Source organism: Sus scrofa, chromosome 18, assembly GCF_054392235.1.
Source record: "Sus scrofa isolate SSC_HxYL_T2T_F1_AM1 chromosome 18, Sscrofa_HxYL_maternal_Yorkshire_Landrace_v2.0, whole genome shotgun sequence".
NCBI classification, from domain to species: Eukaryota; Metazoa; Chordata; class Mammalia; order Artiodactyla; family Suidae; genus Sus; species Sus scrofa.
The window spans coordinates 44,412,065-44,700,422 of record NC_139400.1 but is presented as its reverse complement, the minus strand read 5'-3'; the positions used below and the strand labels follow the sequence as shown (position 1 = coordinate 44,700,422).

The window sequence follows — 288,358 nt, the reverse complement described above, 5'->3', positions numbered from 1 at the left end:
GCAGCTCCGATTTGATCCCTAGCCTGTGAACTTGCATTTGCTGTGGATGCGGCCCTAAAAAGACAACAACAACAACAACAAAAAAGTCCAGTTTTTCTAGTTGTCTCAGAAGATTTTGCATATGCCTGTCCCATCCTTCCTGGAATAGAAAACACTCCCTCCCTCTTCTTCCTGCATATCCGCCCTTACATCTGGGATGGCTTTTCTTCCTCCAGAATCTCTTGTTGCTGTTGTTGGCTACACCCACAGCATACAAAGGTCCCAGGCCAGGAGTCAAACCCATGCCTCAGCAGTGACCCAACCCTTAGCAGTGACAACACTGGACCCTTAACCCTCTGAGCCACTAGGGAACTCCCAGAATCTTTTAAAAGCAAGAACACAAACCCAAAGTGGAGTTACTTAGGCTAAGCCCTATGTCACCAAACTGAGACTTGATTTAATTACAGTTTGCACTCTCCCAGAAGTAGAATCTTAAACCAGCCAATGAGGAGCCATCTGCTCAGCATACTGAAGTAATCTACTTGATAGATCTCTGCCATCCTAAAGAAAGAAACCCTGAAATAATTAACATCCCCCCCCCAATATAACTACCTTGTTCCTGTCCCTTCTGCCTGTAAAAGTCTTTTATTTTGTAGAGCTACTCAGAATTCCTTTCTCTCTGCTAGCTTGGATGCTGCCCAATTCATGACTCATTGAATAAAGCCAGTAAGATCTTTAAATTTTACTCAGTTGAAAAAATATTTTTTTAAAAGACACATACTTTTTGTACTGAGTATATAGATATTTGGGCTTTTGGATTTAGGAGCAGATGCATCTACCACTGGATTCTCTGCCTAGGTTTATTTTCAAACCTCTTGCCCCTCAGAGATGAGAAAATTTGGGATCCAGTTCACCAGGTTTAGCACATGTCATCAGGAGAAACTTGGCTCATTTTTCTCCTTACCTCTCTAAGCTCCAGTCTTTACTAGATTAAGTAACATTTCTTCAATGCTTTGAAGATTTTTTTCTTACTCCTTAGCCATATTACATTAATGAAAACGAAAATGCTTCTCAAACCTTGTCTCATTTTATATTGTTTTCCCTTTTCTTCTCATTAAGGAAAAAGTCTTAATTTTGACTGCTATTTCATTGAATCATGTCTTAAAATTTCAAGTCTATATTCTCTGCTTCCATTTTGGTTTTAACTTCTTTTTAAAATTCCACTCAGTTTTTCCTTCTTTAAATGGTTCCTAATCAGGACTTTTGATAACTTGTCTAGATAAAGTTTCCTCTTGAATATCATTGATAATAAAATTACAAATTTTCTAAAGTTCATTCTGTCCTCATTTTATTTCATAACGTAATTTTAGAGGGTTTACAAAATGTTTATTTCTATTTATAGTATGCTTTCTTATGTTTAATAAGGCTTTTACAGTTATTTTTTAAAAAGTTTTCTTCTTTTTCAGTAGAAAGCTGAGATCATTTCTGTCCAGTTGCTTGTATTCCTATTTTAATTCATTCGAATAGTTCAGTCCTAACAAAACAAAGTAGAAATGTTTAGCTTGGCCATAACTTTACATTTCTAATTTAGAAACACAGAAGCTTGTTGGGAATAGAGTGGAGACCAATATTAGCTTGGCTTCTGTGTCAACTAATTTTGCATTTTGTGTGGTAGCAAGGAATCAGTGTTTCCATCCATGCCAATATAAGCTTGTATAAGCACTGCCACGGAATCCAAATTCAGTGTGACTGCTTTTGTCTGGTGCTTCCCAAATGTGACTAAGGGAAGTGTTTGTATTGCTCATGCCCTATAACTTGGCTCTGATTCCACATTATTAACTGATACGATTTCTGAGTAGAGCTCTTCCAGATTTTCTCCTATTGACTTTCATGTGGTGTATTCTTTTGTATTATCAGGGAGGCAAGTAGAGCGTCTTCTTTCTCCCATCTGGTTATGTCCAACTAATCGTGGGAGAAATTAATCAGAATTCCTATGCTACAGATATCACTCTGGTATTCATCTGAATTTATCAGAATCTAATTTAACAGCTGATGCTGTTCAAGTTTTACTTTTTCTTTTACTATTTTTCCATCTGACTCTGGGTCTCTCTCGAATAATTGCCAGGGGAACTTGGAAAACTGAACTCCAATTTGCCTCCCTGCTGTCTACTATTGATTGTGTGCCCCAAGTAGGCGGATGGTGTTCCCTTTTTATGTTTCATCATCTAATAGAGAAGAACATTAGTAAAGTATGTAAACCTCCTGATAAAAAAATCAATTTAGATATTTGTTAACAATGTGTATTCCAGAGTCTATACTACACTTATTGAAGCAGAACATCTTGGGAAATAGTGCAGAAAACTAAATATTTACCAAGGTCACTGGGTGATGACTGTACACACTGAGGTCTGAGCTCCACTGCTGCCATGATTCAGAGCAAGTCTTAGAATCAGACAGATGTGGGGTCCAGTGAAGTTGCTATGTACTATATGTAGGACTGTGGAAATAAAGGGGATGTGTATGGTTCAATTTATGTGTCTGAACTACAATATGATATAGACTGTAGTACAGATTAGATGGGAAGATGTGGTATTGTAGATCTTTTAGCACAATTCCTGGAACAAACTGTATTCATACAAATAGAAGATGCCATTGATTTAAATCTGTATAATTATTTAATGTATAGTAGGAAGAAGAATTACACTATGACACTATACTCACAAATCACTTAGATATTTTATTTTATACTGATCAAAAGAATTCTTTTAAACATAAATGTATATATAGTCATATAGGATTTTGCATATATTAAAAGAAAGCATAAATAAAATGAAGACATTCCTAAAACTTCTAAACATTCTGAGACTTTTTTTTTTTTTTTTTTTTTTAACAGTCACACTTACAGCATATGGAAGTTCCTGGGCTAGGGGTCAACTTAGAGCGGAAGCTGAGGCCTACACCACAGCCACGGCAACACCAGTTCTGAGCTGCGTCTACAACCTACACTACATTTTCTGACAATGCTGGATACTTAACCCACTGAGCAAGAGCAGGGATTGAACCCGTATCCTCACAAAGTCAGGTCCTTAACCCACTGAGCCACAATGGCAACTCCATTCTGATATTGATTCTTAATATCTTTGCAATTCATAAATCCATCTTCGTCCTGCCTGTCTTGTGATAGAAATATTACTAAAACGCATGCTCAACTATTCATTCAGGGTGCTTATTTTTCCAGCCAATGACTTATTTTTCCAGTTTGGGTGCTAGAAATAAAATAATTTTAGGAGAAGATTTTCAAATTATGCTGTGACTAATGTTCTTTCTTCAAATGGGTCCTTAAATGATTTTTGATTCAACTGTTAAGTGATTGCAATTGTCTAGTCAAATTTCCATGAGGGACAACCATGTTTTTACTCAAGTACAATTGACAAGTATGTCACAATTGCCATGAGGCTGAGAGTGACTGAAAGATTAGTAAGTCAAACTAAATACAAAGATATTACAATGTGTGTAAATTGTGCATTATTATTTGAAAAAAAAAGTAGTGAAGGACAGTAGAATGTGCTCAAGAAAAGGGCTAAGAAGATAGTACCTGCCGTTTTCTATTAAGAGTCTTTATCGTGGTCCTCTCTCACTCATATGCTTGACCCTTCTGTCTTTCAGATCTCGATTACTTCCCTTGTAGAAGTGACTGACTGGGTCCCCATTGCTCTAACCAGATGCCCTTGTAGCATAGTTCCTACTTTCCTAGACCTCATCAGATACCTGGTAACCGAAGTCGTGTATCTAAGGTCCAGGACTTTTCACATAGTAGTCCTTCAAGAAATGTTAGGTTCTTCCTTTGCCCCTGTGCTGCTGAGACTCCCTGAATACCTTGTCTCCAGGCTTACTTGTCTATAGCCTGGTCTTCCCCAGCTTCTTTAACACACTTTTAATGCTTACAGAGGTTTCTGAACTCCATCTAAGAATTCATTCTGCTTCTGTAAGTATTTTGTGAACCATGGAATATGATATGAAAATATTAATGATGTATTTCTTATTCTTTTCTTTTATAGATATTTTGCTTTTATACATGTATTGCAGGATATTAGAAATTTGTTTGATGTTTTGATCTTTTATGAATCTGGACTTTTGGCTCCGAAGTTAGCCAGGGGATTTAATACAAGGTGAAGATTATGTACAGAGATTATTTTCACCTTTTGCTTCGTGAGCAGTATTATGTAATCATTTTACCCAAACAGAGAAGTATCTGTTGGCCCCTGTGTTACTTCTACTCTTAATTCTACAGAACGCAATCAGAGTTATTTAAATTGACTTTCAAAGCCCTTGGTAATCTGGCTCCATATGAATTCTTCAACTCTCATCTCCTTATGCTCTCTTCTAAAAACCTCTGCTCAAGTCAGGTTGATCGCATCACGGTCTTCTGAACACACCATGAGCATTCCTACCTTTCCCCTTCAAACATCCCTCCTGCTAAAATAAATTTTATTCCCTTCCTTTTTTTCCCTCAGGTGTTGCATTTTCTTCTGCTATTCTAGAACACACTCATTTTCTCTTCTTTCATGCATTCAATAAATATTCCTTGAATACATATTGCCAGGTAAGTAAATAAGACAAACAAAATCCTCTGTCATCCTGGAACAACAAAGGGTGTAGGAAATAATCAAATAATAAACATAACTGAAATATATTTTTAAACATTGTGATGATTCTAAGAGAAATTAGAGTGATTGGAATAGTATAACAGACTTTGTGGTACACATTACGTTAAGTTACAATACTCTCCATTAAAAAAAAAAATCCAAAATGAAAACAAAAGATGAAGTTGGAAGTGGTGGCAATAATTCAGGTGAGCATGGTGAGGTTGATTTAAGGTAGTGACAACTACAGCTAACAAAAAGGGACTATAAAAAAGCAGTAATTCACAAACTTTTCCTCTTAAGATTTCTTTTATTTTCTGCTACTTCTATTAATTTAGGTACAGGGATTTGGCCCTGGATCCCAGCCACTTTTCCCATTGGAAGTTTTTCAGAAATCCTGTGGGTATGAGAGCATCTGGTTTACAATATTTATAAGTGTCTGAGCTCCCTAATATGCCTAGTTACTGTGAAGTCTAAAAGCAAATAGGAACCTGCTCTGAAAACAAATTGACAAAGGCTGAACTGAAATGCAGCCTTAAGTATGGCAAGCACATACTGTTATTCTGCAGTCGTTTCCAACTGAAGTTTAGAACAGGTCATGTGCAGTGTCCTTTCTTTGCAAAGACACCAGCTTAAAAAATGACATTATTGATCAATACTGAAAATAGACATCAGATAATCTACACAGCTTAGCATAATGCACAACGAAAGCTCTCTGACGTTTGAATTGATTCCTTCTGTATGAAAGATTATGTGCCTCTACTGCTATTCGCTCACTACTAATTTTATTTTATTTTATTTTATTTTTGTCTTTTTAGGGCCATGCCTGTGGCATATGGAAGTTCCCAAACTAGGGGTTGAATTGGAGCTGTAGCCCCTGGCCTATGCCACAGCCACTGCAACGTCAGGCCCGAGGCGCATCTGTGACTTACATCACAGCTCACAGCAATGCCGGACCCCTAACCCACTGAGTGAGGCCAGGGATTGAACCTGCATCCTCATAGATAATAGATTTGTTTCCACTGAGCCATGATGGGAACTCCCACTCATTACTACTTTAGATGTATTTTAGATGTAAATTTTTCCTTTTGGATGAACATTGCATAGGAGCATAATATATATTAGTAGCATAATATATATGTATATGTACATATATAATAGTTTATTTATTATGATAACAAAGTAGGCCCTCACACATTTAAACCACATTATTTTGTAAATTAAATTCACTTTTCATAGACAAGTTTTCCTTACTTGAAAAGTGAAAATGATGCTACTCTGTTTGCCACTCCACTGCCTTCTGTACCTTTGCCTTTCCGGCTTTGCCAATGCTTCCCATTTCCCTTTTAATTTTTATTATTTGAAAGAAATGCTATGCTTTACTCTAATGCTTCATTTCTAAGTAGACTCCCAACTTTAACAATGCATAGAAATTGATCTGTGTACCATCTCTTCAAAAGGATGCTACTATTTGATGCAAATGAATTAAATAAGGAACATGATATTTCAGTTAAAAATAATTTCCCAACATTTAAACATTCTTTTATACATAAAAATACATCTTTGATATAAACATATTATAATTCTTCACACATATCCTTTTTATCCTAACTGCAAACTATTTGGAAATGTTGAAAAAGTATTTTAGTTGGAGAAGAGAGGATGGTGCTGAAGTATTAAAATAATAGAATTGGAAAGACTTGACTTGTGAGCTTTTTTAGGACTTAATTTCCCCACTTACAATGTTTTTTCTTTGGGGATGTTCTTTGGAAGAGCTGTGATACAGTGGAAAGAGCATGAAACAAAGATTCAGAAGACCTGGATGCCAATCCCGGCTCCATTATTAACTGAATATACTTTCATAAGGAAGCACCGTTTCTGCCCAACCACCTAAGTCAATGTCACTGTAAGGACTGATTATGTATGAAGTATTTCATAAATTATGAGGTACTCGCTAACTCTAATCTAGTCATATTTATTGCAAAATGGGCTTATTTATAGAAGACCCATAATGAATTATTTTTGATTAAATATTTTAAATTGCAAAATGGTGAATATTCTTTGGAAGAAGAGAAACAATGCAACAATATGTAAAGACAAAATTGACAACTTTCCTGTGAACTCCTTTCTTGATTCTCAGAGACAAATAGTAGTAAAAGCATGGTATTTAACCTTCCACAACTTTGTTCATATTAATGTAAATCTTATATTAATATAGTTAAGTTTTGGTTTTCCATTTGGTAGTTATTGTTTTTCCTCATTATTCATTTATACATATTCTTGTGGTTTTGTATTTGCTTTTTCATTCACTTTTTTACTTAAAAGTATGTCAAGTTTGTGTACTCTGTGATCTCTGCACATGAAAGCTGGTGGATCTAACAGATTTTTTAAAATAACTTTATAGTTTTATATAATGAGTGCAGTATAAGCTATTCAACTATTCCTTTATTGATGTAAATTCATGTTGTTTCTAAGTTTTACTACTAGAACTTCTAAATAAGCTTCCTTCTATAGTAAGGCCTTAATTTCTATTGGACAGCTTTATAAAGGTGGGTTAAAATGTGTATTTTTTTTAACTACAAAGGTAATATCAGGTCACTTGCTGAATTCAGTCATACCAGTCATGAATGAAGACTGATAATTTTTAAAGTTTGGTTAATCTTACAGATTTTTTAAAAGTCATCATGAATGCCTCCATTTCATTTGACTACGAATTATGATGTGCTTATTTTCATATGCTAGTCTACTAATTATAATCATACCTATTTTTATTTTTAACCAATTAAAAAAAATCTCTTGTTTTGGGTTTTTTTTTTTTGTTTTTTGTTTTTGGTCTTTTTTTTTTGTTCTTAGGGCTGCACCCTCAGCATATGGAAACTCCTAGGTTAGGGGTCGAATCAAAGCTGTAGCTGCTGGCCTACACCACAGCCACAGCAACACCAGATTCGAGCCACGTCTGTGACCTACGCCGCAGCTGCAAACTACACCCAGCAACACTGGGTACTTAACCCACTGTAAAGTCAGGTTCTTTACTGCTGAGCCAGAACAGGAACTCCTATTATTTATCTTTTATCTCCATTTGTAGAAAGTTAAAACCATGGTAACATCAATAATCTTTTATTCAATAGTATTGTATCCTTGAAGAATCTTACAAGACTTAATGATTAGAAAGTCTCTAATATAATACATAGAAGCTTAAGTTAAGCCAACGAAATTTTTTAGATCAATGCTGTCCCGTAGAACTTTCTACGGTTCTATATCTGCAATATATGGGAGCCATGAGCCACATGTGACAGTTGAAATGTGAGTTCTTGAAATGCCAACTTTGTTTTACCTAATTTTAATTCATTTAAGTTTAAATTTAAATAGCCACACATGGCCATTGGTTCCTTTAATGGAGAAGGAAAGTATAAAATTCTTTCATGTATTCAGAACTGATTCTCTGGAGGTGAAAAATAATGTAGTTCTAAAACTTAACACTTAAAATATACTGAAATGGTTATTTTTGCACAATATGTAATGTGTTACTGAAGAACTGGTTAGAATGACTCAACATCAGTCAAGTGGATCACTTTTGGCGTGTCAAGTCAATCAGCCCTCTTGCAATCACACTTAGCATTTAGAGGCTATCAGTTAAAAATAGTAAATAATCTGCTCTACTGAAATTTAACTGTTCAGCTATGAGGAAGTGGTTCCATAATATTGAATGACATGCTATTCTGTTCTGCCACCATGCTGCTAATATATTTTTATAAGGTATACATTCTTAAGTCAATAATATATAATTTTATATAATATGTTATCCTTCTTTTCTATTTTTTTTTTAGGAAAAAACATTTTCTTTTACCTAATTTCTTTAACCTAAATTCTGCCTCAAATGACTTTAGTCAACACTGGAATTTATTACATGTAAGTTTAATAAAAGTAAAGTATTCTGCTATTCTCCCTGAATTTTGAATTTCCTATCATTAGCACTTGAAATGATTTTTCTCTCTCTGATTCAGTATCAGATTGAGTCTTTTCTTATCTAATCATGAGATTGCAAAGCAACTACTCTGAAAGAGGCTTTTTCTTTTTCTCCTATTTTTTTTTTTTTCTTTGCAGAAAGAAAAGTCAAGAAAAGGTCTAGCTTCTAGCTGTTAATGGCAAAAATCTGGGCTTGGTACAGCTATCCCAGTTTCAAAACCTTACCAGTTTCATATGCAAATATTGATGGCTTGAGTAGCAGAGAATGTAATCCTATTATAGCCTCAAATTTATCTGAGTTTTTAGAAATGCTGATTAGCCTTGGTAATCACCTGCCTTCTTTCTTGGACACTATTAGTATCAGTGGTGGTTTCACAGTCTTTCATGTGAGAAAATATGATTTTGGCTACAGCTGCTTCCAAACTTCTCTTCTGTCAGAGAAATATCACGGCATAATCTCTTTTACTTCTGAGTTTGAATTTTAGTAATAAAATATCTAGGTAGATATATTGTTACACATCCATTAAACTAAAAATTATCTACTTGAAAAGTGTACCCATACTGAAACTTAATTGTTTGTGATTCATTTACCATTCAAATCATAATTGAATTCCTGTTTTAATCCTGGTTTAACATATGAGTAATGGAGTCCTGTGGATTTTTCAAGTGTTCATACCCATTTAATATTGTTTAAGGTGAGTTAGAGACAGGAGCACATATAAATGTCCAACTAAGATTGTTCCCCACTTTCATAAAAATATAAAAAATGGGTTTGGAGGAATACCTTCCTGAGTTTGGCTGTCATTTCCCAATTTAGACTACTTTTTTTTTAATCTGAAAAAAATCCAACTAATATACTATAATAAATACCATATTTGTATTACAATTGTTCCCGTTGCAACAATGAAATGATATGTTATCTAGCAGTGGTCACTACATGTCTGTCAATATACCCAGCATTGTATAGCCACTTACAAATGGAACTTTCCTCTGTTTCCCTTTCCTGTTAATTTTTCTCTGATAAGATAAAGACATACTACCTACAGTTTATTGACAAAATCACTTAAAAAATATGCAGTAAACCCAAGCAGTAGAAAAGGCTTTTCAGTTCAAATCTACCTGAAATGAAGTCTTACTGATATCAAAACCCTACAATATAACTATAGACAGTGAATCTTGTTAAGCAGGAAGTTTAAATGCAACTAAAATGTATCTGATAGTTTACAAACATGAAAAGGACCACTTTGTTTTATTTCAACTTGAGTAACAGAATATCTTAAGACTAATATAAATTCTTATTAAACACTGATTAAGAAAGCTTAGCTATTCTAAATCAGGATAAAGGAAATAATGTAATTATTAAAGCTTTGAATATAATCTTTTTGCTGATAATGTGTTGTATAAGATTATGAATGATTACAAATGTGCTGACACTTCTCCCATCAAGAAATAGGGGTAGAAATTCTTGAGTGGTGCAGCAGGTTAAGGGTTAAGGATCCAGCACTGCTGCAGCTGAGCTGTGGAGCAGGTTCAATCCCTAGCCCAGGAACTTCCATATGCTGAGATTGCAGGAAAAAAAAAAACAAAACAGGGGTTGGTTATTTCACTACAACTTACTGCAGTGGTACCACAATGACAGTTCTGGCCTAGCATTTAACAGGACAGACAGATGTTCCTTTGGTCTCTTGGAGCCCTAGGGTGTCATGTAAGAATTCTAATGACCCTGCTGAATAACTCACATGGAGAGGCTCTGAGGTTTATGTAGAGAAGGAAAGTGACCCAGTTGAACCCAGCCTTCTAGCCACCTTGTGCCAAGCAAACAAAAATCTAGGTAAAGTTATCATAGACCCTCTAGATTTACCTGTTGACCAGTCGAATACCATCAAATGGCCCCAGTAAATGCCATGCAGAGCCTAAAAATCACTGATATTAGCCTTGATCAAAATCACAAAATCATGAAATGTAATAACATGTTTTTATTTTAGACCACTAAGTTATTGGGTAGCTAGTTATACTATAATAAATATCATAAAGAAGTAGAATTGAAGGAAAAGAATTTCCTGCTATTTGCAGTTACATAGATAACCATTTAACTAATTTTAATTTATGAATTATTTAACTAGTAACCCTAAATTAGTTTATCCAAACTAGTTTGTTTGAGCAGATTAACTGCCCAAGAGATTTATTAATGCATGAATAATTTTTGCACTATGTATTGATATTACTATTTTACTTTATAGAAGTAACCTGTTGTAGAAAAATCAAGAGAAGACAGAGGAAAATCAGATTATTTAGAGAGGCAGCTTATTGTATTTATAGAAAAGAACTAGGTACCTACCAAAAGATCTGAGATAAAAGATCTACTCTGCCACTCAATAGCTTGTAGACTTTCATCACATCACTACCTTTGTGGGTTTTAAATTCTTCATCCATAACATTAACTCATTAGATTGCCCTTCCAGAAGTTGCTTCCATCTCCTTGAAAAATCTCTAAGCCCTGGCTGTGTCATCGTTCTATATTCATTCATGAGATGGTCAGTCAGATGTAGCCACAAGAAGGGACACAGAGCAGGTGCAAGGGAACAAAGTTTCTTATACCCACAAGTCCTAGAGGGACTGAGTCATGAATGGGCCTCATGAGGGGAGCAAAAAGGGAGCAGTGAGAGGGAGGACCCATGGTCAAATGAGGGTCAGGGTGGAGTCCTCAGCAGAAGGTGCCAGAGGAGTCCACTGATGTGTCTGAATGTCACTAGGTCCGAGTCATGGGAGGGCAGGAAGGGGGACTTGGGCAGGGGCCAGTCTCATCCTATTGGTGTACCTGGTCACCTGGGAGGGGTGCTCATGGCCTATTTTGGGAGGTGGTGAGCAGCAGGAAAATAGGAAGTTTTAAAATTTACAATATATTCAGTAGATTGTGCGATGGTGTGGGTTGTTTGAGTTTCCCAGAAATCCATATGTTGAAATCCTGATGCCCAATGTGATGGCATTAGGAGGTAGGGCTTTGGATGGCATAAGTTATGAGGGTGGGGCCTCTTGTGTTCTTAAAAAAGAGGCCCTGCCAAGCTCCCTAGTCTCTTTTGCCAGGTGATGATCCAAGAAGAAGTCTGCCACCAACAAGAGGACCCTCCCTTGACTAAGCTGGTGTCTGATCTCAGCCTTCCAGACTCTGGAACTGTGATCAATTCCTTTCTATTGTTTATAAGCTACCCAATCTCTGGTATTTTATTAAAGCAGCCCAAACAGGCTAAGATAGGTTGCACCTATTTTAACATTTCACAAGTAAATTTGTACCAAACCTCCTTCCCCACCAAGAAGTTGTATAGTATTGTAAACATTCGTGGTTGTCCTAAATATTTCATCCTCCTAACCTAGCCCTTGATAGTTTCCCAGTGAGCACTACCCTCAGAGGAAGGAGTCGATACAGACTGCTTGATTCTCAGGTGTCGGACTGTCAGGTAACAGATGCAGCTGGGAGCATGCTTACCTATGTATTATTTATCACAGAGGCTATACTTTCTGATCCGCATGTGAGCAATCCAGTATGTAAATAATTTGTATCTTTTCCATTAATTTGATTCCTTCTCTGCAGTTTCCATATTTTCAGGTTAATTGCGACAGATTCAAATTATAAAATAATATTAGAGATAATTCACAACAGAGTGGTAGCTATAGAAAATTTCTAACTTAATTGGGTTCCCTAAGCATGTGAGTCTTGAGGGGAAGATTATTTTTGCATGTGGGTTTTACCTTTAGATTCAAGTAAATTGGCTACATTGTATATTTCACTGTAGCATTTCCTGTCTCCTTGCCTTTGTTTAAGGTGACACTTTGATCAAAGGTGACAAAGCATGAAATTATGACCAGCTGTAAAAATGTCACATGCTATTTCAAAGTCCTCCTGCAGTTGGAAAATTTCCTGATTATCTGGACCCACTATGGGAATTAACATTCAGTGTGCCTGACATTACAGCATGTTTTAACAAGAGCACAATTATATTCCTACCCTGTTCTAATAGAGAGGTGCCTGGTCAGAACTGTCAGACAAGTCCATGGAGGATAGGATCTGTCACCAAGCATCAGATCATGCAGGAGGGTAAAATGAAGTCAATGGTTTCCTCCTTTATGGAAATCACTAATTATATTTTATTTGAAAATATGTGCTCCTATGCCTGGAGCAAGCCCTGAGAATGTAAGAAAATCAGTCTATTTTCAAGTTGCATGGCAAAATCCTTTAAATAATAAGAACTGTTAGCTACTTCCTCCTCTGTAAAAAGAAAAAAAAATTCTAGGACATATGCAGCAACTGTCACAATCATGAAAAATAAGACATTTTGAAAATAAGTCTGCAAAATGACTAGCTTTATTTTTATGGAGAATGAAAAAAAATGTCCTTTGTGGGCTTCAATTTCATTGAAAAATATTGATTGAGCACCTACTTCATACCAGGCTATTTGCTAGGCTCTGGGGTACAAGAAATGCATAAATATATTTTCTGCATTTTATAGAACTTAAAGGCTAGCAGAGGAGACAAGAATGAAGATAAAACTAATTCCCTGTCAGAGGGAAAACAAAGATTAGAAAATAATTATAACTCAGAGATGTTAAGACCGCCTCATAACATGGGTTCAAAGTGCTTAGCTCTAACACCAACTACAGAAAACTTAAGTCAGCAAAAACCAGTAATCATTCCTTAAAATAGCATTGTTTTAAGAAGGTGAAAGGTATACTAATTAACTGATTTATAATAATTTTCTGACTAATGTATGTCTTCTAAATTTAGGAATCACTTAAATTCATTCACCGTCTGATCTTGCCAATAACCAAAAGAAGCCTTTTTTTTTAAACTAATTTTACTGATACTTGGTGTTTGCACACACACACAAAATTATAAGAATTCTAATATCACCATAAAACCTAAAGTAATGGGAAAGCTAAGAAAGAGGAAAACGGGAGTTTTGCTGAGGGACCCCAGCAGCTCCACGGTAGGAAGCTGGAGGTGTGCAGAAAACATGCCTGAGCTTCTATTCTACTGTGAGAGGAGCTCAGAATTCATCTACACCACGTATGGAGGATCGACAAAAGACTTACTTGAAGAAAAGGTCATACTGCTCAAAATAGTTTGTGTATTCCATTTATTTTTTTCTCACTACATTAATACCAAAAGAAGCCATTTCCATTTCTACGGCAGGCAAGAGCGGTTTAACCCCATTGCAGATGTGACACAAATCTTCATTTGTTCTGATTCCTTTGAGACTCATGGCTCCGCTCGTTTGTGCGGTTAGAAGAATACTGAGTATTCTACATTACTGCCTTTTATCTCCGCTTTGGTTTTTTTCTTCCCACTATCTGACTGACCTGAAAAATATCTCCTCAATATATGAACTCATTCCTGCTAAGTAAATTTGATAGACCTCACTTATCTCATATGTACCCTCGATTCATCTTTTGTGAATTCTCCTTCCTCGATACCTCCACTGGGAGGTGTGGGGCACGTGGAGATGCCTCTTCTAAAGGGAAGAACAAGTTGTTACATCTGGCCACTACAACCAAAGTAAAAAAAAGACCAAAAAAAAAAAAAAAAAAAAGAGGCACAGTGCCTAGCATCCGCTTTGCCTTTTGGAGGCAACATATTACTTATTTGGGTGTGTTATTCTGGCTCATTTACCAAGTGACCAGAAAAGCTGCTAATTTTTTGAGTGGGAATCTGAACAGAAGACCCTACAACAGGTCCAGGCCACTTAGGGTCATAGGATCTAGCACATCACATGGTTCTTGAAGCATAAGTGGCAAAGAGGAATGATGCTTTGACATGCATCAGAGGCCCTGACTAAATTTGGTCAAAGAGAGAGAAGGATGGGGTTAATATTGCTATAATTTTTCAACTTTGTTGATCATATCAAAGAATCAGTTTTTGGTTGTATTGATTTTTCTTGTTTTCCTATTTCCATTTAATTGACTTCTGAGGATTTTTAATATCTTCTACCTAATTTTGGCTTAATTTTTTTTCTATTTTTTAAGGTGGACATTATTTGTTTAAGACTTTATTACTTTCCCCAAATAGGTATTTAAAACAAATATTGCCCTCCATGAATTGATTTATCTGTCCCCATAAATTTTCATCTGTTTTTATTTTCATTCAGTTAAAAATATTTTTAAATTTCCCTTATAATTTCTTTTTTATATATGTGTTAGAGATATGATCTATGATTATAATTTGATTTCACATTTTCTATTATTAATTTCTAATTCAATATTTTAAATAATTTCAATCCTTCAAAATTACTGATTCTTGGTTTATGGCCAAGCCTAAGATCTATCCTGAAGAATCCATGCATATATGAAAAGAATGTATATTCTTTTCTTGTCTGATGGAATAGTCTGTAAATATAAATTAGGTCAAGTTAGTTAATAGCATTGGTCAAATCTTGTATAATTTTAACTAATTTTCTACTTTTTTTTTTGTCTTTTGTCTTTTTAGGGCCGTACCTACAGCACATGGAGGTTCCCAGACTAGCGATCAGATTGGAGCTATAGCTGCTGGCCACAGCCACAGCAATGCCAGGTCTGAGCTGGGTTGGCAACCTACACCACAGCTCATCCTTAACCCACTGAGCAAGGCCAGGGATCGAACCTGCATCCTCATGGATGCTAGTCAGATTAATTTCTGCTGAGCCACAACATATACTCCAACCTATTTTTTTATTATATATTCTTGATAGAGAACGTTGACATCTCTACCTATAATTTTGAAGTTGCCTATTTATGCTTTTAATTTTCTTAGATTTTCCTTCATGTCCTTTGTTAGGACATAATATATATATGACATTATAGTTTTCTGATATATTTTTCTGACATATTTTTTGATATATTTCTCTGATATATTAATCCATTTTTTTCTGGATTATGACATATTTTTCTAATATATTAATCCATTTATTATTATGAAAGGTTCCTCTTTGTATCTAATAATATCTTTTGTCTTATAGTCCGTTCTGCCTGATATTAATATATCCAATTCCAGCTCTTTTTTGTATGGTTACTGATTGCATGATGCAACTTTTTTCATCATTTTACTTTTAATCAATCTGTCTTTATGAATCTGTAGTGTATATTTGTATACAGGCTATGATCAGATACTGTTCTTTAATCCAGTCTAACAATAGTTTTGAATTTTAATCTATCCACACTGTTTTATTGATTGGATTAACCTCTGACATTTGCTGTTTTTTATGTGCCAAGCCTTTTTTGTTCCTGTTTTTTCTTTTCTACCTTGCTTCATGATTATTACAAATTTTTACTGTAACATTTTAATTTCTCTGTTGCTTTTTAGCACTTTTTAAAAAGTCATTTTCTTAGTGGTTGCTCTAGAGATTACTATGAATTTTAACTTACAATAAATTTCAGGTTAATATTTTGTTAATTCTGGACATAGGAACACTTCTCCAGTATGGTTTTATTTCTTTTGCTTCTTCTGCACTAATATTTTCATGTATATATCCTTTATGTGTGTAATAAATCCAATGATACAGTGCTATAGCCATTGGCTTTTGCAATGATATTTTCTTTAATTATTTCAGAGGAAATGGAAAAAATAAATTTTCAGTCATTTATATTTATCCACATTTTTGCCAACTACTGTGCTCTTTATTTTTTCCTGTAGATTTGATTTATTATCTGAAGGAACATTCTTTAAGACTTAAAGCCCTCCTTTAATATATTTTAAGGCATATCTGCTAGCAATGAATTGACTTAATCTTTGTTTATCTGTGAATGTCTTTAGTTTCCTTATTTTTTGATGGTAGTTTTATTACGTATACATTCTGGGTTGACAGGTTTTCATTTTTTCTTTCAGTGCTGTGAAAAAGGCATCTTATTGCCTTCTAGATCCCATTGTTTCTGATGAGAAGTTAGCCATTAATCATATTGCTGTTTCCTTGTACATAATTAGTCATTTTTCTTGCTGCTTTCAATTTTTTTTATCTTTGTCTTTTAGCAGTTTGACTATGATGTATCCAGACGCAGATCTCTCTTTGTCCCATGTGAAATTATCTGAGCTTCTTAGCTCTGTAAATTGTTTATCATCAAATTTGGGAAGTTTTAGGCCATTATTGTTAAGAGAGTTTTCTTTCCTTTACTTCTGGGCCTGCCATTACATCTGTGTTGGTTTTTGAGACTCTAGTCATCTTTTAAAAATGTTTTCCTGTCTTTAGATTGGGTAAATTAAATAGGACCACTTCAACTTTGATGATTCTTTTGCTATTTAAATATCCATTTCTTTATTGAGATTCCCTCAGGCGCTGATTCACTGACTACACATGTTTCGCTAAACTTTAAATATGTATTCTTCTTATTCTTTTTTTTTTTTTTTGTCTTTTTTCTTTTGTCTCTTTAGGCCTGCACCCATGGCATATGGAGGTTCCCAGGCTAGGGGTCTAATCAGAGCTACAGCTGCTGGCCTACGCCACAACCACAGCAACACCAGAACCGAGCTGCGTCTGTGACCTACACCACAGCTCGTGGCAATTCCTGATCCTTAACCCAATGAGCAAGGCCAGGGATTGAACCTGCAACCTCATGGTTCCTAGTCGTATTCGGTTCCGCTGCGCCACAACAGGAAATCCAAATATATCTTCTTTTAATTCTTGAACATATTTATAATTTCTGCTTTGAAGTCTGTTATATTTAGTATCTGCACCCACTCAGGGACAGCTTCTATTGACTGCTTTATTTCTTAAGTCACATTTACTGTTTGTTTGTATGTCTTACAGTCCTGTTGAATATTGGCCATGTTAGGTAATATACTGTACTACTCTGGATTCTGCAGTAGTTGATGTCTTTGCTCAATTTTTGTTTCTTCTTTGTGATTTTTTTTCAGCCTGACTTCCTAGAGTTGCTCCTGTATCCATACACCTCACTTGTCAACCAATGATCAGTTAGCGATTGTGTTCAAACACTATGAGCCCATAAGATGTCTACCCTTTGCAGAGAGAAGTGTGTTTACTGAGAGACAGCTTTCAAATCTCTGTTGTCATCTGCTTTAACCATGTCCTTTTGGATCTTCCCTGCATGTTCATGCAGCCTGCTAGGAAGCCAGGCATGAATTAAAAGTTCGTCTCACTCTTTTAATGCTCTTTCATTATTACAATTCCCCCATCCAATAAATGGCAGGTCCACAGATACCCTCAAATGGGACTACAACACAGTGACAGCAAAATTGAAGGCTTTTCTCATTTGTTTCCTTTTGAATGTGCTACTTTACTGACAAGGCCATTCAGCTTGTGCTCTGGCCCTCTACTGCAAGTCACAGCGGCACTCCCCATGCACTGAAGCCCCTGCTTTACATGGTGGGCACCACAATAACCAAGCTGGGAGTGGGGATGAGAACAGGTCTGTGGAAAAAAGCCACTGTCTCCCATGGATCTTATTCAATGTTTTGTTTTTAAGTTTATTTTTTTTTAAATTTTATTAGAGTGTAGTTAATTTACAATGTTGTATTAGTTTCAGGTGTACAGCAAAGTGAGTCAGAGATCCATTCTTTTTCCCATATAGGTTATTATAAACTATTGAGTAGGTTTCCCTGTGCTATATAGTAGATCCTTATTATCTATTTTATACAGTAGTGTGTATATGTTATGTTTCCTAAAGTCTTTTCCAGTTACTGTTAATAGTTTTCAGAGCATTTTTTTTTCCCTAATTTTGCCCAATTCTGTAGGGGTTTTTTTTTGGGGGGGATTGAAAGAATTTGCCAACTTCTTCATTCTTTCAGACTCACATATTTTAAAATGAACAGTGAGTGGGAACTTGCTATAACAATTTATCTACAACTTATTATAAGTTTGCTATAATTAATATCATATGAATGTGGGTAAAAGTAATTTACAGATCTATAAGTTAAAATTCATAAAAGGATCTAAATAAAATATAGGAAAACCATGACAATGTGTTGCTTAAAATGAATGGAAAGGGGTAGTCTATTTAATAAATGGTGGTGGTAAAATTGGCTATCTGGAAGAAACAAAATGAAACATTGTCTACCAAATATAAATTATATCATAAAATAATACATTTAAATAAGTCAAAGGTTTAAATTTCACTAATTTTAAATAATAATATTAGCAGAAAATCATATAATTTGGGTGTAAGTGAGACTTTTCTTAAGCAAGACTAGAAACAGAGAAGCTTCCAATGAAAAAATACTCAGGGGGGGAATGAAAGCAGCATACATAGAGTGAGAAATCAAATGATACACTGAGGAAAAAAATTTGTAAACAAATAAAAAGACAAAATTTGGCACTATTCAAAATGTGCCTAAAGTCATACATCTGATGAGAAAAATAACCAAGAGAAAAAAAAATGGCAAAAGAGATTGAAATGGTGAAGCAGACATTGAGACAGTGATTTTCAGATCTCTTTTCACAGGGGAACTTTCCACACTAGTCACTTAGTTAACAACCTGTAGCTGAAGATAACCTTGTATATGTGCCTCTGCTATCATGCACCTCCGCACCGCCCCAGGCAATGACTGGACAAGGGGATGTTATAAGGACTCACCTTTTCTGCCCGGTATAGGAGCCATATTTGTAACATCCCTCCCACTGGGCTAGAAGAGGCTTTCTCAGAGCTGTCCTCACTACAAAATTCTCCTTCCTTTCATCTTTACTTTCACAGGTCTTACAAAGGCCCTCTTGTTTCTGAAGGCTCCCAACCTACCCCTATTTCCTCTCCCTTTTATCTTTCACACAAATTACCCCCAATAAAACTTTATTTCTTTCAACTCTTTCTCATGTTCCCTTTCCACTGTTCCTAGAATAACTGCTTCTAAGAACTTTGAATTTTAGAGCTCAGAATTATAACCAAAAAAAAGGGGGGTGCTTCAAAGACTTCTCCAATACAATGAGTTATTATCACAACACAGGGAATTTTCCATGAAAAGAGAACTGGGGAAGTAGGCTTTATGTTGTAGCCTTGTGCATGGTCAATAAACTGATCATATTAATTAAGATTTGGGAATTACTCTACAATTTGGAAGGAGGAAGAACTTCACAGTGACTCTTCCCTAAAAAATAAAATAATTCAGTCAATTATAAAATATAATAAGATCTGTGAAAGAAACACAAATCACAAACGCTGAATGTAGAAAACAGTTCTGTGAACAAGCCACATGATTCCTGCTGTAGAGTATTTGCATGCTTAGATCCTTTGGCCGGGATATTTTCTATGCTCTTTGTTAAATTAATTATTACTCCTATGTCTAAAATCAGGTGAAATGTCACTCCTAGAGTAGATCAAAGGGCACTGTCAAGTGTTCTCACACTTCTTATTAGAAGATATTTGTATTTTACTAATTCAATTTGTAATATACTAATATTTTGCTCTCCTACCATTTATACATTTTATAACAGAAGATACTGTCTTGTTCATTGATGTAACTTCATCTCTTAACTGGATCTTGCACTAGTAGACTGTCTATAATTATTTGTTAAATGATAGCATACATGCATGCATATATAGAATTTTAAAAATGTAACACCTTATATTTATGGTTTCCAAAGTATTTTCAGAACAAAAGCTTATTTAAACTATACAATTACTATGTAAAAGTAGAGTATATTTATGCCCATTTTATAGATGAGCAAAACGTGTCTCATAAAAATAGACTATCACAAACAAGTGTTAGAAAAGGAAGAAACAGGATTTGGTAATTAGTGATCATCCTCAGTTTTCTAACTCCTGTTGCTCAAGGGATGATTCGCAGACTTAACATCCGTGTCATTTGGCTTTTGAGATACAAAACCTCAATTTCCATCCCCAAACCCATGCATGTAAAATCTGCATTTCACAAAATTTCCAGATGATCCATATGCATATTAAGCTTTGAGAAGTAAGTTTTAGGGCAGGTTGATCCTTAAGAGAAGTAGAAAGATGGTGGCCAGTGGTAGGTAGAGCACTAACTTGTTTCCTGTAAATAAGAAAGAGAGAGACAAAAGAAGGTGAGGTTGAAAAATTAGGGGAAGTAAGGGTGAAGAAAGAGAAGAGACTGTGACTTCAAAACAGAGGCTTGAAAATTGAGGGAAAAAAAAAGTTTAACTGGGCTTCCTTAATTTCTCAATTGAAAATTTCAGTGTTAATATTGTTAATTTTCTTTCCATCTCCACTATGAAAGCTTCAGTAAAATATGCATTGCTTATACCTCTGGGGAATACCAACACAACAAGAGCAAGGGCATTTTTATTTGATTGGTGTTTGTTTGTTGATTACTTTGTAGCCAAGTTGGATTCTGACAATTACGTTATTCACAGAACAGAAGCATCCTTGGAAAGAAGGTACAGAGGAAAAGGAAAAGAGTACCCATAAATACTCTTTAAGCAGTATAGAAGATGCTAAGCAAAATTGCAATATTCTGATAATGGTCAAGAATTATCACAATTATGAATGAAAATATTCATTTGTGTTATTATGGAATTTTCTCTAGAAGAGTATAAATAGAATTTAAGTCTTGTGGACACACTCTGAGTATCTAATTATTATTTTTTTTCAATGTCAAATATTATGGAGTTGGGCAAGAAAATGAAAACATTAAAACACACACACATATGAACATAAGGCAAAACAAATGAACAACAAAAAAAAGCAGTGAGATAGTTTACGTATGAATTCAGTTGATACAAAGTGTATTCCCTGACAAGTTATATAATACTTTATATGCAAGAAATCGGTATTTAATTAGATTTTTAAAAGTCTTATGAGTCCTAGAGTATGGGGAGATAGAAATTTGTGCGATATAATCTCTTACTTCAAAGATCTTATACTCTGTAGACCAGATAACATATAATTGTGGATGTTGTTTTTTTAGAAAAATTGTTCTAGAATTCTATTTACTTAGTTAAATGTAACTATCTTTTCTCTTAAAACAAATATGCAGGTGATTCATCTCCTAAATACAGATTCTTAGTGTATCCCAATAATTATAGAAAAATATTAGTGACTTAACCTAATTAAAAATTACAAGATGAGAGGGGCTTTTAAGCAAAGCAGGAGACTACCATGCCATCAGAACTGTGTCTCTTCTTTCATCCCATTTTTGTCTCTGCTTTTTGCCTTTTTTATTCATCCTCAGGTAGGCTCTCCCTATGTGGCAGCAATTGGCTAGTATGTTTTTTAGTATCCAGGAGCATCAGAAGGAGAGAGAACCTTTCTGAGCATCCACACCAGTTCCAAAATTGATATTGACTGCTCTGCTTGAGTTATATGCCCACCCCTGGACCAAGTGCTGACTCCAAGGATACAGCATATTGCTGTTGGCCCTCCCAAGCCAGGTGGGTTGGAAATCTTTTAATTGATAACTCCTGCAGATGGGGCAGTACAGTTATCAAAGCCAACTTGTGCTCTATTGAAAGAAAAGAGAGAAAGGACAAACAAGGATACTAAGTCCTCAGGGGGCACGTTTGCATGTTAGTACAAGTTTTATATGATCCCTTCTTTTATCCTATATGATGAGGGGAGAAAAGTCCTAGTTCACCTTGAAATGGCAGTATCTGTAAATGAACATGCACACTATGTTTTTCTTGAAAAGTAAAATGTGCTTTATGAGGAGTGTTTGGCACCAAGATTTCAGAGCATTTGTCCTGGAGAAACTCAAGTTCTATTCAGCAGAAAATTTTTTTCTGGGTTGAGATTAATTTTTCCTTATTGAAAGCAATGGCAGAAAACCAATGAAACTGCAAAGTAATCTTAAACCCTAATAATATCAAAACTATACCCAGTACCTGAATGTCCTCCCTTCTCCTTCTCAGTGAGAACTTGTTAAGTTGCACTTTGCTGAATTTGAAGTCATCACATGACAGTTTAATCAACTCTTCCCTTTCCTTTGCCAAGAAGCCATCTGGCAGCGTGTCTTTTTCATTGAAAATGTGTTCCTGATCCAATTTTCATTTGTTACTCTGTCGAGAAAGCATTCATTCCAATGGGGCACCAAATTTGAGCACTGTTCTTTTCTGCCAGCACTGAGGATGGGTTTTCATTTTATTTTCAATGAGTAAATTTTCTTAAGGTTATGGAATGATTGGCAATTCTTTTTTGCTACTTTCGTATGTTCTGCTGATGTTGCTTTCTTGTGGCTTTTGTTTTGTCATGAACATTCAAAGGCAAGCTTTTTAGCTCTAATATACTGGCATCCCTTTCTTTTATTATGGCATATGAACAAGTCATTTAGGTAGACTCAGCTTCACAGACATATTCATCCATAAAGAAATGATTACACTAGAAGTAAATGCATTTCAGTACAGACTTGCAAGAGGAGAATCAAGTTCTTTGGAAATACTTATTTAAAAAATAATTAATAATTTTTTGAAATGCTTTCCCTCTTTCCTTGTTTCCCCCTTGTAGTTTAATTGATGTCATTGATAATAAAATTGTATACATTGAAGGTATACAACATGATGTTTTTGACATATGTATATACTGTGAAATGATACATCTATCAACCTAATTAACATATCAGTCACCTCACACAGTTACCATTTTGTGTGCATGTGTGGTAAGAACACAAGATTTACTCTCTATTAGCAAATTTGAGTATATAATAGAATATTGTATTATTGTATTATTAGCTAATAATGCTGTAATATTAACTATTGCTGCAATGCTGTACATTAGATCTCCAGAACTTATTCATTCTCTGTAACTGGAAGTTCTGTATCCTGTGACTAACATCTTCCCATATTCCCCACCCCTCAGCCGCTGGCAACTACCAATTCTATGCTCTTCTTTTATGAGTTTGGCTTATGTATTTATTTATTGTCTTTTTAGGGCCGCACTTATGGCATATGGAAGTTCCCAGGCTAGGGGTCCAGTCAGAGCTACAGCTGCTGGCCTACACTACAGCCACTGCAATGTGGGATCCAAGCAGTTCTTGCAACCTACACCACAGCTCACAGCAACGCCCAGATCCTTAACTCACTGGGCAAGGCCAGGGATCATACCTGCGTCCTCATGGATACTAGTCGGGTTCATTACTGCTGAGCCACAATGGGAACTCTGAGATCAGCATTTTTAGATTACGTATCTAATGAGATCATGCAGTACTTGTCTTTCTATGGCTGGCTTATATACACACATATATATACACACATATACATGGAATATTTTATATATATAAACAAATAGACATGAACATGTGAAAATGTAAGGTTTTATGTACACACACACATACATATACATATAACTTCCCATTTTTAAAAAATATGCTCATCTGTTATGGATAGTTGGGTTGTTTTCCTATCTTGGCTTTTGGGAACAATGTTGCAGTGAACAAGGGAGTGACTATATCTCTGAGATCTTTATTTTATTTCCTTTGGATACATGCCCAGTAGTTGGGTATAAAAGATCATACGCCTCCTCTCAACCCCATAAAGCCAGTTTGAGTGCCCAAACCCTCTCATTTATTTCCCCTGCCCCAAAGGTCAAGGTTATGTACCTCCCAATCCAGAAGAGTCAGGTAGCTATCTGCATGTGTTCCCGCATAATCTACAGAGGTTTGCAGGAGACTTATGCTGGGGTACTGGCTATTTGGGGAGGGGTGCATGAAGTGCTGGGGGCACATGTGACCTAGTTGGGTGTGGGTCTACAGGTGATGGGTCTTACAAGATTAACAGGAAAGACTCCTGGTAGAATCCACAAGGCATTTGGTCAGAAGCCAAGACTGTTGTTTAGTTCTGTATCCCAGCAGCTGGGAGCTTCCACCCCTTTTCCTGCTCCTGGCTGTTCCTAAGGATTGGGCCCTATTATCTCCTCAGTGTTCTGAGCGGGGCAAGAAAGGGTGGGCCTCATAGGCAGGGTCCCACATAGCTGGGAAGGCTGGGAGCTCACCACACTCACCTTCCCCTGTGGGGGAGTCTCGGGGTTGAAGGAGTCTCTTTACCTTGAGCTATGTCACCTTGGAGGAGGGGAAATGTGGGTCAAGTGAAACTGTTCTTTTTATCCTTGGTGCATTTATTATTAGATTTTTTTTTCTTCCAAAAGAGCACTATGGCCTCTCTGCTGGAGTCCCTGAATCCCAAGATGGAACTCTCATGCATGGGTGGTTATCAAAATCAGTGTTTCCATGGAGCATGAACACTGAAAATTCCTATTCCACCATCTTGCACACATCACTCTCGTAATTTCTTGCCTTCTTTCCATCATACTCTCCAAAGATATGTCCAAACTAAAGTTGATTGCTTTCTTCCAAATAGCATGAATGTCTTTCATGAGTGTCTCTGTATAACAGGCGATTTTTATGATATTCAGAGTTTGGTAATACAAAATAAAATGAATGAATTTGATGGAATATATAAAACTTCTATTTGTTCCACAGTAAGAAGACAGACAACCAGGGAAATGGGACAGAGCCATTATGACAAAATATGACGCAAGGAAGCAAAATATCTAGAATATTATTTTAAAAGATCATAGTGTGCTGTATGAAAAAGGTAACTGTTGGAAAATGCAAAGTAGCTTGCCTGAAAAGTTCTTTCTTCCAGTGTCTGACAAACTTCTTATTTTTCCACAGGCAAGGGCCTCCTCTGAGGAGAAGTCCATTGCCCATTTGCTCTATCGCGGTGCGTCTCTACTGTGACGTTTGCCACAAGGCCTTGCTATTTTGTTTAACTTCTTGTGTCCTATTAAGATGTGAACTCCTATAAAGTCTGTTCTCCACTATCTTTGTTCCACTGCCTAGCATTTTGTGCAGGGTACAAGTTATCAATGAGTGAATGACAAGGTATATAAGTTAGTAAAAGACAGTTCTTTCAAAAACTTCCAAAGAACAAAACACTCTATAGTCACTTAGAGGAGAAAGAGGAAAAAAATATGTTTATCTAAAATCTCAGAAAATATCTACTCATATGAACAGCTCACTGTTTCTGTGTTTCTCAGTGAATAAGCACAGTGTCATAAATTCAAGTCTTCAGTTGCCTAAAGAAAAAGGTGAAGGAATTTGAGAAATGGCAATCTACATTTAGCTTACCAGAGAAGATGAACATTTAGCAAATAAGATGGATATAACAATAAAATCTGGAATTTAAAATGTTTGGAGCAGTTTTTAGGCCATCAAAAACACCAATTAGATCAACAAAATACCATAAAGGAGAATGAAGAAACAAACTAAACACTGAAATTAAAGCAAATATGAGGTTCCACATACAGAACATTAAACTAAACCTTCAGAAAAGAGCATAGCGAAATCATTTCAAACCCACAGAAAAGAAATATTCGTTGACACTCATAGTTAAGAAAAACCTTGTCATGTGTTTCTGGAGAAAAGACTTAATTGTTGTATGTGAAAAATTATATATAAGAATCATCCTTGACTTCATGTTAAGGCCAGCAAGTTTAGTTTGGAGGTGGCAAACCTCAGCTAGTTCTAAAGTAATGCATTCAGTTTCAGCTTTTTGGTTCCAGAAGTCTCATTAAAAAAAAAAAAAAAAAAAAAAAAAAATGGAGCACATACAGAAGAAGGCTTAGGCTGGTGGTAGGAGGTCTGGAAATTTTATCATATGAAGCATAGAAAATTTCATATTATCATAACATTTATATATCTAAAAATTAAAACCAGCTTTTAACAGAAAGCAACATTATAAGAGGAAGTAATCTTCCCATCACTGGAAAAACACTTAGTAGAGAAAGAAACTATCTTCGTGATGCTATGGAAGGAGTTTCTCCATTAGTGACCTATTCAACCGGGGACCCCTAATAGTCTCTGTCATCCTTAGGATTTTATCCTTTGGGGTAGAAAATATTAATGGATCTTTGCAAAATAATTTATTGCTACCACATATAGACAAGTTTACAAACTTTTGCCTAGCCTTCATATTACATTAATCCAGCCTCTTTCTTAATGTTATTCGTTTCATCATTTTTAAAATATGCCTTTTTCTTTCCACCCACAAATCTTACTGCTTTAGTAAAAGTTGTCTTTCCCTCCTGCGGGGAGCCGAGGAGATACAGGAGGTCAAGGAAGGGAACCAGCCTGATGGCACAGTTCTGAAGGCAGGGTTCCTAACCAAGGAAAAAAAGCCTACCCGCCGGCACAGTTCTGAGGGCAGGTTTAGAAATAGGGAAAAGGGCTTACTCAGCAGCACAGTTCTGAGGGCAAGTTCTAAAAATAATGAGGCTCACCTGCTAACCTGACAACAACGACAACAACAATAAAATGAAGGCTTTGCACAGTAGTGCAAGAATAAAAATTGCTTCTTGGAAAATTTAGTCTTTCCTGTTATTTACTTATTACTCAGCCTTTTCTGTTATTTGTTTGGTATTCTTTGTTATTTTTCTATATTGTTTTGTGATTCAATAAAATTGGAACAACAAATATTGAAACAGTAATAAAATAATAAGAGTTTCACCTTGGTGAAATTCGCCCTATTCAGATCTAATGCAAGCAAAAACAAAGTGTTCACTGGTTTGTTACAAGTAAAAATAGGTTTTAGAGTTAGGTCATTGTGGAGTGTTCAGTAGGTTAGAATAGGTTAGATGTACATTATTCTTGATGGAAAAAATAATAATCTTGCTTTTAATAAGTTTTGTAGGGGGCTTTTAAGTTTTATGAAATTAAGTTGCTCTGATACAAAAAATATTTTCTCATACTGTCCTCTGACCATAATGCTTTGAAGTCAGTACCTTAAGCTTTAATCTAAAAAATGAGTTTTTGTAAACATTAAATTCTTGTGCTTGTGACCTTTCTAGTTGTTAAAGTTTAGCTTAAAACAATAATGGGCAGCGCTTGCTAAAAGTAACCACAAGACGTTTTTATACCGAATTGCCTTATTTTCATATAATGATTTTTCCACATAATGTTTTGTACCCATTATAATTTTGCATGATGCATCGTATCCATTAGTTTTGATTAAAATTCTTAGAACACATTGTATATCTACTGTACCATGTAGTCTAAAATCTAACCCTTGAAAATATGACCTAAGCACTGTGATGTAAGTTACAATTAAGCTGTCTATATAAACTGCTACTTATGCTAATAAAATTTGAGCAGTCCAGCATCCTGAAAGTAGGGACAAAGAGGCTGTCTCCGTGTGCTTCGCCGACACTGTCCATCCCTGGAGGGGTACCCTGGCTGCTGGAGCTGGACTCCGGCACCCTCCTAGTGATTCTCTTGCCTTCAGTGTCTGTTCTCCAACACTACCCAAAAATCATTTCTGAGCCCATGTCTTTCATCTATTTAAAAAAGTTCAAGGAAAGAATGAGTTTTTTTTAGTTTTGTTTTTGTATTACAATGGTCATAAAGCCACAGGACCCAGAAATAACTAAATCTTATTTTGTCACAGTCACCTTCTTTCTTAAAAGTTCCCCAAAGGAGATGTACTCAAGATCAGAAATATCAAATTCAAAAAGATGCTGCTTTACAGCTGGGCTCTGCCTGAGACCTGAGTTCTGGAGTGTCCAGATCCAAACTTGTGATTTGAGCAAAATGTCTCCAACATCCTCCTCAGTTTGACTAAATTTCAGGTTTTTGTCACCTTGGACTAGAGGCCCCTGCTCTTCCTTTCCTTAGAGCATTTAATCAAGAAAACTTAAAATAGCAAACTTTTCTCTGCCCCTTTGAAATGAATAAACATGTTTTCAGTTTTAAGACCCAGGGAATTCCAGGGAATGTCTTTTTTAAGAATCTGGGAGCCCTCCCATGGCAATGTAATTATCAAGGAAATCAGTGCCTCTATCTCTTAGTCTCTGTGGGATGAGAGCTACTTAACCTCAGAGGGTCCTTGACCCCAGTTGTAAAACAACCTCCCATCATAAAGATAAGAGAAAGTTTACTTTTTCTTCGGGTAAACCCAATTAGCAGAAACAGATGACCTAAGACTCTAGATCTTAAAAACTCTCCGGCTATTTTTTTAAAAAGTGGAGTTGAGGTCAATCTCTCTTCCCTGTTTCAACAGTCTTAAATAAAATCTTCTTTGGCTGTTTAACTTTGTTGCACTTTTAAAAAAATTCTACAGGCTTTTGCCAGTGGAGGGATGAAAGCCTTTTCTCTTTTAAGGTCAAATTTAAATGTCTTGACATCAGTCATCTGTTGGTTGAGCCTCAACCATAGGCATGCTCAGTGAATGATAAGAGACATGATGAATAAGGTGATCAATAAGACTTTGAGCCTATTCATTCTGGGTCATTTTAACCATGGGAAAAAGACATACAAGAGAATCAGAGGCAATATGGCAGCTCAGCTGGACTGAGTCAGATGTGGGCCAGTGAGAGAGCCACATCCAATGTCTGCCAAGATGCACACTGATAAATAGAACAATAGCATCCTAGAGTGGGGTGCATCTGATTATTGCTCCTCTTGCCATTTAAAGCAGAAGCCAAGGCAGTAGAGGTGGTTCAGGAGAAAGAAAGACAGGCACATTGAAGTTTCCCATTTTATTGTATAATAAAGTCCAACCTCAGACAGCTAACTTAAGAGTTTCATTTCCAAATAGCGCTGTGATGAATTGGGCTATTGTTTAGCAGATATTTACTCAGTCTCTTTCAGTTTTGAGGTTGGAATGCATTCATTGCTGCATGAGCTTGGCCATGTAATTTACTCTGGCCAATGCTCTATGACAGATTGGAAGCAAACAAAGGTTTTTTATGTGCCTGTGTAGGCTGGCTTGTTCTGTTGTATCATTCTCCATGAAAACAATATGCCTCAGGTGGCCACTAGTAAAAGAAAAATGGGAGAACTATAGAACAGATTTAATTCCAGTCCATAGTTTGGAGACAGGCCAGATGCTCCAGAACCTGAAGCAGTGCCACTCAGTCCAGCCAAGCCTAGATCAGCTGAACTTGTGTGTAGGAAATAGTTTCTAACTTGTTAAGCCATTGAGATTCTGAATTGTTTCTTATGTAGTAAAAAATAATAAATGTGCTAATATATTGCATTGTAATGGTCGTATCTGTCACTCTCCTGAACTACACCATAGAAATCAGAGGGCAAAGACTTATTCATCTTTGTATCTAAGCCCATACATAGTAGGTGTTGTTATTGTAAGTCTAATACACAGATTTGACTGAACAAGCCACTCTGATGATTACTCATATCTACTGCATAATTTATTATTTTTTGAAAATTTATGAGCAATGTTATTTTTTGCAATCAACCTCAGCTCTTTTTAGGAATAAATAGAATATAAATTTAGAATTCCAAATACCTGAGTAATTTCAAACCTTTTGTAATCAGGTGACTATTTTAGCTATGAACTCTTGCTGCTATTGGAATCTATGAACTGCAATGAAAAATATAACATATCATTTTACCTTTATTTGTCAATTACCTATTTATCCATCCATCCAGCGGAGTAACACACTTTCACTTTCGACCTCTGTGACACCATTAACTACACAGAAGTCGGAATATACTATGAAGAATGACAAGAGAAGACAAGAGCCTAAGGACAGAGTAGATATGGAAGTTAAAAGCCCGAATGAATGTATGCGCAGAAGAGTAGTATGAGTTCTCTTTGACACTCAATCATAAAACCAATTTACTGGGCATCACCAGATGTTGACTAAAAATTTTACTTTATTGCCAAAAATTCACTGGTGAATATTAGCTAGGGGAATCCAAACTACCAGATATCTTCCAAATTTTACCAGGGGTTAAAAAAGACAATTTCTAGGAGTTCCCGTCGTGGCGCAGTGGTTAACGAATCCGACTAGGAACCATGAGGTTGCGGGTTCGGTCCCTGCCCTTGCTCAGTGGGTTAAGGATCCAGTGTTGCTGTGAGCTGTGGTGTAGGTTGCAGACGCGGCTCGGATCCCGCGTTGCTGTGGCTCTGGCGCAGGCCAGTGGCTAAAAGCACCGATTGGACCCCTAGCCTGGGAACTTCCATATGCCGCGGGAGCGGCCCAAAGAAATAGCAAAAAAAAAGACAAAAAAAAAAAAAAAAAGAAAAAGGACCTTATTTGAAAAGAAAGATATTTTCACGAATGCAGATCAATGATGCAATACACTTTTCATTATTCATTTTTTTAACTTATTTATCTAAATGGGACTACTCCTTTTAATTAGAACCACTATTTTTTGTTAAATTTGCACATGTGTAGGAGTTCCCATCCTGGCACAGTGGTTAACGACTCCACCTAGGAACCACAAGGTTGCGGGTTCGATCCCTGGCCTTGTTCAGTGGGTTAAGGATCCGGCATGACCGTGAGCTGTGGTGTAGGTCGCAGATGTGGCTCGGATCCCACGCTGCTGTGGCTCTGGCGTAGGCCAGCGGCTGCAGCTCCGATTGGACCCCTAGCCTGGGAACCTCCCTATGCCATGGGAGTAGCCCTAGAAAAGGCAAAAAGACAAGAAGACAAAAAAAAAAAAAAAAAAAAAAAAATTGCACATGTGTAGAGATGTTATGGTGTGTACTACAATTTAACTAATTTCTTCCTCCCACCAAAATTCCTAGTTTGGTATATGGGATATTAATAGTAATAAGAAGGATAAAGAAGATAACGGGGGGAGTGGAGGAGAAGTAGGACAAAGAGAAAGAATTATCCTCATATTTTGGTTGCTTATTCGCCAAGCATTGCTTTACATACATTATTAGTATTACACTTTAAAAATTATCACATTTCTATACGTACTTGCTAATTCTATATTTTACAAATGCATAAAATGAAGTCAAATATGCTAATGACTAATCTTTGCTATAGTAAAACTGGAAAATACTTGCTCTGAGACTTGAACTCTGCATTGTCTCACTTGTGACTCTCTCTTCCTTGTGTGAAATCAGTCATAAGTCTAACAAAGGAAAGCTGTTCTAATTTATTCTGGCCAGAGATACAACTAAATGCCTATTTGTTTCCTAAGCTATTAGTTATATGCATAAATTCAGCTATTTATGATAAGAATGGGAACATCTTAAGGAAGAAATTAATCTTTTCAGTGGAATTTTATTTTATTTTATTTTTTTTTTGCTTTTTAGGGCTGCATCCACCGTATATGAAAGTTCCCAGGCTAGGGGTCAAATTGAAGCTGTAGGCGCTGGCCTACACCACAGCCACAGCAATGTGGGATCTGAGCCGCGTCTGTAACCTACACCACAGCTCATGGCAACACTGGATCGCCGAGCCACCAATCGAAGCCAGGGATCAAATCCACATCCTCATGGATACTAGTCAGATTTGTTTCCTCTGCACCAAAATGGGAACTCCCTTCAGTGGAATTTTAACTCAAATTAATTTGATTATAATCATTACACATAGATTATGTCATATCACCACAGATTTTAACCCTTAAATTATAAAATCATGATCTCACATGAAACAATCATTTTGTATTCAGAAATCTTTAGGGAGAAGTGTAATATAGGAAAAAAAAAAATAGACCAATGCCTACCACAAATTGCTGTCTCATACTAATACTTGATTTTCACCTGTGTACATACTTTTCTTTAGCTCTCATGTATAAAAGGCATCATGAATTCTGTGACCTAAGAAAGTCCTAGAAACTGCTAGCATTTGAAAAAAGTTGGAAATCTTTTCCAGCCTTCCTCAATGAAAGATCTGTCAAAAATATGTTTCCGTCTCTACACTGAGAATCTGATGCATTTTTTTTCTTCCTCTGTTTTGTGATCTACCTACCTGCTACCCATTCAAGAATCACTGCTTTAGGGGAGTGGTCAAGATAGAGATGTAGGAAGGCCCTGGAGCTCATCTCCTTCCACTGGCACCAAAATTACAACTATTTACAGAGAAAGTGTTGATGAGAATTGCCTGAAGACTAGCAGAAAAGATTTTCTATACCTAAAGATAAAAAGAAGGAACTTTGAGACAGGTTAGGATGGAGGATATGCCATATAGTCAAGAAGCATACTCTTGGTGAGAGACCCACAAATGGGAGGAAAATAATAATTGTGGAGGTTCTCCCCACGGAGCAAGAGATCCAACCCCACCTCAGGCTCCTCAGACCAGGTTCTGTGATGAAATGTGTCATTCATAATGAATACGTCAACATTCTGATGTGTACAAGACATCCCATTACCTGGATTAATGGGAATTGGTCTCTGACTGATGCACTCAGTGTCTTGAAACATTTAATTTGAAGAATTTTCACAGTTGACCCTTAGGCCCTGCATCACAAGAAATCATTAATGTAATAAAAGATCCTTTTGAGGTTTCTGGGGAGTCAATCTTTAGACCTTACTCCCTGTAGTGATGCTCCAATATTGTGCAGTGATTGGGAAAAAAATAATTATATATGGTTTTACCTTCCATGTGTATTCATTTAACAAATATTTATTGTGTGCCTACTATGTGCCAAATACATAATTTTTTTTGTCTTTTTAGGGACATACATGTGGCATATGGAGGTTCCCAGGCTAGGGGTCAAACTGGAGCTACAGCTGCTGGCCTGCATCACAGCCACAGCAAAGCAGTATCCGAGCAGCGTCTGCGACCTACACCACAGCTCATGGCCACGTCAGATCCTTAACCCACTGAGTGAGGCCAGGGATCGAACCTGCATCCTCATGGATACTAATTGGGTTTGTTAACCACTGCGCCATGATGAAAACTCCTAATTTTGATGTATATTTGAATTTGTTCAGAAACTTCATAATCTGGCCATGTTCCCCTCTCCCTTTTATTATTTCATAGCACATGATGCCACAATTTTTTTTGTCTGACTCAGTGAAGTTGTCTATACGTCAGGGTAGTTTCCTGCATAAGACCTAAAACATTCTTGCATTTGCTAATGGTAACAGTAGTATTTTTTAAGTTTCTTAAAAATCCAAATTTCTGTTTGTAAATGAATATTTGAATCTATTCTCTGACATATTTTTTTACTGCCCTGTTTGTGATATGTAGTGCTATAATTTGTACTGCATTAAGAGATAGCGTTCTTTAAAATAATTTATGGGAATATTAAAAATGGTTTTCATAGTGAGATTTGAATATTCAAAATTATAACAATGCAATAAAAATCGAAATTACTTCACATAATTTTGTATATGATGTTAATTATACTATCTGTCCACATATCAATCAGTCTTTTCCTTAGAAGTAAACAACATTGTAAAACATGGAAAGGCTCAATCTGACTAAATTGTATGTGCCATGCAGGCTTCTAGTCCTTTGATATACTTTATTATTTCTGAACTAAGTATTACAGTCTTATGGGATGAGATATAATAGTAAAATAGATCTTCACACTTGACATTCTTAAAATCACTGCACAACTGGTATTTAAATATAATAGAATTAAAAGTTGTATACCAGCCAGTGAATGGGCTCAGACAGAAGAGCGCCTTCTTAATAGCATCCAGCTGTGTGATAAGATGTACTTCAGTTGAAACTGAGTTAAACATTCAACATGCAATTACCTCGATTTTGGATTCCTCAATGATATTAATTTTGTGAAGATGTTCTTTCTTATTTTCTATAGAATACTTTTTAAAGAAAGATTTTTCAAGATTAAGATATGTATCAACACTTAACTATGGATGGATTTGTAAAAGGAACACTATTGTCTCAGGTCCAAATATTTATTATTTTTTAGGTAAAAAACCCACCAAAACAGTAAAAATTTACACCAAATCTTCATTCATTAATCTTACCTATTCTAATAATCATTTAATCTTCATTTCTTAATCTCTATGTGTAGAAGTAAGATCCCTGATATCCTGTTTTCTATGACAACACTCATTTTTATTTTTATAATTCATTAATTTAATGTAACTATAAACTAATGAGCTGAGGACTTAGTTAATTCATCACCAAAACAATGAGTTCGTTACTCACATAAACTGTATGTGCCTACTGAGAGAAAACTCTGCACTGGCATGATGGAGATTCAAATATCCACCAGCCTTGTCACCCAGCCTCCCAGCCTTGTTGCCCTGATAGGCAGCTTGGAATGGCAGTTAGAAGCTTGGGCTCTGGAGCTTGGAAAACCTGGGTTTGTATACTGGTGCCACCCACTCCCTGATTTTTCTGACCATCAGCAAGTTATTTGTCCTCTTCACCTCAGTTTTCTCCTGTGTTAAATGGGGACAAAAATAATACCACAAATCACATCATAGCTGTGAGGATTTAATAAGACTCATGGGCAAAATATTTAGGATAGAGCATTAGCACTCATTAGGTTTCTTAATAAAGGCTGACTATTATTACCTGTTTGCTGGTATCTTCTAAAAGATTTGAGTATTTAATAGACTAAACAAAAGGATAAAAGCAACAAATAAGGATAAAAATGGAACATAGCAAGGGGATTCCTTTTATAAGACATCTGAAAAAAAAGAACTATTATAGTCATGCAATTAATTTGACTTTAAGTTTCTTGATTACTAAACAATGTTCATATAAGAAAATTATGAATGAATTATACTTAGATTTTAGTCTACACTAGCCTTTATGCAAAGTATATTCTCAAATGTTGTTGAGTTAACAACAATATACAATCTGAGCTAATTGCTAAGATATAATCACACAGCAGTAACAGGTACTTAGACAACAAACCAGTTCATGAATCCTTCAGGTGTTCCAAATATGACATTTTTGTGTCCTCGTCTCTATTAAGAGTTGGGTCATTAATGTGTTCCTTTTCAGTTTTTCAAAGTGTAGAATGAAAGTTATTTTTTCTAAACAATTTATATGTGTTATATTTGGATTTATTATAAAAATAGCAGTTACATTTTGTCTTCTAGAAACAAAATATAATATTGATGTTAATTGTTCTTGCACATTTTTTCATGGAGTGGAATCATTTCAGTGGTAGTAGCTTTTGGGGCAACAGATTTGCTATTTATCATGCACATTCTGGTATTGTATTCAACATCTCCTGACTCTCCATTAATTTTATATCAAATTTACATTTCCGAGGGGCATTTACTTTCAAATATTTATTACTGAAGAAATTTTGCCACTTTTAAAAACAATTTACTGAGCACAAGTTGCCATTTCTTAGTTGGTGGAGAAGTGCATTTACATATACCTAATTCCATTTGATTATTCTCTCTAAACTTCGTGGTCATTTTCAAAAGATTGGGCAAGTGTTATAGAATGGCTCCCTCTCTGCATGGAACTTAGCTTCTACCTCGCATTTTATCCTAGAGTTCTTTCAGTTGTGTTAAAGTTTCCTGCTAAGTTGAGTCTGTTTAAAACAACTAATTAATTTTTATAAAATCATACCTGCTTTTGTCAAATTAATTATTTGACCTTTCTTTAAATTTTATTTATATCTTATATAGCCATATGTTGCATAGCTATGGATCTGGTCCTAAAATCTACAAAATCCATTCGATATCATGTGAATGAGTGCGACATTAAGTGAAAAATTATTTTATAATAGCCATTGCACTTTATTTTGTAATTTTTGCTTATTTGGGGATTACCTTAGTCATTTAAAATATAAGATCTTTCTAGGCTCTGTTTCTAAATGTAAGGTCCTTTCCATGGCTTGTAATATTCTGCATAACTTTACCCTTGGGCTCTCACCCATTTTCCTCTTCTTTTCTTCTGTGTGCTTCAGGTACCCTGACCTCCTTGCTCCCTCTCAGACGTGCTTTTACTCATGGGGCCTCTGCTATTTTCTTTCCTGCCAATCTTTCAAACAGTAGCACGGCTTCCCCCAGCACATCTTCTAGATCTCTGCTCAAACGCCACCTTCCCAGAGAGGCCTTTCTTGAGCATCTGTTAACACGGCCCTCTTTATTCTCTTTCCCTTGGATGATTTTTCTTTATAGCACTTGTCATTACTTCTAATTTCATTATCTATTTCCTTATATGTTTATTGTCTCTCTTGTCCAATGGCATATAAGTACCGCATGGTGTGAACACTACCTATTTTGTGTTCCAGTGTATCTCCAGAATCTAGGAGAGTGCCTGGAGGACAGCAGACATGTTATTATTATTTTTTTTCTTTTTTTTTTTGGTCTTTTCTTGAGCCGCTCCCATGGCTCATGGAGGTTCCCAGGCTAGGGGTCCAATCAGAGCTATAGCCACCGGCCTACGTCAGAGCCACAGCAACGCGGGATCTGAGCCAAGTCTGCGACCTACACCACAGCTCACGGCAATGCCAGATCCTTAACCCACTGAGCAAGGTCAGGGATTGAACCCGCAAACTCATAGTTCCCAGTCAGATTCGTTAACCACTTCGCCACGACAGGAACTCCCAACATGTTACTAAATTTAAACAGGAATTAATTTCTTCCTATGTTTTCATTTGTCTTCTCAGATGAGGGGAAAATGTCAGCATAGTTTAAATCAAGTAGATCTCCTGATTGTGTGATGTATGTTCCAACTTAAAATATTGATTTTTAGTAAGTTACTACCTCTTTACAAAAACTCTCACTATAACTAGTGCATTTAATAACCATAATGCCTATTATTCAAAAGTGGAAATTACTATCGTACTTTTATTATTATCATAGTGCAAATGTGAAAGGAAACAAAACAACCTTCCAGCTTTAGGAAAGGTTAAGACTCTCAGATTTCAGAAACCTGCTCCTAAATGAGTTTCTACCTGTTTTCATCACGTGCAGAAAATAAATATATAGAGGAAAATTCTCACTACAAATTAGTTTATCCTCAAATTCAATCACATATCAAATTTTTATCCCCCAAAGGCATAGCTATTTACATTCTTATCCCCTGACCATATTTCTCCTTTCTTTTCAAGGTCTGTTTTACTCCTACAGCCAATTTCTAAATAGTTGCAGTATTACATAAATTCTATTTAAATTCCCCATGCTACTCTAAGATAAAAGCAATGCTTATTTTGCCCACGTGCCTATGCGTCTGAATACACATGACATAAAGGTTCATAAAAAGCTGATGAATAAATTTTTTAGCATCTAAAATATATTTAATAGGATGGATGCCTGTAAACCTGCCTATGAATCCAGCATAATCTTAATACTGGCAAAAGTGAAAAGCAAAGTTATGGTTTTAAGCTAATAATATGTATCTGATGGCTGCTCAAGGAAATAACTATTGTAAGATTAATCTGAATAGAGCAGAAGCCAGTTCCTTTCAATGAATGATTCTGAACATAAACATCTTTCCTTTTTATTGGTAGAGGAAACAGCAGAATCTTTCAAAATTGTAGAAGGCAAATTTTTTCTTTCAAAATTTTATCTGAAACAAAATAATGAGTAGTAGCATAGAAAAGTGGGAATTTGCCTGTTTTTGACAATTTTTAACCTATGTTTTGTAATATACAGTATAAATGTAAATTGTTTATAGTAGGCAATGATCTAAATCACTTAATTTAACATGTAATTATTTCTCAAATGAAAGGTACCAGAACACATATTTTAATCTTGTCCTATCTGGAGGCCACAAAGTAGAAAATGGCACACGTTAATTATTTTTATACATCCAATGACTTGAGCTCTTTTTGGGAGAGAAGGGACAGGAAAAAAATCTTAACTGAAAGAGTAATTCCTAAATAGTCCTACTGACAAAGACAAAAATATCTAGAAATGGCCCACAGACTCTATTAAAAATTATTACACATTTCTATTGGGTATTGTTTAATTGACCCTTGGACAGTAATCAGAAGTTCCAACACTGGCACTTTTATGTTGTATGATATCAGACACTGAGATTAAGAACTCTGAGATTTAACTTCATGCCCTTTACTCAAAAAACTTTGGAGTATCCATGAGCTGTAGTCTTCTAAGAAAAAGACTGAACAGAGAGTAAATTTTTAATTTAGGCCAAACACTTTTTCTCACTCTGTGTTTTTTCTCCCCTGCACTGTAGATAGTCAAAGTCAGTTTGGAACTCCCTTAGAGCTCTGCTCCCTGCTAGGGAACTAAGAGAGTGATATTCGTTTAGATACTGATAGTCATGGGTTATCTAGTCAGACACATTTTAAAATATTTTGTCAGTCAATCTACTGCTTTAACACAGTGATCTTTAAACTGCATCACTGCAGTTACAGTAAGTCATACCCCAGAGTACAGAGCTGGAGACAGATTGTTAACTTCAACTTCCATATGTATTCTTTCCTGAAACTGCTCTACCTATAACTGTGCAGGACCCTGGAGGGCTTCCCAGAGTGGACCCCACTCATGTCCTCCGCTTGCCTTTATATCTATAGAAAAACTTTAGTCAAAGAAAAAATTTAAACAGAGAAGTGAAAAAATACTGAGAAAAAAGAAAACACTAAAAATAATTCAGCCATTCACCAAAGTCAAGGACCTTCAGTTCTTCAAACACAATGAATAATATTCTGAGCCATGTCCTTGAAGCTATTTTGCAGGTGCCAAAGTCCCCACTGGTGCAGGAAGTCAACGGTATGCTGCCCACAAGCACGTAGACCCCAGATCAGCTGGAACCAGACGGTTGATGAAGCTGACTCCCAATCACCTCACCACCCACCAATCAGTAAAATGTCCATGAGCTGATCTCGCCCTGCTCCTCAAACACTATAAGACTCCTCACTACCCCCTCTAAGAGGCGGCACAGGCCTTGAGGCACTAACTGTGTGTCCCCCTCTTTGCCTGGCAATTAAAGCTACGTTCTCTGTTTCCTCCAGTTCGGTCTCTGTGTTTCTATTTGGCATCGGTGTACAGAGGCAACATACCCAAGGAATACTTATGCTGGAGATGTCTTGAACATTCTCTTTTCCTATCTTCTCCATTATAAACTCTGTCTCTCATCTCATCAGAAAAAGGCATGTTTTTATCTGTCTTTAAAATTACGATGACGCATTTCCAAGAGTTGTATAAAAATTCCATAGTGCACAACAGAAAGATAACAATGTATGCATGTCAACTGAGCCTTTTATACATAAGGTATCAAAAAGCCAGGTTAGAGCTTTATATCTTTATTTATTTTATTACATAGTCCCTAAGGGCACCACTGTATTTCATGGAGCCCATAAAAATTTGGAAGTTGTATGGCAAATGATTTCAAATTCAGAGGTACGTAAATATAGATCTTTTAGTTTGATCAGTTTGTATTTCCTATCGTAGCCAATTAGTCATTTCTATACACTATTCCAGCAAAGAGAACATCAAATTGAATCATTATTTGCTTTCAAAGACCTCCTAGGAATATGATTGGTGACAGGATTTACAAAACTTTGGCTATTCTATCTCTAAACATGAGGATGCTGCAATGTCTAGGCTCTGAAGAGGTTTTATTGTGATATTCACATTTTTTTAAAAATTTTTTGTCTTTTTGCTATTTCTTGGGCTGTTTCCATGGCATATGGAGGTTCCCAGGCGAGGGGTCTAATCAGAGCTGTAGCCACCGGCCTACACCAGAGCCACAGCAACGCGGGATCTGAGCAGAGTCTGCAACCTACACCACAGCTCACAGCAACGCCGGATTGTTAACCCACTGAGCAAGGGCAGGGACCGAACCCGCAAGCTCATGGTTCCTAGTCGGATTTGTTAACCACTGCGCCACGACGGGAACTCTGTGATATTCACATTTTAAATTATAATTTGCGACCCCCTCTGGGTGCAAAAAATTGAATTCAAAATAACATGAATTTTTGATATTGCTTTAAAATAGTTCAAATGATTAAATATAGGACTTTAAAAGTGCATCTTTATAATGTGCATCTAGAAATGAGATGGTAGCAAAATGAATGCTATTAACATGTTTGTTTTAACTGAAAAAGGAAGTAAATTTTTTGTTCTGAGAGAGAGTATAACTTGATTGATTCTTTTGAGAAGGAAAACTGACTTTTCCCATTATGTGAGGTCACACATTTTTTAACCTCTGCAGTCCATTCACTTCCTTCCTTTACTGGGTTGGGGTGGATGGGACTTGGGAATGCAAAAAGCAGGTAACCCAGTCTGTTTACTTTGTAATCAGAGTAATAACAGAACTTGCAGCATACAAATTAAATATGTATCATTAACAAGAAAACTCTCCAGCAGAATATTCCTGGTTGTCTGGGATTGCCTACAACAGACCATCAAGCCATGGCAGAGGCCCTCTGGAAAAACGTTGTATTAACTAAATGTGCTGAGTACAAAATGGAAATGTTGCATGAGTACAATGGTTATTTGTATGTAAGTAGAGTAACAAGAAATACTTCTTATAAACTTCATACAATAATCTGTTGCAGAAAATGTCAAAGCTATATAGAAGCTGGGGAGCTGTGCCAGGGTTCAGGACATTGTCCTGCTTTGTGCATGGGAAATATTCTTGAAACTATTAGGAAACCTTGATAAGATCTGTGATTCAGATAAGTCTGATTTTACAATCCAAGTGTTTGGATTATCTCAGTGGTTTCCAATTCTTTGTTTAACAACAAGGAGAAAAGAGCTAATCAAATTTTCAGCTGATAAACCATTAAATATTTTTTTTCATGAAAAATCACTGCGATTTTTGACATGCAACTCAGAAGTTGTCCAGAATAACTGAGTGACAATGTTATAAGAATACATGTTCTACTTTCAACTGAGAGATTTCTGTGAGCTGTGTTCTTCAGCAGTTACATGGGCAGAAATAAAAACATTATGTCAAGTTTAGACATGGAAATGTAACAGACAATGAGTACACATTAAAGACACAAACAAAAATTGGTACACATTCAAGAAGGCAGATATTGATCGCTTTTATCTTTGGAAAGAATGCAGATTATTTCTGTGAAGTCCATCCTTCAATTCTCAAAAGACTTTGAAATCAACTCCTATATGCCCAGATCTAAAACTTTCCTGGAAAAAATTTCCTTGATACAAAATAGACTTTCACTCAAGCATTAATTAATTAATGCTTGAGTGAAAGTTTCTTATTCAATATTTACTAACTTTTAAAAGCAATAAATCAATTTTCTAAATTTTAGGAAATTAAAAAAAATTATGCAAGGGCCCCAAGCCACCTTTTATCTCATTAACCAATATAAACGTTGCTACTAACATTCAGATGCATTTGCTATTCCTTTTGCTGTTACTGCTCAGAAAGTATTAGTGAATTTCCTTTTTAAAATTTGGAATCATAGGCCTTTATTTGGGATTTTCACTTAAAATTAAATCATTAACATTTTCATGTGTTACTAAGTATATGCTCAATGCATGACTTTAATGGCTGAATAATATGTTATCAAAAAAATGTATTTCAATATTCTGTGGCTAAGAATGTTACCCCAGTCACCTTTTAATAGAAATTGTTGCCTGCTTTTATTTATTTGAACTAGTATCCCTGGGTGAGGAAGTTTGTAGAGATTACCCTGCAGACAGAGAACAAAAAATGCTCATCCCTCCATAGTCTCCACATCATTCAGTGTGATTTTTAAAGTGTTTTCCACTTTGATAGGTGAGACATTTTAATTTGCCTTTCTTTGATTATTTAGAGGTGGAAGGATTTTTTATTTTCTGGCATATGAAATTTTGTCCTCCGTGAATTGTTGAGGAACACAGTCTTGATAATTAAAGGTGCTCTTCACTTTATCCATTATCCCTGTCCCCAGCAATCAAAAACATAAAACTATGGCTTTATGATCATATTAATGAACAGGATTTAAGGCCAGGAATTGCAGAGCACGCACGGAAAACCTGCTCTCTATGAATGCTTTTCTTTCAAGGAGATTTCATTTTCCAATACACAGGAGAGGAATAATAAATAGTTCCTACTTGGGTACATGGAGATTTAAAGGTCCAGGGTAGCAGACACCGTTTTCATTTGCCCTGAAAAATTACGTATGGTTCTCTCCCACAATTCTGCTGATGTTTTTCGTGTATCTCTAACTGTTTTATTTAAAAAAATATAACAAAGTATTTATATACAACCAGCAGGAAGTACATTTTTTACTTCCTAACAGAGGAAAAATAAAAAATGAAAAGCTTATGGTTTTCCTAAGTGCAAAAGGCCTTACTGGTCGTGGGAATGTATCACCTTATTAATTACATATGAACAATTTCAAACTGCATTTGTAGTAGAAGCCAAAAATCTCCACACCTAACAGCTGCTGATGTGGTATTATTTGTTGTTTGATTATTTTTAGTTCTGCTAGCTGAGACCAAGCATTTCCATATTATTTGCATTTGCATCGCCCCCCTTTTTTTAATAACAATTAGCAATTCTGTTTCACAGTCAGCAGTATAACCAGTCTACTGACACTTACATTAATTTCCAACAAAGTTTGAGCTATTTTTCAGAGTGAAACATTATTGTAAACTACACTTAGCAAAAGGAATCTCTTAAAAGTCATTTCAACAAAATTTTAACTACAAACATTTGATGTTTTATATTCATAATTTGACTGAAATGTTATCATCAGTTGGAAATTTACATAAGTTTGTTAAAGCAATATAGAATCATTTTGTAGCTATATTAAATTTTGCTTATTTGATAAAGAGTAACTGAATTTTAACCAGTATCTCTGGGCAAGAAGATTAAATGGTAGAGAGAAAAGCCTTTTGATAGTGACATTTTTTTCTACGCTATCCTATCAACAAAGATGATAGGCAAAGTTAAATCAATGTTAGTGCCTAACCAGGTTAACTGTCCAATTTAAAAGATAGCATCTTTAGGAATGAGATAAACCTACACCTGATAAGGGCTGAACCTAAATATCTCAAAAGTAAGAATAAATGACTTGGAAAAAGTGATTGCAAATATCCATGAAAAAAAATTGAAGAGCTTTGAAAATTAAAAACTCACTTCTACGATAATAACATACATATTCTCAGGTAAGTTCTCAAGTATGACACTGTTTCTGACTCTGTAGGCTCAACAACAGAATCCAACTCATACTATGTTGGAGAAGATATTTAATTGACTCAGTCACCTGATTTCATGAACACAGTGATTTGTGAATGATATACCTAAGGGCTCTAGATTTCTTGACTGTGCCATCTGGTTAATAAACTTCATCTAATAATTGTTTCATTTCATATTTTGTATATGTCATGAGTCTGCATATTACTTGCAAATATAGATCATTTGGAGGACTGTTCAGCTTTGTGGGGTGCAAAAAGTTCAAAACAATGGAAGGGAACACAATAACCATGTACATAAGAGCTTTATTTCAGTCTATTCCAGTTGTTCTCAAACAGGATAAATTTGCCCCCTAAGGGACATTTGGAGATGTGTGGACATATTTTTGGTTTTCCTAACTAGGATAGAGCTATATGTATCCAGTGAGAGTCCAAGGATACCGCTAAACTTACTATAACGCAAATAGCTTTCCAGAACAAAATTTTGATAGTGCAGAGGTTAGGAAACCCTAATTTTTCCCTAAAATGCCCCTCCCTACTTTGAAAGACCTTTCTCTTCCACTGTTCCTGAGAGTTGACCCGCTCATTTATACCTCTGTACTTTCACTTAAGTCACTTTTATTAATTACGAAGTGCTTCCCATTTTTCTTTGAGAAGCTAAATCTCGCCTGGGAATCAAGGACCATACTGTATCTCTTCTCCATTAGGGCTTCTCTGACTCTTCTGGCTACCGTCCTTGGTCTGAAACTGATTAAACCTTCGTGTCAAAGTAAAAATTGGACTGAACAAAGTTAAACAGGTGAGGAAGACTTTATTCAAGATTATTGCAATAGGAGAGAGAGACTGAATTCAGCTCCACTGCAAGGATAGGCAGAGTTTTTAAGTGCTGAGGTGAGCTAGAGGAAAAGTACAGGAAGACACTGGAAGAGGAAGCAGGCTGATCAGTGGGGTCTGGGATGTCCAATGTGCAGCACATAGAGTGAAGTCTGAGTTTGCAAATGGTTTCACTGTGATTAGGCCACCTATGTCAGCTAATCAGCACCCCTGGAAGTGGACTCCTACACTTCCACCAGACTAGGAGAAAGGGTGCTCTCCTTCAATGTCTACCTACCAAAGAGGAAAGTTCTCAGGTTCCCGAAAAAGATATTTCCAGGCTTGTAAAACTTGCAGAAACCTGGGAGAAGTCTGACATCTATTTCAAAGGGACGGAGAAAGAATTCACCATTTCAGGTGCTCTGAAGTAAATCCATTAAGAAGAGGTAGGTCAGGGGCCTAGAATCAGGAAGAAACCTGTCTAGTGTAAACTTCAGTCAAGCTGAGGGGAACATTAAGACCATCCTGGTCTCTTGTTATGGTATTTGTTCACTACTGTTTTATAGGAGTTACTATTTCTTCCAATAATGTGATGAGCTCCATGAAGAGTTCTTCCCTTTTTTTTTTTTTTGAAAATTAAAGTATAGCTGATTTAAGTAGAGAATTGGTTGTATTTTGTGCTCAATATGTAGAATGCAGCACAAAAATATGTAATAAATCTTTTAAAGTAAATAGTAGTGGTTATGGCCATCTTGGCACTAATACTTTGAAAGAGGTAGAACTTCTCAGGTCAAATATTTAACTATAATAAAATATGAGTTTGCTTATTATAACTTTATGATGAAAAGAAAATAAAGTATAACTGACTATAGCATAAGAACTATATGTATGTTACACTATATAAATTACCAATCATTAATATACCCACTTATTTATAGTCTAGTTTACAGATGAAAGTGTAAGCTTCAGAATCAAACACATGGGGTTGCATCCCAGACTAATCACTTACTAACTCATTGGACTTTATCTGAGCTTCAGTTCGTCAACTGAAAAATGGGTTTAATAAGCCTACCTCATAGATTACCTTAAAGATGAAGTGAAATTATATGAGCTCTTCTTACTCTATTTGTGTCTTCTCCTTGGGTGATCTGATCTCGCTTGGTATCAAATACCATTTAAAAAATGATGAATTTAAAATCTCTATTCTATACTGGAATTCTGAGCTTGGGACCCACGTACCAATGGTCTATTGACTTCCCATTTAGCTTTCTCATAAAACCTCGCACCTGACATATCCAAAACATGAAGGAGCACCATCATCTATACAGCTCTTTAAGACAGAACCATGGGAGGTCATCTTTTTCTTTTGCATGGGTAACTGTGTCCAATCTGTTCAAATATTTTCAATTTTATCTCCAGCCATTTCCCAAGTCTGCTCATTTCCCTCTCTTTCAACTTTTATCCCCTACTGCATGCTCTCATTCATTCTGCTCTTAGTAATGAAAATGTCTTCATGTTTTTTTTTTTTTTTTTCCTGCCCTATTTGGCCTTTCTATATTCTGGTTTCCAGATCTTTCAAAGGCATGATTGTGAAGTACTTAGCTACCTGCTAATTCCTAGAGTTTAGGATACACTAAGCACTCAAAAGTTAGTAGCCCATATTGCTATGACTACTATCATTATTACTACAGAAAAATGCTGTGGATTTCTGACATAAATTTCCAGATCTTCACACACCAATATTAATGAAAAATCCTCAAACTCAGACAGAGTGGTAGAAATCTCTTCTAATTTGTTCTGCAATTTTCATTTAGCTGTCTCTATATTCTGCTGATCTCTTTCTGTGTATTCCACTCTGTTCTTATTTTCTTATTAATATGGGCTGAATGTTGCCTTTCTGTATCAAGGCCCATATTAATCTAGCTAGTTCTACAGGTTAGTGTTAGTGCTGGGTTGACAATGTTGCAGGCAGCCTTGAGACCTTTAGCTCCAACATCTACTATAGTGAGATACATGATAAGTTACCTAACTTGCCTATGACTCAGAAGTCCTATCTCTATGAGTATAATAATATGAATTGTACCAAACTCACAGGGTGGAAGTGAGGATTAAATGAGTTAGCACACATAATGTACTCAACAGTTTTTGGTCATTGTCAGTACTTAGACATATCAGCATTAATAACAGGTGTTATCATAAAAAAATTTCATTATAGATTGCTAAGAGAAGACATAAAGTATCTCAGTTTTCAATTCTAGGATTTTTTTTTTTTTCAATTTCTAGAATTTCCCTACAGTTGCTGACCTCAGCAGATCAATACCCTTTGTGCTTTTTCCAGACAAAGTAACTGGTTGCTCGAGCGCACCCAGAGTATTATTAGTTGGATCACTGGCCTTCCTTCAGTTTTTCTTTAGCTTAAACGCATTTGTGAGGCTAAAGGGGCAATATCATAAGGGGAGCATGGCCAAGACATCCGGCAGTAAGATGAACAATGGCATATTTCTGCACTCCCACCTATGTTCAAATTGGAATCATCAAACTATGGTCCTACTAGACTCATTTCCTAAGCAAAGAAATTTAACCAAGCATGCTGAATTAGAGATACTTGCTTTCAACTGGTATAATTATAGAGTGATTTACTAAATATGCCAGACTATAGAAACTCTTTTTTGAACAGATATCATGCTTTAAAATGATTTCCTATTTTCTGTAGCTTATAAAATCATGCTAGGCATGCAGGAGATAATCAGTACTTCATTGATGACTGGTTATTACTCAGGGATTTGGAGGAATTAAAGCAGATCCTTAATTACTTGGGAATAATCTAACTTGCTTGTTATATATTCAGATCAGAAGCTTTTGTATAGAACCTTTCTCTTTTTCCATTACACCCCCATTTATTACCAAATGCGAACATTATTCTAGCATGTATTTTTCTGTCTTGCCATTATTTGTTTATATGTCTTTTCTACTCTTTGCAGAGATAGAGTCTATTTTTGTTTTGTTTTGTTTTGTTTTGGCTATACCCATAGCATATCAAAGTTCTGGGCCATGGATAGAACCCATGCCCTAACAGCCACCTGAGCTGCTGCAGTGATATCTTTAACCTGCTACACCACAAGGGAATTCCCAGAGATAGTGTCTTATTCATATTTGTCCCTTTCCTTCCAAGGAATGCAAGCATTTGTTGAATTAATGAAGCACTTAATGTAGTTGTGCATATGTGTGTGTGTGTGTGTGTTTTAAGGCAGAGTCAGTGCAGAGGCAAATAAATATATTTTCTTGAAGACTTTCTGGATGATGGAAACTTTACTCCCTCCACAAGAGAGCAATGGTATCATAAATTAATATTGGTCTGTTAAGCCTCAAATCCTAATGGCCTGATGTGTTTGTTTTGTTTAAACTAATATATGAACACTTTGAGAGAGGTATGTTCCTAGAACCAGTACCTTGGCCTTCACATGACACAAACAAATCTAATGAAACCTAACTGAATAAATTCTCTTAAATGTAATTTTTGAGAATGCCATGAATCCATAATTTGAATATTATTGGGGAGCTGCAAAACTTGAGTTGTGAATTATTAAGAACTGAGTGAGCAGAGTGCCAGAGGACACATGAACCCAGAAAACAGACGGTTCTCTTCTGTGTGAAATCTCATGCACCAGGAAAGTAGACACAAGGGAATGTGAGAAGGGTTGGGCTCAATGACCCAACTCTTATAAATTTCCTATTCACTCCATGGTTTCCAGTTCAGTCCAGAGAGAGAAACTGTTCAAAGCAAAATTGAACTGTACCTGCAAATTCCAACATCGCTTATAGGAAAAAACACAGATATTGATAGAAAGCAGAGAGAACATGTTTGGCAACAGGTGGGGCTGGAGAAATCATTTAAGAAACTGAGGTATGAAGAGACAGTGAGATACATCCAGGGCCATGTAGATTCATATTAGTTCAATTACATCTTCTGAACACCTATCATGAGCCAGATATTGTGGTAAAGACTTTCACTTGCATTTTCTCATTTTCATATCAATTTTTAATTCCAAGAGGAGAATCCTAAGTATTAGATGTGGATAAAAAAATACAACACCATATCAGGACCAGTCTTTTGAATCGTCAGTTGGTTCTAAAAAAATTATTTTACTAAACAATACTACCAGGATAAGGGAGAATCTACTTCTGTTGTCCAGAGAGCTCTGACGCAATAGCCTTCCCAATTCTAGTTGAGTGAGAGGTGATGCACCCGTTTAAAATCTCAGCCTTTCCAGAGAAGAACAGAAAGGATGTTGGTAAAACAAATAGTGTGTTAGCCTTTTGAACTCCATTCCTTAATATGCATTTGTGAAAATTGTCCTTGGACCATTGCACAAGGTGAAGAGATTGTAAGGTAATCTTCAAATCTAACAATATAACCACTGATAGAACACACTTCCATCCCTTGGCTCAAAATCAAACTAATAATAGGCATATTCCTAGAAAAGGAAACCATAAGTATCACAAAACTCTGTGTCTCCTTGTCAACAGCAGATTGGACCAGATGGGCTGAAGTGAACCTAGCAGACAATTTACAAGGGAGATGAATGACCAATGTGTAATCAACTCTCAGCAGAGGCACAGTAATTCAGTGCTAGCCCCAGTAGTTAGAGTAGTCCATATGTAGGGAAAAAAGAAAACAGAGTTATGAGACGGGCACAAAAAGGAAAAGAGTATCAGAAATTAGAATGATTGGGGGGAACAAGATGGTGGAGGAGTAAGAGGTCGCACACACCTTCTCCCACAAACACATAAAAAAAACACATCTACATGTAAAACTACTCACACAGAACATCAACTGAATGCTGGCAGAAGAACTTAAACCTTCAAAAAGGGCAGGAAACTCTTGACATAATTGGGTAGAACAAAAGAAAAAAAGAGAAAAGGAATCAGGATGGGACTAGCATTCCCAAGAGGCAGCCTTGAAGGAGAAAAGGAACCCACCTCCTGGGAAGCCACCTAACTGACGAGAGAATGGCTACAACTAGGAGCAACTGGTGTAGCACCTCCTGCGAGGGCTAAGTGTGACAGGGTGTTTCAAAGTCACCGAGAAAAGCCTAGCAAGCTGGACTGAGAACAGCAAAGCAGAGTGAGAGCCACACAGACCATCTGAACCACCTGCCCAGACACCACAGCCTGAGATGCTGGGCACTGAGACTCGGGCTCAGGAGGTCAGTCCCGGGGAGAGAACCAGGGATGGCATGAGGGGCTAAGGAGCAGTGTGATGCAGGCTAAGGAGGGGAACGCCACAGCAGAGGGAACCTGGGAGAAGGTCTGGACCCGCAGGAGAGGCAAGGCACCACTGTTGGGGAGGGGAGAGGAGGAGGAGCAGGCTGCTATAGGAAACTCCCTGCTCTGGAGTGTCTGCATGCCGGTGGGCTTAGAGGGTGGGGTGGCTTTGCGGAGGCGATGGCAGTGAGAAGCCTCTTGCTTGTCTAAGGAAGATTAGGCACTTCTTTTGCAGGCTACTGGTAGCCAAGGACTGATTGTGTGGGCTAAGGGCATAAGGGGGCTAAGTGCGACATGGTGCCTCTTGCATGATCTATAGGTGGCAGGGACAGACTGCAGCGGTCATCTCAGAGGCCAGAGGGAGGCATGGGGGCCTGTGAGTGGGCTCCAACTGCGACCCCAGTCACCTCAGGGGTTGGCAAAAAAGAAAAAAAGAGGGCATTGCAACCAAGCACCATATGCTGTTGCTCTCACTCCCCTGGGAACACACCCACCCTGCAGCTGCCACTGCCAAAAGCTCTGGGTGACGCCCAGACACTTGGTCACCGTCCCTTTCCAAGACACTACAACTAGGAGCAACTGGTGCAGCACCTCCTACAAGGGCTAAGTGTGACAGGGTGTTTCTTGCATGGTGTGCAGGTGGCAGGGGCAAACCGCCGCAGTTATCTCTGATTCCAGAGGTGGGCATGGCCCACTGCCATTGGAGATATCTGAACAAAAATCACTTGCAGCCCCATTTACCTAAAGGGCACCACAGAGGAAGGCATTGTGACCGAACACCACCTGTTGGTGCTCTCACACCCCCAGGAACACACCCGCCCTGCTGCTGCCACTGCCAAACGTTCCCAGCAGTACCCACACACCTTATCTCTGTCACTTCTCAGGATCCTGCAACTAGGAGCACCCTTTGCAACATCTCATATGTGGGAAAAGTGAGACAGGTTGCTTCATGCATGGTCTACAGATGGTGGGGGCAAACCACTGCAGTTATCACTGACTCTAGAGATGGCCGTGGCCTGCTCCCAATAGGGGTCCCTGAACAGGCACCACCTGCAGTTCCAATCATCTCAGAGGAGGGCATTACAATCAAACACAAGCTGTTGCTCTCACTCCCCGGGGAACTCACGCACCCTGCTCTTGCTACTGCTAAATGCTCTGGTCACCTTGAAGATCTGCCTAGAGCTTATTACCACTCCCCAGGGCCCTGCAACTAGGAGTAGCCTGTTCCACCTTCCTGAAACTCCTTGCTGCTAATGAGAGGCCAACGACCAGGCACTGACTGCTGGCCCTACCCATTGCCTCCTCCCTGAAAACACACTGAGCATCTTGGGAACAATAGCCTGCTCACATCGAAGAAAGACACAGCAAATATTCAAACTCCCATACCAAAAATAAACAGTAACCCCCCCCCCCAGAAATAAAGGGGTATTCTTGCATAGAAGTAGCCTTACCAGACTGCAGTTTGGCTTCCCTGACCTCACAGGAAAAGAAAAACACAAGCAAGATAAAGAAGCACAGAAACGATTCCCAGTTAAAGGAATAAGAGAAGTCACCTAAAGTAGTAAACAATGAAACAGACCTCTGCAGTCTGACAGACATTGAGTTCAAAAGGGAGGTATTGAAAATACTGAAGGACTTGAGAGGATATTTACAGTAATGCAGATTCCTTTAGAAAGGAACTAGAAAAAATAAGGAGGAGCCAAGAAAAACTAGACAATTCATTTGTAGAGATATAAACTGAGCTTAAGACAATAAAGAGCAGAATGAATAATGCAGAGGAACGAATTAGTGATGTGGAAGATAAAATAACAGAAATCACGCAATCAGGACAGCAGACAGAAAATCAAATGAAAAAACACGAAAGCAATATAAGAGACCTATGGGGTAATATCAAGCAGGCCAATCTACGCATAATAGGAATTCCAGAAGGAAAAGAAAAAGAAAAGGGGATTGAAAATATATTTGAAGATTATAGCTGAAAACTTTCTGAATCTAAAGCATAATAATATCAATATACAGAAAGCACAGAGGGCCCCAAACAAGCTGAACCCAAACAGGCCCACACCAAGACATATTATAATAAAAATGGCAAAAGTTAAAGATAAAGGGAGGATTCTAAAGGCAATAAGAGAAAAAACCTACTAGATGAAGACTAAACAACATGCTACTAAAAAAACCAATGTGTCAATGAAGAAATTAAAAAATACCTCGAGACAAATGATAATGAAGAAACATCCCATCAAAATCTATGGGATGCCACAAAAGCAATGCTCAGAGGGAAATTCATAATGATACAGGCCTTCCTTAAAAAACAAGAAAGATCTCAAATCGACAACTTAACCCAACACCTAAATAAATTAGAAAAAGAAGAACAAACAAAACCTAAAGTCAGCAGAAGAAAGGAAATAATAAAGGTCAAAGAGGAAATCAATAAAATATAGATTAAAAAAATTGAAAAAAATCAATAAAACCAAGAGCTAGTTCTTTGAAAAGGTAAACAAAATTGACAAACCTCTGGCTAGACTCACCAAGAAGAGGAGAGAAAAACCCCAAATAAACAAAATCAGAAATGAAAAAGGAGAAGTCACAATGGGTACTATAGAAATACAAAAAACTGTGAGAGAATACTATGAACAAATGTATGCTAACGAAGTTGACAGCCTAGAAGAAATGGATAACTACTAGAGACTTATAGCCTGCCAAACTGAATCAAGAAGAAATAGATCAACTGAATAGACGATCACCAGAAATGAAATTGAATATGTCATAAAAACACTCCCAACAAATAAAAGTCCAGGACCAGATGTCCTCATAGGCAAATTCTACCAAACATCAAATAGTAACTTATACCCACCCTCCTTACACTTTTTCAAAAGGTCAAAGAAGAAGGAACACTCCCAAAGACATTCTATGATGCCACCATCACCCTAATTCCAAAACCAGACAAATATACCACCAAAAAAGAAAACTATCAGCCAATATCCTTGACGAACATAGACGCAAAAATTCTCAACAAAATTTTACCCAACTGAATCCAACAACATATCAAAAATATTGTACACCATGACCAGGTGGGATTCATCCCAGGTGCACAAGGATGGTTCAACACATGCAAATCAATCAACATCATACACCACATTACAAAAGAAAAGTCAAAAACCACATGATCATCTCAATAGACGTAGAAAAAGCATTTGACAAAGTCCAACATCCATTCATGATCAAAACTCTTACCAAAAGGGGTATATAAGGAACATACCTTAACATAATAAAAGCCATTTATGACAAACCCACAGCAAACATAATACTCAATGGATAAAAGGTGAAAGTCTTCCCACTAAAATCTGGAGCAAGACAAGTATGTCCACTCTCACCACTGTTATTCAACATAGTATTGGAAGTCTTAGCCAGAGCAATCAAACAAAAGAAATAAAAGGTATCCAAATAGGAAGAGAAGAGGTAAAACTGTCACTGTATGCAGATGACATGATACTGTATATAGAAAACCCTAAGGACTCAACCCAAAAACTACTTGAACTGATCAACAAATTCAGCAAAGTGGCAGGATATAAGATTAACATTCAGAAATCAGTCACATTTCTGTATACTGACAATGAAATATTAGAAAAGGAATACAAAAATACAATACCTTTCAAATTGCACCACAAAAAAAATCAAATACCTTGGAATACACCTGATCAAAGGGGTAAAGGAACTATATGCTGAGTACTATAAGACATTAATCAAGGAAATTAAAGAAGATGTAAAGAACTGGAAAGATATTCCATGTTCCTTGGTTGGAAAAATTAATATTGTAAAAATGTCCATAACACCCAAAGCAATCTACAGATTCAGTAGATTGCTATCAAATCTAATTATCCATGACATTTTTCACAGAACTAGAACAAACAATTCAAAAATTTATATGGAACAACAAAAGACCCAGAATTGCCAAAGCAATCCTGAATAACAAAAACCAAGCAGGAGGCATTACTCTCCCAGACTTCAGGCAATATTATGAAGCCAGAGTCATCAAGACAGTGTGGTACCCATACCAAAACAGACAGACAGACCAATTGAACGGAAGAGAGAACCCAGAAATAAACCCAGACACCTACGGTCAATTAACCTTTGACAAAGGAGGCAGGAACATAAAATGGGAAAGACATTCTATTCAGCAAGCATTGCTGGGAAACCTGGACAGCTGCATGCAAATCAATGAAACTAGAACATAAGCTCACACCATGCATGAAAATAAACTCAAAATGGCTGAAAGACTTAAATATAAGACAGGACACCATCAAACTCCTGGAAGAGAACATAGGCAAAACATTTTCTGACATCAACCTTATGAATATTTTCTCAGGTCAGTCTCCCAAAGCAACAGAAATAAAAGCAAAAATAAACCAATGGGACCTAGTCAAACTGACAAGCTCTTGCACAGCACAGGAAACCAAAAAGAAAACAAAAAGACAATTAACAGAATGGGAGAAAATAGTTTCAAATGATGCAACCGACAAGCGCTTAATCTCTAGAACATACAAGCAACTCATACAACTCAACAGCAAAAAAGCCAACAACCCAATGGAAAAATGAGCAAAAGACCTGAATAGACATTTCTCCAAGGAAGATGTACAGATGGCCAACAAGCCCATGAAAAATTGCTCAACATTCCTGATTATTAGAGAAATGCAAACCAAAACGACCATGAGATACCACCTCACACCAGTCAGAATGGCCATCATTAATACATCCATAAATACAAATGCTGGAGAGGGTATGATGAAAAGGGAACCCTCCTGCACTGTTGGTGGGAATGTAGGCTGGTACAACCACTATGGAGAACAGTATGGAGGTACCTTAGAAACCTATTTATAGAACTACCATATGTTCCAGCAATCCCATTCTTGGGCATATATCTGGACAAAACTTTCCTTAAAAAAGACACATGCACCCACATGTTCATTGCAGCTCTATTCACAATAGCCAGGACATGGAAACAGCCCAAATGTCCATCCACAGACGATTGGATTAGGAGGAAGTGGTATATATACACAATGGAATAGTACCCAGCCATAAAAAAGAGCAAATAATTCCATTTGCAGCAACATGGATGGAACTAGAGACTCTCATACTGAGTGAAGTAAGTCAGAACGAGAAAGACAAATACCACATGCTATCAGTTATATCTAATACAGGGAATCTAATATAAGGCACAAATGAACCTTTTCACAGAAAAGAAAATCATGGACTTGGAGAATAGACTTGTGGTTGCCAAGGGGGAGGGGGAGGGAGTGGGGTTATTTGAGCGCTTGGGGTTAATAGATATAAACTATTGCCTTTGGAATAGATTAGCAATGAGATCTTGCTGTGTCGCACTGGGAACTATGTCTGCTCACTTACGATGGAACATGATAATGTGCGAAAATAGAATGTGTACATGTATGTGTAACTGGGTCACCATGCTGTACAGTAGAAAAAAAACTGTATTGGGGAAATAACTATTGAAAAAATAATAATAACAAAAAATAAAAAAGCAACTAGAGTGATCATATAGCTCTTTGGTCAGGCCAGGCTTGCCATGACTCAATTCCAATTCACTGAAATCCTGAATAAGCATTCTCCCCTTGGGCTCCATGAGAGTTTTTTTATATTTAAAAAGACACACTGTCTGTCTCTTTTGAATGGAATTTCTTTTTTATTCAATCCAAAAAGACTCTGGCTACAAGTTCATTCACTAAAAAAACTCAATCTCATATTGGTACATCAACATATCAAAGTATCAATTGTTTTAACATTACAAAGCTTCGGAGTTCCCATCTTGGCTCTGTGGTTAACGAATCCGACTAGGAATCATGAGGTTGCGGGTTCAATCTCTGGCCTTGCTCAGTGGGTTAAGGATCCGGCGTTGCTGTGAGCTGTGGTGTAGGTTGCAGATGCGGCTCGGATCCCGCATTGCTGTGGCTCTGGCGTAGGCCAGTGACTACAGTTCCAATTTGACCCCTAGCCTGGGAAGCTCCATGTGCCTCGGGAGCGGCCCAAGAAATGGCAAAAAGACCAAAAAAAAAAAAAAAAAAAAAATTGCAAAGCTTCAATAACAACTGCAAAATTGTTACTATCTTTATTGTTATATCTGAAGATAAATATTTGGGTCCAGTTAGACTGACCTACATAGTTCTTTGGTGAAAAGTCTTTTGTTAATAAACTTCCCGATTTTTGATTGCTGCATCTTTGTTATAAGGCAAATTTTGCTTAATCTTCAACAGATGAATAGTGATTTTTACTTTGACTTTAGGAATGCATCATTTGCTTTATATATTTTCTAAACTTTAAGTTCAAAAGGCTGGTTGATTTTTGTACCATTATAATCAGTGTAGTTCACCTAAAATTTGTGACTGTTTTGAGGATATTTTGCTCAATTTAGGTATTCGAGCTCTCTGCTAATTTTTCTAATAAGTTTTCGTTTAATGTTTGAAATACCAGAAACATGTATCTAGATTTATTTCACCTAATATCTGAATAGGATAGTTCTTCTTGACAACCTATCCTCATATCAACTACGTAGTTTTCATTTTGGAATCTGAGACTAATATCACTTTCGACAATCTGTGAAGTATTTAGAATATCTGAACTAGTATTTAGATTTTCTTGCACAGGCCACTTGACTCTTCTGCTAAATTGGCATGAGTTATATCTTTATGTATTACAGAAAGTTTCTCTTGATATCTGAGATATGAATAGTGCATACTCACTGGGGAAGGATTTTTTCTGATCCATTAAAAGGTCAGTGTAAGAGGATGCCAAAACTGGAATCTCAATGTAGGCACCAATAGGCAATAATTGCCACAAAAGAAAATGAAAAAAGATTCAGGACCAAGATTCTCAGGAACCCCTCAAGCAAGAACACAAAAAAGGTGAGGCTTGGAAAGGCACAAGATTTTGTAAGAGGTTTTTGTGTGTGTGAAAATTTTTTTCTCTGTGTGTGAAAGTGATATTGTCATGCCTTGAATGAATATTGAAATGTTGATTAATATCTTACACTAAACACTTATTGCTAAACTGAGATTTGTTTTATAACTTGAGATAAATCTAGAAACATCTGTAACACTAGATTCAGCAAAAAACTCTTAAAGCTCAACACATTTTTATTCAGTGGGAGGAGAAGTAAGCTTCCTTATTGAATAAAATTTAAAAATAAAATTGTGTTGTATTTATATCCATAAGGTGTACATTTCAACATATTGGCTACAGTAAGTTTTATTCAGCCAAAGTATACTGTTGGAAAGTTACCTCGTGTTTCATGCATCAGGTAATCAGGAGACATCATTAAAAGTAAAACAAAATTTAAAAAAGGACTATAGTGTTAAGATGATGACTTCTGAAAACCACAGTTTATCAAAATATTTTGAGATTTATAGAACTGGTGAGAGGTATTCCTCAAATATCAATGACTTTTTTTGAAGTGACTGGCTGTTTTTTAAAGCCCAAGGTAGTTGGGTTAAGCCGGGTGTTTTATTTTATTTATTTATTTTTTGTCTTTTTGCCATTTCTTGGGCTGCTCCCACGGCATATGGAGGGTCCCAGGCTAGTGGTCCAATCGGAGCTGTAGCTGCCAGCTTAGGCCAGAGCCACAGCAACTTGGGATCCAAGCCACGTCTGCAACCTACACTACAGCTCACGGCAACACCAGATCCCTCACCCACTGAGCGAGGCCAGGGATCGAACCTGCAATCTCATGGTTCCTAGTCGGATTTGTTTCCTCTGCGTCACAATGGGAACTCCCAAGCAGGGTATTTTAATGCAATATATTGGATGCTTGGACCAAAGCAATGTCTGCATTCAAATAAAAATGGTAAGAAATGAGTTTCAGGTTGGGGTTGAGATCTTGAAAACAGCAAAAGAAATAAGAGAAAAGCAATATTTTAGTTTCACTAATCTCTAAAGATAAGATGTTTGTTGTAATCCTGAGTCTTTTAAAACAGCAGTTGGATACATGATGGAAACTAAAACCTTATTGGAGAGTTGAGTAAGAATTAGTTGCCTAGAACTTTTTAAAAAAGCATAGTAAATGGAGAAGCATGGCTTTTTTATATGCTCCAAAGAGAACCAGAGGGGGAAACTTAACTATATTGCTATGGGGTCCTGAAGAAAACAAAAACTAAAAACAACTCCTATATATCTAATGCATGAGAAAAGAGAATAAGCAAGAAAGGCAGGGAATAAAAGCAAACACTGGGAGGTTATGAAGGGAAGCCAGTGAGGGTGGATGAGTGAGCCTCTACAGTTAAGCCCAGTTAGTCAACAGAACAAGAGACAGAAGGAGAGAGCAGCTGCCACCACAAGAAAAGAATGTCCTGGTGCTAAGAGACAATTATTGAGATACCGTTTCATTTCACTGAATATGTCACTCATTCAAAAAGCCACTTTAACAAGCCATGGCTGATTTTATGTGAGTTGGAATTGATATAACAAAATTGATGGACAAAATAGACAACAATAAAAATAGTGTCCATTTATCAAGTTTGCCATCATTAAAACATCTCCATGCAGTTTAATGCCATAATTGACAATAGAGATCTAAGAAGCTGTAGTTAATTAGAGAACTGCCTTAGTAATAAAATGCAACCGAGCTATTGACATCTGCATACCATTATATGTGAGAAATAGAATCACATAAATTCAGGACAATTAACATTTCATATTTAACTTTTGGGTTTCACAGCCTGAATACATGGTACTGAATTTCTAGGGTTTCCTCTCTTCTTTCCCCCCCACCGACCTCCCCTTTTTTTTTTCTGTTGATGACTACCAGGCATTTCACTGCATGTCAACAGGTCCATCAAAATGTGGGAGGAGGACAACAGAGAGACTCTAAAATCTGAACAAGTGAGTATTTGCACCTGCTAGTACTACTGTTAAGAGCTTATCCAGTGGGAAGCTATCTCAAATTACATTAGGGCATTATTTGTGGCTTTTAATTATCCATGCAATTTTTGTCTCTCATTATCACATGTAATTGAGAAGTAGCCATTCATGACAAGGCAATAATAAGCAAAAATTCCTGTCATTTACAAACAATAGAACCCATTAGCTTTTAAGTATTAGCTTAAGTACTAGCTAGACTCTACCACTTTTATTTACGGAATTATGCCCTTTCCACTACACTAGTGCTTAAATGTAAAGAAACACATCTGAAATGCAGGACAGAACTTATTCCATTCTTTCCATTGACATACGTTATTTTTGAATGTTATGCAATTGAATTTGTAAAGTTGTTTTCAATTAATCTGCAGTTGTAAAATCAATATATCTTGTTTTGTTATAAAAATTTCTAAAACGCACAGTCTTACAATCTGAAAATGTATTTCCCATTACAATACCACGCTCTTTAATCTTTCTTCCTAGAGTTAACCAGCCACCATTAACCATTTAGTTTGCAATTTGCCAGAATACTTTCCATGAACATAGAGACATACAATTATCCTACTTACACCTAACGTGCTTATTGAGGAGTCACAATTCATTCAATAATTAGCATAATATATTTTTAGTTTTATGGCTTCTATCTTCACAAACAATGCATTTAATTCTTCTCTCTCAACTATCTCCTCCCTTTAATTCCATACTTTTGTTTATTAAAACTGAATTCTGCATTCAGTACATTTTAAGATTCTAATATCTTTTATTTTGTCTTTTTAGGGCTGCACACACTGCATATAGAAGTTCCCAGGCTAAGGGTCAAATGAGAGCTGTGTTTCTATGTGACATCTAGGACTGAGAATAAAACACATAAAGGAGAACAACCTATCTCCCCTTTGGCCCGAATCAGCATCCATATCCTCTGGACAAGGCATGACCTCCCTGGGCACCAAGAGCTCTTACCCCTACCCGGGTCTCCATGCTCCTTTATGACACTTTTTATTTTCCAGGAAGTGCACAGATTGGACTTGGGAGTTGGCTGCCTTCGTCTCAGGCATACTACCCTAAAGATCTTTTCTAGCATATTGGTGGCTACTCTTAAAGCCTCTACCTTCAGAAACCTCAAACAAGATGTCGTCTTCAGCCTCAAAATTCATACTTCCTTCCAAACTCCACAAACACAAGTATGGTTTTTGCAGAAATTTTGTCACCACATTTCACTGCTTGGGTTGCAACAGAAGGACCTAAGTTTCAGCAGTTGAGCAAGCCTGGTCATCTCCTTCTAGAAAGCCACTCTTAGTATCTACCAGTCAGGTTTGTAGAGGTTCCCCTTCATCTGGTTTTGAGTGGAGTGGGATTGCTGAGAGGGAAATTACCTCTCACCCCTAACACCATCGCTAACACTACCTTTCCCATAAAGCCCTGGCCCCTCCCCTTCTCTCTTCTTTCCAGCCCTCTCCTTTTATAGCAGGTGTGTCAGGATGCAGTGTTGCTGCTGCCCTGGCATAGGCCTGCAACTGCAGGTCTGATTTGACTCGTAGCCCAGGAAGTTCCATATGTCACTGGTGTGGCCATAAAAAGAAAAAAAATATTTAATAAAAATTTTTTTGAGTAAAATCATTGACAAAAATCACTGGAAGTAATGTTTAAATGAAATAAATAATAGGACTATTTGCTATTTATTCAGAAAGTAATTTCACTGAGTTGTGAAGAAGAATTTTGAAGAGGCAAACCCTTTTTGTGTTAAATTACAAAACATAATAAATTCTGTTAGAAATCAATACTCTGGAAATTCTGACACATGCTTTGTAGATAAATTATTTTGACATTCATTTAAAATGTAATCCTTAAACTAAAATTATTTTCACAGTTAATTATAAGGTTACATTCAGAGTTATTCTGCATCATGTATACTAAATTTTACTTTTCTAGGCATTTTGGATGTAGTAAAAATGTACTTACCTAAATTACTTGATTAAAAGAGCAATAGGAGTGAAAGAAATGGGAACCGTGGGACATTTTTCAATCAGTGCAATGACTGGAATTAGACTATCATATTGCCTGCAAGACAGTCAGATCTCACTCAGTGTGCTTTATTATTTTGTACAAATTACTTAAGTGCTGAAATCTAAAGCTTTTAATATTTCCAACTGAAAAAACACACAATGTGAGTGTAGTGAGTTAAATTTTATTTGGGGCACAATGAGGAATATAGCCCAGGAGACAGCATTTCAGATAGCTCTGAGAACCTGCTCCAAAAAAAGCAGAGGCAAAGGTCAGCGTATTGTAGTGAAACAAGGGGTACGTACGATCAAACACACATTTTGGCAGAAGGTTACTGCTGGTCACAAAGAGCAGATGTTACTTTTAATGACTTTACGGCTTTTCTAGATATGAGGAGATACAAGAATTGGGCTTGTATCTTCTCCTGAAAACATCTTCTGAAGACATGTTCTGTCAGTTCTTCCCAGAGTACAAAGTGCCTCATTCCTGATCTACGCCTGAACTCCTTTCAGTGGGTGATGATGGTCAGCAGGTGCAGTGGCTCATGATTTAATCTTAGTAGAGGTAGACAGCAAATGTCAATTTTTAGCTGGCAGTATGTAAAATTAGGATAATATACATTATATGTTTCAAGCAGCTGTGAGCTGACAATGAAATTGTGGATTTAAACAAAATTAAACTTGTGCCTGAATTTAGTAAATATGACCAGAGTTTGGGTCCAGATCAGCCACAAAATCCTCAGGAAGGAAAGGGAAGAAATCATGGGTATTCCCACTCATACACGCCTCACATATTCTCAATGAACTGGCAAAAAGAATTTGTGGAGAAACAGTGGTCCCTAGCACCTGGCCTCAGCATTCTCGGGACTCCGACCTCTGATTTTTTAAGTCTAATTCTTTCCTTTATTTTCCAGGCTTAGGCATGAATAAAAATGTCTCCCTCCTTTTTTGACTTAGTTTAAAGAAAGCAGTGTGATATTATAAAAAAATCATCAAAAAGACTTCACTGAAGAAATAGGGCAAAGAGAGCCAACAAAAAGATTATGAAACAAAATATAGATCTGCAATGTTTTCTGATAATAAAAGAGTTAATATTATTCACAAATCTGAGTTTCATTCATTCTCATTACACAATCTCATGGTCTCTGCCAAGAAAATTTTCTCTTCATATATATAAATAATTATACCTATTCATCTCATTTTTTTCCATTACATATTCTCCTGGCATGGACCAATGCATGAGTTAATTAGATTGCTGACTGTTTTCAAGATGTCATGGACTACAGTATATTATTCCTTAATTCATGTTCAGAAGCTTTCTTTAAATATTTTAGAAATCCCATGACAGAACATTTCACAAGTTACGGTGCAAATTACTGCATAAATGATGTATTAGTGATTATGTGCAAAAATAATCACTAGTGAATTATGTTTATCTAGAATGGATGATGTTTTATACTCTAAATGTGCAAGATAATTACTCTATTGTCTTACCCTTTCTGCTGATTACAATTTGTATTATTTCTAAATCTGTATCAAAGCCTGAAGATATTATTTTACACCTGTTCCTTAATAAAAAAAATACTTATGATTTACATTGAGAATGTTGTAATGTAACAATACATCCTCCTCCACCATTTAATATCAACAAAATAATGGAAACATAACTACTGTTATAATTTAATGAATATATATATATATGAGAATTGTCCCAATAATAAAAATGAAAAATATTTTATATGCCCTCCCAGGTGAAATTTGTTCTCAGGAAAAAAAAAAGGACATAGTTTCAAAGTAAAGCTAGAGATATTAGTAATTCCAATAAATATAGTGAAGATAATGAATCAGAATGAACATGTTTTTCTAGCCATACACAAGGAATAGTTGGTAGAATGAATATGATATAATTTATTGAGCATTATAATGTTGGAAAACTTTTTAAAATATTTTCAAGCAAAGTAATTTGAAAGAGATGAAATTCTTTTGTAATGAAAGTAAAATGTTTCCTTTATTTGCATGAAATTTAAATATTCTGAAACCATTATCTAATTAATATGCAGGTACTTCAAAAATGTTCCATACCTGGGGGCGTTAGATTTACAAACTGTGCTTTATTGTCATTATCTCTGTTCTTCTTTTAAGAGCTAAAACCAAGTTTCCCTTTGCCTCTTGACAAAACTTTTCTCTCCTAAGTTCTTGTGCAACATAGTGTTTTAGAAGTCAATCACAGCTTCAAGGACCCTTCTCTTAGTACTCTTGTTTATTTTAGATCCAATGACTCAGCTCCCACCATTTTTCCTTAGGATGAGAACATAAAATATTCATTCTGAACCTATTCTATTTTTCACCTGTAAAGTTTGAGATAAAATAGATCTTCTGGCTTGTGCTGTGCTTAGTGTACGAAAGTAATACAACACAGCAGGATGACTGTTGTTACCATGCTAAAGTCATTTCCATGGGGTATTTTGAGGAGAAGGCACAGCTGCTACGGGAAGAAAAATTAAAAAGAAATTTTATATAAATTTTAATTGGGGAGGAAGAAGATGAATGTATTCTTCCCATTATTGAGAGAGATTACTTCAAATACGTATGGACAAGCCACCTCAGTTGAAGAGTAGGCTACTGAGAAACTTGCATTTTTATTCAGAAGATAGTTTCAAAAATGGCTCAAATTATCTAAAACGTATTAAAATAGCATTAAGAAGTTTTAATTTTAGTTTGACCATAATATGAATTTATATAGACATTGTATTAATTTTCAACATCTTTTTACATTTATGATACTAATTAACTCTAATAGGAAAATACTCATGTAAATCTAATAAATTATATACCCTCCAAAAATAACTGATGTCGATTTAATGAATTCATTTACTCTTATTTGAAAATACCAATACTACCTACGTAAACACCACAAATCAACACTTCCTTTTTAAAAAATCTGCTCCTTTCATTCAATTATTATTTAGAGCTTAGAAGAATAAAAGCAAAACAAGTGATTGTTTTATACTTTTTCTAAATTCAGAAAGCTGGTAAAAACAGAATAGTCTCTCTTTAACACTTGGCTAAAATCATTTCAGAAATGCAGTAAAACGGATGGTTGTCCTTCAGTCAGGTTCTACGTATTGGATATTGTGCTCTGATCAGTTCTACTCCCTTGTCATTACATGTAAACACTTGCTGGGTGTTAGCCACATCCAATTATTTTGATCTTTTATCACAAAGTATTTATGGATAATGTTCAATTTTATTTTGTTGTTATTGTAATATATGGACCTAATGATTTCTGCACTAACAAATTTTTAATAATACCCTGAAGATTTGGTTATTCTTAAAAAATAATATAATAGGAACTTGAAAGATTGTCATCTTTGTAGGATATAAAATTAAATATACATATAACAAACCAGCCTACATCTGGCTGGCATTATACACACACACACACATATTTTTAAATCCATTTTGTTCATTTCTAAAAAAGCATGAAGTTTGATTGTATTCTTAATCCAATCAAACAGGCTGAATTTTAATAGGGAAATTTAATCCATTATAATGGTTGTCATTAGTGTTACTCTGGTTGTCTATCATCTACTTTTAGTTTTCTATTTTTACTTTTTCATTAACATGAAATAAATTTTATAGACTTTTAAAATTCTTTTAAAGGAATGTTTTTATTTTAGCTAATAATTACCTTTAAGTTCAAAACACATTATATAATTATCAAGAATTAAAAAGGTGTTTATTCAATGTCTCACATGTAAGAGAAAGTACAAGTTATAAGCTTAATTTTAGGTCTGTGTCATTTTTCCCACATCAGTATTAATATTTAACTTATGTAATTTGGAATTTTAGATACAGATAAGCAATCTTACATTTAATGTTACCTATTTTGATTTGAGAAAACATTTGACATATATACTTCTAATGTATATAACAAGTGTTTTGAGAATCTTTCGCTAATGGTTTTTGGATATTAATCTGTCTTTTTTATTCTAAAATATTGCATTTACTAATTTAATCTCATTGATTTATCCTTTATCACTACAGTTTTCTTCAGTCACTTGTATCTTCAGAAAGAATAAGCTTCTTTACATTTATAAAAATGGTATCTGAATATTTTCTTTATAATTTTATAATGACCTATCATTACATAACAATTGTTAAAAATCATCTTACTTTAAATCTTTCTTACTTTTATCACCTCATCACACTTTTACATTTTTGTCTTATGCATCTATATTTTTCTTTAATTTCCTAAAACACAAAGTAGACTTATTTTTAAAAGTTAACTCTCTTTCCAGTATTAAATCTTTAACAAAAATTTATGTCTGGCCTGAAACTTGAAAGGACTGTTTTCTCTTACACTGCAGTATATTCAATTGGTCTGTATAAGTGTTTCTGAACCCCTCATTGGGAGAGCCGAAGTCTAATTGTCAGGATGATTTTTTTCTTCCTTGTTCTCTCTTACTAATGATCAAACTGCTGTTTACAATTTCCTCTCAGACTTAGATATCAGTATTTAGTGACAGAAAAACCTCTTTGAAAAGAAAAATGACAATGTCAAGTAGCCATCTATCTGTGTCTTCTTCCTTAGTTTTACTGAGATACAGTAGACATATAACATTGTATAAGTTTAAGATATAAAATATGATGTTTTGATATATGTATACCTTGCAAAATGATCAACACATAAGTTCAGTTAACATCCACTACCTCATCTAGTTATATCTTTATTTCTGGGTGGACTCTTTTCGCTTGCAGATAATCTGATTGATTATGGAATAATTTATTTCAGATTAACATGAAGATCCTTTTATTTCATCAATCTCCAAATGTTCATAATTGATATAATAGTCAAGGCAATAATAAGAGTTATCAACTCGCCCTATTATCAACAAATGTCATTAGCAATTACTGTTTTTTGAATTTTAATAAATATATCTATAAAACACTTTGGATCTTCATAATTATCATCAAGCATATTTAGGTAAAGATTTGGGAAATTAACCTGTTTACAAATATAAACACTTCCAAAGTGTCTATAGATTTTATCCTGGCAGAAAGATTAAATAAGTATACAAGACCTAAAACACCCTGCTTCCAAGACCTTTTGTCCATTTTCCAATCATCTATTTTTTTTTCCAGTGACTGGATGTGCCAATAACTATCCAATTTCAATCAAAGTCTTATTTTATTATTGAGAATTACAATGTCCCAAATAACTTAGAGAAGAGAGATCTTTAGGTGGAACTGAGATGAAGAGAAATCGCCCTGATCGCCTGTGGAAGAGCTTTCCATGCATTAAGGATGTGGCTTCCCTCCCTTAAACAGTGACCACTCTAGGTCTCTAAATTAGAAATGCTCACTAAGTATGGGAGAAATCCCATTAGTTCTAACTGGCCTTTGTGTTTTGCTATAGAATTTAATTTGTTCTTTCATTAGCAGGAATTTATCTTGATGTCTAGAAGATTATTGATTAATATCTTAATTCCTCTGGTACAAATTTGCACTTTCCCTCCCATTTTCTATAGGTAATTTGATGAGAAATTGGAGGATATCAAACTGAAGAATGCTTGCCATCTACCACCTTAACTCTGAAATTTGAAGAAAACATTTTAAATAGCAGTACCTGGTTCTAACACCTTGAAATATATCTTGTATACACAAAACAGTTATAATACTCTTTTCAGATATTATAAAAATTATTACAGTAATGCAACACCTATCCAAGGAAAGAGGATTTATTTCCTTGAATAAAACTTTGATCTTCACTTAATATGTGCATTTCTTAAAGACTGGAACTTTGTTTTCTCTTTACCTGGCAGTTCTCAAGATTTTAGCTGCTTTGAATATAAAGGTAACTCACTGCTATTTTGCTTCAGAGAAATTGCCAACTCTGAATGTGGCAACTAAAACACTTTCAGTCTCTCCATTAGATAGTATATACTTGCTTATCAGCCGGTACATATATTCACTTTCCATACAGTTTCCATATATCATCCTTGGTCTCTCTCTATATCTTCTGTACAGTGGAGAAAGTGGGATGAGTTAGAAAAACCAAGATATCTATGGGATTACTGTAATTTGGTCTTCCAATAGTCAGGAGCATAGAGGCCACAGGAGGGAAGGTGATAGGGCCTTGGGAGTGGTGAGATTAGGCCAGGGCAAGAGAAGCCCTAGGGTATTACATCTGTGGAATCAGTTCTAAGAATCAGTAGTTCAGGTAAAACAAGTCAAGTTGTCCTCCTTATTCTTTTACCTGATTATTTATTTTTTTCCAACTCATCAGGTTCTGGGCATCACTTTGGCATATATAACCTGGATCCTTGCATAGGGAGCTGGCCCTGGGCCTCCCAATTGCCTGAATTATCTTCTATTTTTGCATCTGGAACAAAATGAAGTCCATAGGAAAGGTGAAGTGTACTGTCTCCTGGTAACTTTGGGGGGACCCCAGAGTCCCCGGGAACCCTTACAGAGATACCTCTGGAGAGCTCAAAGAAAGAGTAGTGCAGTAGAGATGCATAATGAGGATAGGAAAGTTTCTTTCTACGCTTCCTAAAAACTGGTTAGAATGACTGGATAAATGGCTACAATGATTTGCATACAATAATGGAGAAATTTCTTCAAATGATCATGTCAAAGACTTAATTAAGCTTCTCAGATGGATGGCAACCAAAAGTGCCAAAGATTCATAGCATCAAAAAGCTGTTCTCTGTTTGTGAAATACCATGTCTTTGCTGTTGAAGCACATTTCTTAATAGCTAACCTTTAAAACAGACTCTTGATCGAGATGATAGATCCTTATTTTATGAATAATCAGTTGACAACATGTTAGTTTGGAGATATTAAAACTTTTTGCCAAAGTCTACACCATCTGCTCCACACTCTAATTACCAATAAAAGAAGGACCTAATTCACAATTGCATCATAAAAAGTTAGGTATGATTTAAATGCATTTGTTTGTTTTTTATATAAAGAAGTTTCAGTGATGCATCTGTTACACATTTTTCAATATTTTTACACAGATTGTAAGAAAGTACTTGAAAAGGTACATAGCAAGCAAATGTGCCACATTTCCAATGGAACAGTTCATATTAGTATATGCACCTTAAAAATCTGGGTTATTCACTATTAATGATTACACAAGTTGATATTTTTAAACATTGTTTAAAATGTTTAAATTCAGATTACCTAAGAAATCACACAAGTAAATTTACAAGTGACTATCATTTCAAGAAAAATCATTTATATTAGGGAGTGGGAAGTGGTTACAGTTAGATGAGGCTGTGAAAGTGGAGCTCTCATGAATGGGGTAAGTGCCCTTATAAGAGTTGGGAAAGAGGTTGCTTCCTTTCTCTGCTTTACCACGTAAAATACAAGTCAGGCGTCTGTAACCTAGAAAAGAGTTCTTGCCACACCTTGGCCATGCTGGCATCCTGATCTCAGATTTCCAGGCTCCAGAACTCTGAGAAATAAACCTTTATGGTTTATGTGGTTTTATTTAAGGTGCTTTGAAATAGCAGCCCAAACCAGCTAAGACAGTGAACATGTATATTCAGAACATCCTAGAGCCATCCTGAGGCTCCATGAGGAGGAAAACAGCAGATTCACTTGAATCAAGCTGTATCTGAGGAACAAATTTTCCAAGGACATGTCAATTATATAATCCTGTAATTTTATTGATTATACAGGCTTTATTTTAGCCCATTAGCTTGCAAGGGAATGGGTTCTCAGATTAACCCTAGATTGAGTAAAGAAAAGTACTCAAGCTTATTGTACTCATCATTCATGTAAAGTTAGTAACATATCATGAGGTGTTCAGGAGAAAAATATGAAAAGGCTTTAAATTAATTTACTGCTCTTCATTATCATATGGATTCATGTGAGAATAATATTATTATTGGGAATCATCATGTGAGTATGTCCTAAGGAATATATGGTGGGCTTTTGAATGAGGTGCTTTTTTTTATCATTTAATTTAATCTCATATCAAAGAAATTCTCGTTTTTACTTAACTTTGTGTTTTATTGTTTAATTTATTTTACTTTAAGATATTTCAAATGTAGCTATATGAAAACCCTGTATATACCACTCAGCTTTATGCCATATTTGCTTCAAATATTTTTTTAGATACAAACATAAATTAAATAAAATTGAAGGCTTTCTCTACAATCTCATGGCTGTTCATCTCTACCCAGCTATAATCATTTCCACAAATAATTATCATTTCCATATATGATTTTATATCTTAATCACACATTTATATCAAATATACTTTCCATAATTATAGCATTTGTACTTAAACACTATAAAATTGTACCATAATGTGTTGACCTTTCTATTACTTAGCCTTTTTTAAAAAACTCTTTGGTATATTTTGGAGATTTGCCTACATCTTAATTTATTCCTTTACATCCTACCATAAACATATGTATTTTATACATATGCCACAATTTATCTGTAGTTATTTTTTGATGACAACATTACCTATATGCTGAAAATTTTAAAAGATTATATAGGTAAAATCATAATTGAACTCATTAAATAACTAGACAAAATTCCCAAAGAAAATATTTGCCAGTATTTGAATAGAGTAAGATACCATGGTAAAGTTTTCTTGTTTCTAGGAATCCAAGTTTGTCTCAATGTTTTCTAAAAATCAAAGTAAGTTACATTTTATAAAACAGAGAAGAAAAACAATCAGAACACATCAACAGATGAATAAAGAGCATTATATAAAGTGTGCTATCCATTTTGGGAAAAAAATAAAACTTTGCCTTTAGTTCCACTTTATAGCATTTTACTCCCTCTCACTGAGGAATGTAAAATACAGAAATAAATTGTATAAGAATTTTCACGCAGGAGATAAAAGTCATTATTTTCAAAAACTATGTTCGTAAAATTTTTTAAAGCAAACTAAAATCAATGAAAAGGATTTCAATGGCCTAAAAAAGTTGCTAGGTACCAGATCAATATACAAAGCCCATATACATTTCTGTATACCATCAACATACCATAAATATATATGTACCATCTAAAATGTCTCTACCAAAATCAATATATATGAACTAATCTAAGTAATACCTAAGACATCTTCCAGAAAACTATTAAGTATTGCTAAAAGAAAAAAAAAAAAGAATAGTAAATGAAAGCAGATTCCTTATACATGAACTGAAAGATAATATCATAAAAATGTTGATCTCCTTAGAGTCAGTCATATAATCAGAACAAAAATCTCTCTAAGTTTTATATGCTGGTATGTGTGTAACTTGAAAAGCTAATTAAAAAAAAAAAAGAAACTTGAATAGCCAATCACAGTAAAATGCTGTTGAAGTAGATAAAATATAGTGGTATAAATATGGAAAACAGATGATTGCAGTAGAACAGAGAGCGACGAAACAGCAGTGCATGTTTCTGGACAATCAATTTATGACTGAAAGATTACTGCAGACATCAGGGCAAAAACACTATTGTTCAGATACTGCAAAAATATATAGAATATATATATATATAGTATATAGTACTGGAAAATCAGACATCTATGGAAAAACAAAAACAAAAACAATTTTTATCCATATTAGATATCAAACATTAAACCATGTCAGGCTGGAGAAGACGAGAGTTAATATAAATGCAAGAGGCAAAGCTATGAAGATTCTATAAAATAATATTTGAGATTATTTTCATGACTTCTGGGTATGAAAGGACTTCTTAAATAGAATCTGGAAAACTCTTACCAGAAAGGAAAAGGTGGATACATTGGATTACATTGTAATTAAGTTTTTTTTTTAATCTCCTGAAGGAATGGAAAGATAAGTCAAGAAATGGAAATATGTATTTGTAACATGTCCTTGATATATAAACTACTATTACTACATTTCCTTTACGAAAGAAACAAAAGGAAAAAATGGGTTAGAGTCATGATGTGTACTTTACAAAATAGATATCTAATGGTTGCTAAGGATATGAAAAGTCCAAATTCATTCACCAAGATACTCACCAGAAATGATAAAAGTTAAAAGTCTGTTGAAAGTCATGTTGGTAAGGATGCAAGTAGGAGCTCATGCAAACTACTGGTATATTTGAGAGAAGTTTAACACTTTACTCTAGTTGAAGCTGCACATGTTCTAAGAGCCAAAATCATACATCTACATATGTAACCAATAACAATTCATGCACATACGCACTAAGAATTGTTCAAAGGCAGCAATATGCATAAGAAGCATAAATGGAGCTGCCCATCAATATTATAATGAATAAACAAAAGAAAATCACAGACTTGGAGAAAAGACTTGTGGCTGCCTGATGGGAGGGGGAGGGAGTGGGAGGGATCCGGAGCTTGGGCTTATCAGACACAACTTAGAATAGATTTACAAGGAGATCCTGCTGAGTAGCATTGAGAACTTTGTCTAGATATTCATGTTGCAGCAGAACTAACGGTGGGGGGAAAAATGTAATTGTAATGTATACATGTAAGGATAACTTGATCCCCTTGCTGTACAGTGGGAAAATAAAAAAAAAAAAAGAAAGAAAACAGTGGGAGAAGGAAATAAAAAGTTCCTACCAAGCCAAAAAGAATAAACATTTTAAAATGGAATAATATTCACCAATGAAAATGAAAAAACATGTGAGAACATAGTTAAATCTCATAAAACCAATATTGAACAAAAGAAGCCAGGCAAAAAATATAAATACCACGTGATTCTATAGATTTAACGTTCAGAATGAGCAGAACACTGGTAAAATGGAGATAACAGGACCAATGGAGTCATCTGTGCTAAGTACATGTTACCAAATGGAGACTCAATACCTAACCTAATTGCTGTTTCAGCCTCCCCTAGGAATGTGATTTTAACCTATCTGTCTGGAATCACCCGGTAATCTGCCTTATAGACTCCACAAAAGAAGGTGACCTTGCCTGAAATAATCCACACTTTGCTGGATGTTTCCTTTTCCCACCTTCTGTCATCAGTAAAAGCCTCTCATTTTGTACAGCTCCTTGGAGCTCCTTTCTGTTTGCTAAGATGAGATGATGCCCAGTTCATGAATCATTAAATAAAGTCAATCAGATCTCCAAATTTAGTCTGTTGAATTTTGTTTTTTAAGTGGTTAGGTACATACTTAATTGCTGTTATCTAACTAACCAACTCACTTTATGAAGAAGTCAGTCAGTAAAAGTCAGGATAGGATAGTGGTTACCTTAGGATGGGAAGGGAAGGTTAAGTGGTTTAAAGAGGATAAGGTGAAGAATGGGCTTTTGAGGGTGCTATCTGCTATGTGTTCTCTTGATATGGGTAATAATTACATAAGATTCATTTTGCGATAAGGAATTGAATAAAACAAAGCAAAACAAAAAATACATAATCTTAAGACTTACCAAAATATTCTTAGGTTATCTAGATATAGGGCATCATGCCTCTGGGAATGAAATGGGTATTTCAGGTAAGAGTTCTCATGATCTAACGTAATTTAGGTTTTTTTGTTTGTTTGTTTTTTAAATACAGATACACTCATATATTTGAAGTGATAGTCTGAATGTCCCTCTCATTTACAACTTGTTAATGACCTGCTGAGTAGTAGCCTTGGGCAATCTTTAGGTTTGACTAAATCAGTCATTAAGAGAGGAAACTGTAAATGACCAGCAGGAAGTAAATTGCCCTTAGTTAAAAAAGAAAATGTGTTAACTTCATTTGACTAATAAAATGACTTTTGGCACTAAGCCACAAAATAGGAAACAGCTACAATTCCTACCGCAAACTTCACATTAAAAAAAAAAAATTATGTACTTTGATGCTTCTGGATTTGAGACATCTTAATTGTGTCCAAATATATTTCAAAGGGCTAGAAAATCATTTATAAATAATTTGCTAAAACTAATTTTGAAAAGCATAGGAGCTGTAGCAAAACAGTATATAACATTTTGAACTCCTTTTATTAAGTAGCTTTTAAGATAATGAAAACAAATGTTATTGAGGAAAATATGCCTTAGTTTATTGGCATATCTTCTTAAGATAAAATATTGACATTAAAAAGAGTGTATTGAAAAAGCGTTACTATTACTTGCACTATAAACTGATGCGGTGCTAGCACTCTGGAGCATTTCTGCTTGTCTCTTTGTATTTGAGCCTTATGTTTTTCCCCAATTGGAAAGGCATGACCATCTCTCTCATTGTTCTTTTTTCTTACCTATCCTCAAGTTAGTCTAGCTCTAATGCCATCTATTCTAGGAACACTCTCCCTTCTTCCCCCTCCATCTGAATGAATACGCCATCCTGTGCTCCTGGATCCCCTTGTTTACCCTTCTCCCATATACAGTATCATAATCAGCCAATTCTTGATTTCCCCATACATGTTTCTGTAGCACTGGATTGTAAAGTTCTCTAAGAACAGGGACAGGTTTTAATTTTGTGCATCTTTAAGATCTCAACTTGGTATCTTAGAAGCTTGGGGAATATTTGTTGAATTGAACTAAACTTAGTAACGCTAAGGAAACCTACGTTAGAAGATGGATTACAAATTTCATGTTTTCTTCTCTCAAGATAAAATCAGTTCAGCACATGTGGGAATGCATGCCCTGCTTAGGGACAAAGTTATTTAGCTGCATCAGTTTTCAATGGTCTATATGTAGAGGTTTATTATTGAATAATGTTAAGTCCAAGCCAATTCTTTAGGAAGCCATGATACCAAAGATACATGATTAAATTCATATTTTTTATTTATCAGATGCCTCCTCCATTTTAATAGCTAATATTTATTAAACATCATGTGCTGGGAAGTCTGATAAGCACTTCAGTAGATTAATCTTTTTTCAATCATACCACAGACCCGAGGTTATATTATTTTATCTCTGTATTATTTAATGGGGAAATGGAAACTTCAAGGCACTAGTAACCGGTACAAAGTAGCTGAATTACTAAAGGTCACAGGATAAAACAATAGGTAAAGATGATATGTGGACTCTGACATCCTAACACAGAACTCTTCTGCTAATACCCTGGGTAGCATGAATCCAAAGACAATACTCTAAAATGCTGTAAGTTCTTTTTACAAACTGCTTGTTGATAAGCCTCCAAATAACTTTTGCCCAGGCATCAAGATTTCTAAATTGTTTTTGCCTTAATAATATTACCAACTTCAAGAGGTTTTATTTAAAAACAAACCAATGTATTTGAAATAGATGAAGGTAAAAAAAAAAAAAAAGCCTGTAAGATAGATATTGATAGTTCAATCATGAATGAAATCATAAGTAAATTTTATAGTATAATGTAGTGAATTCAAAGTCAAAAGTAGCTTTAGTTTTGTACTATTGTAAACTTTTGAACAAATTATTTGGGAGATAATGTTGAGGCTATATTTCAGGTCATATTTAGAGGGTTTATGAATTAATATTTGAAAAGATATCTTTAAAGAACTATAAGTTAAGGAAATACATGAAATTATTATATTATGTTCCTCATCTGACGCAGTTATTATGAAGGCAACCATATATCAAGTCTATTTTTTTAATGTGCTGTTTACTTAGGAGTGGAGTAGTTCCCTTAAAACATCAATTGGAGGAGTTCCTGTCGTGGCTTAGTGGTGAACGAATCCAACTAGAAACCACGAGGTTGCGGGTTCGATCCCTGCCCTTGCTCAGTGGGTTAAGGACCTGGCGTTGCCGTGAGCTGTGGTGTAGGTTGCAGATGCGGCTCGGATCCCATGTTGCTGTGGCTCTGGTGTAGGCCAGTGGCTACAGCTCTGATTCAACCCCTAGCCTGGGAACCTCCATATGCCGTGGGAGCGGCCCAAGAAATGGCAAAAAAACCAAAACAAAACAAAAACAAAACAAAAAACCCCCAAAACGTCAATTGGAAAAACAGCTGGCACAGTCTTTGCTGTCAAATGTTTTATTTGTTCCAGTTTCTTTTTTTTATTTTTTTTTTATATATGATGATTTTTTTTTTCATTACAGCTGGTTTAGACAAGTTAAGAGATCTATGCTCTTAAGAATGATATTGTAGCAGTACTTCTTTTCATTCCAATTCAGATGACATTTATTGAAGCATGAGTCTGAGTCATTTAATAACTAGGTTTACTTGGCTTAACTTTAGTTGCTCTCCAGCAAAGGGATTGCATTTTCAAACTAGATATTCTCTGAAGGACTGCATATACCCAATACCTAACACATAGTAAGGACTCAGAATATGTCATAGAATGATCCTTTGGATAAGGAATAGAATAGGAAAGATATAAGCACTGTGGCATGGAAGGAGAATGGATAGAAATTCAATGAAAAATTTGAGAAATCAATTCCTTTTATGCCCCAAGAAAGCAGACTAAAGCAAGTGACATGGCAATGGGTGAGCTCCTTGGTAGTCTTTGCACTTAGTCTAGTGTGTTCTGAGATGAAGGAGTACAGGGCTTGCATGGCATAACTATGCCTATTTCTCAAAAACTCCACAGTCCAGGAGTAGGCTCTTTGCAAGCAAACTTCAGAGCACAGTACAATGTGTTATGAACTCCTTCAGCAGCTTGGTTTAGTTACAGCAATTTACAAACCAGTTCAAACCAAGAGTATCTAGGAGGATCCTGCATTCTCAGAAATTATTCAGGTAGAATAATTTTAAGTGTAATTTATCCAAATCAAGACATACAATAATGGCTTAAACCAGGTAGCTCTGCCTAATTACTATCATGGCTGAAATTATAGGAAAATCTGTATGGTTCTCCAATAGTGCAACATTGGCACTTCTACCTAGTTGGTGTTCTATCTGCAAGTGGAAAATGTACTTTCACAAATTTGCAAAGAATCAGCAGGTGGCCTGCCTATCTCTAGTCACATCTTGCCCATTTACTGACATCTACACTATGTAGTAAGTCAAATCCTATTCTGCAGTTACCTAGAAAAACCATGGTTTCTAATGCTACTAAACCTTTGTACTTGTAGCTGCCTTAGCATGTCCTTCAGGAGCTCCCGTTGTGGCTCAGCGGAAGTGAACCTGACTAGTATCCATGAGGACCCAGGTTTTATCCCAAGCCTTGCTCAGTGGGTTAAGGATCTGCTGTTGCCGAGAGCTGTGGTGTAGTCACAGAGGCAGCTAGGATCTGGTGTTGCTGTGGTGTAGGCCAGCAGCTACAGCTCCGAAAAAAAAAAAAAAGAATGTCCTTCACTGCACACTACACATTTTTCTTTTCTTTCTTTTTTTTCTTGTAACTCAGTAAAGACTATCAGATTAAAATGGCATCATTCAAGGAGCCAAGCCAGTTCCAGATTCTCACTAAAATAAGATATAGAACAAGATTTTAAAAGGTCACAAATTGAGATAGACAAAATTAAATCCAAGTGCTAGAAAATGAATGAAATTTTCTGATTAGACAAATGAAAATAAATCGGGGAGGGGGGGGAGTAACTGGAAGAAGTCTATGACAGACCTTTGTTACAGGAATACCTGGATTCATTTTATGGAACAGAGATAAAACAAACATAGGATGAGAAGATTGAAGTGGTATATAAGCCAACACCCTGGACCAGTATCAATGGAATCTTGATACAGAAACCCAGAACCCAACAATAGCAAATTAAAACGCCACACCCTTACTACTCATACTGAGATTCAGCTGTATTTCCTCTTTTTTTTTTTTTTTTTGTCTTTTTGCCATTTCTTGGGCCGCTCCATGGCATATGGAGCTTCCCAGGCTAGGGGTCGAATCGGAGCTGTAGCCACCAACCTATACCAGAGCCACAGCAACACGGGATCCGAGCCACGTCTGCAACCTTCACCACAGCTCACGGCAACGCCGGGTCCTTAACCCACTGAGCAAGGCCAGGGATCCAACCTGCAACCTCATGGTTCCTAGTTGGATTAGTTAACCACTGCGCCACAAGGGGAACTTCTCAGCTGTATTTCTTAAATAAACATTGCCTCAAAATTGTTATAATTTTGAGTTAATATCCAGAGTGTTAAAAAGTTGATTTGACAGTTTTTGCCAAATATCACTGATTTTATAGAGGAGTGGATTTTCAGAGATCCTTACTCCCATTCTAGAAGTCAGATCTTAATTCTTCCTTAACAAAAAATAAGCGTAAGTTTCACTGAATCTAAACAATTCTCTGAATATTCTGAACATTCCCAAGAACATATGTAGTTTGATACTTTAAACATTTCCTTGACCTCAAAAATGTCACAAAAAAAAAAATGATTTGTGAACCATTTTATCCTGCAAAAGATAACAAACTAGGACAATCTCCAGTGAGCAAGGAAATTTAAGAAAATCATACCTCAAATGAAAATGCACATGCTGTTTTCAATTAGCAGCATCTAACAGTCCTCTCATCTGTAAAAAACATGTAGCAAGTTTTCGGAAAACTTAAGCAAAAAGGACAGAAATGATCTCACATTATCTCAGCGAGAGTTTAAGGAAGTTTTTATATAATAATAATAATAATAACAACAGCAAGATGACAGAAGCAGCTTACTAAATGTAGTAGACAATTACAAAAAATAAATGATTGGATTTGAAATCAGAAAATATCGCTGTACTTCTTTGAGAACACTTAGACTTTAGAATCCTGAAACTCCTCATATCATAAGGTTTAAACTTGTGTAAAATAATGCACATCTACCTGAAACATATTTGTGGTTAAATTATTAACATATTATGACATTGTTTTTACCTTCATGGTAAAAAAACAAAGATGCAGTTTTCCAGGGTAATGAGAAAGAAATGGGAATATACCACAAGAAGAGTCAGTGTAAATCAAGTTGAAGTGGCCAGAGGACGTAGAATGGCACGATTACATGGCTGCTGAAGGAAGAGTTCCAGAAATATGTCAACAAAATATTTGGTTACCTCACAAAATCAAGTTAAAGATGTCACAGCAAGAGAAATATTCTAATTTTACTGTCATTGTACCATATAGGTCCATTTGCACACGATTCATGTAAAGGCATGCTGACTTCACTGTGCTTCACTTTATTGCACCTTGCAGGTACTGCATTTTTTACAAATTGAAGGTTTATGTCAAGCAAGTCTATTGGCATGAATCTTCCCACAGCTTCTGCTCACTTTGTGTGTCTGTCGCATTTTGATGATTCTCAAAATATGTCAAACTTTTTCATTAGTATTATGTCCATGTGATGGTCTGTAATGGGTGATCTTTGATGTTACTAGTACTATTCCTTGCAGGTTTGGTGGGTGGTTAGCAGTTTTTAATAATAAACTATTTTTAATTATGGTGTACACATTGGTTTTTTTTTTTTTTTTTTTTTTGGTCTTTTGTCTTTGTTGTTGTTGTTGTTGTTGCTATTTCTTGGGCCGCTCCCGCGGCTATGGAGGTTCCCAGGCTAGGGGTCGAATCGGAGCTGTAGCTGCCAGCCTACGCCAGAGCCACAGCAACGCGGGATCCGAGCCGCGTCTGCAACCTACACCACAGCTCACGGCAACGCCGGATCGTTAACCCGCTGAGCAAAGGCAGGGACCGAACCTGCAACCTCATGGTTCCTAGTCGGATTCATTAACCACTGCACCACGACGGGAACTCCAACACATTGTTTTTTTAGACATAATGCTACTGCACACTTAACAGACAGCAGTAGAGTGTACACATAACTTTTATATGCACTAGGAAACCAAAAATCACATGACTCATTTTACTGTCACATTTGCTTTATTGTGGTGGTCAGGACTGAACCTGCAATTTCTCCAAGGTATACCTGGATTTATTCACTTCCTTAATTTTACAGAGGTCACTTCCTCTCCACTGGCTCCTGACTCATTGCCACAGAATAAATTCTAAACCCTCGTGTTGGTGTAAAGGGCTCTTCATGAGTTGATCGCTGCATACTGTTCCTGGCTCATCTCTTAGCAGATTTCCCCCATCTGTCTCTGGAAGCCCAGTCCTCCAGGCGATTATCCTGACTGCATTTGCAGTCCAAATGTGCTTGTACTTCTGTTTCTGATTCTTTTTTTTGCATGTTCTTTCTGTTCTGGAAACTACCTTCGGTGTTCTGTCTTTAGGACACAATTTAAATGCTACTTCGTAAAGCCTGTTGAGACCTTAGAGAAATCTTAAGCTGTTCCTTCTACCTCTAACCACCAATGCTTTTAGAATGGGACACAGAAAGAACTATGGGGGATGAAACTGGAATGATAAAGAGGTGACAATTTTTCAGGGGCATCTGAAAAAAGGAATTAAGAGACAAGAACGTGCTAGAACAACAAGTGCAGGCTCCTGAGACCAGCAATGGCAGCAACAGGACTTTGTGAGAATATTGGAAAAGATCCTCTTGGGACCTGAATTTCTGCTGCTGCTGCTAGCTCTCTACGCACTGGCCAAAATTTATGATTATGCTGCCTCTAAAGGCATGTACAGTCTCATGTTCCCATTACATCTAATTTAGCTTTATTTGAACAGGAAGCACAGAAAAGGCTTCTATCAAGGAAAGAAAAAAATTGAGTATGCTGGCAGCATTTTTCACAATATATTCCTCAGAGACCTGGTCCCTTGAAATGTTCTCTGAGGAAAAATATTACACAGGACGGTAAGTATGGGAAATATTGCATACTGTCAACCTATACTCCTCTCTTGGTAATTCACACATTATATTTAACTACTGAAGAATTCACAAGCCTGCAGCAGAGTATCTTGCTTAATTGCATTTAACCTAGTGTTCCCAAATTATTAGCCATTTAAAATTACAGTCACTCCTTTGTTAATTTTTTGGCTCTTGCTAAATATCAATTAGCATTTTGTGAAAATGTACTGTGCAACATATAATCTTTAATGAATATTTAAAAATTTTTGTCAGAGTAAATTTTTATATCAGTATGAGTTTCCCCTTCGGGGCTACGTCTTGACAAATGCCATCCTGTAACACAACTTGTATCTCTTTGGTTATCATTATTCTCCAAGTTAGTTAAAGCCTATAGGCCTGAGTATATACAAGTAAATGCCCTAAGAGTATAATGCCTAAATGCCAATTAACCGCTAATTTTAAAGTTTGAGAAGTCTGGCCATAAATGATATACACTGAAATATTATTTTTATATGTACCACTCCATCTTTAAACTCACATTTTAAATCCTCAAATGAAATCAATGACCAACCTACTTTGCCACATTAAAAGAGAGCTTCATCATTTAATCTCCAGAGCAGCTTAAGATGGCAGAATGTCCTCTGTGGTCTCAGTGAGCCATTACACCTAGTAGAAATTTCTGGTTTCCTCCTCTCACCAGGCAATGTAGATCTAGTTTCAAGGACACCACCAACCCCTGGGAGTGAGTGGCCCTCACTTCTTCCTCCAGTCAGGCCCACTGCTGCCTTTCATCCTCCTGGTTTCCAAGAAGTCCGCTTCCAAGTGTAATTTTCTTATATGCTGAGTTCTTTATTTAACGAGATACACTTGAACTTAGGAATTGAGAGTGTAACTAATTATAACATTTTAAACTCTTCTTCATGAAAATTCCATTCTTTAGAATGATTTGACATTCTGAGTGGGTACTATCACCTAGAGAAGGAAGGAAATGTTGCTAGGATTGAATGTACAATATCATACCATACAAAGAGTAAGGTCTCAGTATCGGTGCACAGATAAGGACCTGAAAGCTCAAAGTGACACCTGCGAGCCTCCAGAAAAGAGTGAGAAACAGACCTGCTTTGTGTCACATGAGTATAAGCCCATAAGTTGTTGCTAGAGATTAAGGCCTGGAGGTGGAAGGTCTGGGGCTTGGGCCTGAGTAAAACACAAGTCAAGCTGAGATGACATGAGGTTTGTGGCAAATTATATCTGTTCTTCAGTTTCGTCTTCATACCATGTTATTTCTGCCTATCTCCCAGGGTCGTTCCAAGGAAAAACACTTGCTTATTTGGAGATGTCACAGCAGCAGGATAAAGAATTCCAAGATTCTACTACTCTCTCCCTTTCTATGTCTTTACTTTTAATTCTCTCTAAATTTTAGAGCTCCCTAAGATCTGTTTCTTTAACGTTTTGAAAGTATGCTCAGTTCCTTTGTCTTCTGAATCCACTGTGCATGCTAAATGTTAAATCCTCAGCTCTGGATTAATTCAGCTATTACATTTCTTCTGTCCTTAGCTAGGAATGTAGCCCTAAATGGAGAAAAATAATGTACATTCACACATTGGTGCAACTATAAATCCATGTCCTCTGGCTTCATATGGACTCCAACACTGTCCAATAATCTCTCTATTCCCTGGATAGGGAATTATCCACAAAGGTATTTCTAAATATGTCTACTCTTCTCAAATATTCAACATCTCCATTCCTCATTCTTGTCTCTTCCTTAACAGAAAAGTAGAAAGTTGATCCTACTCTTAGCAAACATGACCTGTGCTTTGAATCTCCTCACTGGCTGCTTCTTCAGTGACTTGAGCCTGAAGATTAACTCTTCTACTTTATAGTTTCGTTTTCTTCACTTTTAAAAATAGAATTTCTTTTTAAAAGACATTTTGGGCTCACAGCAAAACTGAGCAGAAAGCACAAAGTATAGATATATTTCCCATAGGCCCCCTGTCCCCACACCCAAACAGTCCTCTCCACTACCAACGTCCTGCACCACAGCGCTCCATTTGCTATCACTGAGGAATCAACACTGACACAATTATCACCCAAAGTCCACAGTTTACATTGAGGTTGACTCTTGTGCTTCACATTCTATGAGTCTAGACAAATGTATAATGATGTATATACACATGTCATCATTAAGAATAGTTTCACTGCCCTGAAGATCCTCTGTGTTGTGCTCATTCATCTCTCCCTCCCCCCAGCCCCTGCCAATCACCAATCTCTTTATTACATCGACAATTTTGTCTTTTTTCAGAATGCCACATATTTGGGATCTTACAATATGTGGCTTTTCTGGGTTGGCTTCTTTCAATTAGTGATATGCATTTGAGTTTCTTCAATGTCTTTCCATGGCTTAAAGCTCATTGCTTTTTAGGACAATCCTTTTAAGGTCACTATCTCCATCCATCCTAAGGAAGTGGATATTCATTTAAGTACTTTAAAAATCTCATCAATCTTTAACACACACCAACCAACATACAAAATATCCCTACAAAACTTTGTCCTTCAGAGGTCATCCTCTCTTAACAACGCAGCTTCTTGAGTTATTTAGTCACTTTTTTTTCTCTCCTTCAATTTACTTCCCATCCACTCACTGAAATCCAACCTCCACTTATACACATCCAGTTTCTTTCCAAGCTAAGATTACCTAATTAATCTTTTTTTCCTTTCACTTTCATTAAAAGAAAATCATGGTCTTCCCTCTAGTCGTCCTCTTTCTCCTTGAGCTACCTCCTCTTCCTCTTTGATCTTATTAAATAAGGCGACAGACAGACAGACAGACAGACAGACAGACACGTAGATAGATAGATTTTACTTTGCACATTCTCTTCAATCTTATCCATATTCACGCTTTTTATTACAAAGTAAACTACGGGTAAACATGGCTTTTCAGGGAGGATTTTATCTTTTTGCCACATGCCCCAGCCTACACTATGCATTATTCTAATAATCTGTTTATCCATTTTCTTCTCTGTACTCTAAGCTTGTTCTAACTATGTAAATAATTGGAATTCTCTATTTTTTGAGAGAATCAATTAATGGATATATCCTATGAGATACTCAATGCAAAAGTGCTTTGAAAATAAGTGACCATAAAAGTGAAGTATTGTTTACATGTAATAAGAGTACCAACAATAACAATTATGCATAATTTTATTTCATTCAGCTGACAATTGCCTACTCTTTATAAGATACTATATTATGAAGAAAGAATAAGTAAAATGGATAAGAAATAACTACTGCCCTCAAGCAACTTACATTAAAAATAATTATATCTAATTACCTAAAGTAGCTTTTTGAAATGAATGCATTTTATTTGTGTGCCTTAAAAAATAAAGGCCTAGAAATAATATATTTAATGCTATTTATATTACTTTATTCTCTTTCCTTAATGTTTATGAAATGTTGGGACTCATAAAGTACTTTTGCATAAGCATTACATAGAATTCTTTAATCGTTAAGAGGCATGTTCTGTTTGGTTACTTGATTTTTTTTAAATTTCCTAAATGGCAATGGACTAAAATGAACATTACACAGTACTACATCTATTCATTTATTCATTATTCCATTTATCTAACATTTATGAATATAAGTACTATGTAAATATACTGTGCGGAGAGGTGGGTATAAAATTTTAATTCAACAGTAAACCAGAAACTGGAAGATTTCATAGTCATTTATTGTGAAAGTGGCCATAAGATAGGAAGTTGTACCAAAACCTCCTAGGAGACTGGAGACACGATGTTGGAGAGAGGAAAAGAAAGGAAACATGAAAGTTCTTTCTACCAGCAACACTGGGGAAGGCTGGGTTGTTTGTACCTCAGTAAAAAGAAGAAGACAGAATCCAATGTGTACTCTGTGCATTCTTGAAAAGTTGGGAAGAAAATTCCAGAGGTTTACTAGATGTCTCCAAGACTTAATGCAGCTCTCAGATAAAAATTAATTCCCTTATCCTAATTATGACATGTCTGTCAGCACCTTGGTAGCAGCAGAAATCAGTAAATGCGGCAGAGTCTCGGGAAACCCGGGAGATTCAACATACAAGTGTCCTTCAAGGAATGGCTTCATCTTTATCTTACGATGGTCTAAAAGTAAATATTTGGATCTGATGAGCCAATGAAGGCATATTAAGTCAACTGTAGAAAGAATATTCTAGATCTAAAATCCATTAAAAAAGGACAATTTAACATACCGCAGTTATAAAGGTAAAACCTGTCTAATATATGGCACAAATGAAACATTCCACAGAAGAAAATCATGGACTTTGAGAACAGACTTGTGGTTGCCAAGGAGAAGGGGGAGGGAGTGGGATGGATTGGGAATTTGGGGTTAATAGATGCAAAGTACTGCCTTTGGAATGGATAAGCAATGAGATCCTGCTGTATAGCACTGGGAACTATGTCTGGTTATTTATGATGGAGTGAGAAAAAAGAATGTATACACAAATATGTAACTAGGTCACTTTGTTGTGCACTAGAAAATTTACAGAAAACTGTAAACCAGCTATAATGGAAAAAATAAAAATCATTATAAATGAAAAACCTGTCAGTAAATTTTGAACAATTTACATCACTGGAAGAATTGACCCTGACTCATCAGATTAGGATACTAACAAAATAGATTCTATGGAAGCAGAGTAAATTTTTCATCTTCAAAATGTCCTAGTTTTTCTTATCAGGCTATTAAAATGGTTATCAACATGTTATATATAAAATGAAAAATCTAAAAGTTTTTGTATATTAGGTAGCTTTTTTTTTTTTTGGCTTGTCAGGTCCACACCTGCAGCATATGGAAGTTCCCAGGTTAGGGGTCCAATCAGAGCTGCAGCTGCTGGCCTGGACCACAGCAACAGAAACATGGGATCTGAGCTGCATCTGCAACCTATACCACAGCTTATGGCAACACCTGATCCTTAACTCGCTGAGAGAGGCCAGGGGTTGAACCTTCACCCTTGTGGACTCTAGTCAGGTTCATAACCCTTTGAGCCACAACAGGAACTCCTTAGGTAGCTGTTTTATTCTGACTATTTAAATACATGAGAAGTCATTTCTTAATTGTGGTTGGTTAAGGATACATTTCTTTGCCTTATGCCTGATTTGGTTGCATGTATTCAAAACTAGACATTTCTCCAAAGAGGACGTACAGGTGGCCGGAAAAAAAAAAAGATGCTAAACATTGCTAATTAGAGAAATGCAAATCAAAACTACTATATACCACCTTATACCAGCCAGAATGAGCATCAACAAAAAGTCTGCAAACAATAAATGCTGGAAAGGGTACAGCAAAAAGGGATCCCTTTTATACTGTTGATGGCAATGTAAACTGGTACAACCACTATGGAAGACTGTATTGAGGTTCCTCAAAAAACTAAAAATAGAACTACCATATGATCCAGCAATCTCACTTCTGGGCATCTATCTGGAGAAAACACATAATTTGAAAAGATACATGCACCCCAATGTTCATTGCAGCACTATTTACAATAGCCATGACATGGAAACAACTTAAATGTCCATTGACATAGAAATGGATAAAGAAGATGTGATACATATGTGCAATGGAATATTACTCAGCCATAAAAATGAAATAATGCCATTTTCAGCAACATGGATGGACCTAGAAATTATATTAATGAATTAAGTCAGACAGTGAAAGACAAACGTCACATCACTTACATACGGAATCTAAAAAAGGATACAAATGAACTTATTTGCAAAAAAGTGAGATTTAATGACTTTGAAAAAAAACTTATGGTTATCAAAATGGGTAGGTTGGGGGGGGGACGAAGGACTGGGGATTTGGGATTGGCATATGCACAATGAAGTATATGGAATGATTGGCCAACTGGGACCTGCTGCATAGCACAGAGAACTCTACTCAATATTCTGTGATTATCTATGTAGGAAAAGAATCTGAAAGAGAATGGATGTGTGTACATTTATAAGTGAATCATGTTGCTGTTCTGCAGAGATTATCACAATATTGTAAATCAGCTATACTTCAATAAAACTTTTAAAAATGAAAAAAATAGTTGTTTTTTAACAGATCATTTTTGTTAAGGAAAACAGGGCAGAGAAACCAATAATAATGAAAAATTAGAGATTGGATGTAAAGTAACTCCTATGATGCCCACAATATTGGCAACAAGTATGGTATTATTTTCATTATTTTAAAACATGGTATTGATCTGTGTGTAGAAAATAGAAATATTTTTGTTATTTTATTGCAGTAAAATTACTTATAGTGAGGTATGCAAATCTCAAATGTAGATTGCTGACAAATGCCTATACCTGTGTAACTAACATCTCAATTAACATATAGAACATTTTTTCACTCTAGAAGTTCCTTTATGACCCTTTTCAGGTAGTCTCCCTAACCTACCCCATCATAGGCAATCACTGTGTTGATTGATAGCCTCATTGGTTAACTAAGAAATACTTTTTTTTTTTTTTTTTTTTTTGCTTTTTAGGGCTGCACCTGTGCCATATGGAGGTTTGCAGGCTAGGGAATGAAGTGGAGTTGCAGCTGCTGGCCTATGCTACAGCCACAGCAACAAAGGATCCAAGCCATGTCTGTGACTTATACCACAGCTCACGGGCAAAACCTGATCCTGAATTCACTGAGCAAGGTCAGGGATTGAATCCACATCCTCATGGAAAATAGCTGGGTTCATTACCACTGAGCCACAACGGGGACCCCAGAAAATCTTTTTAAAATGTGTCTCATAGTTGAGCAGAAAATAAAGTGAATACCTTTTTGTAAAATGCTACCCAGAGTTCCCCTAAATTGAACGACAAAGATATTTCAGATAGGAGAAACACCTGACAATGGATTAGAGGATGGAAGAAATACTTTATTTTCCACTGAATTCAATAAAAAATACCTGCCAATTAAATATCAAATCAAGATTGGTTCTTTCAAAGTGATATGATTGATATTATGCAATTAGTCAGTAGTAGCCATCTGAAGTTATTACCATGAAAACCCTGGAAAAGGGGCCTCCCTATGGGAATTACAGTCATTTAGGACTTCAACAGCTACCAAAGGGAGATGTCAAAGCCAGGAGGAAGTAGAGCATGTAATACTCTTCATCTCCCTTTCCCCCTGCCCTCTGATATCCTATGGTGCTGTTTCCATTGGCCAAATCACATGGCAAATCCGTCACTAAGGTGGTCCAAATGATGCAGACAGGGGTCAGCTCTCTGGACCCAGAGCAGGGCAGAAAAAGGTAGAGGCAGATCTATGGCTGATCTGTGGTGCCAAATTGAATATAATCAGCATAAGGAGAAAGAATTTTCTTTGTTAAATTTAGAGGAAAAATACAAATCATTGGTATAATTATGAGTATTTTTTATATAATGCTGCTTTGCTTTATTTTAGTTAAAAAGTATGTGTGATATTTGGAACTGTGTCAGCACATTGAAGTAGGCATATGTGATACTCAAATATGAGATGCACTGTTTTCAATTTACTAAATATTTATTATTTGACTACTATGTACAAAGTCTGCTCTGGGATGATTGGATATACTTTCTCTATAATCAAGGGCAGAATAAGAAATAGGCTTAAAGCGCAAGATGAAGAATTTATCATTAGTATTAGTAAGACCATGACATGGTATTAAATATTTACCTGTCTGAGCCAACCTAGATTAGCACAAGCTGCAGACAGAGCTGTGAAATCAGTTTTTTTTTTCATACCTAGGTGTCATAATTTTTTTTTTTTTTTTGCTAGTGGAAGAATAATGTTCATCTACAAATACAAAGGCTAGAATTAATAATTCTTGTTCACAGGTCCAAAGAAATTTAATCTACTCATAACGCCAATTTATGTGAACAAATGTCATGGAAATAAATTGCTTTAGAATTTTTTTCCTGTAAATACAAGCAAATAAATAGCAATCAGCATCAGTAATGCATGCTTCTACATGTTAGTATAGAATCACTCAATGGGATTTGTTTATGAGCGTCAATGTTGAAATGACATTCAATGGTGGAGGCAATTTCCTGAAAAATATTTAAATATTATGCTCTTGTTTATTATATTTTACCATATGTGACTGTACTACAAATAAAATGGACTATATTTTTTTCACTCAAGGCATTTGAGAAACATCCTACAAGAAACAGTTATTAGTTTCCCAGGGCCGCTATAACAAAGTACAGCAAACTGAGTGGTTGCCAAGACTACACAAAGTTCTATTCTTACAGTTCTGGAGGCTAAAAGTCCCAAATCAAGGTGTCTTTGTGGTCATCCTCCCTCTGAAACCTGTAGGGGAATCCTTCCTTGCCTGTTTCCAGCTTCTGGTGGTTTCCAAGTAATCTTTGGTATCCCTCGGTTTGTAGCTACATAATTCCAGTCTCTGCCTTTGTTATCATCACATGGCATCCTCTCTGTGGGTCTCTCTCTTCACATAAGGAAAGCAGTCATACTTGATTAAAGGCCCACCCTAGTCCAGTATGAGCTCATCTTAACTAATTACATCTACATCCTGAGGTACTTAAAGGTAGAATTCGACATAGCTTTTGGGGGGACAACCTATAACAAAGAATAAGCAATAACCTTTTAAGTGCACATCTAGAAATGGGAGCTAAGGCTATTCTTGTAAAATTATTATCATACTATTTTTAAAACACAAAAAACACACATTTCTGATATTTACTTAAATATCGTTGGGTTGTGTTTAATTGATTCAGAGTCAGTTGAAACGTAAATAAATTAAATAATAAGTATTTTTAAATGTGTTCAGTAACAAGAGATACTTTAATTTTCTACTATCATCCATCCTATTGACAAATTGTTTTGGTGTCCGAAGTACTTTATTTAGAGTTTTGGGAAGATTCATCAGAGGATAAATTAGTGTGGGATAATACTATAGAAAGGTTAGTGTTGGAGTACTGCTATAATTCAGGGAGAAGAGGGCCTAATTTAGCCTTAAATGAAGAGAAATGGAAAGAAGGCAATGTGGTGTGTTGAGGGACAGTTTGGCGTTGATATCTACTGGGCCTATTAAAAGATTGTGCATTAATTAAGGACCTTCTTTGAAATTACCAAGTCTACTCCTGATACAAAAGCAAAAAAAGAACTTGATTATAAGGTAGGTAATTCAAAGAATCTCTGAGAAGTATGGATGGGGAGATGAGACTTGAAACCTTGGGAAGACCCTTTTTAGGCGATGGGAAATCTAAAAGGCTGGGTGGAAAGCATGCCCAACAGGTTTAAGGGGCAGCAAGGAAGCCAGAGTGGGTGGAACACAGTACGGTAAGAGAGACCTGCTGTTGAAAGATATTGGAGGAATAAAGACAGGCCATATCATATGGGGTCTTATAGAGCACTGTAAGGACTCAACCCCAGTGAAGCCACATCCCTGAACAGATGTGGATGCTACTGCTGCCATGCTTGAAATGAAACCAGTCTCTGAGACAATGAGGATAACAGAGCTCTTCCACAACTACTTCTGAAAGCTCAACTCCTTTGCTACTCTTACCAGAATGCATATAATACGCAGACATATACACATAATGGAATATTACTCTGTCATAAAAAAGAAAAAGATAATGCCATTTGTAGCAGCAAGGATGGACTTAGAGATTATCCTGTTAAGTGAAGTGAGTCAGAAAGAGAAGGACAAATACTATAAGGTATCACTTATATGTGGAATCTAAAATACGACATAAATGAACTTCCATGAAACAGAAACAGACCCCTCGTGGTTGCCAAGAAGGGGAGAAATGAATGGGGAATTGGGACTTTGGGATCAGCAGATGCAACCTATTACATATACAATGAATATACATCAAGGACTTACTGTATAGTATAGGGAACTATATTCAATATTCTGTAATAAATCATAATGAAAAAGAATATATCTAATCTATATATCTGAACCACTGTTGTGCAGCAGAAACTAACATTGTAAATCAACTATACTTCAATAAAATAAATTTTTAAAAATATACAAACTTCGATAGAAATTTACCTATATATAAAATCTGTATCAACCTAAAATTTATGGTGTCTGATATGAATATTCACTAAGCCTTTTACTGTCTACATATTAAAGCAATGGTAAAAGTCCTTATATATTAACCCATTTAGTCATATCGACAATGTGATGATTAATTGCTGTTCTTGTTCCCGTATTTAGTAAGAGAGCTACAAGAATCAGGTGAATGCTTAATATTCTGCAACATGGACATCGACACTGTCATGGGTTAACTGTTCGTTACTTGACTGAGATCTGTGGCTACTGTGTTTTCCCAGTCATATTTGAATTAAAGAATACAGGGCTTCTGATCTTCTGATTGCACAAACATACATATATGTTTACTTTTTCATAAATAAGATAGCAAATATTGTATATACTACCATTTTCATGTCCCTCAATTTGTGATTGTCGACTAAAATTTGCTTAATCATGCTCTCTTGGTAGGCAACTGGTGTTTTCCCCCAATTTATCCAGTTTCAAACAATGTTTCATGAACAGCTCAGTTAAAGCAAATGTTGGAACAACTGGATATCAGTATGTGTGATGGTGGTGGGGTGGAGGGAAGGAAAAAAGAATGTCGGTTCTCCAAGTCCATGAATCTGACCTACTACGGGTATTAACTTATAGCTATAAGATGAGTTAGTTCTGGAGAACCTCATACATAGCAAAGTGATGATAATTAACGATATTTATTATATACTTGAAAGTTGCTGAGAAAGTAGAACTTAAATGTTCTTAGCACAAAAAAGAAACGCCAAGTATGTGACATAATAGGGGTGTTAGCTAATGCTACCGTGGTAATCATATGTCAACATATTGTACACCTTAAACTTAAGCCCTGTTATATGTCAATTGCATCTCGGTAAAACCAGTGAGAGAGAACAACCCCATCTAAACATTACAACTTATATGCTATTAACTCAAAATAGAGTATAGGTCTAAATATAAACCAAATTGTAAAAATTTTAGAAGAATATACAGGAGAAACCTGAGGTAGACAAAGACTTCTTAGACATGACAAGAAAAGTGTGATCCATACTTTAAAAAAAAATCCCATTGTGCACATATATATATGCAGCCATCAAAAATAATGAAATACTGACATTTGTAGCAGCATGTATGGACCCTGAGAAAATCATATTAAGTGAAGTAAGTCAGACAGAGAAAGACAAATATCACATGATAGCACTTACATGTGAAATCTTAAAAAGATGATACAAATGAACTTATTTACAAAATAGAAAAAGACTTAACAGACATAGAAAACGAACTTATAGTTACCAAAGGAGAAAGTGGGGGAGGGATAAATCAGGAGTATGACACTAAAAAATACACACTATTATATATAAAATAGATAAACAATAAGGTTCTATGTACAGCCCAGGGAACTATAGTTAATACTTTGTAATAACCTATAGTGGAAAATAATCTGAAAAAAATATACATATACATATGTATAAAGTAGAATCACTTTTCTGCTTTGCTGTACCCCTGAAACCAACACAACGTTGTAAATTAACTATAGTTGAACAATAAAATTAATGATACATTGGACTTCATTAAAATTAAAATTTTGCTCTACAAAACACATTGCTAAAGAAGTAAAAACATAAGCTATAGATAAGACAAAACATGTGCACTCTGTATATCTTACAAAGGACTGCTATCCAGAATAAATATATGTGTATATTTAAAAACTCTCAAACCTCAATGATGAGAAAGCAAACAGTCCAAATAATAAATAGGCAAAGGATTTGAGCAGATATTTTAAAAACAAGAACATGTAGATCAAAATAAACACACAAAAATAAGTTTAACATCATTAACCATTAGGAAAATTCAGATGAGAACCATAATAAGGTATTGCTATGTATTTACTAGAATGGAAAAATTAAAACAGAAATTAAAAATGGCTAAAATTCTTATAATGCCAGGTCCTGGTAAGCATGTAGAACAACTGCCACTCTCACACACTTAGTGGTGAAAATTTAAAAAGTTTCCCATCTTATTTGCTATTCACTATCCTGGCTTAACAGGCTATCCTGAAAGAGGTCCCAAATTCCTAAGTGTTGAAGATATTACCATTCTGATTACTCCAGAAGCCTACTTCTTAAACATAAAGTTGTTTTTAAATTACAAAAAATTATTGTTTTGGAAGTTAACAGTGAATATTTATGTGTGATTTAGATAGATAATAATTATGATTTTGAAGAATTTCTCTTGAACCTTAATAAGTACACAGCAGCTCGAGGGAGATGTAAAAATGTGCATGGACACCAGACCGAGTCATCCTTCCCCAATTCCTCATTTCTGATGCTAAGAAAAAGAGCATAAATGGAAAATCAGAGTATTATTCAGAGTAGAATAGTAATGGCTCTAGTGAAAGGAAGGGAAGTGATTGATTTGGTGGCTTAATTCTCTAAGCACCGTATCACCTGGGGCAACAAAGGTAAAACTGGACTGATTATTTTTGCCACTTTTAACTCAACAGATTATTGGGGAGGCCTCTAAAAAATGCTGCCCAAGTGATGATAGGGATTTCCAGCCTGTGGACCGTATACACGAATATTTGTATTCTAGCCATTTCCTTTCTATTCTGTGTTCATTTATAAATCTCTTAGAAAGATGTAAAGAGACAGTCTCCTTAGTGAACACTTAAAAAAATCAAAGAAACCAATGTAAAGCAAATACCACTAGCTTTTTATTAAGTTTCTGAAAATAAAAGGAACATGAAAGCTTTATAGCCTCTTCATCAAGCTACAAAGAAACATATTGAACTCGAGGCATGATAGTGACTTGGAAAGAAAACGTTTAGGGTGATTTCAAAAGAATTAAGTAGGGGAAATGCAAAATGTGAAAATGCTAGTTTCCTCTTTTCAAAATATTTCCCCATAGTTCAGAGGAAATGGTTAGTAAACAATCTTCATCATCAATGTTTAGAGGGAGTTCTGAGTTGTTTTCTTCGTTGTTTGTTTGTCTTTGTCTTTTTGGGGCGGCACTGGTGGCATATGGAAGTTCCCAGACTAGTTCTATGGCTAGAATCAGAGCTATAGGCAGTGGCCTATGCACACCACAGCCACAGCAACGCGGGATCTGAGCCACATCTGTGACCGACACCATAGCTCAGGGCAATGCCGGATCCTTAACCCACTGAGCAAGGCCAGGGATCAAACCCGCATCCTTGTGGATACTAGTCAGGTTCGTTAACCACTGAGCCAGGATGGGAATGCCAGTTCTGAGTTTTATAATCAAGTCCACTGTGTTTACAAGTCACTGTGATGGACTCTTTTCCAATAACATAGATATTCAAGAGGAGGCATTTTTATCTAGGGGAAAAAAATTTGATGAGTACTTGGAACATTAGAATCACAGAAATTCTGATATTTAATTAGTTTGTAAATCCAAGCCAATATAAGAATGTATCACATAGACATCAATTAATTTTAAGAAAGATGCATCAGTAGTCACTGGTCATTGAAAGTTAACATTAAATACAATGTGAGTAATCAATGCATGCAGTAATCTGCTTTTGGAACAGGAATTTATATTGCCAGCTAAGGAACTTCTGGTGCTGAAATAATACATCCCTTAGAGCCATTTTCTTCCATGGTTAGATGACTAGAACTCTGAACAAAATACAAACGCCACTTCTCAAGGATTCCGAACAGTGAACTATAGAAGGAAGACTGGTGGGAGGAACTGCAACTTGAGAAGAATAACCTGTAACTAGGTTGAGCTTTTTTTTTTTTTCTTTTCTCTTTTACTCCTAGCCTCATCTGACGGTGTCCCAGAGCAAGGATGGGAAAGAAAAATTCTAAAGCAATCACTGTCTCTTTGGCCAGAGAGGATCATCAATTTTTTCTTGTTTTCTTCTTCCGGCCCTGCCTCAAAGAAAGCCCAGGCTGTAGATCCGCAATGTGGTAGGAGTAGCAGGACAAGAGGCACTGAGGACTAGAGGCACTGAGGAAAGGGACTAGGATGTTCAAAGGCGCAGTGTTCAGGGACCTTGCTTTTTTCCCCCTCTTTTTCTGTCACTGATTTGCCCCTGAAAGACCACTCATGCACAAATAAGCAACAGAGCACGTGGCTAAGACTCTGAGAAAAGCTCCGTTTTTCTATCCGAGAAAGGTACAAGGTGTTGCTAGAAGCAGGTGAGCATGTGAGAATCCTATTGAGAAGAGAGCTGGAGAAGAAGATCCCTGGCTGTGGATGAAGTGACATAAGTTCCAGATTCACCCCTGCAATACGCACACGTGGTATAGACCCAAAGCATCATATCAGAGGCTGTGAGACTTTAATTCCAATATACACTGAAATCCTAGCTTCATACTCACACTTAAGAAGTGAATGTATGAGACAGACCCAAAGTGGCAGAGCAAAGGCTTTGAAATTGAACTTATACTGAAAACACTGCTTGAAGAAGCTGAGACAGAAGCTACAGTCAGAATCTAGATGTATTGATGGCTAAAACAAAACACTATGTACTTTCTCCGAAGATTTTAGCAGAACTCAGAGTACCATGAAATAATGTACCAAATGGCTACAGTAAAATCTAAATTATTCAATATATGGAGGACCAGGAAAATATGAGTAATTCTTAAGGGAAAAGATAATCAACAAATAAAAATTGCAAGATGACTTAAATGTAGGAATTATCAGATTTTAAAGCAACCATTATAACCATGCTCCATGAAGTAATGCTAAACTCCCTTGAAATTACTGAAAAATTCGTATTGGTATTTGAAATTGTAAAAATGATAGAAGTGAAAAGGTAAAATAAATGAAAAATTTAAAAAATCCCTGAACAGTAGAATGGAGAAGAGACAATAATAGAATGGAGACGACAAAGGAAAGATTCAAAGAACCTGAAGACAGATAAAGAGAAATAAATTATCCATTTGTAGAAAAATGAAGAGAAAATATTTAACAAAACAAAACTCAGTGACCTATGAGATGATAACAAATTTGGAAAGTTTGGATCTGAAATAACTGCTTACACTTGGTATTCTCAAGTAATGAGAGACCAGATTAGGAAAAAAAATCATAAAGATGAGTTAAGAAGTTTTGAATTTTTCTGTATTAAACTGAGCTCAGAGTTCAACATCCATTCATGATCAAGACCCTCGCCAAAGTGGGTATAGAGGGAACATTCCTGAACATAATCAAAGCCATTTATGTTAAACCCACAGCAAATATAATACTCAATGGGGAAAAACTCAAAGCCTTCTCACTCAAATCTGGAACAAGACAGGGATGCCCACTCTCATCACTGCTCTTCAACATAGTTTTGGAAGTCCTAGCCACAGCAATTAGACAAACAAAAGAAATAAAAGGCATCCATATAGGAAGAGAAGAGATAAAACTGTCACTGTATGCAGATGACATGATACTATACATAGAAAACCCTAAGGACTCAACCCCAAAACTCCTTGAACTGATTAATAAATTCAGCAAAGTGGCAGGATATAAGATTAACATTCAGAAGTCAGTTGCATTTCTGTATACCAGCAATGAAATATTAGAAAAGGCATACAAAAATACGATACCTTTTAAAATTGTACCTCACAAAATCAAATGCCTCGGAATACACCTGACCAAGGAGGTAAAGGACCTATATGCCGAGAACTATAAAACTTTAATCAAAGAAATCAAAGAAGATGTAAAGAAATGGAAAGATATTCCATGTTCCTGGATTGGAAAAATCAATATTGTAAAAATGGCCATACTACCCAAAGCAATCTATAGATTCAATGCAATCCCTATCAAATTACCCATGACATTTTTCACAGAACTAGAACAAACAATCCAAACATTTATATGGAACCACAAAAGACCCAGAATCGCCAAAGCAATCCTGAGAAACAAAAACCAAGCAGGAGGCATAACTCTCCCAGACTTCAAGAAATACTACAAAGCCACAGTCATCAAAACAGTGTGGTACTGGTACCAAAACAGACAGACAGACCAATGGAACAGAATAGAGAATCCGGAAATAAACCCTGACACCTATGGTCAATTCATCTTTGACAAGGGAGGCAAGGACATAAATTGGGAAAAAGAAAGTCTATTCAGCAAGCACTGCTGGGAAACCTGGACAGCTGCATGCAAAGCAATGAAACGAGAACACACCCTCACACCATGCACAAAAATAAACTCAAAATGGCTGAAAGACTTAAATATACGACAGGACACCATCAAACTCCCGGAAGAAAACATAGGCAAAACACTCTCTGACATCAACATCATGAATATTTCCTCAGGTCAGTCTCCCAAAGCAATAGAAATTAGAGCAAAAATAAACCCATGGGACCTCATCAAACTGAAAAGCTTTTGCACAGCAAAGGAAACCAAAAAGAAAACAAAAAGACAACTTACAGAATGGGAGAAAACAGTTTCAAATGATGCAACTGACAAGGGCTTAATCTCTAGAATATATAAGCAACTTATACAACCCAACAGCAAAAAAACCAATCAATGGAAAAATGGGCAAAAGACCTGAATAGATATTTCTCCAAATAAGATATACAGATGGCCAGCAAAACACATGAAAAAATGCTCAACATTGCTGATTATAAGAGAAATGCAAATCAAAACTACCACGAGATACCACCTCACCCCAGTCAGAATGGCCATCATTAATAAGTCCACAAATAACAAGTGCTGGAGGGGCTGTGGAGAAAAGGGAACCCTCCTGCACTGTTGGTGGGAATGTAAACTGGTACAGCCACTGTGGAGATCAGTTTGGAGATACCTTAGAAATCTATACATAGAACTTCCATATGACCCTGCAATCCCACTCTTGGGCATATATCCGGACAAAACTCTACTTAAAAGAGACACGTGCACCTGCATGTTCATTGCAGCACTATTCACAATAGCCAGGACATGGAAACAACCCAAATGTCCATGGACAGATGATTGGATTCAGAAGAGGTGGTATATATACACAATGGAATACTACTCAGCCATAAAAAAGAATGACATAATGCCATTTGCAGCAACATGGATGGAACTAGAGACTCTCATACTGAGTGAAATGAGTCAGAAAGACAAAGACAAATACCATATGATATCACTTATAACTGGAATCTAATATCCAGCACAAATGAACATCTCCTCAGAAAAGAAAATCAAGGACTTGGAGAATAGACTTGTGGCTGCCTGATGTGAGGGGGAGGGAGTGGGAGGGTCGGGAGCTTGGGTTTATCAGACACAGCTTAGAACAGATTTACAAGGAGATCCTGCTGAATAGCATTGAGAATTTTGTCTAGATACTCATGTTGCAACAGAAGAAAGGGGGGGGGGGAATGTAATTGTAATGTATACATGTAAGGATAACCTGACCCCCTTGCTGTACAGTGGGAAAATAAAAATAAATAAATAAATAAATAAACTGAGCTCAGGCTGGGAAGAAAATAATGGCTCTTTAAAGATCATAATCACAAACTTGTCCTCACAAACAACTGGGTGTCTAAATTTATACTACTTATATTATTAAGGAAACCTAGAGCTGGTAAATGATAATAGAAACCGATCTCTTGAAGTAAATTTCCTGTGCTACCCAGCAGGAAAAAAATTAAACATTATATTGAGAAACTTATCTTCAGTTAATGCATTATGATACTGCGATATATATAGGTCCACTAAGCTTTAGTAAGCAATCAAAAATTACAAAGATATATGAAGAAATATTATGAAGATTTTCAGCATAAATTAGAGAGCAACATAGATGACAAGGCAGAAAATAAAGGAAGCATCAGATTTTAAAAGCATACAAGGTCCCAAGCTTGAATCCAGCAAATGAATCTATATCACATTGCAGTGACCCCACAGAACACTAAAGAGAAAGCAAAGATCTTAAGAGAAATCAGAAAAAAAATCAGAATGCCATGACAAAGGGTGTTCTTAGACTGAGGACAGAATTTCGACAAAACAGAGTAGTTTAAAAGAGCTGAGAAAAATAACTGAAACTGCATGATTTTCTATCAAGGTAAAATACTATTCAAGGAATATGTAGAAATACAGGCATTTACAAATAATCAAAATTCAGAGAGATTATTGCTAACATTACCTGACTGAAGGACCTTCCACAGATTTCTCTGAAGAAGCGGGACATTCTAAGCAACATGTAATATTGCTAAGTGATAATCAGGATAAATTACTAGATTAGAGACATTATGTATCACTGCCAAATCGGAAAGAGAAAACAAAACAGAACAAAAAACAGTCTGCCAACCAAAAAGGGTGAAAAATGACAAATAAAAAAAAATTCAGAGTAAATAAAAATTACAAAGATAAGCTATAGAAACAAATCAAAACATGGTGTTCACGATAAAATTGAAGTTACCTGTTAAGTGACAGAGGTTGTTAGAATATATTGATGAACAAGAGCTTCCATGGATGTGTTGTTTATGGATACACATATAAAATACAATGGTAAATACAAGCTGAATGTATGGAAAAATTATATATCAGGTATATAATAGCCAAAATTAACTTGTGTAATTCTAGTAATATCAAACACAAATTTTAGTCACCTTAGATATTAATAAACAAACAAGGACAGACAAGGAATTAAAGCATGGAATATATCCATACAGGGGAATGCTATATGGCAGGGGAAACAGCTAGATATTGGATAAGAATATGTTTTTAAGGAATATACGTTTGACATTATTTACATATATGTGCATGTGTATAAAACGTCAAATCTAATGTGATAAAATGGGAGGCATAGTTGTTTGAATAATTTACCTTGCTGATGGTAAATAAATATTACCCACGTAACTGCTGTATTCTCTGTGTCTTCTTGAATAACTATAGTAGATCAGAACAACTAACTAATAAAAAAAGAAAAAGAAAAGCATAGATTCTATAATAATAGGAGTTTCTCTGGCTTGTTTAAGTCTTTTTCAGGGAATGATAATATTATCTGGCTTTCTTTGTATGGTGAAAGAATAAATCATTAGAGTCATTATATGATTGATTTGGCAACAGCATTTTTTTTCTTCAGCTCCAACTGACTGAACCTTGTCTAATTTGTAAATCCCAGGATGTGTTGTTATCCTTTTCAAGAAGTCACATTATTTATTTTCTACAGACATTAATTTCATGTCATTTTTTCTCTAGGTAATTAGAGTATTTTCAAGTCCAACTCATTATTCATTTGGGAGTTTATAAATCCTTCTGTAGCTTGAACTGCCTTTCTAGATTTCATCCTACTTTCAAGGGTCATTATTCTCCCTTCTACCATGATTCTCAGAATGTGTAGTTGAAAGAGCATAAATCTTTCTCATACTGCAAGTTCCAAGACTATCTGCACAATCATAAGAAGAATGTTTCTGATAATACAGGAAATTCAAAATAGTACATACTATACAGGTGTGTGTATGCATATACACACACGTATATAAATGCATACACATATGTACACAAGATACATACATGCATATATGTACACATATAATATCATATATATTTTGATATTATATATGCATATGTAAACAATTATATATGTTTGATTATGTTATGTATGTCTATGTATTCTGTGTGTATGTGTATAAATCTTGACTAGATTTAGTTTAGTATTGTTTCATTTTAGTTTTTATATTCACCATGGTGGGATGATATTATAGGCTGGATTTGAAGCCCCCAAAAATACATATTTTTTTTCTCTCTAACCTTCCTCCTTTAGCTTATTACCCTTCATAAATTTTTATTCTGATACCAGGCCAATCTCCAGGTTCCTGGCGGCAAATGCGTGCACAGGAGCCCTGATGAATGAATAAAAGAACCTCATCATCCTCACTAATTATTTCAATGAGAGTAAATGACCCAGGCTAGCTTCATCAGAGTCTTTGCTGTGATTTATCAGTTATATATCAGAATGGACAACCTCTCTAACCAAAATATTTACGTTACTGTGACATAGAAATGAGACCACTGATAATCATCTGAACTGCTAAGGGAAGGAAGACTATTGTCTAAGAGAGAGATCAAGAGACAGAATATGGTCCATTTGAGACTGGGACCCAGCAATCAAACAGAGACCAATAAACCTGGAGATACAGAGCCTGGACAATGCCATGTGGTCCAGATTTGTCTAAACCCAGCTATGCCCTAGGAATTCTCAACCACATGAGTAATTTTTTAGGACTGGGTTTCTCTCACTTGCCATTAAAGGGTTCAGAATGATACTGGTTATGATATTAAAATTTCTTAATTTTAACTGAAATGCATAATATATGTACAGAAACAAACATCATAAGTATTCAAAAACAATTTTGGTTTTCATAAGGTCAACTCTCCCAGTAACCAGTACCCAGATCAAGAAACAGAATAGTCTTAGCATCCCCCAACACCCACCTTGTGCCCCTTCTAGTTGTTGCCCTTTCTAGGAGTAACTACAATGTATTTTCACTTTTTCAACATCTTATCAACATTTTCAAACATACAGAAATTTTGAGAAACTTTTATGGTGGACACTTACATAACCACCACATAGATTCCACAAATAAAATTTTACCATAGCTACTTTGTCACATATCTAGGCATCTTTTCATCTCTCTATCCTTTTTTTAATCCATCTTACCTTTTTGATGCATTCAAGGTAAGCTGCTGACATCACTATACTTCCTTCAAGCTCTTCATCACGCAGAGCCTTAAGTTGAATCCACATTTTCTTTTAGGAAAAGCCTATATAAAATGGAAGGTACAGTTTATCCTAGGCAATCCTTGAACTCTCTCAGAAGCAAATATGTTTAGGTTTTGTTTTGTTTTGTTTCACAGTATTTTATGGCATTGTCTAAAACTGAAAATAAAAAGTCAGAGGGTAATACATCTGCTATGTTTTTGGCTAGATCATCTAAGCACTTAATGGCACCTTTTCAAATAACAATCACACTGTCTCTTTTCCTCTTTGAATAACCCAGGACATGTCAAAATACTTATATTAATTATTAACCGTATATAATTATATTAGGTGTTGACTTAGTTGACCTGGACCTTCCATTTTTAGGTATTGTTCTCTATAGAAACGTCTTCTCTGATGATTAATATCAAAGCCACAGCAGAGACCCTTAGTGATCAGTCTTCATTCTATCCACGGCTCTACTTGCTATTGAGATCAACTCACTGCAAAAATGACTAGTAAAGCAATGGGCCTTTTTTTTTTTTTTGCTATTAATACAGTCTGTGGACCTTGGTATGAAATTTGGAAAGGAGTTGCAAAAATCAAGATTCCACACATTAAATCAGCCTTTTATTTATTGATTTAATAATCAAGTTCAAATTATTTTAAATATTTATTCTCACCTAAGATTTTTCCTCACTTCAAATTTCTAATAGGTGCAATATAACAGAAATGTTTTGATAACAAGGTGCATTGATAAATGCAGCATGTTTTTGAATGAGAAAATAACCTATTTCACTTATACCATCAGTAATAAGAAGTAAGATGTTAAATGCTAGAACCTTTATTTACTTCCTCTGTTTTGATGTTATTCTTGGTGAGGACACCACTGAAAGTTAGGGATGGTATACTTTAATTCTCTAATATACCCAGCAAGTTTTTTAAGAGCATAGAATATGGGTACCACTTCCCAATGTTACTGTATCACTGACTATACTCAATGAAATCTACTGCACCTTAAAATCTATGTTCTGTGTAGGTTGCTTTGCCTTGCCAGTTTCTCATTCTACTCCCACTGCACTTTCCTTCTCTATCCAAGGTGATTACTTGAGTCTTTAACTTTGATCCTCTTCAGGTCCAGTGATGCTGGTTTGTTATGTACTGCAGGATATGATCATTTGTTTATGCTTCTATTCTTATTTTGACAACATGCAGTCCTTAATGGTACTTAACAGGACTGTGTTAAGTGCTTAAACATTTAAGGTCTAAAGTGATATTTCTACCCTCACGCCATGCATGAAAATAAACTCAAAATGGCTGAAAGACTCAAACCTAAGACAAGACACCATCAAACTCCCGGAAGAGAACATAGGAAAAACACTTTCTGACATCAACCTTATGAATATTTTCTCAGGTCAGTCTCCCAAAGCAACAGAAGTAAGAGCAAAAATAAACCAATGGGACCTAATCAAACTGACACGCTTTTGCACAGCAAAGGAAACCAAAAAGACAACAAAAAGACAACTAACAGAATGGGAGAAAATAGTTTCAAATGATGCAACTGACAAGGGCTTAATCTCTAGAACACACAAGCAACTCATACAACTCAACAGCAAAAAAGCCAACAATCCAATCGAAAAATGGGCAAAAGACCTGAATAGACATTTCTCCAAGGAAGATATACAAATGGCCAACAAGCACATGAAAAAATGCTCAACATTGCTGATTATTAGAGAAATGCAAATCAAAACGACCATGAGATACCACCTCACACCAGTCAGAATGGCCATCATTAATAAGTCCACAAAAAAACAAATGCTGGAGAGGGTGTAGAGAAAAGGGAACCCTCCTGCGCCTTTGCTGGGAATGTAAGCTGGTACAACCATTGTGGAAAACAGTATGGAGGCACCTTAGAAATCTATGCATAGAATTACCATATGACCCAGCAATCCCACTCTTGGGCATATATCCAGACAAAACTTTCCTTAAAAAAGACACATGCACCTGCATGTTCATTGCAGCTCTATTCACAATAGCCAAGACATGGAATCAACCCAAGTGTCCACTGACAGATGATTGGATTAGGAGGAAGCAGGATATATATACACAATGGAACACTACCCAGCCATAAAAAAGAATGAAATAGTGTCATATGCAGCAACATGGATGGAACTAGAGACTCTCATCCTGAGTGAAGTAAGTCAGAAAGAGAAAGACAAATACCATATGATATCCCTTATATCTGGAATCTAATATAAGGCACAAATGAACCTTTTCTTTCACAGAAAAGAAAATCATGGACTTGCAGAATAGACTTGTGGTTGCCAAGGGGGAGGGAGTGAGGAGGAGGGATTGGGAGCTTGGGGTTAACAGATGCAAACTATTGCTTTTGGAACGGACTAGCAATGAGATCCTGCTGCATAGCACTGAGAACGATGTCTAGATACCTACCAGGCAGCATGACAATGGGAGAAAAAATTATGTATACATGTGTGTGTAACTGGGTCCCCATGCTGTACAGTGGAAAAAAAAAGTGTTAGGGGAAATAACAATAAAAAATAAATTAAAAAAAAAGATGCAGCAGTCAAAAAAGGGAGGCAGTGGATCTTCAAAGTACAAGAAGAGAATCAGAGTCACGTGTGGGCAATGATTTGCAATTACTGTCCGCTTTCTGATACTATGCTTATTCATTTTATTTTTATTCATAATTTGGATTTTATGTAACTTTCCTACTGGGAGAAATGGCCTACCCAAAAGACATGAGTTTGCAGGAGCCATTTTGGCAATAGATGTCCATTGCAAAATAGTTAATTCACATTCTAGTTTTATATGTCAGTGTCCCCAGCTTAGAAACTGTGAATTTATCCTAGATATATGGGGCCCTTTGGAGTAGGCTAGCAGCCTATTGAGCTCTCTGGGCCTGAAATACTGAGATTAGTATACACTCAGGGGTTTTTAACACTCAAAAATTTATGGAAAATACTTTCCATAGGCCAGATTCACAAAATATTCACATACACATTAAGTGTAATGTCTTGAATGGAGAGTTACCTCAACTGAGAAATAAAATTGTAGTGTCTCTATAAATATCCTCAAGGAAGCATTTTTGAACCATTCTATACCTGAGTTATTTTTAAAGTGTTAGGCATAGTTCACTTATCCCATGAATACCATTTAACATTATTTGAATTAACACTCACCCTTTCAGATTTTGTAGCTACCAGCATTTAACTACCTTGCTGATTGGTTAATTCATCTTCCACTAATGTTTTCAGCATGCAGACCTGACAGACTATTACCCAACTTGTAAATGGATTATTTGGTCTTTTAAAGTCAGAAGTGATTTGACATAGCATGACCTATAACTAAATAAACAATTTGAAAGCCATATGCCAACTCACTACGCTATTCTGTTGATTTTTAGTTAATGCATAGAGACATGTAAAAGGATTTTTTTTAAAGTAGTCACTTTTACCACACTAAGGAATGATGTAGTATGAATATTTAGAAAATATTTTAGAGTAAAGAACCATGGATTGAATCACTGCCAGCCCCTATCTATCACTGTACATCTACCTTGGTTTCCTACACTGAACACATGCTCTGAGAATGTGACATAATGTTTATAAAATATCTATAGACTTGTGCTAGGCAAGTGGAAGGGGAAAGGAGTGGGGTGGTTGGGGATCTGGGGTTAATAGATACAAACTATTGCCTTTGGAATGGATTAGCAATGAGATCCTGCTGTGCAGCACTGGGAACTATGTCTAGTCACTTATGATGGAGCCTGATAATGTGCAAAAACAGAATGTGTACATGTATGTGTAACTGGGTCACCATGCTGCACAGTAGAAAAAAAAAATTGGGGAAATAACTATTAAAAAATATTGGCAAAAAAATACCTATACAGTGATTAGCAAAAAGAAAGGGCCTCAGGAGTTCCCGTCGTGGCGCAGTGGTTAACGAATCCGACTAGGAACCATGAGGTTGCGGGTTCGATCCCTGCCCTTGCTCAGTGGGTTAACGATCCGGCGTTGCCGTGAGCTGTGGTGTAGGTTGCAGACGCGGCTCGGATCCCGCGTTGCTGTGGCTCTGGGGTAGGCCGGTGGCTACAGCTCCGATTCAACCCCTAGCCTGGGAACCTCCATATGCCGCGGGAGCGGCCCAAGAAATAGCAACAACAACAACAACAACAACAAAAAAGACAAAAGACAAAAAGAAAAAAAAAAAAAAAAAAGAAAGGGCCTCAGCAAATACATAATGAGAAATTGTAATAAAATTATGATTGTGAATAATTATCATTGTCATTTTTCAGGAACTGCAGCTTCTGAAATATTCTTTCAGAAAAAGTACAATTTATTTGTTATTTGGGGGCAGATCCAGGTTTTATAGAACTTGAATCTTACACAGTTATGTGTTTTACTTTTTTAAAAAAATGAAAATCATAAAAAAACAAAATCAGGTGCAGGACTTTAGAAGACCTGAGGAGCCCTGAAGCTTTAGCTTTAGTAACTTCGCAGTAAATAAAATTCTAACGAAAGCAGATGAGGGTTTATAATCTGGAAAATCTTTACCATAACAGTAATTAATAGTTTGCCCTCTCAGGAGTGAAACAGAACTGCAGTTCAGTGATGCTCATCTCTCCAGGGACGCCCATGCTCTTTCTCATCTGCCTTTATTTAAATTTTGAAAATGACAGCAGAAGAGAGCACATTGGCCACCTGAAGTCCCACTGATACCCATGAAAATATACCTACATATACATTCTGGGACTTCAGTGATAAGCATTCGTCAATAAAGTTTAGAAAGAAGTACGGTGGGAAATGAATAAGAATTACAAATTTAGACCTGGACTTGCATTTCAATGGATGGAACAAATTTCAAGGGTCAATGGAACAATTTCAAGTGTCAAATTAACTCATTTTAAGCAACATTATTTACTTTGAAACAAATAAACCAAACCAATAAGATGTGAGAAAACTTCACAGAGAAAGTGACGAGTTTTGCATCAAAAGAGGATTTGAATCCATCTAATTACATTTCTCTCGCTATACCCATTGCCAAAATAGACTTTCCTCTCGTCCTGTAGAGAGTGCTCAAGAGCTCCAATGTCTCTCAAATGCATCGTAATGGAAGATTCTTCTTTTTTCTCCACACTACTACCTACAGCTCAAGACTGGGAGATATAGGCACAGTGAAATGATTGTAAATCATTTAAAGTATTTTTAAAAAGGCAAAGGAAGCAAGGCCATGAGCTGGAGTGGCTACGTCAGCATACAAGATAATGAAATTGAGGTTCAGATGCCATGCTCCTTCAACTCATTTGGGACAGACACAGAAGTAAATCCAAATTTCCAGATCCCTCTGTTTTCAGAGCACATGCTTTTTCCATCCTCCAGTGCAGTTCTATGTCCTTCCTGATTATTTCTTTGCTTTTCTTTCACACAGTAAGGATAACCTGCTAGAAAATTTAAAATACTTACTGCACAGATATTTAGATAATTATTGTTTTTGATAAGAATTTTTAGAGACATGTAACTCGCTCATATTCAAGAACCTGATTGTATAAAGTACATATGATAAACCTCATGATTTAAACCCATGTGATACAAATTAAAATACATATATTGGAATTGTTCCATTTGCAAAAGAAGTAAGTTATCTGCAAACTCTTGTGTGAGTTATCCTTCTGTAGGAAAAATTAAGAAAGTTGAGAAAACTATTTGATCATCATAATACACACACATGTTTTCACATTTGACTTCTGATACATGTGATATCCTAACAGGAAATCTAGTTTACCAGTTAATATTTAAAGTTACAATTAGAGCTCTAATCTAGTGCAATTTTTTTGTGAGGAAGTGACTTTTTTTTTTTCCTCCACAAAGTATTAGGGGAAAGAAAAATAGGTAAAGGGGGAAATTATGTAAAGTGCTATCACTAAATTTTGCGGTAGCTTTTTCTGAGAAAATATAAAATCTTCATAGAAAAAAATGTCTAATTAACCCTCCAAGAATACTTATAGGCAAGGAGCTCACAAAATCAGCACTTACAGATGAAATGATTTGAACAGACCCTGTGTCTGTCTTACTGAGAACTCAAATGGATGTGTCAATGCACTAATGTAGCCACTAGAGTTCACTGGCAATGCAAAGCTAATTAAAGCCAATGTAAGAGTGATGGCCCAGACAATGGAGATGGAAACAGTTTTCAGCATGGCTCACTCAGTAGAAGACCCAGGGTCTTACTACATTTATCAAATTCTCTTTTTATTCTAGCAGTTAAGCAGCTTTTTATTCTGAGTCACAAAGGTAATACAATGCAAGCTCATCAAATTCTATATCAATGGTTCATATTTTATATATTTTTGAAAGATGTTATACAGTATTTCCCTTAGAGTATTTACGAAGAAAATTTTAGTAAGCAAATAAACCACAAACACAGTTGCTAGGGGGCTTTCTTAACATGCTTCAGACGGAACTTTTTAATCACCTTCAAATAATGTGTAATCACACACTTTCTTGCAAAGGCAGTTGATTGGAAACTGTTCCTATATCTTTATTTTAAAATGCTGTCCAAGACATTCTCCCAAAGATTGGGTTTACCTGGTTCCAGATACTTCCTTTACAATAAAGGCAAATCTTTTAACATTGTTATTTTTTAAAAATCCAATTAATTTCTCCTCAAAGAAGCCAGCTAAAAGACTGTTTGCTCTTACCATAATCAGCCTCCACTTGAAATCTGTATGTCTTATTTAGTCCTAGCATACTTTTTTCTCTCACCCTTCTCCCTCCTAAGGCTGTCCTAGAGAAAACTGCTTGTGTTGGCCTCCTTTTCCTGCCCTGCTCTCTTCATCTCTCTTATGTGTGTTCTGCATTGTCATATTTCTTTATTTTTTTCTTTTTTGTATCTTTTTGTCTTCTAGGGCTACACCCACGGCACATGGAGGTTCCCAGGCTAGGGGTCTAATTGGAGCTGTAGCTGATGGTCTACACCACAGCTACAGCAACACCAGATCTGAGCTGCATCTGCAACCTACACCACAGCTCACGGCAACACTGGATCCTTAACCCACTGACGAGGCCAGGGATTGAACCCTCGACCTCATGATTCCCAGTCGGATTCATTTCTGCTGTGCCACAGTGGCACATATAACTCCTGCACTGTTATATTTCTGATTTGACGCCATCAGTCTCGGCTGGTGCCAGGGTAGCACTTAACGAGACAACATTTTCGCATCCCCATCTGTGGTCAAAACCAGTGACTCATTTCATTCTTCCTTTTTTTTTTTTAATGATTTTTATTTTCATTATAGTTGGTTTACAGTGTTCTCTCAATTTTCTACTGTACAGCAAAGTGACCCAGTCACACATACATGATTACATTCTTTTTCTCACATTATTCTCCATCATAAAATATCAGACTAAGACATCAGGCAGACCTGGGGTTTTTATCCTTGCTTATGTTCACCTGACAGAAAGGATTGGCTTTAAGAAATGAGTCACTGACTAGATAGCACTGGGAACTATATCCAGTCAGGGACTCATTTCTTAAAGCCAATCCTTTTTGTCAGGTAAACACCAGCAAGGATAAAAAAACCCAAGTCCATCTGATGTCTTAATCTGATATTTACTTCACTTAAGCAACCTGCTTAATTAAGTCTGTTAAAAAGCAGCTTTTTTTCAGAACTTTTGGAGTGATTGTAGTGGAGTACTTGAACACCTTGGGGCTTATGGTTTTGGTTAGGGAAACCTTGAAATCACCACCAAATTACTATGGATATGACTATTTGGCTAGAAAACAGATGCTTTTTGAAAGTGGGGGGCACTGTTTGCCCTAATTCTTCCAACCATTATTCCTCCTATCACTCACTCTGTTTGGCTTTCAGGCCTTTCCCACTTGTGAAAGTTTTAAGACACAGAGCACTAAGGGGAGCCAGGCAGAAATATGTTATTTTCTTTCAAATCCAGGCCACTCTGTAACTTCAGTATTGCGATTAACAGATTTTAAAAGCTGACAAGAAAATACTTAGCATATTTTCTTTTCTTTCTTTCTTTTTTTTTTTGCCATTTCTTGGGCCGCTCCCGTGGCATATGGAGGTTCCCAGGCCAGGGGTCGAATCGGAGCTGCAGCCACCGGCCTACGCCAGAGCCACAGCAACGCGGGATCCGAGCCGCGTCTGCAACCTACACCACAGCTCACGGCAATGCTGGATCCTTCACCCACTGAGCAAGGGCAGGGACCGAACCCGCAACCTCATGGTTCCTAGTCGGATTCGTTAACCACTGCGCCACGACAGGAACTCCAGCATTTTTTCAAAGACATTTTCAAACAGAAAATTTTAGAAACGTAAAACTGCCAGTGTCTCTCCAACCTCTCTAAATGTTCCCTCATCTGTAAAAGGCAGGTAATTATTTCACTTCACAGAACTGTTCTGAACACATCTACTGTGCTTGGAATAGGGGCTTTGCTCAATGATCTGATGGTTCTATTCCTGCCCCTTAACACAATCTCTCTCTCTCACTCACACACCCCACCTCACTGTCTCACTGATCTATTGTTGACCAGAGAGGATAAGTGTTTATGATTCAGTTTGATTCCATTCAGACTCACTTGTTTACTTTTTGTATTGATTGTTACATGTCTTCCTGCCATAATGCTGACACTTGTGCAGCAGTGGCAAAAACAGAGCAGATGAGTAGGCTTGACTTCAATTTTCTGGTGATTAACTTTCCTCCATGCAATTTGAGTTGATGGAGACTGCTCACTGTCCAGAGAATTGCAGGATGGTAAAATTGACACCTTTGTTTAGCTTGTATCTCATCTATCTTTTACTTTTTGGCAATCGATGAAATAAGCTGTTATTATCATTAATAATAGCATCAACACATAGAGGCGTATGGAAATCAAAGTACCCCATTCCTTGTGGCTGAGGATGAGGTCACACAAGTAGTTGGATCTGAGACTTACTATCTCATTATGTTCAAGGCCTGCAGGTCGTCTTTGAGGTCCCTCTAGCAGACCTCTGAAAGTTCAGAAGTCTATTTCATATGCATTTTTTCCATCATGATTCCTGGCACATCTAGACCTTTGCTATTTCCACACTGCAGCTGGGTCAGGCCTATGACTCTGTGGGCCCTTCCTGGGCCAGCAGGGCTCAGCCTCCTTGGCCCCTGCAGATTTCTTACACAGTACTCCAAACTCCTACCATCCTGCCTCCTCCTACCTTGTGCTTTCTCTCCTCATCTCTCCTTCATTTTCCCCATACTCCTGAGATGCTGGCTCTTTGCTAAGCAGCATTGTTTGGATACCGCCTTTTTCATTTTGGCCGCCAAAGAGCCAAGCCACCCTCTTTCAATCAAATGATTTATCAAGATATTTTTCTTGAAACACAATTCTTCCCCACAAGAAAAATGCTATGTTCAACTCCTAAAATATTAAAATTCCCCCCTAAGTGTTTAAAAACTATTTAGCTCTAAAATGAAATACAAATGTATAGTAAGGTTCACTTTGAGGAGAAAAGTTATAATTTTACCTCCAAAGGCCACTATCTCACATTCCATCATCATTCTGAATTTATTGAATAAACTCAAAAATCACATACAGGAAAATATTTCACATCTTCTCTCTCCACGTACAGATATCTTCTCATATATTTCTGAGTCAGGATGATAGTAAGATATATTTACCAGAGTACAGCATGTATATTGACTACTCAACATGAAACCAAGAACCAGTCAGAATGGATTCTGGACACAAACCAACTGTTGTAACCTGTCCTGGTATATGAGGACTTACTGTGTCTTCCTTTTAGTCAGCTTTGAAAGCTTTCTTCCTATTTGTTCCACACTTCTTCTATTAAATGATTTGTAAATACCATTCTGTTACCATGTTCAATGAAATGAGTCCCTTTTATATGTTCCTACCTCATTGTGTTTGTGCTTATTCTCTTGTAAGAGAAAAAGGAGAGCTGGGCCGTAGAAGAGTAAAAACAGACGACTGCAGTAGGAGAAGAGAGATCTTAGCATAGAATTGGGATCAAATATGAACACGTGGGAATTTAGAGCCAAGGAGCAGGTTGGTGGTCAGTGGATTAAAAACTACTAAGAGGAAACCTGAAGGGTAAGGAAAGATTCTGACTAAACCTACCAGTCCAGGGCGATCAGACATCACCTGGGGGGGAGTGTAGAATGAAGAGTTTGATCAGATATTACAGGTGACCAGGTATCAGGGGAGAGGTTTCTGCTCGAACTGATTTAGCAGAGTTCTTGCTAAGACCAGACTTTACAAGGACGTCCATGGGTGGGGCCAGGGGAAGGTTTAAGAGCTTGACTAAAGTTTGGTCAAGCAAAGAATATTTGTCACTATATCACTCTAGAGGTATCTTTAATCATTCACAATACAAAAGGATTCTTTGGGTCTTTAAGATATTTAGACCATCTTCAGATTAAGAGTATGAATAAATGGTTATCCTTGCTCTATTTAAATTTAATAACTAATTATTTCACTTAGTAGTTAGCCAATATTTTTTAAAATATTTTCCGTTCACATTGACACATGCATAGAGTAAAAAGAAAAAGCCAAAAACTCTAGGACTATAAATGCTTTTAGCGCAAAGAACGTTACGCTGAGAGCTATCTTCCAAAAAAGATGCAGCAATATATATTCCTACCAAGAAGATCTGAAAGTGCCTCTTAACAAAACTTTTCCCAGTGTATAATTAATGTTTATAATATTTATGAGAGTAATAGATAAAACAGGTGTGACTGATTAATTTGCCCTTTTTAACATGTATTATCTATGATTAAAAACATGCATATTTGTGTTTTTGTATACTATCTCTGTCCTTCACATGTAAGATGTGACTAATTACTTATAAAAATAACCACAAAAATAAAATACTATGGAAAAAAACATATATCCTCTCAGATCACCCTCGATTCTATTATTTATTTATTTTTTTTAAATTTTTTTCTCTTTTGTCTTTATAGGGCAGCACCTGTGGCAATATGGAGGTTCCCAGGCTAGGGGTCTAATCAGAGCTGTTGCTTCTGGCCTACACCACAGCCACAGCAACACCAGATCCGAGCTGCATCTGCAACCTACACCACAGCTCATGGCAATGCCAGATCCTTAACCCATTGACTGAGGCCAGGGATCAACCTGCAACCTCATGGTTCCTAGTTGAATTTGTTTCCGCTGCATCACGACGGGAACTCCTTAATCCTATTATTTTTATTATCTACTTTTTAATACATGTACATATGCACACATACACATATACACATACACACAAAACATAATATTAAGAGTGCGTTTTTGTTTTTCATGGTGTTATTATCCTTTACGGATTGTCCTTCAACTTGCTTCCTGTTTGTAGCAATATACTGAAGTTTTAGGTAGGTGCCTGTAGATTTACCTTTTGCTTTAACTGTTGCATATTATTCAATTGTGTAAATAGACATTTTGATTAGCTGTTTCTCTTCTGATAGTAATTTGGGTTGTTTAAAATTAATATCCTCTGGAGTTCCCACTGTGGCTCAGCAATAAAGTCCAACTAGTATCTCTGAGAATGTGAGTTCAATATCTGGCCTCACTCAGTGGGTTAAGGATCTGGCATTGCCATGAGCTGTGTGGTGTAGGTCACAGATGTGGCTTAGATCCTGTTTTCTGTGGCTATGGTGTAAGCTGGCAGCTGCAGTTCTGATTCAACTCCTAGGCTGGGAACTTCCATATGCTGTGGGTGCGGCCCTAAAGAAAGAAAAAAAAAAAAAAGAAAAAAGAAAATAAAATTAATATCCTTATACATGCTTCATATATGCATGTTTCTGTGTTTCTCTAGGGTTGGAAAATTGTTACATTATACAGTACGCATATTTAAAATGTTTAAACACTGATGGACAGCCCTTCAAAGTGACTGCATAAAATTACACAGCCACCAGAAAGGTATAGCTGTATCTGCTTCTCTCACTTATCTATAGTCTATATTCTTAAGCTTTTTGATTTTTGCCAACATAATGGGTTAGAGAATTATTACATAGATAATTTAATTTGCTGTTCATGTTGCCTAGTTAGGTTGAACAACTTTTCGTATGCATTATCTGCGATTTTTATAGGCGAACTATTTTTTTTATTCCTCTAAAAAAATTTGTTTCCTTATCTTTAAATTAGCTATAAATAAATTAATTTTGGGTTCAAGTTTGTTTTCCAAGTCTATAGCTAAGCTTTTTACTTTGTTTATGGTGCTTTCTCATACATAGGATTTGTTTGAAAGTTTGATGGAGCTAAATTCTTTGAGATCTGCTTTTTCAATCTTATTTTTAAAAATTTTCCTACCCTATATCTTATAAGTAATTTTATACTTTCCTCTAATACTTCAGAGTGTTGCTCATTGTATTTAGAACCTGAATTTATCTTGCAAATACATAGCAAAATGTCACAATATAATGTACTGAATAGTCTGTTCTTTCTGAGCAGATCATTTCTAATGTAATATATTTCTATATATGCATATGTGACCTATTAATCTAATATACATACACATGGCATTTCAATTACTAAAGTTTCATATTCCATTGGGCCTATGATTTTTCTCTTTCAAAATTTTTTGCTATTTTTGCACAAACTTTCTTATGTGAATTTTAGCTTCCCTCTGTTACCATTTCTAAATTAAAACTTAGGATTTGATAAACTGAATGCAGAGATTAATTTTGGGGGTAATTACAATATAAAGTATCCCTATTCATGAACATGCAATATTTCTACATTTATCTGGGTCTTATATATCCTTCATTTGTTTTATATCTTTGTAATTTTTCCCCATTACACTGCTGCATATTTACTCTTATCTAAGAATGAAGTGATATTTTTCTATTTGTCCAAATCTACTTTTGCGCCTTTCATGAGAGCTTAAATTTTTTCCTTTCACTGGTTTTGATGACTTCTTATCATAGTTGTTCTAAAATATTTCATTTTCTTTGATATACAGATGGCCAACAAGCCATGAAAAAATGCTCAACATCCCTGATTATTAGAGAAATGCAAATCAAAATTACCATGAGATACCATCTCACACCAGTCAGAATGGCCATCATTAATAAGTCCACAAAAGGGAGTTCCCGTCGTGGTGCAGTGGTTAATGAATCCGACTAGGAACCATGAGGTTTCAGGTTTGATCCCTGGCCTTGGTCAGTGGGTTAAGGGTCCAGCGTTGCTGTGAACTATGGTGTTGGTTGCAGACGCGGCTCGGATCCTGTGTTGTTGTGGCTCTGGTGTAGGCCAGTGGCTACAGCTCCGATTTGACCCTTAGCCTGGGAACCTCCATATGCTGTGGGAGCGGCCCTAAAAAAGGCAAAAAGACAAAAAAAAAAAAAAAAAAGTCCACAAAAAACAAGTGCTGGAGAGGGCCTGGAGAAAAGGGAACACTCCGTCACTGTTGGTGGGAATGTAAATTGGTACAACCACTATGGAAAATAGTATGGAGGTAGCTTAGAAAACTATACATAGAATTACCATATGACCCAGCAATCCCACTCTTGGGCACATATTCAGACAAAACTTTTCTTAAAAAAGACATATGCACCTGCATGTTCATTGCGGCTCTATTCACAATAGCCAAGACATGGAATCAACCCAAATGTCCACTGGCAGATGATTGGATTAGGAAGCTGTGGTATATATATATATATATATATATATATATATATATATACAATGGAATACTACTCGGCCATAAAAAAGAATGAAATAATGCCATTTGCAGCAACATGGACGGAACTAGAGACTCTCATCCTGAGTGAAGTCAGTCAGAAAGAGAAAGACAAATTCCATATGATATCACTTATATCTGGAATCTAATATAAGGCACAAATGAACCTTATCACAGAAAAGAAAATCAAGGACTTGGAGAATAGACTTGTGGTTGCCAAAGGGGAGAGGGAGGGACCAGGATGGAATGGGAACTTGGGGTTAATAGAGGCAGACTATTGCCTTTGGAGTGGATTAGCAATGAGATCCTGCTGTGTAGCACTGGAAAGTATGTCTAGTCACTTATGATGGAGCATGAGAATGTTTGGAAAAAGAATCTATACATGTATGTGTTACTGGGTCACCATGATGTAGAGTAGACAATTGCCAGAACACTGTAAACCAGCTGTAATGAAGAAAAATCACTATATATCAAAAAAACAAGTATGTATTTTTAGAAATAAAGAAACTAAAATGCTAAGTATAAACAAACATGTACAAAAATCAAAGAAAGAAAAGTAATGTGTTTCATAAGGTGATATTGAAGATGTACAAAAGTTAATAATGGTAATGTCACATCTTTGTGCAACTCATGCTTTTGAATAAACAGAAATCATCCAGCAGTCATCAAAAAAATAAAATAAAGTATTTCATTTTGAGATATATATACATATATTATACACACATACTTTGTTGTTTGTTTCTGCATATTTGATTTCTAATGTATTTTATTAATGAATTTCCTATTAAAAACAAACCTTTAATTCTTGAAATAAATTTCCCATTGTCATAGTGTATTGTTTTCTTACTATGACAATGTTTACAATTTCTAGAGTCAATATTTATGAATGATATTGGCCTATTGATTCTTTTTGTACGTGTGCTATCATAATTTCATTTTGTTTTACTCATAGTAAAAAGAGTTTCTAAATTTCCCTTTGTTTTCTATTTTCTGGGACAACTAACATAGTGTTGCAAGAATCTGTTTTTGGTAAAGTAGCAAAATTTCCTCTGAATCTACTTGGGCCTGATGATTTTTTCATAGGTAGCTCTTTAATAAAAATATCTTCAGTGGAAATTGGTCTATTTGAACTTTATATCTCTAATGGGGTAGAATTTGACTAACAGTATATCTTCCTTTGAAATTACTCATTTTATCTACAATTTCCTATTCATTGCAGACAGGTCAGTAATGTCATTATTTGATTCCTTGTTTTTTAAAAATTATATTAATCATGTATATTTTTGACCTCTCACTTTTTTCCTGATTAGGTTAGATATATAGTTTGCCTACTTTGTAACTTTTTCCTAAAAAAAGAAACCTGGATTCTTAGTAATTATATATATTATCTTCTATTTCCTACCTTATGAATTTCTACTTTCTCCCAGAAAGATAAAATTTCTGAAAAAAAAATTAAAGACCCTACTCCCAACAAAACTAAAGGGTGTTACCTCATTCTGGATGAAACAGAAGCATTTACTCTTCTTTAACATTTTGTTGTTTTGGGGAGTTGTTGCATCTGAAAGTACATAATAGATTAAAGTGAATAATTTTGTCATTCTGGCAAAAAAATTCAGATATTGGCAATTTCATATGGTTCAAACTTTGGATGACAAAAGTTCTTTGGGACATGTTCTCTGGCTGCCTCAAAAGTCAGTTTCCACACATTGTTGAAAGAGTTCTGTTTGATATGTTAACAGATAGCTTTGTTCTGTGAGTCAGAGAACAAAGAAAAAGGATGAGGAGCAGAGTATTCACTTAAATTCTTTTTTCCTGAAAAACTGTTTTTAATGTGGAAATGAAAAATTATGGCTGTATTTTGAAGATTATTTTCTCATTCCAGACCCATATGCCTTAATGCTAAGTCCTCCAATACTGAAGAAAACATCCATCTATTCTTTCATACTGGATTTTTTGATACTTCTTTTATAGTATTTTAGCAAGTTGAGCAAGTTTAGCTGTATCTAATCTGTTTCCTTGCCCAAGAAAATGGAAATTGGTGTCACCTACAGGAAAAAGAGAAGTCCAGCACTACAATCAATTTAGTAATTGCATGCCTAGACCTGGCTGTGATATTTACAGACAAATAATCATATGGAATTTAATAAAAAAATAAACCTTTCTCCTAAATAGCTCTGGGGCTGGTGTGATAAGTTGGCTGTGTATATTGTTCAAAGAAACTAGGAAGGGCTCTATCTCTCTTAGCTATGTAATAATTTATTTTTATGCTTTGTGTATTTGCAACCAGGACTTTGGAAGCAAGCTTCCTTCTATTGGAGGCCTGATCCACATCGAGATCATTTGAGATTTTCAGAAAGTCATTCAACAACTATCTTACCACCTATTATTTTTGCATTGCATTAGGAGAAAGATAGTCTTTTGTAGACATCCAGAAATGTGACATTCACTTATATACCACATCAAGCTTCTGAATTATGTTTGTATGTAATGATATACTGATTTACAATTTATTGACATTGAAAATTAAATTTACTTATGTGCATTAAATTCAAACTAACAGACATCCTTCAAATAGAAAATTGGTGGGGAACATATAAAGACGCCTATGAAACAGGGAAGCATATGTATCTTGGGAATTTTATTTTACCCTAAACTAGTATCAATCTAGAAGTATTTTTTATAATATATTCATATAATCATACTTTACAGTTATTTCATTTTTGGCCAGTGTTCAGGTAATGAAGTGTTTTTTTCTTTTTTTTTGCTTTTTATGGGTCCAGAGACCCATTTTTAAAATGGAATCGACTCTTTTAAATGAAGAGTTCTTTTCAAATGAAATAGCAGAAAAGCCTAGAAATTTGGAATACAGGAAACAAACTCATAAAGTCTCATTTTATTTAGAAAGCTCTACATTTTATTTTCAATGTCTCTTTCTTTCCTCTAAATAAAGGGAAATAATTTACAATACTCAATGTACTGTAGTGTTCTAAATGCCCAAGTGTCACAGACAATACTCCATGTCATAAACAAAAGTGCACAGTTATTGTCCTTGGGAGTTGGAAGCGAAACACATCATAACAAAGCAAAAGCCATTATTCTGTCCACGGGCTTGAGAATGTTAATGTGTCTGAATTGTGTTTAAACCATAACTAAAGTACAATTCTGCTGGGTTAACTTCCTTATGCTTGACTAAATGATTCAGGGAATGGAGCAGCTTGAATTTGATTAAACAATTTGTTTGAATTACACAATGTACTGCAACTGTGATGATATATATTTTAAAAATTCAACTAAAAGTTTGTTTTCACATGCAAGAAAAACTAGGTATGAAACAAAAGTAAAATTAGCAAAAGAAAGCAAAAATAATAAAGGAAGAGGAGAAAAAAGGAATATGATTCCAGATACAGTATAAAATGTTTTCCAGATATGACGCATATTTTCTCCTTTCAACTTTTTGAGGATGTACACTATTCCCACCTTTTTTATATAGCCCAAACTGCTACTAATGTTATGTAACATATCTTTTCTTTGTTTTGTTGTCTCAGATAATTTTTCATTTTTTCCAGTTTTCAAATTTAATAAGTCTGCTCTAACGGAAACATAAAATAACTACAGATAATAATATTAACACTACTTTTGGAAGAATACTTGGAGATTACTGCACCTAGCATGGAACATAGTTAATTTCTCACTGTCCTGAAAGGATGAAGTTCTTGCCAATAAGCTTCAAATAATGTGAACATCTGAGAAAGTTGGTTATCAAGGTTTTCTATAGACAGTATATGAAATCTCACCCCCTTAGAGCCACTGAAGTGATGGTGCAAGAATTGGTTAAAATAACCATCACAGAAACATTATCATCAACTGTGCTTCAAATCACTGGCTTGATGATATACTGAAAAGACCTAAGTCATCAGGTGGAAAGGTTTCACTGAGGCCTCATTTCTTATAATAATTTGGTACAGAATTACGGAGTTCATTCTAGTCCTCTGCCTTCAATTTCTTCTCTTTCTGTGTTTTCTTCTCTAGTGGAGAAGTAGAGACTCCAACACAGGTCATAGGGATTGCAGAGGGAAATACTTGTTTAATTATGGGAATTCCACTGATTTTAGTAGTGTAGTAATAATGAAAATGTGGCGGATAACCTCTCTTTTAAACTTATATTGAAATTTTTAAAACACATTTTCTTCTGAAGCCCCTAGGAGTCACATTACATTGTATTACAGGTGTTGCTTTTTATTGACATGTTGGGTTTTGTTTTAACTTTTGTGTTACATAGTCAATTGAAGCAGACACTATGATTCACTGAATACATTAACCAGCTCCCTCTGAAAGAAGCTCATTAGGTAAGTTAACATTCCGTGTAACCCAGAGAATGAGCATTATAGGTATCCCTCTGTGAACCAATTATACCTTATCTATGATAACATGTGTGCCTATGGAACATGATGACTGAGTTGAATTTATCACAAATTGTATTCCACATTCTGTTGGCCTCAGGCAAACTAGGTGGCTTCAATTTGTTTTCTTTCTCTTATACTAATGTGAAAATAATGGCACTTCATGTGGGTATTGTGAGGTTTAGTTAAAATTTATGTAGAGTTTTATATCCAAATCTATAAAGTTATGCATGGGAGTCTTGTTTGTTTATATTGCTGATATGCTGTCCAAATAGGTAAGGAGACTCAGAGCATTGTATTTCACACAGGAAACTGTGGTTTTTAGGGAAAATAATTTTGAACCTGAAATTGGAGGTCCTGAAATTGAGTCCTTATGATTTTATGAGTTGCACCATAAAGACCCTTGGGCAAATTATAAACTTAACTGGAACTCTGATTTTTCTTTTGTAAAGCTGATAATGTTACATTGACTTCACATGGTTTCTATAAATCACAAATGTGGCAGCACTGGTAAAATAAATTGTTCTGAGTGGCTATTAAGATGTGGAAACACTGAGGAGTGCCCAGAAGTGAGGATTATGAAAGGCCAACCGATGAGAGGGTGGTGTGATGAGTTATTAGGGAATGCACCTATATTCTCTCAGGGGAATTTATTCTGTGCTCTGTAAAAAAATTAACAAATGAAAACCTTATTTAAATAATACCAGGAGATCAGAAGAGGGAACTCCCACACTCTAGGACAACATTAGAATCCAAGAGAAGAAAGACTGCTCTTGTAACCTGGTGAGGACTCAGCCTATGAAAAGCCATAAACTCTTCGTTTACTGTAGACCTCCCAAGGTCCTTTCCTCCTCTATAGAAGCCCTTTCCTTTCCTTGCTGTGCAATGACTTGTAAGTGGTTCACCATGGTAGCCCACCCAGGGTTGCAATTCTCTGATGACCTGGAATAAACCCATCTTTGCTGGAGAAATACTGGCTATTTGTTTTAGATGAGATTGATAATCTGATAAACCACAAAATGAGAAGGGTTAAGAACGTAGGTTAGTGTCAGAACCATAGAAATTGCCTAGATCCTTGCAACTCAGAGCAGTCCATGGATCAGCAGCATGAGCAATAACTGAGAGCTGGTTAGGCCCTATCCCAGCCATGCTGAATCAGAGTCTGCAATTCAATAAGATGCCCAAGTGATTCTTAAGTATATTAAAATTTAGAGGTACTGACCGTGACTTTGTGAGGTTAAGGAATGCCTGTTCTTGATATAACCACTTGAAATTAACAGTGACCAAATACATTTAGGAGAACTGGGCCAGTTAGGCCTGGTACTGTTTAAGAATTTTATCCTCCCTTTTCCTATCCTTAGATCCTCCTATTCACAAATTTCCCCAAACACATACCCATTTTCTGACCCCTGTAACTAGTGACCAATATAACTAGATAAATAGTTACAGGTCTTTATGAAAACATGGATGTCAAATAAGACTTGTATCTGGCTCTATTACCTTTTTTTGTTTTGTCTTATATTCTTATGCAAGAAAACTAGCCACCTTAGCTGGTTGCTTCTTACAACTAGTCACTCATTTAAAATCTCAGAGAAAGCAATGGAGATCCCTGCCAGACCAGAGCATATTTTCAAGACATAAGAAGAGTATAAAAATACAGGCTCCAGGAGCTCCTATTGTGGCTCAGTGGTTAACAAATCCGACTAGGAACCCTGAGGTTGCGGATTCGATCCCTGGCCTTGCTCAGTGGGTTAAGGATCCGGCATTGCCGTGAGCTGTGGTGTAGGTCCCAGATGCGGCTTGGATCCCGCATTGCTGTGCCTCTGGAGTAGGCTGGTGGCTACAGCTCCGATTCGACCCCTAGCCTGGGAACCTCCATATGCCGCGGGTGTGGCCCTAGAAAAAGCGAAAGACAAAAAAAACCCAAAAAAACCAAAAAAACAAAACAGGGTCCAAACTCTCAAAGGTTTATTTTCCTAGGAATCTGCATTTTAATAATGAATTGTGCTTTTTTTTTTTTTCCTTCTTGTATAGCTACATTCATTACATCTGACTTTATTCAAACCTGTGATTTTACCTATTTAGGAAATGGCTGAATAGACTGGCCAATAAATGCCTTCTTTCGTTCCCTGTTATGAGAAATTCACCTCATAGTGTGCATGCATTAGGGACTAATGTTCAGGGCTCTGTTTTCCATTGAGGTCCATGAGACATTTGCATCAGAAATAGCCAGTATGTTTGTCAAAATTTCAGCTTCCTCAGCTATACCTAACAAACTAGGATCACTGGGTGGATTTGTCATTGTTTCTGTTTCCCCAGAAACATTTAATACACAACCCAGTCTGGAAATCACTGCTCTTCAGCATTAGTTCTTAGTCCTAGTTGCATATCAGAATCACCTGAGGACATTTTCAAAAACTTCACTATTGTGCTCTAAGCCCAGTGCTTCTGATTTATTTGGTCTGGGGAATGGGATGGGTAGCCATAGGTATTAAATGTCCTACAGTGATTCTAACCACTTTTCTGGCTAACGCAGACTTCAACTGGTGATCACAGAATGAGTCTCCCTATAAGAAATAATCAGGTCAACGTTGGTGCTTTGCCTTCCTTAGTAACAGCACTTTCCACACCTTAACCTCTTTTCTGATGTTCACTAATACCTGCTTCTCTGCTCACCAACAGCCAAAAAGATTGTAAAAGAAATCATTGTAATTGGAGTCCGGTGAAGAAATGTCCATCTTCAAAATCAAAAGAGAACAATTCCCAGATATATTCTCACATGTCTCGCTTTTGGACTCATTATCCTTAAGCCACTGTTCCTTGCCTTCACAGGATTGTGACTGTATTTCATTTTGGAGAAATCGAGCATATTCCAAGCAGGGGAAATGGTGCAGTAAGTGTAGTCTTCAGCAAAATGTCAGAAGTGACTTCTTTTAATTCCTGAAGCAGGTCATGAATAATAGTAGGAAGATGTGAGATTCTTACTCTATTTCCCTCCAAGTCATTTTAGCAACTGCATTGTGTAGCTTCTTTGTAGGCAGAATTAGCATGACGATCATAACAGGTGCATTTTGATGGCTAGCTATCATATTAAAAAGCTGTGTCTAAATCACGAAGATTATAAATAAAGTAAGGGGCCTACTAGAGGTAGGTAGTAGGCAAGAAGGTAGATGTAAGACGAAACTCTAGTTTATCCTTCTGCAAAGTAAGGAAGAAAATTAGCTTCTATTTTTTAAATACAAGTTTTAGTATAGTGTGATGGTTTACAAAGATTAGCCCACAGAGATTTAGAAATAATCCAGAACTCATCTACTTGTTTACATGTGCGAAAAAGACAAATACCATTAGGGTCTATGACCTTTTACACACTGTCATTAGAGGCGAGTTCAAAACAAAAAAGTCAATTGTTTTGACTTCAAGCCAGTGTTCTTCCCTCCCCAACACCTCGCTTTGTCTTTGAAAGGATAAATGGAATTAAGTATAGGAATTTGAATATTTAGATTCATACCATGAAGTCAGGCTTTTTTTTTTTTTTTAAGGTGTGATTGATTTTTAAGGTGCAAAAGATCACTAATGCATGAGCATTTAAATATCTAAATTGGATGTAATAACACATTTTATGAAGATTAAAAATGGACTGGGCTTTTAATGTTAATAGTTCTCAAACATCTAATAGGTAGGCCAATTAAGGCAGAATGAATACTTAGCACCATCATTTAAATAATGTGAAAGTTAAATGCACTAATCTTTTTTTCTTTATTCTGAGACACTGTCTAAGCAGTGGTTTGCATCTGGTAACTTTTCCTAGTCACATGTTGCTTTTGTAGTGCAGTTTGTAAATAAAGCAGGATTTGAAGCCAAGGTCAACTACTTAAAAAATAAAATCTGTGGCCTATAGTATCCTGAAAGGCCAGTTAGATGGCAAGAGATTCCTCATTTCCTAACTTATAAAATGGGACTTATAACTATTCCTTTTTTAAGAGATAATTTGCATAAAGATTCAATATTTACATTTTAAAGATACCATTCAAATTGTCGAGGGCAACTTTTGTAGCTAATTGCTTTTGAGATGTCTCTTGAAGAAAGAAAAAGAAAGGCAGCATCATAACTAGTCTTAGTACAGTAAGATTAAAAAGGTATTAATGCAAACAATTAAAGTTTTTACATTCCATATAAAATTTTAGCAACAATAATCATTTAAATAAGTAAAACCTTGTTTGAAATAAAGATAACCTGTTCAGGGATAGGTTAAGTGTTTTCACATGGGAGTTAGGCATATGTGTGTGATGAATTGAATAAGAACTGAAAGTCTGATTCAGAATACTTAGTAGCTGTGAAAGGTTGGGAAACATTTTGGATGTACCTGCACCAAATGTTGTCATAAAATTAGGTCAAGACTCAAAAAGAAGGCAGTGTACTCAGAAATACAATAGTCTAGAGCCAATTCATTAACCAGTGAAAAGGAATCAAAATAGTTTCCTCACTGATCTTAACAGTATTTGCACATTTGCAGATGTAACATTATCCCCACAATTTTGTGAGCGGTACGTTTAGCTAGTGAGTAAACCTAGCTAGCTGCCTGCCCAGCAAGTAAAATGCCACAAAGCTTTTTTCCTTCCATCTGCATTATTTCATATGCTATAGTGCTTAGGTCGACATTGTAAAACACTTCATTTTTTAAAAAAACACACTCCATGGAATACACTGTCATTGATGCTGAGAGTTAAGAGAAAACCAAGCATTTCAAGAAACTCTTAGAGAGGGGTCGGTAAATCAAGGGCTAGAGAGCTTCACTGGGGCAGGCATTGCTGATGGCATGGCAGAACAGGTAGAGGCAGTGCACCAAGTACCAGGTGGACACTGGCGTGTCTCCTGAGAGGCCACAGTGTTGTGCAGGTGGATGGCGATCTGGCGGGTGTGAACGAAGATGTGCTGGTAGCCTGTGCTGGCGCTAGCTGCTCAGTCAGGGTCTGCTGCATGAAGTTGAGGAAGGGCAGGGCCCTGGGAGAGGTGAACTTGTAGCTCCTCATGTACAAGATGTACATTTGTTTGAGGTCCTGGCTGAGGAAGACATCCTTCTTGTGCTGCAGACTCAGTTTTTTAAAAACGTTTTATTGAAGTTTAGTTGATTTACAATGTCATGATAACTTCTGCTATACAACGAAGTGATTCAGTTATGTATGTACACACACCCATTCTCTTTCAGGGATTATCACATAATATTGGGGGGAGTTCCCTGTGCTATACAGCACATCCCCGTTGGCCAATCATTCCATGTACCACAGTGTACATATGCCAAATCCAAATCCCTAGTCTGTCCTTTCTCTCACCACGTGTCCTCTTTGGTAACCATAAGTTTGTTTTCAAAGTCTATGAGTCTGTTTCTGATGCAAATGAGTTCATTTGTATCCTCAATGTTCCACAAATAAGTGATATCATATGATATCTTTCATTGTCTAATCTCACTTAGTATGATAATTGTGCCACAGACTTTTATAAGGACCAGGAAGGCCAGCACTCTCAGTCTCTTCACTACTGCTCCACAGGACCACTGTCCTCTTGAGGTCCAGACAGAGCTGCCCTCTCTGCAACAGACAGCTGGGTGGCTGCAGCACCCAGCTGCTGTCCTTTGAGGCTTTCCCAACAGCATCTTCTGGAGATAGTCTCTGATGCAGTAGGTTAATACAGCACCATCCATGATCTGGAATTTGGTGGCCTCAGCACCTCCTGGGCTCTGTGGGTTGTGACCAGGACAGCTTGGAACATCTGTACAACTTGGTGGCATGGCTCTGGGGTAAGGTGCTGCTTTGCCTGCCACCTGCTATTATCTCTTGACCCTGGAGAGGGCCACAGGTGCAGCATCCATCTTTCACCATGGGGACCTTGTCCTCATCATCCTCATTTCCTCCTCCTTACTTGCCTCTTCCCACATACCTGGCAAGGAGTGACACTGCTGCTCTTCATTCTTAGAGCTGTCGAAGTGGCTCAAGTTCAACAGGCTCTTGCCAATCTCTTGTAGGACCTTGTAGAACTCAGGGTCTCTGTCCTTCAGCTAGGAGAGCTGGTCCTTGTGCTCAAAGCCATTGCCTTGATGCTGGCTGGTGGCTCTGTGCTTTTTCTGTCTCTATTTTCATTATGTATTTGTTTGTTAAATTGTTTGCTTGTCTATTGCTTATTTACTGATTAATTTTTATTAAAGAATGAAGGCTTTTGGACAATCTGTTTTTTTTTTTTCTGTTGGCAGTAGTTAGTGTAAGAAGATGTAAAAAATCAGAATTATAGACCTTAATTTTACCTCAATTCCCAATACATAATTTGTAGTAAATTAAACTTAATTACATACATTTTAAAATTAATTTTCATAGTTAATTGCATATGATCAAGTATATTTTTAATCAATGCCTAACATATAAATGTTACAAGGACTTTAAAATGTTGTACCCATAGCTATTTTATAATATTTTATTATTTCAGCAAGGCAGTATGCTGCAGTTCCACAGAATTATATGCAAGCTTTCTTCACTGAAGACTTTTCTTGAAGTTTGTTTTTTCTACTATGTTATATCCCATTTCTAATAAATCAACTTTCCAAATTTTCAAAGGTAAGAGTTAGAGATGCTATTTATAATCAGGTAATTATAGAAATTGAAAAATATAGAAAAATTAAAAGGAATGAAAGACAAAGAAGAAATTCTGTAATTCTTTCCAGTCTTTTTTTAGAACAATATAATTAATCATGTTCTTTTTTGGACAGCATAATTGTTTCCAGTTTCTAGATGCTTTCTCTTTGAACAGCAAATTCTCTTTTAATTTTTAAAAAATATTTTGAAGGAATTCGAAAGGATACATGTACCTATATGTTCAATGCAGCATGATTCACAACAGCCAAGACATGGAAACAACCTAAATGTCCATTGACAGGTTAATGGATTAAGAATATTTGGTACCTATTATACAATGGTACACTACTCAGTCATAAAAAAAGAAGGAAAGAATGCCATTTGCAGCAACATGGATTCAACTAGAGATTCTCATACTAAGTGAAGTAAGGCAGAAAGAGAAAGACAAATACCATATGATATCCCTTATATCTGGAATCTAATATAAGACACAAATGAACCTTTCCACAGAGAAGAAACTCACGGACATGGAGAACAGACTTGTGGTTGCCAAGGGGGAGGGGGAGGGAGTGGGATGGACTGGGAATTGGGGGTTAATAGATGCAAACTATCACCTTTGGAATGGATAAGCAATGAGATCCTGCTGTGTAGCACTGGGAACTATATCTAGTCACATATGATGGAGCATGATAATATGAGAAAAAGGAATGTATATGTGTATTTGTGACTGGGTCACTTTGCTTTACAGTAGAAAATTGACTGAACAGTGTAAACCGGGTATAATGGAAAAAATCATTAAATAAAAAAATAAAATTTCAGGTCCAGAGCAAAAAAAATATATAGTACTCATTTCTGGTCCTCTGTTTGGGATTATTATCCATAAATTGATATTCCCAATCCCTAAAAACTTCACATACAGGAAAAATAGTTTCTTATCTTGTACTGCTTTGCTTAATAAGTACATAATCATTTAGCAGTTTCTTTCTATGCACAAACGTATCACTCACATCTTCAGATGATACACGACATTATTCTTCTTGGTCTCAAACTTAATCAGATAACCTGAGCTTTGCTTTTTAGGGATGAAGTATTACAATAGCTATAGGACATTAACAAGAAAAAACAATGCAGCTGTTGGCTGAAATGCCTCTGATAACTTGATTTTTGAATGTATTATGCTAATACCACCAAGCAGATGTTACATCTCTGTTGCTGTTTTATATGAGCTGCTGGAAGAAAGACTGAGCATGCTTTTTAAATCAATAAAACAAATGATAGTAATGATGAGGAGAGAATATCCATTCTGGTAAATTTTAAGTGATATTCCCATTGGCAATGACTATTTTGGGGTATTCATTAGGGAGATCTTTTTAAGTTAAAACGAACAATATTCTTTTTCATTGAACAATGAGCTGGATGTGATTTTTATCCTTTGAAAATCTCCAGGGGCAGTGATATGAAAGTTTGAGCATTTCAAAAATAATTACACACATTTGGTAAAATCAATTCTCACTTAGTTTAGTGTTAAGAGGGAAAGTATTGCTCTGGGCACATCTAATGACCCTCCCACTGTAGATAAGGCTGACTACTCTGTATAAGATATAACTGGATAAAAGGATTCAGACTCTTGAACCCCATGATTAGGACCCATTTCATAGCTCCTAAGTTTCTAGCTGCTTTTTCAACAAAGTGTCAGGTTTTCTGTAAGGTGGCTGATTGTATGAAATCACTCCATGCATATCCTGTTTTATTTTAGTTTGTTTTTCATTGTTGTTATTGTTTTTAAAGACTTTTTGACCTGTGACCTCACAGAAGACATTTAAAATTTTCCATATGACATTGATTTCATAGTAATGGTAGTACCTTAACTTCTTTAGGTGCTACACATTTCTCAAGCAGTTACCATATAATTTTATGTATTCTAACTGATGAGCAAAAGTGAAAAATTCAAGACAAATTTTTTGTATTTTCATCTTGCTATTGACAGCAAAATTATCAACCTAAGTAGAAGGAAACATGAAATTGGAAATTTATCATTTGGCAATCACCACAACAGTAACTGTTTAGACAAGAGTTACCAATAGCTACTAAAATGAGAGGATTATAAGAAACAGGATAGCCTCAATACGTCTCCATAAGAGACTTATTAATTACAAATGCAAAAACAGCATCTCTGCAATGAAGAAGCCTTTTAGATACTATTGTAACCAAGTGATCATAAATAACTTTACCAGTAATCTGATAAATAGATATCATTTACCTTCTTATGAATGATTAACCCATAGTACAGCATTTCTGGTGTTCCTGCCAAAAATGTGTAACTTGAATTATGAGGATACATCAGACAAATGTCTATACATGAAAAGCCTGCTCTCTTCAAGAATGGTCAAGGACATGATAGAAAAAGTAAGACTAAAGAACTGTTCCAGATTAAAGAAGACTAATGAGCAATGACGACCTAATGCAACCTGTGATCTTGGCTAGGATCCTAGATTAGGAATGTGTTTCTTTTGCTATAAAAGAACGTTAGTGGGGCAGCTGGAATTTGAATAAGGACTATAAATTAGATAATAGTGCTCTTTTAATGTCAATTTCCTGAATTTGATTATAGTATTGTGGTTATGCATGAGTATTTTTTGACTCTTAGGAACTATACCTTGAAGCTTTTGGGAATAAAAGGGCATTCTATGTACAACCTACTGTCAAATGATTCAGACACTAAACAGATGTATGGACAGAGAAATAAGGGGATGACAATACAAATGTCTACATGTCAGGAACGAAGGGTTTGGGACAAGGCTGCTCAGCACTGGAGTACTGAGGAGGCATAGACTTAGGGACAACACACAGTCTGAGGGAGCTTACCATAGCCAACCTCGCTGACCACCCCCTGCCCCCCGCCCAAAGTATGCTCAATGGAACAGCTGGATATGTGCTAGATAGGCAGAACTTTTGGTCCTACCCAAGCCCTACTGTTTGAAAAATCTGCATTTTAATAAGATTATTAGGTGACTGGTGTATTATGAATTTCTGGGAAGCATTGCTCTGTCCCCTTCATGACAGGTATAATATGGCTGGAGTCACAGGAGTGAGATAGGAAGAGTTTGAGTCTGGCTATGCTTAGATATATCTTCCTTGGACTATGTTTGGAATACCAGGTTTTATTATTACTGTTATCCAAGCATATGATACATTCAAAAAGTGGAAGTCCTAAAAATCATTTAGAGTCAGAATTTTTATGCTTTCTTTATCCTGGACTAAAATTTTCAACAGAAATTTACCATTAATGGGTTGTAAAATCAGTGCAGAAGGCTAGGACCAGTATTATTTTAAGTAAAGTAACATGGAATGGAATAGAAAGTATGAAAATTCATTATACATGGTTAGATAAGTGCTGTGGTCACTGTGAAGAGGTAGCACGGACCCCAAATTTGGTTCAGATGTGGTGATTGATGAGGCCACACACACAATAGGAAAGTATGAAAAAAAATATATTACTCACATAATAGGCTTTCTGGAGAGAGTAGAGCAGCTCTAAGCAGGTTAAAAAATGACTTGAGAGAGTCACAAAAGGAGAGAGGCATGGAGGTTTTTACGGTGGTTAAGGAGTAGTGATGTGGCAAAAATTCCCATGAGCAGACAGGACCTTGGGTGGTGTGAAATCTCTCATCTCTCTTGGCTCAAAAGGAGGGAATTTTCTTATTAGTTTGCCCAGATTTGAGGTGAGAGATAAAGGGAGAACACTGGGGATGAAGGCTGCCAGCCATCAAATATGAAAAGCTGAGGCACACTCTTTATCACAGTATCACTTCATGAAACCTTCTTTTTGCTTAATATGTGTTCATATGTATATGGATTGGATTATAAAAAATATATTATTTTGGTTTGTAGTCAAAAAAGTTTCAAAGTTTGAAAGCCAGAAACCTCAACGTTATTGAAAAGGTTACATTACATTACAGCTTAGCTCAAAGAACATAGATTCATAGATTTTTTTTTTCCTTCCCAAGTTCATCACCAGATTAAGTGTAGAATTTTAATGGTCTCACTCAGGCTCTTACTATCTCCCTTTTCTTTTATTCCAGGGAATTTAAGGACTGGAAAATTTAAAGTCCATTTATTAACACTCTTACTGCCTGCCAGGTCATTTGGTTCATCTGGATTGTACTACTAAGGTTATTTCATTTGATTTAACCTTGACAATTAGGCTCCATGCTCCAGTCTGAACATTGATTTTGATTTCAGAACAATCTAATGGTACAAATACTTCAGTCTCTCAGTCGTTATATTAATCTTCCCCACTCATCTTGATACTTCATTCTCATTAACTGTTTTGCAAGTTTCAGGGTAGATTTTTTTGAACTTTCAGAACCCATGGAAACAAACTCAGAATGACCTCCTTCATCTATCCAGCAGAGAGTCTTACTATTATTTAGTTTACTCAGATAGTGGAAAATTTTCTATAACAATTTATTATCAAACAGAATTTAATTAATACAAAAATGTTCTATTTCGATCGGTCTACAGACATATTTAGAACTTGTTTTTGTTTCATGACTCCTTCTGCTGACCCCTGCTCCCAACAGGTGGCCCTGATTATAACATTACATGATGTTCCTACACATTAGGGTGTATTGGCTTTTATCTAATTATCTAATTCTTTCCTTTTTCTCAGAGGTATGCCTACGAATTATGGTCACATGACTAGAATTTCTAACTTTCTGACATAATAAATATTTAAATTAATTACTTTTTATAAGTATTCCATATTTGCTCTACTTATATTGTTATATATAGTACCTATTTTAAATGAATTAACAGATAGTCTAAAAATCTCCATTTAAACATATATAAAACTATAAAATAACTATCTTTATAACAAAAAATAGCAAGAAGAGTGGCATTTTATCATTTTGCAAATCTCTTTCCCTCAGTTCAGTAGAAGAGAGCTTGTTCAGTCAGTTGTAGTATCATGTCATATACTCTGAAATACTCAGATACCATGAAAAATGCAAACCTTTTCTCTTTCCCCTCCCCCTTCCATTCTTTCTTTTCTTTCTCCTGCTTCTTCTGTTTCTGTGGCTTCTTCTGCACAATATTATTATCATTATTATTATTATTAAGGAAATAGTTTTACCTCTGACCATTTTATGAAATAGAAAGCCAAGAAGTAGCCTTTTAAATTACCTATTAGTTTTCTATATTATTTGTTGTACTATTAGACAGCTATGAAAAAAATTTCCAATTTGTCCTCAGCATTAGCATTAGTATGAACCTGCTGAGCATTTAGCAGCTCAAGCAAGTTGACAAGAATGCCAGCACATGAAGAATACAGAATTTCTCCACAAATAATACATAACTAGGTTTTTAAGTGCAAAAATGCATTTAAGGTCATATGGTAAAAAGACATAAGATTAAATATTGATGAAATGCAAGTTCATCATAAATTACTTGGTAATTATTTCTTTTCTCCATTAATTCTAAGCTTTTTTATCCAATCATTCACTTATTTTCCAAACTTGTTGTATTAAAATAATGATAATGGCTTTATTTAATTGAGGTATAGTTGATTTACAATGTTGTGCCAATTTCTAACGACTTTGTTTTGACAGTTATTCTGGAATTGTCCCCTTATACAGTCTGGTAAACAGATTACTAATGATCAGTTATGTAGCATTAGGCTATTATTTACCCTTCTGAAATTTGTTGTCTCATACCAAATGGGGGAATAGTTCCTGTTATATAATTCCAAGCTCTTACTGCTCACTGCATGACAGGCCAAGAAATTGAGAACAAAAATGTTGGAGCAAGAAAGAGAGACTCTGTTTGGCAAGTCAGCAGACCAAACTGAAAAGATGGATAAATTATGAGGTTGGGATTAACATATAGATACTACTATGTATAAAATGGACAGCCAACAAGGGCCTATTGTATAGCACAAGGAGATATACTCAATACTTTGTAATAAACTGTGAGTGAAAGGAATCTGAAAAAGAATGTGTGTGTGTGCATAACTGAATCACTGTGCTATATACCCGAAACTAACATGACATTGTAAATCAACTACACTTCAATTAAAAAAATAATTTAAAAAATTAATTGCTTTTTATTCTTGAGCTAAGTATACATACTTTTGAAATGTATGTGATTTAGCCTTTTCAAAAAATTTTTAAAGCAATGCAATGAAATGGCGCCAACTTCACACACACACACACCTCTTTGACAGACAGATGGAAAATGTTGATTAAAACGATATCACTTTTCAATGTTAATTGGACTGTGATCTCACTGTATAATAAGCTTCCATTTTCAAAAAGTCTGCGATGTAAGGTGTTTTTGGACACTGCATTTTAGATTGGAACATAATTGAATATACAGTCCGCTGCCTTAAAAAGCACAGTTGCACAATTACTGCTCTTTAAAAGAATAGCATAAATCACTGGGTAATCGGACATGTGAGTGTCTTGCGATGCTGTTCATCGAGAAGCAGTGTCTCAGCCTGTGAGCCAGAAGCTGTGTGAAGAGAAAGGAAGAGCAGATACATGCTTCTGTTTTGCTAATTTTCCCCTTGATACTTCTAAAGATTTTTATCAATAAATTCAGCATTTTTTTTTTCATGGTTTTCTTTCTATGTTTGTTATCCTGCTGCCATTTCTGCTTTTTTTAAAATTATTTTTTATTACGTTTGTCTTCTTTTTTCTATTTTAATTGATTCTTTTAAATGCTATAAAATTCAAAGATACAGATGGGTTTGTGAGACAATGCTGGTTAGATAAGAGGAAATAAGAATGGCCCCTTTTTCTCCACCTAAAAATCTGTTCAATATGGAGTTCTGTTACTTCAGTTTTCAAAAATCTCTAAGGTTTGCCTGAGCTCATATTTGGAAAAGACTCAGGAAATGCTTGGTCTTGCTCACAGTAGAGCAATAAAGATAAATTAACTAGATTTGGTGGTCTAAACGCCATATGGTCTACAACTTACTAGAGTACAATAATCTTTGGAAAAACAAAAACAAAAACAAAAACACCTTATTGACAAAAAGGGAGAGGTACTATCTACTGCTGATGGGTTTTCCTTGATAGAACCTCTACCATGTGGCATTCCAAGGTATCATGTTCTCCAAATTCCAGAGGAACATGTTTCATTAAAATATCTTGGCTCATTTTTAAGGTCTCATTTTTATTAACCTAGATGGATATATCACCACATATTTGGATTTGTTACTGTATAATTGAGCTAAAACTTTGATTTCTAGAATGTTGAGACATCAGGCTGTCTATTGATATATACAGACTAATCAAATAATAATGTTTGTGAAACTAACTAGTCAACTATTTAAGGTAATTTGCTATTTCAAATTTTAAGTTTCAAAGTCAAGAACAAAACAACAAATGATGAAACCTCAGCGTAACTGGTAATTTAGTCATGAAGCTTGCTGTTACATATTACATAAACATATATTAACGTAGTACCTGTACATTTTTACTTAAATCATCAATTAACATGTTGAGTAAGAGTGAGTATGAAAGTATCCCATGGGTGAGTTCCTTCTATACTGAAATTATGACTAACATTTTTTGTAACCATGTTCAACAAAATATCTCAACCACTGTCTTTCAGCACATATGCTAAGCCTAACCTGAAAAACGAGGCTACCAAAGAAACTGCAAAATGCCTTACTAATGTCATGATAAACATAACTGCTTTTACTAGCAATGATCGGTACTTAAATTCATATGTATGAACATATCAGTTGTATTACTAATAGCCCACTCTGGATCCTCATTCTCATTATTTTATTGCTCAAATATGAATCAAAAATGTTCAGAATTTCTTGTTGGCTCAGTGGATTAAGGATTCAGCATTGTCACTGCTGTGGCTTGAGTCAGTGCTCTGCCACAGGTTCAATCCCTGGCCCAGGAACTTCCGCTTGGTACAAGAGTAGCCAAAAAAAAAAAAATTTGCTAATCCATTCTAGCAATTCCAAAAGGCAACTTTTACCATTTAGGTCTTGTTTCCAGAATGCTTACTTTTAAAAAATCATGATATTTACCAATCTTAATTCTTTTGACTACCTTTCCATTCACTGTCATCTTTAAAAGACTATCCAACTCAGCACTGAGATTGCTTCAGCATGTCTCTTCATTACAGAACAGTAAATTGGAATATTAGACAACTGAGGGGTCTCCTCAAGATGAAAAATTTCAAAATAAAGAATCAGAACTGAGTTTTACATACCCAAATCCATCATCAATACTACTGAGATGAGTAAGAGAGGGCTTATACAAAGGATTTCTTTGAAGACAGCAATTGAGATCTGTAGTGTGGAAATTGGTCAAGCCTAGTGAGGAGGCTTTTCAACAAAACTTCTGAGAAAGTTTAATAATATGACTTATAGTGTTGAATAGTATTCTTCTGTCTGGCTTCTACCTTAAGAATGTAAGGATTATATACGATGCTGCAGCTGAGAGATGAGTTGGACAAGAAGTATATGCATTTCTAGAGTTCACTGGAGCAAAATATAAGTAAATGTTTCCCAGAATGCATGGTGGGCTACAAGGGAGTGAGGGTTGGCCTAGCGGTTTTTGTTGTTGTTGTTGTTGTTGTTTTGATTTTTGTTTTTTTGTTTTTTTTTTTGGCTTTTTAGGGCCTCATCTGCAGCATATGGAAATTTCCAGGCTAGAGGTTTGAATCTGATGGCTTACACCTCAGCCACCGCAATACAGGATCCAAGCTGTGTCTGCAACCTACACCACAGCTCATGGCAATGCCAGATCCTTAACCCACTGAGCAAGGCCAGGGATCAAATCCACATCCTCAGGGATACTAGTTGGGTTTGTAACCTGCTGAGTCACGACGGGAACTCCCCCTAGTAGTATTTTAATTTGAAGGGATCTCTGTAGAGTAGAGTGGACCAGCAAAAAACTATACGAGAGAGTGAAAGTGAAAGAAAATGATTCATCGGCGGTGCAATACATATTCTCCTTGGGGCCTCCTAGAAGTCCATAAAAAAGTGCCCTATAAGAGTAGGCTTTAAACACCAGCAATGCCTAGGGCCTGCAAAGCCATATAAATACAGCTCCAGTCAAGAAAGAATTTTACTAATCTCACTTATCCTCCTCTCTAAACTCAAACATGATGGAGAGCAGAATACTTTTTTTTTTCAAATGTAGAAATGAATAGGAAAAGAAAAATGACCCATAATACCAGCCTACCCAATCTGCTGACCTCTTGCTTGCAGAATATCAGAATTAGGGAGAGGAAGATTTATTTTTATAATAAGAGTTTTGTCATGTGGGTATTACAATTAGAATGTTTGAATTCAGACATTATTTCCTGACTTAAAGTAGCCATGTGATTTTTATTACCCAAGAGAGATGAGAAAAGTCAGTGGACTTAGTTTTAATGTATATACAAGGAAAAATTCTGGCTACTGAATTAACTTTTTAAACTTTTTACTACACAAAATTTCAAACACATAAAAAAGCAGAGATCATAGTAAATGAACTCCCATGTACCTATCACCAATTAGAACAGCCATCAATCTGTGCCCAACTTGTTCCATCTATATGCCACCTTTGGATTTATTGAAGCAAACTCAGATATCATACCACCCGCTGAGTTAATTTTAAAAAGACAAAAGGGGACAGTGTTAATTTAAGATTATACTTTAAGAGTCTTATAAGTCTAATGGCTGTGCAGCAAAAGATATATGAATGTTTCTTTGTGCCATGTCAGGGATGGGGCTGGCCTGGATTTTAAATCATGCTTAAAGACAGCTGGATTTATGAGATCCAAGAAAGTGGAATTGATTTAAAGTGACTTGAGACTATTGTCTCTTAACCTACTTTGGACTTCTGGGAAGTAATTCATTCTCTTACAATTCATTGTGAAACATTTCATTAATACATGGGAATGTTTTAATACCTTTATAAGGTATTGATAATAAAACAATTCAAGTAAGTGAATTATTAATATTCGGGAAGCTCTCTGTGTACTCCTCTCTGACCCTGGCTCACTGCTTGTTCTCTGTATGATAATCATGATCCCCACATTTGTATTTACCATACAACTGCTTTTCTAAAGAATTGGTTCACAGGTGTGTATCCTTAAAATATACATTATTTAGTTTTATGTGTTTCTAAACTTTATGTAGAAAGCATCACTGGTGACGAACATTTGGATTGTCCCGCATTCTTTGGACATTATAAATAATGCTGCTATGGAGATCCTTCTGAGGACTCCTTGGGCATCTGGAACAGAATCTTTCCAGGATATATGCCTAGGAATGAACATGCTGGGTCATAAGACTCACATCATCAACTTCACTGGTTGAATTTAGATTTATCTACAATGTGGTTTCCCAACATACCTTCCTGCCGGGTCTGTGGAATAGCTGCCAATGCACCACATCCAAAATAACCCCTGAAATAGGCAAAATGTTTACAGTTTTGTCAATCTGATTCATGTAAAATTATAACTTAGTATTGTTTCGATTTGTTATTTCCCACAAAGCTGAGAAAGTTTTCCTATTTTTATGTGCCCATGTGTGCCTCTCTCGCACGAATTGTATGGCCTTGATTTTTGTCCAATTTTTAATTTGGTGAATTTCCCCCTCATTTGTAAGAGTAAATGATTTATTCTGTTACAAAGTCCTTTCCAGTTTTATATGCTAAAAATGCGTGGCTTTTTAATTACACTTTTTAAAATGGTGTCTTTGATGAATTAAGGCTTTAAATGTGTGCATTTTTTCATCATGAGTTGTACTATTCATATACTGTTTAATAAACACTTTCTTACCTGAATTTCATGACATCTTCTCCCATACTGATTTCTAAAAGCTTTAAAGTTCTATTTTCCACATTTTCAGATTTTTGTTATCTGGATTTGGTTTATACGTACAGTCTAAAGTGGGACTCACACAGATCTTTGGCCAAGTAGACACCCACTTGTGCAGCCATCCTTCACTGAACATTCTTCCCCAAGCTGGTCTTCAGCGGCAATTCAGACTTAGACCTAGACTGGCAGTGCCAGGGAGTCTGCTTTTGGACTCCTAGTGTTGTACCCCTGGTTGCTTGACTATCTATACACCAATGCTATTCTTCAGGTATTATTACAATTTCATAATAAGTTTTGGTAGGGTCAAATAATGTCCTTTCATACTCTTATTAAGAAAAATATTTTCTTGAAACTTTATAAACTTTAAAATGACCTTATGTTGGGTTTTTAATGGAAAAGAAATGTGCATTTAAGTCAATATTGGGAGAAATGTCAGAAACACAACATTATGTCTTCCTCATGGATATCTTAAGTTGAACCACATAAAACTGCTGATATTTGACCATCTCGATTTGTCCAAACAGCAGTATCATGTAGTTCAATTTAGGTTTATTTCTCAATTTCTTTGTACCTCTTTAACGTCTTTCATTAAAATCTGTTATTTTCTCCAAGAATTCACCAACTTTATTGTTCAATTTAACCCCAGGCGCATAATTTTAATCTATTATTGTGAAATAAATCCCTTTTTATAATTACAATTCTGTTTTGCTAGTATAAAGAAGTGCAGATAATTTATTTAAGCTCATATTATATCTATTAACTGTATTTCCTCAACTAGACACTTTAGTATGGTATTTATAAGTGCTTGGAGATAGCTTTGTCTCATTCAATGCTTGATTTTAAAGGAAAATCTTCCAAAATTTCACTATTATCATATAATGTTTGCTGGAGGTTTTTGATCAATAATCTTTAATAGGTTTTGGAATGATACTTTCTAATCCTAGTTCACAAAAAGGCTTTATTTTATCATGAATGAAGTTTGAATATTATCAAGACGTTTTTCTGCATTTACTGATAACATGTGGATTTTTCTCCATTTAAATAATGGATTATAGTGTAGTATATTGATAGCCATTTGTGGAGAAGTATTTATGAATATTTTCCCAGTATTTTTTATTTTTAAAAATTATATAACTTACATAAACATGAATAAATATGTAGGTATGCTGCAGAGTAATAGTTATAAAACTAATGCTCATTTGCTTTTGCCAGCACAAGAGACAGAAAACTATCAATAGGCTACCCCAAAATAAATACCAGTAAAGATTTTGTAAATAATAATAATAATAATAATTTACCTATATTTTCTTCTTCAAATGAAGCTAATGATTCTGTCCTCTGTCCTGGAGGGAGACACTGTCTTCATCGTCCCAACTTGTGTGCTATACCAACATCCTTGACAGTTTGGAACAAAGGCTGAAACAAAATGTGCAGTAATATGAGAGGTTCATGGAGAACTCTCTCAACAATCCTGGACTTTCAACTGGTGTAGCAACCTAGTGGGATGTGGAGCTGTCTGTTTTAGGAATGCCTAGATGAGCTTTCTCTTACAAAGAAGGAAGTTAAGATATTTGGATACTAGACAGGCAGATTGTAACAAAGACCAAAAATACTCTATAATAACCATCTTCATCCTGGATTAACGACTGGACCTCATTTCTCACATCCCTTGCAACTACATGGAGCTGTGTGATTAGTTCCTGACTATGGGCTTAAATTACGTATGTTAACACTGGCTGGAATTAAGAAGGGATATACCTTCCACATGTTCTGTTTATTTATTTTTTTGAGTGACAGCTAACTACAACAAATCCAAGACCTCAGAAAATGGCAAAGGTGCACAATGAGTTCTAGGTTCTAGGTTCCTAAATGGCTAAGGTTCTAGGTTCCTAAACGGCTAAGAGAGTGAAGCCTCCCTTCTGACTATAAAGTAAGAGAGAACTGTTTTCCTGTTAAACCTCTGAGGTGTTGTTACAGCAACTAGCCTTCCCTGACACATATGGGGTTCATAAAAATTTATAACTATATTTTATTGGGTACCTATCATATGATAGATATCATATATTGCTAGATTTAATTCCCTCGCAAACCTATGATAAATGTTTTAATAATGCCCTCTGAAAGATTAACTTGCCTCTTCAAACTTGTCACATGGCTGCTAAGTGGGGGAGTTAGTACTTGAAACTAGTTCTAACAATGTGTGCTCTTCACCTGTTTTCTATTATGTCTATAGTTAATTTCTTGGTGTACAAAATAAATTAAAAAATCCTATCCTTAATCTTGGGTAAACCCATCAACCCAAACTGCAGTCTTATTAAGTTTGGTCACTAGTTCATAATTACAACACAGCTAAAGGGAAATGTGAAGAAGCTTCATCAACTGGCAGTTTTATTAATAATTCATGTGGCATTGCTGGATGCCATTCATCATTGCTCTAAGTTTATAGAGAACTGAAGCTCTGACCATTTATGTGGAAAACTACTTCTATAATTTTAACTTCTAATCTTCCCACACATGCATATATGAGGGTGTTGATATGTGCATAATATTTAAAGAATATTTGAAATTATATTTTCTCTATTTTTTTTTTTTGTCTTTCATCTTTTTAGGGCCGCACCCATGGCATATGGAGGTTCCCAGGTTAGGGGCTGAATCAGAGCTCCTGCTGCTGGCCTACACCACAGCCATAGCAATGCCAGATCCAAGCCGCATCTGCAACCTACACCACAGCCCATGGCAACACCAGATCCTTAACCCACTGAGTGAGGCCAGGGATCAAAACTGCAACCTCATGATTCTTAGTCTTGGATTAGGTTCTGCTGCACCAAGACGGGAACTCCTATTTTCTAAATTTTGAAACAAGGTTATACAAATTAAAATTTAGACATTTTGAAATATTTCAATATATGTTTAAAAGTATGCTGTTGACCTGATATCCTATTGCTTCCTAATTTATGTACTTTCTACTAACAAGAAAGTGGAAGAACACTTCCACATAAATGCAGTGTAACCATCCCTCTTTTTCCTTTCTCTCCTGCACACACACACACACAAATCTTTTCTGCACTTGTCTATAGCTGTATACTGAGAACCACAAGATCATATCAATGTCTTCAATCCTAATCCAATAACAGTAGTTTATTCTGCTTTTTATTTCGCCTTTTCTCCCTTTCCAAATTTGGTAATCCCTTCTCCTTCAGTGAGAAGCTAGCTTTCACTATTCTGTATGGCCCTACTTGCCATACTTTCTACTGTATCTGCTTCCCTTGCATGGATGCTGTGCTCAGCCTGCTCAGGTGCTAGCACCCTGTGCCAGGTCCCCTTCTCTTCTTGTGCAACCTGGACTCTGACACCTCACACATGACATCAGACATGGATGCTCTCCTTACCCTTCTCCAGCTCTAACCCCTACTATCCTTACCCTGCCCAGGCTCTGACACTGAACAAAGATGCCCTCCCTATGCTACTTGGCCGCCAATATCCCACTCAGAGTAACTGCCATTCTCCCCATAAGACATGTTTTAAATAGAAAGTATATCTGTGACATACAGTAAAAGCTTGTTTCTCACTGAAGGAAAAGGGACTGAAAATTTTTGAAACAGAATAAAGTAAAACAAACTATGTGGTATTGGATTAGAATTGAAGGTATTGGGGGAGGCAAGAAGGCGGAAGAGTAGGGGGACACTCTCGCCCTCTCCCACAAACACAACAACATAAAAAACCACATCTACAAGATAAATGACTCGCACAGAACAGCAATCAATCACTGGCAGAAGACACTAAATTCCAATAACGGCAAGAATCTTGTGACATTATTAGGTAAAACAATGAGAAAAGAGGAGAGTGAGAGAAGGTGAATCCGAGCTGGATGGGCACTCCCGAAAGGGAACTGTGAAGGAGAAAGGGATCCCACACCCTGGAAAGTCACCTACTCAATGGAAAGATCAACTGAACCGGAGGAATCTCCAGATTCAGAGAAGATATAGCAGTAAGTCGGAGTTCTGAAAAGCAGAGCGAGAACCAAACAGATCATCTGAACTATTGGCACAGTCACCAAAAATTGAGACACCTGGGTGGGGGCTGGGCACCGAGACCTTGGCTTGGGAGGTCTAGAAACTGGTCTGCCAAGTTTGATGGGGCAGAGACTGCCTGGGAGACTAGAAAGTGGAGTATCGTGGCAGGGAGGGAGCAATATGCTAAGGGCTGGGAAGTGGAAAGCCACATCAGAGGGAACCTGGGAGAAGAACTGGGTCTGCGCCAGTGTTGGGGAGGGGAGAGAAGGAGTGGGCCCCCATAGAATACTCCCCATGCAACAACAAGCTTACTGGCCTGCCAGCTATCAGAAAGATGTGCATCCCAGTGCATCTCCCCCACTCTGCCACCCCTTATGCTCATGGTGGACCTGGGGCTGCCTGTCATCTGGGAGAGCTGGTCTCAACAACTGCTGGAAGCATACCACCACAGGGACTGTCCCTGCCCTGGCCTGCTTGCCCTTTGGAGAGGCTACACCCCCATGGAGCAGCACCAAACACCTCCAGCCCCCTGGAAAAGGCCTGCAGCCCAGAAAAGCTAGAACAAGCTTGGCTGGGCTGTGAAATGATCTGCCTACATTCTCAGAGTCCTTCCAAGTCGGGCTGCCCTAGGGAAGAGCCTCTTGGGTTCTCAGTGACCCAGATAGCTGCTCCAGCCCTTGGGGGGCACTGCACTCCTGCGGCACAGCTGCCCAGCACCAGCAGCCCCCTGCAAGAGCCCCACAGCCCAAAAACACCAGAGCAAGCTCTGCCCGGCTGAGTGAAATCTGCTCCCATTGTCGTGTGGACCTCCCAGTCCTGTCTGCCCTCAGGAAGTCCTCCTTTGCTTCAGAGAGACCCTGTCAGCCCCACCCACCCTCCAGAAAAGCCACACTGCCTCAAAAAAGACTGACCAACAGTGCCAGCCCTCAGGAAACATTCCACGGCAGTGACGAGGCAAACACTGCACAGCCACGGAGAGTACAACTCCACCAGGAAAAAAGAAAACAACAAGCAAGATGAAGAAGCTGAGAAACCACCCCCAGTTAAACCAACAGGAGAACTCACCTAAAGCAGTCAAGAATGAAACAGATCTCTGCAGTCTGACAGACCTGGAGTTCAAAAGAGAAATAGTGAAAATACTGAAGGAATTAAGAGAAGATATGAACAGTAATGCAGATGACCTCAGAAAGGAACTAGAAAATATAAGGAGGAGCCAAGAAAAACTAGAAAATTCATTTGCAGAGATGCAAACTGAACTAAGGGCAGTAAAAGCCAGAATGAATAATGCAGAAGAACGAATCAGTGATGTGGAAGATAGAATAATGGAAATCACCTAATCAGGTCAGTAGACAGAAAACCAAATGAAAAAACTGGAAAGCAATATAAGAGACCTATGGGATAATATAAAGCGGGCCAATCTATGCATAATAGGAATTCCAGAAGGAGTAGAAAAAGATAAGGGAATGGAAAATATATTTGAAGAAATTATCGTTGGAAACTTCCAAAGTCTAAAGGATACAGGAAGCACAGAGGGTCCCAAACAAGTTGAACCCAAATAAACCCACAGCAAGACACATTATAATAAAAATGGCAAAAATTAGTGATAAAGAGAGGATCCTAAAGGCAGAAAGAGAAAAGCAGAATGTTAACTACAAGGGAGCCTCCATAAGGTTATCAGCTGATTTTTCTACAAAAACACTACAGGCCAGGAGGGAATGGCAAGAGATATTTAAAGTGCTAAAAGGAAAAAATATGCAACCTAGAATACTCTATCCAGCAAGAATATCATTTAAAATAGAAGGAGAAATAAAAATTTTTTCCAACAAACAAAAGCTAAAAGAATACAGCAATACAAAACCCAGACTAAAAGAAATACTGAAAGGGCTTCTCTAAACCAAAAAGAAAGGGAGGAAAGAAAGGGAGGAAAAAGAAAGAAAAAAAAAAGAAAAAAAAAAAAAAAAGAAGAGGAAGAACTAGGATTGAGGAAACCACAGAGAGCAGTCACTCAAATAAGCCAGCATACAGATTTAATCATGAACATGTTTCAAACAAAATAAAATTAAAAAGAAAAAAAAAGAGTCATCAAAATCATAAAATGTGGGCAAGGGATGTTAGGAAATAAATAGACCCTTTTTTGTTGTTTGTTTTTTTTCACTTCTTAATTTTAATACAGTAATGAAGTGTTTGAACCTATAGGACCATCAGGCTAAAACACACAATTATAGGAAGGGGCTAGCATACGTAAAAAACGGTAACCACAAGCCAAAACCAAAAATTGCATTCACAAAAAATGGAAAAAAAACCCAAAACACTCAAACAGATAATAACCAGAGACCATCCAACCAAAAAAAGAAAGGAAGAACGGAGAACCATAGAATCAACAGGAACATGAGGTTCAAAATGGCAATAAATAATCATCTATCAATTATCACCTTAAATAGTCAATGGACTGAACGCTCCAATCAAAAGACACAGAATGGCTGAGTGGATAAAAAGGCAAAAACCTTCAATATGCTGCCTATAAGAAACTCACCTTAGGACAAAGGATACATATAGATTGAAAGTGAAGGGGTGGGAAAAAATATTTCATGCCAACAGACATGACAGGAAAGCAAGAGTTGCAATACTCATATCAGACAAAATAGGCTTTAAAACAAAAAACATAAAGAAAGACAAAGAAAGACACTACTTAATGATTAAGGGATCCATCCAAGGAGAGGATGTTACTATCGTCAACATATATGCCCCAAATACAGGAGCACCCAGATACATACAACAAATATTAACAGACATAAAGGGAGAAGCTGATGGGAATACAATCATAGTGGGAGACTTTAATACCCCACTCACACCAATGGACAGATACTCTAGACAGAAAACCAATAAAGCAACAGAGATCTTGAAGGAAACAATAGAAAAGTTAGACTTAATTGATACTTTCAGGACACTACATCTAAAAAAATCAGAATACACATTCTTCTCAAATGCTCATGGAACATTCTCAAGAATCGACTACATATTGGGACAAAAGCTAACTTCAACTAATTTAGGAGCATAGAAATTATCTCAAGTATCTTCTCTGACCACAATGCCATGAAATTAGAAATCAACCATGGGAAAAGAAGTGAGAAAAAACCTACTTCATGGATAGTAAACAACATGCTACTAAAAAACCAATGGGTCAATGAGGAAATCAAAAAGGAAATTAAAAAATACCTTGAAACAAATGATAATGAAGACACAACCTTTCAAAATCTATGGGATGCTGCAAAAGCAGTGCTCAGAGGGAAATTTATAGCAATCCAGGCCTTTCTCAAAAAAGAAGAAAGATCCCAAATTGACAACATAACCCTCCACCTAAACGAATTAGAAAAAGAAGAACAAAAAAGTCCTAAAGTCAGCAGAAGGAAGGAAATTATAAAGATCAAGGAAGAAATCAATAAAATAGAGATTCAAAAAAACAATAGAGAAAATTAATAACACTAAGAGCTGGTTCTTTGAAAAGGTAAACAAAATTGACAAACCTCTGGCCAGACTCACTAAAAAGAGGAGAGAAGGAACTCAAATAACCAAAATTATAAATGAAAAAGGAGAAATCACAACAGATATTGCAGAAATACAAAAAACCATAAGAGAATACTATGAACAACTATATGCCAACAAATTTGACAATCTGGAAGAAATGGACAATTTTCTAGAATCTTACAGCCTGCCAAAACTGAATCAAGAAGAAACAGACCAACTGAACAGACTGATCACTAGAAATGAAATTGAAGAAGTCATAAAAACACTCCCTACAAATAAATGTCCAGGACCAGATGGCTTCACAGGTGAATTCTATCAAACATATAAAGAGGAACTGCTGCCCATCCTCCTTAAACTCTTTCAAAAGGTTGAAGAAGGAATACTCCCAAAGACATTCTATGATGCCACCATCACCCTCATTCCAAAACCAGACAGAGATAACACCAAAAAAGAAAACTATCGGCCAATATCATTGATGAATATAGATGCAAAAAATTCTCAACAAAATCTTAGCCAACCGAATCCAACAACATGCCAAAATAATTGTACACCATGACCAGGTTGGGTTCATCCCAGCTTCACAAGGAGGGTTCAACATACGCAAATCAATCAATAGCATACACCACATTAACAAAAGAAAAGTCAAAACTCATATGATCATCTCAATAGACGCAGAAAAAGCATTTGACAAAGTCCAACATCCATTCATGATCAAGACCCTCGCCAAAGTGGGTATAGAGGGAACATTCCTGAACATAATCAAAGCCATTTATGTTAAACCCACAGCAAATATAATACTCAATGGGGAAAAACTCAAAGCCTTCTCACTCAAATCTGGAACAAGACAGGGATGCCCACTCTCACCACTGCTCTTCAACATAGTTTTGGAAGTCAAAATAGCCACAGCAATTCGACAAACAAAAGAAATAAAAGGCATCCATATAGGAAGAGAAGAGATCAAACTGTCACTGTATGCAGATAACATGATACTATACATAGAAAACCCTAAGGACTCAACCCCAAAACTCCTTGAACTGATTAATAAATTCAGCAAAGTAGCAGGATATAAGATTAACATCCAGAAGTCAGTTGCATTTCTGTATACCAGCAATGAAATATTAGAAAAGGAATACAAAAATACAATACCTTTTGAAATTGCACCTCATAAAATCAAATACCTCAAAATACACCTGACCAAGGAGGTAAAGGATTTATATGCCGAGAACTATAAAACATTAATCAAGGATATTAAAGAAGATGTAAAGAAATGGAAAGATATTCCATGTTCATGGATTGGGAAAATCAATATTGTAAAAATGGCCATACTACCCAAAGCAATCTATAGATTCAATGCAATCCCTATCAAATTACCCATGACATTTTTCACAGAACTAGAACAAACAATTCAAACATTTATATGGAAAAAAAAAAGACCCAGAATCACCAAAGCAATCCTGAGAAACAAAAACCAAGTAGGGGGCATAACTTTCCCAGACTTTAAGAAATATTACAAAGCCACAGTCATCAAAACAGCGTGGTATTGGTATCAAAACAGACAGAGAGACCAATGGAACAGAATAGACAAACCGGAAATAAACCCTGACACCTATGGTCAATTCATCTTTGACAAGGGAGGCAAGAACATAAAATGGGAAAAAGAAAGCCTATTCAGCAAGCATTGCTGGGAAAGCCGGGCAGCTGCATGCAAAACAATGAAATTAGAACACACCCTCACACCATGCACAAAAATAAACTCCAAATGGCTGAAAGACTTCAATATAAGACAGGACACCATCAAACTACCGGAAGAGAACATAGGCAAAACATTCTCTGACATCAACATCATGAATATTTCCTCAGGTCAGTCTCCCAAAGCAATAGAAATAAGAGCAAAAATAAACCCATGGGACCTCATCAAACTGAAAAGCTTTTGCACAGCAAAGGAAACCAAAAAGAAAACAAAAAGATAACCAACAGAATGGGAGAAAATAATTTCAAATGATGCAATGGACAAGGGCTTAATCTCTAGACTATACAAGCAACTCATACAACTCAACAGCAAAAAAGCTAACAATCCAATCAGAAAATGTGCAAAAGACTTGAATAGACATTTCTCCAAAGAAGATATACAGGTGGCCAGCAAACACATGAAAAAATGCTCAACATCGCTGATTATAAGAGAAATGCAAATCAAAACGACCATGAGATACCACCTCACACCAGTCAGAATGGCCATCATTAATAAGTCCACAAATAACAAGTGCTGGAGGGGGTTGCAGAGAAAAGGGAACCCTCCTGCACTGTTGGTGGGAATGTAAACTGGTACAGCCACTCTGGAGATCAGTTTGGAGATACCTTAGAAATCTATACATAGAACTTCCATATGACCCCACAATCCCACTCTTGGGCATATATCGGGACAAAACTCTGCTTAAAAGAGACACATGCACCCGCATGTTCATTGCAGCACTATTCACAATAGCCAGGACATGGAAACAACCCAAATGTCCATCGATAGATGATTGGATTCAGAAGAGGTGGTATATATACACAATGGAATACGACTCAGCCATAAAAAAGAATGACATAATGACATCTGCAGCAACATGGATGGAACTAGAGACTCTCATACTGAGTGAAATGAGCCAGAAAGACAAAGACAAATACCATATGATATCACTTATAACTGGAATCTAATATCCAGCACAAATGAACATCTCCTCAGAAAAGAAAATCAAGGACTTGGAGAATAGACTTGTGGCTGCCTGATGTGAGGGGGAGGGAGTGGGAGGGATTGGGAGTTTGGGGTTATCAGATACAATTTAGAATAGATTTACAAGGAGATCCTGCTGAGTAGCATTCAGAACCATGTCTAGATCCTCATATTGCAACAGAACAAAGGGTGGGGGAAAAAATGTATACATGTAAGAACAACTTGATCCCCATGCTGTACAGTGTGAAAAAAAAATAAAAAAAATAAAAAGAAAAAAATAAAAAAGCCTGAACATAACATAAAAAAAAAAAGAATTGAAGGTATTGGCACAAACTTGTGGTTTTCAATATATAGCTATAGAAATGCCTAACTTTCTTTGCTCTACCCTAATGATTTTGAATCCAAGTTTTTCAGGAATGGAAGGAAAGATGAAGAAAAAGGCCAAAATTACAATTTTTTAATGGCTTCATTCCTTTCTGTGTTTGTGTCTTGTTTTAAAAATTCATTCTTCTAGTCTTAGATAACTTAAGAGTCCTGAATTTTTCTCCTTAATACTGCAATAATTTCTGTACCCTCAGCTTATTAAAGAAGATTGCTAAAGGTCAATCTACATTACATGTAAAATTCTTAAACTTTATAATGACAAGAAAATAAAAGCCCTCTTCTTGTTATAATCTCCATTTCCTTAATTACCAATAAAATAACATGCTTTTCTTATTTATTTCCCATTTTCGCTTTAAATTATTTTTTCAGGTTAACTGACACTATTTCTTATAGTGCTTTCTAATTATTTTTAAAAAGCTATTTATACTAAGTAAAGTAATACTTTTCTATGGTTATTGCAAATACACATACTAGTTTTAATTTTTATGACATATTTTTAATGTACCATAATTTGACAGTTTTAATATTACTGAATCAGTTCTTTGGCGTATTTAGAAAAGTCTATCTCAATGGCAATGTAACTTTTTAATCTAAAGCTTTCTTCTAGGGCTTTAATGGTTTAATCTTTCATATTCGGCTCTTTAATATATCTGGCAAAGACTTATTTTATGTGGTTTCTGGTAAAGATTTTAGTTATTTCTTTTCTAAATAGAGCACAATTTCCCCAACATTATTAGTTGAACATGTTTTCTCTATTTAAATATAAAGTTATCATATATTTAATATCATTTGGAAGCAATTTCTTTTATTTTGTCCACCTCTCAAGACTTATGCCAATACCACAGTATTTTGGTTATTGTTTGCTTAAACAGTATATAGAATGAATACATTCCTTTCATACCTCATTAAAAGGGCTCTGGACCCAATTCCAAAGTGGTGTGGGGGGCAGGCTGTAGGGACTGCAGTACACAAACAGTGCTGTAAAACAAAGGATGCCGCTCTCTATCTGGATACACAAGGATTAAATCATTAGCCGCTGTAGTTGCTGACCAGCAGTGTATCCTGAAAGGAACGCAGGAGGAAAAACAGCATGAGACATTCTATGCTTTGGAAAAACAGGCCCCTTAGATTGCTAGACAAATCTCAGGAAGAGTTTTAATGAACACAGATTCTTGAATCTTCCTGTATACATAAAAGCACAAAAATCATTAACTGCGATAGCTGTTCCTTGTAACTACCAGCAACCCTTTACTGAGATGTATGCTTGACTGCATGTGTTCCCTCGCCAAAATCATATATATTGGCCTCACCACCTACCCCTCAGGAGAAGTTCTTTCGGAGCTATTTTACTGAAAGGCTACTTCCTGAGCCTTTCTTACTTTCTTACATTCTTACTTTCTTACCGAGTGTTCTCAGTAAGATACTGAATAAAATTGAACTCACAGCTTTTATGCTGTGCATTTTTCTTTCAGTTGACAATACACAGCCACAATATTACATAAATAATTTATTTTGATTATACAATCCTGAAATATATTCTTCTACATTTATATTTTCCCTGTGTTTGCATACAGACCATTCTTGAATTTTATTTCTTATGGTAATGAATTGCATTTCAAAGTCATTCTGTATTGTATCAATACATAACCATCAGGAAATCATAAACGCTTTAGGAAACCCCAAACCTTAACTTCAAAAAAATCCCAGGCATACATAACAAGAATCTCTAAAGTTCAACTTTAACAGAATTGTATAAAGATTTCTAATGTCCAAAACTGGAATGAAAAACAAAACAAAACAAACCCCACACCTTTTTAGATGTTCACTTCAGTCAATCAATCAATCAGTCAATATAGGCTGAAGCTCTATTCACCATTCAGTGAGGTTCACTATGGATGTGGCCTTCTCTCCTCCCTGTTCTTAATTTTACTGCCTTTAATCTGTGCCATACTAAAAATAGTAAGTGATGAACCATTACCACAGAATTACTGAGATGTTTGTAAATTGAAGGAGACAAATCTTAAAATAACTCTTCTTTTTAAAAACACGTGCTATCATAAGGGAGTGATTTAGTTTTGCTCTTGTCTAAATATCCCAAGCCTTGATCTCTATTTCATGAACACTAACTATTAACATATCCTTGGAAACTTACTCTATGAATACCTGAGTGTTTAGGCCACCTCAATACAGGAAATTCTAATGGATCCACCGGCATTTTCTTGAAGATAAATGTCTGTATCTATCTACTTTGACTTTATCTATTCAGTAAACTTTTAATTAGTCCATATTTTGCTCCCTCAAATATGTAGAGAAACTCACTAATTATCTTGGAACATCAGGCTGGATAGAAAATTTGATGAAAACTTCTGTGGGCAGTATCATTTGTCATCATGTTTCCAAGGATATGGGAAGGGCTTGGACTATAATTTACCTGTTTAATAGCTACCTGGAATGAGCTGATATGGAGCACTCATCCTGCAGATATTCTTCTCTTCACCTTCAGCAAGATGTTAAATGCTTCTAAACAGCAATTCTGTACTGTTTTATTGATGTTAACAGAACTATTATGGCTGTTACTGGCCATCTTTATAGCCCTTTGCTGCTTCACATCCACAGCATGCAAGTCTGGCTACCAAAAATGTCATTGATCAGAGTTTTAAGCATCATCCTTAGATGATAAAATTGGTGATATCATTGGATGACAGATTCAAAAGTATCATAAAAAGTCTTTCAAACAGATGGCAAATATACCACTGTTTACATTTTTTAAATGAATGCTACAGATGGTAAGAAATTATTCCACCATGTTTAATAGGAGAATTCCACAGCATTTCTACAAAGGCACTTTTCTTTTTACTGCAAGGAAATATATTCAGTAATTTAGCTACCAACCACTCTTTTGCCTTCCAAATTGCATATTGGAAGCATATGGGAAAGATGTCTAAAGAGCCTGTATTCATTTCTTCTTTATGTGTCCTTAAATTTATTGAATAGTAAAAATAAATAGGAATGAGAAAGGTGTATGGATGTGTTCATTCTTTAGGAAAAAAATGATAATACTTAAAGGCATTTTTAGAGAATTTACTCATTCAATTACAACATGTTTCATGACTAAAAATTTTGGGCTATCAAGAAAACATTAAAATGTCACATGTTAACACTTTAAAATATAATTTTGATGTACAAATAATATGTGCTGTATACTAATTTTATGTTTATTTTATGAAATGATGGGATAATAAAGTGTTTTGAGTGACAGGAATAATTCAATAAATTAAGTAAAGACTTGGAAACATATTTGTTTTTAAAATATGATTATATTAGCTGAGTATCAGAGATTATCACTGACATAAACAATTGCCCACACTTTAAAATATTTAGTTTTGTTCTCTCAATAGTGTACACATATTCCTTGGATACTGATGAGGAAATCAGCCCCTCCATAGTCAAACTTACTTTATGTTACATATTCTAAAAAACAAAAAAAAAAATTCTAAAATTAGAATCCCTTCATAGAACTTCATTATCATTTTCACCTTCTTTCTTTGAACAGTCACTATAACTATCTTCTTTTCAAAATACATTTAACTTTGAATCATATAAATTCGATCCATTCAAAAATATGCATTATCAGATTTTTTTCCCTTCAAATAGCTTTTTGAAATATTTCTCACTTGTGAGCATAAGGTTGTTCCTTCGTAAAAGACTCATGATAGAGGCGATCTCTGGCTCCATTACATGTATCTATACATTTATGTATCTATACCTATATATCTATATATAAATCTGTTATATTTATGTGTTAAGAGTTGAAGTATAGTCGCCTTCTGGCTGTTTGTTCCCATTATTTCTTCTTCATTTAGATCTTTAATAAATATAAAAAACATTGTTAAAATTCAAAGCCAGTAATCTTTTTTACCAAAATAATATGGAAATTGAAATGAATGAGAGGTGGACTTAGAAACTGATATTTATAGGTGAAAAAAAATTTTTTTTGGTCTTTTGTCTTTTTAGGGGCACACCCATGGCATGTGTCCCAGGAATTGGAACACAATTGGAGTGTTGTGCTGGCCTACACCACAGCCACAGCAATACCAGATTTGAGCTGTGTCTGTGATCTACACCACAGCTCGCAGCAATCCCAGATCCTTAACCCACTGAGCAAGTCCAGGGATAGAACCTGCAACCTCATGGTTCCTAGTCGGATTCATTTCCACTGCACCACAATGGAAACTCCATATAGGTGAAAATTTTAACTGCATCGTTCAGCTTCTGTTTTGGGACAAGATGGTGCCCAATGGCCTTCCAGAGGCAGGTTGCCTCAGTGTACCGAAACCAAGGTCATCACTGTTAGAAATTGTTTTAAGGTCTTGATCTCTGTTTTCTAAAGAGTGGTTCTCAAATGTATCACAATCACTTGGAAAACTTTTGGGTCCCAGACTCAGAGTTTTGGATCTAACAAGTCTGGGGTGAAGCTATAAAATTTGTGTTTCTAACAAGTTCCCAGTTGATTTTGATGCTGCTGGTCTAGAGGCCACACTTCGAGAACTACTACTTTAGCTCTAAGACAAAGGGAAAAGCACTGAACTGGGATCATGTTATAAACTCACTTTTGCTAATAGCTGTGTGATCTTGGCGATGGCATTTACTTTTGCAGGTTTACTGTTTTACCTTTTTCAAATGAGAGTGTTGGCTTTGATGATTGCTCATTTTCTTGTGTTTTATCCCCCAGTTTATTAAAATAAATCTGGAGCCACAAAAGAGCATATAATCCCATTAATTAGGGTGATACAAAGTTTGTACAGAAGACAGAGCTCTGGAAACACTTTTTAAATTACCCAGGAGCTCTATCCTGTATCCTTGCTTCCTCGGCAAAGGTGACTACACTTGAGCTCAAAATGTTTCTGCTTGAGCTATACAAGAAAAACAAACAAACCAAAATGAGTGGATAAAGACCATTCTACTCCTCACAAATTTTAAAGTGACATCTAAATGTTTTACCTTAATTATAAATAGTTGAAATTATATAGTATTTAAGTATTGATACCAGTGGAATATAAATACTGTAATAAATTGATATCATAATCATTCACTTAAAAACACACAAGTATTCATTATTAATTATTATTATTAATTAATGTGGGACATTTTATACAATTAATTTTTTCTTCTTGAACCTTTATTGCCACTCTAATTCTGCAACATTAATTTATCCTAACATAATATTAGCTTAAACTTGAAGTCCCTCTACTAAACATCTTATCTACTTCTCCACACATGTTTATTTTTAAAATTTCATTTCCCATGGCCATAAGTCCTTATACATCTTTTAGAGTGGCTTTTTATTACAGTTATTATTTCTACTTTATTTAAAACAGCAAAAATATATTATTAATTCCAATAAATACTATTTTTATAAAGTTCATTTGAAAAAAATTATGAGATGATTGTGGAGGACTCGCTTGAAGCAACTGTGGAAATGTTCCTTTATTTGCCATTCTGGAGATTTTTACACATCAGGCCAAGCACTGAAGGGAGTTTTGAGTTTGCCACATGCCTTTTTTCTAAAGGATCATTGTTCAAGAGGGATGGAAAAAGAGAACCTACCTGCAGGACAGACAACTTTTCAGGCTGATCAGTTTTATAATAGACTACAAATAAAATGTGAGAATATGATACAGATACAATTATCTGACTTCCTTAAAACTATTAATACTTTAATAGCCCCTTTGTAAAACTTTGGAAACTACCAAAGGTACAAATTAGAAAACCATTTTCCTAACACTTTTTATTGATTCTGAATAGTTGATCATCTTTCCAATCTGTTTTCATCAGGGAATGAAATTTTCTCAGCTGTAATTGATATGGAATATTATAATTCAAGAATGGTCAAGTGGAGCTAAGTAAGTCTAATCTAAGAAGAACCTTGTCAGATCAGCTATGGAGAGAACATTTATATGTTTTGCCTTGGCTAGTCTCTCCATTTCTCTCTAGCCCACAGGATAGAAAGTCTCTGAAATACAGGGATAGAAAAAGCCACTGTTAAAATTAACAGAAAATAGTATTTAGAGAACAACCTACCACATAGGTGGCTTGGCAAGAGGCTCTAAAAACCCTCAGGTTTTAAACCAATACAGAGTGATAAGGAGCTAGCTATATGGCACTGAGTCCAAAGAACGGCCTAAGGTGAAGAAATCTCTACAATATTACTGTGGGTGCCTCAGCAATAATCTTGCATGATAAAAAAACTGACTTTAGAATCTCATACCCATTAGGGAATATTTGGAGTACCACTAATATATGTATACCTGTGTTTCATTATATAAAATTGACTCCTCTAATAATAATAGTGATAATTAAGATAATGATAACTTAATAACCTAGTTTTAAAATCACTTCTGAAATACACAATTAAAATGTTCACGTAACAAAGAAGGCATTGTTATTTCCTATTTATAATTGAATAAACTGGCCATTGGGGTAATAGAGGCAAGTCACTTGTTCCAAGTGAAAATAACATGACAGGTGCAGCCAAGACAAAATGTGATCCAGTGATTCCTATGCTTGCTTTTTCTACCTACTTCTACCTAAAGTGTAAAAAGTGACTGACCATGACGACAACATACCAATTTCATATACATCTGCATTCCATACATCTACACTGTGTTCCTCTATACATGTGCATCTACATTATACATATGCATTTCACTGGGTATGAAAAAACTTTGTAGAAGATCTTTGTGCTTAGGTCTCATAAAAATTCTCTGAGTTTACAATTCTTTAACAACTACTAAATTGTAATATCATACATTTCCTTTCTAGAACTCTAATATCTTTGTCTTTCGAACTGTTCTGTAATTATTTTAGGTCACTCTTCCATCTTTTGTTAAAATATTATTAGTGAAGCACCAGTGAATTCAATGTCATCAAATCCAATGAAGTTAAATTATCACTTGTGACTGATAATTCTCGGTAGCAAATTATCTCCAAATTCATCAGGGAGATTAACACTTATAATCGCCTTTATAAAAAAAAGAAGAAGCCTAAATTAATTCAACCAAAAAAAGTGCTAAAATATTTTTATTTGACTAAAATGTTGCTATCGCCTGTAATAGAAGAAAATGAGTGTCTGAGCTGCCAAAAATATTTGTAATGTTTCAACTGTCTTACTCTCACATTTCTCTCTACTAAAAGGTGTTAGACTCAGCCTTTATTTTAATCACTATGCAGTCTCAAAGTTTAAATCAATATTCACAACCAAACACCTTGTCAAACATTCTGACTCATAAAGAAAATATTGAGCATTGCAAGTGCCAACCACCATCCAACATTCTGACCTCACATATCTATTAAAGAGTATTGCCAACTGTCCATCTAACATCTGGCAGGAAAGAAGTATAACCTATTCTGAGTTCCATTACATGAATTTACTGATTTAATATAATCTAAGACATTAGTTTCAATACCTCAAACATATGCCCCTTCTGAGCACCTAAAAGTGTCTTCAGGTCACAAGATGGTTATAGTTTGGCCCTTAAGGGAGAGAACAGTTTTTGAAACCACTCCCAGCCATTTCCAACATTTACATGTATGACACAGGATGCCATGTAATCAGAAGATGTTTCAAGAAACTTTACTCTACCTTGCCATACCAAAAAACTATGCTTAAAACTTGCCATGTAAACACTTGTCAGAGAATAGAATATTTAAAACATCATTATTAATTTCCCCAATGCTAGATAATTTTTTGTGTGTGATCAGAAACCTTCCCTCAAACCTGAAGAAAATCATCATAATGAGGCTGAAGTGTAAATGACATGTCATCTACAAGTAATATCCCAGATGATTAGCGATGGAAGCTTGTGTTTTTGAAGGGCCCATTTTTTATTTGGTTCCTCTTTTAAATAGAGAACACTATACTGGTTGAAGATACTGAAGAATATTTTAAAAAGTTATACATATGTTATTAAGCCAGTTACATGCTGTCCCTAAAAGGTCTGGACAATGATAATGATGACACACGTTAATAAAAAAAATGGATAAGAACTGAAGAAAGAACACAAATGAAATCTTGCCCTTTCTAAGTGAAACACATGGATTAAAAGATTGAGTAAGAAGAAAGTGATCTCCAGAATGAGTATAGGGGATTTTTCTCAACTTATTAATCAGAGTAATGCTCATGACATTTCTAAGCCTTTGAGGAGTAGGAATACATAATAGATCCAATCAGAGCTTTACATAATTACGCAGTCAGAGGGTGCCAAAATGAAGATATTTTTAAAAGTTCACAATGGAGTGAAAATCACTTTCTAAATACTGGATAACTCTATTTTAATATCAAAATAGACCTTTCCAAGTTAGCAGAAGAAAAGAATTTCTTCAACAAACTTTACTTGATAAAATGTGTTTATAAGAAGGAGGTTAATATGTTTTTATACAAATACAATTCACCTAAACCTCATTGCATGGCTAGTAAACTCAATCGCTCTTTTCTTGGTCATCCGTGACTTGGCAAGAAGTCTATTGTTACTGCAACATTTAGGTTTTACAAGCAGGCCTATTTTATAGGAAGCTCTGGTAGTATTTTTTAAAGAGAAGCTATATAACGCATTTTAGAGTCTCTGAGGTGAAGATTTATTGTATTCAGTTCTGCTAAGAATAGATAGCACAGACTGGCAATTTACAAACATGTCTACAGTCATGATACAGTAGTCTAGCACTGACATACAAAATGTCTTCTATTTCAGCTCCAGACATCTCAGTGGGGATTGGCAGCTCAGTCTCACTCTAACTTGTCCAAACATGAGACAAAGTTCTAAAATATGAACCTACAAGGTGCAAATAAAATCTCTAAGTATATTTAGTAATATATGACTTTTCCTACAGATATTGCCTGATATTTAAAGTTTAAATATGTAAGTAGAACCCATTCTCATAATAATTTTAAGACTTCTATTAACCAGTTACCACGTATAATTAAAATATTTATAGTGATTTATAACCTTAGAAATTAAATCTTAAAATTTAACAAATCTTAGAATTTGTTATATAAATTAAATTTGATCATTTTCGTGCATAGTGTGAGGGTGTATTCTAGTTTCATTGATGTCCATGCAGCTGTCCACGTTTCCCAGCAATGCTTGCTGAAAAGACTGTCTTTTTCCCATTTTACGCCCTTGCCTCCTTTGTCAAAGATTAATTGACCATAGGTGTCAGGGTTTATTTCTGGGTTCTCTATTCTGTTCCATTGTTCTGTATGTCTGTTTTGGTACCAGTACTACACTGTTGTGATGACTGTGGCTTTGTAATATTGCTTGAAGTCTGGGAGAGTTATGCCTCCTGCTTGTTTTTCATTTCTCAGAATTTCTTTGGCATTTCTGGGTCTTTTGTGGTTCCATATAAATTTTTGGAATTGTTTGTTCTAGTTCCGTGAAAAATGTCATGGGTAATTTGATAGGGACTACATTCAATCTGTAGATTGCTTTGGGTAGTATGGCCATTTTTACAATATTAATTTTTCCAACTAAGGAACATGGAATATCTTTCCATTTCTTTACATTTTCTTTAATATCCTTGATTAATGTTTTATAGTTCTTGGCATATAGGTCCTTTACCTCCTTGGTCAGGTGTCTTCCCAGGATTTGATTTTTTGGGGTGCAATTTTAAAAGGTACTGTATTTTTGTATTCCTTTTCTAATATTTCATTGCTGGTATACAGAAATGCAACTGATTTCTGAATGTTAATTTTATATCCTGCCACTTTGCTGAATTTGTTGATCAGTTCAAGTAGTTTTTGGGTTGAGTCCTTTGGGTTTTCTATATATAGTATCATGTCATCTGCATACAGTGACAGTTTTATCTCTTCTCTTCCTATATGGATACCTCTTATTTCTTTTGTTTGTCTGATTGCTGTGGCTAGGACTTCCAATACTATGTTGAATAGCAGTGATGAGAGTGGGCATCCTTGTCTCGTTCCACATTTTAATGGGACCTTTTCAATTTTTCTCCATTGGGTTGATATGGGTTTGTCATAAATTTCTTTGATTATATTAAGGAATGTTCCCTCTATACCCACTTCGGTGAGAGTTTCGATAATGAATGGATGTTGGACTTTGTCAAATGCTTTTTCTACATCTATTGAGATGATCATGTGGTTTTTGACTTTTCTTTTGTTAATGTGGTGTATGACATTGATTGACTTGCGTGTATTGAACCATCCTTGTGCACCTGGGATGAATCCCACCTGGTCATGGTGTACGATTATTTTGGTATGTTGTTGGATTCAGTTGGCTAAAATTTTTTTGAGAATTTTTGTGTCTATATTCATCAAAGATAGTGGCCTATAGTTTTCTTTTTTGGTGGTATCTTTGTCTGTTTGGGAATTAGGGTGATTGTAGCATCATAGAATGTCATTGGGAGTGTTCCTTCTTCTTCAACCTTTTGAAAAACTTTAAGGAGAATGGCTATAAGTTCCTCTTTGTATGTTTGGTAGAATTCACCTGTAAAGCCATCTGGTCCTGAACTTTTATTTGTAGGGAGTGTTTTTATGACATATTCAATTTCATTTCTAGTGATTGGTCTGTTCACTTGATCTATTTCTTCCTGAAACTAGAACACACCCTCACACCATGCACGAAAATAAACTCAAAATGGATTAAAGACTTAAATATAAGGCAAGACACCATCAAACTTCTGGAAGAGAACATGAAAAACACTCTCTGACATCAACATCATGAATATTTCCTCAGGTCAGTCTCCCAAAGCAATAGAAATTAGAGCAAAAATAAACCAATAGGATCTAATCAAACTAACATGCTTTTGCACAGCAAAGGAAACCAAAAAGAAAACAAAAAGACAACTTACAGAATGGGAGAAAATAGTTTCAAATGATGCAACTGACAAGGGCTTAATCTCTAGACTATACAAGCAACTCATACAACTCAACAGCAAAAAAACCAACAATCCAATCAGAAAATGTGCAAAAGACCTGAATAGACATTTCTCCAAGATATACAGATGGCCAACAAGCACATGAAAAAATGCTCAACATCGCTGATTATTAGAGAAATGCAAATCAAAATGACCATGAGATACCACCTTACATTAATAAGTCCACAAATAAAAAATGCTGGAGGGGGTGTGGGGAAAAGGGAACCCTCCTGCACTGTTGGTGGGAATGTAAGCTGGTACAACCATTATGGAGAACAATATGGAGGTACCTTAGAAATCTACACATAGAACTACCATGTGTTCCAGCAATCCCATTCTTGGGCATATATCCAGACAAAACTTTCCTTAAAAAAACTCATGCACCCACGTGTTCACTGCAGCACTATTCACAATAGCCAAGACATGGAAACAACCTAAATGTTCATCTACAGATGATTGGATTCAGAAGATGTGGTATATATACACAATGGAATACTACTCAGCCATAAAAAAGAATGACATCATGCCATTTGCAGCATCATGGATAGAACTAGAGACTCTCATCCTGAGTGAAGTAAGTCAGAAAAAGACAAATACCATATGATATCACTCATATCTGGTATCTAATATACAGCACAAATGAACCTTTCCACAGAAAAGAAAATCATGGACTTGGAGAATAGACTTGTGGTTGCCAAGGGGGAAGGGGAGGGAGTGGGAGGGTTTGGGAGCTTGGGGTTAACGGATGCAAACTATTTTTTTTGGAATGGATTAACAATGAGATCCTGCTGTGTAGCACTGAAAACTATGTCTAGATACTTACAACGGAGCATGACAATGGGAGAAAAAATTATGTATACGTGTATGTGTAACTGGGTCCCCATGCTGTACAGTGGGAAAAGAAGTGTGTTGGGGGAAATACAATGAAAAAAATTTTCTCAGCCTATTGAAAAACTGAATTTTATTAACAAGTAACTCACATCTACTGTTAGAAGTAATTTGGTCAAAGAGCAAAACATGGTAACTTTCCAGACAGAAATACTGTTTGCAGTGAACATGTGTTTGAGAATCATGAAGATAATTTTCTGTATTTCAATAAGTAATTTGTTTGCCTCACTGTATAGTAGAACAAATTTAGTAGTAACCTGACATATTATGTCAGAGAAGATTAACGGTTTCTTACTGCCTTTGCTTAGATAAATGTATGTAATTCTATGTGATTATAATAAAGTTCTTAGCCAACAAGAAGAGTATGTCATTTCTACTCCACTGTTTTAAAATATAATATGTGCATGAAGATATTAAGTTATGCATTTGAGCATAACTGATATTATAAATTACATGTCATACTAATGATCCCATTAATCAAAGAAAATGTAGTGAAAAGTGAAAGTATGGAAGGAGAATACCCCATAAGTCTTTAACAAACAGACTCAACAGCAAAGAAACCCACGAAAACTAGAATATATATATGACAGAATGGCTTCCATTTTTTCTGCCAGATTGAGGTATCCTACTTTTAAAGAAGGGATACTGATGAATGAATGAATGAATTCAGTAAAGAAACAAATTTAGCAAACAGATAAGTTTATAACTTGACTAATTTACAACATTTTGAATTGCTTACTTTTAGAGTTTTCAGGTCTACTGTAATTATCCTTGGACGCAGTGCTTCCTGCCAGTCATAGCAAATCACTCTCACCAAAAATGGTGTAACTTTACATAGCAAATGCCTGTCATCCAACTTCATATGAAAGTTTGCCTCAAATCAGTAAACTTTTGAACTAACCACATGCTGACACATTAGCTGCTGAGTTATGCATTTTGAATTCATTATCAATACAACTTTTATTGATTAACGTACATAGTAATACTTAGGTTTCAAAATTGGACTATATGGACTAAAAAACAATGAAAGGTTAAGTGATATAATAGGTTTTACTCTTTCTAAAAAACAAACAAAAAAATGACTATGTTATTAACCCTAGAAATTCATCAAGAATGTTTAACTTTCTTCCCCATCCACTGATGCTTAGTCTCATTAAATATATAGCACAGACACAACATAAACATTATAGTTGTCTTCACTGGTAATATTTTTCTTATCTCAGAAAAGGAGCATATATAATAGAGTATCACCTTATGTCATATTTGGTTACTTAGAATAGTGCTATAAACAGGACCTATGTTTGCCTAACACTATGTCAGATTTATTCAGTGTTATATGACAAATCTTTCAAAGTCTTACTGGTCCTGGATACTGTTAGGAAAGAGTAGCATTGTTTCTAGATGAACAATATGGAAGTAAATGAATGAACATTTTGGAAGACTTTTTTTTTTTAAACGAAAATGCCTATAAACCACATTGGGAGTAAATACTAGCAGTGATTAACATTCTAAATTTACAAATTATATATAAATTTATAGGAATTCCCTTGTGGCTCAGCAGATTAAGGATCTGGCATTGTTATTGCAGTGGCTCCAGCCATGCTGCTACAGTGCAGGTACAATCCTTAAGCCTGGAAACTTCCACATGCATGGAAGTTTATACACACACACACACATAAAAATATATAGGTTCCTTATTATTTTTATATCTTACATTAACCAAAATGAAACGATAACTTAAAGGAGATGACACCTTTTTAAATATCTTTGAAAGGTAAGAGTGAATATAATGAGCTACATTTTATAGAGTCTAAATAGTAATAATAGAAAATGCTTTTTTTTTTTTTTTGTCTTTTTGTTGTTGTTGTTTTTGTTGTTGTTGTTGTTGCTATTTCTTGGGCCGCTCCCGCGGCATATGGAGGTTCCCAGGCTAGGGGTTGAATCGGAGCTGTAGCCACCGGCCTACACCAGAGCCACAGCAACGCAGGATCCGAGCCGCGTCTGCAACCTACACCACAGCTCACGGCAACGCCGGATCGTTAACCCACTGAGCAAGGGCAGGGACCGAACCCGCAACCTCATGGTTCCTAGTCGGATTCGTTAACCACTGCGCCACGACGGGAACTCCAGAAAATTCTAATGAGATAACACGGGAACAGAGGTACTTAAAAAAATATACTGAGGCAATTAAGGAGAGAAAGCATAGAGAAAATAGCACAAAATTGCTTTTATGTAATCATATTAAAAACAAAAAAAATGAGGAAAAGAGGCAAGTTATTTGGAATTAAGAATCAATTTAGAGCAAAAAGAGAGCCAATCAAGGTATATGAAGAAGTCAAGAAAGGTCCTTGATAATAACATTGAGGCTGGATTTCCCTTTGTGGCTCAGTGGTTAACTAACCTGACTAGGATCCATAAGGATGCGGGTTTGATCCCTAGCCTTGCTCAGTGGGTTAAGGATCTGGAATTGCTATGAGCTGTGGTGTAGGTTGCAGACGTGGCTCAGATCTGGTGTTCCTGTGGCTGTGACGTAGCCGGCAGCCATAGCTCTGATTTGACCCCTAGCCTGGGAACCTCCATATGCCACAGGTGCGGCCCTAAAAGGCAAAAAAAAAAAAAAAAAAAAAAAAAAAATTGAAGTATACTGACAGTGAAAAGTGGAAGAGGAGGCATATTTCAAATAGAACCAAATAAAGAGAACTTCAGGAGTGAACTATAGTTATATATGTATATTTTTGGTAATAGAAACTGAATGGATAGATTTACTCAGCATATTAAACACAAGAGAAGAAAGCAAAAATTTATTCAAAGACAAATATGAATAATTGATCCAAAATGAAGCTGGTCATGGATCACGTACCATTTACTATCACACACAGAAAGACAAGTTTCAACATAGATGTGATTGGAGTTTTTGGAAACAATTTGGTATTCATTATATGTTTACACATGTGCATCACTGGTTTCCAGCAACACAACTCCTAGGTATGAAATGACCCTGCAAGTAATGCATCAGGGAACCTACAGGAGCATAATCATTACAAAAGCAATAGCAAAAGCAACTCAAATCTTCATCAGTATTATAAATAATAAATGATAATGCACACAAGCAATAAAATGTTAGATAGAACTGGGGATGAAAGACTACAGCTACATGAGATAAGAAGAATGAATTTCAAAAATACGTTAAGCAAAAAGGAAAGCCTCAGAAAAATATACATGATATTGTTCCATTTACAGAAATTAGGTGTAAGCAATACTAAATAATATATTGTTTATGTCCACAGATTCATGTAGCAAATCTATAGAAAGCATGGAAATTAATATCATAAAATTTAATACGGGAGTTATCTTTGGGAAGAAAAGAGCTCTGATAGGGTGGAGGGAGAATACAGTAGCCTGGATTTGGATGATGTGACATCTAAGGAACATGAAAATTCTGTTCCTGAATCAATAGGATAACAGCAGTGTTCACATTAGTATTTTTCTTTAAATACTACATAGAACCTTCATACACTTGTTTATATTTCATTATTTAAAAAATTTGAAAATAAGAAATATCTGTGCAATCAATGCTACATTTTTGAAAATGGATTCTTAATATCTGCTTGGTAATGCCAAAACTATGTAACTATAAGAAATATAGACCCATGTCTTAAAGTAAAGAAAATAAAATATAACCCTTAAATAAAGTATTTGTAGGGACTGAACTACAAATTCAGTGTGCCCTCAAAATTCATATGTTGAAGCTCCAATCCCCAATGTGACGGTATTCGGAGATCAGGTCCTTAAGGAGGTAATTAAGGTTAAGTGAGGTTGTGAGGTTTGAGTCTAGTCCAATAGGACTGGTATCCTTGTAAGAAGAGGAAGATCACTCTGCATGTGCACCAAGAGAATGTCTATGCACCAAGAAGGTGGCAATCTGCAAGCCAGGAAGAGAGGTTTACCAAAAACCAACTCTGCCAGTGCCATGACCTTGAACCTTGTCTCCTCCAAACCGTGAGAAAAGAAGTTTCTGCTGTTTGAGCCACCCAGTCTGTGGTATTTGTTGTGACAGCCCAAGCAGACTAACAAAATTAGTTCTATATGATTACTGTGAAGAGTAAAATTTGTTTTACATATTAATAGAATTGCTAATATTAGCAGTATTATTATTAATAGTTCTTAATTTGCTACTTGTTTTCAGGAGCAAAATACCAATCACATATTGGGCACTATCTCTGCTGCTATTAATGCTGACTAAAATAGCTATACAATCTAATAGCTTCATTAAATTATCTCAATAATTTTAAGGAAGAATCATACTTAACTAGCACTTGGAGGAGGGAAAGAACCAAACACACACGGTGTGTTTAATGAGTCATGCTAAATAAAGCATTACTGAATGATTTAAGTCACCTTTACTTTATTTCCATTGTCAATCACTTACATTTACCCAAATTCCACCAGACACAGCTTCTCTCTTATTTTCGCTACCCTAAAACCTTCTTTTAAATTGAACTTCTTCATAAAGCTCTATCTAGATCAAATCTGCCATTTAAGAATTATTCTCTGGGACTTCCTCTTTTGGCCATGAAGATTAACTATGAGAAGTGAACGAGCCCTGTCTCATCAATAGCTAGAAAATGGAATAAAAGAAATGAAAAATACAACATGTTTTCCCACAGTGGGGAAAGGCAACACAGGACTATGAGTCCTCAGAGTAGGGAATAAATGAAATAAGCCCTGAAATCTTTTTATTTTTTATTTTATTTTTTTTTTTTGCTTTTTAGGGTCGTGGCATATGGAGGTTTCCAGGTTAGGAGTCAAATTGGAGCTATAACTGCTGACCTACACCACAGCCACAGCAATGCAGGATCCTAACGCGTCTGTGACCCACACCACAGCTCATGGCAATGCCAGATCCTTAACCCACTGAGTGAGGTCAGGGATTGAACCCTCAACCTCATGGTTCCTAGTTGGATTCATTTCCACTGAACCATGATGGGAACTCCCCTGTTAACTTTTTGATGGGAGGGTTTTACCAAAGCACAAACAGGAAGGGGTACTTAGAACATAGTGGTCTTGCTAAACTAAAGAGGTAGAGATCAGAGTTCGGGTAAAATAAAGCAGCTGGAATGCAGTGCAAACCACTTATCAAGGGGAAGATACACAGAAAGGTAACCACTAAATCTGCATGGATGTTCCTCTGAATTGTTGCAGAATCTTTTTTTTTTTGAAGTTTATATAATCATTTATTACATGGACCTCCTTCAAGAAGATAGTCTTAAGCAACCCTCCTTAACAATGAATCTAAATAGCATACATTTCTATGTTACATCGACATTTCAAAAAAAAAAAAAATCCTGTCACCTGTTGCAGTAGATATCGTGGATGTCAAGATACTTTCATTTTCAGTAATTATACCTACTAATTCTGATGTGATAGGTGCTGAGCTATGCCTAGAAAACCATTATTTTAGGCCATGAGGCTCCTTCTTTGTTGCAGAATCTTTATGTGGGCACTTGAAGGCAAGACTCTATGTAGTCAGGAAAAGAAAAACAACTGGGGAAAAACAACGACCAATGATTTATAAATAGAACATTTGCTATAGCTTGCACAGGACTGCGAGATGTTAAACTGAAAAAGCAGAATAAAGAGACCTGTTAAACACCTGAGACATTTAGTAGAGAATCCCCAAATACCCTTTTTCTTTTCTTCGAGATGAAGACTAAACTCTCCCTGGAGAAAAGCAACATTCGGGTAGAATCGTCATGATCATCATCATTGTCATCATCAAGACGATGTGGAAGTAAAGCAGCAATTGAAAGATCAAGCTGCAAACCAAAATAAATCAATACCTGCCAGGAAAAGCAAGCAAGTAAGCAAACAAAAGTTCCATACCTTTCAAAGAAGGATAATGAGATCTAATCACAAAACAGGTCCAGCATCCAATAAAAAGTTATCACACACATAAGGAAGCAGAAATCATGGCGCATAATTGAATACCATGATAGTAGATATGGATGGTAGTTTTATCAGACATACTGCATGTAAAGAAGGCAAATCCCTATCTAAAGTAAATGTCTATTCCAGTAAGAACAAAACACTCCCCTGGTGAAAGTGGTCCAATGTAATCAACTCAGTGTTGATCTCAGCTTTGATAGAAGGGACTTTCAGTGGTAGCCGTAGATTGGTGGTCTTTGATGAGTAGAAGTCTATGTTATTATTTTCAGAGAATAAGCATGAAAATTGAAAAATTAAGGATATTATTTTAAGGACAAATATGTAGATGGGTAATTAACAAGTCTATCTATATTGTAAAAAGTTGCCAAAGTCAAATACACTTTCATAAAAGATTGCAAATACATTAAGAATAAAGAGCGGGTATCTTTATGTCTATCTTACAAGTACCTAAACACTTCTGATAATATGACATTTATCTAGAACGATGGTAAACATGTAAATTACTCTTCACATGGTTTATTTACCACAAGACCAAAGCACTGCATTCTTTGTAACCGTATTCCACAAATTCATTGTGTAATTCCACATTTTGTTGTGGTAACTTGCTAACTGAATTAGTGTGACATGAAACTAGGGGACATTTTATTCCACTTAGTTATGCAGTGGCCACATTAAACAGAAGATATCACCAACCTGGCACTCCTGTCCGGGGATTAACAGTTATTCATGAAGAAATAAAGGATTGGAACATCAGAAGGGCATCTGAGCAAGCCCTACTTTTAACCATTGAGCTGGATGTCGGAGGCCAGAGTCCTAATTATCTCCCAGTTGTAACTGCCCTGGCTAGAAGGCTGTGCCTTCAGCATAATTGGCTCAAGCTTTGACTTCAGAGGAAAGTTTACCTGCTCTCTGGTAAATACACCTCCACTAACAATGTTTGAATTCCCAACCAAACTGAGGTATATTTCTCAAGTTGCACAAAATAAATTTTCTTTTCTACACCTGATTTACTGTATGAGTTAGATGCTATTTCTAAATGCTCTCAAGATTTTCCATAGACACACAAATGAGAAAGAAGAGCAAAACAAATAAAGTGAGGCAATTTTATAAATAATTTGATAAAGGTATCTACTTTGGAAGAATTTTGAAATAGAATTATTTACCTACATGTTCAGTGATGAAAATGAATGATTTACTTACAGCATAAAGGATAGATGCATATATGATCTTTGAAGATATTATTTATGCAGATAACATTTTAATATTAGATCTAACCATATGAAATGACATTTTAAGGTAAACACCAGTTGGATGTTACTGATTTCATAGAGTATAACCTAAATATTCCGTAGTTTAATCTTTTTATCATTGTGTCATACTGCTTTAAGTTTATGATGCTTTTTTTTTTTTTACTTAAAAGTTTTTTTTTTTTCCTGTAGCAATAGGTATTATATATTAAAATGATCACATTTGTTTTTTTTAGGAATCATTCCAGGGAAGCTTACATCATTTTTAATGACTAGAATTTTTCCATTCTTGGCTATGATGACTATTTTTTGCTGGTTTCTTATACAATACAGGCATTATAGCATATTCTAAAATGACTGACCATAACCTGCTGGTCTTACAGATATAAATGGTGGTAATTGTGAGACAGTGAGTAGAGAGGCAGGCCATGCAATGGGCCACTTTTCAAGGAGTTTTCAGGAAGACTTGCTCTCAGGAGAGTCATCCCAGGCACAGATTGAGCCCTTTTCTCGCATGAACTCAGACTGCTATTTTCTTACACTGCTTGAAGAAGAGCTGACACCCCAATTTGATATTCAGCTTTGTTCTCCTATACCTCATTGAAGCTTAGCAGCTACCCAGGAGGAGGAAAAGAAACCACATAGAACACAAGACTGAGCGACGGACGAAACAGGATTGACAAACAAGCCCATGTGACTGTAGTTCAGGAGGGGCCCTACCAACAAAATACACCTAAGATGCTGCCTTTGCTTTTACCACTGAGGAGTTTTCAAGGACGTGAGTGAGAGGGTGAGCATCACTTACACAATGTTTTTAAGAAATTTTTTTTTTCCTATTCAATATTTCCCTCCTAGTACCAGTTTAAAAGATTTACCTTTGTTTGTCCTTGATTCTCTCCCGTGAACACATACAGTGAAGAACCATTCAAAAAAATCATATATTGAAACCTCCATGAATATCAGTCTTTACGCTTGTGTGACAAGCCCTGCCAAGATGACGTACAGTGGACATACTTTTGTGCCTGTGCTGCAGCCACTCATGACTGGAGGCTTAGTTTGTCATTTGATTTTTATATCTGATGGGTCCCTGCTGAACTCAAATGAGTGACTGAAAATGACAGGAAGAGCATGTCAGTGCCTCACATCTCAATGGAAGATCGCCTAGCGCCTCGGTGGGGTGGAGGAGTCCTTGTGCTGGTGTGAATCGCGATGCAGTGTTGGCACGAGCCTGCCGTAACCCGTGCTTGCTTTTCTTCGATATGGTTTTCAAATTCCTGATTTATCACTCTGACATTTGACAGAGCAAAGGAAAAAAGTCAGAAGCAAAAAGTCAGTGACAGTTAACGACTTTCTCTTCCCTTAGAGATTTTGTAGGTTTGCCTGAGGAGAGTTGAATCCCAACTCTTTGATTGTTAATTAGAAGTGCTATATGCACAATTGCAAAATCAAATTAAATATAATCTTGTTTATGTCATCTTCTGTTAGCAATGGTGGGGCAAAACCATCAGTTTATTGTAATTCATCAAAAACTGCCTCAAGGACTGTGGTAATGATTTGCCTCAAGAAGATGGTAAATGTATCCTAATTTCAGATTTTATCATTCTACAGACTAGTAATAAATTTCAACACAAACATGTGCATATATGCAAAACTCAGGCTGTCCTTAGCAGCCCTCCTTAACTAAGATGGGTTAAGTCAGAATGCCATTTATATTGAATGTCAAGAACGAAAACTGGATTCAGTGTTTGATTTGCTGACATTAGACAAATATTTGAGGTTTGGGGATAAGTTAATATGCCTTTTGGAAAATTTCCTAGCTCTTTTACTGAGTTGGCATCAGTGTCTAAATTCACATTTTAACACAAATGATCACTGCTGGTGATGCCACAGAAGAAACCTCAGAAATATTACTGGGTATGATTAGATTACATAGGAAGATGGTCAAAAGATGCTGCGCCACACTCCTAGAGGCTGCCACGTTTCTTAAATTTCTTTTTAAGACAATAATTTTAACAATAATATCATCTTATCTAGTTCATGGTTTACGAATAGATACATATAGTTTTCTTTGTCAATGGTTCATAGAATTGTAAATGTAATTAAAAAAACATATCTGCCTTTTCACCCCTGTTTACTAACTGTATTTTTTCCATTTCTTTATTTTGCTACTCCACTTTCAAACATATTTCAGGCATAAATATGTTATATTTTTAGTCATTTATTTATTAGCACTGATCATTTAGTGTGAATAAGGAAGCACTGGGAGGTTCTCTTCTTTGATACATATTATTTGTTAGTCCCTGTGACTTATCTGTTCTTAATTACTTTATAATCCATCTATATTTTATTTTATTATATTATTATTTGCTTTTTAGGACTACACCTGAGGCACATGGAGGTTCCCGGGCTAGGGGTTGAATTGGCCCTACAGCTGCCAGCCTACGCCACAGCCACAGCAACACGGGATCTGACCTGGACCTGCGTCCGCAACCTACACCACAGCTCTTGGCAATGTCGGATCTTTAACCCACTGAGTGAGGCCAGGAATTGAACCTGCAACCTCATGGTTCCGCTGCACCACAATGGGAACTCCCTTCTATATTTTATTTCAACTTTTTTCCAAGGTGTTTCCATTTTGTTTTAAGCTGTCTTTATCCCCTTTTCCAGCTTCTCTGTAGTCATCATTTACTGAGACACTTTGTTAAATATCTGTATCCCAAATTTCCTTACATTCCTCTAATAGTCCTGAGAGGTTAAACATCACGATTGCCTCTGTTTCATGGTTTAGGCACAGAGAGGTTAAGTTATCTGTCCAAGTTTAGATAGCTAGAAGCAGCAAAATCAGAATTTTGCATGAAAGCCTTTAGGTTCTCGAACAACTGCACTGCTTTGTTTCCCAGAGCGTACTGCTTTGCAGTGGTCTAGGCCTCACCAGTTAATTGCCAAATGCAACAGGCTTATCTCTAAGAAGGACAATGGAGCTAGGATCTGTTTTTCCTGCCCTCTCCTCTAAATATATGTCATATGCTACATTCCTTCAGGTTTTTTCCCCCCAAATTCTCTATTAACTAACACAAAATTGTTCATTACAACACTAAAGAGGTAAGATATTGGCATACACAAGAGGCTCTTGAAAATAATCACTTCGTCTAAATGAATGACTCTAATGAAAGTAATTCGGGTGGGTCCTTGAAAAAATGATATTGTGTACATGGAAACCCTTGAGATAATACTGTATTATGATGGCAAATACTTCAGTTTTATATTGGAAACATACAAAATTCATCTCTCTCTCTTTCTTCTCCATCCCGCCCCTGATTTAGCCAAGACATTAATAGGAAAGAATTATTCTTTCTGGAGATATTTAGTGAAAAAAATACTGAGATTCAAAATATAAATTTATGCTATTCATAAGTTATTTGAAAAAATAAAAAAATAGATGTGTATATGTAATATGAAAGAGAAAAACAAGCTAAATGAGGATTATGTATTTTTTTGTTTTCTGTTCTCCTTATTCTACCTATCTAGTAAATATATCATAATTCCCTTTCTAATTCTAGATTCCACTCTAATATCTATGGCCTGATGTAATGATTTCATATCAGTATCTCATCTTTTCTCTTAAGCTATACACATTGTTGTTATAGAGTCATTCCTCCTAATCACTCCCCTTCTATCCCATTCTCACTTCCTCCTCTTTGTCCTTGTCTATTACCATCTTTCACCTTAAATCTATCAATATCCTCCTTACTGACTTCCTGTTTGCAGTCACTCAGGCCATCAATCAATCATTAAACACACTGGCTACAAATTACCTTTCCAAACAAACAGATGTTATCATGTCACTCATCTTCTCAGAATCAAGTCCAAACTCCTTAGCAGTGCATATCAAGTTATTCTAGCTAGTCTTTTCTTTAATTCTCTCATACTTATCAAGATACACCACCATGCTACCAGTTTGTTAGCAGTGAACCAATATTTTGTTCCTTAATACTCATATAGTATATATATATATATATACACACACATATATTTCCTTCTCATGATAAGTCTTTGCAAATATTTGTTTGTCGAATACCTTAGTTTTCTTATTTACCTTTACCTTTTTTGTTGTGACACCATAGATTTTTATGAAAGCTTAGGTCTCTTTTTGAATGTGGAACATACAATAGAATTTAAAGTACAAAGGGAAAAGCACATATGCAAAATGAGAACAGCAAGAGAGTGAGATTCATGAACATATCAGGATTTTTAGCTACCTTTGAAAACAATAGAAAAATAAAGCAAATGAGACAACAGATAGATTAAAATGAACACTAAAAATTAAGTAACACAAGAGAGGGAAGAGAAGGGTTGACAAGTACTCAAAAAGCAGGAAGGACAAAGAGAGAACAAATAATACAATTACAGACCTAAATCAAAACATAGTAGCAGTTATGTTAAGAATTAATTGATTAAAGACTGCAATTAAAATATAGAGAATGAAAGATTAGATAAAAAAGCCAGACCCAACTCTATCCCGCTCACTAAAAACAACAGATAAATTGCAGTGAAATGGGTAGAAATAGATAGAGTATGCAAATAATAAGCATAAGAAGGTGGGAATGACTATACTGACATAAAATAAAATCAACTTTAAGACAAAGATTGTTATTAGCAAAAATAGGTGATTTCATAACAACAAAAGGTACACTTCATAAGAAAATATAGCAATTAGAAATGTGTACATGTTATTTGTGAACTTATTAATGATGGCCATTCTGATTGGTATGAGGTGGTATCTCGTGGTAGTTTTGATTTGCGTTTCTCTAATAAGCAGGGATGTTGAGCATTTTTTCATGTGCTTGTTGGCCATCTGTGTATCTTCTTTTGAGAAATGTCTTTTCAGGTCTTCTGCCTGTTTTTCCACTGGGTTCTTGGCTTTTCTGCTGTTGAGGTATATAAGTTGTTTGTATATTTTAGAGATTAATCCCTTGTCAGTTGCATCATTTAAAACTATTTTCTCCCAGGAGTTCCCATCATGGCGCAGCAGAAACGAATCCTACTAGAAACCATGAGCTTGTGATTTTAATTCCTGGCCTCGCTCAGTGGGTTAAGGATCTGGTGTTGCCATTAGCTGTGGTATAGGTTGCAGACGTGGCTTGCATCTGGAGTTGCTGTGGCTGTGGCATAGTCAGGCAGCTTCAGCTCTGATTAGACTCCTAGCCTGGGAACATCCATATGCTGCGGGTGTGGCCCTAAAAAGACAAAAAACAAACAAAAAAAACCCAAAGCAAAAAAAAACCCCCAAAAAACTATTTTTTCCCGTTCTGTAAGTTGTCTTTTTGTTTTCTTTTTGGTTTCCTTTGATGTGCAAAAGCTTGTCAGTTTGATTAGGTCCCATTGGTTTATTTTTGCTCTTATTTCTGTTGCTTTGGGAGAGTGACCTAAGAAAACATTTGTAAGGTTGATGTCAGAGAATGTTTTGCCTGTGTTCTCTTCCAGGAGTTTGATGGTGTCTTGTCTTATATTTAAGTCTTTAAGCCATTTTGAGTTTATTTTCATGCATGGTGTCAAGTGTGTTCTTGCTGGAGGGAGTGTGGAGAAAAGGGAACCCTCCTGCACTGTTGGTGGGAATGTAAGCTGGTACAACCATTATGGAGAACAGTATGGAGGTACCTTAAAAAATCTATACATAGAATTACCACATGACCCAGCAATCCCACTCTTGGGCATATATCCGGACAAAACTTTCCTTGAAAAAGACACATGCACCCATATGTTCATTGCAGCACTATTCACAGTAGCCAAGACATGGAGACAACCCAAATGTCCATCAACAGATGATTGGGTTAGGAGGAAGCGGTATATATACACAATGGAATACTACCCAGCCATAAAAAAGAATGAAATAGTGTCATTTGCAGCAACATGGATGGAACTAGAGACTCTTATCCTGAGTGTAGTAAGTCAGAAAGAAAAAGACAAATATCATATGATATCACTTATATCTAGAATCCAGTATATGGCACAAATGAAACTTTCCACAGAAAAGAAAATCATGGACTTGAAGAATAGACTTGTTGTTGACAAAGGGAAGGGGGAGGGTGTGGGATGGATTGGGAGCTTGGGATTAATAGAGGCAGACTATTGCCTTTGGAATGGATTAGCAATGAGATCCTGCTGTGCAGCACTGGGAACTATGTCTAGCCACTTATGATGGAGCACGATAATGTGAGAAAAAAGAATGCGTACATGTATGTGTAACTGGGTTACCATGCTGTACAGCAGAAAATAAATTATATTGGGGAAATAACAGTTGATTACAATTAAGACTACCTGATAAGAAAAAAAATGTGTATGTGTCTAATAAGAAAGCTTCAAAATGAATGGGGCAAATGATAGAATCAAACAGTAAAACAGAAAACTTCATAATCATGGTAGAACATTTGAACATCTTTCTCTATGAATGTTAGAACAATCAGACAAAAGTTATAAAGATATAAAAGATCTGAACAACATTAACAACCTACTGGATCTAAATGACGTTGTAGAACTTTATCTCACAACTAGCAGATACACATTCTTTTCAAAGTCACATGGCAAATTTTCCAAAACAGACCACATGATGGGTCTTAAAATAAGTGTCAATAAACTTAAAAGATTAAAATTCTAGGAGAGTATTCTCAGTATTCTCTGATAACAAAATAATTAAACTAATAATATCAGTAAGGTATGCAGAAAAACTTCAAATAGCTGGAATTTATATCACATGCTCCTGAATAATACGAGATCAATGATGAAATAAAAAAGGAAATCAGAAAGTATTTTAAACTGAATGACAAGAAATATACATCATTTCACACCAGTTTACCAAAGGAGTGCATAATTGCAAAATGACAACTATAATCTTTGCTAATAGTCTATTTAAAATGCATAAAGAAAGCTGGACATTTTAAAAGACTCTGATCTCAATGGAAAACAGTAATTTTTTAGTATAAATAAATAATTGTGCATTTGGATTTTTTCCTATACAGATATGTGTATACACACACACACATATAAATAAAACTGCATATAAAAATATATACAAGAAGCTTCTTTGCATTTAATGTTGGTTAATAAGGAATCCCTACACAAGTGTTTATGTATATAATTCAAGAAACTCCCATTTAATAGGATCTGAACAAAAATCCTTTAAAGTTGATTTTATTACTACCCAAAATAATTATCATATTTAGCCATATAGAAAACAAAGATAGGCACACTAACACAGTCCAAAGACACTAAAAATCCAGAAGGACATTAAACATTGTGACATTTGTTTAAATTCAATTTTTAATTGATCCTATTAAGAGGATTTCTTAAAGTTTCCAAACTTTACCGTAACAGAAGGAAAGTGTGAAAATTACTTCATGTCTCAAGTTCAAATCTTTTACTTCTTACTATTCATTGTACATTATCTTAATGTGCTAGTTACCAAAGCCATTAGCAGGATCCTGAGCCTTGTATCTTGCCGGTTAGACACCATATTTGGTGCTGCATTGTTGGGAAACTGCACTTTTAGATGTTCTATATGTTTAGGACTGAAGTAACTACAGTGGTAATTTTCCATTATTGGTATCTTATGACAGATAAACATAATAATCAGTCACAATCTGTCTGTTATAGACATGATTTTCTTTTCTTACAGAGAAATAACTGACTCCACCAGTCCACAGAGACATAAAAAAATGTCTAGGAGAGGAGTTCCCGTGGTGGTGCAGTGGTTAACGAATCCGACTAGGAACCATGAGGTTTCGGGTTCGATCCCTGCTCTTGCTCAGTGGGTTAAAGATCCGGCGTTGCCCTGAGCTGTGGTGTAGGTCGCAGATGCGGCTTGGATCCCGCGTTGCTGTGGCTCTGGCGTAGGCTGGTGGCTACGGCTCCAATTCGACCCCTAGCCTGGGAACTTCCATATGCCGCGAGAGCGGCCCTGGAAATGGCAAAAAGAAAAAAAAAAAAAAAAAATGTCTAGGAGAAACAAGGGTCATAATTAGTGGGTTTTTTTTTTTTTTTTTTTTGGTCTTTTTGCCTTTTCTAGGGCTGCAACCATGGCACATGGAGGTTCCCAGGCTAGGGGTCTAATCGGAGCTGTAGCTGCCAGCCTACTCCAGAGCCACAGTAACATGGGATCTGAGCTGCGTCTGTGACCTACACCACAGCTCAGAGCAACGCCAGATCCTTAACCCACTGAGCAAGGGCAGGGATTGAACCCGCAACCTCATGGCTCCTAGTCGGATGCGTTAACCTCTGAGCCATGGAATCCCCATAATTAGTTTTTAAGGAATTCGATGTTATAAGATTTTTTTATTTTAATGATTTTAATTTTTTTCCATTATAGCTGATTGTTAACTATGTGTTAACACAGTTTCTTGAAATGATTGTTTTGTATTGGAAAAATTGGGATCATTTTAGCAGTATTATACATTAAAAATTAATATTTAAATTTCTGCTGTTCATTTATTTATTGCCAAAATTTACAAAATAATTTGTTTCACATTGACAGATCATCTCTGCTCTTAACTGTTTTATATTTCAGCTTCTGGAACTTCCCAAGCCCTAAAATAGCCCCGATGTAATGAAACTATATCAAGGTAACCTTGTCTATTCAGTGTTGGGTCAATTCATGCCTTTTTGCAGAAGTGTATCTATCATTAAGCAAACTAGATATATGAAATTTTTCATTTATTTAAAAGGTTATTTACCCTTTTTACAGAATTATTTTACACTTTGGAAATTTGCACAAATTCTTTGCGTAGCCTGCGACACCATTCAGTTTGAGATATTATTTTTATTGCAAAGTATTTTTTTTCACATTTTCTCAGGACATTATCCCTTGTAAACCCAGCAAGTGGCTTAGCTAAAAGTAGATAATGACTCATTTATTCACACATAACTATATTGATGAATGTAGTCTAAGGATGTAATTTTGCAAAGTTAGGGAGTGCTCTGATGTTTACATTTAATTTGCCGAAGACAGCTAAAATTTGATTCTGAACTCTTTAACCATACTAAAATTCAGTATTATATTTTATACAAGAATATAACAATATATTCTAAAAATTATTTTTGGCATTTTCGCAGTTGGTGAGAGGAAAGTCATTTGCACCTTTCTGAGGCTTGTTTATGGACTCATTCTCTTCATTCAACTATTTTTTTCTTTTTTTTTTTTTGGTCTTGTCAGGCTTTATATTATAACATGTAATTATCGGCAATCAATTCAATAGATGTTTACTGTGTACCAACTATGCATTAAGCATTAATCTAGGGACTGGATTTATAAAGATAAGCCTGTATTCAAGGAATTATGTAGTTGGACAGATATGAAAGTAAAAGGTAATTATAATACAGTGTGATAAAAGCAATAATTACAGTATGAATAGAATCACATGGGAGGATAAAAGAGAGATTGAGTAATTACTCTGGCTAGTGGTGTTTCAGAAAGCTTTGTGGAGAAGATATTGTTGATCTGGTTCTTGGCATATCAACAACACATTGTTGCTCCTGCTTTTTGTTTGTTTCTCAAATTTTTTTTATTGCGGTAAAATACACATAACAAAAGTTACCATTTTAACCACTTTTCAGTGTACTGTGTAATGCTGATACAGTCACAATGCTGGGCAACCATCACCAGCATCCATCGCCATAACTCTGCATCTTGAAAACTGAAACGTTACACCCATTAAACCATAACTCATTTTGTTCTGCCCCCAGCTCCGGACAATCACCATTTTACTGTCTGTCTCTAAGATTTTGACTATTCTGAGTACCTCATACAAGTGGAATCTTATAGTGTTTGTCTTTTTGTGACTGGCTTATTTCATTCATCATAATATCTACAAGATTTATCCAGGTTGTAGCATATATCAGAATTTTCTTACTTATTAAGGCCAAATAGTATTTCTTTGTATGTATATATTACATTTTGCTTATCCATTCATCCATTCATCCATTTATGGACAACTGGATTCATTCCATATTTTAGCTATTGCAAATACTACTACTGTGAACATGGGTATACAAATATCTCATGGAGACCTTGTTTTCAATTCTATTGGGTATACAACCAGAAATGGAATTGCTGGGTCGCATGGTGATTTTATGTTTATTTATTTATTTTTTTGAGGAACGGCTATATTTTCTATAGCAATTGTACCACTTTACATTCCCACCAGGCATGTACAATGGTTTCCGTTTTTCTGTATCCTTATCAATGAATTTTATTTTCTGCTTGTTTTTGATAGCAGGTATTGGGGGATTATCTCATTGTAGTTTTGATTTGCATTTAACTTTTTATTTGGCTTGGTTTTTTTGGATAATTTTTTTAGGCCAGTGTTTCTCAAAGTATGTTCCGAGGATCATAAGACCAAAACTACATTGTTAACAAACCAGAGTGTTTATTAAAAATGTAATTTTTTACGCTAACAAACTTTTATTCAATACTTATTGTATGCAGAATCTACAGTTTTAGAACTCCTTAGCTGATTTTTTTTTAGCAGAATAAACTTTGTCACAGAAACAAGTAAAAATTGTTTCCTTTTGTATCAATGTTACTACCATATTCATCATCATAGTATCTATTACCACTATCTCCAAGTTGTAGCAACAAAAACATTTATTTAGATTTCACTAATGCATTGCATAGCCCCCAAAGCCTTGTTCTCTTAGGGATAAGACAGATGTAATGAGCCAAGGATCCTGAGATTGGTGGACACTTTATAGGTTAATGTACTTTAAGTCCCCATTTAATCCTTAGACCCTTTCTGCAATGTCTACTAAATAATGCAGCCTGTGTCATGTCTTTGAACCTTCAGGTTCCTTTTGCTGGAATATATTTGAAACCTCAATCACTGCAGGGTATTTGCTTATGTTTCACATCTAGCCAAAGTGCCCCCTCCATGAAGCGATCCATAAATAACTCCACCATGCCGAGCTCATGTTTGCTCCTATGTACCATCACCAGACATACCTATACTCTTGTCCTTAGACTATCCTGCAAATTTTTAAAAGTTTTTAATGATATAGAAGAAATATCAAAAGTCTGTATAAGAAAAAAAGGTATTTTTAAACAATTACTTTTTTACAGTGATAAATAGGTAAATCTCTTAATAGGTAGAAAATAAGAATATAAAGATATATTTTTCTTTTTGACATGTCATGCAGAATTTTAGTTTCCAAATCAAATCAGAGTAATTAAGTGATGGAAAACAGTCTGTATATAAGGTTTAATACAAATATCTTGTAGTGTACAGTGCACAGTTTCAAGTAAAAAATGTTCATCTTTACTGATGCAGTGTCTTTGAAATACCATTTTGGGATCATTTTCTATGCAGTAAAATCGGAAAATAATCCTGAGGTACAGTTATCCTTGGAAACTGTATGGCTGATGTGGGAGAAGAATCTAATCCTGGAGCCACGGAGTCTCGCACACATGACACACACTAATTCCACAGACAGCCCGGGACTACTTTACCACTCATTGCCTCTTGGCCTCTCAGGCAATTAGTTGTGGTAAAATCAATACTTGTTTCCCCCAGGGTATGTCATTACAGTGACAATAAAATCATCCTTTTCATTATATTTACCAAGCTGTTCTTTCAATTTGGTGCATTAGTCCAAGGACTAGACATTCTGAAGAACATGTTCATAAAATAGCATCTACGACAAAGAAACATACAATCTGTAGTGCCCATTAAATGGTGAAAATTTCATGTATGGCTATACATAATAAACCATAGGTTACTGAGCCAGTATGAATGTTCCAAACATCAGTTGTGTGTTCTAAGGATTTACGACAATCTGATGGCAGGCAAATAATCCCATTAAGGTAACAACTAACCATGTGCTTCAAAATAATGAGTCAATCCTTTCCCAGAAAGCCTAGGGAAAACAGAGGTCACACTTGCCCGAGATGCTGATAATGAGGAAGTGAAATGCCTGTGATGACGGTAAGCTAATTATCATCTGATCATTATCCAGGTACAAAAATCTTTGTGAGAAACCCCACTAAAAATCAATGCAAATTGGCCTTTTACCCCCAAATCTGCCTCCTGAGAAACATTTGAGGGTCTTTCAATTGTGAGATTACAAACAAGAAAAGGAAAAGAAATATATATATTAGGAAAAGAAAGTTCTCATAGAATCTTTATGTAAAGTTTAGGACTGCTTCGGGCCATCCTGGAAATGTTTATATTGCTGACACTCAGAATGTGTACTTAGCTCATATGAACACACTGACACACTCTCCTTTACCTCAACGCAATCACTCCTGAACCACCACCTACTGCATGGGGCCTCTGGAAATGCTCCCAAACGCTTCCTTCTGAGAGCAAGTGAAACTCAACAATCCTTATCTCGATGGAGTGGTATATTAAAGGAGAGACAGAAAAGAAAATTACTCAAACTTTACCAATATATTGAAAGATGATGGGTTAAAATTCTTTGTCAGACCATGCTGTAGACTTCAAGTGTCAAACTGGCAAGCTGGAAATTCTAAAGCCACATTTCAGGGACTCTTTTGTCTGGGAAAGTGCCTGAAGATTTTGTTCTCTCAGGTCAATCCTCTGTCAAAGAACACCTCCGCTCCCTTTAACAGGGCAAAGTTGTACTGGATGTTCTTTCTTCATTGCCAGCAAGGGAGTGGTGGATGACTGTCAGTTTTGATCTACTAAAATTTTGATGGCCCTCCCCTCAGTGACATCACTTGTCTGGCCAAGGCTGTGCAGCCATTCTCAGCACTCAAGAGGTAACTTATATGGATAGATGGATGGGCAGAGGCTGACGGTAGCTTGATGGCATCCGCGATTCTATTGGTCGTCATAATTGACCTCTAGATGGGTACCAGATGAAGGTGAATGTGGAAGACATCACCTGCTAGAGTGAGAGTGTCCTGATACACGATCCTCTTTTGGTTCTTTTGTGGTTTTATTTCACTCTTTGCTTTAACGTTTTTCATTTTTACATGTTATGACTGGGGTGCAGGGAGGAGCCCAGTCTTTGATGTCCTAGAATCTTACAGAAACTGAGCATGTGGGACTGTGGAAAAACAGCCACACAGGCACTCAGAAGACATGTAACTTAGTTTATATAGTGTTTGTATCTATTGGAGAATTTTTTACTTTGCTGAATTCCTTTAGAAGGTAAAAGCTATTCCTGACTGACAACCAAACATACTATGCTTGAAATAAGGATAACATGTCTTGCTGTGAGTATAATAATTTAGTTATATGAGTATGATAACTATAGAAACTGATGGTTCTAATTCTGTGTGAGTTAGTTCAGAGTTACGGAGACATACTGCAGACATGCTTTGCTCCACACCTGGGCTAAGCCCATACCACTTAAAGGTGCTGCCCAGAAAGAACTTCATTATAAATTCAGGGCATCACACAAAGTTTCTTCATATTTGTAGGTCTGAAAAAACATAGTCTTACCAACATAGGCTGGATGCCCCAAAGAGAAAAGCAGTGAGGGCACGGGGACCCCATCTCTGTGTCCTTGAGGGGAAGCATACCTGCATCTGGGCAAGGTTAGAAGCTTCAGTACAACTTTCTACAGGGTACCCTAGTGGTCACTGCTGGTACTCCTTCCAGATCTCAAATGTGTTTCATCATTTCAGCGGCTCCCCTTCTCCAGCTTCAGTGAGATTTTGTCTCTAACCGCTGGTAGCAGAGGCCCCTCTTCATCACACAGAACTATGGCCACTAGAGTTGTTTCATAGAAGCTCCAAGAACAATAAGCAGCTGCAAGGTTACATCCCACCACACTCTCCCCACTCTCCCAACCAGACTGCCCTTAGTCAATGACTAACAGCTGTGACACTATAAAGGCCCACTTCTCTTGCCTTTGTCCTCAGGGACAAACCTGAGGAGTAACATACTCCCTTGTGGGACCAGGCTAAAGCTATTCTCTTCTAGACTTGGCCTGGAATCGTATCTTGGCTTGTCTTCTTCCCTAATGAGCTTTCCCACTTCTTTACATGTTTTTGCAGCAGGACTTCTTTAGGATTTGCTCAAGATAATTCTTAACCTATGTCAGGATCTGCTTCTAGACAACTTGACCTAAACACGGGGCAAGTGTGAAAGTCTCCTTTTACCCACAGAGTTTACTGGTCACCAGGCTTCTGAATACAGTGTTAGCAGTTTTCAGGTGTGAAACAGGAGTTTCTGAGCACCTGGAGACCCAAGGAACCCAGAGGAGGTTAGGTGGGTGTATTAGTTATCTACTGCCAGACAGCAAATTGCTCCAAAGCTTAGCAGTTTAAACAATACACATTTATAATCTCACAGTTCCTGTGTGCCAGGAATCCCGCTATCAGCCATGGTTGTACTTCCTAGGTTGGGACCCACTCTCACGCTCCCTTAGTGCTGTTGGGAGGATTCAGTCATTTACAAGCTGTTGGACAGAGGACCCTCTCAGTTCTTCACCACATGAGCCTCTTCAGCTGGCAGCTTGCTTCAGCAAAATGATAAAAAGAGCAGAAAGCAAGTGAGGGTGAAAGAGGTCCAGCGAGAGAGAGAGAGAGAGAGAGAGAAACTAGAAAGGGGGGAGTCACAGTCATTTGAAACCTAACCTTGAAAGTGACACATCGTCATTTTTGTCATTTTTTTCTAGGTGCAGCCTATGTTCAGAGGACGGAGACTGCACAAGGGCCAGCATATAAGGAAGTGGAAAGTGGACACTCCCTCTAGAGCCCGAATCTTTCTAGGCAACCTGACATAAGTATCTCAGGTCATTTCTGCAGATTCTTGCTTGTCACTTTAATTTCCTGTCATTAAAACTTTAATTTATACCTCAATGACCATATTCAAAAGTAAATTCTATGGAGTTCATTATTCTCTGTAAAGAAGGGAAGCACATATTTACACATAAATACCATTTAAATGTCAGCATAAGGGAGAAATACTTGTAATAGTTTTACCCTTGGAATAAGGTATAAAAAATAAAATGTTTGAAATTCCGTTATGAAAAATGATGCAGTTTAGAAACTCAAAAATCTCTGCTGCCACTTGGTTGGGCATTTCTTTTGACATATTCTGAAATGATGCTCAGATAATTTGCTTCTTTGCTCAATCTGGCTTGACGACAGGAAGGTATTTTATGCTGGTCTTCTATGAAAAGCCCTGGGTCCACTTCAATGGCTCTAAAATGAATCAGTTCGACTCTGGGATATGAATGATTCATTGGATCTTATCTCCCTCATGCTGCCTGCCTTGGCTCTCAATTCACTAATATAATGATTTCTAAATACTGAATCCAGATGTTCCCTTGGGATAAGCAGGGCAGTGAGAATACAGGTGTGTGGAAGGATGAAGTGTGTTTTATTTTGAATTTTTAATATAAAATACTTGTAGTTATGGCTTATAGTCAGACCAGACTGCAGCTTTTAATGCAGTGATATAGGCAAACCTTTTCCCTCCACCTGTGGAACTATATATGAATATATAGATCTACATGTATAGATCTAGATATATACTTGTGCTTCTGTGTCATACAGGTAATAAGTAAGGTCTAATCAGTAGAGCTGACAAGACAGTCATTATTTTGAATTTAGCCTTATACTTGTCTAAAATTTCCAAAAAGATTGAGAAGTCTCTACCGCCATCAGTTAATAAGAAAACCAAGTGGCATTAAATAAAAAGTAGCGAACCAGTGCCAGATCAAGTGGCCTTTTATGCTCACTGACTCTGGAGTGAGCTGTAACAACTGACAAGGACTAGTGACCTTGTTTTAATATCAATTATGCATGAAGGTTATTTCTTCAGTTTCCAGAAATTCTTACTCAATGTAATTGAATTGATTTTAAGTTGAATCACCACTGTGGTTAATCATTAATTTTATATATATTTCAAACTAATATACACACTTATAATTATATATAATTACAAATTATAATTTATATATATGCAATATATACTAACTAATACATTAAAAAAAAAAGCCTTCCTTTTGTGAGAATATTTAAAAAGCACTGAAATCCCAGGGCGCCATCAGCCAGACAGCCACTCGGATAACTGAACAAAACAACAGAGCCGTGCAATTCATTTAAATACACACAGATGTGACACTGGAGATCCATTATTTTTCTTGCAGTATGTACTCTGTCTCAACAGTAATAAAATTTATACAATTGTTAAATCAAACAGATGTAGCTTGCATTGTGTCTAAAGGCCACCAAATCTGGATTCTGGAAGAATTAGATAAGAGAGAAAGCTCTTATGTCAAAACTGTAAGCCCAGCACCAGCTTCACAGCTCTTGATGCTGCTATGAAGGATAAATAGAAGGTGAAGTCAGATCTCTATCTATAGTTTAAACTTTCCCAAATGAAACGACACATTTGCTGAGCAAGAAGCATATAACACCTCTCACCCCAGTTAAGAAACTCGGAGCTGAATGCAGGAAACAGATTTTGGTAGGTGGGACACTAAGATACTAGGTGAGCAGAATAAAGCCTTTCTGAAGACCTGGACTGTTTTCTAAAAATCGGATCCAACAAAATATATTGATCTTATTATTTTTTTCTTTTTTTAGGGCCACACCTGCAACATATAGAGGCTTCCAGTCTAGGGTCTAAATCAGAGCTACAGATGCCGGCCTACAACACGGCCATAGCAATTCAGGATCCAAGCCGTGTCTGCAACCTACACCACTGCTCATGGCAGCGCTGGATCCTCAACCCACTGAGTGGTTCATAGTCGGATTTGTTTCCGACTCTGCTCTAATTTTTTTTTTAATATTATAAATTCAGTATTTAAAATAGTTGAGTTTTCCATAAAGTCACCCATCATTTAACATAGAGAACCACATACATTTTCATTCATAAAGACACATATGTGAATACACACACACACTAAATCCTTTTGAAAAACAAAATTATACTGTACATATCATTTGTAAACTGCTTTTTTAACTTTAAAATATATCATGAATACCTTGCAGGTTATGGTAGAAACTGTTAGTTACCTGTAATATAGTTACCTAACTTTCATGCTTTTTCTTTTGCTAAAGAGGATATAGTGTGAAGCAGCATCCAAGAGGTGGGATGACAGTTGGAGCAAAGCCACTCACAATAATCCTGTTCCCTGAGCATCTGGGGTGAGCATATGATCCAGTTCACACTAGGAGTGTTTAAGAGAAGGGAGCTTGAGGGGTTCCGAGAAACTTTTGATTTTCTAATTAAATGAGATACAACTGCCTCATTTCTTCCGCCTTCCTTCCCCCTCCTTTCTCTGACCTGCACAGAGATGTGCAGGCTGATGAGATGGTAGCCATCTCAGGAGAATGAGAGAAAGGCAAAGAGGATTACTGAGGCATCAGTCCTGACCTACGCCAGCACTGCCTATGTCTAGGTCCCTTTATTTATGTTTAATTAGTGAAAAATAAAAATAAATTATTAAAGCCACCATGATTGAGTTTTCTGTTGCTTGAAGTCAAGTATATCTTATTTTTAATCTACCTCAGATTTTCCTTAAAAATTGGATACATATTGCTGATGTTATGATTAAAAATTGAATGTCAAGTTGTTTAGGACAAGGTACTAAATAATATCAACTCACACAGGAAAATGTTATACTGCTTTCTGCTTTATTTCAATTATTTTGATCATTTAGAAAAAATAAAAAAGAGGATGGGAGTTCCTGTTGTAGCTCTGAGGAAATGAATCTGACTATCTTAGCGTCCATGAGGACACTGGGTTTGATCCCTGGCCTTGCTAAGTAGATTAAGCATCTGGCGTTGCTGTGAGCTGTGGTGTATGTACGTTGCAGATGCGGCTCAGACCTGACATTGCCGCGGCTGTGGTGTAGGCCAGAGGCGACAGCACCGATTCAATGCCTAACATGGGAACCTCCGTTATGCCATGGGTTCAGCCCTAAAAAGACCAAAAAAAAAAAAAAAAAAAAAAAGAAAGAAAGAAAGAAGAGGATCTTAGTCTAACTTAAAACGATCATCTAGTTTTTGCTAATCTCCTTTTGTAAAATGCCTTCAGAGGCTTACTAGCTCAAAAAAAATTAATAATTTGGTTTTGACTATCTTTTATTATTACTCTTCATTCATATTAAGCAATACTGGCTTCTACTTTTGATAAGACAGTGGACTTGGTAAAATGTATTAAGAAAGTATTAATTCAGCTGGCACATGCATATGGCAAAAATACTGAATGTAGAATAGCAAATAACTAAAACTGGGCAACATCATTTCCAATATATCACTTTTAAAGACTGTATGCTGAATTTTCATAAGGTTTCATTCAGGGGTAATATTTAAAACATTTAACAACTGGTATATTATGGTTGCCAAACATAAACCAGTGACCATAAAGCAAATAACAGAAACAGATGCCAACATAAACAACTGGGGTTGCTGCTGAGTACCAGCTGCCTATCTGTCCTGGTTGTATCAACAGTGCATTTATTCAATTAACCTCTTAGCAAATATTTAAGTTGTGACACACTAACACCTATATCTTTGCTAAATGTATTTGCCAAATAAGTGCTTGATTATTTCCTCAGGATAAATGGCTAAAAGTTAAATTTCTGAGAAATAAGCATAAATATTTTTAAGCATTTCATATGTATTTGCCTAATTATCCCAAGAATGACTGTACCAATTACATTCTCACAAATATCATAGAAGATTGCATTTTTTTGTGAGTCTTTCTATCATACTTTTTGTACTACCCAAAAAAGCAGAGGAATAAAATAACAGTAACAAATTAAAATGAACATATACTAGTGTTCTTTCTCTCTCATACACACACACTTGTGCGAACACATCTTTTGGTTTTGGAATGAGCCTATAAATTTATAATAATTCACTATATTACATTTGTTTAATTTATAGAATCTTGTGTCATAGCAATCTTCGAATTTAATATAATGGATCTGGCCAATTGTTTTGAACTTTCAGTTTATTTTAAATTATGAAAGTCATACATATACTTTCAAACAATGGAACAACGTTGAGATACAAAAATGAAATGGTAATAATCTCTCTCCTCTTCAAACATAACTATCTTGTCTTTTTTTTATTAATATGTATATCGCATACTTTTCCTCCGTATTTAAATATGTGTGCCAACATATACAAGCATATATAGGCACCTTATCTACTGCTGTCTTAGAAAAACAGGATTTCACAAATATACAATGTGCTGTGCTATGATTTTTTTATTTTATCATTTATATCCCTTACATATCAATAGTAAGATATATAATTCATTTTTGATAGCTGGTAATATTTTATTCTATAATTAATTCAAACATTACGCTATTGGCATATATGCATCCTGTTTCCAAATATTTTACTCCTATTAAAAAGAATGCCCCAGAGTTTCTGTCATGGCTCAGTGGTTAACAAACCCAACTAGTATCCATAAGGATGTGGGTTCCATCCCTGGCCTCGCTCAGTGGGTTGAGGATCCAGCATTGCCTGGAGCTATGGTGTAGGTTGCAGGCATGGCTCAGATCCTGTGTTGCTGTGGCTGTGGCATAGGCTGGCAGCTGCAGTTCTGATTTGACCCCCTAGCCTGGGAACCTCCATATGTTGTGGGTGCAGTTCAAAAAAAAAAAAAAAAAAAAAAAAAAGAATGTTCCTGTAAACATACACTTTTTTTTCCTTTGTTTGGTTTTTCCTTAGGGCAGAGATCTCCCCTTCCCAACCCCCACACACCAAAACAGGTTATGCGGTCAGAGTACATATATGCTCAACTGTAGTAAGGTAAGGAGATCACACTTCCCCACAAAATACTCCAGTATACACATCTCTCCATTTAATACTGGAAGCTACTGGTCTTTTAAAACTTTGCTGATCTGATATGTTGAAAAATGGCATTTACTGTGAGATTGAGAATGTTTTATCTTTTCTGTGACTTTCAGTTCACTTTTGTATTTTTTTTCCTGCTTTTTAATTTATAGAGCTTTTTCTACATACGTATTAGTGATATTTTCAATAAATGCTATAGGTTCTTTCCTTAATCTATGGTTTGTCTTTTAGCTTTTCTCAGTGTATATTTAACTTTTCAGTTACCAAGTTTTACGTTTTTCCTGTATTAAAACCTAGATATTTTAGATGTGGATTCTTAAACTATAGAGATTTCATTTTTGTGTAAGGTACTAGACACTCAACTTTATTTTCTCTAAGTTGGATACGCAGTCATTCCGGCTCTATTTATTGAACAAATTCTTTTTCCAACTGATCTGAAATAACATCTTTGCTAGTGGTACAAACACCAGTTGTTTAATTTTTGAGTTATTCCATCTGATTATCATCTCATTGGTACCTTAATATTGGGCAAGGCAGGAATATTCATACCATGGAAACTAGCAATCACTACATTGGGCTCCTTGCACCCCATTTCAGCCAGAGAGAACTGGTTGTTAAAAATTCATTGTCTACCACTTTTGTCATATGAAGTTTCCTCATATCCTTGGGCCTAACCCTGGACTCAGTATTTTGATTCATTCGCTTACTTACTGATATACAAATATTATGCTTTTTATGTGCAGTAGATTTCTCCTTGAATTTGTTATGGCAAAAAGGCTTTTCTCTATTTGTTTGGAAAAATATTTTGTCATTTCTCAAATATATACTTTGTATTTAAAAATAATTTTGACAAGTCATCACTCTCAAATCGACCAAAAAAGAGCAAAAATATTATTTTGATCAGAAGTGTATTAAATTAATGTATTCATTTGGGAATAATGGATTTTTTTCATGCTATTAAATTCTTCCATTCATGAAATTTTCTCCTCCTTTATTTAGGACATCAGCATTTTAGGGAAATTGATTCTTTTTTTTTTATGTTCATTTAAAATTTTTTTTTTTTATTTTCCCACTGTACAGCAAGGGGATCAAGTTATCCTTACATGTATACATTACATTTTTTTTCCCCAACCCTTTGTTCTGTTGCAACATGAGTATCTAGACAAAGTTCTCAATGCTATTCAGCAGGATCTCCTTGTAAATCTATTCTAAGTTGTGTCTGATAAGCCCAAGCTCCCGATCCTTCCCACTCCCTCCCCCTCCCATCAGGCAGCCACAAGTCTCTTCTCCAAGTCCATGATTTTCTTTTCTGAGGAGATGTTCATTTGTGCTGGATATTAGATTCCAGTTATAAGTGATATCATATGGTATTTGTCTTTGTCTTTCTGGCTCATTTCACTCAGTATGAGATTCTCTAGTTCAATCCATGTTGCTGCAAGTGGCATTATGTCATTCTTTTTTATGGCTGAGTAGTATTCCATTATGTATATATACCACATCTTCCAAATCCAATCATCTGTTAATGGACATTTGGGTTGTTTCCATGTCCTGGTTATTGTGAATAGTGCTGCAATGAACATGCGGGTGCATGTGTCTCTTTTAAGCAGAGTTTTGTCCCAATATATACCCAAGAGTGGGATTGCGGGGTCATATGGAAGTTCTATGTATAGATTTCTAAGGTATCTCCAAACTGATCTCCAGAGTGGCTGTACCAGTTTACATTCCCACCAACAGTGCAGGAGGGTTCCCTTTTCTCTGCAACCCCCTCCAGCACTTGTTATTTGTGGACTTATTAATGATGGCCATTCTGACTGGTGTGAGGTGGGATCTCATGGTAGTTTTGATTTGCATTTCTCTTATAATCAGCGATGTTGAGCATTTTTCATGTGTTTGCTGGCCATCTGTATATCTTCTTTGGAGAAATGTCTGTTCAGGTCTTTTGCCCATTTTTCCATTGCTTTGTTGGTTTTTTTGCTGTTGGGTTGTATAAGTTGTTTATATATTCTAGAGATTAAGCCCTTGTCCGTTGCATCATTTGAAATTATTTTCTCCCATTCTGTTGGTTGTCTTTTTGTTTTCTTTTTGGTTTCCTTTGCTGTGCAAAAGCTTTTCAGTTTGATTAGATCCCATGGGTTTATTTTTGCTCTAATTTCTATTGCTTTGGGAGACTGACCTGAGAAAATATTCATGATGTTGATGTCAGAGAGTGTTTTGCCTATGTTTTCTTCTAGGAGTTTGATGGTGTCCTGTCATATATTTAAGTCTTTATCTCTTTAGGATCACTGTAATGAGTCTACTTATCTGAGTGCATTAATTTAAATTGTGAAACTGAAATTAAAAATTTATTTTCAAATTGAAAAATGGGTAAAAATCTAGAGGAAATGTGTGTCCTTTTTTTTATAAGTCAGTTCTCTAACATAATCTATTAATTGGGAGGTAACTGCTAATTGGGGGGGCAACTGCTAAGTAGATTATCTATTTATCTATCTATCTATCATCTATCACCTGCCTAAGTCCTGTAGTTAATATGGCAAATAATTGAACAAAATAATTGCCAAAGACTGTGCTGAGCCAAGCTACTAACCTTTCAGAAGTTCTCAAAGCTGATCCTCTCTGCTCCCTAAGTGATACAGCTCATATCACCCTATGTTATCAACGCATAAAACAGGTACATGTCAATGCATAAACACCTCTGTTCATGACAGTGTGTGTAGAGAAAAGGAACCAATTTGAAACAGGGACATTTTTCTTGGTGGTTTTTGAAAAGTTTCAAGGATGGCATTATACCTCTAACTTGTCCAAGAGAAACAGAACTCAAAGCCTGTGTCTCAGTTCTGCTGTGAGTACTTATGAAAATAAAATGATGGATGAATCCAAGAGGGAGGATCAATGGGTGTGGGAAATGCTTTTGACTTCTTTGGCCATTAACTCTCTGATAAAATATTGTACTGAGAGACAAACACAGTTCTGAATAAGCCTGAATCATTAAACTTTAAGGAGAAGAAAGAAGGAAAATTGGCAAGTTGCTATAGGTATGTACATAATGAGTAAACAATTCACAGAACACCTTTGTTCATTAAATAGTAGATATTGCAAGGGCAAATAATGGTGGGAAAAGCTGGTGGAAGGCTTTGTTTTCACAAGTGAGGCTTAAATTGTGTTACAGGAAACCCCCTAATTTTTGAAAGTTCACTTTATACCACAACATGATTTTTCTAACCAAAAGAAATCTGAAGAGGATTTTTGCTTTTGCAAAAAAAGGCACAAAATGATGATAGTGTTCAGTGTTGGTTCTGTAGGAGGTGTTGTAAGAGGCAGCGAGACTGGTACCACCAAGTTCCTTTCCCCAAAACTACACTCAGCATCTCAGCATTAAGATACCATAATTTTGAATTGTGCCTTTGAGCCTCTGTGCTTGATCTTAATTTATTTTGTGCAGCCATTAGCAAAATGTGTCCTAAGGTAATTGCTTCTTTGCTTCCTATCATTTCAGCTTAGGAAAAGTTTCATAGGAATGATCTGCTTTTGCATTGTGGGAAACTAGTACCTGGATTTAGTAGTTTTCATCTGCTACCCTCTGTGAATAGGAGAAAAGAGTGTGACTGACAACTGGAAATAGTAGACACAGATAGTACAAATGGTTTTAGATAGTAATAAAAACTTGCGTCTTTTCCAAGTTTTTTGTTGATTTTTAATAAAGGTAACAAGAAGAGTTTGTGTGTGTGTCTGCCTAATAACTGTAAAATAAAAAATTTGTTAATCTTAGCCTTAGAGTCTATTGAAACTCCTCTTATTAGATCACCTAGTCTAAGAGTAGTTGGGGTCCTTTCTTGATGGGACCTACCCCTGGGTGGCCAAATTCTTATACCTAATGAATATTCAACAACAATCAATTATCTCCTGGCATATTACCTTATAGTTTGTGGGAAAATTTGTGAGGGGAAATGTACTTTTGTTGTAGAGAATTAATAGCCACTTCCTTCATAAGAAACTAATGAGTCACAGAGATATAAGGCATAGCAGAGGGAATATAAACAACAACATTGTAATAATTGTATGGTGACAAGTGGTAACTAGACTTTGTGGTGATCACCTTGTACCCTATAAAAATACTGAATCAATATGTTGTATCACTGAAACTAATATAATACTGCATATCAATTATAACACAATGAAAAGAAAGTAATGAGATGATGATTATAATTATTTCTATTATTTGTGGTAGGAGTAATAGCAGCAGCAGTAGTAGCAGCAGCTGATTATATATTTGCATAATCTTAGCTAAAGAATATGTTTTTTGTTTATTCAGAAATTCTTAATTGGCCCCTAAGGAAGACCAGGATGATGGTCTAAGAGAATCTATACTCAGAATTTAAATTCTAGCCTGGACTGACAAGTCCTTCAGGGCTAAACTGGTAGCTCTGTCGACTTATAAGTGCACAGCAAGGGAAACTATCAATGAATGAAAAGACAACATACAGAAGGAGAGAAAGTATTTGTAAATGATTCAACTGACAAGAAGTGAATATCATACAAACAGCCCATACAAGTCAATACCAAAAAACCCCCCGATCTAAGCAAAAATAGGCAGAAGACCGAAAAAGACATTTCTCTAAAGAAGACATACAGATAGCCAAAAGATGAGAAGATGTACAACACTGTGAATTATTAGAGAAATTCAAATTAAAACTGCAATGAGGTATCACCTTACAGTGGTCAGAATGGCTCTCATCAAAAAGTCCACAAATAATAAATGCCGGAGAAAGTGTCAAGAAAATGGAACCCTCCTACACTGCTGATAGGAATGTAAATTGGTGAAGCCATTATGAAAAACAGTTGGAGGGTCCTTAAAAATCTAAAAACAGGAGTTCCCATCGTGGCGCAGTGGTTAACGAATCCGACTAGGAACCATGAGGTTGCAGGTTCAGTCCCTGGCCTTGCTCAGTGGGTTGGGGATCCGGCGTTGCTGTGAGCCGTGGTGTAGGTTGCAGACGAGGCTCAGATCCTGCATTGCTGTGGCTCTGGCATAGGCTGGTGGCTACAGCTTCGATTCAACCCCTAGCCTGGGAACCTCCATGTGCCTCGGGAGCAGCCCAAGAAACGGCAAAAAAAAAAAAAAAAGACAAAAAAAAAATCTAAAAACAGAGCTACAGTGTGATCACATCTTTAACCTGTGTCATAATGTTACTACATATGTGTGTGTTTTATTTTGTTCCACTGTTCCTTTGGTCTATTCTTGTGCCACATATAAAGTGATATCATATGACATTTTTCTTTCACTGCTGGACTAACTTCACTTAGCATGAAAATTTGTAGGCCCATCCATGTTGCTGAAAATGGCATTATTTCATTCTTCTTTATGGATGAGTAATATTCCATTTTATTTATCTACCACATCTTCTTTATCCATTCCCCTGGCAATGGACATTTAGGTTGCTTCTATGTCTTCGCTATTGTAAACGGTGCTGCAATGAACATTGGGGTGCATGTACCTTTTTGAATTACGGTTTTCTCTGGATAGATGCTCAGGACTGGGGTTGCTGGATCCTATGGTAATTCTATGTTTAGTTTTTCGAGGAACCTCCATACTGTTTTTACATTGTCACCAACAGTGTAAGAAGGTTCCCTTTTCTCTGCATACTCACTAGCATTTATTGTTTGTAGACTTTTTGATGATGGTCATTCTGGCTGGTAAAATGGGGTACCTCGTAGTAGTTTTGATTTGCATTTCTCTGGTAATTAGTAATGTTTAGCATCCTTTCATTTTTGTTGTTGTTGTTGCTGGCCATCTGTATGTTTTCTTTGGAGAAATGTCTATTTAGATTTTTAAAAAAGGATACAAATGAACTTATTTGCAGAACAGAAGCAGATTCACAAACTTTGAAAAACTTACAGTTTCAAAGGGGACAGGTGGGGAGGGGGTGGATTAGGGGTTTGGGATTAGCATATGCATGCTGAGGTATATGGAATGATTGGCCAATGGCGACTTGGTGTAGAGCACAGAGAGCTGTACCCAATATTCTGTGATAATCTATGTGGAAAAAGAATCTGAAAGAGAATGGATGTGTGTTTATGTATAACTGAATCGCTTTGTTGTACAGTGGAAATCATCACAAACTTGTAATCAACTATACTTCAATACAATTTTAAAAAATGAAAAAAGGACTGTTCAAATAATTGGCTGTCGCTTATTTATGTATATATAAGAGCAACCATAAGAAAATCAAGCAAAATAAAATAAAAATAACAAAACATGAGCAGATTTTGTTTGCTCACCAGGAGGGAGACATATTCATAATTTAAATTCAGGCAAGTTGGAAAAAAAACCCTTCAGAGTAAATATATCAGAATCAAAATCCACTAAAATTTATTATCTAAATTTTGCATTTTTTTCAACAAAAAGTGAAGAAGGAAGAGACATGGAAAGAAACAGGAAATGGAGACCCATCATTATTCTCAGTATTTATCCAAATAATTTTTCAGGCATGATTCATAAACATACCCCATATCCCACACTCTAAGGAACACAAAATACATTATCCAAGTGGTCTTTCTGAGACTTCTTACTGTAGACTTGAGGTGACGATAAAGTATTTAACTTTTCTTAGTGGGGTATGGGAGAAGATATAAGATTAAAGTCCAAGGACCTCAAATAGCTCTACATCATCATCTTTTAATAGTCTTTTCCTCTGCTTTACTCTGTAAACAATTTGACAGCTAAGTTACAAAACTAGCTTCTAACAAATTCTATCTTGGTGGCCACTCCTTTTTATAGTATTAGCAGTAGAACTATTACTTTGTGAATTATACCAAAATTGAGGTAACAGCTTACCAAACCCAACTGTGCCTCAAACTTTCTTAGGGCATATATTTATATATTTGTGTAGAATGTGCATGTTTAATGGTCTTAATAGTAATTCCCTTGATCTGTACCTTTGATACATGCTAACATTTACAAACATCTCATTACCAGCCTTTGTTAACACTAAGTTCAGGATGAGGATGACAGCCTTCATAAGGAAAAAATCCTTGGTCCTTCTTCCTTTATTCCTCCTTTGCTCCATTCTAAGGTTTGCCTGACTTCTGATCTTTGATTCCTACTTCTGCCTTTGGCCCCATCCTCATTATTTGGCCTAATGAGAGATACAGCATTTTTTTTTAATGTCTCATTTCTATATAATGATTTAATTAATTTATTAATTTATTTATGATATGCCTTTCTCTTTTTTACTGTTATTTCCCCAACACAATTATTTTTCCCACTGTACAGCATGGGGACCCAGTTACAAATACATGCATACATACTTTTATCTCATTGCAGCTCTATTCACAATAGCCAAGACATGGAAACAACCCAAATATCCATTGACAGATGATTGGATTAGGACAATGTGGTATATATACATAATGGAATACTACTCAGCCATAAAAAAGAACAACATAATGCCATTTGCAGCAACATAGATGGAACTAGAGACTCTCACACTGAGTAAAGTAAGTCAGAAAGAGAAAGACAAATACCATATGCTATCACTTACATCTGATATCTAATATACAGCACAAATGAACCTTTCCACAGAAAAGAAAATCATGGACTTCGAAGATTTTTTTTCTTTTACATTTTTGATACTTCTTGGAAAACAAGATTTTCCACCAATATTTTATCTCTACTGGCTTCAGATATATTTGAGTAATTGTCCTACTATTTCTGTGTTTACATGCTAGAATTTTAATACCAATTTTGTATTTGCTTCGGTATTTCCAAATGTACCCAAAGCTCATGGCAAAGCAACACTAAAATTGGATTACTTATCTAAACTTGGCACAAAGGGAATGTACTTATTGACCTGAAGCTTCTGTAATCATTTTTATAATTGATAAAGATGGACTCAGAAAAACCTATAACCTTTTAATTAGGTTATACATTTTGGTAGCATAAGAATGAGGGGATATAATTTGCTTTGGTAGAAGTAAACATAGAAATAGTTGTAGAGATTATTTTTCAGGGTTAAAAAAAGCAGATTAAAATGATATATATGTTCATCCATATTTCTGAGTGTGCCATTATATTTACTGTGATTGAAAAAAGAGGCAATTTCTTAATACAATATTCAAGTCCTAATCAACCTGTATCAGGTAAATAGCATGCATTGGCAAATTGTATAAATTTGCAAATAATACATTATTGTATTGTAATATTACAATAATATGATAATATATAATACATATTTGCCTATACTATTGATTTCTCACATCTCTTATCTAATTTTGTTTTAATTATCATATAACCTTATGGCTCAACTGTAAAAGTAAAATATGATCCACAGAAAAATATTCATCATCCTTAAAGGCAATTTTTAAATTACGTAAGTTACATCCAAGTAACACCCAAGATGATTTCTATCACACAAAATTCTGTATGACTTACTTTGTTGCACTTTTTTCTCTTTTTTAAAAATTTTTCACAGGTCATGTAGCCAGAGTACCATTAGCTATATTGTTGCTGGTCAAAGAGCACTGAAAATGTCATAAATATTTAAGCACTACTCAGTTTGTAGCATCAGAAATTTACAAGTACCTCATCCTCTAACATATTTAGCAGAATAAGAGAATTCATTACATAATTTTTTCTTTACAAATTAACATTGGAATTTGCTCCAACATGCCATCTATTATCACGTATTAGTTTTGTAATCAGTTTGTCAAATACCAGAAAGCATGTTCCCTCCTCCCTCAATGGTACTTAAGACTCCACCACAAACTAGTGAACAAATGGTTATTGTTTATCTACAAACTGCAGAAAAACCACAACAACCATTTTGACTTTTCTAGTTCATTTGTTTTCTACAAACAAACCATACAATGTAACACTTACTTCCAGAGAATTTTAGGTTGTCAGCTGTTCAGAGTTCATCTTATCATTTAGACCGCTTGAAGCAGGACCTACAACCATTGTTGTTCATGCATACCACAATGATAACTATGATAGATGATGAGGAAATACCTTTACTTTAACCGATTCTACATTGTACATTGTAGACTTGGCCAAAGGGACAAATGAAATCAATGACTTCTCTCAAAATACAATTACTATCCTACTTTTTCAAGCACCTACAACTGTTTTTTTCAATGAAAATTCTCGCAAAATCTACACTATATACATAATTAAACTAGAAAAAAATAATCATAGTTTTTGTTCAGTATATAAGGTGGGAATCAGAAATAAACTATGAATCACTTTGATTTAATAGGGTGATATAATTGGACTGCAGATATAATGTTGATTAATTGTAGATATTTTCCAGCAAAGCCTTTATTAATTAAAAATAAAGTCAAACTGAACTCTTAATGGAATATTTTAGGCCCACATTTAATCATGTTCAGAGAAAGAAACAGCAGACAGAAATTGCTTAACAAACCAGAAATAGAAATTTTGGATTAAAGCTATTTTAATAAACTTAGAGCATTTTCCCTTACTCTATGATAATTTTCACTGCAGTCATTTCTAAAATAAGGAGCCTTAGGAAAAGAATGGCAACATTGAAATTACAAAACCAGTGTTTATTGAGTACTTACTATGTTCCAGGTGCAGTGTTGAACACTTTCTAAACATTTTATAATATAATAAAGTAACAAATTTATAAAATACTTAGGGAAATTAAGCAGATTTTCCAAGGCTGACAGTGGAAAATTTTGGAGTGAAGTAGCATTGCCTGACATTGAATCTGCCTTCTTAATGACTATAGAGTACTGTAGCCTCAGAGGAAAAAAAAAAATCATAATATACACACCAAAGCAAAAATAGATGAGTCTACTTTAAGAATATTCTTTTTTTAATTGAGGTATAATTTATTTACAATATCATGTTAGTTCTTTTGCACAGCAAAATGATTCAGTTATGTATGTATATTCTTTTCCATTATGGCTTATTACAGGATACTGGATATCATTCCCTGTGCTATACAGTAGGATCCTGTTGTTTATCTATTTAATATACAGTAGTTTGTGTCTGCTAATCCCAAACTCATAATTTATCCCTCCCACCCCCACTCCTTTCGATAACCGTAAATTTGTTTTCTATGGTTACGAGTCTGTTTCTGTTTTGTAAACAAGTTCGTCTGTGTCATATTTTAGATTTCACAGATAAGTGATGTCATAAGGTCCTATCTTTATCTTTCTAATTTACTTCAGTAAGTATTATGATCTATAGGTCCAACCACACGGCCACAAATGACATTATTTCACTCTTTTTTATGGTTAATTAATATTCCACTGTCTGTCTGTCTGTCTCTCCACCTATCTAAATCACATATTCTTTATCCATTCATCTGTCAACAGAGAATTAGGTTGCTTGCATGCTTCGGTTATTGTAAACAGCACTTCAATAAGCATTAGGGTGCCTCTATCTTTTCAAATTAATTTTCTCTGGACATATGCCCAGGGGTGGAATTACTAGATCATACAGTAACTCTATTTTTAGTTTTTTAAGGAACTTCCATACTGTTTTCCATAATGGTAGTATCAATTTACATTCCCACCAACAGCATAAGAGGGTTCCCTTTTCTCCATACCCTCTTCAGCATTTGTTATTTGCAAACTTTTTAATGATGGTCAATCTGACCTATGTCAGATACCTCACTGTAGTTTTGATTGCATTTCTCCAATAATTAGCAATGTTGAAACTGTTTTTATGTGCCTGTTGGCCATCTGTACGGCTTCTTTGGAGAAATGTCTATTTCTGCCCATTTTTTAAATTGGGTTTTTGTTGCTGTTATTAAGTTGTATGAGCTGTTTGTATATTTTGGAAATTAAGCCCTTATTGGTCATATTGTTTGCAAATATTTTCTCTTATTCTGTAGGCTGTCTCTTCATTTTTTTTATGGTTTCCTTTGCTATGTGAAAGCTTATAATTTTGATTAGGTCCCAATTGTTTATATTTGCTTTTATTTCAATTGCCTTGGGAGACTGAATTTTAGGATAAGTCTTAACCAGGGATAATTTTTTCATGCCAAGCAAGCAACTAGACAAACAACTTTTTGCCAAAGTGTTTTCTTATTTATCATTGTCTTTCATGTTCAAAAGCAAGTCCACTAATGATGCTAGTAACTATGAGTATGAATATGGGTAAAGATTCTGGTTAACAGCAGTACCCTCCTGGAGTCCTTTTTTAGAGCTTTGTACTCACAGTGACTTTTTACTGAACTTTGAAAGTGAAAAGGAAGGAAGCAAAAGCAAATTATAAACATAACCAAAATAAAGCCCTTCTCTCATTCCTGGGTAAATGACACTAAATGCTGTGTCTAAGACCCATAAAGTTGAGAAATTATTGTACTGAAAATAAAGATATTATTTTATTATTGCAAGCTATTTAAAGAAATTCACTTATATTAGGCCAACATATCATAGGAACAAAATTCTAGGATTTCCTTGATGGTCTAGTATTTAGGAATCTAGCATTGTCACTGTTGTGGGGCAGGCCTGATCCCAGGCCAGGGAACTTCTGCACACTGTGCACAGATCAAAACCTTTCAGAAATTTATTGGAGACTTCTGATGCAGAAAAGATAATATAAATCTCTTTTCCTGTTCTTTCCTGCTAAGCACAACTGTAAACCTTGGAAATGGCATAGGGAAAACCAAAGGAGATCTATGAAATGTGGTAAGAAGAAGGTGAGTTGGTTGGATCTCAGGACTCAAAGAACAGTTCAGCAGCTGGGTGCCTTGCATATGACCATACAACAGAGCAAGGCCATCCATACCCGACATTTTCTGACCTCTGCCTAATCCATGAAAGTCCTATCTGGTAGGTTTACTCCTCCCCTAGGCCAAAAGAGTCCCTCTGACAACAATAGGAGAACCCTGCACTACTGTTAAGAGAGATTAATTAGAAGTCCCACAAAAAGCCAAGGGATGTGTTTTCTGTCAGGCCTGAGACTTCTGTTTTTCACTGAAGCAGGTAAGTAGAACCAAGAGTAACTCAACTACAGCATGTGTCCCAGGCCAGATACTTCTTTCTCCTAAGTCTCTCCCACCCTGCAGTAGACAGTGAGGCAACGGCAGGAGGGGATGGAACTGACAAAAAAGAAACTGGGAAACACATGTGCTCATGGAAGCAGAGGTCAGTGTGATATGCCTACAAGCCATCAAACCAGCAACAAGCAGGAGATAAACATGTGATAAATTCTCCACCACAGCTTTCAGAAGAAACCAATTCTACCAACACCTTGACTTTAGACTTTTAGCCTCCAAAATTGCAAAAAAATAAATTTCTGTTAAGTCATCCAGTTTATGGTAACTTGTTGCAGCTGCCTTAGTAAACTAATACACCATTTGATACTAAAGACAATGGTATTAGAACTTTGGGAAGATAAAAAAGATTTAAGTAAATGTGAGTTTTCCATACTTCATTCACAGAGGTAAAATACTAACTTAAATATGTGTACTGTAATACCCAGAAAAATCAGTGAAATTACTATATAAAGAGATATACTCAAAAATACTATATATACATCAAGATGGAATCCTATGAAATGTTTAAGTAGCCTCCAGGTAGAATAAGAGAAAAAAGAGAAATGAAAATCAAAGAAAACAAATAAAAACAAGCAATAAAGTGGAATATTTTATCAGAAACATACCAATATTTATCCTTAATTTTAATGGTCTAAATGCAATAATCAAAAGACGAAGATTGGTAGACAACAAAAAAAAAAGTGACCCAGCCACATGTTGCTTACAAATACCTCACTTCAAACCCAATGATATAATACAGTTGAAAATAAAAGTATGACAAGGTTATGACATGCAAATATCAATGAAATAATAATGGAGTGACTACATTTTGATAAACTAAACTTCAGAACAAAGAAAACTACCAGACTCAAAAAAGAACACAACTAATGATAAAAGAATCAGTCCGTCATGGAGATGCAATGATCCTAAGTGTGCATACACCAAAAAACAGTCTCGGAATACATGAAGTAAAAACTGTTAGAACCAAAGAAGCAATAGATAAATCCACACTTAGAGCTGCAGATTTTCACACCTTCCTCTATGAACTGCAATAAATACTAATTTTCAGGCCTTATTACATCGAGATCTTTTATTTGATAACCAAGTGAAAATAACTCGCTTTTGTAAATCATAAGAGCTGTAGCATTTTTCATCATTCTGAGATAAAAACCTGTCAAGATACAGATATAAGACTTCGGCACATGAGTGACTAAATGTTTTTGTGAAGTCAAGACAGTGGACTGAATGATCAGATATTTTACTCTGCTAGATATACATATGATAAATCATATTTTAGTTATTTGCAAATTATGACACTTTCACAATAGGCCACTATTATCAAATAAATTCATTAGATCGGCAGGTTATTCTGAGCAAGACAACATCAGTTACTAACACAGAATAATATACTTTTCTGGAAGTAACTCAGACATTTTTTCAAAGACAATTCAACCTTTTAATCTAAGAGCAGAGTGGTTTGAATATTTGACTTACTGTGGCTAAACAAATAAATAAATGCATAAAAATCAACTAGTCTTTGACAAAATACTTATATTTATACACTTTTAAAGAGTCAGGAAATACAGTCAGTAAATACGTAGGTAGTGTCATCCATGTCTAAATGTATAGACTGTTACTCCTTTAAATATTTGTATGGAAGCAGCATGGTGGCTCTTTTCCTATTGTTTTATTGTTGTTAGTAGTATCAGTTATTAAAGATAATATACAGATATAACCAAGTCAAAAAGAAGAAAAATCTCTTTTAAATAAATAATAATTTCTGTAGACTTACTTGATTTGTGTAAATATTAGATTAACAAATTACTGATTTGAGGAGTTCCCATCGTGGCACAGCAGAACCGAATCCAAGTAGGAACCATGAGGTTGTGGGTTTGATCCCTGGCTTCGCTCAGTGGGTTAAGGATCGGGCATTGCCATGAGTTGTGGTGTACGTTGCAGAGGTGGCTCGGATCTGGCGTTGCTGTGGCGTAGGCCAGCGGCTACAGCTCTGATAAGACCCCTAGCCTGGGAACCTCCATATGCCACAGGTACGGCCCTAAAAAGACAAAACAACAACAACAACAAACAAATGATTTGATGTGTATGGATTGGTGTCATTCTTTATGGTTATTAAATTTTCTTAATGACACTTCTGTTTTAACAGATACCTCCAGGCATTCAATAAATACTTATTGGCCAGTCAAGTCACTGTTCTTTATTCATTCTATTAGAATATATTTGGTTCTTTCCCCATTTTTTCTAGGATTTTTGTTGTTGTTGTCGTCTTTTTAGGGCCACACCCACGGTAGATGGAAGTTCCCAGGCTAGGGGTCCAATCAGAGCTGTAGCCACTGACCTACACCATAGCCACAGCAACACAGCATCTGAGCCACGTCTGCATCCCATACCACAGCTCACTGCAACACCAGATTCTTAACCCACTGAGCGAGGCCAAGGGTCGAACCCACATCCTCATGGATACTAGTTGGGTTCGTTAACCGCTGAGTCAGAAAGGGAAGTCCTTATCTAGGAGTTTTTAATATAGTCATCCTCAGTTCCCCACATGACAGGCTTATCATATACAAATGCAAATACCTGCAAGACAGAAGAAGAATGAAGAATGGACAAAGTTGTTGAAATAGGGTCATCACCAAGGTTCTGTCATTAATATACCAATAACACAGATAGAAAGGGAATATTTTGTCCATCACTTTCTTAATTTTTATTTTTTTAAATATACTTTTAGGTGATTTGGGATTTTTTTAAGTTTTTTATTACAGTAGTTGATTTACAGTGTTGTGCCAATTTCCACTGTACAGCAATGTAATCCAGTTATACATACATATACATTGTTTTTCTCATATTATCTTCCATCATGTTCTATCACAAGAGATTGGATATAGTTCCCTGTGCTATACAGTATGACCACACTGCTTATCCATTCTTGTTGTTTTTGTTCAAAATATAGTATTATATATTCACTTAAAAACATAAACCTTCTCACCTTGGAAAAAATTATTGAAATCCAAAGGCCCACACTTATCCTCTGCTTGAAGATAGTATTTATAATATTTAATCATGAATACAAGAAGATATTCAACATTTCTGTTTGAGAAACGTGTCCTCAGATATGCTGAAATTTATGATCAGTGGACACAATAATATACTTTGGTTTCATAGAGTTTTATTTACCATCTCAATATAAAGGTTTACTGTTTTCACATAAAATTATTTCAATAGCAGTGTTTTGGTTTTTTTAACCAATTTTGGGGGATAAGAAATAGTTTCCAGAAAAGAACAGTCTAAAAGCACCATATTTTTAGTTGTAGATAAAAAAGGATGGTTTTCTGGTTTTAGATGTGTGACAGATGTATGATTCAGTATGAATGCTACCAGTCTTTCTCTCCCATGAAAAAAAATTGCTTGCACCTAAATGGAGAGGACGAGCGTGGTGTGCAGGAAGGAGTAAGGAACATGGTAGGATTTCTGGACAGAAACGTCAGTCTTTTAAGGACTCATGAAGTTGTGGAAATGGGAGTGACTGCAAAACTTCACCCATCTGTCAAGTTTAGATTTCTAGTAAATTAGGAATAGCTGTGACATAATTTATGGTAAGCATTTATATCCAAAATGCTTCACAAGTTGCCCATGATCTTAAAGGTACCTTAAAGATGTAGATTCCGCTAGCTGATTTTTTTGTTTTAACCAACAGTTTTATTAGCTCAACTTCAAACTCCAATGTCATTGTCAGCAGCTGAAATGTCTTTCTTCTTACAAACATCCACTTGTTTCTTTTCACTGGGTGCCTTGGATTATGCCTTGCAAGTGTACAGGTCTGCGATCATCCAGAGATTTGGAAGGAATTTATACATTTTGGAGCTTCCCCTTCTGTGACTCCCTTCTTCACTTTCTAAACACTCTGAAAACCTTTACCACAAACTTCCAAATTTTCAAGCCAGTTTAAAAAAATGGTGGATTTCAGTTTACCTTCCACCTTTAAGTGAAAAACTCTATAACTCCATTTGTTCCTCCATGTAGTTTTTCTTCTTTCAAGTATTGAACCTCCTACATTTCATCAATGTTTTTTCTAGGGTTTAAAATTTTTATATTTGAAATGTCTAGTCTTGAGTTGTTCCACAAATGTTAACTTTTACTGTCCTTGTAATATGATAAAGGACACTTAAAGCTTCATATTTTTTAATTTTTGTCATGACAAAGACAAAATTTTCAGTGTTTGATAAACTACTTTAATGATATATTTAAATTATTTTTCTTTTAACTTTTTTTTATTCACAAATTCTCTAAAACTGATTCCCTTGAGAATATTTACCTGGTAATAGGCACTACACACTTCAAACTTATTTTGGAATAAATCCCCCAATCCCAATTCTCATCACATATTTCTTCAGTGGCTCTCTTATCCAAGTGGCATTACAAAACAAGGGCTGATTCAAAAACTTACTAACCAAAATGTGGTCTAAGGATCAATTTTTTGTTCGTTTTTTAAGACTTTTATTTTTATTTTTAGGTAATTTTTAGGTTTATAGCAAAACAGAGATTTTCCACATGTTCTCTGCCTCTACATAAGCATACCCTCCCCCCATTATCAACATCTTCCACCAAAGTCATACATTTGTTACTACTGATGAACATACATCGACATCAAAATCACCCCAAATCTATAGTTTAGATTAGGATTCACTCTTCGGGGTGTACATTCTATGCCTTTGCACAAATATATAATGGCATGGATCCACCACTGTAGTATCCTAAAAAATAATTTCATAAAAATTCTCTGTGTTCTGCTTATTCATTTCTCCATCCTCCCTAATGTCTGGAAACCACTGATCTTTTTATTATTTCCAAAGTTTTGGCCTTTTCCAAATGTCATAAATTGGATTGTACAGTATGTGGCCTTTTTGGATTGGATTTTTAAACTTAGTAACGTACATTCAACATTCAAGATTCCTCTGTCTTTTCATGGTTTGACAGGTCATTTCTTTTTAGTCCTGAGTAATATTTCATTGTCTAGATATACCACAGTTTATCTATTCAACTACTGAAGAACACCTTGTATACTTCAAAGTGTTGGCAATTTTGATAAAAGCTACCATAAACATTCATGTGCGGGTTTTAGTGTGGACGTTTTTATTTCATTTGGATAAATTAAGGAACATGACTGATGCATCATATGGTAAGAGAGTATTCAGTTCTATAAGAAACCACCAAACTGTCTTCCAAAATGGCCATACCATTTTACAGTCCCACTAGCAATGAATGAGAATTCGTGGTATTCTATAGCCTTATTAGCATTTGGAATGGTCCATGTTTTGGACTTTGGCCATTCTAATAGGTGGGTAGTGGATGCTGTTGTTTTAATTTTTATTTCTCTGATGACATATGATATGGAACTCCTTTTCAAATGCTTCATTTTTTAATTGCAAAATTAATGTAAAACTATTTGAGATAGAGCCTTAAAAAGCTCTCACATGTATGTAATCTTCAAATGTCAAGTAGACAATTTAAAAACCAATGTCTACTTTACATTTTTGCAGAATTATATATTAAGTTATGACACAAAAGAAGATACATTATACAGAAAAATAAAATGTGGCTTATATTTTTAACATTTTTAGTTAGCTAATAAGCTAACATATTGTTAGTTGCAAAGATAGGAAATAGTGATTTTTGCTGCCTATGTATACCTAGGTATACCACACTCATTAATCCATTAGCTGGTTGAGTATAATTTTTAAATGTCATGATTGATTTGTGAATCAAAGCATTTAGTAATAGATGCTGAATTCTACCATAAAAATAATAATTTTGTACAATTTGTTCGATACAGGTATAGTTTTTACTTATTAATATGACTCTTCAGGAATCATTATTTTAATGATCATTAAAATGTGACAATTTACTCTATGATACATGTAGTATTACCATTCCCACTAAGCTATCTGCCACACGATTGTCATTTAATGGAAGGAAGGCAAAAGACCCACGGGGGTTTCAATAAAAAAGCCACCTGAATGGTAGATACTGCCCACTGTGGTAAAACACTGAAAGTCATACTTTTAAAGATAGAAAAATGAGACTACCAAAAATGAAGAATGAATTGAAAATGACCATAACTATATTATATTATGTTGTCTCATTATATTCCTTTCAATTTCTACCTGGACTTATTTAAGAATCCTTGTAACCTCTCTTTTTAAATTTTGTTTTTCATCTTTACCAGGATGGGTCTATTGGTAAATTCCTTTAAATAACTATGGCAAATTTACACTGTGTCTATGTTTATGTATGTATACATGTATACACACACATACACACATATATATATGCATGTGTGTATACTCCTAACAAAGAATTAAAAATACATACTAGGGATTATGGTAAGTGCAGCTTGCCCATGACCGAGCGGATAAATAACTGGATAGTAGGGAGGTGATAATTCACTTGCCAAGCTATAATGCTCCACTGAGGAGACTAATTGCTCAGAACAGTCAACCACAGCACATAATTCTCATCTAGTTCATTCTTCTTCTTCTGATAGTGGCTAATTCCAGATGTCAACCTAAACCTCAGAAATTCATGAGGTTTGACATAAGAATGGAGAGCTGTGGCCTTCTAACTCTTTTCAGAGTTAGCTTGCTTCTGTTTGGGTGCAAAATATATATTTTCTCTTAAAAACAATTAAACATGTCCATCACTACAAAGTAAAACCTCTTACCCATTAAGTTTTTCCCCACTTCTCTCTCTTTCCATTACTATCCCCACAGCCACCAATCTGTATTCTGCCTGCATGGATTTGCCTAGTTTGGATAATTCTTATAGACAGAATATGTGAGCTTTTATGTCTGGGTTCTTTCACTTAGCATAGTGTTTTCAGGGTTAATTTATATTGCAGCATGTACAAACTCATTCTTAATGGATGAAGAATACTCATATTTATAAAATCACAAGTTATCCATCCACCTATTGCTGAACATCTGAGCCATTTCTACCTTCTGGTTATTGTGAATAGTGCTGCTATAAACATATGTGTACATATACTTATCTGAATATCCATTTCAATTATTTTGGACATCTATCTAAAAGTGGGATTGTAGGGTCATATTATAATTCTAGGCTTGATGTTTTCGGGAACCGAAAAACTTTTTCAACACAATTGAATTTTTTCACATTCTCTTCAGTAATGTAGAGTGTTTTAATTTCTCTACATCCTTGCCAACACTTATTTACTTCTTTTTGTAGTAATTCTAGTGCATATAAAATAAAGCTTGATTGTGGTTTTTATTTGCATCTCTCTAATAACCAAATATTGAACATCATTTTAATGTACTTGGCCATTTGTATATCTTCTTTGGAAAAATGTTTATTCCAGGCTTTTGCCCAATTTTAATTGGATAGTCTTTTTGCTGTTGAGTTGTAAGAGTTCTTTACATACTCTGAATACTAGACCTTTTTCAATTATATGATTTCCACTTATTTTCTCCCACTTTGTAGTTGTCCTTCTACTTTCTTGATGTCGTTAATGCACAGATTGCTTTATTTTAATAAAGTCTAATTTATCTGGGTTTGGGAGGAATTTTGTTTGAGATTTTGGGTGTCTAAGAATATCTAAGAATCCATTAATAAATCTAAGGTCATGAAGAGTTATACATTTTTTTCTAAGAATTATATGGTCTTAGCTTGTATATTTAACATGTTGATTCATTTTGGATTAATTTTTAATATAATGAGAGGTAGGCATCTCACTTTTTATCATTTTCATTGTTTTAATATGGTCATCCAATCTCAGCACCATATACTGAAGAGACTTTTTTCTCCACTGAATGGCACAATAACATCAGGGGTAATGCTGGCCTCAGTGAATTAAGAAGTGTTCCCTCCTTTTCTATTTTTTTGAAGAGTTTGAGATGGATTGGTGGTAGCTCTTCTTAAATGTTTGGTGTATTTCCCTAAGAGTGATCTGGTCCTGTTGGGAGGCTTTTGATTGCTGATTCAATTTCTTGACCTCTAAGTCTGTTGAGATTCTCTATTTTTCCTTAAGTTATCTTAAGTAATCTGTGTTTCTAGAAATTTGTTCCTTTAATATAGATTAACTGATTTTCTGGTTAATAATTACTTTTATAACCCTTTTTATTTCTGTGAGGTTAGCAGTAATGTTCCCATTTTCATTGCATCACTGATGGACCTGCCATACAGGAAATGCCACAGAGAGCTCTTCATGCTGAAATGAAAGGACGCTGGATGGTAACTTGGAGCCATACGATAAAATAAGTCATTGGTAAAGTAATCACATAGGTAAATATACAAACCAGTGTTATTTCATTTTTAGTTTGTAACTCCATTTTTATTTCCTATTTGATTTAAAGTCAAATGTATAAAAAGTGGTGATAAATATGTTCTTGGACACAATACATAAAACTGTAATTTGTGACAACAACATAAAGGCAGCGGGGAACAGAACAGTATAGAAGCAAAATTTCTGAATCCTATTGAAGCTATGTTGATATCAATGCAAACTAGATTGTTATAAATTTAGAATGTTAACTGTAATCTTATGATAATGACAAAGAAAATATCTAAAATATATGTACAAAAGAAAATGAAAATAAACTAAAACAAGTACACTAAGAAAAAGCCAACAAAAGATGATAGTAATGGAGAAACTGATGGACAAAAATTGTTTAGGACATAAAAGAATGTATTATAAAAATAGCAGAAATAGGAGCTCCTGTTGTGGCTCTGCAGGTTAAAAAACCTGACTAGTATCCATAAGGATGTGAGTTCTATCCCTGGCCTTATTCAGTGGGTTAAGGATCCAGCATTGCCACAAGCTGCAGAGTAGGCTGCAGATGTAGCTAAGATCTGGCATTGCCGTGGCTGTGGCTGTGGTGTACACTGGCAGCTGCAGCTCCAATTTGACCCCTATCTTGGGAACTTCATATGCCACAGGTACAGCCCTAAAATGAAAAAAAAAAAAATAGCAGAAATAAGTTTTTTCTTATCAGTAATTAAGTGTAAATGAATTAATCTTTCTATGAAAAATGTAGAGATTAGCAGAATGGACAAAAATATTTGATCCAACTATGTATTATTTACAGAAACCATGTTACATAAATACATTTAAAATGAAAGAGAGGAGAAAGAGTCATGCAAACAGTAACCAGGAGAGCTAGGATGGTTATCCTAATACAGACAAACATATTTAAAGTAAAATAATATTACCAGAGACAAAGAAGGACATTAAATATTGATAATAAAGTCAAATCATCAAGAAGATGTAATGATTATAATTATATATACACCAAACAACAGCGCCTCCAAAGTATAGCAAACCTTGACAGCATTAAAGAGAGAAATAGTGCTATAATAATAGACTTAAATATTCCATTTTCAATATGGATTGATTATACACAGAAGATTAGTAAAGACAGGATTTGAATAACACTATAAACCCACTACAATATTTATATTTGAAAACTGCTGAAATCTACTGATTTTAAAAGTTCTCACCACACACACAAAAAGTTGTATCTATGTGAGGTGTTGGATGTGTTATCTTACTGTGGTCATCATATCACAATAAATAATTACACTGCAGATCATAAACTTATATATCAATTATATGTCAGTAAAGCTGAAGGGAAAAAATAAACCAACTAGATCTAACAGATATAAATAGAACAGCCCACCCAACAAGAGCAGACCTTATTATCAACTGTATAATAACGTTCTCCAGGAGAAACAACACGTTAAGCTACAAAACAAATCTAAATACATTTGAAAAGATTGAAATTATGCACACTATCTTCTGTGACTATGAAGCTGGAATATTTGAATTAATGAAGCTAAAAATCAATAACTGGAAAAAAAAACCTCAAAACTTCATAAATAAAACAGTATACTCTTAAATAACCAATGGTTCAAAGAGGAAATCACAAAAGAAATTTGAAAATATTTAGAGAATGTAGTGAAAACAGCATACAAAACATGGTATTTAGAAGGAAATTTATAGCAGTAAATTCATACATTAAGAAAGACAAAAGATCTTCAACAAATAACCTAACTTTACATCTTAAGTAATTAGAAAAGGAAGAGCAATTTAAATCCAAAACTTCTAGAGGGAAGGAAATAGCAAAGTTAGAGTGGAGATAAATGCTATAGAGAATAGGAAAACAATAGGGAGAATCAATGAAACCAAAAGTTGTTTCTTTGAAAAGATCAACACAATGTGCAGACCTTTGGTTAGAATGACAAAGAAAAACATGAGAGAGGAAATAAAGCACTATTAATAGTTTAGCTTACATTTGTATAAGTGGCAGAAATGGAAAAATAAAAACAGGGAAAAAAATTCATCCTAGTTTGTTATTTATTTTTCTGCAATTCTAACTTGTTATTCTAGCTCTACTCTATCTCAAGCTTTAATGGTTAAATGTTTTATATATATACACATACATATATATATATATACACATGTATGTTTTTTTAGAGCTGGAAAAATTTGACAAATACAATGTTTTTGAATAGTTTTCTTTGATTTGGATTCTACAACAATATGAACAAATAAATCCCCTTGTGTTCAATATCTAAAAGATCAATTATAAAATTTAGCTAATGTTGATTTTATATTCTTCATTTAACTCTGCTCAGTATTTTCATTATAGAAGAGTCAATGGTAAGAACCTGATGGAAATTTAAAAAAGAAAAAAATGAGTGTGTATGGGTAGCTGGGTCACTTTGTGGTACAGCAGAAATTGAAGGAACATTATAAATAAACTACACTTTAATAAAAATTTAAAAATAAAATACAGTACCTTTCTCAAAGTGTTTTAGATGTTCGTTGGGTAACGATTCTAAAAAAGTATCTACATAATGGTTATTGTGGATGTGAACTAGAGATTGGCACTTGCCATCTGTCTACAAGGACTAAATCATGAGCTATGGCAGCTGCTGAACCTTGATACCCCTGAAAGAGTTCAGGGTAGAGATCAGGAGTGAAGGCACTCTGTGCTCTGGGAAAATAGAAAAACAAGTCTTCAGATAGATATTTTTAAGAGAAGATTTATGAACCCAAATCTTGTATCTCTCAGACCTAGAAAAGCACTAAAATCCTTCATGGTGATGTTTGCTCCTAGTGACTAGTAGAAACCTTCACGAGAGTAGCAGCAACCTTTTGTAAAATGTGTGCTTGATTTCATGTACCTCCTCCCTTTGCCAAAATCGCAAAATACTGACCTTCCCCCCTACCTCTTTAGAGCAGTTTTTCTGAGCTATATAAAATGCTGCCTCTGGGGCTATAGTCCTCATTTGCCCCAAATAAAACTTAACTCACAACTCTCACATTGTACATTTTTTTTTAAGTTGGAATTCATATTCCGTGTTTTGAAAATAATGCATTACAACTTTTTCATGACTTAGAGAGTAAAAGCTATGTGTACTATCAGGGCTTTCAAGAGACATATATTTCACTGTGGGAATATACACTCCATGTTTCACATCTCAAAACAGGGATTTAACTAAACAAATCCAGTAATTCTGAACATAATATAGTTCTATTGCTTACAAAACCTTGTTGAATTCATTTCTTTTAGTATCTAAATAGTTTCTCAGAGCAATAAATTCAAATTATGGTGGGTAACGTAGGACTTCTTTTATCTGTCTTTAAAAAAACCAAACATTCCACTCAGTTGTAATATAAAATCAGTTGTAATATAAAAGCAACTGATTTTAATTTGAGTTATGAGATCTCCCAAGATCCTGCTTCCTCAAATCTAGGAAGAGAATCCTACACATCTTTCAGTATTGTTGGGGAAAGAATATAAGGTGAAGGATATTAAGGTGTTTGGTGTGCCATAAAGCACTCTGCCCGTGAACCACACTTGAGGGAGATTCTCAAATTTGGTGAACATGTCCAGCTCTTTATGATTATATAGAAACAGATCACATTTTTTTTTAACCTTCCTATTTTCAAACTTAAAAACTCTGTTTTTTCAATTGTCCTTTTAGAAATTTCAGTCAAACTGAGATTTATTAGTGCTCACTATCTGCCAAGCACTTCACTGGCTATTTACAATGCATAGATGAACATAGCAGGATTTTTCTCTTTACTTCTTTTCTAACCTCTTTGTCACTTATTCAGCGCTTCTAAAATTGTTCAGCTGAAATTCCACTCTTGGTTGGGCATTGTGAATATGGGCCTGGGGGAGAAACTTTTGGAAAAGGCATGCCCCAGTTTGAGGAGAAAATAAATAGTCCATCTCGCATTGTCCTTCAAAAGAGCAATGACTAGAATTGCCCACAGTATTTTCAGTGTGATTGCCCATTATGAGAAAAAGATGTATTTCTAAATATTTTATCCAATACTCTCCCTTTGGGCTTTTTAAAATATTATGGTGCCATTTTTTTCTTCCTGAAGTACACTGAACAAATCTTTGCTCAAATAAATTAACTTTCCAATTTTAACTTATAGCTTAGTCAAGTTAATAGTCAGTCAAGTTACTAAGTTTTAGTACACTAATGTGGAAACATGGGGGGAATAAAAAATATCATGAACAGTTAAAAGTTGGATGGATGGGAATATACACTTTTTCAGGACATGAATACAGCATTATAAGTATCACACCTGATCACCCTTCAGAGCAAGGGACTGTTTTCATTATTTAGAATTATATAGCCTTTTTGGCTGTACAGACACGCTGCTAAGATTTCACCATCTGTAGTAACCAAAACACATGCTTAGCCTCTAGTGAATATAGCGAAGCCACAAAATGGCATATGGATCAGATAACCTATGCAACACATCTGTATTTATAACATTATGGGGCCTCATCAGCAGTGGCAGTGTGGGGTTTATCATACACTCTTGAAGATGTTTATAAGTAAATTATTAACCTGTCTCTTAACCAAACACTGGATGATGTGACAATTTGTACAGCAGTCTGAAAAAAAAGACGATCTAAATCACCTAGAAATACACATTAGTGGTTATCTACTTTCTCATAATTTATGACCATCACTAAGACTATGCCATGTATATAAAAACACCAACAAATGCTCTCCCATTTTGCCAGTCTTGACTTTTTTGAAGTTTAGCTCTTTTGAGGAGGCACTGATTGACGGTAGCTTAGTTCTGCCACTTCTGTTATGCCATGGTTTTTTCCATCTCTCATTCTTAACTATATTCTCTCATAGTTTAGTAGGCTTGAGCATAGAAGCAAGGAAGTGAATGCAAATAAAAAAAAATTAATCTCTATACCTCTGACTAGAAAAATAAGTTTGTCCCCCAAATAAGCCAACTAACAACTTTATTGTCTCAACACCTATATTTGCCTATTAAAACTGTTTATAATTCTCAAGTTTAAAAAAAGATAGTACAGAAAAAAAAAAAATACAGCTTAGCTCACATCTTTTGTTCCTTTCAATTGTTACGCTTGACACCTGACATCAAACTGTTGAAGCCATTATTCTCTAAACCAAATCAATTTAAAAGGAAAAGGTGGTACTATAAAATAAGTGGATAACTCTAAATTGAATGAACAGTTTGAAAATATCTTTTTTCTGTTAGAACTGGGGCTAAACTGCAGGTATGGTTCTTTAAAAGTTCCTTACACAAACCTTTGTAAGTCAAGGTTGCTAACATAAAATGAACCATTTGAAAAATAGAAATTTAGGTCCATGTCATTCCTTTCCTCTCCCATTTCCAGGAATGGGTTACTAACTCCTAAAGCTCCACAAAGAATTTGCTCATTTACTTCACTCAAACAAACAAAAACCAATAATACTAATAAAGATTTAGCTGAAAGTACATATGAAATAAAGAACATGCACATTTTGAAATAAATCAACTTAAAAGTTACCAGAAAAATGCTCTTAAAAAATATAATGGGATACAAAGCATCTTCATGTAATTAGCAAATCCGGATATATTAGAGAAACTCAGCATATTAAATCCTCATTAGCAAACTGACATTTTGTCAGGCATTTTTATTCAAAACCCTCCCACCTGCCTAATCACCAGGTGGCAGTGTAGTAGCATTCATCCATATCAGTCTTTGAAAAGCCTCAATACAAGTAGCATAGCAATGATATTTTCACATAGAATAGGTAGAAATGCCTAGGTTTAAATTTTTTAAGTGTTTTTTTTAATTCTCTCCTAGTATTAAAATAGCCATGCACACATTTTCACAAACTGCCTTTTGCTTTGAATATTATGTAAATAGTTTCTTTCTCTAATTTTCTAAGCTAGAAAAACCGAATATATATCACCTAACTGTTCTTCATTGTCTTACAGTTTTAAATAGGGACACTTTCTACATCAGAGTAGGAAGTAAATTACGATGTGTGCTTTTTTTTTTTTTCCTCCCAACTAGCACTTTTCAACAAATGGATTAAGGCAGGGTTTTCCACAGCTTTAACAAAAGCATATGTGAGTAGACTACAAACCTTTAAAGACAAGAATTCTGACATTTCATTTTTCTTATCTAAACTTCTCCAGCTGTCATTATGCCATCTGAGACAAGTCTTCAGTCTACAGTGCTATCCCACTCTATTAATTCCTTTGTATTTGCACAATGTCTATTCAGCAGTTTAACCGGGACAATAGAACCAATTTCAACATTTGGTTTCAAATACCCAAGATTTATTATGTCTGAATTCCTCTTTTTTTGCAGATGGAAATTCAGAGATCCAAGTTATGTCATCTGATCCAATGTCAACTGGTGAGATTAGTTCAGTACCTAAAACTTGTAACATTTGTGTTTTCACTCTGAGTACAGTGTCATATCATTCCGCAAATACTCTTGGTGGACTGGAAAGACGTTTGGGAATGCCTCCTAAACCCTGTATGTAATCTTTTCCTGTATTTAGAGTCAGTGGAGGAGGAGGAGATTGTCTTTGAAGGAAATATGTAGGAATTATTTGGGAGGCAAAGGAAAATGTCTTTTGTAAATACTGGGATGAAACTGTAGGTATGGTTCATTAAAAATTGACTACACAAAGCCTTTGGAAAACAAAAAGAAAGGGAACTACAATATGATCTGAAGAATTTCTGGAGGTCTTAGAAGATCAATTTGAAAAAATATTTATACTTTGATTTGAGAAAACATTCTTCTACTTCCATATGCTTGAGGCAGCTGACATTTTTTTTTTACCCTAAATAAAATGATCCAACTTCACAGCTAATATAGAAAATGATACCATTATAATCCATGTCAGGTTGTTTAGCAACTATTTTTTACTTACATAAAATTTTTTAAAATTTATATTAGAACATTTTACAAAATATGTTAAAAGTTAAAAAAGACAAGGCCCAAAACTAGGATCCAAAGAATTCATATTTTAACTCATTTTCCATCCTAGCCTTTAGGAATTCTTTGTCTAAAATTCCAACTATGCTGGGGACAAAACTCAATTATACATTATTGTAACCAAAGTTTATATAGCTTTCTTTGGATAAAATTGGATAGATGGATTGGTCCAAAATTTCAAAAGATATCTCTACTGAATTGCAAAGCATTTCAATTTCTTGGCTTTAGGATGTTCCTTCTGAAATCTTCAAATATAAACATATATCATAAAATAATTACATTAAAATAAACTCAACCTAGGCAATACGTACTACAATGGAAACTAATTATCAATAGCTGTAAGATGAAAAGTGTTGTAATAATACTTTAGAGTTTTTTTTTTTTTTTTTTTTTTTGGTCTTTTATCGTTTTAGGGCCACACCTGCGGCATATGGAAGTTCCCAGGCTGGGGGTCAGATCAGAGCTATAGCTGATGGCCTACACCACAGCCACAGCAACTCCAGATCCGAGCCACATCTGCAGCCTACGCCACAGCTCACAGCAACTCCAGATCCTTAACTCAATGAGCGAGGCCAGGGATCAAACCCATAACCTCATGGTTCCTAGTCGGATTCGTTTCTGCTGCGTCACGACAGGAACTCCCTCTAGAGATATTAAATCTTGAATGTTTCAATTATTTTTGTAACTAGTAAAATCCCATACAGATTCTTCATTTACTTCCATAACTACAAAACCATATTCTTAAGACAAATTTTATAAAAGTTATTTTAAATAAATGTTAAATTAGATGATAAACAATGGTGTTAGGTTGATTTTTTTCCCCTCACTCTTAATATAAATTAACCAATAAACATTTCTAAAGATCTTATAATTTGAGAGTTAGATAGGTCTTTGGAGATATTCCATAAAAATATTTCTTTTATAAATGGTGAAGTTAAGTGGCTTATCTAAAATGAAATAAATAAGCAATGGTAAAATTAGAATTAGAATTCAAATGTCTTAAATCAAATGTCTCTCCCTTAAAATTTTTCCAATTTTTTATAGAAATGTTTAGTTACATTCATATTCTATAGCTTATATGTACAATTCTTAGTGGATCCCTAAAGTTTATTATGTAAAATTTAAGGCAAATTTTTTCTTCTTATATTTTTTAGGGCCATACCTGTGGCATATGGAAGTTCCCAGGCTAGGGGTTGAATCAGAGCTGCAGCTGCCAGCCTACGCCACAGCAACACTAGATCTGAGCCACATCTGAAACCTATACCACAGCATAGAAACACCATATCCTTAACCCACTGAGCACAAGGCCACAGATGGAACCTGTGTCCTCATGGATACTAGTATCCAACACTTTTGAATTCTAACCCTAATTTCACCATTGTTTATTTGTTTCATTTTAGGTAAGTCACTTAACTTCCCCATTTATAAAGGAAATATTTTTTTGTGGAATATCTCCAAAGACCTACCTAGCTCTCAAATTACAAGATCTCTAGAAATGTTTATTGGTTAATTTATATTATTATTATTATTATTATAACAAAATGAAAACACTTGATGTATTTCATTTAATCCTTATCACAAGCCTGGAGAAAGGCAATACTTATTTTCATTATATAAATGGAGAAATTAAAACTTAGAGAGGTTAAGCGATTTGCACAAAATTAGTTGTAGACATGCCTAGGATTTGAATTCAAACTTATTTGTCAATTAATTTGATCTTAAGAATGGTAAAAGAGGAGTTCCTGTTGTGGCGCAGTGGTTAACGAATCCGACTAGGAACCATGAGGTTGCGGGTTCGGTCCCTGCCCTTGCTCAGCGGGTTAACGATCCGGCATTGCCGTGAGCTGTGGTGTAGGTTGCAGACGCGGCTCGGATCCCGCGTTGCTGTGGCTCTGGCGTAGGCCGGTGGCTACAGCTCCGATTGGACCCCTAGCCTGGGAACCTCCATATGCCGCGGGAGCGGCCCAAGAAATAGCAACAACAACAACAAACAAAAGACAAAAAGACCAAAAAAAAAAAAAGAATGGTAAAAGATAGTAACTTTTCCTAATAAAAATAATAAGGGGATTTACCATTATGGCTCAGTGGTAACAAATTTCTACTTTCCAAAAGAAAAAATACTGAATCTGTTTTATTTTTTCTGATTATTTATTAACTTATAAAAAGAAATATTTAAAAATTACACACAAGACCATCTGTTTCTACTGCAATCTACTTCTTTATATATTAGATAACTCAGGTTCTGATACTTACTTTAGCCACATTTTGAAGAAAAATTCAGATTCAGGAGAATCATTTAACTGGTGAATATCTAAATATAAGAATGATTGGAACCTGAACACCACAAAGAGCAGGAAGAAGGCACAAAAAGGATTGAGGGAGGGAAAAAAATACACATAGAGGATATTAAGGAAGGAAAATGAAGAAATGTTTTGCCATGGGAGTTCCCATTGTGGCTCAGTGGGTTATGAACCTGACTAGGATCCATGAGGATGTGGGTTCAATCCCTGGCCTCCCTCAGTGGGTTAAGGATATGGCATTGACATGAACTGTGGTGTAGGTTGCAGACGCAGCTCAAATCCTGCAGCTGCAGCTCCAATTCTACTCCTGGCCTGAGAACTTCCATATGCCATAAATGTGGCCCTAAAAAGCAAAAAAAGAAAAAAAGAAAGAAAGAAAGAAAGTGTTTTGCCTTCACAAATATATTTTAACTGGGGTCAGGAAATAAAATGCTAATAAAAAATGAAATGCTAATTTGATTTAGTACGAATGTATTTAGTGTGAGCATGTGTGTCAGTGGGAGGGAGATGTAGTTTTCAAAAAAAAAAAAAAAATTCCCTGGTTAACAAGAGTCCTCATGAATAGAATAAAACAAAATTCCTAAAAGGGAAAATATTATGTTGCTTAAAGGAAACTATTTTTTCTTCAGAGGAAAATTAATTTTAAATATAGAAATAATAATTTAAAAGACTGTGATTTCCAAAATGCTTAAATAACTTTTTGGGTACATTGGTCAGCTCAGTTTTCTCTGGGGTAATTTCTTTTAGATCCATCTAATATACATTTGTGTCAGTTATTTATTTTAACACATCAACATTTTTCTATCATATTTGCTTCTAGTTCACAACTTCCTAGCATTGCTACAATTAACTGGTAGGTAGTGTAAATTGTCAGGGTGCGGGCAGTGGGTTAGTACCCGCAGAACACTGATTTTATTTGTGTGGTCTTGTTTTAAGAAAATGAGAGGCGATGATTTATTTTTAGATGTGATAGAAGCCAAAGAAAAAGTGGATGAGATATAAACTATGTAATCTTTATATAGATAAAAGTTTATGAAAAAGGCAATAAGAAATAAATGGAGAAATAAAAGAAAATGAGTTTTCACACATTATTCACCTTAACTTCTTATTTGCCAACTGATAGCATGTCAATACAAGAGATGGCCTGAGGTTTTGACTTTCATTCTATTCAATCCCACTTGCCCCAGTTCAAATTTCAACCTCCTCTATATTCTCTATTTCATTTCTTTTAACTAAAATAGGAAAAAAAAAGTCCTCCTCTCTAAAAGACTTTCTCTTCACAATCATAAATTTAACCCTGGGACTCCGAACTTTCATGCCTTTCTTTCATTTTAAAAATATTATCATATGATAATTGTAATGAAAGTAATCAGAATCTGTATGCTTGTAGCATTATCTTTCAATAATTGTGACAAAAATTACTTTGGAAAGAAAGAAGTTATTAAAGTGGCCATGTCAGTGGAAAAATTGTTCCATTAACTATTCTATACATAGAAACATTATTAAAAGTGGTAATTGACCATGGCAATATAATGAAGCTGATTGATTTAACCATATATACCTTGCATGTGTATATTCTAATTGTTTGCAGTATTAAGTTTTTTGACTAATACACTCTTGTCAGTTAGGACCAAAGATTTATCTATTTGAGGAAGTGTAAACAAGTTAATAAGTTTTACTAATTTTATACTCATTTCATTATAATCTAATATTTAATATAAAGACCATAAAGGATGAGATAGGAAAAAATACATTTAGGAAATCCATCATAGATCTGAATGAGGGGCATATGTGAAAGAACAAAATTCAGACATAACAATTGTTACTGAAGACATATTACATTCTCAGTAAATGTTAACCACAATTTGTATATATTGCTTTATTCATTTAATTAAACGTTGTTGAACATTCCCAATATAAAGTCCATGTGTGGGCTTTGACTTTGCCACACCACTGTACTCTCAGCATATACAATACCTTCCGTAAATAATTTATTGAATATATGTATACATGCCTACTCTTCAGGAAGAAAAGCGGCAAAAAAACTAGCTTCTTGGATTTGGAGGTACATATATGTATATATTGATTACTGTGTACCTTAAAAATATAGTTTCATCTGGGTGCCTACTGGTTTCTAAAATCAGACAGCTAAACTTTGCTGATTAGAGAATATTCACTGAGCTAAAATGGATTTAATCTTTACTTATGAAAGGGTAAAATCAAATAGAAAATTGAGTCAATCATACCTATAATGACTATATTTTGACTGAAAGTGCTCTTTTTGCTTAAAATAATCAGATAATTACTTAAACCTTCAAATATATATTTTTATGAGTAGGACAAGTTGAAAGATACCAACACATCCATGTGCTTGAATCTCAAACTGAAGAGTCCTACACATCTCCTTTCTTTATAATGCTCTCAGTTAGTTCGACTCCACCTTCAAAGGTGTTGAATCTGCCCAGTTCTTTACATCTCCATGGTTAGTCCAAACCACCACTACTTTTCTTGTGGAACTACAATCTTCCTCCTTCTGCTCTTGACCTCCCTCAATTGTTTACTAAATAGCAGCATGAATAGTTGCTTTTCCAAGTCAATCCAATTATACTCTCCCTGTGTTTCAAAGACTCCAGTGACTCCTAATTCCACTTAGAATAAAATGCAAATCCTTTACCTGGCTTATGAAACTTGATATAATTTGCATCTCTCTTAGCTCATAATCACAAACTTTAACACACTATATTCTAGCAACATGCGCCTTTTCTCTTTTCTTCAAAACACCAGTTTTTGTTTTTACTTCCCACCCCAGGGCCTTTGCATATGATGTACCCCTTGCCCACACATTTCTCTCCTGGATATTCACATTCCTGGTCACTTAGCATTCACACTCACAGGCTTTGAAAGGTCTTTCCTGACAGTCTTATCTTAAGAAGACCATCACCTCCATTTATTCTCTATTCCAGCGATTAGCAAATTGTTGCTCCCAGTTCAGCTGCCTTAGAAAATAAGGTTTCATTAAAACACAGCTATGCTATTTGCTTATGTATGACTGTTTATACACCACATCATCAGAGTATAATAGTTGCAACAGAGACCAAAGGGTCCACAAAATCTGAAGCATTTACTACTGAGCCCTTTGGGAAAATATTTGTCAACCAGTGTTTTATGCCCTGACTCAGAATATAATCCGACAGTATGTTATATTCACATATGCTTGTCTGTTGACTATCTGTGAGCTCTATCACTGCAGAGACATACCTGTATTATTCAAGTCTTAGCATGAGCATTGTTCCCATTTCCAAGAATATAGCAGGTTTTATATCTAGAGACAGTTTCCTATTTCATCAAAACCATGCCTGACCTTGTACTTTTGACACATTCTTCTGGGGAAGATTAGACCCCTCCCTATTGCTATGACTATTGAACTCAGAATGGCTATTTGACTAGATCCAGCAAATGAAAAATTGATAGAAATATTAAATGCCAACTTTGAGCAGAAACTATAAAAGCCAGTCTTTGGTTCACCCACTCATTCTTTTCTCTTTACCATAAGACCAGCTATGTCCAAAATGGGCACTACTTCACTGACTCAGATCTGGAAGTACAGACTTGACTGAAATGACTCATTTTGGAGATGTTATAAGAAGAAGACATGATCTTTTTACTACAAATCACTCAGATTTGGGAAGGTTCTATGTTATCACAACCCAACTTATCAAAAAAAAAAAAAAAAAAACAGATACAGGGAGTATGTAAGATATATTGTAGATAAAAATAGAATGGCTTTAGATCAGTGAAATAAGTCGTCTTCATCCTACATAGATCTATCTTCTTATTACAGCCGAGGGTGTTCAATGTATCTTTACTAACTGTTCTCTCACATGTCTTGTGATTGGGAACAGATGGCTGCAATGATTTTCAGATGATGTTCTGATGATCTGGGAAACATTGAGCAATCTTTAATCATCTTGAAAGTCTTAAGAAATAATTTGTTATGTATTTGAAAAAATGAGCTGCAAGATTTTTCTCTTCAAGAATGACTTAGCATAGAAAGGAGCTATGATTAGGGCAAAGTATCAAGACCAAGTACTATTCAAGTATTCTGATTTCAACTGTTCAACTGCATTTTCTTTCCTATCAATGTCCAAAAATCTGTGTTGTGCAAAACTATACATTCTGAATATTAAGAAGTTACTGACTAAAAGATCACAATGTTAGCATTCAAATATATACCTGTAAAGTTGACATTATAAACTGAGGTAAAAATATTTAGTAAAAATCATTAAAGTTTTACTCACTAATATCTTCATGGTTACTCTTTTTTTTTTTTTTTTTTTGTTGTTGTTTGTTGTTGTCTTTTTGCCATTTCTTGGGCCGCTCCCACAGCATACGGGAGGTTCCCAGGCTAGGGGTCTAATCGGAGCTGTAGCGGCTAGCCTACACCAGAGCCACAGCAACGCGGGATCCGAGCCACGTCTGCGACCTACACCACAGCTCACAGCAACACCAGATCGTTAACCCACTGAGCAAGGGCAGGGATCGAACCTGCAACCCCATGGTTCCTAGTCGAATTCGTTAACCACTGCGCCACGACAGGAACTCCAAATTTTACAAAATTTAGATCACACATTGTAGTCAGCTTCATAGCATAGATATTTGCCATTATAAGGTATTTTATTTCTTAGATATTTTTAGAAAATATATTTTATAATATCATGATAATGACTAATAAAGATTTGCTGAAACACTGACCTATTTTAGATAATTTTTGTTTATACATTTTGCTACTTAAACTTCCATTAAAAGAAATTTTTCCCTTTTTCAACTTATGGAAATGCTATTCATACTGTAAATATAACCAAATAACTAGATCATTGATGCATATTGACAAACTGTTTTACATATAGTTTGTACCAATTTTCTACCCATGTTAAATATGCATAGAAGTGCTATCTTAATATATACTCAGTAGAAATATTATCCTTTTTGGTTTTGTTTTTATATTTTGTCAGCTTACAAAGTAAGTTAAAAATGTTCTCAATTGTTTCAATGTATATTCTTTTAAATACTTTTACATATTTGCAATACTGCATTCAAATACTAAGTATTTGAATATCAAACATATATATTCTTTGTAATAAAGTCTAACTTTGGGTTTTCTATTTTATCTCATTTATCCATGCTATACAATGGTTATTTATATTATGGATCCTCTCTTCTCATTTATTTGGATTATTTCCCCAGTGTTAGCTGAATGACAGTAGTAGGTGAAGTTTCTTGAGTTCTTAGTATGTGTTAGCTACACTGCTAAGCAGACAAATCTAACCTTATTAGGAACATAAAGAGAGAGAGAGAGAGAGAGAGAGAGAGTGTGTGTGTGTGTGTGTGTGTGTGTGAATATTTTGCCTCTAGGAATGAACCTTTTATTATTATCTAATGACTTATTCTTCCTAAAATTGTCTTAGGTCTTAAATTTTGTTGCATATGACATAGTTAATCAACTGCTATTTTCTCTTGGTGAATATTTGCCCATATTTTTCCCATCTTTTTGCTTTCAATAACTCTTGCTATTTTGAAAATAAGCAATCTAACCTTACACCGAAAGGAACTAGATAAAGAAGAATAAACAAAACACAAAGTTAATAGAAAGAAAAAAATCATAAATATCAGAGTAGAAATAAATAAAATAAAGACTAAAAAATGGAAAAGATGATTCAAACAAGATCTGGATATTTTAAAAGATAAGCAAAACTGATAAACTTTTAGTAAGACTCATTAAGAGAAAAAAAGAGGGTCCAAATTAACAAATCAGAAATGAAAAACTGAGACCACAGAAAACAAATGACACCAAAAATTCAAGTAATTGTAAGAGATTACTATGAAGAATGATATGCCAATAAAATGGAAAACTTAGAAGAAATGGACAAATTCCTGGAAATGTACACTCCCCCAAGATTGAATCAGGAATAAACTGAAAATATCAACAGTCTAAGTAAGATTAAAAAAATTTAATTAGTAATTTTAAAAATTCCCAACAAACAAAAGTCCAGGACCAGATAGCTTCAGAGGTGAAATCTACCAAACATTTAGTGAAGAGTTAGTACTTATTCTTTCAATATTCGAATAATTCCAAAAAAAATCACAGAAAGGAAACTCTCCTAAATTCATTCCATAGCTCCAGCAACACTCTGATTGCAAAATCAGACAAGGATACCACAAAAAAGAAAATTACAGGACAGTATCAACTGATGAACATAATGCAAAAGTCCTCAATGAAATATTAGCAAACTAAATACAACAAAAACTTAAAAAGATCCTACACCATGACCAAGTTGGATTTATCCCAGAGATGTGAGGATGGTTCAATATCTGCAAATCAATCAATGTGATACACCATATTAACCAACCGAAAAATACAAAGTCATGATTATCTCAATAGATACATAAAAAGCATTTGACAAGATTAGACATCCACTTATGATAAAAATTCTCAATAAAGTGGGTATAAAAGGAACATACCCCAACATAATAAAGCCATAAGTGACAAACCAAGAGCTAACACCACACTCAACAGTGAAAAGCTGAAAACATTTCTTCTGCTCTCAGGAATAAGATAAGAATGCTCACTTTCAGCACTACTTTTATTCAACACAGTATGGGAATTCCTAATTCCTGCAGTCAGATAAGAAAAACAAATAAGAGGAATCAAAATTGGAAAGGAAGAAGTTAAACAGTCACTGGAAGATGACAGTATACTACCCAAGGAAAATCTAAAGACACCACCAAAAAAACCTACTAGAACTCATTAATGAATTCAGTGAGGTTACAGGGTATGAAACTAAAGTATAGAAAACTGCTGAATTCCTATACACTAATAATAATCAGAAGAAATTATGAAAATACCATTTATAATCTCATCAAAATGAATAAAATACTTGGGAATAAATCTAAAAAGGAGGCAAAAAAAAAGACTTGCACTCAGAAATAAGACATTGATGAAAGATACTTAAGACAACATAAAGAAATGTAAAGATAAACTGTGCTCAAGGACTGGAATAATTAATATTACTAAAATGCCCTCACTACTCCAGGCAATCTACAGATTCAATGTAATTCCTATCAAAATACTGATAGCATTTTTCATGGAACTAAACAAATAATTCTAAAATTTGTATGGAAACACAAAAGGCCCCAAATAGCCAAAACAATCTTAAGAAAGAAGAAGAAAGCTGGAAATATCACACTCTGTGATTTCAAACTATACCACTAGGCTACATTAATCAAAACAGAATGGGACTGGCACAAAAACAGGCGCATAGATCAATGGAACAGAAGAGAAAGTGTAGAGATGAAACCCACAGTTCATTGGCAATTAATCTACAACAAAGGAGATGAAAATATACAACCGTGAAAAGATAGCTTCTTCAATAAATGATATTGGGAAAACTGGATGCGGAAGAATCACACCAGATTTCTTTCTCCAGTACATGCTCCAGTCTTCTCAGAAGCTCTCACTTGTTCTACCAAGACAGACACTTACAGGACTTTATAAGTCCCTTCCGAATTTGCATTAGGTTTAAAGACTGCATTAGACAGTAGCTGCTGGCTACAGCTGAATGATTACCTATTCAAAGGGAATAGATATTTAGGGAGGGTATAAAGGGAGGCTTCTCCCTCACAGTAACTGCAAGGCAGACTCTTGAGCTCTGTGAAGCCGTAAGAAGGAGAGAATCAAACAACAAGGTTTTATAGTGCTGCTTAGCTTTTCTAAAATCCTTCTGATGAAACAGATGCTAAAAAAAAAAAAAAAAAAAAAAAAATAGCAATGAACACCTCCAACATCTAGAAATAACGTAAGGATAATAAAAGCTTCATTTTTTTTTTCAGCCCAGTTTTGCTCTCCTACATAATTTTTGTGCTGATGAATGAATTTCTTTCTCCTGTAAACTAGATAAGGAGCAAGTGAATATATGAGCACACCATTCATCACAATGGACCTGATCTACAGAAAATACTCAAGTGGGTGTTACATGATTTTCCTAAGAACACTTGTTAGAAATGATTTAATTAAAATGAATTATTGCACAGCTGTTGCATACAGAACCATTTTGAAAAGGGCCCATTTCTGCCTGATCAGCAATTAAATATAGGTGAAGGGAAATGCCGCTTTCTTCCTGATCATATATTCACAGATACCTTTTAACTTGAATAATGGTAAAGAGAGCTGTGTTCCTATCACCTAATTCAAATATTACCATCATGACAACAGTAAACACAATTTTTGAAATATCCTAACATAAATTATGTTAAAATATATGTTAAAATATATCACAAATGCTTATATGTAATTCTTCTAGCTGAAAAGAATTTTTGACATTATTCCACCTAAAAAGTATTTTATAAGTCAAATACTTTTGGAGAACGCTAAATAGTTAAATTGGGTTCTACTGCAAAATGATTTTCAGAGACTTTAGTTGTGAATCTCTAAGAGGTAAATATAGCAGGAAATTTCTCTTTGCTTGGTGATAGAATTATATGTGCCTGTGGGTGTGTGCATGTGTGTGTGAGGGTGTATATATGGACGTATGTGTTAGATATGTAAAATATGTTGAGTGTTTCACAAAACAATTTTCTGTGGGAAATTGCTGCTTACTAACAGTATTGTATGTATAGATCTATAAAATAGTCTACATGCCCCCTTATCAGTCGTGATGACCACAGACAAGCATATTGCTCTATATTTTAAATCACTGATCATGAAGTCTTCAGGTGATAAGATCCAAAAGCCACTCTGGTAAGCAGTTTAACATCACTGACCATTTTCCTGGAAACATGCATATAATTTCAGGAGTTGCAGACTCCTTGAAACTTCTCAAAGTACTGAGAGAAAAAGAGACCTCACTCACAAAAATTTAGGGGGAGAGCATCTATGTGTTATAAAATAAAAACCTGGGTGATTTTAAAAATCATTCAAATCTAAAAGTCTAAAATCAAGAATTGGACTTGGGTTTCTTCTCTGTGGCCAGAAGAAACGTGAACAGGAGAAATGAGAAGAGACTTATGATTATATATTCATGAATAGTGAGAGCCCCAGCCTTTAAATACAACATACGAATATTCCGTTTATAAAATCAACTACTGGAAGTACCTCAGCCTCATCATAGGAGAATGGATCAGGTGAATAGCTCTATCTTTTCTTTTTTGGCCACCCTATGGCAATATGGAGCTCCCGGGACAGGGATCAGATCTAAGCACAGATGAGACCTATGCTACACCCCTGGCAACTCTGGATCCTTCACCCACTGTGCCTAAGCTAACCTGCATCCCAGAGCTCTAGAGACACTGTCAATACACTTGCACCACAGCGGGAACTCTGATTGGCTCTATCTTAAAGAGATTAAAGGTCAAATGCACGGTGGTCAGAGTGCAGACTCTAGAGTCAGACTGCATGGGCTCATATTCCAGCTCCACCATGCATAGCTGTGTGAACTAGAGCAAATCGTGTGGGCCATAAGTATGTCCACTGCTTCTGTAAGATAATAAAAGAAACTAGTTCATCAAGTTGTGATGTTTCTAACCTGTCTGCCTGTATTTCCATTTATATATATTAAGTGCTTGGTGTATATAGATGGAAATACAGACAGATGGATAGACAGATATATATATATACATACATATACATACACATTCCTATTATAAACTTTTTAAAAAACTTTTTTATAACGTATAAAAATGAAGACACCCTGCAAAATTTATGCACAAAGATTCATATCAGAGAATGTTTCAAATGTTTGAGTTGCATATTTTTTACTAAAAAGGGCAAAAGGGAAAATAGAACATGTGCAGGGGAAAGACTGATTCCAGGACCATGGCCTTTTGAGGGAGAATAGTGCTAGGAAGTCTCATGACAGCTCAGTAACTTCTAGTCCAAGATATTTTACAAAACAATATTTTTTTTTATCCATCACATTTCAAATGATTAATCTGCTAACTTGCAGATTCAGTCTGAGTCAGGTAGGAAGTAAAAACTGGCTGATGAGCTGTGCTGTCTGAAACTGGATGTGATTGTAAAGATATACAAAAAATAAAGGCTTTTCCTTGGGTTTCATAATTTTAGCATTTCTTAAAAGAATTTCATTACCCATAAATACATTAAATAATTTTAAGTTCAATATTTTTTTCTTTTTGGCTCATGTGGCTAGCATTATTTATTTATTTATTTATTTTACAAGGGGAAAAAAAAGCATTGATTTTTTTTATGCAAATATCTAAAAATTATACTGCAAGTGGTGACTTTCATTCCAGACTGTCTGGTGTCATGTATTTGTGCTAACATTTGAGTGATCTTGGTCAAATTCCCCATCCATTTTGGGTTGTTCCATGAATATAATAAAAATAGTTTCTTACTTGACAGAGTAGCTATGAGTGTTTCATAAGATTTCACATTTTAAACACTTAGAATATAGCCTGGAAAATAGTAAGTGCTGGATAAATTTTAACTGTCATAATAGTGGATTACCAGATTGCATATCAGCTGAGTACAAGGTATTTGTTATTCTGTCTTTGCAGGGTTTCTTTCCCCCTCACGGATAGCCTTATTTTCACTGAGAAAAGATTCCTTGTCACTGTATGAAGACATCTAATAGATGTGATTCCCATAAATGATCAGTGAACTGTTAACACAGCATTTTTTGACTCCAGTAGTATTACTTTCATTTACTGAAGCTGTTGCTCCCTGGTTTGTAATCATTATTGTTCAGCTTAGTGTGAAAAAAGTGTTTAGCTTCGGTAAGGCATAGACATCACTTACACGCAAAACTAAGGTGCCAACTACATCTGGGAACATCCCTACACATTTCTATTAGTAAATTGATATGCCAGGGTGACAGATAATTCATATAATTTAGATGTGAAATGTGATCCATGGAGCGGCTTCTTCGCAGGTGTGGCTTATATTAGGGAACTCTGAAATCTGTAATTGGACCAGAGAACCAGTAGATTCAAACTTTGCTCTATCATAGAGTAAGCTGACGCATATACACAATTCAATATATCATTAGGAAGCAAAGAGAAGAAAAAATTGTCCTCAGAAAGGCTTTCTCAACAATTGTCAGGCCTGAGACTCAGACAGTAATTTACATAGACTGAATTAGTTCTTATAGAAGTTCCACCAAGTAAAGCCGTCCTGAGCGTATCATGCCCTAGCAATTGTCATAAGGGCTCCCACAATGGAAATGTCTCAGTTGCTCTTAAGATTGATGAGAGGATTCTATTCAAACACCAAAGCCTTACATAGTTAGTGAATTAACCAGCAGCAAATATCTGTTATACACGTCTAACGGACTTCCACTGCTGGGAAGCGGAGGTAACTGTGTAGATCCTGCCTCACCTGGAAGATCAGTGAGTTAATCAGTAAGTGTTGATGGAATACCTACCTCATGCCCAATGCCAGGAACAGTGGGATATTACTGCGTCGACTCTGGAATTACTAGGCTCAGACTAACAAGGAGCTTATTTCAGGGACATCAGCTAGGAATGATAATTACTTTTTTCATGTGAGAAAGACCATTATCTCCAAATGCAGATTTAGTATTTTAAAGCACATGGACCGTAAAAGAAAGTGAGTTAACAATGAATGCTCTCATATTGAGGAAAATGAAATCCCAAAAGGGTAAGTTACTTACCTAAGAAAATACCATTATTTAATAGAATGGACTGATTCAGATTCTAGGTACTCCCTGCAAAGCCAGGGATGAAAACTTCATTGTTTTCTACGTCCTTGCTCCTTCAATTTCCTCATTTATATTTTCCTTTCTTTAATGTGTGAATTCAAAGCAGCTGCATTTCCTGGGCTTCAACATCTGTAAGAAATTGAACATCAGGGATTTTTTTTTTTTCTACTTTCTATCCTAGATACCAGCATTTGTGACTATTCTTGCTACCACCTGATGTTCATGGGTGGGGGGGGGGGATCCCTGAGTTAGCTAGATAAAAAAGTGATAATCTGACCAAAGTACCTATAGTCCTGGGTCTTAGAGTTCACTTTCAATAACTATCCCCTTCCCTCTGCCCTTTGCTGGCATTGCTAGAAATGGCTCTGACTGCTTTCCCACATTTAATCACAGATAATATCTAGAAACCGTCCATATATTTAGTTATTTATGATCATTCAGGGAAAAGATCTAAGGAGAAGCTGAAGGCTTATCCATTTTCCCTCTAAACTATATTTTCTAATATCTTAAATATTGCCTGGCTGGGCCACTGGGGCCAATTTCCTACTCTTAGCTTGAATCTCTAAAAGTTAAAATCCTACTTAATTCATGACTGCTCATCTTTAATTTAAAAATAAAATATACCATTAAAATTTTGAATGTATTTCAAGCAATAAAACGCCAGTAAATATCTGAATGTCCACCTAGATTTATCAAATTTTATTTTGCTGTATTTGCTTCATAATCTTTCTATGAAGTAAAAGTGCTATGTAGAAGTTGTAGCTCCTTAGGTGTCCTCTACCAGTCCTGTTATTTTTCCTCCATGTGCAGAGAAAATTTGGCCAGGGTGTTACATGTGTTTTATAAATATGTGCATATATTAATAAAATATGTATTATTTGCATGTTAAAACTTTGACATATTTTGTATCATTACGTATTGGACCTTCTGGTATACCTTTTAAATATTTTGCAATTAATCAATATCGGTAGATGAAATTTAGCTCACTAGCTACTATACAATATTTTATTATATAAACAAATCACAATTCATTTATTTTTCCTCTAGTCATTGATGCTTAAGTTTGCTTATAGTTTACTCCTAAAATATTTTAATAAGCATATTTGTTGATATGCTTATTATGTGTATTTGCATGAGAGTTTCATGAGATAATTGCTTATAGTAAAGTGATTTATACTATTTTATTAGATCTTGCCAGATTGTTCTTCAAAATGGTTGCAATAAATCACATACCCTTCCTTGAGAACATTTTTGCTAGGCACTCAGAAACATTTGTTATTTTCAACATTTAATTTTTTTCATCAGTTTGATGGATGTGAAATAATGCCTTGTTTTAATTTGCATTTTAAGGATTGCTATTAAAATGAACATCTGTTCACATGTTTATCAGCCATTTGGGTTTTCACTTCTGTGAAATGTTTGCTACTGCCCTTTATCTTTTTCATTGAAATGTTTGTCTTTTTCTTATTGCTTTTTAGTGGTTCTTTACATATTCTGGATACCCATTCTTGGCTCATTATATGTATGACAAATATCTATTCCAAGTCTATGGTTTATATTTTCATTTTATTAAGTGTGTATTTTGAGGTCCTGAGCAATTTTTTTTTAATGGCCGCAACCTCAGCATATAGACGTTCCCCAGGCTAGGGGTCGTATTAATCCAAGCTGCAGCTGCCAGCCTCCAACACAGCCATAGCAATGCCAGATCTGAGCTACATAGGCCACCTATGACACAGCTCATTAACCCACCAAGCAGGGGTAAGGGGTTGAACCCAATCTTCATGGGTACTATTCGGGTTCATTTCTACTGAGCCACAACAGGAACTCCTATTTGTTTTTTATATTAAAAATTGATCAGCATCTTCCTTCTTTGGTTTGTACATATTTGTATTATCTAATAAATCCTTCTCTAATTAAATATGTAAAATTTATCTATAGTGCCTTTTTTAAATTAAATAAAATGTTGTCTTTCTCATTCAGATCTTTAATTCACATGACATTTATTTATAATGTAAAGATTCTACTTTATTTTATTGTGTAAATAAGTTATTGCTTCTGCCTAATTATACATTTAATTATACTATTTAATCATTTATTAAATAATTAATTTATACTATTTCTTTCTTTTTCTTTTTTGGAGTGGGGATTGGGGCTCCACTGTGAAAAAGTACTCCAGATGATGGTGGAGTGGGCTAAACTCAAGGCCTCTCACAGCCCCTCTGCCCTAAGGTTTGCAGTAGTCAGGAACCTCAGGCTCCCCAACCCTTCCTGCAGTTATGGAAGGGTCTAGAGCCTTCCTCACAATTTGGTTTGTTGAGAAAGTACTCTTTTTATCTGGGAGCTTTTGAACAAACTAACATATATATATATATATATATATATATATATATATATATATATATGTATACATATATATTATATACATAGTTTTGTCCCTGGACTCTAATCTTATCCCTTGTCCAAATATATAATCCTGGAAAATACAACACTCTCCTACCTACCCTACAATTTCCCTAATCTTTATGTGGTCAGAGATTTCCATCACCTTTATTCATTGTTTTATTATAAATATTTAACTCCATTTTGGTACCTGAATCATCTTCAGTAAATACTTGAGGAATTAATATCATTAGGTATGGGTATAGTTTCCCTCGCCTACTTTTTCTACAAAATTTGCCATACTATGCTAGGTTCTTTGTTTCTCCACATGCGATTTTGTTCAATAATTCAACTTCTGTGAAAAATATTACTGGTAATTTTATGGGAAATGCATTGGATTAGAGAACATTTGGAGATATCTTTCATTTTCATGCTTAGTATCCCCATCCAATAATGACGACTCTCTCTGTATTTGGATCTTTTTATTATGACTTCTGTTAAACATTTTTACCTTTTCTCCAGGAAGGTCTTTCACATTTTTATTTCATATATGTTTTACTAATTTGTTAAATGCTATTGTAGGAGTACATTTTTTTAAAAATTGTATAGATTATGTATAGGGTCAAATTAATTTTCTGTAGCAAACTTACTATGCCTATAAAGCTAATTAGTGTTGAATGCTTGAAGATTCTCCCAGATTTTCTACGTATACAATCATATTATAAGCAAAAAATGACATGTGTGTGCTTTTCTTTATTATCATTTTACTATGTGGATTAACACATGCATTACAATGTTGAATAGACTCTAAAGGAAAAGGTTATAAATTTCAACATTATAATATTTTGCTATATACCTTTTATCTAACTTCTGACTCAGATGATTAACAATTCTCAGACTTTCTCCTTTTGTAGTATAAAATTAAAGGCTACAGTTTTTCTTCAAACTACTACTTTACTTATATTTCATAGGTTTTTACACAGTTTTCATTATTAACAGTAAGTTGTGTATTTAGAATTTTTAAATTATAAATTACTTAGAATACTGTTGTAGCTGCGTTTTCAAATAAATGGAAATTCTTTTTAACTTTGGGTAAGAATAATAAAAAGTTACAGTTAAAAAATGCATGAAAAGGTGTTCCCAGTGTAGCTCAGCAGGTTAAGAACCCAAAATAGTCTCCATGAGGATACGGGTTCTATCCCTGGCCTCACTTAGTGGCTTAAGGATACAGCATTGCCATAAGCTGCGGTATAGGTTACAGATGCAGCTCAGATCCGGTGTTGCAGTGGCTGTGGCATAGGCTGCACCTGCAGCTCTGATTCAACCCCTGGATCAAGACATTCCATGTGCCATGGGTGTGGCCATAAAAAGGAAAGAAAAAAAAAGCAAAAAACATGCATGAACAGAGACATGAACTACATGAGGATATATAATTAAAATTTATATTGCCTATGTGGAGTCTTAAAAATTCATGCACCTCCCTATGGTAGTGGATGCAGGTTTTTCTCTAGTGCAACTTTTTACTGAGTATGTCTCCCTTTAAGAGTCATAGACGCAAGCTTTTGTTTGCACTTTTGATTAGTTCCTTCTCAAATTTTTGACTCCTTCTCAAATTTTTGACTCCTGTCTGCATGGATCTTATCCGAATGACCTAAATATCTCTGAAATAAAACCCATAACCATGTAACTCCACCCAGTGCCTCCATGGTGTAAGCCCAGGAGCACACTGCTTTGGCTGTTCTCTTTTCATCACTGGCTCCTTGAGATAGACCCTATAGCATAAGCTGGACATTTGAGATAGTGTTTATTGCATGTTAATTTTCATTTTTGTGTATCTGCTGTAATAGGGTTTTAGGTTCTTCCTATTACGATATAGCTGGGATCAAATGCCTGCTCTTCTGTTTTTATCTTTTATTTTCCTTTCCATTAATTATAGAGCTATTACACTCAGTTCTCTCTGAATAGCATAGTTCACAGCACTTTTCTACCTCCAGCTATGCTAAATAAGCCATGGATCAATTCAGATGTAGGCTGTATTACATTCCTTTACCTCATAGCTTCTGCTCCAATCTCTTCTTTTTCTCTAGTAAAACATTTTGTAAAAAGGTGACTCGACACATTTTCCTCCCCCAGCCTACCTACTTCCTCTCCTATCATCCAGCTTTTTTGGTTATATAAAGATTTTTATAGATCTTGTCACTACCTAGCAGGGATGGCAAATGTGTTTCATCCTGGAAGTCAGTTCTGATCTAAAGGTACTGGCTGCCAGCAGTATGCTAGAAAGAACTTCAGCTGCTTCTGGTCTGGGAAGGGGGTGGGGAGTCATGGAGGAGGGTTGTGATTGACAGAGAAGCAGGGATGTATGTACGAGATGTTTTAACATCACTGAACAGTAACACATTACCATCTACAATTACCAAAACAACCCAGATTTGGTGAGGAGAGGATGTTTTCATCAACATACTGAATTACTTCCCATGTGCCTCGCTCTATTTTACTCTCCATTTCCAAATCATACTTACTGTACTAGCAAGAATATGGGATGTGGAGTTAGGAATACGCCAAATTGCAATCTTGGTTCTACCACTCACTAATGAGGTGACTTGAGATTTTAAAGCATCTTCTCTCACTGTATTATTCAGCCTTTTTATTGTCAATGATATTCTAGGTAGTTCACCAGATTCCCTAAAACCACTACCTTAATCATTTAAAAATGGCCAGGAAGCTAATTATCATGATTCTTGCCAAAGGGATGATAAAAGTGAGCCCTCCAAAATACTCATAGTATTACTTTTCTATAAACTATTTTATGTAGTAACCATGATATAATTTATAGCTTTTTAAGAAGAGGGAAGAACATCGTCATCTCCTCATAGATAGTCTTTTTTATAAAAAAGTCTTTTTTATAAACCATCATTATAAAACACATTATAATAATTCCAATATACATATTATTTTTAGTAATACCAGTGGTCTATCATAATATGACCTTTCTCTGAGCAGTTTTCAATGACTTTCTGTTTGTTATTTCCTATTTGTTAAGATACTTTGATTATATAATTATGACCATGTAATTTTGATGTGAAATGAAGGCAGTTTTACTTCTTCTGGGACATTATAAAAAGGTATTTCAAAAACAGAATTACTGTATCATCAGAGTCCAGGCAGGAGACAGAAACATACCTGCAAGTTGACAAAGAAAATGTACCATGCTATACGGTAGAAAAAAAAATAATGTATTGGGGAAATAAAAAAACAAATAAAATAAATAGAAAAAAGAAAAATAGAAAATGTAATATAAAAATAACTACTAAAAAGTAGTTAACTATTGAAAGGTTAAAATGTACTCTAAAGAGTCTAGAATTATCAGGTGGAAAAAAAAAAGCAGATATTGTCATTAGGTTGAGGAAGAGTGGACAAGGAAAGAACACAGAACTTAGAAGTTCTTGTCTAAGGATGGGTTCATATCACTTCAAAGAGGATATAGCTACAACAGAATGCCTATGGTGCCTGTGGTGAAGACACCTGTCAGAGGGTCCAAGATAGAGCTGCTCTATAGAACAGACTCATTGAGAGGGCAGCTGTCTGAAAATATGAGAGGAACTATGTGACAGAAATGGTCTCCCGACCTGACAGGAAGGCTAGAACTAGTTTGCGCAGACCACTTGGCCACCACGCTGAATAACAAAGAAAGAACAGAGTGTAGAGATGAAAGGCCTTTCTGGGCTAGTGCACTGAAGTGTCCCTCCAGCAGCCTTAACTAACAGAGTCTAATATTGCACCATCTGACAAAGGAGAAATGTCTAAAGGGTATGGCTTGGTATCACAAGTTTGTTGAAGAGCTCCAAATTATCAAATGAATTTGAAAATATGTGTAATAGGTTGATAACATATCAAGAATGTTTTCATATGAATCTTTAACCTATATTATTCTTCTACATTTGAATGATCATAATACAGTTTCACAATATTTGCTAGTGAAAGAGATTTTATTCTAAATTTAGAAAATCTCTTCAAAGAACAATAACAATTAAAATTCTTGAGTTATGAGTGACTTTAACCATGAGCTAGATTTAAAACTTCAAGCCTCTAACTTGAAGTTACTTGTTATATCCTTGTATTAAAAAAAATAATAAAGAGTGTATTTGTCTCTATGGTTTAGTTTTAACCCACCTAAATTAGTTTTCTAGGAGCATGCATTCTAAAATTGAGTGGAAAATATATTTATTGATTGCCACATTTTGTAATGATTTCCAGGCAATAGATTAAGAACTGGAATAGAGCTTTTGATTGATGAGTGGATTATCATTTCTAAGTAAAAGAATACCCTTTACAGAAAAACTTTGGAGTCTATACTTTTTCTTAAGAATATTCTGGAGTTTTTTCTCTAGAGAATATATCTAGAAATTGTTGCCCTTCAATCATGCAGAATGAGCAAGGGTATCTGCTTTATATCCTGCCATCTAAAAATAAGGAAATAGTTAAAAATCACTAAATTTCATGTCGTCTCATCTGACCTTGCCAAACTCAAGAATTATCTGCCTAACAATCAAATGCTGTAATGCATAACTACAACTGCTGGTTTCCAGAGGAATCCATCTACTATCTCGTTATTAGTCCTTAAAAGTCTACAAAGACAAATACCATATGATATCACTTATAACTGGAATCTAATATCCAGCACAAATGAACATCTCCTCAGAAAAGAAAACCATGGACTTGGAGAAGAGACTTGTGGCTGCCTGATGGGAGGGGGAGGGAGTGGGAGGGATCGGGAGCTTGGGCTTATCAGACACAACTTAGAATAGATTTACAAGGAGATCCTGCTGAATAGCATTGAGAACTTTGTCTAGATACTCATGTTGCAACAGAAGAAAGGGTGGGGGAAAAATGTAATTGTAATGTATACATGTAAGGATAACCTGACCCCCTTGCTGTACAGTGGGAAAATTAAAAAAAATTATATAAAAAAAATTTAAAAAAATATATAGGCTAAAAAAAAAAAAAGTCTACTATCTAAGCATTATCCATTTAGTTCATGGATTTGAACCCTTTTAAAACGTAGACATCTTGGGAATAGAAACACCATGTGACTCAACTTTTATTTTCATTTTTTAAAAAATAAATTAAATTCAAATATTTTCCTAATAGGGAAAACATGGAGAAAATATGTGCATACCTGCACCAACGGAGGGATGGCAAAGAAGCACTGCATAAAAGATAAATGGTTTAAAAGTTAGGGGAAGAAGGGGCCAAAGACCACCAACAATTTCACAAGTTTATTGTTTATGCTTGGTGTTCCATTCCAAATCCCAATACCTTTCTGTCAGCAGAAATGTGAAAATAATAATGACAAGTAACATGTATATCATCTCTAAAAATGTGTTTTAGAATTTGGAAATGAACACTGTACAAAATTAAATGTTTTTGCTAAATCTGTTTAACAGGACTTTCTGTCATAGAGCTGCAGAAACAAATCCAACTAGGAACCATGAGGTTGCGGGTTTGATCCCTGGCTTAACTCAGTGGGTTAAGGATCCAGTGTTGCTGTGAGCTGTGGTGTAGATTGTGGCATAGGCGGGCAGCTGTAGCTCCGATCTGGCAGCTCCGATCTGGCATTGCTGTGGCTGTGGCATAGGCGGGCAGCTGTAGCGCTGATTAGACCCCTCCGATTAGACCCACGGCATGTGGAACCCCCACATGCCATGGGTGTGGCCCTCAAAAAGACAAAAAGACAAAAGAAAGAAAATTGTTTAACAGAACTAAAGAGTGCAGTGGATACCTGAGGCAATGGATGTGCTTGTGGTTACTTTGCTTAATGTCTGTTATAATGCTCCCCTCTCTGTGAAGGCCTGTGCTACTTCTACGTTAGATAGCTAGAAGTGCTTTGGATGGATACTTTTCATGGTTTTGGGGGTAAAAATACTGAATCTTTTTGTGTTCAATCCTTCTTTCAAACTAAATGTTCCTTTTGTTTCTGTGTTTTTATTTTATTTTAACAATTTGGGGAAACACAAGGGAGGAAGGCTAGAAGAGACAGGTTAGAAATTGAAGACAAGAGGAGTTCCCATCGTGGCGCAGAGGAAGCGAATCTGACTAGGAACCATGAGGTTGCAGGTTCGATCCCTGGACTTGCTCAGTGGGTTAAGGATCAGGCATTGCCGTGAGCTGTGGTGTAGGTCGCAGATGCGTCTCGGATCTGGTGTTGCTGTGGCTCTGGTGTAGGATGGCAGCAACAGCTCCAATGGGACCCCTAGCTGGGGAATCTCCATATGCCACGGGTGTTGCCCTAAAAAGACCAAAATAATAAAAGACAAAAAAGACAAGACATGGAGATTGGAAAGGGAAATTAAAATGTAATGTGATGCTGTCTCAGCCAGCAGGTTCTGCCATGTGTTTTTATAGTTCAGCCACTTTTACCCACATTCCCTCTCTTAGATCTGCCAACACTCAGGCCACTTCACTCATTTTTACCCTGGGCCACTGCCCTGCAGCCAACCTTGCAGTCCCACTCCAGCATTTCCCTATTCATTTTTTTACTCCCTTGGAGTCCCAAGGTGACAGCCAGTAAGTTGATAACTGGGCTTTAGCAGAAGATGGGTATTACTCTTTCCCTAGTCCCAGTTCTATATATTTTATGTAGGCTCTGAAATCAATACTAAGTATTTGTTTTGATTTAAAAAAAAAAATACCTTGGGCCGAGATAGAGGAGGTGTTATGAATACATGAAGTTGGACATAGCTTTCTGGGGTCAAGTAGAGGCTACCCATTACTTCTATGTTCAGACTGTCTTACTCAGCATCTTAAAATGTGTAAATGCCTGGGGAGAATATGCTGGGTGATTTAAACAAGATAGCTTATTCTCCAGAGTCATAATTATAAAACTCAGTTTGAGGACATATTTTTGAAAGAGTTTTTAAAAAATCAGATTGCAGTTTTTCTTGGGATGGATATTGCATTTGTTGTTAGCTCTAGGAAACTAGCTAACCTCAGGGGATAATAATCCTTAAAATAGTCAAGATTTGGGGGAGCAAGATAGAGAAGAAAGCAGACTTGATTGCTCAATATAAAACTAAGTTAAAAAGGATGTTATCAGCAATTAACTACAAAGCTTAATTCTAAAGGAAATAGAAAGAATCAAAGTGGAAACATTTTTAAAAAGATGAAAACACTACTGGGAGCTCCACAGGGTATGAAATTTCTAAGAGGCCAAAATCAATTCATATTTTCTTGTTTCTAGGCAATATTCAGCTTTCAGCCACTTTATGGGGATGTGGGGGATACAACTGCTGAGAACATATTTAAAAATTAGAATAAGCCAGTTTGACCCCAGAGCTTTCATCTCTCTCTTTCTCCTCTTTTTCCCTCATTGTGCTTCACAAATAAGTTATCACCATAAGCCAAAAATGGAACTGAAACATCACAATGCAAGGCTTCATTAAAAATCAAACAAAATGAAACTGCTTGTAGTAGTCATGACAAGACTTACCATTAACTGCTAAGTCACTCAAAGGAGGGATTGAACCAAAGAGGAATATATATTCTGGGTGTAATTCAGGGAAAGAAAATTTCAGGTGAGTAAGTGAGCAGTCTTTTGCCTTTGAGTTAGAAATGTTGCAAAGAAAATAATGTTTATATTAAAAAGAAACCCTTTTTAATAAAAATAGATTACATTCTGTTAGTTAACAGAATTTCCATGAGATCTTCTGCTGATGCACTTCTGCCTAACCTCAGAGTAAGGAAAGCCTGCGGCAGTCAAACATATGCCCAAATACCTAGTGGGGCCAGGTAGTATCAGAGATAACTACACAGAAAGAGGAAGATTTGTGTCAGGTACGAGGAAGAAGGAAATAGGATGGATGTCCTTAGATATATCACAGCTTCAGGGTAGAAGTTGGGGTAAAGGTCCATAATCACTCTTTCAGGCTAGTTTATTATGACACAAGTGTAAGAATCCTAGTTTCTCATATCCTGGTATTTAATCAGATTTCTCAGACTGTCAAAATGAAAACATAGTTCTAAAAGTATAATGCATAATCGTGGTCAGGAAATACAGAAAAATAAAGTGAAAAATTTTGTGCTATAGGAGCTCCCGTCGTGGCGCAGTGGTTAACGAATCCGACTAGGAACCATGAGGTTGCAGGTTCGATCCCTGCCCTTGCTCAGTGGGTTAATGATTCGGTGTCGCCGTGAGCTGTGGTGTAGGTTGCAGACGCGGCTCGGATCCCACGTTGCTGTGGCTCTGGCGTAGGCCAGTGGCTACAGCTCTGATTCGACCCCTAGCCTGGGAACCTCCATATGCTGTGGGAGCGGCCCAAGAAATAGCAAAAAGACAAAAAAAAAAAAAAAATTGTGCTATAAATAATAGTCATGTTTCTTTTCATTTTGTTTTTTCCAAATATCAAAATCATAATAGAAAGTCACTACACTTCCTATCCTCTTAACAGAAACAGCAAAAAGTTTTTTTCCAGTTTATTCTATTCTAGTCTCCTATCTCTATTCTTGCCTTATAATCCAGAAATTAGCCACACTTTAGCCCTTAAAGCTTAGGGGTAAGAGTGTGTACTCGTCCTATTCCATTCTGGTGAATGTTAAAGTGTTCTATGTCCTTTCAATGAAATGGAGAGAACTTTTTTTCAGGATAGAAGCCATTCTACCTCTTGGACTGGCATAGGATACACTATAGAATATGATTTCAGCTGTCAAATATTGTGGCTCTGAAGTTACAGAGTAGAAAGAAATCAGGCCCTGCCTTTGCATTGCTATTCATTACTGCTATTGAGCATGCAATGCCTGGCAGTTTTACAGGTGGTGGAGATAAAAGATTAATTGTTTTACTTTATTTATGCCTTGAATGTAACTGAGGACTAAGTAATATGATTGCCATTAGTAATCTGTTTCCTTTTGTCATTTCTCAACACCTGTCATTCTGTTAATTCATCCTTTCACTTACAACTGTTAGATACTTGAAAAAAAGCACCCACTTTTTTTTTCCATTCACTTATGTTGAACTACTAACTTAGGAAACTTTCCTCTTTGTATTTGATTTTCCCTTAGAAAGACCAGACACTTTGAAAACACCACAACCTACTAGAGAATTTCTGGTTTTCTCTCCTTAAATGACATAAGGTAAATAGATGCTTATGGTTTAAAAAAATAAACAAACATAGAAATAAAGAAAAAAATCACAAATAGGGACTACTACAAAAACCTCACCCCTTCACCATTTTCTATAGTTAAAATTGTTTAAAATCTAGTATAAGAACTGTGTAAATGTGAAAATATACTTGTCTTTTTTTTTCTTATTCCGAAGGGGGTAGATAATTTCTCCGATTTTCACTTTTTTTCCATCTTTGACCTGTAGCATTGAAATATTAAAATTATACCAGAGAATGCCAATTTTCTATTATGCCAGGATTGGACATATCTTCTGAGTCTGAATTCAAGGACCTACTGCCTCTACAAGCTACTATTCCTCTTCCAATAGCAAAACTACCTCTATTAGTCTGTTACTCAGACCTTGTTCTATGTGAATGAAATATCTGACCAAAAAGAGTTAGAACTTCCTGCTGGGGACCATAGCCTAGCACATGTTTCTATATCCAACTTAAAAGTTTTCTTTAATTTTTTCTTCCTCTTTTTTTTTTTTTTTTTCTCCAGAAGGTACCTTTTAGCTTCACTTCTCTTTTACCTCTAGGCAAGCTTGATCATCAATGACAGATCATGGAATTGGATGAGTTGGGGGAAACAGAAAATTGAAAGTAGCCAGATAATCATAGATCACATAATAAAAGAGCTGGTATGATAAAAAAAAGTTTGAGCATCATCCTAGAGTCAACAAGGAGCAAGCAAAAAGTAACTTCCGAAACATTAAAACATCAGACACCAGGTTTGAGTTACGGAAAATTCTGACAGCAGTGACAAGGAACTTAGTTTGGGAAGAACGAAGCGCATTAAGAAAAACACAAGAAGAGGCTGTTACAATAGTCCAGGTAATAAATATGAAGAGATTGCATTAGGAAGAAATAATGTGAACATAGAGGAGGGGGTAGATTCTCAACAGTATTAAGACCATTGAATGAGTATGTGTTAAGGAAGAGAAATACATCAGGAATAACTCTGATGTCTAACTTGTATTCTTGGGAGGTGACCAAGATGAGAAGTTTAGTAACGAGTTCAACTGGGGAGGGTTGACTTCAAGGTTTGGATATACAAGTGAAGGACGTTGTATTTATTGGTACATATATTAAGAGACAAGGGCTCAGAATGTAGATTTGCAAATCGTTAGCATTCATGTAGCAACTGAAACCACTTTTGTTGGATGAAATCAATCAGAGACTATAAAGGTCATTAGCGCTATTCACTTAATTTTGATTTAGTTTTTTGTGCACATTATAGGATTATTCTGATTTGCCCCCCTTTGAAGTGAGTCTTGACTATATTACTCACTTTGGCCAATAAGATTGAGAGGAAAGAATATATGCCTCTTTGGGACAGGAGCAGGTTCTAAGTTGGTGCTTATTGTAAGGTGGCGGTTCTCTTCCCCCTGCCACTATGACCAGGAATGTCCCAGGTGATGGAGGATCTGTTAACCTGTATACCTGAATGAAGACAATGTGAAGGAGACCCTCAGGTGAACTGTGATAAACATGTAGTATGAGCAAGAAATAAACATTATTTTAAGCCACTAAGACTGTAGGAGTTGCTAGTTATAATTTAGCTTATTCTTCCTTGATAGACTGAAAGAGAGATAAGCAATATTCAGGGTCAGACTCCTAGAAAACATTAGCTTGTATGCAAGAGGTATTGAAAAGATTGAAAAGAGAGTCTACAAAAAAGACTGAGGATAAAAACCAAAAGAGGTAGGAGGAGGAATAAAATGAAAAAGAAAAAAATTATACCTGAAGCTTAGCAAGGATGAAAGTTCCCAGTAGTAAGGAAAAGTAGACATCATGGGCATTAAGTGGTAACCTTGTCAAGGAAATCTACTCAGTAGTCTGTTCTGTCATACACACACACACACACACACACACACACACACACACCCCTGATTCATTTTGCTGTACACCCGAGGCTAATAAACATTTTAAGTTAATTATACTCTAATAATTTTTTTAAAAGGATCATTTAGATGGAGTGTGATGTGGGCAGAAAGAGCCTCAATTGTAAAGTGCTGAGGAATGAAGGAAGGTGGAGAAGAGATCCAAATTGTATATTCTGAGTACCATGGCTCTCTTTGAAAGGAAAGAAGTATTTTAATAGTATAGTGGAGAAAACACTTGGAAAATAACTTGTTTTGTGCTGCTGCTTATGGATAGGCAGTACTAGAGCATTTTTATAAACTAAAAGGGAAGTGTAGAGAGGGAGAGGTTGAAGAGGAAAGTGAGAGAGGATAATGAATGACCTTTTACTTGTAAGAAAGGACTAAAACACTGGCTCACTTGAACTGAAAAGAAACACACACACACACAAACAAACAAACAAACAACCCAAAACTAGTTCTGGAAAATAAGAAAGGGTGAGGGTTTACAATCAACTCTCCCTAAAACCAGTGCTCAAGGGAATTTAGCACTAAGGAATCCATTTACTAAACCCTCCTCCACTGAGTTTACTCTGCTACTTAGACTCTCAATAGAACTAAATATACATGAATGTCATTTACATAAAAAAGAAAGGATACAAAGCTATCATTTCTCTACATGGGCATTATTTAAATAGTGGGTATTCCATATCTAACCTATAAGAGTATAGAGTTAATGAAAGTACATTTTGAGATTAACTGCATTTATGCTACGTATTTATACTACATTTTTTTCATGACAGGGTTTGGTGGTAGTGGTGATGGTAAGGGGTAGTGGTATTTTGCTTGACTGCACTAAGTAGGCAGAGTATTCTTTAAGTCCTTGCTGATATAAAACATCAGTGGTTCACTGATCATAAGGGAATGTATGGATACAACATTAAGTTTCCCTTTAGAAAATTCTATTATGAAACTCTGATTAGATTCGGTTCCTTTTTTTTTTTTTTTTTTTGTCTTTTTGCTATTTCTTGGGCCACTCCCGCGGCATATGGAGGTTCCCAGGCTAGGGGTCGAATCAGAGCTGTAGCTGCCGGCCTACACCAGAGCCACAGCAACGCGGGATCCGAGCCGCGTCTGCGACCTACACCACAGCTCATGGCAACGCCGGATCCTTAACCAACTGAGCAAGGCCAGGGATCGAACCTGCAACCTCATGGTTCCTAGTCAGATTTGTTTACCACTGTTCCATGATGGGAACTCCTAGATTCAGTTCTTATCTTTGATATCTGGTGCTGTCCCCTACAGAAGTTATATTTACTATGCATATTCGTACCTGGGAGCAATGTACTCCATAAAAAGTAAGAGCATTTGAAAAATTGTATTTTGTGCATGTTTATTTACATTTAGTGTTTTAATGGTTATTGTGCTGATCCAGTGTTTATAATTCTTTTGGATAAGGATTAGGAGTTTTGGGCAAAGGCTTGAAAGTGACACATTTCAAATATTCTTTTATGTTGGCATTTACAATCTGAAAATAAAGATTCTCATGTTTTCTTAACACTGCAATTTTGATATACGGTTAGATATTGTATAATTATGTTTATACAATTCATTAGATTTGCTTTTCACATCATCTAAACACATTTCTAAAAATTCTTTTTATGTTTAAGAAATTCTTTGGACTTGACTTTGTATGCATTATAAGACAAACCAAAGTGATCCAAAGTTCCTTTATTATTTATTTTTTACCAATTGACTCCCTTGAAGCTTGCCCTTCCAAAAATGAGAGATAATGCTAGTTTTTGACATAGAAAACATGACTCACACAGAAATACTCCAATTTTTAATCCTGTGTGAAAATTACACAGTAAAAAAATTGCACAATGGCATAGCTAGCCTAGAAATTTGAAATTCAAAAATAAAATAGGAAATGTTGCCGAGTACCTTATGTGAGAAAACTTGTGTGATATTTCACCATTTTTAGCCGACTGTTCCCATTTATGTCATTGCCATAACTAGCATTCTTCTCAGCACACTTTCATAGTCTATAGTGACTGTCTTATAAGGAGATGCTGTGGGAAGGATTCTAGTGTTTGATATAAAGCTTGATGAACTGATTCCAAAGTTCTAATACCAGGATTCAATGACTCCATGAATTCTAATAATTTCCATCATCCTCAATTCTTAGTTGCGTAACCCCTCAAGCAAATTACTCTAGATTATTACAGACTTGAAGACTCTCCTCTAATCAGCTCCTGACCTCTGACCTTGCCAACTGAATTAGTCAATGTATACTTAAATTACTAAATGTATAGTTTATTGTGGTAATACAAAGTTCAGTTGCTTATACAAAGTAGGCTACGAAAGTTCTTTGAAACCAAGAGTATAGAATAAAATATAAGATGGAAAAACTGGGAGTTCCCATTGTGGCTCAGTGGTTAACAAATCCAACTAGGAACCATAAGGTTGCAGGTTCAATCCTTGGCCTTGCTCAGTGGGTTAAGGATCCAGTGTCGCCATGAGCTGTGGTGTAAGTCACAGACGTGGCTTGGATCTGGCATAGCTGTGGCTGTGGTGTAGGCTGATGGCTACAGCTCCGATTAGACCCCTAGCTTGGGAACCTCCATATGCCACAGGTACAGCCCTAAAAAGATAAAAACCAACCAACCAACCAACCAAACAAAACAAACTAAACAAAAGAAAGGATGGACAAACTGCTATTCTACCTTAAAATTTCAAAAATGTTAGGGAAGTTCTTCCAAAATGACCAAATAATCTCCAGTCTCCTGATAGATAAAAACTGCAAACTCTGAGCAAAATATTATAAACAACTAACTGAAAACTCTAGAGTGAATAGTAGCAGGATCTGCCAAATCTAGAGGGGACTCAAACTTGAAGAAGGGTTTTATATGCAAGTGGGTTTACAATTTTTCTTCAGCTTTAACCTTGGAGGATTGTATGGCAAGCCACAGCCACTGGTATTCGAAGAAATCCAGGATACAAAAATCACAGATGGACACATCCCCCAAATGGGTGCATTATCTACCCAAGTCTCTACCAAACCTAAACCACGCATGCAAGGAACAAACTTTGAACAGTCAGCCATGGGGAGAAAAAGGATATGATATGAGAGTACTTGTTACTTCAACAAGTTGCAGCTTCTACCTGTACTATTACTTTTACTATAAAAATCACACAGTAACTTTGCATGTCGTGGATTTCCTGAACCTGAATGTTGCTTCCAACCACTCAAATAATGATAACGTGTCCTTCAAGGGATTTGCCAAATATTTCTCACCAATCCTATAAAGACAGGAAACAAGAAAAGAGACTAATAGAGCTGAAAAATCTGGTTTTCCAGTAAAATACTCTTTACTTCTTTAAAAGATCTTGAATGGAGTACTAAAATCTCCATTTTATAAAATTTTATGTGATACTTAAGCACAATAAAGCTGTTTTTCCAGTGAAATAAATAGTATCTCCCTAACTTATACCCATTTAGACATGTGAAAACAGACACTCTCCACTACCAATTTTCCCTCCCTTTTCTGTGATTCATATAATTTCAAGTCTTGTAACTATTATGCTCGAGATCATGGACTCAACCAATAATTTGACAGTCTTGATTTGTCTTAAAATATATCTAGCTATATCAAATCTGTAAGAGACTATTTTTTTCCCCCAATAGCATTCAGTTGTTTCATCCTAACAATGTTAATGGTACCACAAAGGGTATTTATGACCATTGCAAAGCACTCTAGGAAGTTCTCTTGTGGCACAGTGGGTTAAGGATCCAGCATTGCCACAACTTTGGCACAGGCTGCAACTGAGGCACAAGTTTGATCCCTGGCCTGGAACTTCCACATACCGCAGATGCAGGCTCCCCCGACCACTGCCAGAAAAATAGACTGTAGACTGGAGTTTGCCAAAATATTTTTTATCAGTATACGAAATAATACTTACAGGGATATATTCATATTTTTTTCAGGCATATTATTCATGCAAATTCAAAACTAACAATTCATTTATTAATTTTTGGCCAAAAAACTCAAACAAAATTTTTATTTCATTTTTAGTTTCTTTAAGTAGAATAGAGAAAGAATCTTAAACAAAAAAATAATCCTACTACAGAATGATTTTAATCAAGCCATATACTTTTTTTTTCCCCTTTTAAGAGAGAGTTGAATGAAAATAACAAAAGCATCTAGGTATCAACAAAATGAGAGCTAGGAAATGCTATTTGCTTTAAAATAGCAAAAATTCACTGTGGATGTAAAGGGTCAAATTTAGAGGACCATGCAGTCCAGACTACCAGCAGTGGTTGTAACTTTCCACTTTATAAAAGGACAATTTCTCCTTTCTGAGTTACACACTGGGTACCACAGCAACCTAGGAATGCTGCTTCTGCATCACACATGCTGATCCGATACCTTTGTATTCATTAGAGGAATCGAATCTGGATTCCACAGCTAATCCAGCCATGCCACCTGACAAAGGCGTATGGCAGACCACCACTGCCTGGCCTGGGTAGGTGCACTGCTGCTCGAGGGATGCATCAAAGAACCTGTCAGGGATTAGCCTCTGTGTGTGGGTGTGACATTAAGATAAACTAAAAACAGTAGAGCTTCTCTGAGATACAAGGAAAACCTTACTTTAATGCTGAACATTATAGTCCCAAATATCTTGAAAGAAGAAAAGTTACCCATGTGGCACTGAAATCCTCAGTGAAGTCCGATACAGGCCTTAAAGTCTGGCGCACATGAAGTCATGGTGAGGGAAATCATTTCATCTAAAACCAATTCATCCAGAAATTTCTCCTTTAACCTATTATTCCATACTTATAGAAGATATATATTTGTAATCATGCATAAAAACTATTCCAAACTTTTGGGTAAACAATCCATATTTTTAAACTGTTTCTTTTAGGGACTATACATTTTGGATTATAATTGCAGATTTTTAAAAACAAATATCTTCATTAAAGGAGAAGAGTTAAAAATTTTAAAAATACTTTTTTACCTCTCTACTTAATGTGTTCTTTGTTAAAATATTACAATTTTTCACTAAAAATATATATGCTTGCAGAATTATTAATAAAAATATATTAAAATAGTAATAAGCATCCTAATATAGCGCCAGTTCTTAAATACAGTACTCTGATTTTGGGGGAAAAGCCAATGTTATTTCCTCATTTATTTTAATACAATGCAAGCCCTTTTCATTCACTTTAATAATTTAGTTTTATTATAATCATTTTATATGTCATTGCCATTTAAGATTGTTGTCCTTAAGGGGCAGCCACTTTCTGCCTTGAACGTTCTAATCTGTCCTTTTCTTTCAGACATGGATTTAATTTTAATTTCAAAAGATTCCTGTTCTACTACTAGATCAGTGTTAACATCCTCCTCAGAACATTAAAAAGGCTGGAGTAAAATGTTGCCTAATTTCCAGTAGTTTTAAGGGCTAGAAAAGAGCAGAGACCTCAGAAGTAAGGCAGCTAAATAACCATCCAAGCTCCTGGGAGTGAATGAATGACAAAGGCTCCACTAGCTCCTGAGATCTAAGAGTCAAGAAGGAATTCCTCAGTGTCATTACACAATTATTGAAATGTTCTGCTTTCCAATGTTAGCTGGTCCTGTGTAAACAAAAAGCTTTACACCAGCTTTTAAACTCATCATTCTAATTATAGGAGTCAGAATTCTGAAGTGTCACTTAGCCTGAGCTTCTTATTGTTCCCAGCAGATGGAAAGTGACTAAATGAGCAACTCCTGGCCATGTTCATGCAGCTCCATGGATCAGGCTCTACCAACCTCATCCTCACAATCCTCATTATTATTAGGTAAAATGTGATTATTTTCTTAGAAGCGAAAGTGCTTTATAGACACATTCATTTGACCATCATCATAATCACGAGCAAGAATTGAGATGACTAATTTCACTACTTTAATCAAGACAAATTCAAGTTATGATCCATGTGTTTGTCTTATTATTTACGATAACTCTACACAGACAACCCCAGTCAAAACTGTGAATGAGGCAAAATTCTTACTTTGCTTACTTGCATCCACCATGATATATATTTTGTATTATTCCTCCTGACTTTGCTTAATTTCTTCCTTATGCTCCTTCCCTGATTGTCCCTTTTTTTACTTAGTGTCTCAGGCATCCTCAGAAATTATATAAAGAAAAATAGCTCACCCTGAAAATAAGCTTTACCTTTCTTATGAAAAAGAAATTTTACCTACACAACTATAATTTATTTGAGTCTCACAAAAAATTGTGTGTGTAATCTCCATGTAACATTTCTTTTTTGTTGTTGTTGTTTTGTCTTTTTGTCTTTTTAGGGCCACACCTGTGGCATATAGAGATTCTCAGGCTAGGGGTCTTATTGGAGCTACAACTGCAGGCCGCATCTGTGACTTACACCATAGCTCACAGCAACGCCGGATCCTTATTAACCCACTGAGCAAGGCCAGGGATTGAACCTGCAACCTCATAGTTCTTAGAGTCGTTTCTGCTGCGCCATGACAGAAATGCCTCCATTTGCCATTTCTTGGACACAAGTAACTTTTTCAGAGTCACATTAATTGAGAGTTTCTAAAGATGTCTTAAGGGCATCTAGACTCCCCACTATATACACAATGAGGAAAGGAGTGTATGGGAGGATATTGTTTAATAAAAATGACTAGAAACTTAAAGAACGGGACTTTATGCTCCACAGATATTACTGTTATTGTCATTATTACTTAAAGCACCCTTGGTCATGCCTCAAGCTGTACCACAAGCATAGGCCCCCACTTCAAGCTGAGTTAAGCAGTGAGAGGACCTCAGTCTTTGTCTTAGAAAAGGAATTCACCAAGGAGACCAAGACTGTGAAGGAAGTGCAGAGTTTATTAAAAGCACAGTACGTGTCAAAGACCAACACGAGCAAGCTTGCAGCACAATCTGTGCCCAACAGGGATGGCTTAGGTTACTTTTATTGTGGAGGGGGGGGGGGGCAGTCCTCTGGATTGTCAGGGGCATTTTCTAAAGCCAATTACTTGTTTGTACCCATACTTGATCTGACTCGGGTTTCTTCCTGGTGGGTACATGCACCTTTTGGCCAAGATCGGTTCTAATGTGAAGGTTTCTGGGAGGTTTGGCAGGACATATTATGGGCTGGCAACCCTCTCTCCTTAGGCATCCCCCCTCGACTGAGGACCCTCTGTGCATGAATCAGGCTGGAAAGTCCCTCTTAATCAAAGTTGGGTGGGAAGAAATTGTGGTCACCATGTCTCTCCCTTGACTGGGGCCTAAGGCTCCTAGAGATATCTTACTTGAAATGTCATCAAGAGACTAGCTGCAGCCACCCAGCTTGAGGACCAGTTATCTCCTACTTCAAAGCAACGTTGATCTCATGCTGCTTTGCTGTTTATGGTCCATTAAATATTCAAGAAATTGACAGATATTAGATGGCCAATAAACTAAAACAGTCCAAGTCATGAAGACTGGCTAAAGGTGGTATGGATTGAATAGTTATGGCTGGTGTTAACTAGAATTAAAGGTAAAAGAGAATTAAAGAAAAAGATTCTCTTTTTCAGTGATTTTGGTACTAATAAAGGAGTATATTATTGTAAATTTAAGTGAGAGGCTCATTATAGGTTACACCTTTTGGTAAATTTCATGTTGTGAAGAACTGACCTTGTTTGAATTATATCAAAGCAATGCTGAAAACAGTGTGAGCACAGAATATAATAAGGATGCACTGTTTATATTGAGCATAGTCCAAACTTTTCAAGGGAAAAAGTGAAAATCACATTATATGCAATAGAATAAACCACTGTTTGAAACAGAAGGGACTGTGGCAGTGTTATTTCTTATCAGTTTAGCCCATTGAGCTCTGCACCAGAATTACCAGTTCCCAGGCCAGAGCCCAGAGGTTTTAGGCTGAAATCTCTAGGAGCAGTACTCAGTATTTCTTAATTTTTTTAGCACAGATAATTCATATACACACCAAGAGTAGGACTTTAGAACTACTGGTATAATGAATACCCCCAGAAGTAAATTATAAAAGAACTAGAGATTTGTTAGTGACTTATGAAATTATTTATCACATAGTTATCTTTGTAAAATTTGATTTCTACTAATTTGGAAATAATCAATTTCTTCAATGATCTAGACTACTTTGAGCCATAATTTTTTCTAGCATGTCTATTGAAAACTATTGACTCATTATAAGGACACAGAATGTAAATGGTTTCTCATATTCATGATTATTATATATATTATCCTGCCCTCTTCCCTCTGGCAAGTGAAAAGGTCATGAGCATCTTATTTCCTAAAATATCATGTTGGCTAAAAATTTTTTTAAAGTGCTCAACTGCCTATTTTTATACAGCCTCGATGTGGACTGAATAAGAAAATGAAAGGATCTGAAATACAAAATGTGAACTCAGGAGACATGAACATTTTATGTCAAGGGCAGACTAGAGGATGCTGGACTCACTAAGAACAGACTATACACCATTTCTAAAGGGATACTTTTTTTTCCATAGTAAAATTTAAATTAGAGCATCTCTTTTCAGAAAGTCTGGAGATCACAAAAATTGACATAGGGTATAAATACAAGTAGTGCTTCTCTGACATATAATGGTGCTGTTTTAGATTTTATTCAGAAGAACTGCTTCTCCTCCTTTGATATAAAAAAGTTTAAAGAAAGGCCTCTGAAATTTATTAGTAGGAATTTAAGAGCTTTTCTAAAAGTTAGAGATAAGAATCATTTATTTTAAAATAAAAATTTAAATAGAAATATTTCCCGACTTTTATCTAAATATATCTGTCAACTTAATATATCTAAAATGAAATACTGATAATGTTTGTCAGTCATCTATGTCCAAATTCCAACAGAATGACACTTAAGTTAATTTTTTAATCAAACAAAAAATGAATAAACCCAAGAAGCATATAGGAGACTTCCCTGGAGAAAGACTTTGATTCACCTTTGGAAGTCAAATGCAGAGATGGGTATTAACTTAGCAGAACATAGGAAGATCAACCCAGACTCAACTCCAATTGTAGGGAGATAATGGAGAGAATAATGAGAAACTAATTAGTTTGAGAAAAGATTCATATATGTGGATAGTTGCAGTGAGGTACAATCTGAAAATAGATTATGTGGAAAGTAATAGATGCCAAGATCCCCTGTATGCTTTGTATTCACGTGACTATTCATCCACCCCCTTGGAGCAAGACTCTGGACTTGCTTTATGTAAGGACAGGGGACATAATATAGCAGATAAGGTCTTGACACACAACACAAGGAATTAACTATCCATGTGTATAGAGAGTGTTGGGAACCTTGTCCTCTTTCTTACTCTAAGAATTCCTAGTGCCAGGTCTATTAACTCAGTAGAAGTAACCAAACCATTTTTTACCTGAGAAATTAAAATATCAGAGAGAAAAATGTAAGACTCTCACAATACTTGTGTGATTTGGTGGTAGTGAGGGTGTTAACAGTAAGGACAGAGTCACCCTCTCTCTCACATTGGGGAGCTCAGCATAGCGCCCCTGCACCACCCCAAGAGAAATACAGACAACTCTCAATTAATGCATGTTTGTCTGTGTATATATGTGTGTGTGTGTGTAAGATACATGTCTTCTCATATATGAGAATGGTGATTACATATAAGAATGTGTGTATTCTTCATCTTCAATATGAACACATCTACAGTAACCATCAGCCATTTGAGGAAAACACCTAACATGAAGAAGCAAAATAAACAACAGGGAGAAAAATCTTAGAGGAAATAGACACAATTCAGGGAACTGGGAAATGTAATAGAGAAAAGGCAACAATTAACCTAACATTGTAAAAGTAGAAAGAAAATATGTCTTTAATACAAGAAGGGAAATTTTTTTCTTTTTTCTTTTTTTGGGCTGCATCTATGGCAAAAGGAAGTTCCCAGGCTAAGAAATGAACTAGAGCTGCAGCTGCTTGCCTATGCCACAGTCACAGCAATTCCAGATCAGAGCCACATCTGTGACCTACGCTGCAACTTGCAGCAATGCTGGATCCTTAACCTACTGAGCAAGGCCAGGGATCGAACCCATATCCTCATGGATACTAGTCGGGTTCTTAATCTACTGAGCCATAACAGGAATGCCATAAAGGTATTTTTAAAAATATAAGTAATTGAATGATAATAGAAAATCTGTGGGAACATGAACTACAAAGAAATATTTTTTTAAAAGACAAGATAAAATGTGAGAAATTTCCTGGAGGGTAGAATAAAATTCAAAATAATAAAGTGTGAAAGAAAAGGTAAGAAAGAGTCAAATTAATCCAGAATAACTAAGATTTCTAGAAAATGAGAGAAAACCAAATGGGAAGAAAATTAACAAATTATTAAATAAAATTTCTCAGACCAATGGGGCAGGATTCCCATATTAAATAAATGATTCCACTGAATGTTTGGTCCTTGAATCAAGAAAGATCCACAATCACCATGAAATCTCAAAACCCCATTACGAAAAAACAGTCCTAAAATCTCCTAAAAAAATAAGAATGAGAAATTAACCACATACAAACAAATGTACAATAAACAAACCTTGGGATTGTAATTGAATTAACCTTTCCAAAACAGTCCTAGATGCCAGAGAGCATGAAAGCAATTCCTCAAAAGGTTAAGGGAACTTGATTTTTAATCCAAAAAATGTATACTCAGACAAACCATGAATCAAGATTAAGGTTATAAAGACATTTTTAAGCATCAAATAATTAATAAGTTTACCTTAGAACATTATTCAAGTTCATGGATCCGATAAAAATCAAGAATTAACCATAGAAGAGGAAACAGCATCTAGGAAATAAGGAACTCATCAGAATAAAGTTGCAAAGAGAAACTGTTCTCCAGGCCTAGAGAACAGGGAGAATTGGAGGAAAAGCACAACAGGTTCCAGAAGAGACAGATCTCATGGGAATACATCAGTAGAATAGATGATATATGTGAGCATCTGGAAAATATAACAAAGGCTAAGACAGATAAGATGGGACATATTTAAAGACAGGTTCACTATGCAAAATTATGAAGGTAAAACAAAACTAAACAATTTAAAACTCCAGGAACAAAATAGCATATAAGAAAGAAAACATACTAATGATACACTAGAAGATACAACAACGGAAAATGTTAAAGAGATTTAATAATACAAACAATGACGTCATTTCATTGTTATATTAAACGGGCAAGATAAGGGGAAGAAAAGTGGGAGGTAGTGTAAAAGCCAAGCCTCATTTACCAAAATAGTAAGTCAATAGAAAATGATCAATGAAAGGCAATATAACATACTGTTTAAATTCACTGGTAAAGTCAAGTTTAAAAAGCAGAAAATAGATATCTCATTTAGTGTGGGATTAGATAGGGGTGAGAGAAATGGACTATTACTTTTTTTTTTTTTTTTTGTCTTTTTGCCATTTCTATCTAGGGCCGCTCCCGTGGCATAGGGAGGTTCCCAGGCTAGGGGTCGAATCGGACCCGGCCTACGCCAGAGCCACAGCAACGCGGGATCCGAGCCGCGTCTGCAACCTACACCACAGCTCACGGCAACGCCGGATCATTAACCCACTGAGCAAGGGCAGGGACCGAACCCGCAACCTCATGGTTCCTAGTCGGATTCGTTAACCACAGCGCCACGACGGGAACTCCTGGACTATTACTTTTAATGCCTTGTGGTATCAACTGTTTTTTAAGCTGAGTGCATAATTACTTTGATTAAAATAGATATCTAATTTCAATATCAAAAACAAACACTACACAATAACAAAATAACAATGTAATGCTTACTACATATGATAAAAGTAGGAAGAATGAGAAAAAAGTAACAAGAAGACATAAAGATTACACTTTTAAAAAATAATTGACATCCAAGTAAAATTTAGAGAAAAATAAACAGCTTTGAGAAAGTTTTAGTTGCCTAGCTTCTTTACGCGTTGACGGTCGCATGGTTCCAGATATCTCCTTTATTTGCTTCCAATAAAGATGATTACAAAGATAAGCATACTAGACCTTTGAATAGATATTTTGCTTGTTTTTATTTACATTATATGTTGCATCTCATTTCAATAATGGAACTCTGACATTAAATTTTATAAGAAATTATTACTCTCCTAGTATATTCCTAAAGGTCATTATTTTTGATCATAGAGTAATCAAGTTTCCAAAAAGTCTCACTTCTATATTCTATGGTCTACATAATATCGAATATTATTTTTATTTTTATATCTCTAACTCACTTGATTCCATGTAGGTTGATTTTTTTAAATGGTAATCAAAATAAGCAGATCAAAGTGAGATAATTTAAAAATGCTATAGTTTTAAAAAATCAATCATTTGTACATGTGTTTATTCCTTGTAACTCAGCCATTCTGATGGCTAGAATTGTCACTCAATATGAAAATAACTGTTAATGTTATTTTACTTTATGCAATATTCACTTGGGGAGATCAAAAACAAATATGAATTCTACTCTTTTTATCCCATATTAACACATAAACATATTTCAGATACTCTTAACTATTAAATTATCAACATAGTTATAGGATTTTAAATGCATGAATATTTTTCATGATAGTAGATTTTATCCTAAGTCTATTAGTAATGCCTAGTACAATGGGAATAATATTTTTTCTTTTACAAATCAAATTTTTATTTTTTTAAATTTTTTAATTCATTTTTTATTTTTTTTTGTCTTTTGCCATTTCCAGGGCCGCTCCCGCGGCATATGGAGGTTCCCAGGCTAGGGGTCCATTCGGAGCTGTAGCTGCTGGCCTACGCCAGAGCCACAGCAACGCGGGATCCAAGCCGTGTCTGCGACCTACACCACAACTCACGGCAACACTGGATCCTTAACCCACTGAGAGAGGCCAGGGATCGAACCCGCAACCTCATGGTTCCTGTTAGATTCGTTAACCACTGAGCCATGATGGGAACGCCACACAAATCAAATTTTTAAAGCAATAATATCTTTTGCTTCTTTGTCAGTTTATGAAACCCCTCACTATTTTTTCAAGAACAACTGTATCATCAATTAACCCTCGTCTTTGTGAATGTTATCTTCTGTGGCACACTTAACTGTTATACTTTTCTGTAAAAAATGTGAAATTTGTAATTAAAAGGACAAATCTAGCCTATCTTCTGAGGAAGTTAGATTAAATATTCAATGGTTCTGTTCAGAGTATTACCTGGTCTACCGAAGCATATAATTACAGGTAAAAGCAGCTTCTGTTTCTCTGAAATTCTGAGACAAAATGAGACTCAGTGATTTCACTAACTAGACTGAAGGTGATGAGGACTGGGAATGCAGGACTAGTTTTCTATCTAGTCTCTTCAAAGTGGATGTGTGGGCCAATCATTTCTTAACTCAACAGATGGATGTGGGTCCGATTAACTAGCAGCTTCGGAAAGCAGATTTTGTCAAGCAACTGGAATTTTCATTTCCTGATTTTTCATTTTAATGTCTTCCCCTCCTTCCACATGATCTCCCAAGCATCCACTGCTGCCATCCACTGGAATAAATACTGAAAGCAGAATTTCAGCCAAAAAAGAAGGTCGGGGTCAGGAGCCAAATCGGCACTTTTCAAGTCACACTACTTAGGCATTCACTACTATGGCCGTGGAAAAGGTGGAGCCTAATGGAGAGCTGCACAGGCATGACAGGAAGAAGGAGGGGAAATGTCTCTTGTGAATGAAATTTTGCTTTCAAGCAAATTTAAAGAAAAATAGATAATAATAAAAGTCAAATAACTTTGCCCAAAAGTATATGAAAGAATGCAGGACTTCTAACACATTCTAACATAAATTCCATGATCTTTTCTGCTAAGTAGTCATTAGTGGTTGTATCATTATTAATTCCTTGTATTTTTCTTCTGTTTATTCTATTCTTCTGGGGGGGGGTGAGTTCAATCTTTCCTTTGTTTTAATTCTCTTTTTATTTATTAAAGTACTTAGACATAAAATTTCCTCTGAGCACAACTTTAACTGTGTTGCATGTGTTCTGCTGTAAAGTGTTTTCATCACAATTGTGCTCAATCACTCTGAAGTTCTGACTTCTACTCTTCTTTTACTAACAAATTACACGAATAAATTTTAAAGAATTTTATCAATAGAATTTTCTGTGTTTACTGTTAATTTCTAGTTTTATTACTTTATGATTATTTGTGAAAACTTTGACTTTGGGGGCTCTAACATACTTTTTTATTTCTTTCTGATGTTTCCCTAGGCACTTAAGAATAAATTATATGCTCCATTTTCAGGGAACAATGTGCATATGTTTAGCAGGCTGTGTCTATTCTATGCCTTCCATAGCCTTATTTTTGGTCCACTTGATATTTTAATGCATTAATAAAGAGGCATTAAAATCTCCTGTGTTTTCCTATTGATTTCTCCTTTTATCTCTTAAATTTCTGCTTTCTAAATGTTCTCATTATGGCACTCCATGCATAGATATTCAAAACTATTATAAATCTGTGGAGAATAGAACTATTTTAGAATATCTTTCTTATTATGGCCTGATTATTAATATTTATACTGGATTCTCCTCTATTTTTGGTTTATATTTGTTACATATACTCTGAAAATTTTTATTGAACCCTTTTTTAGGTAAGTTTTAGTTTTATAACAAAATTGAAAGGAAGGTACATAGATTTCCCAGCCCCCACAGGCATAGCTTTCTCCCGTGATCAATATCATTCACCAGAATGGTGCATTTTTAACCAAGAATAAACTTACCCTGACACATTCTAATCACCCGAAGTGGACAGTTTACCTCAATGTTCACTCTTGATGTTACACATTCTATGTGTATGAACCATACCTTTTATTTTTAAACTTTATGAATCACTTTAATTTGGATTTACCTCTTCTATTCTAAAGAGAATGGTGTCTTATTTGATGATACAATTGAAAAATATTTTCTTTCCATAAGAGAGTTTACCATCATTGATGTGACAGATATGACTGATCTTAATTCTGTCATACTTCTTTTCTATTTTCCAATTTAAAAAAAAATTAAATGAGAATTGGAATATGCAGTATGGTTTCGTTACTCCGGAATGTGTGTATATGTAAAATATTTATGTATTTCATATGTATCATAGTTTCATAGTTACACTTTATTTAGCAAATATGTACATGATGTCTACTATGTGCTAGATATTGTTTTGAGTATTTTACAAATGCTATCGTAATTGTTATAATAACCTTGAAGGACTATTGTTATCCCAGCTATATAAAACAAAGTTGAGATATAAGAAGGTTAATTAATTTTCCCAGTACCATATAGCTATTAGCTATTATAAACCAGTCTTGTATGAAAATCCATACTTAACAATTTCATTAAACAACCTCTCAAATTGATAATCCTTTGTATAGCACTTAATCCTGTATTTGTTTTAGGCAGTATTTTTGAATATTTATAAAGCTGGGAGTTTGAGTTTGAAAAAAGGTTGAATAGGTATAGCAGAGAGGATTTTTAGAGCAGTGAATGTACTTTGTACGAAACTATAATGGTAGCTATATGTCACTACTTATTTTCCTAACCCATAGAATGTATGACACTAAGAGTGAATCCTAGTGTAAACTATGCACTTTGGGTGATCATGATTTGTCAATGTGCTTTATCAGCTGTAAAGATGTACTACTCTGGGGAGGCACGCAGGGACAGGCAGCCTTTTAGAAGCCACTCAAATTTTTCTGGCCGGGGCCTCTTTTCATCTTCAAAGCTAACAAAGGCAGGTAGAGCCTTCTCATGCCTCTAATCTCCAAACTTCCCTGTGTAGCATCTTCCCTCTCTCCTTCTCCCCCACCTCTCTGACTTCTGCTGCTGCTTTTAAAGGCTCTTAGGACTGCACTGAACCCATCAGGACAATAATTTTTTCTTATTGTAATTTCCACTTGTGTCTATAGAAGATAAATAATTGTTTCAGTTTTATTGGCTCTATATATCATTTCTATATTTTTTTGTGAGCGGGAAGTTTTGTTATTTTCTAATTTTCACTTGGGATAACAACATTTTATTTTCTTTTAAACTATGTGAAATGAAATAAAATTCTATTCTATTTTAAAATAACTAAATAAATACATAACTTTTGTATTAAGTCATATATTTTATGTTAAGGATACTAAATCTCATCTTTATATTCTAACACTTTATAGTGAGTATTTTAATGTCTTCTGGTTTCATTTTCATGTGGTTTTTTTTTGTGAGGAAAACATCAAGTATGATTTTTTTCAAATATCTAATTTTTCAAAAAATTTTTTCTGGACTAATTCATCCCCTGTTTAACATGAGTATTTTTTCATATACTGTAATGGCCTCTTTAAGAGCTATCTACACTGCTCCATTGATCTAGTTACCTCTTTTTTGCAATTATATCATTATATGTCAAAACTCTAGTACTATATGGAATAAAAAGCTGGGGTGTTTCCTTTTTACCTATGTTTCAAAATCCACAATGATTTTTTTCTTTGCTTTTAATTCTAGAACTGTTCTCTTGTAAATAAACCCATCAGAACTTGAGTGAAGGCTTCATTAATCATAGAAGTGAATTTAAGATAAACCTTCCTACTCACAATATGTTCTCTTGTTTAAAGGATCCTTTTAACACTGTGCCAACGGGTGTGATTCTCTCTCTCTCTCACTTTTTATATATAGTTCCTACACATTTCCTGTTAGGGCTATTTTGAGGAACTATGTTCATACTATTGTCAGTGGGACTTTTTTTTATAAGCCAGCTTGTGTACTTGACTTGACCTGTCACTCTGTAAATGTTTAAATTTCAAAATCATTGTACTTATTTTTGATATCCTATCTATTTATATTATTTACAGAAGATATTATTATTTTGATTATGCCAGCTCTTGCTTGCTAGTGATTGTATTTGGTTATACTGATTCTTGCTTTCTGATGATTATAAATTTCATTTATTTTTCTTTCTTGATTATTGCAACAATATTATTTTTCAGAATGGCAAAAATTAATCTTTTGCAATCTTACTATATTGTGCAATCATCTGCCATCATTTACTTTGTCTACTTATTATCAGAGCTTATAAAGATCTGTTAAATTAATACATAATTATGTATTGTCTTCTTACATTTTTAATAATATTTGCTTTGCTTTTTAATGCTCATTATTTAAACCACAATGCTTCATAAATATTACTTTTCTTTGTACATTGCACCTTTTATGAATATATAATTACCTTTCTCATATTGTGTTTTTTGATATGTATTTTGTCTAAAATTAAAAATGATACTAATTTCGATTTGAATTTGGTAATACCATAGCATTCTTTGTATTTTTGACATTTCTCAGAAATTTTATTTCAGTTCTAGCTCATATAAGCATTGTAGATATATGTTTGACTATTTTATAATAGGAGAGAAAAAAAGTTGTGTCTTCTACCATAATAGATAATGCTTGTTTATAGTTCCCTTTGGTCTCATCCTTTTTATTTCCATGCCCCCTTGTTTTTCAAAATTTTTGTTAACTTTTGTTGTTTAAGATAGCTTTTTTATTTCTTCAGTAATTTTAATGATATTAAGGCTTATTAGTTACTGTTTTATGAATACTGCCCATTATAAAGTCTCCAAACATATTTTAACCCTTATTTTTCTATTTAATTATAGCATAAGAAATAGTATTTGCTGCATTTTTACTTTCCACCCACACTGATAGATACAGTATATATATATAGGTTTTGCAGATGTAATATAATATTTTAACAACCAGCTCATCTGTAAGTGATTTATATGTAAACATATTCCCACAAGAATAAGCTTTACGTCTTTCAGATCTGTAACAAAAGCATTTAAAATGTAATCTTAACTATTTTAAATGCTTACCACATATTCAGATACACTGATAACTTTCTATTTTTGTGCTCCTATTTTGACTAAATTCTTAATTGACTGAATTTTTTTTTTCTTTTTAGGGCTGCACGTGTGGTGTGTGGAAGTTCCCAGGCTAAGGGTTGAATTGGAGCTTTAGCTGCTGGCCTACACCATAGCCACAGCCACTCAGGATCTGAGCCACGTCTGCAAGCTACAATATAACTCATGGCAACACCTGCTCCCCAACCCACTGAGTGAGGGCCAGGGATTGAACCCCCATCCTCATGGACACTAGTCGGGTTGTTACCACTGAGCCACAATAGCAACTCCAAATGAATTATTTGCAGTTATTATCCACCAAAGTAATCCAGGATGATGTCCTCCTAGCAAGATTTTTAACTTAAACACACCTTCAAATGCATTTACTTTTGTCCAAATGATGTAATATTTACACGTTTCAGAGATTATGACTTATTGTCAGTGATCATTATTTAGCCTCCCCCAAGGCATTCTATAGGTTCACTAAAAGATCAACTCAGATGTTACAGGTGAAACACTCAGCCAACTCTTAAATATTGTAGAAATACAATGTATAACATAAATTCTCCGTCCATTGCTAACATGTATAATTTTCACGACTAATTCAATCTTCATGTTATAGAATATCACACTAAAAAGTCCATGATAAATTAGTAAGTTATGCATCTGCATTAGGAGATTCTGATATTTGTACATACCTACCATTTCATTAAATACCTTTTGTCAGATGTTATATTTACTGGTTAGATAACTATAAATCTAGAATTTGGAACTCATCGCTGTTGGAAGATAAGATCAATTAACCTCAGGATGCTGTCTTCACAGTATTACTCTCCATGTACTAGGTTACCAACCATTACAATTTAATCTAAGCAATGTCCCCAAATATATCCACTATTGAGTGTGACTTGGATTAAATTAGATTTCAGCAGTATTTTGTCCTAAGCTTAGTTACCTCTGTACCTAGTTCATATTAAAAAGAGGTGGCTATAGTAGATCATTTTAAAGTTAACCCTGCACTTAAATTTGTTCTCAGTTCAGTTTTATTACTAAGAAAAAACATGATGCTTTCAAAGCATTCCTAAATGCTACTTCCCCCAAGGTTTTGCATAACTGAACTTTTTTTTTTCATATTTGGGAATGGATTTTGGTCCCTAAACTTTCTTCTCTGTTAAAGGGAGAAGAAATTTCTTAATGCGAAGACTTTGCGATCTTTAGCAGTACAGCTCTGCCAAAACATACATGAAAACATCTTACCACTCTCCTTACAAGAATACTATGTAGGAAGGAGGTAATACCTTTAATTTTTAGATGTTTTCTTTATCATTAAAAGATAAAGAGAATAACATGAGAAATAATAGACACATTAATTCAAACCATTTACAATAAAATCCCATGACTTCAACACCACTGAGGTTAAAGTATATAGAGAAATTTGTTGAGCCAAATAGGTGAAGATTGATAAACTAACCTTTTGTGTAGCTAATTGTTTTTCTTTTCTGAATAATTCCTCTTGATGTTAAATAAAAACAACCTTAGTGCAGTGGTTCTCAAATACTTGTTCAGTCAGAATTAATTGAGACTTTTTAAAATCATAGCAGAGTTGAACTCAAAAGAACTACCAATTAGATATATCAATAACTAGAGACTACTTCATCCACCATCAGAAAAATACACATTCTTCTCAAATTCTTCTGAAACATTCACCAAAACAGACTACATTCTGGGCCATTAAACACATATTAATGAATTAAAAGGAGTAAAAATCATTCAGTGCCTATTCACAATCCACAATGGAATACAACTAAAAACCAATTACGAAGCGATAACTGGGGAAATTCCCCCAAAATGGAGAAACTAAAAAACAGACTGGTTAATAACACATTGGTCAAAGAAGAAATAAAGAAAAATTAATGAGAAATAAACAAAAATAAAAACACTTTTTTGATAAATAAAAATAAAAATACATTTTATCAAAATTAGGGGGCTACAGAGAAAGCAGTGCTCAGGGATGAATTTAGAGCATTGAATGCATATGTTCAAAACAAAGTTAGATATAAAATAAATAGTCTAAGTTTCCACCTTAGGAAACTAGGAAAAAAAAAAGAGCTAATAACATCTAAGGAAAACAAAAGAAAGGAAATAATTAGAACAAAAATCAATGAAATTAAAAACATGAAATGAATAGCAAAAAACAATGAATTAAAAACTGATTCTATGGATTTACAATTTGATCCTGCTGAATAGTATTGAGAACTATGCCTAGATAATTACATTGTAACAGAACGAAGGGTGGGAAAAAAATGTATACATGTAAGTGTATCTTGGCCCCCATGCTGTACAGTGGAAAAATAAACAAATTAAAAAAAAAACTGATTCTATAAAAAGATTAATAAAATCAATAAGCTAAGAAATAGAGGATACAAATCACTGATATTAATAAATGAAAGAGAAGACATTCCTTTAGATCCATTAGACATTAAAAGAATAACAAAAAATACTATGAACAATTCTCTGCTCATGAATTTGACAATCCAGATCAAATGGATAAATTTCTTAAAAGATGCAATTTGTAAACACTTGTACAAGAAAAAATAGATGATCTGAATAGATCTATATCTACTAAAGCAGTTGATTATTAATAACCTTCCAAAACAGGAAGCATAAGCCCCAGACGGGTACACTGGTGAACTCTACCAAACATGTAAAGAAGAAGTTATACCTACGCTCTACCTTTTATTACAGAAAGTAAAAGAGAGAATACTTACTAACTCATTCCTTGAGTCCAGCATCACTCTAATACCAAAATCAGTCCAAGATAAAACAATGAAAGAAAACTATAAGCCAGTATCACTCATGAATATGAATGCAAAATTTCTCAGCAAATATAGCATACAGAATATAATAATGTATAAAAATTATTTTACACCATGACCTATTGCGATTTATTCCCATATATAAGGCTGGTTCGACATTTAAAAAGCAGTTAATGCAATCCATCAATTACATCAATAGGCAAAAAAGAAAATCCTATTATCATATCAGTAGACATAGGAAAAGCATTTGACAAAATCCAACGTCTACTCATGATTTAAAAACTCAGTAAACTAGAAATACAAAAGTATTTTCTCAAATTGACAAAAAAGTCTAAAAAAACAAAAAGCCAGTAGCTAACATATTTAATAACAAGAAACTCAAAGCTTTCCCATTAACATCAGGAAAAAGGCAGGGATGTCTATTCTCACTACTCCTTTCCAATACTGCATTAGAAGTTCTAGCTAATGCAAACTGTCAGAAAGAAGAAATAAAATAATAAAAGTATTAATATTAGGAAGAAACAAAATAGTCAATGTGTTTGTTCACAGATGACATGATTACTAGAATGTTTGAAAGAAATCACATACACACATACACCCCCCCAACACACTTGCACATAATCCTAGATCTATTAAGTGATTAAAGCAAGTTTTCATGATACAAGGTTAATATATAAAAGTTAATTGATTTCCCAGTCACCTGAAATGAATAAGTAGAATTTGAATTTAAAAACATGAAGTTACTATTATGGCTCAGTGAGTTGAGAACCCTACCTAATATCCATGAAGATGTGGGTTTGATCGCTGGCTTCGCTCAATGGGTTAAAGATCTGGTGCTGCTGTAAGCTGCAGCATAGGTTGCAGATGTGGCCTGTATTTGGTCTTGCTCTGGGTGTGTGTAGGCCAGCAGCTGCAGCTCTGTTTGACCCCTAGCCTGGGAACCTCCATATGCCACAGGTGTGGCCATAAAAAGAAAAAAATAAAAAATAAAAACACAGTACTATTTATATTAGCACCCCCTAAAATAAAACACTAAAGTATAAACCTAATGATAAATATATACAAGAACTTCTAAAGAAAACTACAGGGAGTTCCCGTCATGGCTCAGTGATTAACGAATCTGACTAGGAATCATGAGGTTACGGGTTCGATCTCTGGCTTTGCTCAGTGGATTACGGCTTTGGTGTTGCTGTGAGCTGTAGGTCACAGATGCAGCTCAGATCTGGCATTGCTGTGGCTGTGGCGTAGGCTGGCAGCTGCAGCTCCAATTAGACCACTAGCCTGGGAACCTCCATATGCTGCGGGTGCGGCCCTCACAAGGCAAAAGACAAAAAAAAGGAAAGAAAAGAAAAGAAAAGAAAACTACAAACTCTGATGAATAAAATCAAAGAAGAGCTAAATAAACGGAAAAATATTTCATGTTCATGGGTAGGAAACTCGATACTGTCAAGATGTCAGTTCTTCCCAACTTGATTTATAAAATCAGTGTAATCCTAATCAAAATACTAGCAAGTTGTTTTGTTGATATTGACAAAAGATTCTAAAGTTTATTTACAGAGGCAGAAGACCCAGAATGACCAACCCAATATCAAAAGTGGACTGGCATTACCCAATTTGGAGACGTAAGCCTAAAGCTACAGTAATCAAGACAGTGTGATATTGGCAAAAGAATAGACAAATAGATCAATGAAATAGGATAAAGAGTCCTATAAATATAGTCAACTGGTCTTTTACAAAGGAGCAAAGGCTCCATTATTCTTTTACAATGGAACAAATATATCTTTTCAACAAATGGTACTGGAACAACTAGACATCTATATGTAATAAAATGAATTTAGACGCAGACCTTATGTCCTTCACAAAAATTAACTCAAAGTGACTCATAGACCAAAATATAAAATACAAAACTTTAAAACTCAGAAAATAACATAGGAGAAAACCTATGTGACCTTAGGTATAGTGAAAGGTTTTAGATACAACATCAAAAGCATAATCCAAGAGAGAAATAATTGATGAGCTAGACTTCATTAAAATTAAAAATATCTGCTCCATGAAAGACATCCAAGAAAATGAAAAGATTTTCTCCCAGGAAAATGTTTTCAAAAGATATATCTGATAAAGGTCTGTTTTCTAAAACATACAAATAACTCTTAACTCAACAATAAAAAATCAAACCACCTGACTAAAGAATGGACCAAAGGTCTTAGCAAACACTTCACCAAAGAAGACAAACTGGTGGAAAATAAGCATATGTAAAAATGCTCCCTCTTATGTGCTGTCAGGGAAACACAAATTAAAACTATAATGAGGAGTTCCCACTGTGGTACAACAGGATTGGTGGCATTTTGGGAGTGTTGGGACGTAGGTTTGATCCCCTGCCTGGCACAGTGGGTTAAGGATCTGGAGTTGCCAAAGCTGCAGCTTCAGTCACAACTGCAGCTTGGATCTGATCCCAGCCTAAGAACTCCATGTGCCACGGAGCAGCCAAAAAAGAAAACAAAAACAAAAAAAAACTAGAATGAAATCATACCACATCTATTAGAATGGCCAAAATCCAGAACACTGAGAACATCAAATGCCAATGATTATGTTAAGCAATCAGAATTCTCATCATTGTTGGTGGGAATAAAAAGTGGTACAGCTACTTTGCAAGACAGTTTCTTACTAAATTAACATATAATTACCATATGATTCAACAATCATGCTCCTTGGTATTTACCCAAATGAGCTGAAAATTTATGTCTACACCAAAACTTACACAGAGATGATTATGGCAGTTTTATTTATAATTATCAAAAATGGGAAGCAACCAAGTTGTCCTTCAGTAGGTAAAGAAATTTCGTACCAACATTAAATGGAATATTATGTATCAACCAAAAAAAATGTACTGGAGTTCCCTTCATGGCTCAGCAGTTAATAAACCTGACTAGGTCCATAGGATGTTGGTTCGATCCCTGGCCTCGCTCAGTGGGTTAAGGATCCAGTGTTGCCATGGTGTAGGTCGCATATGTGGCTCGGATCCTGCATTGCTGTGGCTGTATCACAGACTGGCAGCAGTAGCTGAAATTTGACCTCTAGCCTGGTGACCTCTATATGCTGCAGGTGTGGCCCTAAAAAGAAAAAAAAAAAAAAAAAAAAAAAAAACAAGTATTAGTAAGCCATGAAAAGAGAGACATGGAAAAACTTAAATGTACATTACTAAATGAAAGTAGCCAATCTTAAAGGGCTACAAACTGTATGATTTCAACTACATGGCATTTTGAAAAAGACAAAATTGTGGGAACAATAAAAAGGTCAGTGATTGCCAGGGCTTTGGCTGGAGGGGGAGAAGGATGAACAGGTGAAGTATGGGGTGGGGGGTTTAGAGGTATAAATATATAAATATTAATATATAAATAAAATAACTTCTAAAAAGTGAAGTCTATTAATTGGGAAGAGGGGGAGAGGGAGGGAAAGGGTAAAGAAAAGGGGAAGGAGAAAGATGAAGAAAACCAGGGAAATTTACATCATGTAAGAACTCACACTATTGCTGGATCTGTAGATGTAGAGAACAAGGGACCTAAAACTGTGAAATCCTAAAACTGTCAATAACTAAGTTTGTTTTCCTGAATGAGCTTGGAAGTGGATTCTCAGCCAGAGCCTCTAGCAATTGCCCAAGCCAGCTAATACCTTGATTTTGCCCTTGTAAGTCCCTAACTAACTGAGTAAACTGTGTCTGGACTTCCAGTCTACAGAACTGTGAGATAAAAGATGACCACTGAATTTGTGTTTATTTGTTACACAGCAATAGAATTCTAACACAATTCTCAAATTTTTCAAAGGAGGTACCATTATTACCATTTCATAACTGAGAGAACTGAGGCCCAGGGAAGCTACAATCAAATTCATTTAATAATTGAATACAAAGATTAGCATATTACTCTAAGATACCAAGGGGTCAAATAGGATATCTATTTAGTTTGCAACCAAAAGATTTTGCCTAGAGAATATTAGCACTAAAATATTTCTAGAGAAAATTAATTTGAACCCTACTGATTCAGAGTGTATGATGAATTTGGCATTGTTTGCATGTTACTCACTGTGCATGATGTTTAGAATCAATGAGGCAACCTTGAAATTTAATATTATAAGATAAATGATTCTTTTTTTCCTTTTGGCCACACTGCATAGTATACAGAAGTTCCTGGGCCAAGGATGGAATCCACACCAGAGCAGTGACCTGAGCCACAGCAGTGACAGTTCTGGATCCTTAACCCACTATGCCATCAGAGAATCCCTATAAGATACAACTCTACAATGTTATCTACTTGAATTTTTTTATTAATTTTGTTTTAATAACACTATTTTATATTTTAGTTGTTGAAACTAACATGCCAGTCATAAACTCTCTTCTAAAATATAATTTAAATTGAGCCAGCATTCTGCTTTTTGCTCTTTCTTTTGCTCTTTATTTAAAATCAAGTATTATTATGTAGAATTTAAGTTAGATTTTTTTTGTGCATTTAATATTTCGAAATAAATGAATTCTTAGCAAGGAAGATTTTTAAAGAGTTGAGATAATCAGTTTTTCACCTTAAGTTTGGGTAAAGAATATTGATTTAAAATTAAGGACAAAAGACAATTTTAATGATTCAGGGCAAATTTACTCATGTGTTACATGTGAAATACAATTTGGTTCTTATAATCAAGATAGTTGTCTTTTTTTTTTTTTTCCATGTAACATGACTTGGTGCATTTCTCTAAAGAATCCCTATTACATCCTTTGAGAACTGCTTATTTAGTGATTTTTTTTTGTCCTTTTAACATAGGGAAAACTGACCTAAATCTCTAAGACAAATACCATATGATAGCACCTTTATGTAGAAACTAAAATATGGCACAAATGAGCATACCTATAAAACAGAATCAGACTCAGACACAGAGAACAGACATGTGGCGAAGGGCGAGGGGATTGGATGGATTGGGAGTTTGGAGTTGGCGGATATAAACTATCATATTTAGAATTGGTAAGTAATGAGATCCTATTGTATAGCACAGGGAATTATAGCCAATCTCTTGGGATAGAACATAATAGAAGATAATATGAGAAAAATAATGTATGTGTATATATATATATATATATATATATATATATATATATAAATGGGTTGCTTTGCTGTACAGCAGAAATTGGCACAATATTGTAAATCAACTATAAAAAACAATGTCATTGAAATGTCACACCAAGAAAAAGAATAAATTAACCTCTAAAGCATATTCCAATCTGGTCATTTAAATGACTAAGTAAATAACAGGAAATTATTATATATAAACATAATTCGACTGACGTAATAATAATACCTGATTAATTTTTACACATTCCAAAGCACTGCATTCTGTGCTAGGTTTGATTAGTCCAATCTCTATTGCACAATCTTCCTGAAGCCATTAAGGACCCAATAAATCATAAGGAAACACAAAATAACCTGAAATATAGCACAGGTATTTGCAAAACTGTGGTCCATAGATTGCTCATCTTGGCAGATACTTAGTTAAAATGCTCATCTTGGCAGATACTTAGTTAAAATAAATGAAAATGGTTCATTGTCAAGCAAATTTAGAAAATGCATTAAAAATTAAATATTCTGAGATATTTCTAAAGATAGATAACTATTTAACACACTCTTTCCAAAACTTCTTTTACCTTGGGAAGTTTTTACCTAAATAACTGCATTAACTAAAGTTTCACAGAAAGGCTTTTTTTTTTTTTTTTTTTTTTTTGAAACATTGGCATAGAGTAATTCCTGGAATATAAAATGTGTTTTGGAAGTTAGAGCGATGAAAGAGATAAAAGTGAATATTCTATTGCCAACAGAATGGCTCTGAAACTAGGCTCCAAAACACACTGTCTATGTGAAATTATTCACAGGTTTGGAGGTCCACAGTTTCCTTACTGGTTAAAAGCATGGTACCTTGAGATCAGAGGATCTAGAGCGTGAACATTTGGGTTTGGATTCTTACCTCACGACACACTCGTTGAGTGATCTCGGCCAAGGTATTTACCCTGTATGAGCCTCATGGATGATCCTAGTACCTACCTAGAAGACCACTGAATTAACTTTTTAAGTATATGAGGAGAACTTAAATGAATACTTGGGAAAAGTAAGTTTTCAGTAATAACAGCTACTATCTTAATAGTTTATATGGCTGTTATGATGATTGAATAAGACTATTAAATGTTTAGATTTTGACATGCGTCAAACTTTGCCCCTAATTTCTTCCTCTTCATTGGTATTGATTCTTCCTTCTTTTCTAAGGTAAGTTTTGATCCACTTTGGGGCTTCTGAAGTATAATTTTGCTACTGGGTGTTACCTCATTTCCAGAGAATGTGGAAAAGGCAAAGAGATGTGGAAATCAGGTCAAAGTAAAACCGAGAGTGTGGAAGCAAAATTGATTCAGGAACTATTAGAATATCTAGTAATCCACCCCACAGGTTGTTAGAAATAGGTAAATAACTTTATCTTCGTCTCTTAGAAATAAAAGTAAAAAGGTAAACAAGCTTACTTGTTAAAATAAATTTTTTTCTAGTACTGAGCCCTAAAAATTCTTTTCCATTTAACACAGACACTCCTGTTAAACACAATGGCATGTTCTTCAATGCAAAGTGTTACCACATCACACAATTAATACAAATAAATTTTCCGTAACACTTTCTGAGGGTTTAGGAAAACTGAAACAACCAATTAAATAAACAATTCAAGATGATCTAGTAAATGAGTGGACGTTCTCACTGATAATCATTTCAAACATCCAGAGACAGAAGTTCTATTTGTGCTAAAGTCTGGGGTGTAGCTAAACTCTGCTGCCAAACGATAGCAAAATCACAGCTTATACGAAAACAGTGACATTCCAGCTCATAATGTGAGCTGATGAACTGCACTGTCTTTGCACTAAGCCTCAGGAAATGGTCAAATCTACTCCAAGACAGATACAATGGCCAAAATATTTCTATATAGACCAATCTCAATTAACTTTGCCTAGAAAAATGTCAAAGAAAGTATTACCAATTAACAAATTAACATTTAAACACCTCAGTAAATCACCCCACCAATATTTACTACTTATTAATATGGGTTCTTGGATCATACTTTCATCTACATTAATTACAAACAACCTCTGTAAAAAAGTAGTAAAAAAAGTAAGCAGGTTAAATATTATTGTTGTATGCACAAAATGATTTTATTTTAGAATAATTTTGTTTAATCATTGTTATGATAATCTCTTATGGCACAACACTTTGAAGTTTTATATATTAAGTGACAATTTAATCATGCCATCAGTATGAAAAAAAAAAATACATAGCATTCCCTATTCGGAGCAGGAACACATGGATCCAAATCTTGCAGGAGCAGTTAAAAGCCATTAAGGTTCAAGTTTAGTAGAAATGAGTTATGACATATCCTTGTTTTATACCACTAGAAATGGTTAACCTATCTTCAAGTGATCATTTCTGTGGACTTTGATCTCAGTGTACTAAAATATAGACTCTGTATGAGCAAGAATAATCAGGAAAGTATTTATTTTATAATATTTCTACAGCAATTGATAACAGTAAAATTCAAGAATATGTAAGAACACATTAAATATTATCATGAAAACTTATAATTTTGATAGACTGGAACATCTGAAAATCTATTAGGGAGCTCTTAAAAGTCATAATGATAATAAAAACAGTAATAACAGTTATGTTAATAAGAAGAGCACATTTTAATACTTAGTGTTTGTTATAAGGTCTTTCAATATATCTCAGACAGTAATGTTACCAAACGCAGATTCCTTTTCTCTATAAAACACAAGCTGTTCATTTTAACATATAATTTAATTTCCATTCCGAGCAAATGAAATTCTTAACCAGGAAATATTGCAATCATTAATCTAGTATAATTAAAAAATGATTTCCTTTAAAAGCTACAGTGTGGATAGATAACACATAATTTGAAATTAATTTTAAAGGAAGCACAAGAGATACACCAAACCACAGGAGGTTTAATATGGATGGGAAGTTGATAGTTAGATATTAGATGTGCATTCATTTGCAATCCCAAAAACACACTACAGGTCACTGAAATCAGGGAGCAAAACTCAGCTTTACACAGTCATTGAAAGAGAGGACAGAGACAGACTGGGCTATCTCCTATACCTCGTTCTTTTGAGCATCTCCAAATGGACAGCAGGCAGAAGTATTTTACTTAAATTTATAGCAAGACATCTGACATATCTGCCAACAAAGGAAAGACACACTTTGCATTAAAGGGAAGAAAATCATAAATTGCACATAACAAATGGATAAACAGTGATGAGACCAATGGTGAAGAAGAAATTCTGGTTACATTGTCACAAAATGTCATTAGGCTAACTGAATTACTATTTTGTAGTTACATCTGACTTAACTATCTAGATTGTTTTATTAATCAAGACACCTAATTAAAATATACATCAATTGAGTTAGTTTGAAAATAGCCCTTTGCTCAATGGAAAGATTTTTTTTTATATAATGCTATTCATTATAGTACTATTATTGCTAATTTTAAAACATGCCATAATATCATTTACTTTTCTTGATTGTTTTTAAGTCAACACATAATCATCAAAATCTCATTGTGATGAGAAGAAAGGCATAAAAATATTAAAGCCTTCTAGAAGGAAACAATCTCAGTCTGTAGACATGACATAAACTCGTGAAACAATTATAATCTGCCTTGTGTCAATTCTTAATGAAATGCTTAAACAAATTCTACAGACAGTAATATCCAAAAAACAGTCCAATGGAGAATTCAATAAAGGATGGAATAATAAAAGAAAGCCTAATGAGGGAGTTCCCATCGTGGCGCAGTGGTTAACGAATCTGACTAGGAACCATGAGGTTGCTGGTTTGATCCCTGGCTTGCTCAGTGGGTTAGGGATCCGGCGTTGCCGTGAGCTGTGGTGTAGGTTGCAGACACAGCTTGGATCCCCGCGTTGCTGTGGCTGTGGTGTAGGCTGGTGGCTACAGCTCCAATTGGTCCCCTATCCTGGGAACCTCCATATGCTGCAGGAGTGGCCCAAGAAATGGCAAAAAGACAAAAAAAAAAAAAAAAAAAAAAGAAAGAAAAGAAAAAAGAAAGCCTAATAAAGGAGGTGAGACGGGGTATTAAGTGAAGGTTGGCATTTGGAAAGGCTAAGGAAAGGGTAAAATATTTTAGGAAAGAGGAAGCCTTGATGTCAAGACTGTGTGAAAGCACAAACTGAGGTCGGTGTCTAGCTGGACATGATGGTGTTACCAAAAAAGGAACACAAAGATGTTTGGTTAGACAGGAAGAAGGTAGATGAGGGGAAGGAAGGGCAAGGTTCAACAAGTTGGAAAGTTGAGGTATCATTCTACTTGCAAAAGAGAAATAGTGATAAGAAAAATGATGTGTTATTTCAATAAACTTGTGAGGTCATGCCCACTATTCACTCGTTTAAAATTAGCTCTTCTTAGAACTTTCTAGAAGAAATTGCTGGAGTGCTGAGATATTACCCTCAGGGCAGCTGGATGAAACTGGTGGAAGCTGAGCAGGTCTAATCTGACTCTATGATGACTTAATCCATAGATTCATTCAATTACTAGTATTTCCTATGAGTGCCATCATATGGGAAAAAAAGGTGAGAAATGCCACTTTATAAAATAGCAGCATTACTGAATCAAGTGTCTGATTTTTGGTCCATTCATTCAAGAAATAGTCCCTTTAGGAAAACTTGAAGTGCTGGATCCTTTGAACATGTGGTTCCTGATGATCAAGAGCAAGATGGTGGAGGAATAAGAGGTGGTGCTCATCTTCTCCCATAAACACATCGAAAAAACATCTACATGTAAAACAACTCACACAGAACATCAACCAAATGCTGGCAGAAGAACTTAAACCTTCAAAAAGGGCAAGAAACTCTTGACATAATCAGGTAGAACAAAAGAAAAAGAGAGAAAGAGAAAAGGAATCAGGACGTGACTAGAATTCCTGAGAGGGAGCTATGAAGGAGAAAAGGAACCCACATCCTGGGAAGCCACCTAGCTGACTAAAAGATCAGACTAGAAGGAAGGACCTCAAAGTCACTGAGAAAAGAGCAGCAGCTGGACTGAGAACAGCAAAGCAGAGTGAGAGCCCAACAGTCATCTGAAACACTGGCCTGGACACCACAGCCTGAGATGCTAAGGTTGGGGCTGGGCACTGAGACTCAGGCTCTGGAGGTCAGTCTCAAGGAGATGACTGGGGTCACCTGTGTGGAGACAGCCTAAGGGGCTACAGAGCTCTATGCCATGGGTGGGGGAGTGGTGTGCTATGGGCTGCAGAGTGGAACACCATGGCAGAGGGAACCGGGAGAAGCAAGGTGCCATTGCTGGGAAGGGCAAGAGGAGGAGGGGTGGACTGCCATAGAAACTCCTTGCATGCAAGCGTGCACACGCCTGTGGGCTTTCAGAGGGTGGGGCGCTCCTGGTACAGGCTACAGGTGGCAAGAATCCTTTTGCTCGGTTTACAGGAAACTGGGTGCTTCTTGTGCAGGCTACCAGTGGCCAGGCGCCTCTTGTGTGGGCTAAGGGCATCAGGGGGCTAAGTGCGACGTGGTGCCTCTTGCACGATCTACAGGTGGCAGGACAGACTGTGGTGGTTCTCTCAGAGGCCAGAGGGAGGCGTGGCCTGCCACCACTGGGGGCCTTTGAGTGGGCCCCACCTGTAGCCCCAGTCACCTCAGGGGTTGGAAAAAAACAAAAAAAGAGGACACTGCAACCAAGCACCATAGGCATATGTTGTTGCTCTCACTCCACTAGGAATACACCCGCCCTGCAGCTGCCACTCCCAAAAGCTTTGGGCAGCACCCAGATGCTTGATCACTGTCCCTTCCCAAGACCCTACAACTAGAAGCAGCTGGTGCAGCACCTCCTGCATGGGCCAAGTGGGATGGGGTGCTTCCTGCATGGTTTGCAGGTGGTGGGGGCAAACCACCCCAATTATCTCTGACTCCAGAGGTGGGCATGGCCCACCACCACTGGGGATACTTGAACAAAAATCACTTGCAGCCCCAACCACCACAGAGGAGGACATTACGACAGAACACCGCTTGCTGTTGCTTTCAGTCCCCTGGGAGCACAATGGCCCTGCTGCAGTAATTGCCAAGCACTCTGGTCAGTGCTTAGATGCCTCAACACTGTCCCTTCCCAGGAACCTGCAACTAGGAGCAGCTTGTGTAGCACCTCCCGTGGGGCTAAGCAGGGTGAGGTGCTTCTTGCATGGTCTACATAAGGCAGGGGCAAACCACTGCAGTTATCTCTGGCTCCAGAGGTCGGAGTTGCCCGTGACCACTCCCAGGAACAGGGTTCCAGGAACAGACACACTTGCAGCCCCAGTCACCTCAAGGGCACTACAGAGGAGGGCACTGTGACTGAACACCACCTAATGATGCTCTCGCACCCCTAGGAACACACAAGCCCTGCTGCTGCCTTTGCTGAATGCTCTGGGCAGTGCCCACACACCTGATCTCTGTCACTTCTCCATCCTGCAACTAGAAGCAGCCTGTGAGGGTACCTCCTGTGTGGGATAAGTGAGATGGGTTGCTTCATGCATGGTCTAAAGGTGGCAGGGGCAAACCACTGCAGCTATCACTGACTCCAGAGGTGGTTGTGGTCCACTACCACTAGGAGTCCTGAACGGGCACCACCTGCAGTTCCAATCACCTCAGAGGAGGGCATTGCAATCCAACACTAGCTGTTGTTGCTCTCACTCCCTGGGGAACTCATGAACCCTGCAGCTGCTACTGCCAAATGCTCTGAACACCCTGTAGATCTGCATAGAGCTCATTACCACTTCCCAGCACCCTGCAACTAGGAGAAGCCTGTGACACCTTCCTGCAGGTCCTTGCTGCTGTTGATAGTCCAGTGACCTGGTACTGACTGTTGGCCCTACCCATTGCCTTTTTCTCCCTGAAATCACACGGAACATCTTGGGGATAACAGCCTGCTCACACCAAAGAAAGAGACAGCAAATCTTCAAACTCCCACACCAAAAATAAATAGTAATGCCCCCCAAAATACAAAGGGGTGCTCTTGCATGTAGGTAGCCTTACAAGACTACAGTTTGGCTTCCCTAATCTCACAGAAAAATAAAAACATAAGCAAGATGAAGAAGATGAGAAGCCATTCCCAGTAAAAGGAACAGGAGAAGTCACCTAAAGCAGTAAACAATGAAACAGACCTCTGCAGTCTGACAGGCATTGAGTTAAAAGGGAGGTAGTGAAAAATACTGAAGGAATTAAAGCTGAATATCAAAGAATTAAGAGCAGATATGAACAGTAATACAGATTCCTTTACAAAGGAACTAGAAAATATAAGGCGGAACGTAGAAAAATTAGAAATTCATTTGCAGAGATGCAAACTGAGCCAAAGGCACTAAAGAGCAGAATGAATAATGCAGAAGAATGAATCAGGGACTTGGAAGATAGAATAATGGAAATCACCCAATCAGGACAGAAGACAGAAAACCAAATGAAAAAACACAAAGCAATGTAAGAGATCTATGGGATAATATAAAGCAGGATAATCAAAGCATAATGGGAATTCCAGGAGGAAAAGAAAAAGAAAAGGGGAGTGAAAATATATTTGAAGAAATAATGTCAGGAAACTTTACAAATCTAAAGGAAACTGTTATCAAGAAACAGGAAGCATAAAGGGCCCCAAACAAGTTGAAACCAAATAGGACCACACCAAGACATATTATAATAAAAAAAAATGGCAAAAGGTAGAGAGAAGATTCTAAAGGCAGCAAGAGAAAAGCAAAGTGTTAATTATAAGGGAAACTCCATAAGGCTATCAGCTGATTTCTCTACAGAAACACTGCAGGCCAGAAGGGAGTGGCAAGATACATATTTAAAGTGCTGAAAGGAAAAAATTTGCAATCTAGAATACTCTCTCCAGCAAGAATATCATTTAAACTAGAAGGGGAAATAAAGAATTTCTCCAACAAATAAAAGCTAAAGGAGTATAGCAATACTAAACCCATTATAAAAGAAATAGTGAAAGGACCTCTGTAAATAAAAAAAGAAGAAAAAATAGGATGGAGGAAACTGCAATTGGAAAGCTATCACTTAAATATACCAGCAAACAGATCTAAAAAAGGAAAAAAAAAAAATCTACTGTAAAAGCGATGATAAACATAAGGAACAGCAAAAGGACAAACATGAAGATGTTTAAAAAAAGACTTCAAAATCAGAATGTGGGGAAGGAAAGAGAGAAAATATAGATTCTTTTTTAAAAAAATAATATGTTTGAGCCTATATGACTATTAGGCCAAAGAATGCAGATACAGGAAGGGGTTAACAGATTTAAAAAACAAAGCAACCACAAATCAAAACCAAAAATTACATTCACAAAAACTAAAAAGTAAAGTACTCAAGCATAAAATAAGTGGAAACCATCCAACCAAAAAAAGAAAATAAAGGAGACACACAGAATCAACTGGAAAACAAAGTTGAAAAGGACAATAAATACATATCTATCAATAATTACCTCAAATGTCAATGGAATGAATGTTCCAATCAAAAGACACAAAGTGCCAGATTGGATAAAAAAGCAAAAACCTATAATCTTATGTCTATAAGAGACTCATCTTAGGGCAAAGGACACATACAGATTGAAAGTGAGAGGATGGGAAAAGATATCTCATGCCAACGGACAGACAGGAATGCAGGAGTTGCAATACTCACATCAGACAAAATAGACTTTAAAACAAAGCCCATAAAGAAAGACAAAGAAGGACACTATTTAATGGTTAAAGGATCCATTCAAGAATAGGATATTACAATCCTCAATATATATGCTCCTAATATAGTAGCACCCAGATACCGCCAACAAATACTAACAGACATAAAAGGAGAAATCGATGGCAATATAATCACAGTAGGAGACTTTAAAATACCACTCACATCAACAGACAGATCCTCTAGACAGAAAATCATTAAGGCAACAGATATCCTAAAGGACACAATAGAAAAGTTAGATTTAATCGACATTTTCAGGACATTGCATCCAAACAAATCAGAATATACATTTTTCTCAAGTGCACATGGAACATTCTCAAGGATTGATCACATACTGGGTCACAAAGCCAACCTCAACAAATTTAAGAGTATACAAATTATTTCAGATTTCTTCTCTGACCACAATGGTATGAAATTAGAAATCAACCATAGGAAAAGAAATGAGAAAAAACTTACTACATGGAGACTAAACGACATGCTACTAAAAAACCAATGGGTCAATGAGGAAATCAAGAAGGAAATTAAAATATACATCAAGAAAAATGAAAATAGAGACACAACCACTCAAAAATATGGGATGCCTCAAAAGCAAGGCTCAGAGGGAAATTCATAGCAATACAGGCCTTGCTCAAAAAAGAAGAAAAATCTCAAATTGACAACTTAACCCACCACCTAAATGAACTGGAAAAAGAACAAACAAAACCTAAATCAACAGAAGGAAGGAAATCATAAAGATGAGAGAGGAAATCAATAAAATAGAGATTTAAAAAACAATTGAAGAAATCAATAAAACCAAGAGCTGGTTCTTTGAAAAGTAAACTAAATTGACAACCACGTGGCTAGACTCACCAAGAAAAGGAGAGAAAAAAACCCAAATAAACAAAATCAGAAATGAAACAGGAGAATTCACAACTTATACTGCACAAATACAAAAAAAAAAAAAGAGAGAATACTATGAACAACTGTATTCCAACAAATTTGAGCACCTAGTAGAAACTGACAACTTTCTAGAGACTTACAGCTTGCCAAAACTGAATCAAGAAGAAAGAGATCAACTGAATAGACAGATCACTAGAAATGAAATTAAATGTGTCATAAAAACACTCCCTACAAATAAAAGTCCAGGACCAGATGGCTTCACAGAAGAATTCTACCGAACATACAGAGAAGAAACTATATCCATCCTCCTCAGACTTTTCCAAAAGGTTGAAGAAGGAACACTCCCAAAGATATTCTATGATGCCACCAACACTCTAATAACAAAACCAAAGATTCCACAAAAAAGAAAACTATCGGCCAATATCATTGATGAACATAGATGCAAAAATTCTCAACAAAATTTTAGCCAACAAATCCAACAACATATAAAAAAGATCATAACACCATGACCAAGTGGGATGCATCCCAGGTTCACAAGCATGGTTCAACATACACAAATCAATCAGTGTCATACACCACATTAGTGAAAGAAAAGTAAAAAATCACAAGATCATCTCAAGAGATGCAGAAAAAAACATTTCACAATGTCCAATAAAAATTAGAAATGAAAAAGGAGAAGTAACAACAGACATCGCAGAAATACAAAGGATCGTAAGAGACTACTGTATGCGACTATATACCAATAAAATGGAAAACGTAGAAGAAATAGACAAATTCTTAGAAAAGTACAATCTTCCAAGACTAAACCAAGATGAAATAGCAAAGATGAACAGACCAATCACAAGTACTGAAATTGAAACTGTGATTAAAAAAGTTTCCAACAAACAAAATCCAGGACCAGATGGCTTCACAGGCGAATTCTATCAAACAATTAGAGAAGAGTTAACATCTATCCTCTGAAACTATTCCAAAAAATTGCAGAGTAAGGGATACTCCTAAACTCAATCTATGAGGCCACCATCACCCTGGTACCAAAACCAGACAAAGATACCACAAAAAAAGAAAACTACAGGCCAATGTCACTGATCAACATAGATGAAAAAATCCTCAACAAAATAGTAGCCAACTGAATGGAACAATGCATGAAAAGGATTGTACATAGTGATCAAGTCGGATTTATCCCAGGGATTCAAGGATTCTTCAATATCCGCAAATCCATCAGTGTGATACACCACATTAACAAACTGAAGAATAAAAACCATATGATCCTCTCAATAGACACAGAAAAAGCCTTTGATAAAATCCAACACCCATTTCTGATAAAAACTCTTCAGAAAGTGGACATAGAGGGAACCTACCTCAACATAATAAAGGCCATATATGACAAAACCACTGCAAACATCACTCTCAATGGTGAAAAGATGAAAGAATTCCCACTGAGGTTAGGAACAAGACAAGGATGTCTGCTCTCGCCACTACCATAGTACCATAGTTTTGGAAGTCCTAGCCATGGCAATCAGAGAAGTAAAAGAAATAAAAGGAATCCAAATTGGAAAGGAAGAAGTAAAACTATCACTCTTTGCAGATGACATGATACTATACCTAGATAATCCTAAAGACTCTACCAGAAAACTGCTAGAGCTCATCCACGAATTTGGCAAAATCACAGGATACAAAATTAATACACAGAAATCAATGGCATTTCTATACACTAACAATGAAAGAGCAGAAAAGGAAATTAGGGAAGCAATCCCGTTTACCATCAAATCCAAAAGAATGGTATGCAGTTCCCGTTGTGGTGTAGTGGTTAATGAATCCGACTAGGAACCATGAGGTCGCGGGTTTGATCCCTGCCCTTGCTCAGTGGGTTAAGGATCCGGCGTTGCCATGAGCTGTGGTGTAGGTTGCAGACGTGGCTCGGATCCCGCGTTGCTGTGGCTCTGGTGTAGGCCGGGGGCTGCAGCTCCGATTCGACCCCTAGCCTGGGAACCTCCATATGCCGCGGGAGCAGCCCAAAGAAATAGCAAAAAAAACCCAAAAAAACAAAAGAATGGTAATCCCATTTATCATGGCATCAAATTTACTAGGAGTAAATCTATCTAAAGAAACAAAAGAACTGTACTCTGAAAACTATAAGACACTGATGAAAGAAATCTAAGATGACACAAATATATGGAAAGACATACCATGCTCTTGGACTGGAAGAGTTGAAATTATCAAAATGACTATACTACCCCAGGCAGTCTATAGATTGAATGCAGTTCCTATCAAATTACCAAGGACATTTTTCAAAGAACTCGAACAAAGTATTTTAGTTTGTTTGGAAGTGCAAAAGACCCAGAATAGGCAAAGACATCCTGAAAAAGAAAAATGGAACTGGAGAAATCAGGCTCCTGGACTTCAGACTATACTACAAAGCAACATTCCTCAAAACCATATGATACTGGCACAAAGGGAGAAATATAGATCAGTGGAACAGGATAGAAAGCCCAGAATTCAATCCATGCACCTACAGCCAACTAATCTATGACAAAGGAGGCAAGGATATACAATGGAGAAAAGACAGCCTTTTCAATAAGTGGTACTGGGAAAACTGGACAGCCACATGGAAAAGAATGAAATTACAACACTCCCTAACACCAAACACAAAAATAAACAAGAAATGGACTAAAGACCTAGATATAAGACCAGATACCATAAAACTCTTAGAGGAAAACAGAGGCAAAACACTCTCGGACATAAATGACAGCAACATCTCATATTCACCTCTTAGAGTAATGACAGTAAAAACAAAAATAAACAAATGGGACTTAATTAAACTTATAAGTTTCTGCACAGTAAAGGAAACCCTAAACAAAACAAAAAGACAACCCACAGAATGGAAGAAAATCTTTGCAAATGAAGCGACTGACAAGGGGTTAATCTACAATATTTATAAACACCCCCTACACCTCAATACCAAAGAAACAAAAAAAAAATCAAAATATGGGCAGATCTAAACAGATGATTCTCCAAAGAAGACATACAGATGGCCAAAAAACACATGAAAAGATGTTCAACATCACTCATTATTAGACAAATGCAAATCAAAACCACTATGAGGTACCACAGCCAGAATGGCCATCATCAAAAAGTCTACAAACAATAAGTGCTGGAGAGGGTGTGGAGAAAAAGTTGCTGGGGTTGTAAACTGGTGCAACCACTGTGGAAAACAGTGTGGAGATTCCTCAGAAACTAAAAATAGAACTACCATTTGATCCAGCAATCCCATTCCTGGCCATCAATCCGGAGAAAACTATGACTTGAAAAGACACATGTATTCCAATGTTCATTGCAGCACTATTTTTAATACCCAAGGCATGGAAATAACCTAAATGTCCATTGACAGAGGAGGGGATGAAGAAGAGGTGGTACATATACACAGTGGAATATTACTCAGCCATTAAAAGGAATGAAATACCAGCATTTTTAGCAACATGGATGGACCTAGAAATTATCATGCTAAGTGAAGTCAGTCAGACAATGAGACACCAATACCAAATGCTTTCACTGACATGTGGAGTCTGAAAACAGGACACAATGAACTTCTTTGCAGAACAGATACTGACTCACAGACTTTGAAAAACTTAGGGTTTCCATATAAGACAAGTTGGTGGGTGGAGGGATGTACAACTATAAATGTAATTATAAATGTAGTAAATGCTTTGGTACTAAAAAAAATAGTCTTACCAAAATGAATATAGAGGGAACATACCTTAACATAATAAAAGTCATTTATGACAAACCCACAGCAAATATAAAACTCAATGGGGAAAAACTGAAAGCCTTCTCACTCAAATCTGGAACAAGACAAGGATGCCCACTCTCACCATTGTTATACAACATAGTACTGGAAGTCCTAGCCACAGCAGTCAGACAAACAAAAGAAATAAAATGCATCTAAATTGGAAGAGAAGAGGTAAAACTGTCACTGTACGCAGATGACATGATACTATATACAGAAAACACTAAGGACTCAACCCAAAAACTACTTGAACTGATCAAGAAATTCAGCAAAGTAGCAGGATGTAAGATGAACATTCAGAAATCAGCCACATTTCTGTATACTAAGAATGAAATATTAGAAGAAGAATACAATAATACAATTACCTTTTAAAATTGCATTCAAAAAATCAAATACATGGGAATACATATGACCAAGGAGGTTAAAGACTTATATGCTGAGGACTATAAAACATTAATAAGGAAATTAAAGAGGATTCAAAGAAATGGAAAGATATTCCATGTTTCTGGGTTGGAAAAATTAATATTGTAAAAATGGCTATACTACCCAAAGAAATCTACAGATTCAATGCAATCCCTATCAAATTACCCATGACATTTTTCACAGAAGTAGAACAAACAATGTGGTATATATACACAATGGAATACTACTCAGCCATAAAAAGAACAAAATATTGCCATTTGCAGGAACATGGATGGAACTAGAGACTCATACTAAGTGGAGTAAGTCAGAAAGAGAAAGACAAATACCATATGATATCTCTTATATTCTGGAATCTAATATAAGGCACAAATGAACCTTTCCACAGAAAAGAAAATCATGGACTTTAAGAATAGACTTGTGGTTGCTAAGGGGGAGGAGGAGGGAGCGGGATGGATTGGGAACTTTGGGTTAACAGATGCAAACTATTGCCTTTGGAATGGATAAGCAATGAGATCCTGCTGTGTAGCACTGAGAACTTTATCTAGTCACCTATGATGGAGCATAATAATGTGATTAAAAAGAATGTATACATGTATGTGTAACTGGGTCACCATGCTGTACAGTAGAAAATTGACAGAACACTGCAAACCAGGTATAATGAAAAAAACAAAAATCATTTTTAAAAAAAGAAGCCCTTAAAACTTTTTCCTTGGTTTCACTGGGTCACGAACTTTATACAGGTTTCTTCCTAGTTCTAGGTCCCTGACTTCTCTTTCCTTAGATAACTTACTTCAGAAAAGGCAATTATAAATTCTTTTCTGTTTCCTTAAGATGTAAATCTTTTTGATATCTCTTATTAGTTTTACAGCCAGAGAATGTCTTTCTCAAGAACCTGGAAACACCTATTTGAAATGTAATCATTGGGAGTTCTTGTCATGGTGCAGTGGTTAACGAACCCAACTAGGAACCATGAGGTTGTGGGTTGAATATCTGGCCTCGCTCAGTGGGTTAAGGATCTGGCATTGCTGTGAGCTGTGGCATAGGTTGCAGATGTGGCTGAGACCCCATTTTTGCTGTGGCTCTGGCATAGGCTGGTGGCTACAGCACCAATTAGACCGCTAGCCTGGGAACTTACATATGCTGTGGATGTGGCCCTAGAAAAGCCAAAAAAAGAAAAAAGAAAGAAAGAAAAAAAGAAATGTAATCATCAAGGAAGATATCACCCCATTTCTTAGTTTGTGGGATGGTAGGAACCTAATTTCTGCAGGGCTTCTTGCTTCAAGTTACTACATCTCCTTGTGTCATAAGACAGAAGAATTTTTTAAGTTTCCTTTGTATAAACTCAATTTGTAAATATAACTGTTCTATGATCTCATCCAAGTCTTCCACTTCAGTGGAGTCAAGTTCAGACTGAGTTTTGGTCTCACTCCTTTACTGCAAAAGCCTTAAAAAAAAATCTTCCTTGCCTGTTTACCACTGAGTAGGGCAATTTTTTGTTTGACACTGAACTTACTATTCTGACTTGTGTCATGGACCCTGAGATGTCACTTTCTGTTAATTATGTGTAAAGAGGAGCCACTTGAGAGGAACCTTATGGATTACACTATTTGTATCTGGCTTACTGCAGTGATCATTTTAGAGAAAACAGTTTTATACAGGCATATATCATTTTATTGTGCTTCAGATTTATGTGGTTTTTGAAAATTGAAGGTCTGTGGCAACCTTGCATATAAGCCTATCAATGCCGTTTCTTCCAACAGCATTTTCTTACCTCCTATTTCTGTGACACATTTTGGTAATTCTCTCAATAGTTCAAACTGTTTCATTATTATTGTATGTATTCTGGTGGTCTATGATTGGTTACCTTTGTTGTTACTACTATGACTTGCTGAAGGCTCAGATGATAGCATTTTTTGGCAATAAAATATGTTTAATTAAGATATGTGCATTTTTAAAGACATAATGCTGGAAGTTGCCATGTGTCACAGTGGGATCCGCCAGTGCTACAGCTGTGATGCAGGTCACAACGGTCACGAGGGTGCAACTGCGGCCTGAGAACTTCCACATGTCATGGATAAGGCCAAAAAAAAAAAAAAGACATAATGCTACTGCACACTCAACAGACTATAGGATAGTGTAAATACAATTTTCATATGCACTGGGAAATAAAATCATGTGACTCATTTTACTGTGATATTTGCTTGATGGTGATAGCCTGAAACCAAACCCGTGGTATCTCCTTTACTTTTATATCCACTTTATCATATAACCATAATTTAATGTCTTAAAGCAGACTCATGAGAGTACAGTACACACAAAATTGTGTATGCCAACCATCACTGGATGTGTATTTTTTTTTTAATGGAGGTCCCAGGCCAGGGATCAGATCTGAGCCAGTTGCGACCTCTGCCACAGCTGTGGCAATGCCAGATCCTCAACCCACTATCCTGGGCCGGGGATCAAACCTGCATCCCAGCACTCCAGAGACGCCACTGATCCTGTTACACCACAGAAGGACCTCCAGATGTATGTTCTTATACATCTACTTGAAATAATCTTATCATCATTAATATAGTTTATCAATAGCTTTCTCTACATTACTATAAATATGATGGTTTTAACAAAATGGTTCCCTTGGCCCTCATAATAAATATTTATTATATAGACTATGCCCTATTATAATTCAGCTAGAACATAAAAAGATGAAAATATATGATTTGACACCTTCCTTTTAAATTTACTATTAAAAGAAATATATTTTCTATACTTTTGGCATTATTTTTATTGGTAGCGTCTAAATATTCATTTGTACTGTTCACTTCCCAGGCTTTTTACTGATTTTTTTTCTCTAAGACGGAGCTTTTATATCCATGATGAGTAAAAACACTTTAATTTGTAGATGAATGTTACATTCCACAATGACTCAATTACTTGCTGAGCATATGTTTTCTTTAAATGTTACTATATCCTTTTAACAAATACACTGTATTAATTTATGAAGAAATGCACAAATCATCAAAACACCCTACAATGACATCATAATATGCTTCTGAAATACTGTTTATCCATTTCATTGCTTTATTCATATGAAGCAGCAATGACATGTACAAACCAGCTGTGGTGATAACAGGTGTGCATGCCCCTTGGATATCCAAAGGATGTCTTTCCGCTAAGTGGCAGTCTAATCACCCAAGCTCCATGGAAGACTAAATTTAAATCAGATGTTAATTGCCTCCAGAGTTCAGCTGATCTTTTCATTCAATTATCTTCCCTAAAGCCAAATGGAAAAATGCTTTGACTCAGGAAATTGTATATGAAATTCCCATCTGCTATAAGAGAAACAGGTTTACAAACCATGTGCATTTGAAAGGAGAAAAACCCTTATTCATTTTCAAATCCATGATTTTCCCCACTATCTGATGTTGTTTTCATCAAATGATTTCTATAAAAAGATTACATCAAGAAAATCCCTGATGTATAACTCTATTTGTTATTATAAGCATCTTTAAATAAGGGGCTGACGTTTTTCATCTCTCTATACAGGGCATTGCCTAGGAGTCTTTTTTGTCTAAAGTTGTTCCATGCGTCTTTCTTTGACAACTTAACTTAGAGACTTACAGTAAGGCAAACATTTGAACAAATTATTTTTCTCAACTGCTCGCTTTCTTTATTTTCTAACTTTTCCAGCTCCTCTTCCTCCATTTTAATATAGAAATTCTATAACGAACAATTTCTTGGTACTGTCTTGTTCTATCTTTACCTCCTCAGTTCCTGGGTCAGCTTATTTAAAGTCACTTCCGTGCAGGCAACTTCCAATTCTCTATCTTCAGTCTTGACTTCTCCCACGCTTCAATCTCGGTTTTCCAACCACATGTTGGCTGCATAGGCTAGTCTTATGGAAGTCTAATTGCACCCACCACTTCCCTCTTCATCTAGAATGACTGTCTGCTTCCTTTCTTTTGCTAAATACCTTACCTTTCACCTCTATCTTAATCGGTATTTAAGCCCAGACTTTCAGAGTGAGCTTGATTCCATTCACTCTGGTTTTCTCTTCATTAACACCTAATTATCAACTTTTACTTACTCTTTGTCAGTGTTTTAATTTATTTTTCTGAAAAAAATTCCAGTCCTATTGAGTGTTATGTAACTGTTACTCTGTGAGGAATTATTATTGCATACTAAATTTATATTTCCAAACATCACAATGGGCATCATAGCTCCAGTAAGCAAGAACTAGCAATAAGTCTATATAAACTTTAATCCTATTATTCTTAGATTTCTATTTCATCTTTTGTTTTATAGGTAATAAAATGTCAAAAATATTCTTTCATTGTAGTAATTTATACTTTTTATTAAAAATGAGTAGAGAGAATTGTTTTTTAAGAGCAGAGGTACTAGAATTAGTTATTTAAAAAGTACACTGCATAAAAAGAAACTTCTGGGCAAAGCAAAACAAAATCCATACTATTACAAATGTCCATTCTAATGTTAAGTCAAATTAAAAGCCAGGGGTTGCAAGTAACCAAAAGAAGAAAGATTAATCAACCTACTCGTGGAGATAAAATCAATTGATGGAGAGCAAAAATGGTACGAAATACTCTATACCACACAGTAAGCCCCAGTTTATACATGGCACACAATTCTTTGTGAAAGAGAGGAAAATACAATTAGTTGAAACCCATCCAATTACCAGAAACCTATCTCATACTCTTGTTTTCTATCATAAAATGAGTGTCTTTTAACCTGTCTCTTTATGCTGTTATTATTATTCCTTTTTAAATTCTGACAGGTGCTGAGTAAAAGGAGCTCAGATGTAATTGAAGACTAAAGAAATATCATGTGTGGGTTTTTTTTTTTTTCCTTTAAACTCCCATAATATAAAACAGCAAACCAATTTAAACTAGATTTGGAAAATAAAAAGTTGCTGTCTGCCTAGTTTAATCCCAGTGAATTTTATATCAGAACAATAAATCCCTGAAAATGCAGGCTTCCAATGGAACCTTGTTAAATATTTAATCATAGGCACTAGGCCCATAACCATAAGCTGTGTTCCTTATTCTTATTTATTTCAACAGTAACTTTTATTCTTTTTATGGAAGAAATCGAATGATGAGGGATAATCACTCATGTGAATATATGTGTGCTTACAAATACCATCACGGCAATATTGCTGCATATAGATTTAGTTGTGTAAGGATGAAATTACAACAATGACTATGCTGCAACAGAAAGGGAAGAAACTCTCTCTCCTCTACACTTGCTGGATGTGTGAGATTATGATAAAGGCACATACCTTTAGGTTGTTTTATATTTATATTAAAAACTAAAAATGCTGTTTTGAGCTATCAGAAGACATCAGTGCAATGCCCAAATATATACAGTACCAATCCAGGAATAGTGTACACTTAAAAGTTAATTTTTATTCATTCTTTGGAGATTAGCTTAAATGTCACTTCCTTAAAGAAGTCTTCTTTGACCAACCTCCAGAATAGGTCTCTTCTGATCTGTGCATGACCAGTATTTCAAGACCCGAATCTCCATGATGAATGGTGGGTAACTAAATTACAAACTTGTTGCATTTAGGCTTTCTACCTAATCCAAATTCTTCTTATATTCCCTGTTACTACTATGCACCCAATCATTTATCTGGGGAATCTGGGAGTTTCTTAGATTTCTCCAAATCCCTCATCCCAGTTTCCTGGATTTTTACCAAGATTTTATCTATTACATCTTTTATCTATTTACCAATAGATTTTATCTATTAGGTAGCTCATGAAATCGTTCAACCTCCATAGCCATCAATTTAATTTGGGCATTTAGATCTCTCATTCTAAAGATGGCAGTTGCCTTCTAATTGATTTTCCTAAGTAAGCTCTAGTTGCCCTTTTAGTCAGACTAGTGCTTTATGTCAGGGATTTTTTTTTTTTTTTAATTTTAAGGATAAATTTGTCATTAGCTTCCTGCTGAAAAGCCTTCAGCAGCTAGTCATTACCTTCACAATAGAGTAAACGCTGTAAGGGGACAACTAAAACTCAAGCAATCTGATTCCTGTCTGTAGGCCTCGTTCCCATCATAAACTTTTCTTAAATTTCAATATTCTGCTCTACTAACAGCAGCTTCCAGACTAAGCCACTATCTCTAAAATCTCTACGCTTGTGTATTCACCATCTCTTCTGCTATACCCTGCTAGAATTTCAAGATTCATTGTTATAATCATCTCTTTTTGGAAACAACATATGATTCCAGAAGGATGAATTAGATTTTCTGCCCTATGTATTTATATTACACTAGTTTATAGCTGTATTTTAACATTTATCAGAATATACAACTTACACTATACTGAGAGCTTACTGAGAGACGGATCTTTTTCCATCTTTGTATTTTTGAAAACCTGTTATCTAATCACAGTGATGGAAAAAAATCTGTGAAAAGAGTAAAGGAATTGATTCTTATATAGGAGACATTTGCCCAAATATTTGAAAATAATTTAGTCACCTGTAGTGAGAATGCTGTATTAAGCAAAGATTCAAAGTTAAAGGGTTAGAAATAGTCTTTAAACAAGTCAATAAAAAAAAAAAAAAGAAAGACAGGTCATTACAGTCCAGGTAAATGTTATTAATAGGAAGACATCACGGATTCTATTACTTTTCATCTAAGAGTTGTACTCTGTATTTTTTACTATTTAATATCTGCTTAATCTAGCATTCCAGACTGATTAATACTTCCATGCTTTCAAAGACATAAAACTCATAGTAACAGCTCACAACATAATTCCTTGCTCAACTATGCTCTTCAGTGCAATATTCATGCTTCAAATATTTATACAATATTTTAGTTTAGTACAGCACGATTATTCTCTGTGTATTGCCAACCAGAAACCTATCTGCATCCTTAACAAAGTTGGTTTCAATTTATTATATGGAAAAAAAACATTTAAGTGGACTAAGGGAAATGGGAAGGGTTTCGACCAGAGAAATAATATAATTTGGATTAGGTTTTAAAAATATCATTTTGGCTAAGGTGTTGAGAATAGCCTTTAAAAGTGGTATACTGAATCTTTCATTTGCAACTCTACATTTATTCTCCACCTACCCTGCACCCCAGGAGGTTGCTCCATATGAATGGCATCAATTGACTTCCTTTCTTCCAACTTCTGGCTGGATGCGGCCAATAGCATCAGCTACCTTTTGAGTCTGGGCTTACACTCTCCTTTTCAGCTGAGCTGAACACTCACCTCCTGGCTTTGACTTACTTATCTGTACTTCCCCAGGACTAACCTTCAGACAATAAGGGAAGGGACAAAATGGGCAAATGTTTTTCTCTGTTAATCTTTGGCTGACGCATTTAAAAGTATTCTGTATGTTCCTGAGAAGGTCCAGGAAAGATCAAACCCGAGCTACCTCTGGAGGGAATCAAACTCAGTACTACACACTTGTACTGACTTTTCTGTCTTGTCATATTTCATTCTTTCCTATTACTCCCTCACACTGCCTAAAAGATGTACTTGCCCATGAGTAATTATTTCAGTCTTTGCTTTTAGGAAAGCCTAGGCTAAACTCTAGGGAGGCTCTGATAGAAGATCAAGAAGTTGTAAAAGTGAGGTCAAGACACCTATTTCTTTAACTGCTGAGTCACCACTGAGAGTTTACTCAATCCTGCTACTGAAACTGACAACACTAACGGCCTGCACCTGCCAGAACACAGACTAAGACTTGAACCCATGCGCCAGGACTCGAACCCAGCCAAAACCCAGACTGGGACTTAAACCCGCCTAAACCCAGACTGAGACTTGAACCCACGTGCTGGGACTTGAACCCACATGCCAGTACTCGAACCCAGCCAAAACCCAGACTGGGACTTAAACCCACGTTTTAAGCTCGATTTACTTACCCTGTGTCTGGACTCACTAAGGTTCAGGATCGTTATGCCTCCGGGCAGAAGGAACTCAGCAAGAGACAAAGTGAAAGGTAAGCAGCACACTGATTAGGATAGGACGCTTGTAAGAAATGCAAGCAAGCAGGCAAGGAAGCTCTGCCCCAGGACCAGGGGCATAGGGATTGGAAAGACCCGCCTCTTCCGGGAGTGGTAGCTCCTCCTTAGTATCTGTAAGGTGTGTGTACTCAAATCAGCTGAAGGGCCATCTTCAAACTCTTGCCCTTAGTCTGAGTCTGAATGCAGGCCTCATCCTATCCCCTACCCAATAACCTGAGGCAATTCTCGCACCTCCACTAGTTAAGCAAACCTGCCTTGTTCTGAAGGTTTTCTTAGTCTCCCAACATCTCCCAGGTTTCACTCTTTATCTATAATCCCTATTAGGACCTCTATAACCACCTGTGCCTACTCTATCCCTATCACTACTGTAAGGGCAAGTGCAAAATAAAAATAAGAGGCTTAATTCTCCCACTGAAAATAAAAAATGGACTTCCTTCCTCTCCCTTTTCTTAGAGTAGTTACTTTAGAAACCTATAAGTTCTTTGTCTATCTCTGAAATGTATGTAAATCTTTTTAAGAGCGAAATAAGCCTCTTGCCAGCTTTACAACCCAAGCATGTCTTTCTCAAGGACCTTAGAGACATCTTGTTGAAAGGTAATCAAGGAAGATAATGCTCCTATCTCCCGGTTTCTGTGGGAGAGCAGGAGCCTAACATCAGGGGGTTCTTCTCTCAAGTTGAGAAAATATCTCCCGTTATAAAGATACGAAAGTTCATTTTTCTTGCTATAAAGCCAACGAATTAGCACAGATGATCACCTTAATTACCAGGTGAATTTAGGATGAACTGTTTGTGACAAATGGTGCTGTCAAGTGCTTTTTCTTGAGGACCAGTTATTGTTTATCTTGTATCTTGAGACCATGTACATAATTGATTGTGTCTGTTTGGCTATAAAAGGGTGAGATTCATCTTTGTCTCTGCAGTCTCTTAGCATATTGTCTGTGATGCACATCAAATTCTAGCTTAATGCTAATTTAATAATAAAACTTTCTTCTTCCCTTTCTAAATTTGTGGTGACGTTGTCTGGGTTGGCAGGGGATTTTGGTTTTAATTATATTTCTGCAATATTTCCAAAATCTATAGACCTTATTTAGCCCTCTCCTGATTCTGTAACCACTCCCTCTCCTAGATTCTCTAAGCCTGGTTGTGGTAACAGCTCCAATCTATCACTAGCCCCAACCACTGCTGCTTTTTCTGTTGCTTTTCTCAAACCATACCAATAAATTTGTAAACGGTTATACTGTTAAATTCTCCTAAAGTTCCAAATTTGTGTGGCATTAATTTCCTTTCAGGACCTTGACTAACAAATTAGAAGGGATTGAAAGCAAGGAAATTGTACCATATAGTATATTATACATATATATATATATATATATATATATACAGATATATTACCTTTATTCATTCTTTTATAAATGGACTCAGGTTGCTTCCATATCTCGGCTATTGTAAATGATATTGCAATGAACACAGTGTTCAGATATCTTTTTGAATTAGCATTTTCATTTTCTTTGGATGAATCCCGGAAGTGGAATTGCTGGACTGTATGGTAGTCTAGGTTTAATTTTTTGAGAAACCTCATATTGT

General features: G+C 35.7%; 1 long non-coding RNA gene across 1 annotated transcript; it reads right to left on the bottom strand.

Moving 5' to 3' along the window:
- Nucleotides 1-77,862: 77,862 nt before the first annotated feature.
- Nucleotides 77,863-286,840, bottom strand: LOC106506814 (uncharacterized). Its single transcript, XR_014834253.1, has 7 exons — nt 286,672-286,840; nt 225,720-225,896; nt 146,516-146,676; nt 136,278-136,395; nt 134,513-134,565; nt 99,377-99,480; nt 77,863-80,320 (listed from the first exon to the last, which is right to left on the bottom strand). It is a non-coding gene; the product is annotated as an uncharacterized LOC106506814 (long non-coding RNA).
- Nucleotides 286,841-288,358: the final 1,518 nt, after the last annotated feature.